The sequence below is a fragment of the Schistocerca gregaria genome, chromosome 4 (genome assembly GCF_023897955.1).
Source record: "Schistocerca gregaria isolate iqSchGreg1 chromosome 4, iqSchGreg1.2, whole genome shotgun sequence".
Classification (NCBI taxonomy): Eukaryota; Metazoa; Arthropoda; class Insecta; order Orthoptera; family Acrididae; genus Schistocerca; species Schistocerca gregaria.
Window position 1 is genome coordinate 218,569,021 of NC_064923.1, and position 202,546 is coordinate 218,771,566.

The following is a 202,546-nucleotide window of genomic DNA, read 5'->3' on the forward strand; positions in this document are numbered from 1 at the left end:
CCCTCCCTGCTTTTAGAACCAAAGCCAAGGTTCATCTGCGTAGGCTTGTGCTACTATCTCATTGAATACATGCTGCTGTTAGTGAACAGAAATTCAGAAGCAAGCCGGCTGTTAAGAGGTACTACTTTTGGGGATTTTATTAACTTGACAAATTATGCTTTATGTGACAGTTGCTTTCAGTGTCCAGGAAGTGCTAGATGCAACATATACTGTTTTATAAACTTCATATTGTTTTAAAGTGGTTTTTGATATGCATTTTTCTGACATTTTCACAGTGCTAATCAGGAACTCGAATCATTACGCCGCAGTCATCAGGCAGAAAGTGCGAAGTTGCATGCCATGTTAAAGAAAGCTGAAATCAAAGCAAGTTCACTCGAAGAAATGCTGGAGCAAAAGATTAAGGAAAACCAAGAACTTACAGCGATATGTGATGAACTGATAGGCAAAGTGGGATCTAGTGAATGAGAGTACCCTGTGTCAGTTTTCTTTCTTCTTTTTTATATTTTTAGGTAGACTTTATCCGGCCATGTCTTTCAGTGAAGTTAAAACTTGTTGTTGCTTGTAATTTTGCCCTGCTAGCTGGGATTTCAGTAAATATCAGCACATTGCTAGAACAACTTGTAATTGTAGAGTTATTATTTGTATTTGTAAATAAATGTTTAATGCTTCATAAAACTATTTATTGGTAAGTGCAATTGTTTGTGATGAATTATATAACCCACTAGTAATGACATACTGCTTCATTGCAGTTTTTTGTGACTTGTGGAGGTTTGACTAAACAGATGTTATGTCATCTTAATATGTGGTTAACACTTTTGTACTTGTAGTAAAACTACATTTGTGTGTGTGTGTGTGTGTGTGTGTGTGTGTGTGTGTGTGTGTGTGTGTGTGTGTGAAAGAGAGAGGGGGAGGGGGGGGGGGGGGTACTTTGTAAATGAACTTGACAGCAGAGACATAACAATTATTTCACATCAAAGTAACCCAAATGTTGTAAAATTTATACATCGAAGAGCTGTGCAATTTATCAGCTTTTGCATGACATGCATATGTATATAATGTACAGCTACTATTATGACAAAAGAAAAATTTTAATTTCTATATTTTTTATAAATTTTTGTTTTATGTTGTCTTGCATTAATTCTAAGAACAGATTTATGTAGGATGTTTAAGAGTAAATAAATATATGATTTCAGTATAATTTGGCTTTTCAGAAGATCTGTTCCTTTCCTGGTATATACTAGTATGTGATGTGCACATGTGGTATACATTAAAAATTGTACTGTCATGGAGTGTTTCTTGTTTTCAGTTTAACACTATTTACTTTGAACATTATAATGCAACAGAAAGAGAAAATTCAATTTTTTATCTAAAACTAGGAACAGAAAATTTACTACTACGCATTGTACATTAGCTGATATCCGTGGTCATACATTATGTTGAGTTACAGTATAACACTCACTCAGTCATAAAATATTATTAATCTATTAAAAGTTAATTATGTTTGAATTCCAATCAAACCACACTGCCTGTTTATTTAAAGTCACACATTGAATTTATTTACTCTCATCCCTATGAGGTACATCACTGCCAATACCTCCCCAAACAATTTTTGAGAGATAGTGGGAAGTGTCATTACATTCCAGTGGAAAAAGAAAATTAAAATTTTTTCTCTACATCTTGTTAACTTGCTGCTGCTTGTCATAATTCCAGAATAGTCACTTGGTTATTATCTGATGTGTATTTATTCTGGAATGTTTCCTCCGTCTTTTGTAAAAAGACTTGACAGCTTTTGTACTAATCATTTTCTGTGCTAGCATGTGGGCGCGCACGCTCACACACACACACACACACACACACACACACACACACTTGTACCACATTGTGTCACAGAATACCCAGTGATACGACAGCAGTTGGGCAGGTAGACTGGGGAGCTAGGTTGAACTTCCATCTACATATTTTAGCAATGCTTGTGCTGGGAGAAAGAATCCAAATGTTTCAGATTGTGAAACTGCAATTGAAATCAAGTATGTTTTGCCCAGAAGTGTTTTCCGGCACTGGGTGATAAAAAGAGTCATATATTGGTCACAGTTTGGCAGTGGCTATTTATTTGGGTGGACAGTTGGTTGACCAGGGTGTATACAAGTAATTTTGACTGGTAAGAACCAATATTCTAACAAAGGATATTACTGTATCCCGCAACTGCAGAATAATACTTCAACAATCCAACATAAACAAGAGAGAAAAACAAAAATAACTTAAATTGCAATTGAAAATGTGTCGAAGGCTTTAGGAAGACTACACAGTGCTTCGTAACAAAACATTGTCTCCAATCTACCGGGAAAAGGGAGGTGCCAATTGGTATTCTTAAGGAAGAAAACTTTATCACGAAGCGCCTAGCATCCAGCGCACGTTTGTCTATTGATTATTCATATGATTTTGAAACACTTCCCTGTTAAGCTTTTGAATATTTTTGAACACATTTTAAGTTGATTTCTGAATGAATCATAAGCTGACTTTTGAATGCATGCATAGTGTACGCGATGTTTTGTCAGGAGAATCCTCGTCACATCTGGAAATAAACTTTATGCAGACAAAAGGGGACGGGGCTATATGAGCTGAGGGAGAAAAGCCGAACGGATGAATGCCAATCACTGTCTGATTATGTGGTTGATTGGGTTTGCGAATGATCAGCGTTGTTATTATTACTAGCAAAGTCCATAGATTCAGACTACCAGAATGGAAATAAATGACTGACAGCAATAACAGGTGAGAAAGGTTACGTATTATCTTCTAGATAATAGATATTCAATAAAATGAAATTTTGACAGAAAATTTTTGGCCATATTGCAACAGTAGTAAGGACCAGAAGTACAATCCCCGGCTAGCAGCCACGTAAGTTCTATTCTGGAAGTAACGCGGAAAATGTGTTGTTTGAACACGTAATAATGCCTAACCTGAAAATAATCGCGGGGTAACTAAACCTGTGATTCTGGCAGGGTTGGTGAAGTTAATTGGTAAATAAATTTTTACAGTGGCAGCAATAGCTACAGAATTGGCGACAAGATTGTTTGTTAGAACGAAAAAGGAGAAGAAACGGGGACATCACACAAATTATGGAAGAATAAAACAATTCCAAATTTATATAAAAATTTTGTAATACTACTTTTCGATCTCATGCTCGAGAACCTGGTGCGTACAAATGAAATGTGAAACTATTTCCTAACATAAAGTTTTTTGCTTGTAGTAGGCCTAATAGGCATTTGATATTGGTACTTATTGGATTATATTCTGCCTTGTTATTATAAAAATGGCCAAAACAGTCTCGTTTATTTGGTGTGTTACAAAATTGCTGCCTTATTAGAAAGGCCTATTTTGTTTTATCTAGCAGACAGTGACAAAATAGATGTAATCAGATCGAGAAACCACACCAGTCTTGGGTATTATTTGTATTAATAGCTTTTTCAGTATTAGATAACGACATTTCAATTTTTCATTTAGCAAAACGTTTGACGAACTTTGATGAGGTAATAGATTCTTTCGCAGTAAGGAAAGCATGCCATGTAAAGCTGTAGCAAGATTAGAGAGAGAAAATGCTAGGTGCTAAGGTTTGAAGAAATGTGTAATTTCTTGTTTATCTCTTGTCAGTATGTATCGTGCCCCATTCACGTGTGGACTGCTATTAACAATACTTGGAATCTTGTCAGTATTGGTTTTATATATCCTATATTTAATTTTATGTCACACAAAACAGCAAGTTCTTGTTCTTTTGATTACAAGTAATCCCATCCGCTATTAATTAATTGAGAGATTTTTTAAAGAGGGGTAGGCTGTCAAACCGGCCGACTGGGAGAAGGAGAGCTACCACAGGACATTTCAGTTTCCACTCTCCTGAATATAGTTTGGCCATGTGGTAGAAAAATGCTTTATGAAGACTCGTGGCACTGCACTCTGGCATACTTAAGACCAAATAATATGTCTTACATTTCCTCGAATATATATGTTTTATGTTTCAGACTTTTCAGAAAGATGTGTGCTACAAGATGAACATATTTTGAAAATTCAATTTTTTTTTTGTATTGACCAGTTCGCAAATGTCATAGATCCGGGGCTGATGCGCAGAGCAGTCTGAGTTATAGTGGGTAGTCTCCGCGTGCCCCTTGTTTACATTTAGTGATTTTGTGTTTCCCCTTTGTTTACTCTCACGTCAAATGAAAACAAAATGGATATCTGTGGCCGGGAGCTCCCAAGTGAATTAAAACACATTCACATAGGAAGGCTGAAATATGTCATTAGTTTCAGATTTTATTTTATTTCCACCCTTCTGACAGTCAAGCATTAATTGCCCTGTGGAACAATGAGTTTATTTTTGTCTGTTTGCTAAAGTTGTGCCTGTCTGCACCTCAACATGTCATCTTTATGGTGAGTAGTTGCTCATTTATGATATTTTCACTATCTGGATCCAAGGCCAAGACCTCTTACCCTCATTTCTCCACAGCTTCAACACATCTCTCATTTGCTTCACCTGGTTGTCCTCAGCCCAATGTGCCCCTTTTGTTCCTACAATATCCACTAACCATCAAGAGTACTTGCATTCTGACAGCTGTTATCACTCACACAAAAAAATTACTCCCATATGTTTAGCTAACAAACAACGGTGCATCTGCAGTGACAAGAATTCCCATGCCCAGTTTGCTATAGGTCGTACAAAGGCCTTCGTAGATAGGTATTATCTACCAAAACTAGTCTGCAGACAGATTTCCCATGTCATATCCTCACCCACTGCTAATCCTCCCACCACGTCTCAAGAACAAATTGCAAAGGAGCAGCTCCCTCCCCACCCAATCACATGGTAAGTACATTAATAGCAATAACAGCAGTACAGATGGTGTCTCAAATTTTCTGTATTGAGTTCAACGTTTTGTAGTTACAACTTTGTCTACAGCACTCAAGTTTCCTAACAAAACTATATAAATGGTTCTCTCATTACGAATTCTTATAATTCGATGCTATGTGACAGCACGACATAATATGAGTGGTCTTGCTTTTGTAATAAACCTTCTCATTATGTTACAAATTATTATCTTGCCTAGTTGTTGAATATAAGTTCTACTGCACCCTCCTAGATAGATAAAAGGAAAAGTTAATAGTAGGATGGAGTAGACCATTTTGGCATTGTAGTTATTGGAACAAGAGCAACAGGTGGTCTTACATGTAGGGAGTTTCATTGGTTTGGTTAATTATGAACGGAGAGCTGTTTTTACCATTAAGAATATATTTGGGCTACACTGAAAGGAGAGAAGAAAAATTTATGTTCTACAGAAAAATAATTGTAAATGGGGTAGCAAAAGAAACTAAAGTCAGGACAGAGATATGGCTAGGTTGCAATGAAAGAGGAAACAAAAGGAAATAACTCCAATTGGGAAATGAAACCAACAGGAGCTCTGTGATGCACAAAATAAGAGAGAATTGAAACCAAGTGAGAAGAAACCAAGAGTAATAGCAGTTTGCAAGTGTATGAGACAATGGCCAGGTGATAACTTGATGAACTGAAAGGAATCAAGTAAAGCATTTTTTATATATTTGCAGTTTAATTACAGGTGATAATCGTTTAAGTGAAGTGAAAGGAATAAGGTTATAGTATAAGTATTTATGACATAAATATTTCAGGCTTAGAAAAATACACTTATCTGTGAATGTGAAAATTATGTGCTGGGAAATCGAGAGAGAGACCTGACTGGAGGTAAAAAATACACAGACAGTGGAAATGACCAGAACAAGCTAAGGGGGGAAAACGAAATATCTAGAAGTACATGACATAGAGGAAATAAATAAGAATAGTAAACTTATCAGATATATTTCCACACACACCAGCTTTTTCAAACACACATAGGAAGCCAAAGAACAGGACAAGATGCAAAAATTGCAGGGAGATCAAAATAGATTCGATAATTACTTGTACATGGTCTAGTCATTCCAAAAATTTAATCCAGTTCTGTTTGAAAGATTTACTTAGAATAAAAAGTGTGTGTTAACAAGAATGTGGTAACAGTCAGATAATTTGTGAACAAGGTAAGGTCCTTTGTGGGTGGTTTAAGAAGTTGACAATAAAAGGCAAGACTGAAGAATATTTGTTTGTAATTATCCTAGAGCACTGCACAGAAGAGAGACTTTATTTGTGCCCAGCAACATATTTAAGGTAAGATGTTACAGCTGGACGAAAGAGTGTTGAAAAGAAGTGAGATATTTAAGGAAGCCCATATCCTTAAGAACACTGGGTCAGCACACCAACTCTAATCAGTCCCAAACCCAGTAGCCATTACTTCTTTCTCATTACAGTAGCCCCTCAGCATTTCAGTCTTCCCACAAACAAACAGTCCGTAAGTGCTGGTAATTTAACCAAGATTCTTATGGCAGTTGGGCACACTGACACTCAGTTACAGAAGTGGACTAAATAAAAGCAAAACAAAATCTTAATGGATTAAATTGTAAATTATTCAGTGTAATGGTGATTAATGCAATGATGATAACCGTTTGGAATTTGTAATGGATCGACTTAAACCAAACTATTTATTTGTCTGGAAAGAAGTACAGTGGGGGTAAGAACTATTAGCTCCCATATGGGTGGGGGCAGGAAAGGGCTGGTAATGCTTGACGACTGTTCCGCCATGCACGATTGGTGTGTTATAGTGGTGGTATCAGAATCTGTTCCAAGCAATATATGCTCTTGTGAATGGGCACAGCTGAGAAGAGAGATGGGAAGGAAGAGGACGTGGACAGTGAGGGGAAGGAGTGGATGGTTTGAGAGAGGGAGGAGGAGGATGTGTGTGCAATTGAGTATTTATGCAAGTGAAGCCGTGGGTAAAATGCTTGTAATCACAATGATTACGTGCTATATAAGGTATTGTATATGTACATGTGAAATTAGCTCTGGAAATACAAACTTTAAGTTTTCCCTTGATCATTGTTTGTTTGATGTATGTCCATATTTCAAATTTTCTGATTGAAAGAAGTGATACGTTATACAACAAATATTCTTTTGCCTACTTTTCATGTCCTCGAAGACAGTGATACGATTAGACACTTTGTATTTATAACTGAATATTCTCTAAGCAGTAGTATTTTTTTATGGATTTGAAGTTGCAGAATTTGTAGTGCAGTGTCTTGTAAACTGTCACATACTGACAACTGTGTGACTACAGTGGCAAGTTCTTGTGCTACAGTGACCCACAAACCATTTGAAATTACATATAAATACCATTTCACTTAATGAACTATATACAGTGAAAGATTAGTATTAGAACAGGAAGAATGTTTTGTTATAGGCATTACAAGAGGTAATGGAGATTTCTTGTGGATGCCCATCTCTGGCTAGCATCTTAAGTCTATATTTGCTTGGCTGTGAGTGCTTGCCAGTAGTGTTAGATGCTGTGTTGTCAAATAAATGTTTTTGGCCAACACATTCAATCAACATATCACTTACTGAAGAGAAGAACTTTCTGTCCCAGACACTGTCCTACAAGGAGTTACTGCATTTTCTGTCAAAGAGCTACTAAACTACATTGCAGCAGATTGGCAATACCTACATCAGTAAGGTACTTGAGAATATTTTTCAGCCAGGACTGCACCAAGTGTAAGATTTTGTTGTTGCTTGTAAAACTATTATCCAGTTATCACTTCAAAATATTTTATAATATGAATAAATTTAAATGATGTTACCTTGGCTCAGTTATTTTTTCTGTACTTCGTTGTTTCATAGTGTAGTATTAAGATTTGGCCATAAATTACAATGCAGCATATATGTTCTATTATTTTTTCTCATCCAATGGATCTTATTGCACCTTTTGTCATCATAAATGGCATGACAAAGCTTATAGGCCATTTATATGTACTTTATAGTTAGATTTCTTTCTCTTCAATTTTTTCCACACGCTGCTTCAAAAATATTTTCCTAGTGAGACCTCCAACATTCATCATTTTTATAAATCATTATTTATGCACTTATTTCATCTGGCAGTATTATAGCTTTTTGAGGCCCTCTCTCCACCTAGTCAGGCACCCCTAGTGAATCAGTTTATATTTAATACTGAACTGGGCATACCACATGAACCACACATTTTAGTAGTAGTAGTAGCAGTAATAATAAAAATAATAATGTTGTTGTTGTTGTTGGTGGTGGTAGTAGTAACATAATTCTTGCAAACACACAAGTCTTGTTTGCACTATGGTAGATACATTTATGTAAAATAACATTTCTGTCTAATAATGATATATTAACATAAATACAGAATGAAAGAAATCTTAACAAGTTGATTGATCTTGAATAGCAAGGAATCCTAGAATAACGTTCACTGTGTGAGGTAACATAATGATAACTCCCTGAGTAGATTTAAGAAAAACAGCTGTCCAGATTTTGGTGTACCTGTACAGCACAAGGTAAATGCTGGAGGCTTCCTTTGAATGAGGGGGCCAGTTTCCTCCTCTATCCTTCAACAGTCCAAACAAATGGTTTGCCTCTGAACACACAGTTTGACAGGACATTAACCCTACTATCCCTCCCTCTAGAGTAAATTTAGTCAGAGATGGAAGGAAGGAAGGAAATGGCATTAATAAATTGGGATGAGTGAAGTTGGAAATGATTGTGCAGTGTGACAAATACTACTTTACTGCTCACAAACGACAGCTGAGATACACCAGTATGAAAGCTACAGCAATGGTAAAAGAGAAATGTTTAACCTCCTCACAGACTGTCTTTCTGAGTAGTCTGTTCCACAGACACATGCCTGAAATGCAGAAGCAAATGGAAAAAGATTTGGAGTTAGGCATATATATGGAATGATTGACACTTGATATGATGGGAGAAGTGTGAGGGAAAATATTTGACAATAATGTGATCTTTAGTGTAACTAAGCATAAAATGATTGACATATCAGATAACCAAGTTTTTACACACATACCTTATATAAGCATTTATATCTAGCTCAAATTGGCTGGAAGAGTCCAGGGCTAATGAACGATTCATTTGTTGTACTTAAATTTGAAATCCTCGTGGTTCTTATTTGTGGATTAAATATTATTCTTGATTTTTTGCAGACACGTAGAATAACTTTTGAGAGAAGTACAGCTTTATGTTTGAAATTATAGGTATTCCAACAATGGTTTTTTATTATTTTTCAGTGAGAGGGGTCTAGCTATTCCATCATACATCTATGTTGTTTTTTGAGCCACCTGACTTTAAGCTACACAACTCAATTTTTTTAAAAAAAATTGTATAATGTTGTTTTATGTGAATGTTCATAGATAGACTGGAACTGTGAATTTCACCACCACATAAATGAATTTCGGAACAATTATGGTATTTTCATTTGTTCAAGGGGTGTAAGCAAGGTTTTTCGGACTGATAATTTGATGTGTAATTCTCCACTTTGCTGTGATGCACACATTTCTCCCATGATATTTGGTGGAGAGATCAAGTGTGTCTCTTGAATGTATTGCCCTGAAATCACTGCCCCCATTTGGATGTCTTCAGTACACTGTTCCCAATAATCTTTACCTTCACAAAACTGTCACTACTTTTACACCATATAGAACCTGTCGTGAAATTTACTCTTTATCCTAGAAGTTTCTTCGAATATAACACAGATATGCTTGTGTAGATAGATCTTAGATGTGTAGAGCAAAATTCTTCACCCTTTACAATTTTGCTGCAGAGCTGACTAATGTAAAAGTATTTGATTAGACATACCACAGCTGTAATCTCTTGTTATATGCTCATGAACGACTGAGGTAGAGACAAGATGAATGTAATAGTTGTCATACACAACTGAGAAATTGTCAGCCCTTGTAATGTCCAGTAACACGATGGTTGCATACAGAACAGCCAAGACATACCATTATACAGCATTTTATTGCAGCTGGACTGTGGCTGTGTTGTGCATGGGAAACTACAAAGCCATGCAGGCATGGGCTTGCCATGTGCCATCACATTTAGTGTGAGTCGGCAGCCATGCGCAACGATGTATTGATGCCAGCTGTCACAGTCATCTATTGCAGAATGTAATGGTGCATAGACAGGCAACAGTGCAGCTAATCAGTCTTCAATTCAGTGCAGGGGAACAATTTATGACCAGTCCTATCACCCGACAGACACTATTGCTCCACACACACACACACTGCTTTACTCACTACGTATCCCAAATGGTGCGAGAACTGTGCTACTGAATGCCTAAACTCAGGGGAAAACGATCACACAGACAGATGTCTCACGGTACCCATTGGAACTTTTTGAGAAAAGGTACAAGCGAAGTGAAAAACACAGATGCTAGTGACTTTTGCTAGTCGATACAGAATATTCAGGGCAGATTATGGAGGTACTATTATTCACATGTAAGGGTGTTTACATGAGCTGAAATGGACTGTTTGATACATTTGTCACTATCTCTCACAAGTGAACTATGCAGAAACCTACTGTCCAGTGATGTGTATGTCCGACTACTGCACCCTTACGCAAGACAACGAACCATCCATGTCACTTACAAATTGTCAAATGTTTGAAGAACTTTCCACAGACAAGTGTGTTCATCAGTCCTGGGCAATTAAGGACATAATCCAACAAGATGTGCACTCCTCTGACTTACATGGTCATATTTGTGGGCTGTGATTAGGGATCAGAAATGCTCTTCAGCACCTGTTTCTTGTACTACTACTACTACTACTACTACTACTACTACACACTGCTGCTGCCATAATTGTGTAAAGGGATGCTACATGCTAGTAGGAAAGTATGTTGGATTCAATTGTTCATGACAATTATTTCAAATAAATATGAAAACTTCTGGAACACTGACTGTAGATCCAGAGGACCAGTATTCAACCCCTGTCAGTCCTAGGATTTTTATTTCACTTACAATTTATGGCAAAGTTTATTTACATGCAACATGCCAAGTTGCACTGTGGTTCTGAATTCTCATTAAATGATAGGTCCCTTCCAACTGGTCAGCTACATCAGTTAAAAAGATCAGAGAGAGAGGAAGGCAAGGCCATAGCAACAACAACGCCATTACGTTTCTGCAGTTGGACTCACGACAGAGTTATACCTATCAGAACACTTATGAATGGACTGGTTTTCTTAGGGTTACAACATTATAAAAACTGTACTTATACCCTTTGCTGAAGTAGGCCATCAAAATGCACAGGAATAGCTCCTGCCTTTACTTTGAATTGCCTCCTTAGATTATTTGGGGAATAGCACAATTGCAATGGCAAAGCTTCAGGGTATACTTACTTGTTATGTGCTTCCTGAAAAACAACATGCCACCAAGCAACTATTCATTAATGCACAATCCTGTAGTCTGGAATTTAACTACTAATAAAAATACATTGAACTGTTTCAAAATTAATATACTCTATGCAAGACATCCATAACAGTCGCTATAATTTTTCATGATGAACGAAACTGCTGGAAGTGTAACTGACAAATCCTTTATTTTGAATAAAAGTGTACACACAACCCGGGATTCAGGATGTAAATCCCATCTTCGGGCATCTGATTGCGTACAATAAAATCATACCACTCACACAAAAATTTATCAAGTAGCATGCAATATCTTGTGTGAGTCAGGCATGAAAATATTGTTCGAGTCAACCAGTTAAACAACAGTAACTGGGGCCATGTAAGTGCCCTGCCCGCAGCTCATCACGATTGCCCAGCGATGGTAAACAGACTGTGGGCAGCAGTCTGTTAACCAGATTTGCTGACCTTTAACAACATGGGATGGGCAGGTTACTTATAAGCCCCTGCTTACCCAGTGTTGTTTTGGTTGATTTGAATCTCTTCACCCCACCTGCACGAGACCTTACATGCTACTTGATAAATTTGTTGGGTGTTTTTTTTTTTATGACTGCTACAATTTTCTCATATGCAATCAAGCACCTGAAGATTGGATTTACATAGAGAAACCTGGGTCTTGGGTACAATTTTATCCAAATAAAATATCTGTCAATTACAGCTCCAGTTTCATTTATCATGAAAAAAATGTTTCAAAATTGGTCTAAATTGCAGAGTGTGACATGGGATTGCACTAAGTAATAAGAAACAAAAAGATATCTCAGTATCTTGTTTCTGCTCAGAACTGATAGCAAATGTGTGACAGTGTAAAAAGGATTTTGTACAAAGTAATAACCTATAGACAGAAAACAAAACGGACTCATCTGTAGCAAAAGTGTTTCAGCAGTATTTGCATGCTCTGACTTCAGGAGCCTTCAATTTGGAGACAGGTTGTTCAAATCAGCCTTTTTACTATTTCTTGCCTTATATTGTAAAGAACTCTGGAAAGAAAAAAAAAGTCACGGGTGTAACTGTCAAAATTTTCAAAGCTAAATTTCAATCTTCATTCTTGTTAAGCCAACATACCAGTGTATGTCCAGCTTCATATTACTACACATCATTATGTCTCTCTCTTAAATGTTCACTTGAATATAGTTTGTAAACACTTCCATCATGTAAAACTTCATTCATAACCTTATCTCATTCTTCGTTTGTCAGCTAGACCTTAAAAAGGCTCTGTTGTATGCAGCCTATTATTAACCGTATTATGAGGGAAATTAAGCACAAACAATGGCAGTTAACTACATTGATTCAATGAAGAGTGAAAAGCAGGTAGAACAAAGGTAGAATGTATAGTCAAACTTAAGAACTGAAAGACCTTTCAGCCCCAAAATCTTATATACATATCTGGAGCACCAGTCTCCAGCTCCTTGAGCTTTTTAGACAAAATTCTTTTGTCTGTGTGATCATAGAGGTGCAAACCTACAGTCAATAAATTGAGATGTCTTATTAACTCTTGATACCTTGTAGCAATAAGTCACAAGTGGGAGACATGTCTAGTACTGCAACGAATCCTGTTAAGTTTGGTTCATGTGGAGTGAGGAAGGTTGAATCCAGCTGTTTTTCACCAATCACCTTGGCTGTTGATAAGGTCATGAAGATGTTCCCAAGACCATCCTGCACTATTGTTTTTGGACAGACTGGAATAGAATCATAATCTAGCAAGAACATTTGCTGTCTGATACATGAAGGCCTAATATTGCTCAGTATAGGTTACCAATAACCAGTGATGTACAGAAAAACACCAGACATTCTCACAGTGTAATGCAGTTGGAGAGCAACCAATCCAGTGTGGGAGCAGTTAAACCATGCAGCACATCAGTGTGTAGCAGGTGAATATTCAAATGCTACAGCAATTCTGATGTAATCCCAGGTAATTGTTACAGCTTAGAAGTCTGGTAGGTTTCTGAAGATGCACAGTAAGGTTAAGAATCATTTTAAGGTTGCACTGAGCTTCTTGGGGTTGGGATTGTACTGTGATATGTAACACTATAACCTAACCATGGACTAATGCATACCTTATGTAAGCAACTATAGTATACTAGTAGTTACATGATGATGAAAGTTTAACATTGTCTTGACACAACATAAAAAGGAGGAGCGGGAAGGGGATGAATTCAAAAAGAAAAAAATAATAATAATAATTTGTTAGCTGGCATGATTGATGTGGAACCAAAATCACAAAGACTGTAAATCTTACAGGATTCAATTAATGAAAGTTCAGAATAGAGTATAGTGGAATTAAATATCATGAAAGGAAGCACATAATGAAAATAAATTCTGTTCTATGAGAACACTCCACTGAGATCTGGTGCCTCCTGTCACCAAAGCTTGGTTTTTGACAACCATCTAAAATTAGAACCTTTCTGCCAAAAGGAACCACTGGCTTCGAAAGCTTGCATATGTAAAACCTTTTTATTTTACATGAGTCTTCTACTGCCACCGCTTGGTGAGTACACCTTTTTTATCCACCCAATTACATTGTTTTGTCAATAACTGATCATTTTCATTAGTATATCTGAAAAGAATTCTCACCTAAAGTGGTACCTGCATCTCTTCCCACATATTCTGTATGAATATGATGACAGCCATCACAGCTGCAAGTTTTATAAAAAACATGTTTGTTAACCAAAAGCAACTGATGATATTTTACCGTTAATGCTTGTCTCTCATGGTCAGTCAAACTTTATTCTACCTTTGTGACAAACATTCTTCCTAATTATTGTTTCACTTGCTACTTAAGTGATGCCCAGTCTTGATTAACATCTCATTGGGCTCTAAATTCAGTGAACAAAGTTAGGATGACCACAAACAGAGCAGACACAGAATTTTTAAAGCAGGGTACAGAATAAAAAAAGCATACAACATGAATACTAACTCATTACAATGTTTGCAGCATTTTATGTTTAAAAAAGAGCTACACAATAGGCAAATTAAAAAATAGTACACTGACCATATAATAATTTATATCCAAGCAGAAGATCTGCAGTCCATTAAAATGAGCAAGGACACAGAAGCATGACCCTTCTGCAAAGAGTCGTCATAAAAAAAATCTCACTTGTACTTTAGTAACTTTCATTTCTAAGTCACAACTTCCCAATTACTATAATAAATATGCAGTCACTCATGAAAACACAAAATTAATATGCTACAGTTGCATCATATCATTACACACACAAAACCTATATACAGCAGGTAATTAATTACATAGCGTATTCCTTGAATGTTTACAATAATTTACACAAAGGAATGGTTATACAGTGAAAAGAAGAAAATTAAGTTATACAAATATTCATAAATTCAAAACAGAGAATCTAGATGAAAAATGAAAATAATGTTCAGTATGGCAAGCAGTGCTCCTTTTAAGTATCCTTTGATACAAGTACTTTTTTTTTCTTTCATGCAAGGTGACGGTAAGTAAATATTGCTGCTATTTCATTGCTGAAAACCTTTACAAATGTTGTCAAAACGAAATCAGAATCCTATCGAATTATGTAATTTTTGCTAATGTTTTCTTGTATTTCACAAAGTATTACACATTTATTTTAATACATAATGCTATGTTACAAAATTCCTTAGTTGCCTGTTCAGTATTTCTGATTAATTACACTGCCTAAGTGCTTATCAATATGGCAATTTTCCTTCATTCTTGTTTTAACTGGTCGAAAGCCATTTTGTTAATAAGTTGCGGGTGGAAAACAAAATCTTTTGGTTTATTGGGGATTAAAAAGAAAAAGTAAAATATAATAGCAAAGAAACCAGACGTGTAAGTTGATTACTAACATTTGCAGAATCAGTAATAAAGGAGAGGAAGAGGGGGGGGGGGGGGGAGATTCTAGTCTAGTTCCTACAATTGCAATTGTTGAGAGAGCTTTGTTTTTAAGTAGTCTTAATTTTGTCTGAAAACTGAATTCATAGATATTCTTAAATTTGAACATATTTAAACAAATATTCTGTAATTAGTTTCAAAGAGTTGCTTGACACTACAAAATGCCAGATGTAAGTTAATCTGTGCAGAATCATTCAACGAACAAAAGAAACGTAGGGCAGAAAGAATTTACATGTCAAATAGTTTCACAGTGCTGACTCTTACATCATACAAGTCTTTGATGTAAATATCAAGTTAAAGTCTCTTGTCAATTTCTTCATGAATCTAAAATCTCTAATTTCACACAGTTAAATTTAAATTTTATTTAAACAGGGTTGGTAATGTCATAGTCATTTGTGCAATTTACAATAAAGGAATCTTTACAACTCATCCTGTTCTTAGGCTCTGAGGTTACAGTATTAACCACTGTAATAGTGATAATTGTAAAGCAGGTCATGTATACCACATCTGAAGCATATAAATGTATATAGGAGCACACTGTTGAGATCTAACAAAGTTACATCAATGTCTTTATTGGAATAAGATAATTTTTTACTGATTTGAAGTGCTAACAATTTGATTTGTAATCAATTTGCTTTATCTTCTTATTTAGTATTCTATTACTATGATACTGAAGTTCTGCTTGCATAACGGTCATGTAAGCGTAAGGGTACAAAGAACATAACAAAAACCAGTAACAGCAATTTCTGTTCACACAGTAGTTACACATACAACAATTTTGTAGTATCTCTGCTGCATCAAACAGTTTACACAAGTCAAATGATGAGGTATATTAAAAATGAATGGCATAAAAGTACTATTAATTCCACTGAGTAATGGAAGATCACAAAACATGTGACACAGTGACAAACATTTATTCTCATTATATCACTAGAATTATGATTACACATTGATATTATGCATTTTCATAATGTGCAGTCTTCTATACTAAATTATCACAACAGGGAAGGACATATAGATGTGGCATACAAAAATGCAATGACTCAACAGTATTCTAAACAGAGCAAAGTATTAATGTTAACTCTTTAAGAGGTACCTAAGCTCTGATAATATGTACTAACTGAAAAATGCAAATATAGAAATCTTTCTCTTTCAGCACTTCGAGGTTCCAATGAATCTATCATTTACAATCAATCACACATCTAAAATAATACACAAAGCACTTACTGCATCCAGAATGTTGCAGAAGGGACCAACACGGGACTCTACTCTGCAAGATAGTCAGATAATAAATTAAACCTGCAACTCAATAAACTGGTTACAATGAAGTTACAGCCTTCATTAACCAAAACAGTAACATATTCCTTATTTTTATTATGTGCATATTTTTGCCATTTGTTTTGGAAAACTGATTTTATTTTGCCACAGAGATAACAATGACTAGAGTCTTATGGAGCTCACTGTTACATCATAACACAACAGCATTTTATGAATCTCAAATAATATGTAAAAATGGTCACATAATTCACTGGACTGCTCACACAATCACAATTATTCGTAACAAACTAAACTAGCTTTCCAAGGCTTCCAAAAACAAAAAAAAAACAATATTATACACACACTTGCACTCTGCCGTTATTCTTCCAGCATATCTTATAATTATATTCTAACAAACACAAACTCTTGAATGACAGATATGTTCTTCAGGTTAAGAGTAGGGTAAATAATGTAAAACTAATATTTAGCAGTTATTTGAAGATTTTGGGAGTGGCCGTACAAGATACAATTTCTCGCCTTGCTTGTTAGTATAAATAGGTGCACGCTGATAATGGTCTACAAGCTGATCCAAGGTATGAAACTTCCGCTGACCAATGCAATAGAGTGCACCTTCCACATGCACTCTGAAATGCTTATTTCGTCCAGGAGCTTTCAAAGATACCGAATAGTCACCCACCTACAAGAAGAGAAAAGACAATTACTACATAAATCTGCAGAACAATATCCTCATAATTCACAATGGAAAATTTTGGTTTACTGAAGCAGAACTCACATTGGTTTCACTATCTCTTATTAGGAAGTCGCCATCATGGCCATGTTGATTTAAAAGATTATCACACTGGGCACGAGTAATTGTTCCATAATACCACGGTTTTCCCACAAGATGAGGTCGGTCGACACTACGAACTCCTGGGGCATTACCGTCTGTTCGATGATCCAGCGAATCATGCCTTTCTCCACCGCCATCTCGATTTCTATAGGGCTGCGTAAGGTATTCACTTAGTTCCTAAACCAAATTAATTATACAAATAAGAAAAAAGATGAAAGAAATCGAGTGACAAGACCATGTTCCCTTACACATATAGTCACCTACCTGAAGATAGTTTCTTGGAACCAAGCCTATTTGGCCTTGTGCATTGCGAGCTTTATACCATTCTGGATCAGAGGGTGGTCTGTCCAATATTTCAAGGCGATCTCCCTTCTCAAATGATAACTCTTGTTCGTTGTTTGATGAAAAAGAATAGAGTGCAACAACAATATCGAGAACATTTTCTGCCATAGCATATGTGTGCAAAGTATCATCTGCATCCCCTTCTTCTTGTGTATAATTGCTTGGAAACCAACCAGCCACTGAACCACTCTGTCCACGCCACCAGCCATCATTACTCTTCTCCAAAATCAAAATCCGTGTTCCCTTCACTAGAGATAACTCATCTGCTTGCTGAGCTTGATAATTGTACTTCACAACAGCTGTTCCAATAGCTTCTGATGGGTCAGCTGGCAAACGTCGTCCCATTGTTGGTGATTCAATAGCTCGTGATGGTGAATTACTGGAAGGAAGAGTTTTTGAACCAGACCCTTTCTTCACTTTTTTCTTGATGCTGAAAAAGTATTGACAGAAATATTAGCACTTCTGCAAATACTAATGAGAATGGAAAGGATGTGAAATGTGTTAAAGGTGAGAGAGTGAGAGTGAGAGTGGGGGGGGGGGGGGGGGGGGGGGCATTATCGAAATGGAACAAATTGATAGATGTGATGTACATGTACGGATAAACAAATGATTACAATTTCAGAAAAATTGTATGATCTTTTCAAGAAACGAGCTTCACAATTTGAGCAAGTCAGTAACACATTGGTTCATGTCTGGTCCTTATACTAGGAGTTATTTAGCTTGGCACTGATTGACAGAGCTGTGGGATGTCCTATCGATGGATATTTTCCAAATTCTGTCCAACTGGGATACCAGAGTGTAAAAATCGCAAGATGGTTGGAAGGTCCTGCCCATAATGCTCCAATGTTCTCAACTGGGGAGAGACCTAGAAACCATGCTGGCCAAGATAGGGTTTGGCAAGCAGGATTCTCTTTCTCTGGAGTAGAACCACTGATGAGCCTGCTTCAAAGTGAACCCCAATGACCAGCAGAGACCTATCTGTAGATACCACGGGCAGTTGTGGGATACCAACCTGATTATCACCAACAACCAGGAATGATGGTCTGGTGTGCCATTTCTTTTCGTAGCACGACTCCTTTGGTTGTCATCTGCGACACCTTTACAGTACAGCGGTACATCGACAATATTCTGTGCCCCTTATGGTAAGCCCTCCTTGGCTTACGTATCAGCAAGATAATGCCCAAACCGATCATGACGAGAATTTTGACTGACCGTCTTCATGCTTGCCAAACCCTACCTTAGCCAGCAAGATCTCCATCTCTCTTCCCCTCTTCTTGCAAATGCTTGGAGCACTATAGATGATGCCAAGTCAAATAACTGCTTGAATAAGAGCCAGAGGTGGACCAACGAGTTACTGACTTGCTCAATTGGTGAAGCTCTTGCCCTTGATTAAATCACAATTTTTTTCTGAAATTGTCATCATTTCTTTGTCCGCAGATGTGCATCACATATACTGATTTCTGTCCTGTGTGAATAATTCCTTCATGGTGTGCCACTTTTTTTTGTCTTAAGAGTGTATTTCTGAAGCTATTGAATTGAAGTGAGTCTAACTATGGAGACTGATGTAGGAAAGCAAAGAAAATATTTATTGAAGGCACAAAAATGCAAATGAGCATTTGGCGTCATTGGCCGGGAGGCCCCTTGCGGGGCAGGTCCGGCCACCTTGGTGCGGGTCTTATTACATTCGGAACACCACATTGGGTGACCTGCACGCCAGATGGCGATGAAATGATGATGAAGACAGCACAACACCCAGTCCCTGGGCGGAGAAAATCCCCGAACCAGCTGGGAATCGAACCCGGGCCTACAGGACAGCAATCTGTCACACTGACCACTCAGCTATCAGGGTGGACAGTGAATGCACACAAAAAATGAGTGTCTAATTGCGTACAAATCTTAAAAATATTACTTGGAGGAAGCACTATTGAAAACTGAACTTTAAGAACAATAGTTAGGGGATAATATTCAAGTGCAAATTGTTTTTCTTTCAAACTTCAAGAGGTATGATAGAATTTGAATTTTGACATGTATCAGCAGTGTGCAAAAAGTTCACAGACAGGCACCTCAAATTGTACTGAAACCCTTTTTTGATTAATAATATACTTTGTCAATGCACTATATTGTCTTAAAATATGTATTATTGACAAAAAGATTTTTTCCCAAACAATGGAAAATTTAAGATGGAATAATGACAATATTATGAAATGGATCGATCACTGCTCACTATATAGTGGACATGTTGAGCTGCAGATAGGCACAACAAAAACACTGTTAGACAAATAAGCTTTCAGCCAAATGGTCTTCTTCTGAATTAGACAACACGTGTGTGTGTGTGTGTGTGTGTGTGTGTGTGTGTGTGTGTGTGTGTGTGTGTGTGTGTGTGTGTGTTCTAATGCGGAAGAAGGCCTTTTGGCCAAAAGCTTACTTGTCTAACAGTCATTTTGTTGTGCCTATTTGCGGCTCAACATTCCCACTATATAGTGAATAGCGATCTATCCTTTTCATAACATTGTCAAAAGATTTTTTTTTTGTATCATATGTCTTGTATTTAGTAGCAGAATTTTCATAAGCAGCATAAATAACTGTACATACACTGAACTGTTGTAGAAAAACCAGCCAGTGGCAGGCAATCACCATAAAAACAGGAGATATACCTTTAATCTTTCAGGAACATTACTGGAAGATTGAGAATGTTGCTGTTGTTCAGAGACTGTGAAAACGTAAGTTTGGGACTAATTCACTAAAAAGATTAATAACAATGTCTGTGAGACAAATTTGAAATACAAGCAACTGTTTTTGATACGCATAAAGACTGATTGTGGCAATCTCGCATGATTACAAGTGATGAATCGTCTAACGTGGTGTTGGAATTCAGCACAAAAACCTTCAAGGCAAGCTTTGTGCAAGAGTGGTGCAAACACTAGTAGCATATGGCAAATTCTGAAAAGAAGGAAAGTACAGAAACTAGGCGAGGCTGACTCAGACCATGCAGTGCAATTCTGTGAATAACAGGTGAAAGTTGTGTGTCAGATGGGACATACGGGTAGCATTTTAGGGGTGTGCAATCTTTCTTGAATCAATATTATGAAAAGAAAAATCGCTAGACAACTGAAACCACACTGCGAGCAGCGGCATCAGCACATGATGGGCATGGTGACTGGGTGGGGCAAGGAGGAGGCTAGGGGTGGGGAGGGGGAGGGATAGTATGGTGCGGGTGTCGGACAGCGAAGTTCTGCAAGGTAGATGGAGGGCCGGGGAGAGGTGGGGCATGAGGGAAGTGAGGGAGTAGCGAGAAAGGATAAAAGTAAAAATACTGGGTGTGATGGTGGAATGAAGGCCGAGTAGTGCTGGAAGCAGTCGCAGTCACAGTCACAGTCACGGCCTGTGGTATATGGATCCTTCCCACCAACACCAGCTTCTCTGAATTGTGCAGGTGGGAACGTTCCCTGCAACACATCCTATGTTCCTGTAACCCTCCTGGTCTCAACCTTTGTTAGTCACTGTCCTCATACATCCAGCCCCTTCCCTGTTCCCATTCCAGCACTGCACAGCCATCATTCCACCATCACACCCAGTCTGTACACTTCTCTCCTTTTCCGCTACGTCCGTGTCGTCATCCCCCCCTCCCCCCCCCCCCCCGCCCCCCTCTCTCCTGTCCTCCGTCTAACCTGCAGCACTTCACTTCACCGTCCACCACTACCACCATACTATCCCTCTCCCTATCCACCCCAGCCTCCTCCTTACCCCACCCAGTTGCCACACCCATCATGCACTGGTGCTGCTGCTCCCAGTGTGGATTCAATTGCCTGAGACTGCAGTTTTGTGTGTGTGTGTGTGTGTGTGTGTGTGTGTGTGTGTGTGTGTGTGTGTGTGTGTGTGTCACAAAGGCCGTAATGGCCAAAAGCTTTATTTGTGACAGTCGTTTTGTTATGCCTGTCAGCGACTCAGAATCTCTGCTATATGGTGAGTAGCGACTTTCCTTTTCATAACATTGTTAAATTCCATCCTGGATTTTCCGTTACTTGAATCAAAATTTATAAGGTAATTGGACAGATAAAAATCTACTACCAAGGGGTAGCAGCAGCACACACTCATTAAGGTACTGAAATTTGGAATATTTTGGAGCCAGTGGTTCCTTTTCTGGCAGAAGAGATGAAGGGGAAGGAAAAGTGGTGAAAGAAAAGGACTGGTGAGATTTAAGACATGGAGAGAGTTCAGAAAAGTCACCCAGAACACCAAGTTAGGGGAGACTTACCAGAATGGAGGGTAAGGGAAGACAATACATATAATGGCAGTGACACAACATGTGGAACCAATGAAGTTTCCTGTGCACTCTCTAGACCTATTTCTTCTAATGGGACACAGTAAAAGAAGTAGTGCACCACTATAAGCTGCATAGCCTAGAGTTATTCTAGAATAAAATTCATTCAGCATGTGCAAAAATGTCATTGCACACTTTGGTGTAAGCTATGGAAAATTTAATTTTTATTCAGAAATGTATTGATGCTGGAGGTCAACAATTTGTACATTTCCTATAACCATAATTTAGAAAATTTAGTGTATTGGGAAAGTACTTTTGTCACTACAAAATTGATTTTCTGTGACAGTCCAAAGCATGTACACATACCGTACTAAAATGGGCAATGGAACATCACTTTAGGAGTGGGAAGGATCTTGGGCTGGATGTCCCTCATTTCAGGGCATGATGAGAGACAATGAAAGCCCTGGCGAAGGATATTGTTTAGTTGTTCTAGTCCAGGGTGATGAGGGGGATGCTTCTTTGAACCTGATTCTTGGGGATGGTGGGAGGAGTGGGTGAAGGGGATGAGGACATGGCACAGGAAATCTGTTTACAGAGTAGGTTTTGGGTGGTGCCCCCATGAGTATGCTCCAGCTCAAAAAAGAATAAACTGAAAGCTAGGAATTACTTGACTCAACACCTCTACTGTTCGGTATGTTCTTATTTTTACTCCTAAATTATTTGCATAATATTCCATGGAAGTATTTTCATTTTTCACAGAGTACATGATTCAGCACACTCTTGGTTTAGTTCCTCTTTAAGAAGCAGGGTGAGCACACACACACACACACACACACACACACACACACACACACACACACACACACACTACTCAAATGGAGAAATCAGATCACCTTTGCTCTCATTCCATGTTAAAGGTTTACTATTTTATTTAAATCAGGGGGCAAAATTAGTTCTTTCTGGAAATGATATAAGAATTGGCAGGAGTTACTACGTATGCAAGCTTTTGGAGCCAGTGGCTCCTGGCAGAATGTTTGAAAGGGCAGGTATAGAGCTGAAGGAAAAGGACTTGTGAGATTTAAGAAAAGGTGGAAAAGGGGTAGAGTTCAGAAAAGTCATCCACAATCCTGGACCAGGAGAGACTTACCAGACAGGACGAGAAGGAAAGACTCATACATCCCGTAAGTCTCCCCTGCCCTAGGGTTCTGGCTGACTTTTCTGAATGTCATCCCTTTTCCTAAACCTCACCGGTCCTTTTCCTTTACCCTAGTTCCTTCACCTTCAACCCTTCTGCCAGAAGAAGGAGCCACTAGCTCCAAAAGCTTGCATATGTAAAGTCTTTTATATGTGTGTTCTCCTGCCGCCGTTTGGAAAGTAGGTTTTTTATCCATACAATTACATTATGTTTTCAAAAACTGATTATTTTTGTTAATACATGATATAACACATTTGTGATCTAGCATTGTGAATAAATTAATTGGGGGGGGGAGATAAAAAATACACAAAAAACACAAGGAGTTCATAGTATAATGATCCTACAATAGAGTAAACTTAATTCTTAATAAATTATGAGACAGAATTGTTGGCGAGTACTTACATTTGGAAGGCAAAATGTATAGAACTGCCATTAGAAACAAGTACAAGTAACACACTGCCTAGCTTTCAGGCCTAATGGTTTCTTCAACAGGGAGGGGTAACGGCAAAGTTAAATTTAATTCTTGCCTGATAAACTGCTACACCCAACAGTAGATTGATCATCGGGAAAATAATGACTTATTGGCATCAGAGTAGAGTAAACATTATATACTAATACTGCAATGGGATAGTAGCAAGGATATAAGAAGAACTTTTGTAGAAACACTGTATATTTCCTTTCTAAAAGATGTTCCCATTTTAAGTTCACAGGTCAGTATCTGTATTTACAAGGGTGCTAAATACAGTATTAGCAAAGGAACCACTAGAAAAACTAATAATGTGCACAATTTTCATCTCAATAATGACAGAAACACAAAAGAGCTCCGATTTATTACAAAATACAGCTCACACAATGTGGAAGGAATTAACCATAAGGTTCTTCAAGAATAAATCTGTTAATAGCATTGTCCAGTTATTAGGATTGATACTCAAAATCATAAGCTGAGATAACATTTTCAGAAATGAGGAACACAAAACTATAAACTAGCTTTTAGAGTTGTTTTTTGTTTAACTCAAAGTTCACACCAAACAAATCAACATTTAACAATGAAAATTAATGACGGTAAAGGCAAGAAGGAATTGAGAGGTTGATAGGCACATAACTGAGACTGAAAATTTAGATAAACTTTTGAACAATGTTCTTCAAACCTAATTAATACAGGTGGCATAGGAAAAGAAAAAAAATTGTGTGCACCTGTTTAGCTTCATTTTACTGACCTACATTGTACTGATGATGTAGCTTAGCTGGCATAAACAAGAGTAGATTAGAAGGGGGCAGGTAAAATAAAAGACAAAGATTGTTGTTAGTGGTTGAAGGCGTAGAATGAGTGAAGTGGGTGAGGGGGCAGTATGATGACAAGAGGTGGAGTGAGGTGAGTGTGGAATAGGAATTAGAGCATACTCTGCCCACCTGGCTTGCAGGGTCCAAGGATGTACTGTAAGGACAATTCCCACCAATCCAGTTCAGTGAAACTGGTACTTGGAGATGGTGTGGGAAAGGATGCATATAATAAAGGTTGCACCAGTTGTGAAGCAGCCATTGAAGTTAAGCAAGACAGAGTGACAAATTCTGCTCTTGCCCACAGTTTGGCAGTGGCTATTTATGCAGGAGAATAACTGGTTGATGGTTATGCCAAAGCTGTGCCTAAGTTACAGCACAGCTGGTAAAAGATTTAATTGCTTCCACAGATGGCCTGGCTCTAGATAGGATAGGACAGGACAGGACAGGACAGGACATGAGGATATAGTTAGGTGTACAAGGAATAAGGTAGTCAATTTGGAGTCAGCAGTACATTGGTAGAAGTAGTGTTCAATAGTGGCATTTATACGGACAAAGTTTACAGTAAATAAAAGTGATACAAGTTAGAGCATTTAGGAAAAACAGACTAGAGAGAGAGAGAGAGAGAGAGAGAGAGAGAGAGAGAGAGAGAGAAGATAAAAATTTGATTATGTTTCACGTAAGTGTTCTCAGAAACACAACTTCTCTAAACAGATTTCAGAGAAATTTTTCTAGCACTGAATGTGAGAACAGTTGAAGTTCTGAATATTAAGGTATGCAATATGTTCTGGCAAGTGACTTCCTCAGTGCTATACAATCTATTTAAAAATGCCAAAGGACATTTAAAGTATGATGGAGAAGAACACTGTAAAAACAATATTATTCAAAGCATACCTGTCAAACAGTGATGGTTTTTCCTTCTTGACATAATTGCTTGGCACATATCCCGCTTGGTTTCGAGCATTCTGAACTCTCCACCAGTGTTTCGAATCATCCAACAGCAGATAGCGTTCATTCTTTCTAAGATCCAGTTCCTGTGCTCCTTGAGCTGCATAGTCATATTTAGCAACGACATAGCACACATCATCTTGGCTTGTTTTGCCTAAAAAAAAGGATAGGTCTTATTAATGTAAGTTTCAAGAGTATTGAAAATAAAGAACAATTAAGTTGTGAAGTGTACCCTTGACTCACAAGCTAATATGAATGTATTCTTCACAGTACAAAAAATTACTAGAGAATAATATGAAATATCTGGAATCCTTCCCAGTAGCCAATGATATTACAATGTGCGCAGTACTGATTATAAAAATATACCATGTTTATAATTTTACGTACAACTTCAGCAAGTTACACATTGCAAAAAGGACACTTATTCTAAAAGGACAAAAGAAAATTTGAGCTATTCAACTCCAACAATTATAGAGCTGATAAATATTTTGGCATGATGAAAACAATGGCAAGAAATATTGGGATGTTTGCCTAACTCTTGACAGGTTAAAATGAATTTCAGAAAAGTATTGTTAGATTCAGATCCCATCTCTCACAGAATTTGTTTGTTGCTATATTCATTTGTTGCAACTTTTTGGAATATGAGACTAACTGAGAAGGATCTCAGCAATCATTAACATATTCTGGGCCTGCAAGTGAATATTGCATTTGATATTTTTATCATTTAAAATGTACCATAGTTATAGCAGAGTTGACCTGAATCTTAAAGGTGGATTCACATCTGTTCAACTTTCTGTACACATAAGATGCACTGGGATGATGTTAGATTTCTATGCAGCAGATATCTTTCACTGGAACTTCAAACTTGGGTAACTGTTCTCGATAGCAAGAATTTGAAACATCAGATCCAACCTTATCATCACTGATTTAATGTGTCTGTATTTCGCATTTTCCTCAACTATCAATGGTCTGACACAGAAGAGGGAGACAAGTAAGGAAATGGAACCCCATATATTTGATAACAATAGTTCCAGGTTTACTCTTGAAAAATATATGATGAAACACATTGTTACAGTTTATCAGGGCTGTCTATGATATCTCAGAGTAACTGGTGACTTGCAACTCTGCAAATGATGTGGCCCTTACCCTACTGTGCTCAAGGAATCAAAGTTTCATGAAAGATGATCGCCTTACTGTGAAGAACATATTCCAGAAAAAAAAAAGATTTACTCAAAGTCTCAAGCAGAAATGCACATCAATAAAGTAAGTTTTTTATTTGCAAATGGAAGTGAAAACAACATTTAATGTCCTGTGCTTCTTTTATCTATAGCAGAAACTTATCCTCTCTCTGATTCAAAAACAAATTTTAGCACCTAACACCTCTGGCTTAGTCAGCAAACTGAATTCATCGGAGCAACAACAAAATACCCAGACATTTGATACTCTTTCCAATGCTTCTGTTTACAAAATCCCCATGTCCAGCAAAACTTTGTATTCGTAATATAAACTGAAGGACTCGGTAAGCATATTGATATCACGATTGTTACTTTTTTCTAAATATAATTTTTTCTCGTATTTATAATTAACCATTACAATAGTACATTTTGCAAGATCAATAAAATATGCATAGTTATATTATCTTGAGGTATTCGTTACATGTTAAGAATATACAAAGGGTTTTGTCCCTCCAGTAAGCCTTGTAAGTAATAGTAGGTGGCCAAAGCCCATATTAATGCTGCATCCTCAATGGGGCTCATTGCCAGCACACCTGACTGTTTCTGGTAAACAAAACAACTGCCCATTGTCCAGCCACACATGCAAATTTAACCTGCAGCTGTAGTTTGATCACTGGAGTAGTGTTTGTGAACTTCTCTCTAGGTGTGAATGGCATCACTTATATGCACATGCTGAGACAGATGCATGCACATACATGTATGCCTCTATTTGCACATGGGGCAAGTACAGGGATATTGGCAACTAGGCACAATGTGCAGTGGTGTTCAATAAAGAATGATTTTTTTTACAACTTACTATTAACTCATCCTCATAATTTTGATGGTCCTCCTTAAAGTAGTCTCCCACAAATGTGATGCACTTGTCTATAATGAAGTTGAGGGATGTACTTCATTGATTTTTGCAAGATGGCAACAACATTGGCAATATGCGGCCGCACATTATCATGGTGCAGCTTCCAGCCTGCTTCACGGAAATTTGGTCTTTTGCGCCTGATATGGCCTTGCAACGTTTTCAGGACATCCCTGTAGTATTGTCCAGTTATTGATGTGTGTGCAGGTACAACATGTTGATAAACCATTCCATCAATATCAAAGAATGAGATGACCATAACTTTCCCAGCAGAAGCAACCACTTTTGCTTTTTGGGGGGCTGGTGATGAAGGAAATTTCCACATTGCACTTTGCTCTTTGCTCTCAGAATCAAAATGATGTAGCCAAGTTTCATCAGTGTGATTACATTTGAAAGAAACTACCAATCTTCCTCTAACATCAATTTTAACCGCATGCAGACCTGCAAGCGAATGTCCTTTTGTTCGGGAATCAGAAATCTTGGAACCCATCTTGCACAAACATGTGTCATGTGTAATTTTTCTGTCACCAGTGTGTAGGTGGCAACCAATGAAATGTTCAGTATTTCAGAAAGTGATCTTAACATAATTCATCAATCCTCGCCAACAAGGACAACAGCAGTGTTCATGTTTCTTCCACAAGAGCAGTAACTGGAGTATTGGGTCCACCTTCCTTTGAAATTGATTGTCTCCAATCTTTAAACATTCTAAACCACCTTTGAGCTGTGCTGTAGGAAAGAACAAACTCTCCATAGGCATTCTGTAACATTGCATAGCCTCAGATGAATATCTGTTGATACTCAAGCAGAATTTCAAAGACGCATATTGTTCCTTGCCTGTTACCTCAATTGCAGCGGTAGGCGATACTGAACATATATGAACATATGAAACTACTACAGTGTGTTTGTTACACACTAAACTAACAGAATATCATAAGATTAAAGTTTATCGCAAGAAATTATGACCATAATAAAATTATGATCATTCTTTGTTGAACAGCCCTCATACCAAAAGTGTAAAGTGATGCAACATATCAATGTTAATGTTGTTTGAGGAAGAAGCACCTTTCACAAAATATATGCAACTCAATATTCACAATATGCACTAATCGTGAGCTGAAAATCCATGCTGACTTCAAGCAGCAGATAAAAACAATGCTCTTGATCTACCTATGTTTGGTGCATGTTTTTCAGGAGAGCATCAACAGTCCCAATTTTACTGATGGGAATCTAAATACATGGTCCTAACATACACTGCTGCTGCAGTTATTGGAAGACATCCTACTGGACATGGGGAAATCAGTGTGGTACCAACACAACAGATTTCCCTCTCATTCCACACATGTAAATGACAGACCTTCTTAACATCTGGAGACCACTGTCACTGCTATTCATGGAATGCTAAATGGTCTGTGCACTCACCAAACTTAACATTTTTATCCTTCTACCTGTGGTGAAAATAATAGGTATGTTAGGAAACATCAACGAATCCACAGGTCATCTGTGCTGCCATTAATTTCAGGTGAAATTCAACTTGCAATGTTTTTTCTCCAGAATAACTTTACAGTGTGCAGTAATGCTCAAGGTTAACATGTTGAACTCTTGAGATCACAGCTGTGATAATAGATAAACAAACCATACCTAAGCTATGTGTTTGCTTACATTTGGTATAATAAGGCAGTTTATGGAACGTCTTCCCCTGACAGAAGAACAGTGGTTTGTGAGGCCGTTATCTTTACACTATTTGACCAAGCCCCATGCATGGTATGTTGTTTAAGATCTCTTAGATGCTTCTTTCAAATGCCACAGAAAAAAATATATAGTGCCATTAATTCAATAAAATATCAGTGTCTTAATCCGGTGACCATATATGACAAAAATTACTTGTGAATGTCAAGACATTCACCATATCGCCTGCTATAACTTGGAAAAAACCACACCGTATTTAATTAGTCATTCTGGGCATATTTCGGGTGGCCTGTCTTAGCTGCCTTACCCCGTATGTGTTTTGCGTTCTTTGCTCATAAGGCAGACTATGTTGCTTACTGCCTTCCATTGGTACTAATGTTTCACTAATTTTACTTTAAACAACAAATAATAAACTAAACTTAGCATTAGGAGTAAAACTATATGGTCAATGATAGCAAAGGCAACCTGCGGCAGCAGTCTACATCTACATCTACATTTACATTTATACTCCGCAAGCCACCCAACGGTGTGTGGTGGAGGGCACTTTACGTGCCACTGTCATTACCTCCCTTTTCTGTTCCAGTCGCGTATGGTTCGCGGGAAGAACAACTGTCTGAAAGCCTCCGTGCGCGCTCGAATCTCTCTAATTTTACGTTCATGATCTCCTTGGGAGGTATAAGTAGGGGGGAAGCAGTAAATTCGATACCTCATCCAGAAACGGACCCTCTCGAAACCTGGCGAGCAAGCTACACCGCGATGCAGAGCGTCTCTCTTGCAGAGTCTGCACCTGAGTTTGCTAAACATTTCCGTAACGCTATCACGGTTACCAAATAACCATGTGACAAAACGCGCCACTCTTCTTTGGATCTTCTCTATCTCCTCTGTCAACCCGATCTGGTACGGATCCCACACTGATTAGCAATACTCAAGTATAGGTCGAACGAGTGTTTTGTAAGCCATCTCCTTTGTTGATGGACTACATTTTCTAAGGACTCTCCCAATGAATCTCAACCTGGTACCCGCCTTACCAACAATTAATTTTATATGATCATTCCATCGCAAATCGTTCCGCACGCATACTCCCAGATATTTTACAGAAGTAACTGCTACCAATGTTTGTTCCGCTATCATATAATCATACAATAAAGGATCCTTCTTTCTATGTATTCGCAATACATTACATTTGTCTATGTTAAGGATCAGTTGCAACTCACTACACCAAGTGCCTATCTGCTGCAGATCTTCCTCCATTTCGCTACAATTTTCTAATGCTGCAACTTCTCTGTATACTACAGCATCATCCGCGAAAAGCCGCAGGGAATTTCCGACACTATCTACTAGGTCATTTATATATGTTGTGAAAAGCAATGGCCCCATAACACTCCCCTGTGGCACGCCAGAGGTTACTTTAACGTCTGTAGACGTCTGTCCATGGATAACAACATGCTGTGTTCTGTTTGCTAGAAACTCTTCAATCCAGCCACACAGCTAGTCTGATATTCCGTAGGCTCTTACTTTGTTTATCAGACAACAGTGCGGAACTGTATTGAACGCCTTCTGGAAGTCTAGGAAAATAGCATCTACCTGAGAGCCTGTATCTAATATTTTCTGGGTCTCATGAACAAATAAAGCGAGTTGGGTCTCACACGATCGCTGTTTCCGGAATCCATGTTGATTCCTACAGAGTAGTTTCTGGGTTTCCAAAAACGACATGATACTCGAGCAAAAAAACTTGTTCTAAAATTCTACAACAGATCAACGTCAGAGATATAGGTCTATAGTTTTGCACATCTGCTCAACGACCCTTCTTGAAGACTGGGACTACCTGTGCTCTTTTCCAATCATTTGGAACCTTCCGTTCCTCTAGAGACTTGCGGTACACGGCTGTTAGAAGGGGGGCAAGTTCTTTCGCATACTCTGTGTAGAATCGAATTGCTATTCAGTCATGTCCAATGCCTCTACTGCACCACCTTTTGTCTCAGCATATTCCTAACCAATAGTCCACCTGTATGAAAATCTACAACCAAACTGCAGCCGAGAGAATAGTTGACCACCGGGCTCACCCAGTGACAGGGCATCCCTCTCCATCCCCACCTCCCCTCCTTGCAACACCAGGTTTTATACATTGCATGGGTGGGACCTCGCCTGCCAACATATTTTTCGGATCTCCAATTTCCTCAGTGACACTCTCTGGGAGTCTCCATTCTACCTGAATATGTACCAGTGTTCCTGTTTTGCCTACTACTCCACTTTTTCTGTAAGCTTCCTACTCCTCATGCCTATCCTTCAGCCCTCTCACTTTAGTCAGATTTATAGGCCGATAAATTAATGAATTTTCCTCCACACTGTCTGCTCAGTGGTCTCTTCCTCTCTCGAAGCCAAATGCCACACCATTCCTGAACTATATCAACAAGCAAACATACCCAATACATCACTATCACTGTTTGCACCTGGGTAAGGACTGTTTCCATATTCCAACCCTTTTTCATTGTTGTGTCTCCCTCCCTTCCCTTCGAATGCAGCATTCCCCTGATCTATTTCTTGTTTATCACTCCTGCACCACACTGTATACTCTTTGCTGGAGTGAGAATCTATGCACAACCATACTGTGCCCTATTACAATATGAGTGAGGACTTGATGGCTGAAAGGAGGTATGCTACTGTCAAATAGCTGTAGTTTATTGTTCACTCTTCTTCTCACAGTATGTAAAATGACAATCCACTGAGCGACAGGATCTCCTGTACATGTTTCTTTGGCTACCATTTATGTTAACTCTCAAGCACACTTTTATTAACTCAAAAGATGAGCATGGTGCCAGTGTAACCACAATACACTTTACAAACATGATAAATCCCTGAGCAGACCACATGAAAATTAAAATCATTCACATCACAAACAATGTGGTAATAGCAAAAGCAGATTCTAGTGAAGGCTGTGTGAAAACAACTGATAAAACCAAAAATTTAGAGGCACTAACATGTAAACCTCCAAAAAAGAGGCACCCACTTATGGTCATACACAATGTATCCACTATCGCATGTGAAGAAACACCTTTTGGACTCAATATATTGGCAAAATATGGAGGAACACACGCAAAGACAGGACTCAGACAGTGAAATGAAGTTAAAATTTAAGACAGTACCCAGGGCAAACATGTTTGTGCATCAGGTGGTAGATTTCAGCCACGACTTAGGGAAGCTCTTACTATCAATGAATAGGTTGTACATTGGCTACAGTCAAGGACTCACTCAGGCATGTGAAAATGTCTAATCTTTTTCAAAGCAGAGAAGCAAGTTTGTGAACACTATGGTGAAGCCAACCACTTAGAGACTGCCTCAACACTACAACAAATGTTATGTATGTTCAAGCCATGGAAATGAATGTGCTATTGCAAAGAGAAATCGCAAAAATCGACTATGCCCAGTAACCCTCTTGCAGATCAGTGCCTGACTCTGGAAACAACACACAATGAAAGAATGGGTAATCATGGGCACAAAAAGAAGAAACCATCTTAAGTGTGGCAGGAAAGCCAACAGGATCATACCAGGATGAGGAATAATGAAGGCATGGATGACCAAGGGGAAAAAATATTATGTTAATGGTCAGCAGAATGTGTTATAGTACACTTTTAAAGTGTGCCCAATTATGATGCCCTTTTATTATTCATCTACATCCATTATGAACAAAATCAAACAATGGAAAGTCCTGGTTGGAATATCAACAATATTCTTTAAAAGGATCCTTTTCATAATATTGTCATTACGAACAAAACATATGCTACCCCAAGGCAGATGATGCTTGTGCGATATACATAACAGGCACTGCCGAAATAGACTAGTCAGGCAGAATTCTAATGATGTGATAGGTGAAGTTGTAAATCATAGGCTTTTCAAGCGATAACTCTACTCTGTGAAAACAAAATAACATGACGAAATCAGTACCAACACAAATTAAAAGGATGGAAGGCATAGAGAAATAGATGGTGCTCTCCCTACAGAGACTCTCATCCTCCCACAAGCCTTATCTATTGTGATAACCACTAATATAGTGCACTCACTGAAAGCTGTTATGCCCACTAATCTGCAATCTGTCACGTAACTGAAATTGCTCTCAAAGGGCATCATACCAGCTTCAGAGATTGCAATACAAGCTAGAAGACATGCATAAAAATCTTGAAAATAATCTGCATCTAAACAGACTAGCGGACCTCAGCACAGTTCCAAGTATATCCCTGCACTATATTACTTTCATGGCACACCCAAAAGGTAGCTTAGTGGTCTTTCCAACACCTGAAGCAATTTGCCAAATTCAGTTGAAAGTGAAAACCCTACCAACAAACACACAAGAACTCTGAGATTTCATGAAGCAAGGGTTCACCAGGAGAAAAGAAGTTCATGACCTAAAACAAAGTTACAAAGGCTTTTTCGAAGCTCCCAGCGGAACCCACTTCAATTTCTTCCGGAAATCACTGAAAAGTGATATCCTTGACAAATGTGAATATAACAAATAAATGAGAAGAAGACTGGAAGATACACACACTATATATTCAACTGCCATATCTGAAGCATGGTGTCTTCCAAAGAGTGAGGTGCCAAATCAAGGTTGGTACCTCGCAATGCAATTGCAAGAGAAGATCCCACCAGCCTAGCCATGTCGACAAATGTTTTTCCGTGTTGCCGCAGTGGGTCTTCTACCTACGACTGAGCATGGGACTGCTCAGCCTCAGGCCGTGATCATTGACTAAAACAACAGCATTGTCTTCTATTAGGCCAGCTTTGTGATCAACGTATTAGGCAGAAGTCAAAATGAAAGTTATTGTTAAAGTCAAAGTTTTCTAGGAAAAGTATGTGCCTTTTAGGGAGTAAACAGTCTAACTAAAATGGTGGCACAAAAGCTAGTATCACAGCTTCACAATTCCGGGGCCCTTGTTCGAAATGTGACTTTCTCCATTTAACTACCCATGCCCATAGAAGATTACTACACAGATGTTGAGATGGCTCTGAGCACTATGGGACTTAACATCTATGGTCATCAGTCCCCTAGAACTTAGAACTACTTAAACCTAACTAACCTAAAGACATCACACAACGCCCAGCCATCACGAGGCAGAGAAAATCCCTGACCCCGCCGGGAATCGAACCCGGGCGTGTGAAGCGAGAACGCTACAGCACGACCACGAGATTCGGGCTACACAGATGTTATAAAATGTATTAATTAAAATAATAATGTCTTTATTTGTCTACTAATCTTATGTCTACTGAATAAACTAAAAAGAAAAGAAAAACAATAAATGAGTGGAAAAATTATTTGAAATTGCTTTGGTGAAATTCCTGTGGTGTATCTTGATTCATAATCAATTGCAAGCACCAGTTTTTGGAAACTCGATCGATTACGCATGTTTTATCTTGAAATTATTGCCTGCATATAAAATCTTCAGCAATGTTAACAATTCTTTTTCTCTTCCAGAGGGAAATGGCTCTGAGCACTATGGAACTTAACATCCGAGGTCATCAGTCCCCTAGAACTTACAACTACTTAAACCCAACAAACCTAAGGACATCACACACACACACACACACACACACACACACACACACACACACACACACACACACATCCATGCCCGAGGTATGATTCGAACCTGCGACCGTAGCAGTCGCGCAGATCACTGAAAAGCCTAGAACCGCTTGGCCACACCGGCTGGCTCTCTCAGAGTGAGATTCATTCAAATAAATGTCGCTGTGGCAAGCCTGCCTTTGTGCAAAGCTCTGGTGTTCACAATTTCGAATGTTTCTAAGATTGCACTGAAGTTAAAGCACTAAATCTTTCTGAAGAATAAACACAAGAATACCTGCCTTTGTGAAAGCTCAGGTGTTATTAATTTAGAAACATTCGAAATTGTGATCACTGAAGTTAAAGCACTAAATCTTTCTGAAGAATAAACACAAGAATAAAAGATAAGGATTAAGAATAGATATAAGAATGAAATATAAAACTATGAAAATTTAAAAGTTTGAAACTACTGAAAATATCAGACACATGACAATATTATGAAAAGGAAAGTTGCTGCTCATTATATAGCAGAGATGCCGAGCTGCAGATAGGTACAACAAAAAGACTTGTCACAAATATAGCTTTTGGCCATTAAGGCCAAACACACACACACACACACACACACACACACACACACACACACACACACACCACTGCAGTCTCAGGCAACTGAAACCACACTGGCACACAAATTATATACTAAATGTATCACACTTATTGTGAAAGCCAGTTGTAGTTTTACAACTAATATAATGCCCTTGTACCTCCTAAATTTATAAGAAATATTCACATAGTAACCTTCTATTAGATAAATGAAAAATAAAATAAAATAAAAAAGCAATAATCTGTTTTCAGACATGGGATGTAAAACTGAAAACCCATGATACTAGCCACTACGTTATCACTTGCATTTAGCTACTTGCGCATTAAAAGCCATTCAAATTACATTCAAAACTTTGATAAACTGTTGAATATTTACAGTTAAGTCAATACATAGGTTCACTTATTTTGAGTCCCCTTCCACTGAACCAAGGTTTCCTCCGAGGACAAACCAAAGAACCCACTGTTGTATCAATGCGTGTATTTTCGTTTGGTACAACGGTAAGATCTCATTTTGCAGTTCATATAAACACAATTGCAGATAATCCAAGCACAAAAGCAGCTATAGTACTCCTCCAGATATTTTATCGAACAACAAAAACATTCCAACTTTGTCACAAATATGCTACATGAGTAACTCTTAAGTCCACACATGGGAAATTAATACTAATGAGCTTTTACACAAAATATTACCATAGCATTAAACATTACACCAATAGGCTGAGAGATGCAGTTTATTATGCTTAGGCTTCGCTACATATAATAGTGATGGACACTAATACAAAATCCGCACTACAGCACTGTGACAGATGAGCACATTACACGAGTGAAGGGAGAAACTGATGTGCTGGACAAGATGGGCTGTCCAGCTACATATGAAAACAATGCGGGCGCCACAATCAACATTAAAATCACCTTGGCAAATCAGTTTACAGCTAACAAAATTAGCTCTTGAGAATATTTCAGCATGTTACTAGAAGTGACCACAATGTGATGATAGATTTGTTTGATCCTGATTTACAGTGAACAAATCTGGGACAGGAACACAATCACCTTTTATATAATTTTTAAAAGGTCAAGTGAGGAAAAATGACATGCAGAAAATGACCTTCAAGTACCAGAACATGCTGACTGCAGCATAGATTACATTATACAGCCACTTATAACTCATACAAAATGTGGCCATTCCAGCACAGAAATGACTAGACATTGTGGGATGCCATAGTGTGTGAAACATGCAATCTGGAACAAGAAGATGAAGATGAAGATGAAGAAGAAGGGGGAAAAAGTGTACAATAACCATGCATATTATATCAAATAGCTATAGGATACGAGGAGATCGCAGCTAGACTATTGTTCTCTAGATCAGTGAAAAGTAAATACTGAGCAAGTTGGGGAAAAACACGCACTGGGACCAATACATTCAAGGGCAACTACTAACATGTGGATTGGTTACCCCCAACAGAATATTAACAGAGAAAGTGGCTTGCCCAGTTAGCCGAGCGGTCTAACACACGACTTTCCAGAGCGGGAAGGGGCATCTGGTCCCCGGCACAAATTCGCCCGGAGGACTTGTGTTTAGGTCTGGTCACCCGGCCAGGCTGTGGATGGTTTTTAGGCGGTTGGCCATCTGCCTCTGTGAATGCGGGCTGGTTCTCCTTATTCCGCCTTAGCTACACTAGGGCGGTGACTGCTGCACAAACAAGTTCTCCACGTGCGTGTGCACCACCATTACTCTACCACGCAAACATAGGGGTTACACTCGTCTGGTGTGAGACATTCCCTGGGGGAGTCCACCGGGGGCCGAACTGCACAATAACCCTGGGTCTGGTATGGGGCAGTGGAGGGGTGAAGTTGACTGTGGTAGTCGTCGTGGGGTTGTGGACCACTACAGCTGCGGCGGGGACAGAGCCTCTCCTTTGTTTCTAGGTCCCCAGTTAACATACAACATACAACAGAGAATGTAAAAATATCAAATGTGCTATCTACATTGTGTAAGCATTGGACTATGGCGAATACCTACTGAAGCCACTTCTTCCAGAAGATAACTGAAAATTACAACAATCCACAAAGAGAGGCACAAGAAAGTATGTGTACCCCACATGAAAGCCCAAGTATCATTTTACCATTTGCAAAGAAGTCACTGTAGCTGACTATCAATCAGCTAAGCATGGAAAAGTTCCCAGACCTGATCACATTAATGATAAACTGCTGAAAACCACAAAGAACATAACTGTTCCATTCTTCACACACTTACTAAAGAGATCTCTAAGACAGGGGAGAATCCTATAGTCTAGAAGTCTGGGCAAGTTGTAATAATGCAAAAGAGCAAGGATAGAGATACAACAGTTCCTTAGAGCTATAGACCTATCTGTCTTCTTAGCACCTCGGACAAAGTACAGTAGTGCTTGCTGTGCAACAGACTGCAGTCCCACAAGGAGCTAAAAAGTCTCAGCCAGAACCAAATCGGCTTCAGAAAAAACAGATCTACAGACAGCACACTTAATTGTGCTCTCAGCATTGCTGACACTTGAGCAGAAAGTATGTCATAGGTATCATGGTTGATATTTCAGGTGAATTTGACAGCTTGTTGTGGCACACAATGTTTTCCCAACTGAGATAACTGCAGGTCAGAAAATGTTTGTACCAGAGTGTCCAAGATTACCATAAATGGCGCAATGTGGCATGGGACACAACATCCAGCAAAGTAGTGAGACAAATCATTAGGTGTTGTCCATGGTGATCTATATGTGGACCAATTTTCTGGCATCATACCCCTGAGCCATTGCTAATGACTCTGGACAAAACTGTGCAAGTATTAGGAGTTACAGACTATGCCGGTAATACTGATTGTGGGGGCAGAGAACTCAACAGTTACTCTGGAATGAAAAGCATATGAAGTGCTTGCTCAGATGCAAAAGTCGTGCTCAAATTATAAATTAGATATTGCACCAAATAAGACTGCCCTCCTGTTAATGAAAGGCAGACATTCCTACTGGTGGAATCCTGTTCTGAGAATTGAGCAGCTACACTATGACACAATGAGGTACACAAGTATTGAGAATACACTTGGGTGAGAAGTGTAATTTTCACTTATGTATGTCTTAGATATGTCAGAAAGCTGCTAAAAGTTATGCACAAATTGGTAAGGTGGGGCGCTATTCACTTTACGAGCCTATTACAATTGTTTAGGCTCTATAATGATGTAATAAACATTGCTACCGTAGGATTTTCAGCCAGTACCAGGGGACACAAACTGCATAAAAACTGATAAAGTTGGTTGGTTGGTTGATTTAAAAGAGGGGGGGAAGGGACAAAACTGCTAGGTCATTGGTCCCTTGTTCCGGATAAAACAATGCCACAAGGGCAAGAATAAAACAAGCGAGACTGACAACACAAATAGGAGAGAAAGGAAAAACCACAAGAATGACGGAAGGGCAAAAAACACTTAAATGGACAAAAGGGGAGAAGAAAACCACAAAAATGCAAAAAACATGTAGAACAGATTAAAACGACTAAACAGATTACCATGGCTGGCTGACCACAAGAATAAAAAGGAGAAGTCAGATATTCTGCAACATATTAAAACCGTCACCCTAAAAGCACTAGGGTGGAAGACACAGAGGGACAAAGGGCATGCATTAAAACTTAGATCAAATGATAAAACCCACCCTCACGAATAAAATGTAAAACTAAATCAGCCGATGAGATAATGTCAGATAAAATTAGTGGCAAGGAGACCGGTAACCGACGATTTCGTCACAGGGCAGTCAAAGTGGGACAGCACACCAAAATGTGGGCAACTGTCAACCGGGCGCCGCATCAACACTGAGACGGGTCTTCACAGCGTGGAGGTAGCCGGGGGTCGCCCAAGCGTGGCCAATGCGGAGTCGGCAGAGAACCACAGAGTCCCTGCGAGAGGCCCACATGGAGGACTGCCACACATTCGTAGTCTCCTTAATGGCATGCAGTTTGTTGTGCATACTGAGACTATGCCATTCCGTCTCCCAAAGCCGAAAAACCTGGCAGCATAAAAATGAATACAGGTCAGATATTGGAATGCCGATCTCCAAAGCAGTTTCTGTATAGTCTGTTTGGCCAGCCTGTCGGCAAGTTCGTTGCCTGGGACTCTGACGTATCCACTGAATTACCGGACCGTAGTAGGGCATAGATTGACTCCTGCATGGTCACTACCAAAGGATGATTAATGTAGCACTGGTCGATAGCTTGTAGGCTGCTGAAGGAGTCAGTACACAGAAGAAACAATTCCCCAGTGCATTAATGGACGTGCTCGAGAGCACGAGATATAGCCACCAGCTCTACAGTGAAAACACTGCAGCCATCAGGCAAACAATGTCGTTCAATATGTCCTCCATCGACTTATGCGAAGCTGGTGTGACTTATCAGCTATTGAGCCATCAGTGTAAATCACTTCATGGTTTCGGTACATGTAAAGAATCAAGAGGAAGTGACAGTGGAGAGCTGAGGGATGAACTGAGTCTTTTGGGCCATGTGTAAGGTCCAGGCAAAGCTGCGGCCTAAGTGTACACCATGGAGGTGTACATGAATGGACCTCGAGTATAGGTGGTAAAGGCAAGGACACCAGTTCAGATAGAAGGGATCGAATGCAAACTGTAATTGTAAGCCCTAACCTGGGTCGCCAATGCAGGAGAGGGATCACCATGGGTGGGAAAAGGAAATGGTAATTCGGATGGGCAGGAGAACTACGAACATGTGCAACGTAACTGATGAGCAGTTGTGCATGCCTGACCTGCAATGTAGGAACTCCAGCCTCCGCCACGACGCTGGTCATTGGACTTGTCCTAAAAGCTCCAGTTGCTAGTCTAATGCCACAGTGGTTCACTGGGCTGAGTAAACACAATGCTGAGGATGCCGCCGAACCATAAGCCAGACCCCCCACAGCCAAGGCGAGATTGAACATGGGCTCTGTAGAGCTGCAGCAGCGTAGAGCCTTCTGCACCCAAGTGGGTATTGCTCTGGCAGCGGAGGGCATTGAGGTGCTGCCAGCACTTCCACTTAACCTGACGAAGGTGAGGAAGCCAAGTCATTCAGGTGTTGAAAACCAGTCCTAAAAATCGATATGCCTCCACTATGGGGAGGGAATCATCAGTAAGGTAAAGTTCTGGTTCCAATTGAATGGTACAATGCCGAGAGAAGTGCAAAACACATGACGTTGTGGCTGAAAACTGGTAGCTTGGGGCTGGAGCCCATGACTGCACCTTGTTGATGGCTCCCTGTAGGCGCCGCTCAGCAACACCAGTACTGATGGAGCAGTACGAAATGCAGAAGTCATCTGCATACAGAGACGGTGAGATGGACAGCCCTACAGTTGCTGCTAGACCGTTTATGGCCACTAAAAATACAGAGCCCTGCATGACCCCCTTCTCATGGATATGGGCAGAGGGGTGCGGGGAGGGGGGGGAAGGCACCAACTTGGATGTGGAAAGTATGAAGCGACCGGAAATTCTCGATAAAAATCAGGAGCAGGCCCCAGAAGAGACCCCACTCGTATAATGTGGCAAGGATATGACATCGCCAGGTGATGCCATACGCTTTTTGTAAATCAGAAAAAGACATGATCAAGGTGATGGTGTCTGAAAAAGGCTGTTCAGATGGCAGACTCAAGGGACTCAAGATGATCATTGGTAAAGCGACCCAGGCGGAAACCATCCTGGCATGCAACCAGTAGGCCACATGACTCCAGGACCCGACCCGACCCAACCCAACCACCAACACACCATACATTCCAGCAGCTTACAAAGAACATTGGTGAGGCTGATGGGCCAATAGCTATCCACATCAGGCAGGTTTTTGATGGGTTTGAGCAGTGGTATGATGGTACTCTCCCGCCAGTGCGATGGAAAGATGCCATCGCACCAGATCTGTTTGAAGATCATGAGGAGATGTTGCTTGTAGTCAGACGAGAGATGTTTAGTCATCTGACTGTGGATCCGATCTGGCCCAGGAGCTGTGTTAGGGCAATGTGCAAGGACATGGAGGAGCTCCCAATCTGCAAATGGGTTGTTATAGGGTTCACTGTGGTGTGTAGTGAATGAGTGGACTTTCCCTTCCATCCGCCATTTGAGAGTGTGAAAGGCTGGGGGGTAATTCTCCAATGCAGAGGGGCGAGCATAGCACTCAGCAAACTACTCGGCAATCGTGTTTGCATCGGGGAAGGTGACGCATGGTACCCAATTTTCAAGACTTATCTCTCCCAACACTCGTTTCCATCGTTTAATAAGCTGGCGAGCACGGGCACAGAGCCATTTAAAGGCTATGAGACGCTCCAGGGAAGGGTGTCACATATACTGCTGTAGAGCTCGCTGACACTCCGTAATTGCCTCAGCAACTTCCGGCGACCACCAAGGGACTATCTTTCGCCGGAGGCTCCCTAAAGAATGGGGGATCGTGTTTTCCGCCGCAGAAATGATCATTGTAGTTACCTGCTCAACAACCACATTAATGTTACCATGTGGAGGAGATTCAACGGTAACAGCAGAGGTGAAGGCTTCCAGTCTGCCTTGTTTAAAGCCCATCTCGGCAGGCATCCGTAGGCCTCACACTGGTGCAGTGACAGGATGATGGGAAGCCACCACCACACAGGTCATCATGTGCCCTCCAGTGGATAGATGGGAGAGGACCAGGACTGCAAACCAAAAGATCAATAGCCGAATGTGTGTCATGTGCCACACTGAAATGTTTGGGGGCACCTGCATTTGAGAGGCAGAGGTCGAGTTGAGACAGTAAAGTTTCGACTTGTCTACTTCGGGTGGTAAGCACAGTGCCACCCCACAAAGGGTTATGGGTGTTAAAATCTCCCAAGAGTAGGAAAGGTTTAGGAAGTTGTTGAATGAGTGCAGCAAATGCGTTCAGGGGTACTGCACGTTGCAGACAGTTATTTCCTGTGTTGTCCTTATCCTAAAAGCCACAGCTACAAGAGGGGTTTGAAGGGGCACAAGTTCACTGCATACTGAGTTCAGGACATAGACACAAACTCCACCTGACACTATTATTATCATTACGGTTCTTGTAATATCCTCTATAGCTGTAGAGGGGCAGGGGTCTGCGTTTCCAGGAACCAGGTTTCCTGGAGGGCAATGCAGAAAGCAGGTGTAGAGCTTAAGAGTTGCTGTAGCTCAGCCAGGTGGTGGAAAAAACCGCCACAATTCCACTGAAGGCTGGGAAGACATGAAGCATGCAAGGAGGCAGGTTATGTCTCAGGGTCACCTGCTGCCACCGAGTGAGAATTTGTAGCCATTTATATGGTGTACGAGGCACCAGTGTGATCCAGGTCCTCAGGGGACTCTAAGATCTCCACCACATCCTCAGATTCAGAACTGATAGAGTGTGGTTGTGTTGTGGCCACCAGAGAGTCCTGTTTCTAAACAGACTTCTTTTTAGTTTGCTTGCTCTCTCGCTTCTCTTTGGGGGCTTGCTGGGAAGATTTCTCCGAAGCAGCTTCAGGCATGGAGGAAGACTGAAGACAATAAGAAATTCAGCCTTCAGTTGCAAGGTAAATTTTTTTTAGTTTACCTAAGTTTCGATACCAATAATGGTATATTCTTCAGAACCTATAAATTAACCCATACGGGCATATATTAAACATTGAAATACATCATCCAATCTAATATTTTCATAATAAGGAAAATCGTGATACAAAAGTTAATTTACTTCGAAGGCCAAACTTTGGCCATGTCACAGAATAAAGCTAATACAGAATAAAGATCCATAATAATAAGATTATGTCTGTCAATACTAAAAACAATAAGAAAACCGTATACGGAGCTATGCCGGGCCAGGAATAAGGGTCACACATAAGCAACAAGGAAACTAGGTGTCGCGAGCAGTTCCACAGCAAGGTAGAGCCAAGCTGTCTCAAAATTATTTAGCGCAACATAAATTGTATACAAAATGTGACAGGTAACAGTCCTGCAAAAGGACAAATGCCTACCTATGGTACAGTACATTAAACAAATTTTCTAAGAACTTGCTACTAAATCAGGACAAGAAAATTTACACTCAAATATTATAATGAGAGGGTGAAACCCCACTACAGAACTAATAAATTAGTATGAGAGGCACAGGCATGTGAAGCATGAAATATGTTGAACATAAAACAGGCAAATTAAGAACACCTTTGCAACTGGCAATGAAATACATATCAGTTCCCTTTATAGGTAACGTATCCTACAAGGCTGTTTATTAAAAAACCTAGGGTGCAAAGTTTCTTACTCTACCACCAACAAGATTAAAAAGAATTTAGTCCATTCTCTTGATAAAGGTACTGATAAATCATCCCTGTCAGGTGTATACAACATCACTTGTGCTGAATGTCCCTGTTATTACATTGACCAGATAGGAAGGGTCCTGTCTGTTAGGTTTAAAGAGCATCTGCCGAGGAGTGATGGACCACAAAGATCTCCTTTTTCTGAACATCTTGTCCAAATGGCCCATGCTCCCAGGCCTCTAAAAGATACAGAACTTTTGCATAATGAAGTCAAAGAATCTAAGTAATTTACTGAATGATCAGCTGCAACTAAAAAATAGAAATTAATTTGAAGGATTACAACCTTTACTCCAGTGGAGTTGACCCACAATCTGCTTCGAATGACCGGTACTGTTTCCTATCTGCTTTGCCCCATTATTCTAGTGTGTCTGTACATTGTGTCTCCATATATTTTGTATTATACTGGTAATGATGTCAGTTGCAAAGGTGTTTCTTAATTTGCCTGTTTTATGTTCAAGATATTTCATGCTACACACGCCTGTGTCTCCCATACTAATTTATTGTGGGTGTAGTGGGGTTTCACCCTCTTATTATAATATTTGAGTGTAAATTTTCTTGCCCTGACTTAGTAGCAAGTTCTTATGAAAATTGTTTAAAGTACTGTCCCACAGGCAGGCATTTGTCCATTTGCAGGCCTGTTTCCTGTCACATTTTGTTTACAATTTACATTGCACTAAATAATTTTGAGACAGCTTGTCTCTAGCACTTGCGTGTGCACTTGCACATGCGCTTGGTCGCTGGCCGAGCCTTGCCGCAGAACTGCTCGCGACACCTAATTTCCTTGTTGCTTATGTGTGACCCTTATTCCTGGCCCGGCGTAGGTCCATACACATTTTTCTTATTGTTTTTAGTATTGACAGACATAATATTATGATTAAGTGTCTTTATTCTGTATTAGTTTTATTCTGTGACATGGCCAAAGTTTGGTCCTCAAAATAATTTAATTTTTGTAAGTATCGCGTTTTTCCTTATTATGAAATCATTCGATTGATGAGGTATTTCAATGTTTAATATATGCCCGTATGGGATAATTTATAGGTTCTGAAGAAGGTAACAAACATTATTGGCATCGAAACCTAGGTAAACTAAAAAAAATTTACCTTGCAACTGAAGGCTGAATTTCTTATTGTCTAAACAATTCATGGTTGCTGAAGTGCTGCATTATGTTAAAGATGTATAGAAGACCATGAAGCTCTTCATCCTGCAGGAGAGTGTCCACTGTGGCATTAGTGGAGAGCTTGGGAGAGAGGGCCCCAAGGGATCACTTCTGCACGATACGAGTCAGTGTAGGCTGTTGCTTCTCCAGCAGGGGGGAGGGGACCGATGACCCCTGGGTTTGAGGGGGCCATGCTCCTGAAGCAGTTGCTTTGGGAGCAACGGAGGAAGATTTGCCACCTACCACCAAGGTGGCGGATGTATTCTGGTGGCCCAGAGGGCCCACTGTTCGTCACACAGAGTGAGATACCACTGGCACTTGGGACAGTGATGGTGACATTGCTGGAGCTTATGTCGACGTCAACCAAATGGGATGTGATCTCTCAAATTTACGTTTAGCCTCTGTGTAAGTCAACCAGTCCAGGATCTTTTACTCGGCGATTTTCCGCTCCTTTTGGAGTACTGTGCAGTCTGATGAGCAGGGGGAATGCTGCTCTTTGTAGCTGAGACAAGTGGGAGGAGGCGCCCAAGGATTATCTGGATGCAGTGGACATCCACAGTCTCGACATGTGGCATTGGAAGTGCAGTGAGAAGGCATGTGCCTGAACTTCCAGCAATTAAAGCACCACATAGGGGGAGGGACGTATGGTTTAACATCACAGTGGTAAAAGATCACCTTGACCTTTTCAGGCAATGAATCGCCCTCAAGGCCCAAGATGGAGGCACTGGTAGTGACCCTGTTGTCTTTGGGTGCCATGTATAGATTGGCACAGAGCTCATTGTCAGACTGCAAGAGGAGACCGTGATGGAAAATGACCCCCTGGACCATGTTGAGGCTTTTATGGGGAGTGGCGGAAACAGGAATATCACCCTGCTTGTCACAGGCGAGTAACACTCGGGATTGGGCTCAGGATGGTGTCTGAATCAAGATTGCCCCGTTTCGCATCTTGGACAGCGCTGTCACTTCTCCAAACTTATCCTTAAGGTGCCCAATGAAAAATTGGGGCTTCATAGGTAGAAAAGAGTCCCCACCAGATTAAAAACCGAGGAAAACGATTTAGGGTCATACCTGTCGGCACTGTATTAGATCTTGCCCTTCTTAAAGACTGCTGGTGCCATACATTCACCAGCAAGAGATGACTTAGTCCGCTTCATTGTGGGTCACCCACCCTGATGCCTCTCACTCCCATTAGGGTCTCTCCCCACAGATGCAAACACACCCACAGCAAAGGCCAACTGGCTACTTGCCATTGCCAGGTGACATTATGCCCCAGGAAGACAGGCATATACTCCTTGGCATATGTGGGGAGTTTACAGCTCAGGCATCAGCAGTGTGATCCCTGTGTTGTTAGGGGGCTACCACCAAATGGGTACATGATGGCCCCAACACAATGGACTGGCTACCATGCTGGATATTGGGCACAGAGAAATCCAATACTGTCATGGGGGCAAAAGAGGACAGGAGACAACGGAAGATGATGACATACCCCGAAAAAGTGTCCTCCCCCAAATAGTTTAATTGCAGGTGGAGATGCAAAGCCATGACAAGAGATTCAGCAGATTGACTCTAAGGGCACTATGGATAACTCATGCACCACGTAAGGTGTCCTTCCCCATATGGTATGCACTTCTGTAGAATTTGGAAAGTGGCAGGTCAAACCATAGAATGGGACCTGAACTCACAGTTCCGAAAAGTGAGAGTCTCCTTTTAGTTGCCTCTTACAACAGGCAGGAATACCTGGGCCTATTCTAATCCCAGGACCCGCAGGGAGGAACTGATTAAGTAAATCCTAAGATGTATTCAAAGGAGTGTGCTGCTGAGGCTCACAGGAGCCTTTGGTACAACAGTGTTGGAAGTACTATTAGTCAGACTAGGCATGTGCTCAACTGATATTACTGTTGGATACAGGAGATCTCTCTACCAGATTTGCAAAGAGATATTCCCAAGGCGAGATAAATTACAGTTCACGACATAACAACCAAACAAGATCTAAAATTATAGAAAATGAGCAAGTGGCACACAGACAATATCACAAAAGGTCACAGCGTCTATGGCATATTCCAGATATCAAGGAGAGATTGCATATGAGCCACTAAATCCATCTATATGTATGATTCACTGCCTGACAGACTATGGACCCACACACTGAATATTTATACAGGATAAAGAATCACACAACAAATGTGAGTATTTGTGGAGACATTGAAACGCAAGACCAAATTGTATTGAGTACCCTACCTACAAAGATTTCTAATTGGTTTAAATGTATGTCTCTGATCATCATTTTTATTCAATTAATTGGTTTAAATGTAGCTTTTTATTTATTTTCCTTAGTCACATTATTTTATTTAGTGTAGGAGCTTTTCATTTGCTTCATTTTTCTTCATATTATTCTTTTTCCAATTATTATAATATTCAATAATTTGAAAAATGTATTTTTGTTACTTGATGTGCAATTTTTCTTTCTTTTTCCTTGGCAATCATCAAACAAACATTTGAAACATAACTTCAATACCTGTTGCACCATGGACAAAATAATGCAGATTACGATTTAAATGAAAGAAGGATTTATAAGTACAAAAAATTCAAACAAAATGAGAAACAGATATAATGAATGCAATAATGTGAATGAAAAAACAGGGTGATATAACAAAATAAACTAAATCAAAATTAATATATAAAATTAATTATGAGCACACGGACAAAGATTTCGAGTGGAAAAGGAATGATTGGAAGAAAAATGAGAGCAAATGAAGTACTTGATATTATGACTAAAATGATATGCCAAAGGAATGAAAATAAAGAATTACATTTAAATCAATTAAATGAACGAAAATGATGATCAAAATCATTTCAATACAGATTTAAAAACAACAAAAATTTACAGCCCTAGTGAAATTCGAACCCACATATTCGTGCATGCTGTAATGGGACACCCTCCTCTAATATTATCTTTTTTTATAGAAATAACCAATACAATTTATAGTATCGATTCTTGTATAGGTTAAAATTATCTCAGAGGGTTCACTAAAATAATTTTATATGATTTTGAATACAATGTATTATATTTTGGGCTAAAATATGTAAAAAGAAATTAATTTGTTTGTGCTCTATACATACAGTTAAAATTACTCTTGTTTTAGACATATTTGAAATTACTAAATTTATGGCACACTTAAAATTCATATTATTAATCGCACTATCCAGCACTAATTATTAAATTTATTTCTGGACTCATTTACAAAATAATGATATATTTTAGCAAAAATTCTCCTTTTGTCAAGAAAGTTTGTAAAATCTTTTATTTGTAAACTCTTTGGAACCCACATCCTCCTGCATGCTGTAACAGGACACCCTCCTTTAATATTACCCTTTCTTTTAGGTATAGAAAGAACCAATTTAGGAAGTAGTGAGAGAGGAGGAGGAGGAGATTAGTGTTTAACGTCGCGTCGACAACGAGGTCATGAGAGACGGAGCGCAAGCTCGGGTGAGGGAAGGATGGGGAAGGAAATCGGCTGTGCCCTTTCAAAGGAACCATCCCGGCATTTGCCTGAAGCGATTTAGGGAAATCACGGAAAACCTAAATCAGGATGGCCGGAGACGGGATTGAACCGTCGTCCTCCCAAATGCGGGTAGTAGTGGGTACGCCTCTGATGGAGACTGACGTATTTATATGATCAACACTAACAATGTAATTTGGAATACTAAGTGGAAATTATAAAAATGGTGTGATACTGAAATATGTGATGAAGAATAAAATTCAAGAGTAGTACAGGCAAATCTTCATCAGTTATTTAGTTATCAAGAAACCACATAATGAAATCAACATTTCAGCTGCAAAAATGTACCCCTAGATGCAAAAAAAACTGGAGCCAACACCAAGAGAAAATGAAGATCAGTAAAAAGTTTTTCTTTCATATTTCTTATGCCTCCCAAAGCTTTCAAAACTTGTGCAGAGACAGAGAATTTTAATAGTGAAGTGTGGGGGGATAAAATTACAATGCGAAGCTCCTATTCCATCCATTACATCACACAGCCATACTATTTCATACACCTTTTTTAAATGCTAGTGAGTGTCACACAAAATCCAGAAATTTTTTTCATCAATTACTCGCAAACGAGAGCCCACCAGGGTAAGTGGCTGCGGGTCTGATACCTGGGATCTTAACCCATGTCACCATACATTCATTTTCAAAAAGTTGATCCACCACTGGGGACCTCTCCTTGTAATTGACATTATTAGAGACAATGACAAATGTGACTTGGTGAATGAAGTAGTGAAAGGCTAGATAGGTATGATACTGAAGTGGATACTGTGAGTAAGTGAATATCACTGAGGATACCAAAACTAATTTTTGCACAGATGCCGAACAGGAGTGAATATGGTATCAATAACGTGGCATCTAGGGCAGGGCTAACGAATGGATGGGAACTTACACGTAACTTATACAAGTTCCTCAGCAAAAGAACTACATTAATTACATAGTATTTATAATTAAGGCTTGTGTAGAATGAAATTAAGTTAACATGAAACCCAAAGTATTCTCGAGCACATTTGCGACTGGACGGTTTTTGGGTTTTCCCCATTCTGATTCCCCGAGACTTTCAAATGGAAGTCGAAAGGAAGTCCTGCAGTGACTACTATCTTCATTTAGAATGCTAGAAAATTACAAGTCACAATGTAATTTTATGACAATTATGGTTCAAATTGATTGCCTTTATAGCTATTCTCCAAAACGTATGTCGCGAGCAGCTCTTATAAAGGTCTGCAGGTATGCATTACCCTCAGAAATAATTTTGTTCAACTGAGCTTGCTTTTTGAGCTTTCTACACAAGTGGAGAAATAGTGTGCTATTTGCCTCTTTTTAAATGCCTGGACCTAGTTCTACTGCTAAATTCAGCTGAGTGGGATAGGAATGTGCTGACTTTGACTCAGGTTTGCACTCTGCTCACAAAGCACGTTAGGATGTCTCAGAAGGGGTACAGGTTGGTTGGTTGGTTTGTGGGCTTAAAGGGACCAGACTACTATGGTCATCGGTCCCTTGTTCCATAAAAACTAAAACCACCCAAAGAGAATAAAAAACGAACAACAGGAAAGACAGCAGACGAAACAGGACAAGAAATACTCTGACAGAGACCAGACAAAACAAATTAAAACACACAGTGTGACGGTGGTTGGCCGACCGTAGAGAAAAAGAGGAAAAGCCAACCACCAAGAACACTTTAAAAACTCAGTTTAAAATCAGAGGCTAAAAGCCAGAATCAACACTAAAAAACCACTCAGATTAAAGGATAAAAACCCCCTGCCCAAATAAAACACAAAACCAAGTGCACCATGGCAGAGTCATCTGATAAAAGAGCAGAGAGCGTGTCAGGCATTGCAAAAGTCTGCCTGAGCATGGTTAAAAGGGCACACTCCGACAGAATATGGACCACAGTCAAGGACGCCCCACAACAACAGAGGGGGATCCTCACGACACAGTAAATAACTGTGCATGAGTCGGGTGTGGCCAATGCGGAGCTGACAAAGGACGACTGACTCCCTGCGGTTGGCTCACATGGATGACCGCCACACAGTCGTCGTGTCCTTGACGGCACGGAGTTTGTTAGGGGTGGTCAGACCGCGCCATTCAGCATCCCAAAACGAGAGAACTTTGCGGCGTAAGACTGCCCACAAATCAGCCGCCAGGAGGCCAATCTCCAGAGATGGCGCACTGGTGGCCTCTTTCGCCAGGCGGTCAACAGTTTCATTGCCAGGTATACCAACATGGCCTGAGGTCCAAACAAAGACCACAGACCTGCCGCTATGGGCGAGAGTATGCAGGGACTCCTGAATAGCCATCACCAGACGAGAACGAGGGAAACACTGGTCGAGAGCTCGTAAACCGCTCAGGGAATCGCTACAGTTAATGAAGGACTCACCTGAGCAGGAGCGGATATATTCTAGGGCACGAAAAATGGCGACCAGCTCAGCAGTGTAAACACTGCAGCCAGCCGGCAACGAACGTTGTTCAGAATGGTCCCCTAGAGTTAGCGCATAACCGACTAGACCAGCAACCATCAAACCGTCGGTGTAGACAACACCAGAGCCCTGATACGTGGCCAGGATGGAATAAAAGCGGCGTCGGAAGGCCTCCGGAGGGACTGAGTCCTTCGGGCCATGTGCCAAGTCGAGCCGAAGGCAAGGGCGAGGCACACACCACGGGCATGTACGCATTGTGGCCTGGAAAGGAGGTGGAACAGGGAAACACCCAAGCCAGGAAAGAAGCTGTTTGACACGTACGGCGATCGGACAGCCCAACCGGGGCCGACGTTCTGGCAGATGAACGACTGACTGCGGGAAGAGGACACGATAATTTGGATGCCCGGGCAAGCTAAAAACATGGGCAGCATAAGCAGCCAGTAACTGTTGGCGTTGTAACTGCAGTGGAGGGACACCTGCCTAGACTAGTATGCTGTCCTCAGGGCTGGTTTGGAAGGCACCAGTGGCAAGGCGTATCCCACTGTGGAGGATTGGGTCCAGCACCCGCAACACAGATGGGGATGCTGAGCCATAAGCCACACTCCCGTAGTCCAGATGGGACTCGATTAACGCCTGGTAAAGCCGTAGGAGAGTAGATCGGTCGGCGCCCCACCTGGTGTGGCTCAGGCATCGCATAGCATTTAGATGCCACCAACACGCCTGTTTAAGCTGCCGAATATGAGGCAGCCAAGTCAACCGGGCATCAAAAACCATCCCCAAAAACCTATGTGACTCCACCACTTTAAGAAGCTCGCCGTCAAGATAAAGCCGTGGCTCCGGGTGAACAGTGCGTCGCCGGCAGAAATGCATAACGCAGGTCTTGGCTGTGGAAAACTGAAAACCATGTGCTACAGCCCAAGACTGCGCCTTGCGGATTGCGCCCTGTAGCTGACGTTCAGCAGATGCTGACGGCGGGCAAAGTCAGTACGGATGGCCGACTCCAGGCTCACCAGATTGTCGGTGGCGGAGCGGCCTTTACGGAACCCACCCTGAGACGGAGCCAGAAGGCCTCGAGACTCCAGTACCCAATTCAAGCGCCGGCTCACCATCCGTTCAAGCAACTTGGAAAGAACGTTGGTGAGGCTAATGGGGCGGTAGCTGTCCACCTCTAAAGGGTTCTTCCCTGGTTTCAGAATGGGGACAACAAGACTTTCCCGCCATTGCGACGGAAACTCACCCTTGACCCAAATGCGGTTGTAAAGATTGAGGAGGCGTCACTGGCAGTCCACTGAAATGTGTTTCAGCATCTGAGAGTGGATGCTATCTGGCCCAGGAGCAGTATCAGGTCAAGTGGCGAGGGCACTTCGAAATTCCCACTCACTGAATGGAACATTGTACAATTCAGGATGGTGAGTGCGAAAAGAAAGACTCCGACGTTCTATCCGCTCCTTAATGGAGCGGAAGCCCAAGGGGTAGTTGGCTGAAGCGGAATTCATAGCAAAGTGCTCTGCCAAGCGGTTTGCAATGACGTTGGAGTCAGTACAAACTGCTCCATTCAGTGAGAGCGCAGGGACACTGACAGGGGTCCGATAGCCATAGAGGCGGCAAATCTTGGCCCAGACCTGCGATGGAGTGACATGGAGGCCAATGGTGGACACATACCGCTCCCAGCACTCCTGCTTGCGTTGGCGGATAATGCAACGGGCTCGCGCACGCAGCCGTTTGAAGGCGATAAGGTGGTCGATTGAGGGATATCGCTTGTGATGCTGGAGCGCCCGCTGGCGAGCTTTAATCGCTTCAGCGATCTCAGGCACAGTCCGCCGCCGAAGGGATCCAGAAGAATGGGCAATGGCAGATTCGGCGGCAGTAACCGGGAAGGTGTACACGATCAAAGGGAGAGCCACATGTGAAAGCACCCACGTGATTTACCAACTGACCTGCCTGCACTGTGACGCTTTCTATGTGGGAATGACCAGCAACAAACTGTCCATTCGCATGAATGGACACAGGCAGACAGTGTTTGTTGGTAATGAGGATCACCCTGTGGCTAAACATGCCTTGATGCACGGCCAGCACATCTTGGCACAGTGTTACACCGTCCGAGTTATCTGGATACTTCCCACCAACACCAACCTATCCGAACTCCGGAGATGGGAACTCGCCCTTCAGTATATCCTCTCTTCTCGATATCCGCCAGGCCTCAACCTCCGCTAATTTCAAGTTGCCGCCACTCATACCTCACCTCTCTTTCAACAACTTCTTTGCCTCTGTACTTCCGCCTCGACTGACATCTCTGCCCTTACTCTTTGCCTTTAAATATGTCTGCTTGTGTCTGTGTATGTGCGGATGGATATGTGTGTGTGTGTGTGTGTGTGTGTGTGTGTGTGTGTGTGTGTGTGTGTGTGTGTGTGTGTGTGTGTGTGTGTGTGCGTGTGCGCGAGTGTACACCTGTCCTTTTTTTCCCCTAAGGGAAGTCTTTCCGCTCCCGGGATTGGAATGACTCCTTACCCTCTCCCATAAAACCCACATCCTTTCATTTTTCCCTCTCCTTCCTTCCTTCCTGACGAAGCAACTGAAAGTTGCGAAAGCTCGTAATTCTGTGTGTGTGTTTTGTTCATGTGCCTGTCTGCCGGGGCTTTCCCGCTTGGTAAGTCTTGGAATCTTTGTGTGTGTGTCTATCTTACCAAGCGGGAAAGCGCCAGCAGACAGGCACATGAACAAAACACACAAACACACACACAGAATTACGAGCTTTCGCAACTGGCAGTTGCTTCGTCAGGAAAGAGGGAAGGAGAGGGAAAAATGAAAGGATGTGGGTTTTAAGGGAGAGGGTAAGGAGTCATTCCAATCCCGGGAGCGGAAAGACTTCCCTTAGGGGAAAAAAAGGACAGGTGTACACTTGCACACACACACACACACACATATCCATCCGCACATACACAGACACAAGCAGACATATTAAAAGGCAAAGAGTTAAGGGCAGAGATGTCAGTCGAGGCGGAAGTACAGAGGCAAAGAAGTTGTTGAAAGACAGGTGAGGTATGATCAGCGGCAACTTGAAATTAGCGGAGGTTGAGGCCTGGCGGATATCGAGAAAAGAGGATATACTGAAGGGCGAGTTCCCATCTCCGGAGTTCGGATAGGTTGGTGTTGGTGGGAAGTATCCAGATAACTCGGACGGTGTAACACTGTGCCAAGATGTGCTGGCCGTGCATCAAGGCATGTTTAGCCACAGGGTGATCCTCATTACCAACAAACACTGTCTGCCTGTGTCCATTCATGCGAATGGACAGTTTGTTGCTGGTCATTCCCACATAGAAAGCATCACAGTGCAGGCAGGTCAGTTGGTAAATCACGTGGGTGCTTTCACATGTGGCTCTCCCTTTGATCGTGTACACCTTCCGGGTTACAGGACTGGAGTAGGTGGTGGTGGGAGGGTGCATAGGACAGGTTTTACACCGAGGGCGGTTGCAAGGGTAGGAGCCAGAGGGTAGGGGAGGTGGTTTGGGGATTTCATAGGGATGAACCAAGAGGTTACGAAGGTTAGGTGGACGGCGGAAAGACACTCTTGGTGGAGTGGGGAGGATTTCATGAAGGATGGATCTCATTTCGGGGCAGGATTTTAGGAAGTCGTATCCCTGCTGGAGAGCCACATTCAAGGTCTGATCCCGTCCCGGGAAGTATTCTGTTACAAGTGGGGCACTTTTGGGGTTCTTCTGTGAGAGGTTCTGGGTTTGAGGGGATGAGGAAGTGGCTCTGGTTATCTGCTTCTGTACCAGTTTGGGAGGGTAGTTGCGGGATGCGAAAGCTGTTTTCAGGTTGTTGGTGTAATGGTCGAGGGATTCAGGACTGGAGCAGATTCGTTTGCCACGAAGGCCTAGGCTGTAGGGAAGGGACCGTTTGATATGGAATGGGTGGCAGCTGTCATAATGGAGGTACTGTTGCTTGTTGGTGGGTTTGATGTGGACGGATGTGTGCAGCTGGCCATTGGACAGATGGAGGTCAACATCTAGGAAAGTGGCATGGGATTTGGAGTAGGACCAGGTGAATCTGATGGAACCAAAGGAGTTGAGATTGGAGAGGAAATTCTGGAGTTGTTCTTCACTGTGAGTCCAGATCATGAAGATGTCATCAATAAATCTGTACCAAACTTTGGGTTGGCAGGCTTGGGTAACCAAGAAGGCTTCCTCTAAGCGACCCATAAATAGGTTGGCATACGAGGGGGCCATCCTGGTACCCATGGCTGTTCCCTTTAATTGTTGGTATGTCTGGCCTTCAAAAGTGAAGAAGTTGTGGGTCAGGATGAAGCTGGCTAAGGTGACGAGGAAAGAGGTTTTAGGTGGGGTGGCATGTGATCGGCGTGAAAGGAAGTGCTCCATTGCAGCGAGGCCCTGGACGTGCGGGATATTTGTGTATAGGGAAGTGGCATCAATGGTTACCAGGATGGTTTCTGGGGGTAACAGACTGGGTACGGATTCCAGGCGTTCGAGAAAGTGGTTGGTGTCTTTGATGAAGGATGGGAGACTGCATGTAATGGGTTGAAGGTGTTGATCTACGTAGGCAGAGATACGTTCTGTGGGGGCTAGGTAACCAGCTACAATGGGGCGGCCAGGATGTTTGGGTTTGTGAATTTTAGGAAGTAGGTAGAAGGTAGGAGTGCGAGGTGACGGTGGGGTGAGGAGTTTGATGGAGTCAGCTGAAAGGTTTTGTAGGGGGCCTAAGGTTCTGAGGATTCCTTGAAGTTCCGCCTGGACATCAGGAATGGGATTACTTCGGCAAACTTTGTATGTAGAGTTGTCTGAAAGCTGACGCAGTCCCTCAGCCACATACTCTCGACGATCAAGTACCACAGTCGTGGAACCCTTGTCAGCCGGAAGAATGATGATGGATCGGTCAGCTTTCAGATCACGGATAGCCTGGGATTCGGCTGTGGTGATGTTGGGAGTAGGATTAAGGTTTTTCAAGAAAGATTGAGAGGCAAGGCTGGAAGTGAGAAATTCCTGGAAGGTTTGGAGAGGGTGATTTTGAGGAAGAGGAGGTGGGTCCCGCTGTGATGGAGGACAGAACTGTTGCAGGCAGGGTTCAATTTGGATAGTGTCTTGGGGAGTTGGATCATTAGGAGTGGGATCAGGTTTGTTTTTCTTCGTGGCAAAGTGATATTTCCAGCAGAGACTACGAGTGTAGGACAGTAAATCCTTGACAAGGGCAGTTTGGTTGAACCTGGGAGTGGGGCTGAAGGTGAGGCCTTTGGATAGGACAGAGGTTTCGGATTGGGAGAGGGGTTTGGAGGAAAGGTTAACTACTGAATTGGGGTGTTGTGGTTCCAGATTGTGTTGACTAGAATTTTGAGGTGTTGGGGGGAGTGGAGCTGGAAGTGGGAGATTGAGTAGATGGGAGAGACTGGGTCTGTGTGCAATGAGAGGAGGTTGAGGTTTGTTGGAAAGGTTGTGGAGGGTGAGTGAGTTGCCTTTCCGGAGGTGGGAAACCAGGAGATTGGATAGTTTTTTGAGGTGGAGGGTGGCATGTTGTTCTAATTTGCGGTTGGCCTGTAGGAGGATGCTATGTACAGCCGGTGTGGATGTGGGAGAGGAAAGATTGAGGACTTTGATTTGGGATAGGAGTTGACGGGTGTGTTCATTGGCCGAGTCGATGTATAGGTGAAGGATTAGGCGGGTGAGGGCTATGGATTGTGCTGTTTGGAACTGGTATAAGGACTGATGGAAAGAAGGATTGCAGCCAGAGATGGGAACTTTAAGTGTGAGGCCTTTGGGAGTAATGTCAAATGTCAGACAAGCCTGAGTAAATAAAATATGGGAGCGTAATCTGGCTAGGGTGAAGGCATGTTTGCGGAGGGAATGTAAATAAAATTTAATGGGGTCGTTGTAGGGATGTTGTGAGGTTGACATGGTACTGGTAGGTGGAAAGGGTAATATGAGGTTAAAGTGAAAGTAAAGAGAGATTTATATAGGGAGAGATAAAGGTGTGAAAAAAGTCGAAAAAGTGTTGGTTTGAGATGAGCTATGTTGATCATGTGCTGAACTTAGGTTGGTGAACAACAATGGGTGCAAAGGTTGGGTAGTTATGTTGTCTCCAGATCACATTAAAGGGTGGGGAAATTCAAGAAAATTTCGAGAAATTCAAGAAAAGTTCGAGAAATTCAAGAAAATTTCGACAAAAAAAATTTTTCGAAAAAAGTTTCGAAAAAATAATTTGCGAAAAAAAAAATTCGAAAAAAATTTTCGAATAAAATCTCGAAGAATATGTGTGTAAATGTATTCAAAGGACTGATTATGTACTGGCAGCTTATGATAATGAGGCTAACAATTGTTTGATGAAGAAATAATAACGTGTAAACCTGTGGGAAGCTGCTAAAAAATGATCGGTTTTGTGGGAAAAACGGGAATGGAAATAAAACGAAAGTTGTTGGAAAAAAAAAACTGAGATGGTTGTGTAATGGGTGAAAGGAACTGAAGCTGTGAAATAGTATTCACGAGTTTACACGAAATGTTTGTAAACTTGGAACAATGGATTTTATAGCAGCGGTTATGTTGAAAGCGTTGAAAATTTTAGGTTATAGTTTGGAAGTAAATTACGTATTATTGAGTATAATTAGGCAGGATAAAATGTATGGTAGATTACGGAAAAATGGAAGATGAATACAAAGTGGAACTTCTTGTACAAACGAAAAGAGAAAGTAAGACGATAGAGAAGATTTCGAAATGCAACAGAGACAATAACAAACGTAATTGTTGGGTTCAAATTAATGACGATGTAAATAAAACAGAAAGAAACTTCCACATGGGAAAAATATATTAAAAACAAAGATTCCAAGACTTACCAAGCGGGAAAGCGCCGGCAGACAGGCACATGATCAAAACACACAAACACACACACAGAATTACGAGCTTTCGCAACTGGCACTTGCTTCGTCAGGAAAGAGGGAAGGAGAGGGAAAAATGAAAGGATGTGGGTTTTAAGGGAGAGGGTAAGGAGTCATTCCAATCCCGGGAGCGGAAAGACTTCCCTTAGGGGAAAAAAAGGACAGGTGTACACTTGCACACACACACACACACACACACACACACACACACATCCATCCGCACATACACAGACACAAGCAGACATATTAAAAGGCAAAGAGTTAAGGGCAGAGATGTCAGTCGAGGCGGAAGTACAGAGGCAAAGAAGTTGTTGAAAGACAGGTGAGGTATGAGCAGCGGCAACTTGAAATTAGCGGAGGTTGAGGCCTGGCGGATATCGAGAAGAGAGGATATACTGAAGGGCGAGTTCCCATCTCCGGAGTTCGGATAGGTGGGTGTTGGTGGGAAGTATCCAGATAACTCGGACGGTGTAACACTGTGCCAAGATGTGCTGGCCGTGCATCAAGGCATGTTTAGCCACAGGGTGATCCTCATTACCAACAAACACTGTCTGCCTGTGTCCATTCATGCGAATGGACAGTTTGTTGCTGGTCATTCCCACATAGAAAGCGTCACAGTGCAGGCAGGTCAGTTGGTAAATCACGTGGGTGCTTTCACATGTGGCTCTCCCTTTGATCGTGTACACCTTCCGGGTTACAGGACTGGAGTAGGTGGTGGTGGGAGGGTGCATAGGACAGGTTTTACACCGGGGGCCGTTGCAAGGGTAGGAGCCAGAGGGTAGGGGAGGTGGTTTGGGGATTTCATAGGGATGAACCAAGAGGTTACGAAGGTTAGGTGGACGGCGGAAAGAAATCCTCCCCACTCCACCAAGAGTGTCTTTCCGCCGTCCACCTAACCTTCGTAACCTCTTGGTTCATCCCTATGAAATCTCCAAACCACCTTCCCTACCCTCTGGCTCCTACCCTTGCAACCGCCCCCGGTGTAAAACCTGTCCTATGCACCCTCCCACCACCACCTACTCCAGTCCTGTAACCCGGAAGGTGTACACGATCAAAGGGAGAGCCACATGTGAAAGCACCCACGTGATTTACCAACTGACCTGCCTGCACTGTGACGCTTTCTATGTGGGAATGACCAGCAACAAACTGTCCATTCGCATGAATGGACACAGGCAGACAGTGTTTGTTGGTAATGAGGATCACCCTGTGGCTAAACATGCCTTGATGCACGGCCAGCACATCTTGGCACAGTGTTACACCGTCCGAGTTATCTGGATACTTCCCACCAACACCAACCTATCCGAACTCCGGAGATGGGAACTCGCCCTTCAGTATATCCTCTCTTCTCGATATCCGCCAGGCCTCAACCTCCGCTAATTTCAAGTTGCCGCCACTCATACCTCACCTGTCTTTCAACAACTTCTTTGCCTCTGTACTTCCGCCTCGACTGACATCTCTGCCCTTACTCTTTGCCTTTAAATATGTCTGCTTGTGTCTGTGTATGTGCGGATGGATGTGTGTGTTTGTGTGTGTGTGCGCGCGAGTGTACACCTGTCCTTTTTTTCCCCCTAAGGGAAGTCTTTCCGCTCCCGGGATTGGAATGACTCCTTACCCTCTCCCTTAAAACCCACATCCTTTCATTTTTCCCTCTCCTTCCCTCTTTCCTGACGAAGCAACTGCCAGTTGCGAAAGCTCGTAATTCTGTGTGTGTGTTTGTGTGTTTTGTTCATGTGCCTGTCTGCCGGTGCTTTCCCGCTTGGTAAGTCTTGGAATCTTTGTTTTTAATATATTTTTCCCATGTGGAAGTTTCTTTCTATTTTATATATATATATATATATATATATATATATATATATATATATATATATATATATATATATATATATATATATATAATGTAGGATGATTGTATCTAGATGACAACTGGTTATCATTCTACAGTTTTTAAGTTTCATGCAACATTTTACAAAAATTCTAAAAATGTTTAGCACACCCTGGACAATTGCCATTGCCTGATAATAGATATGAAAGTACCAATGTTTATGCTTTGAATATGTATGGATCCTCCAAACTGCCTTTTATTTATTGAGCATATTTTGGCCTTGTTTGGAATTGGATTAAAAGTGGTCTCGAGATTAAGATTCCCCCCCCCCCCCTCCCCCACAACCAAAGGCTCATGGTGGACCAACACCTCCCCCCCCCCCCAATCATGCCTATGCATCCTTAGTCTGTCTCTGCAACCAATCCATAATTACAATACAGTTAAGTGCCAACTTTGTTGTACAATTCATGATGGTTTAACAATCAACAATCAGGCTTAGAATTGATACATTAAGACATTATCTTCAATACACAGGCTACCTCAAGGATGTTTCATTAATTTCAAGACAGATTTTATATTGTTACATGTGACAACATATTCAACAGATCAGTGCAGAAAATAAATTACAGTATAACTTCAACAATGAAGAGAGAGAGGTAAGCCATCTCGTCATAAATTTAGAATTATTTACCATGAGTGTAAAAATTCCATAAAGTCTTCTTATTGCTTGTAGACATGAGCTAGATTGTTTGTTCATCAGAAATCCTACTAGGTTGTGGAAAAGTAAAACTCAAAAGTTGACTGAAGCACTTTTGTATGCATAAAGTGCTATGTGACCAATTTAAAATTGTTTTCTTTGTTCAGGTTGGTAAACTTCTTTTCAGAATTATGTGCCACACTCTTACAATTTCATTGCAAGAGTAAATAAGGTCCAATAATCTCAGAGTTCAGTTTTTTTTCTTTGCTTTCATAATGTAGGCCTATATGAAATTGGTTTCACTTCCATTAGCCAACATTCTGTAATATTTTAGAACAAGTCCTTGACCCCATACCTACAACCCCTTTTAATTATTATTGCAGTAAATCTGTAGATAACTAAAGAGTATTACATTGTGAAAAAGATGCCATCTCATCTGAATTCATATGGAATATTTACAGAAGCATTTTTTGTTTAATGAAGTCAAACCTGGATTAAAAAAAGAGCTGAAATGACCTACAATTTCTTCCACTTTACAGAGATTTCTCAATTACCGGCTTCCTAATTTTTATAAGCCTCTTTCATTCATAAAGGTTTCCATTAAACCAGTTCTAGCATCTACACCTCTCAATTAGAGAGACTTAAGAAAATATTGAAAACAGGATAAGGAATGTAGGCAGAATTAAGAAAGACAGTAATGGCACATATGTACAAACTGTTTGAAAGTAGGTCACTTCCTCTAATGCAGTAAAATGTGTGCCATGCAGTACAGTACTATTTGTTGCATGTTGTCAGCAATGTTCACACTCGCAGCTCGAAATCTAAGACTTTGTGTATGCATTGTCAAATATTGTGTGAATGCTAATTAAAAAATTGTGATCATTTTAAAGTCACGGTAAACATTCTGGAACACTGTAGCTGTAGAACCATGACTCTCAATACAGTAGACTTATGTCTCACTTGTGTGATATCAACAAACTATCCTATCAACCTGATGCAATAGAAACTAGTTGCAAATAAAAAATTATCAATATAGCAGCTTTTGATGTTTTGAGCATATCATTCAACAATTATCTGAGAGCTGTAGAGCAATACTGCCTTTGATGAAGATGTTTTAATATATTTGAAAATGGAGCAAAATATCGGGAAACAATAGTGTTCTAAATCACAATGCTAGCACATACTGCCCACCTGAAAAGACCGTAGCCTCTAATTTTTGAAGGACACACATAGCTGAGCAACAGGGATAGGCAGCATAATAAAATAACACACAAACACAAACACAAACACAAACACACACACACACACACACACACACACACACACACACACACACACACACAAAATTTCGAGCTTTCGCAACTGGAGGCTGCTTCGTCAGGAAAGAGGGAAGGAAAAGGAAAGACGAAAGGATGTGGGTTTTAAGGGAGAGGGTAAGGAGTCATTCCAATCCCGGGAGCGGAAAGACTTACCTTAGGGACAAGCAGACATATTTAAAGGCAAAGAGTTACGGCAGAGATATCAGTCCAGGCGGAAGTGTGGAGGCAAAGATGATGTTGAATGACAGGTGAGGTATGAGTGGCGGCAACTTGAAATTAGTGGAGATTGAGGCCTAGTGGATAACGAGAAGAGAGGATATATTGAAGGGCGAGTTCCCATCTCCGGAGTTCAGATAGGTTGGTGTTGGTGGGAAGTATCCAGATAACCCGCACGGTGTAACACTGTGCCAATATGTGCTGGCCGTGCACCAAGGCATGTTTAGCCACAGGGTGATCCTCATTACCAACAAACACTGTCTGCCTGTGTCCATTCATGCGACTGGACAGTTTGTTGCTGGTCATTCCCACACAGAAAGCGTCACAGTGTAGGCAGGTCAGTTGGTAAATCACATGGGTGCTTTCACACGTGGCTCTGCCTTTGATCGTGTACACCTTCCGGGTTATAGGACTGGAGTAGGTCGTGGTGGGAGAGTGCATAGGACAGGTTTTAACTTGGGGGTGGTTCCAAGGGTAGGAGCCAGAGGGTAGGGAAGGTGGTTTGGCGATTTTATAGGGATGAACCAAGAGGTTACAAAGGTTAGGTGGACGGCGGAAAGACACTCTTGGTGGAGTGGGGAGGATTTCATGAAGGATGGATCTCATTTTAGGAAGTCGTATCCCTGCTGGAGAGTCACATTCAGAGTCTGATCCAGTCCCGGGAAGTATCCTGTCACAAGTGGGGCACTTTCAGGGTTCTTCTGTGAGAGGTTCTGGGTGTGAGGGGATGAGGAAGTGGCTCTGGTTATTTGCTTTTGTACCAGGTCGGGAGGGTAGTTGCGGGATGCGAAGGTGTTTTCAGGTTGTTGGGGTAATGGTGCAGGGATTCAGGACTGGAGCAGATTCGTTTGCCACGAAGGCCTAGGCTGTAGGGAAGGGACCGTTTGATATGGAATGGGTGGCAGCTGTCATAATGGAGGTACTGTTGCTTGTTGGTGGGTTTGATGTGGACGGATGTGTGAAGCTGGCCATTGGACAGATGGAGGTCAACGTCAAGGAAAGTGGCATGGGATTTGAAGTAGGACCAGGTGAATCTGATGGAACCAAAGGAGTTGAGGTTGGAGAGGAAATTCGGGAGTAGTTGTTCACTGTGAGTCCAGATCATGAAGATGTCATCAATAAATCTGTACCAAACTTTGGGTTGGCAGGCTTGGGTAACAAAGAAGGCTTCCTCTAAGCGACCCATAAATAAGTTGGCATACGAGGGGGCCATCCTGGTACCCATGGCTGTTCCCTTTAATTGTTGGTATGTCTGGCCTTCAAAAGTGAAGAAGTTGTGGGTCAGGATGAAGCTGGCTAAGGTGATGAGGAAAGAGGTTTTAGGTAGGGTGGCATGTGATCAGCATGAAAGGAAGTGCTCCATTGCAGCGAGGCCCTGGACGTGCGGGATATTTGTGTATAGGGAAGTGGCATCAATGGTTACAAGGATTGTTTCCGGGGGTAACAGACTGGGTAAGGATTCCAGGCGTTCGAGAAAGTGGTTGGTGTCTTTGATGAAGGATGGGAGACTGCATGTAATGGGTTGAAGGTGTTGATCTGCGTAGGCAGAGATACGTTCTGTGAGGGCTTGGTAACCAGCTACAATGGGGCGGCCAGGATGTTTGGGTTTGTGAATTTTAGGAAGTAGGTAGAAGGTAGGAGTGTGAGGTGTCGGTAGGGTCAGGAGTTCGATGGAGTCAGGTGAAAGGTTTTGTAGGGGGCCTAAGGTTCTGAGGATTCCTTGAAGCTCCGCCTGGACATCAGGAATGGGATTACCTTGGCAAACTATGTATGTAGAGTTGTCTGAAAGCTGACGCAGTCCCTCAGCCACATACTCCCGACGATCAAGTACCACGGTCGTGGAACCCTTGTCAGCCGGAAGAATGATGATGGATCGGTCAGCTTTCAGATCACGGATAGCCTGGGCTTCGGCTGTGGTGATGTTGGGAGTAGGATTAAGGTTTTTCAAGAAAGATTGAGAGGCAAGGCTGGAAGTGAGAAATTCCTGGAAGGTTTGGAGAGGGTGATTTTGAGGAAGAGGGGGTGGGTCCCGCTGTGATGGAGGACGGAACTGTTCCAGGCAGGGTTCAATTTGGATAGTGTCTTGGGGAGTTGGATCATTAGGAGTGGGATCAGGATTATTTTTCTTCGTGGCAAAGTGATATTTCCAGCAGAGACTACGAGTGTAGGACAGTAAATCTTTGAAAAGGGCAGTCTCGTTGAATCTGGGAGTGGGGCATCTCTCTCTGACACACACACACACACACACACACACACACACACACACAGTGGTTGTTCAAAACTTGCATAAATGAAAGAAAGACAGAAGCATGAAACTAAACATAATGATGTAGGATCAATAATGATGATGATGATGATGATGGCAGATGAACATATCACTGTGGGAGACATCAGCATATCTTACTTGTACCAATAAGTTTAAGCAAGACCCAAAACACAATAAAACTTTGAACATATTTTTTGCATTCAACTCACCACTTTCTAAAATCAGTGGCAAGTCATTATCTAAACAGATTGCTACCTTGTTTTCAAAATACACCTAGATGTAGTTTCAATACATTGCATAAAAAGTGACACATCATGAGCCCAAAAAACCACAATGGACCTGCTATATGCTCATGTGACAAATTACTTGAACTATAGCATAAAATATTAACATTCACTACTACTACTTCTAATATACAATAACTGCCTAAGTTCAAAGAGCTTTGTTTGTTACAAATAGTCACTAAAATACGCCATGAGTGGGAAAATAATAACAGGATATGCAGGCATTGAGTCAATTGAACCTTCTGTACCAGAAATCTGTTTCATCTCATTACTTAACGATAATGTGGAGAGTGACAGGGTAGAACAGAACACTCAAAATATTTCTTATATGCTTACAATACTCTTTGGCATGTAGGTTGTGGTGAAAGACTGAACTGTAGAATAATCCAAAGGTATAATTTAGACTGAAAGGCAACAATTTGGTCTTGATTTGACAAAGCCAACAAATGTGAACACAAAATCTTAGTTGTGGTGAAATACTGATCTGCAGCATAGCCCAAGCCTACGTAAGATTGTGAGTGGGGGAAGTGATATCCAAGGCTTCAATTAAAGACAGATGTTTGGCAGAGCTTTCTCAAAATTGTATTTTTTCTTTTACTGTACTAGGGTTTCTATGACCTGCTTGTCTTTTGCCATGTTGTTGTTGTTGTTGTTGTTGTTGTCTTCAGCCCTGAGACTGGTTTGATGCAGCTCTCCATGATACCCTATCCTGTGCAAGCTTCTACATCTCCCAGTACTTACTGCAACCCACATCCTTCTGAATCTGCTTAGTGTATTCATCTCTTGGTCTCCCTCTATGATTTTTACCCTCCACGCTACCCTCCAATGCTAAATTTGTGATCCCTTGATGCCTCAGAACATGTCCTCCTAACCGGTCCTCCCTTCTTTTTGTCAAGTTGTGCCACATACTCCTCTTCTCCCCAATTCTATTCAGTACCTCCTTCTGTAGCACCATATTTCAAAAGCTTCTATTCTCTTCTTGTCCAAACTAATTATCGCCCGTGTTTCACTTCCATACATGGCTACACTCCATACAAATACTTTCAGAAATGACTTCCTGACACTTAAATCTATACTCGATATTAAATTTCTCTTCTTCAGAAACGCTTTCCTTGCCATTGCCAGTCTACATTTTATATCCTCTCTACTTTGACCATCATCAGTTATTTTGCTCCCCAAATAGCAAAACTCCTTTACTACTTTAAGTGTCTCATTTTCTAATCTAATTCCCTCAGCATCACCCGATTTAATTTGACTACATTCCATTATCCTCGTTTTGCTTTTGTTGATGTTCATCTTATATCCTCCTTTCAAGACACTGTCCATTCTGTCCAACTGCTCTTCCAAGTCCTTTGCTGTCTCTGCCAGAATTACAATGTCATCGGCGAACCTCAAAGTTTTTATTTCTTCTCCATGGATTTTAATACCTACTCCGAATTTTTCTTTTGTTTCCTTTACTGCCTGCTCAGTATATAGATTGAATAAAATCGGGGAGAGACTACAACCCTGTCTCACTCCCTTCCAAACCACTGTTTCCCTTTCACGTCCCTCGACTCTTATAACTGCCATTTGGTTTCTGTACAAATTGTAAATAGCCTTTACTTCCTGTATTTTACCCCTGCCACCTTTAGAATTTGAAAGAGTGTATTCCAGTCAACATTGACAAAAGCTTTCTCTAAGTCTACAAATGCTAGAAACATAGATTAGCCTTTCCTTAATCTTTCTTCTAAGATAAGTCGTAAGGTCAGTATCGCCGCACGTGTTCTAATATTTCTATGGAATCCAAACTGATCTTCCCCGACGTCGGCTTCTACCAGTTTTTCCATTCGTCTGAATAGAATTCACATTAGTATTTGGCAGCTGTGACTTATTAAACTGATAGTTCGGTAATTTTCACATCTGTCAACACCCGCTTTCTTTGGGATTGGAATTATGTTGCTCTCCAAGTCTGAGGGTATTTCGCCTGTCTCATACATCTTGCTCACCAGATGGTAGAGTTTTGTCAGGACTGGCTCTCCCAAGGCCGTCAGTAGTTCTAATGTAATGTTGTCTACTCCCGTGGCCTTGTTTCGACTCAGGTCTTTTAGTGCTCTGTCAAACTCTTCACGCAGTATCGTATCTCCCATTTCATCTTCACCTACATCCTCTTCCATTTCCATAATATTGTCCTCAAGTACATAGCCCTTGTATAGACCCTCTATATACTCCTTCCACCTTTCTGTTTTCCCTTCTTTGCTGAGAACTGGGTTTCCATCAGAGCTCTTGATATTCATACAAGTTGTTCTCTTTACTTTTCCTGTAGGCAATATCTATCTTACCCCTAGTGAGATAAGCCTCTACATCCTTACATTTGTCCTCTAGCCATCCCTGCTTAGCCATTTTGCACTTCCTGTCGATCTCATTTTTGAGACGTTTGTATTCCTTTTTGTCTGCTTCATTTACTGCACTTTTATATTTTCTCCTTTCATGAATTAAGTTCAATACTTCTTCTGTTACCCAAGGTGTTCTACCAGCCCTCGTCTTTTTACCTACTTGATCCTCTGGTGCCTTCACTACTTCTTCCCTCAGAGCTATCCATTCTTCTTCTACTGTACTTCTTTTCCCCCATTCCTGTCAATTGTTCCCTTACGCTCCCCTTGAAACTCTATACAACCTCTGGTTTAGTCAGTTTATCCAGGTCCCATCTCCTTAAATTCCCACCTTTTTGCAGTTTCCTCAGTTTCAACCTACAGTTCATAACCAATAGTCAGAATCCACATCTGCCCCTGGAAATGTCTTACAATTTAAAACCTGGTTCCTAAATCTCTGTCTTACCATTATATAATCTATCTTAAACCTGTCAGTATCTCCAGGCTTCTTCCATGTATACAACCTTGTTTTATGATTCTTGAATCAAGTGTTAGCTATGATTAAGTTGTGCTCTGTGCAAAATTCTACCAGGCGGCTTCCTCTTTCATTTCTTAGCCCTAATCCATATTCACCTACTATGTTTCCTTCTCTCCCCTTTTCCTACTCTCGAATTCCAGTCACCCATGACTATTAAATTTTCGTCTCCCTTCACTACCTGAATAATTTCTTTTATCTCATCATACATTTCTTCAATTCCTTCATCATCTGCAGAGCTAGTTGGCATATAAACTTTTACTACTGTAGTAGGTGTGGGCTTCGTGTCTATCTTGGTCACAATAATGCGTTCACTATGCTGTTTGTAGTAGCTACCTGCACTCCTATTTTTTTTATTCATTATTAAACCTACTCCTACATTACCCCTATTTGATTTTGTGTTTATAACCCTGTATTCACCGGACCAAAAGTCTTGTTCCTCCTGCCACCGAACCTCACAATTCCCACTATATCTAACGTTAACCTATCCATTTCCCTTTTTAAATTTTCTAATCTACCTGCTCGGTTAAGGGATCTTACATTCCACACTCCGATCGGTAGAACGCCAGTTTTCTTTCTCCTGATAACGACACCCTCTTGAGTAGTCCCCGCCTGGAGATCCGAATGGGGGACTATTTTACCGCGGAATATTTTACCCAAGAGGACGCCATCATCATTTATCCATACAGTAAAGCTGCACGCCCTCGGGAAAAATTACGGCTGTAGTTTCCCCTTGCTTTCAGCCATTCGCAGTACCAGCCCAGCAAGGCCGTTTTGGTTAACGTTGCAAGGACAGATCAGTCAATCATCCAGATTGTTGGCCCTGCAACTACTGAAAAGGCTGCTCCCCCTCTTCAGGAACCACACGTTTGTCTGGCCTCTCAACAGATACCCCTCCGTTGTGGTTGCACCTACGGTATGGCCATCTGTATCCCCGAGGCACGCAAGCCTCCCCACCAACGGCAAGGTCCATGGTTCTGGCATGGTATACTTTTTTTTTTTTTGTTATTGTTTCAGAGCGCAAAACTGCTACGGTCATTAGTGCCTGTTTGTGGCTTAGGGAAGTGGGAAAAAAATAAAATAAACAAACCACCAAATTGGAAATACACAGCAGAAACTAATAAACAGAAGAAAAGCTTAGAAAACCGTTATAGAAGAGGGGTTGTTTTCCCCAAAAGAGCTTCAAATGACCGACTCCTCTCACAGACACTGATAATCTCGAAACCGCGATCAGCTGAGAGCATGTCATCTGCTAAAATGGGGATATATCAGGCAACAGCCGTAAACAAGCGCGCAGCTGAGTAATATAGGGGCACTGAAGTAAAAGGTGTTTCACCATCCACTGTTGAGAGCAGTGAGGATAAAGTGAGGGAGGATCGACGCTTAAAAGATGTCAATAAAATTACCTCCTCCTGACGACAAGTTCGGGAAGAAGAGGTCCAAGCACAGGGAAGAGCTTTCACGTCCCGCAATTTATTACTGGGAAGTGTAGACCAATGTGCGCGCCATAAAAGAGCAACATGCCAACATAAAACACACTGTAGATCGGCGAAGGGAACCATGCCAACAGCAGGCTGAGGAAGAGAGACTGCACCCTTGGCCGCTGTATCAGCCACCTAGTTTCCACAGATACCAACGTGTCCTGGGATCCTGAGGAATGCCACAGGGATGCCTCCCAAGTGGATCAAGTGCAGGCACTCCTGAATCCGGTGGACCAGAAGGTGGACAGGGTAAAGAGCCTGGACACTGAGGAAAGAGCTGAGCGAAAGTGGTGTGTGTGTGTGTGTGTGTGTGTGTGTGTGTGTGTGTGTGTGTGTGTGTGTGTGTGTGTGCAGTGAAGGGACTAAGACGAACAGCGATCAAGGAAAATGGCTAAAAGACACAGACTTGACGCAGTTCAAAATCCCCACATACAGAGGCAAAACAAGAGGAGAAGGAACACACTAAAAATAGGAAAGGAAACACAAGGAAAAGAGAACAGAAACTGAAGGGAAACAAGGAGGTAATCGTGACTGGCAGACCTCTTACCTAAAACCTGGGCGAGCCAGTCACCCAGCAGCACATTAAAACCCTCTCCCTAAAATCCGAGGTAACAAACTGGACAGGACACAAAACCGTAAGACCTTAACCACAGTCGCTGCGTCATCTTGCAAAATAGACAGCAAATCCGGTGGCAAAGAAACCACCGCCCTCTGGTCAGAGAATAAAAGACAGTCAAGTAAAATGTGTCGGACAGTAATCTGGACACCACAAGCACTGCAGATTGGGGGGTCCTCCCACCGGAGTAAAAAAACCATGCGTTAAGGGACTGTGCCTGATGCGGAGGCGAGTGAGGAGAACCTCATCCCGCCTGCATGACTGGTAGGACGTACGCCATGGTCGCGTAGTGGCCTTTACCAGACGCAGCTTATTGTCACCAACTGTCAGCCACTCCTCTTCCCATTGACGCATAACACGAAAACGCAAAAGGGAGGTAACTGCATGGAGGGGGACAGCACATTCAACAATCTTTGGCAGCCACATCCTCCAGTTTGTTTCCCCTAATACCCACGTGCCTCGGCACCCAGCAGAAAGAAACCTCCTTCCCCTGCCGTTGCAGGTTGAGTAGGGCATCATGGATGTTCTGGACGACCGTATCCGCTGGGTACAAGTGTTGCATGGTCTGAAGGGCACTCAGGATGTCAGAACAGATGAGGAACTTAAGACTGGGAACACACCTCCAGCTGAGCGTATCTGAGCATATAATATACTGTACCTGATGACGGCGACGGACTTATTGGATAGCCTGGAGAACAGCATAAAGCTCCGCAGTAAAAACCGAACACTGGTCGACAAGCTGAAATCGATTAGGGGTGTCACCAGCAATAATGGCACTCCCAACACCAGATGATGTTTCTGAGCTGTCAGTATAAATGAAAGTGGCATCCTTCATTTGTGCGCATAGAGCAGCAAAAGCCCAACAATAAATGAGGGAACGGGTACCATCCTTGGGAAGCTGACAAAGATCACGAAGCAGGCAGGTTCGGGGGCGGAGCCAAGGCGTTGCTGTACCCCCAGTTGTCAAGAAAGTTTTAGGAAAGTGGAAGTAGCAGTTGATGGAAGCGAACTCCCCGTGGTGGTAGAGAGGAAGGGCGGCCTGCATACCCTAAATCCAAGAAGGTGTCGAAAAAAAGGTCATGGGCCATATTAGCATGCATGGAACGCCTCAGAAGGACAGCTTGCCGATTGGACAGCGGAGCATTGGCAGTCTCAGCATAAAGGCTTTCTGCAGGGCTGGTGTAAAATGTTCCAGACGCTAAACACAATCCATGGTGGTGGACAGAGTCGAGACACAGAAGAACAGATGGCCGAGCAGAGGAGTGAATTATGCTTCCATTGACCAATTTCAAGCGCACTAAGGCGCAATATAGGCAGAGAAGGACCACTCGGTCCGCTCCCCAAGAGGTACCATTCAGAACACGGAGGGTTTTGAGGGATCACAGACAGTAGGCTGAAAGATAGGAAATGTGGGAGGACCAGCACAATTTTCTCTCAAACATGAGCTCCAAGAATTGAGCGACACCTGCAAATGGGAGGTCGACAGGGCCTAGATGTAGGGAAGGCAGAAGAAACTCTGTATGATGCCAAAAATTTACAGACAGTCTTACTGGGAGAAAATCGGTAGCCGGTTTCGACGTACCTGGAGTGGAGGCGATCGAGACATCCTTGAAGATGTCATTCAAGAAGGCTGGTCCGTTGAGAGCTGTAGTAGATTGCAAAATCGTCCACAAAGAGGGAGCCCGATACATCAGGAAAGAGACAATCCATAATTGGATTTATGGCAATGGCAAACAGTACAACACTTAGCACAGAGCTCTGGGGCACGCCTTTTTGGGAGAAAGTATGGGAAAGAGTAGTGTTCACCCACACTTTAAATATGTCCTATGTCATAAAATAATGAATAAAAAGGGGTAGCGACCTCGAAAGCCCCAAGGGAACAGTGTGCAGAGGATGCCTGTCCTCCAACAGGTATCGTATGCTCTCTCCAGATCAAAAAATATTGCTACTGTTTGGCGTTACCTGAGAAAATTTTCGATGATGTAAGTGGGGAGAGCAACAAGATGGTCAACTGCAGAACGATGCTTTTGGAAACCACATTGGGCAGCAGCAAATGTAGGCACCTTTTCCTTCAGTCTGATTTCCTGAATAAGTCATTCATCTTAAAAAATGGGGCAATCTATAGAGGAAACAGCATGGTCGCCCATACATTTGATGCAAAGAGGGGATGGAGGTGGACAATCACCCTCATGGGCATCCTTGCTACACGTAACACATTTGGCCAGATTGGAATATGAGTGCCTGGTATGGTTAAACAGCTGACACCGATAGCAACGCGTATGGTTGGGTATGTAGTAAGGGCGAACTGACATCATCATAGGGCACTTTAATGTTCGATGGAAGTTGAACACTGTCAAATGTTTAGAAGGTAGTACGGGTTGGTACCAAGTCCTTGTCAACCCTTTTCATGACTATGTACAGCCGTTACACCCTGGTCAGACAGGTAGTTTTGAATTTCCTCACTGGGTAATATGTCGAGTGAGCGTTTATAAACCACGGGCGTTATGAATTTAAAGCACAGTGCGCTTCTACCCAGACAGGGAAGGTGTGTAGCAGTGAAGTTCACAGCAATTTTTGTGTCTGGAGGGCAGTGACTGTTTCTAACAACAGGGTGTCATTTTGTAACCGGGAACAAGACTTTACTGGATCTGCAATTGCATCGACACCTTTCTGAACAATGATAGGGTTGACTGTGGAGAATTCTTGACCTTCGCCCGACTGAGAAACAACAAGAAACTGTGGCACTGGTGGAAGAAATGTCCGTGGCTGGGACTCATCTAACTTTCGCTTGTGAGCAGAAATTGTAGACGTTGAGGAAACCATTTCGGAAGTATTCCCCATGATTACCGGTGTCTCCGATGGTGTGCTCCTTCCTTGTGGGGTCCCCCTCTGAAGGCACTCCCGCCTTAGGTGATTGTACACACCTCAGGTCACATCTCCCGAGAAACGGACGGAGGGACCAATCGGCACATTTGGAAGGTACCAGCTCGGGTAATCGCCCCTCCCTGGGCCTGGCCATTACCAGGGGGTATGTATGTGCCCTACCTGCCTACCTGGGGCGGGGAATTACACATTACCCCGTCACCAGCTACACGTGGGAATGCGTGGGTCGGCCTTCAGACATGCACAGGGAGGAAAGAAAGAGAAAGATAGAAACAAAGAAGTGAAAAGAAGAGAGGTCTTAAACACCTCAGTGGAGAAGAGGGTAAAGAGAAGAGGTAAAGAGAAGAGGCAAGGAAAAGAGAAGGACAAAGGGAGGACAGAGACTTTCCAGTATAGAAAGCAAAGAAGAGAGACTATGTCTTACAGTTATAAGCATTCATCTCCAGATGTAAGCATGAAACTTACCCCTATATGTGGAGAAGGGAAAGGGGAAGGGAAGGGGTGGAGGTGGAGGAGGGGAGGATTGGAAAAGGAAGGTATGCAGCCCGGAAAGGAAAGAGCCGCACTAGTTCAGGGTCCCGTGCTCGCCAGTGCCTATCTTCAGCTTGGACCTTTAAGCTGACTGACAGCACAGCCATTACTAAGCCAGAATTGCATGAAGGCTCTATACAAGTAGAGCAGATGAATTCTGTTTCCCACATCTTGTGACAAATATTAAAATACTGAGATCATTCAGGGGTGCCAATTACTGGAATATGAAACTAGGTACATCTGGAATTTATAAATGCCCCTCAACCACAATTCCGTAATGGTAAAAAAACAGCTCGATCAACTAAAAGGAACACATGCAAGTAACTGTAAAATTACACAGATATAATTTATTGCCATTACGTATCTTTGGGATGTAAAATTATAAGTACTGGTGATAAACACACATTACTGTACGAAAAAAGCTAACCTAGATTTTAAAACTGTTAGTTTGTTGAGAGGGTCCACCTAGTTATCATCTCATCCTCTCAGTGACCTGCCCCTCTTTTGTAATCTTCCTGAATCTAACTTTCTTTCCTCTTTGATGTAGGGAGATGCAGTTCAAATGCCCCAAGTCTCACCACTCAAAAATAAGTACTGGTTAGCCATTACATCCACACATATTATAAAAAGGTATGTACGTACATATGTACACTGATTTCAATCAAACATGGTACCTGTATCACTTACTCCTTGGAAATTATCACTGTGGGTAAGAAACACCTAACTATTAGAGGGGTGTGGGGGAAAAAGCAGTGTAGTCAACAGTGCACGAATAGCCTTACTTCACTCACTCACTATTTAAGAATGAGAACACTAATAGAAGACACCAGGTACTCAGCTAGTCTACTTATAATTTCTCAAGTGAATTTTCCCTTCGATACATATATTGCATATAGCTCTGTCAAAAACTTGTTTCAAACAATGAAAGGTACAAGATAGAAAAACAGTATGGAAAGGATAGATTGCTACTCACCACACAGAGGAGGTGCCGAGTTACAGAGAGGCACAGTAAAAATAGAACACTAAATATATCTGCAGCTTTCAGAGAAAGTTCTTCTTTAGTAGCAGAAAAGACACACACACACACACACACACACACACACACACACGGCCACTGTTACCAGGCACTAAGGCCCAACTGTGATCACATCTTATGTGAGCAGCAATCTACCTAGAACGGGTGTAGCAGTGTTAAGGAGGAGGCATAGGGTTGGGAGAGGGAGGGATGGTATCTTAAGAGTGAGGGAAAATGCTAGTGCGGCCTTTGGAAGCATGCAGGGATGAGATGGAGAATGGATAGCGCTGCTAGGTGAATTAAATTCATTGATGACATCTTCATGATCTGGACCGAGCATGAGGATACCGTCCTCATTTCTCCAGAATCTCTACATTTCCTCCACCATTCGATTCATCTGGTCCTCCGCAGCCCAACAAGCCACCTTCCTTAACATCGACCTCCACCTCAAGGATACCTCCATCCACATCAGTCCTACCAACCATTAACACCACCTCCTCTTCGATAGCAGCCATCCATTCCACACCAAGAAGTTGCTTCCATACAGTGTAGCCATCAGAGGTCATCCAAATATGTCGAAGGTCACAAAGAAACCTTCAAAAACTGAAATTACCCTCCTAACGTTTCTAGAAACATATCTCTCATACCTTGTCTGACCAGTCACCAACCATCCACCATATACGCCCAGTCTGGCCAAACAGGAGTACTCCTCATGATACAGTAGCACTTAGAAATGGAGCAACTGAATCACTTTCTCTACCAGGGTCTGACATCTCTCATCCTGCCCTGAAATCAGAAATATGCTCCCCAATAAGGGGACCATCCCTCTCACATGGTATTTTGTCATTCACACTCTGTACACAACATCCTTGTCTGTTCCTATTCCACACTTGCTTCCAAATCTTTGCCTCGTGAATCATGTATCTGCAATAGACCTTCTTCCCACTACCACCTACTCCAGTCCTGTCACTGGTGGCTCCTACCCCATCAAATACAAAGCTACCTATGAAAGCAGCCACTTGATGTACAAACTTAGCTGCAATCACTGTGTCGTTATCTACATGGGCATGACAGCTAACCAGCTGACTGTCCACACAAATGGCCACAGTCAAACAGTGGCCAAAAGACAGATGGACCACCCAGTCAGTGAACAGGCAGCCGAACATGATGCACTTCTTCACTTTAATGACTGCTTCACAGCACGAGTAATGCACTGAAGTATACACTGATATGGTGTGTAGTGGTTAAGGCTACAAAGTTTGTAACAAATCTCTAAGGACAATGCTACATTCCAGCTAAGCTGTGCTTGCTTAGTTGTACAAAGTTGTGCCTGGGTTGACCATATTTTCGATAGCTGCTTTGAAACTTCTGGGTCATCTGTAATTTTAAGTACATATGTTAACAGTAGTTGTCCACTTAAAAAAGCTGTGTTCACTGTTGAGGTGTGAAGTGCTTCTTTACAAAGATGGAAGTGTGTTTTATTAAAGATTTAAGTACAGACCAATTGCTGTGAACATCACAACAGATACTTGTGTTTGAGGTCGTTGGGATGACATTGAGGAGAAGCGCAAGGTAACATATTAATACTACAATGAGCACATCAGCTCCATCCAAACCAGAGGGACATCTACAGCCCATGGTGAATCCTTTTACTCAACTTATTCCTTCCACCAATCAGAATCCAGCTTTCAAGGAGGATCAGTCGGGATTACAGTACCACCAATACTGAAGTGTACAGCAGCTCCTTCCCCATGTGAGTGATTAATTGAGCATTATCTGTAATATGTGACATTTCACTGGCGACAAAAAAATCTTTTACAAAATTTTATGGTAAAAGTGATTCTACCGCACCTTTTGGAAATATATATTTTCATTTCTTTCCTCAAACATCTGTAGTGGTCATAGTGTTATACTAAGAATGCGCACAACATACCTTGTAGCAGGCAGCAAACTGCTGCATTGAATTAATCTTAGACCCTGCACTACTTCTCACTCACTTCCAGTGTACATTTGAGGAGATATCATTCCACAATTGAAAACCTGAGAAGCTTTCAGATGACCACACTACAAACTTTCCATCAAAGATATCATCTGAATGAAGCATTCTGCAATCTTGAGAATGCTTATGATATTTCTCGAAGATGTAATGGCATCAGATAGCTCCATATGCAGGGCTTATGGGGACACCTCTCTCCCATTATACAGTCCCTGCTATTGCAGTTTTACTTGTATTTTAGTTTGATTCAACATGTTTCTGTTAGAATACTTTACATCTACATTGATACTGTGCATCCATCTTATGGTGCATGTTGGATGGTATCTTATACCGCTACTAGTCATTTCCTGTCCTGTTCCACTCGCAACTAGAGTGAGAAAAAGACGACTGTCCATATACCTCCTTGGCCCTCATTTCTCGAATCTTATCTTCGTGGTCCTCTTGTGCCGTGTATGTTGGTGGCAGTAGAATCATTCAGCAGTCAGCTTCAAATGCCGATTCTTTAAATTTTCTCAGTAGTGTTCTTCAAAAGAACATTGCCTCTTCTCCAGGGATTCTCATTTGAATTCCTGAAGCATCTCCGTAACACTTAAGTGTTGACTGAACCTGCCAGTAACAATCTAGAAACCCACCTCTGAACTACTCTGATGTCCTCCGTCAGTCCGACCTGGTAAAGACCCAAAACTCTCTAGCAATATTCACGAATAGGCCACACAAGTGTCCTATATGCAGTCTCCTTGGCAGATGAACCACATTTTCCCAAAATTCTTCCAATAAACTGAAGTTGCCCATATATTTAGATGACGTAGCGTGTGCCAAACAGTACACTGCTAATGCTGTATATGAACATTACAGGTTTGCTTTTCCTACTCATCTGCATTAACTTACAATGCCCCACATTTAGAGCTAGTTGCCATTCATCACAACAGGCAGAAGTTTTGGCTATGTCATCTTGTATACAGAGAATAACAGTGGTCCTATCACATTTCCCTGGGGCACCCCTGATGATATCCTTGTCTCTAATGAACACTCATAATCAAGCATAACATACTGGATTTTAAACATGTAAATGGCTGGCCACTGTATATAATGTACCTGCGTGTGCAGAGTGCTATGCAAGCAGCAGTTTGAAACTTTTAATCTTGACAATCAAACCCAGCCATTGCCCTCAATACATTGAATTTATTCACTTGTTTCTACAGTAGACTTCTCTGCAACCCTTTTTCTAAGCCTACGGACTTTACAGTTTCCCTCCTGAAACATTTGAAGCCACATGTTTGTCAGCATAGTGTTCAAATTACAGGATTCAAAGTTCATCTATTAAGGCTCATTTTATATTAATGTTCTGAAACTCTTCATCAAAGATCGATCAGACCATATATTAATTATTCCTACCCACATTTATGGCCATAATGATTCTTAAAGGGGTGTTTACAGATTTCTGAATACTGACTAAATATTATTGACAATACCATAGAGTTGCACCCTAGTTCAGCAATGGTATGAAAGATACTTTAACAGCTGCATCTGGGAAGCAACAGATGATTTGGCTACTGAGATCACTTGATTTAATCTGTCTGAATGTCTCCAAGCAATGGGATATAATGCAGCTCAGGCATGTAAATAATCAGATCAAAGAAGGCCTTCACTGCAAACAGTTGCTATCACTATCACTGCATTCAGAACTTGTTAACAGTCATCAAACATAAGTGGCAATCAATGCTCCTAAAGTATGCGAATGAAGTGAAGTTATTAATTGCACATTCAAGCATCTCCTGCATATTTGACAACTTTTTGTAACACATTAAGTGTTCTTCTCTATCTTTTTCATAACCATTTTCAAGTACCACAGGCTGACCTCAGAGTATATGTTGCTGCTCTAAGTATGTTTATGCAAGCATTTTCTACCTATGCCTTAAGCTGAATGATTTACACTGACATGCCAAAGAAACTGGAATAGGCATGCATATTCAAATACAGAGAGATGTAAACAGGCAGAATACGACACTGCAGTTGGCAATGTCTATGTAAAACAACAAGTGTCTGGCTCAGTTGTTCGATCGGTTACTGCTGTTACAATGGCAGTTTATTAAGATCTAAGTGAGTTTGAACTTGGTGTTATAGTCGGCACATGAGCAATGGGACATAGCATCTCCGAGGTAGCGATGAAGTGGGGATTTTCCCATACAACCATTTCACAAGTGTACCGTGAATATAGGGAATCCAGTAAAACATCAAATCTCTAACATCACTGTGGCCAGAAAAAGATTCTGAAAGAACTGGACCAACAATGACACAAGAGAATCGTTCAATATGGCAGATGTGCAACCTTTCTGCAAATTGCTGCAGATTTCAATGATGGGCCCTCAACAAGTGTCAGTATGCGAAACAATCAATGAAACATAATTGATATGGGTTTTCATAGCCAAAGGCCCACTCCTGTACCCCTGATGACTGCACGACACGAAGCTTTATGCCTTGCCTGGGCCCGTCAACATCGACATTGGACTGTTGAAGACTGGAAACATGTTGCCTGGTTGGACGAATCTAATTTCAAATTGTATCAAGCAGACAGATGTATACAAGTATGGAGACAATCTAAAGAATCCATGGATCCTGCATGTCAGCAGGGGATTGTTCAAGCTGGTGGAGGCTCTGTAATGGTGTAGGGTATGTGCAGTAGGAGTAATATAGGACCATTTATACGTCTAGATACGACTTCGATAGGTGCCACATACGCAAGGATTCTACCTTATCAGCTGCATCCATTCATGTCCTCTGGGCATTCCAAAGGACTTGAGTAATTCCAGTAGGATAATACAACGCCCCACATGTCCAGAACTGCTACAGAATGGCTCCAGGAACACTTTTCTGTGTTTTAACTCTTCCGCTGGCCACCAAACTCCCCAAAAATAGACATCATTGAGCATATCTGGGATGTCTATCAATGTGCTGCTCGGAGGAGATCTCCACCCCCTCATACTCTTATGGATTTATAGACAGCCCTGCAGGATTCATAGAGTCAGTTCCCTCCAGTACTACTACAGACATTAGTCGAGTCCATACCACATCGTGTTGTGGCACTCCTGAGTGCTCGTGGGGGATCTCCACTATATTAGGCAGGTGTATCAGTTTCTTTCACTCTTCAGTGTATTTTGCAATAGCTAGTATACACCACTGATCTGCCCTGGGATTGCAAGAAGCTATTTTTGGAAAGATAATAATAAAATTAGTTTGACAGCATTTTTAGCGTAAGACAACTATAAAGCAATGAACTACCTCCATTAATCAAAATTTAAATAACAGTTATAACAGTTGTGGTGAAATCAGATGGCTTTTTTTTCAGAATATTATTGTCAAACAGTAGGATTAAGAAAAATTCAAAATGCCACAAAATAAAATGAGACAGAAGCACATAACAATAAAGTAACAATAAGCAAGAGAGAATCGTCTTTCAGGTATCTGAGGGTTTTCCTAACATTGTGTTCCAAGTACATAAATGTAGTTTACAGGAAGATGCACATGATAGAAGATGGGCAAACGATCTTTTACTGGCTTTGCAACAAATAAAAAAAATCTCACATATCATGAATGGAATTTTTTTTTTTTTAATACCACAATAACGACTTTCCTTTCCTCTCTCAAGCTATAAGCAGTAGTTCATCCGCAGTTTTTAAATATCAATAATTCATATGGAATAATATTAGTATAATTAGCACACTTTGAAATATTAAGTATTCTAAAATTTGTGATTTATAAAACTCAATTAAAATTAAATTTCAATGCTAATTTAAAAACACAGAATTCTCTGAGATTTTATAAAATTCCCAGAGATTTCCCTAATTTTTCCAGATAAAATTTAATTCTCTTAGAATTCCAGGCTTTATAGAAGAATTGCCACCCTGCTTTCCCTTAATCTGTTTCATAACCGTTATTCCTCAGCCTATTCAGTATTCACAAACTAAGTATATGAGATTTGGACGATGACTTCGTAGCTACAGTATACAATGAAGTCTAAATACCATTCAAAAAACTACAAGAAAGACAAAGATTCATTATGTTACTTCCTCTATGCTACCACTTACGAAATTCATTTCTTTGTAACATCTTAGTGTATTTGTTTGAAAAAGGTCACCGACACAGAGGAAAATTAAACATGAAATGTCATATTGAAATAAATATGAATTGTTTAATACTTACCTTTGGGAGATGACACACAGTATAGCAGATTGAAACACACAAAATATCATCAAAGGAAGGCCAAAGTTACATGCTACAGCTTTCCTCTTGAGGGTGAGAGCAAAGGAGGATGTGGACAGAGGTAACAGGAGGAGGTACAGGTCAGTCAGAATCTAGATTACGAAATGTCTACACAATGCACAACAGAGGAAAGGGAGAGGGAACGTTAATGGTGTTTGGAGGCCAAGACTGTGAGTAAGCAAGCACTAAATAATATTTTCTTCATTCCTGACTTCCTTTCTCCCTCTGAAATGTGCCACCTCCTCTTTTTTAAATCTTCCTAATTTACTCCTCTGCATTTTTAAATGATGGAGGTGCTATAGTGGTATTTGTTTCCTTATGCTGCACACAGAGACTGTGCAGATATTTCTAGTCATCATCACTTTAATTATTTGTAAGTCACACATGCTCGTAAAACCTGTTTTGTGCAGGTGACAGATGAGTATGTGTTCAAAAGTCTAGTGTCTTGCATATGTTGCTGGTGATAAAATTAAGGCTCTAGACTTGCATTCAAGGTAAATCAGTTCAAATCTACATATAGATTTAAAACTTTACTTTTTATTTCAAGAATCATGCAAAGCAAATGCAACGATGGCTCCTCTACAGAGGCCATGGCAAGTACCTGGTTGGCTCAGGCTTATGACCCACCACTAACTGTAAATTATATTCGTTTTTCCCTTGTGCTAGAAGTGATTTCAAACAAAAGGCCTTCCTTGACTGTTATTTAGTGTATTTCAGCTATGAATCTGCTGTTTCAAAAACAAACATTAAATATGTTAAAACAGAGAGAGTACAAGAGAGAGATCCAACACAGAAAGTTGTAAGTTTCCATACCATGCCAAATAGCTGCCATGTAGTGAGGTGAGGGTCGAAAACTGTTTTTTGTCTGGCCAGTAGTAGCTTCTCTGGTGCCAACAGATTTCTGTGATCTTGCTTCCAGCATCACTCCTGCATCTGACTGACCTTAGTTCGTGGTACAGCAGCTTAACTTTTAAGCTGCAGTCACCTGATACAGTGCTTCTCAAATCCCATCTTGAGTAGACATGTTATTACTAGTGGATGCAAACCAAAAATTTAAAATGCAAACATAATAAGGCACAATCTTTTTTACAATAAACCACTGACCTACCTTCAAAATGAGGCAAGCACAAATCACAAATTTGTATACAATATAAATACAACACATTACACAAGTGGCCAAGCAACAAAATATGGGTACTTGATTATGTTTAAGCTGAGGTGGTTTGCACTTACACTTCAATAAAGTTAGTTTGTTTGGATTGATTTTGTGACTCAAGAAATGTGAAAAGTGCAGTCACCATTTCTGCAGTATACTACTTCAGCCTTTTAGGACCAGGAAATGAAGCATATGTCAGGGAACACTGTATCAAGTATGCCTTTGGTAGTGTGTATGAGTGGTACAAAATTATGTATTTCCCTTATAACAGATTACAATATAAAATTAGTCAGTTTGTAATGTAAATTTTTTTTCTCCCTTTATTTAGGTTTAACAAGTTATCAAAATAAAGACAATTTTATAATATAAACTTAAGTATAGGTGGGCACATGTAACAATGTTTATATTTCTGGATGTCATGTGTAACAACAGTTAAATGTGAAGACTGCAATTCAACACAGCTGTTCATTCTATATTAACAAGGAACACATTAGTGAGAAAACTTTACAAATAAACAATGAAGTCTTAGAAACAGTCCATGAGCTGTATTTAGGACAGCTCAGTGACCACATAGGAAACAAATACAAAGTGGTAAAAATTGGTCTGGAGGGCTTTTGATAACCTAAATGTGTGTCCATTGTGAAAACTAAACTTTCAATGTGTCTGAATCAGAAGTTAACAGTAAGTGCATGTAATGACTTTTGACATGCCTAGAGAGAGAGAGAGAGAGAGAGAGAGAGAGAGAGAGAGAGAGAGAGAGAGAAAAGAGGGTTACATGGCAAGCAATAGAGAGACACATGTTGAGAACTATAAGAGGAGCAAGTGCAACAGACAAATGGAGTGGGGAAGAGGCTAAAGTGGTAATGAGTTACGACTGTAACAAAAATGAAATTTCTGTGATATTGCCTTCAGCAACGCATATGCATCTAATTGACCTTAGTTTGTAGTCCAGTAACTTACTTTGAAGGTGCAGTCACCTGAACTGGATTTATGGCCGACCGAATCGATGGCTAATGGACCAAGGAGTGTCAGATTTCAATAGACAACAAAAGACTTGGTGGCATAATGGAATGAGGCCAGATGACATTAAAAATGTCAAAGAATCAAGGCAGGGTTTATTAGGCACTGCATTGCATATTATCCATTGACAGGTGCTACAAAATAAATCTGCTTAGAAATTCTGCCAGTTGTATCTTCATTATACGAGTAGATACGGGAATATTCTGTAATAGCAGAGTGCATGCAGTTAAATGTCAACTTTACAGGTTTTTATTCTTCACATAAACAGTGTGCTAAAACAGATATGTAATGCAAACTGATGATGAATGTCAGAAGTGTGGTGTGCAGCAATACACGGCTAAACAAATGTCACATTTAATTACTGGAGCTATCTAATGAAAGGTATCCGATTTTATGGTGGGCCCAGAGGTCTCTAAGGCATGCATTGGTGATAATGATAAGTTGTAGAATAAACGTACCTCATAATCAGTTATACCAATATTCCATTAGTTTACGCACTCCAAATACCGACCACTTAATCAAAATGCAACAACTACTCCAAAAACAATCATCTTATGGCAACTGCATAACAACTACGGAATGTATCTTGAATTAGAATTACACCGTGCTTTCATATTCCGTAATAAACAAACTACGAAACAAGCATCCATGCAATCATTTACTAGAAGCACCAATTTTATGAAAATCTCTTACCAATCTTCAAACTTGACATATTACTATGACAGGCATAGATATTCTATATACGCAGTTCTTTTAACTATTAAGGTTGTCCGCCCCGATCGCTATGAGGAACAGTATTTAGGCTTGCCAGTCACATCTAAATTCCAGTCCTGTGTTCCGCCGCTAGCGTCATATGAAAAAGTCTTTCTCCCTCATACAACTGACCCTGTTGTGTTGTTATTACTTTCTAATTCAGTTTAAGATTCTGTGGTAATAAGACCACCCTTTAACGATATAAATCTCCTGTATCCCATACAAAATAATTTCGCTTCACTAGTATTAAAATTTGGGCTGAGGTACTCGCTACGCGTTATTTCTTTGTCAATCCGTACAGCGCCACTGGTAAAGGACGGGAGTATTGAGAAGCTGCCGAGATCGATGTGAGGATTTGACGTCTGTAGTGAAAACTTGACAGTTCTCGATCGTATTTAAGCAGGCAGAATGACAATTATCACGAAACCATTAAGTGAAAAAAAGGCAGACAAGAAGGAAGCTCCCTTAGTTATAAATGAAGAGATTGGAAACTACGTAAGTATATACCTACGGCTTGCTACGCTAAGGGCTCTGTAATGGAGTAATGAAAATGGCAACACGAAGAAAATTATGCGCAGTTATCTTAAGCTGATAAGCACTGGTGGAATTGCAGAATGTAAGATGAGCGTTCGCTAGTACTAGAAATTTCGTTGATGAACATCTTGTTACAGCCCTCGAAACCTGATTTGGAAGGAGCTGCAGAAACAGAGCCACAATACTTTGTTTTGCGTACTCGAGCGCGTAGAGTTTCAGCTGCTACAACAATATGTTTATTTCTAACTGCTCTGTTAGTAATGAGCATCGGAATCATAGCCGGAGTGTATCTCTACAGACAGTTTGCAAGATCTCAGGTAATCAAACATTGGCCCTGAAACTGCTGCATTAGCCTATGTATTTGAAAATACGTTTCACAATAATTTAATTATACTGTAATTCGCTGTTAGGTGCAACGTTTTCGTGGTTGGTGCACAATCCCATATGAAGGTACACATGCCACAATGTATTTGGATGACAGAAGCAACCAAAACGTAAATTCAGATTCATATGTTGCAGATTCAGACTTGTTTGCTGTAAGTATTAATGGGAAATGTATATTGTCATAATAATAATAATAATAATAATAATAATAAGAGGGAAAAGTTTGAGCATAAAACTTGTTACATTTTCTTCCAGCATTGCACATATCAATACGGTTAGCATTCATGATTGTTGAAAGGAAATTATACATGTACATGGAAAAATACATATTAACTGGTAGCAAATAGGGCCAACCATTCCTGGGAAGGCAAGATCAGGACCTACATTCCCTTCCCTTCCCCAGCACTTGGGGAAAAGAAGAAAATATTGTAGTCAGGTGTTTTTTTTTTTTTGAGAAAATAATTTAAAAGTCTGTATTATGCAGGTGTTTAAAAGGATCAGAACTGTAAAATTTTTATGGCTACTTACAAACCACCATTTATCTTCCAAAACGTTAAGAAGTATTCCGTACTACAGGGTTAGCCCCCCCCCCCCCCCACAAATTATCGTATGGGCACTGTTTGTAGCATATAAAATTATTTTAATGAGACAGAAAGGGCAGCAGAATAGTCCTACTTAATTGTGAAATGAAATTACAATTTTATCTTTTGGTCATATGAAAGCTGTCTAAGGTAATGATTGGTTTGTGTATGGGGGGGGGGGGGGGGGGGAGGGCCGTTCTAACATGCTAATGCCTTTATTAGAGATATTCACTGACAGTGATGAGTTATGTTGCACTCACAATCACCTAAAAGACAGTCCGTGGAGAGGTACAGGAATGCTTCATGGGAATAATTGTTCAATTGTGTATGCAGCTTACAATGTATGCCTGATTCGGTAAAGTCTATGTTAGATAGGATGGCGATATTAGTTGGAAATTGATGTTTAATTTAGTGTAGGTTCTTCCACTAAGTGACTTCCTGGTAATCATATTGCTCACTGCAAAGGATAAGTGATTTAAGTAATCTATTTAGGAATATCTTTAAGGACACCATTGTTGATGATGGGACATTAAACACTAATCCCCTCCTCCACCAGAATTTGGACTGTCTGGTACCTATAGGACGAAGGTGGCTAGAGTAGTTGCCATCGTAGAACATACATATTAAAGATGTTATATATTCGTATCCAGTTTGTATAGTAAAATCTCTTTTGGGGGAGGGGGAGAAGATGAAAGGAGGAGGATTGGCTTGTAGATTATAGTATTTTATCCCTCTTTCACAACTTTAGTTGTGTGTGTATATATATTGAAATAATCAGCAACCATTTGCATAAAAGAAATTGTATTTCTTTATTCGACACTCGCAATAATGTGATAGTTATAACCTTCTGAAGAAGGGCACTAAGTGCCTGAATTTATTATGGAAATAAAATCTTTATAGGCAACTGGTTGCTGGTTATTTTAATATTGTAGATTATAGTTGTTGGAGGTCTGTGTTGTGTTTAATTATTTTTTCTCACCGTCTTCTTTCCATTAACTGGGTGCTCTACTTTAAATGCAGGAGTGTTACGTAATATGTGTGTATATATGTACAGCAAAATTACCCCATGAGAACTCAATATTCTGTTAAATGGAACTAGAAGAGTTAGCATTTATTGAGTATGTTGCCGTTATACATGGAGCCTGATCATGTCGTCTCCTTGTGGGGATTATAAAGTGTATTGTTGGTTGTATACAGAATTATCATTGCCATACTGGGTAGGGGTAGTGAAAGGGGGCCTTTGGTAGTAATGAAAATGTCAAGATTGTCTTTGATAATATTATGAAACGATTGAACAGGTTAGGGGTGGGTGACAGTAAAGCGCTGCCTGGGGGGAGCATACAGGGATGAGGCGGAGAGAGGGTAGGGCAGCTAGGTGCACAATGGGAGGTGTGATGGAGGGGGGGGGGGGGGCATTGCCAAAAGAGAGAGGTAAAAAAAGACAGTGGACAGTATGGCAATGGGCACCTGCAAGCCACCAATCCTACGCCAACAAATTCATGGGTCATCCAATGGAATCCTTTCTAACGGCCCAGAATACCAAACCCCTCATCTAGTTCCGAATTGTTGTAGGCATCTTTGCGGTCAGGATTGAGGGCGGGCACACCCTATCCATATTCCTCCAGAACCACAACAGTTTCTCCCCCATTCGCTTCACCTGGTCCTCCTCAATCCAACAAGTCACATTTCTAGATGCTAACCTCCACCTCAAAGGTGACCACATCAGTACCTTTGTCTATATCAAACATACCAACCACTAGCAATGCGTCCATTTTGACAGCTGTAACCAATTCCATACTAGTCAGGGCAGTCCCTCTCAAAATAACCAAGGCTCTTGTTGAGACCTTCACAGAGCGTAATTACCCTCTCAACTTAGTACAGAAACAGATCTTCCTTGCCTTCTCTCTCTCTCTCTCTCTCTCTCTCTCTCTCTCTCTCTCTCTCTCTCTATCTATCTATTCAACCCCTCCCACCTCCCCTTCCAACCACAGAGGAGCAGTCCCCTCGTGACTCAGCACCATCCAGAACTGGAGCAAGTGAACCACATTCACCACCAGGGTTTTGACTATTTCTCGGCAGCATGCCCTGAAATAAGGAATATCCTGCCCACTATCCTTCCCAATCCACCCACAGTAGTATTCCACCACTCACTGATCCTACACAATATCCTCTCTCATTCCTACACAACCCCTGCTCCCAGCCACTTGCCTCGTGGCTCATATCCCTGTAATAGTCCTAGATGCAAGACCTGTCCCATACATCCTCCCACTACTGCCTACTCCAGTACAGACATAAGCATCACCTGTCCCATCAAAGGCAGGCCTTTGATGGGAAAAAGCAGTGATTCTAAGCTGCAGTCACTGTGCTGCATTGCATGTGGGTGTGACAGCCAACAAGCTGTCTGTCCACATGAATAGCCAACGACAAACTGTGGCCAAGAAACAGCTGGACCTCCCAGTTTTTGAACACAAGTCTTCTTCATTTTAATGACTGCTTCACTACCTGTGCCGTATGGATCCTCCATACTAAAACTAGCTTTTCTGAATTGCACAGGTGGGAACTCGCCCTGCAATATATCATACTTTTCCGTAACTCTACTGGCCTCAACCTTAGTCAGTCATTGTCCTTACTCATCTAGCCCCTTGCCTGTTTACATCCCAGCACTACACAACCCTCCACTCCATCACCACACCCACAGTCTTCTTACTTCCCTCCCTTTCTGCCGCACCCCTCCCTCCATCTAACTTCATCCCGACTGCAGCTAGCTGCCCCACCTTCTCTCTATCTTGTCATTGTATGCTCCCACAAGCTGCACGTCACTGTTCCCCACACCTTCCTCACGCCAGCCTTCTCCTTACCCCCACCACCCAGACTCCCATCATGCTGTTCACAATCTGGCAACCAGAGACTGTGATCATATGTGTGAGTTGCGTTTGTGTGAGAAAAAGAATAATATCCCTCCACCAATATGGTTGCTAACATGTAGACCTTATCAGCGAGATTCGGTGATAATAAGTAGTGTTTAAAGGTTCAGCTTGGTGGTGATCACATTGTGAAATCTGGCAATGTTCAGATTTTAAAAAAATGCCCAGTAATATAGACAGCGGTACACTTAATATTAATTGATATTCAGTCATTAGCTCACTGTGGGTGATGAAATAAAAGGCAAAACTGAAGATTGCTGTACCACCTGCTAGCTTTGACCCATTAGAGCATCAAGATGGTGGACACCTTTATTTCAGGGTTATACAACATGGTGACCATGATGTCACTTGTTACACATGTGAACACACACAAATAATATGAAAAATATTTAATTGCAGAGGTAAAATTAAACAAATGGTGCAACTGTAAGATGCGGGGGAGGGGGGGAGGTGATAATGAACTAAATAATCAAGCAAACAGAATATTCAGCAATCGACAGAACAAAGAAAAGAAAAAAAAAGAAACTAGTCCCCAAAAGACCTATATAGCTCAGTCCACAATAGCACTTATTCACACACAGCTTCCATAACCCAGTAGGCCTACTGAAAATTTCACATGACCTGTACAGTACAAACAAAAACCTCAAAACCACACAACAATTCTGATATCTAATGCTTCACTTGACTATGTGGCAAAACTGAAGTCCACAGTACCACAAAACCATAACTCTCTTATAGCTAATATCGAAAACCTAACCTCACGAATATAAGTAAAACAGACTTCATGATACATTCCAGTCCAGCATCATTACTAACAACACAACAAAAATTCATAAAAGAAACTGCATTAACACCAATTTTAATATAAAAGACATTGACATAAACACACATGCCATACATACAACAATAAAGGGAAACAAAACCATAAAAACATACTTACCGGTCAGAGAGCTGACACACAAATCTAGTCTACAGTCACTTTTCAGATGGTCAACCTGGACTTCTCAAACCAGGAAATTCTCCCTATAGAACGCCATATGTTCTCCAGCTGGCAACTCCACATGTACTGGTCCCTGGTCCAACATGCAGCAACTTTGGTCAGTCTCGTACCGTCTCCGCAAACATAAGATTTCACATATTTGGCACTTGAAATGAATAACTGAAGAAATTTAATCTTGATTGAGATGTCCCACATTGCTGCTTGCACGGGATCTAATCATGAACTTCATATCTGTAACTAAAAAAAAATGAAATTAAAATTAAATCTCCAACCATAAACAACACACTACACTAACATATCAGAATCCAAATATATATCCTAGCTACTACTACTAACACCTAAATAACTCGCTAACAATTTGGTCCAAACTCGGATGTTATTCCCACAAATGGCTCTGATTGAGTCCAATGTATCATTAGCATCAATCACAAACAAGTTAGAAATATAAGCATCTCATACTAAAGAGTCCCACTGCATACTAAGAAACACCCTCTCCATCACTTATCCATTACCCTGTGTTACCATGAAGTCACAGAACACAACACAGTTTGTCACGGGTCAAAGCAGATGAGTGGTATTACAAACTTCAGTTGACCTCAATAGAGACAATAAGCTAAGCCTTCTTTTTGCATGATACCCAGAGATCTAGTATTAGTGGATCTCACACATTGACAATTACTGCAAGAGAAATTGCAGTATCATGTATTTCAGACATTACAGTTGAATGCAGACTCCTTCATCTAACATTATCAGTTATATCTTCCAACATTTATATGTGGCCTTTAAAACTGTTATTTGACTAGCTTATCAAGTGCAATCATTTTGAGTTTTTGTGGAAAACTACTATCATTTCATTTTTACTCGCTGGTCATGCACAGATTTCATGATAAAATTATTCTCTTCAGGTATGGAATGAAGCAATTTTCTTACAGTACTTAACTATGCACACACATCCTGCAGGGCATACTAGGCAGGAGGATTGATAGGTAGACGAGGCACAAGTTGTCCTGCTTGAGCCACTCAGAAAGCACATCTGATCATGCCACAAACAAGAATTGCAACCACGATACTGGGATTTATAGATGAAGTGCTTGAAACTGCTGAAACTAAATTGCATTTGCTGGTTTCAAGGAATGCCCCTCTTAGCAGTTTGTTACTCCTTTCATAGGAAAGTTCCAGAAATTTCTAAAATCGAAAACATCTGTTACCCACAGTCCCCTGATGAGAATCTTGGTTTTGCCGTGGTTTAGTCCCAAGGATTGCTATCTACAGGATACATAAAGTTTGACATACCTGAAGTATACTGTAGATATAGTGAGGATTCCTAAGTGACTGTTGTAAAATACCAAGTCCTTGTTGCAAGAAAGGAAAAAGATCCAGAATGAGATTTTCACTCTGCAGCAGTGTGTGCACTGATAATCTGCCAGGAAGTTTCAAGGACAAAGATGTCTGGGATTTCATCCAAAATCCTTGGACTGATTTCAACCAAATTGGACTCTGAAAAATCAGGCCTCATAAGTATCGGGATTTATAACCTCTTAGCTCTGGTGGGAGTGGAGAGAGAGCAAAAATGATTTTTTTTTTCCCCACCTCTCACTTATAGGCTGCCTTGCATGACAAACATATTGTGTAGGAAAAGTTTAGGCTGCCTGATCAACCTGCTTTGCAGGCAGCTTACATGTCAGGGGCCAGAAAATGTTTTCCAGGCCCTTTCGTGGTGGGGTGTTCAGCATGAAAGGCATGTTGTGTTGTTGTATCAGTCTGGATGGGAAGGTGGATCGGGAGGGAGAGATGCGGGAGGGGATGGCTAGAGTGACGGGGAAAGGAGGGTACGGACAGAGACTTGGGGAAGAGGGGTAGAAGATAGTGTGGCAGAGGAGGAGACAGAATCTGGAGGGGGTGGGGAGGAGATGGACAGAGGGGTAAGGAGGGGAGGGGCAGAAGGAGGCATGAGGAGGGGATAGAGGTGAGTGGATGATGTGCACAGTGACAGAGGAAGAGTTGGAAAAGACGGAGGGGGGAGATACGTTCAGTATTGTGTCTAACGCATACGTGTGCAAAGTCGTGGGGATAAGGCTTGTGTCTGATAAAAGAAATAACTTGATGCCAGAAAAATAATGGAGAAATTGAATGAGTTATGGAACAGCATTTTAGTTGGGAATGTAATAAACTGTTTGTGTAATCTTGGCACAGTCCAAATCCTAAACAGTGCCTCAAATGAGCAAATAATCTGATGCCACATAGATCAGATTTCTTTGATGCACTTCAACTGTAACAGTTTTGAATGAAACTGCATCTGCATAAATTTCACCGTAATGGGTTGTAATATATGACCATTTTTCTCAAAACTGGGCCAGAACTAATATGAAATCGAATTAGGAAAGTCTAACCAAATCAGAATAATTAATCCCTCTTACTAATGAGATGTATCAGTACCAGTGATTGCAAGTAGCTAATGAACATAGAATACATTTTATAGGTTACTTGCATGGTTCACCTAAGTAGGACACCTCTCTTGAAACATGTTGTGCTGCAAGTGAGCAGGCATGGTCAGGTCATGTAGGCAGACAGGAGAGGTCACTCCTGGACGAGTTACCAGATGGGATGAGTGAACAGCTGTACATGTCATTGCCTCTTAGCCAACCAGCTTTCCTTTCAGGAGATGGCATGAGGCATTGGTTGTTGAAGGCACAGTGGCATTTTCCGTGGGGCAACCAGTAGAGCTGCTTTACAATTTGAATTTGGAAGAAGGAGAAAAGTCATTTTTTAGCTAGGTAAGCAGAGGATGCTTTTGTGAGCAAAACAGTGAAAACAAGGCTTTTTTCGAAGTAAACCTGCTACATGAGATAAGATCTAAACATAGTGGGAACCCCTAGTCGAGGCATCTTTGTGAGTGCGAGATGCCGCCAGGGCCCAGACACCAATGTAAGATATGCCAGGACTGGCTAACGTAAATAAATTAGCTGTTAGAGAAATATGACTGTGCTGTCCAAGGGCCCACTTCATTGGTGTCAATTACAGGACCAATTAATTTATGTGGAATACTGTAATACATGCATACTCTAGCACCTGAAAGCCTCTGATATCCATATTTTTTATGACTGGTGGAATCCCACAACTTATTAAATAATAAAATAAAAATTTGTTTAAAAATGATTTGCATTAAGATGTTATTGTGTGTGGAGTTTCACTGTTTTGGTGTAATAACACACTATGTAGTATAAAAGTAGCAAGATAATGATTACAGTCCCACTTGTGTTAGAAAGAAATGAAGATTATAACTAAGAAATACTTGGACCCACTATGATTTTGTTTTTTGATTAAAGGAAGTTTAACACTGCACACTTAGCCCCTATTATGGGATGCACCTTAGGTGTACACATCTGCAGTGGCACTCTAGGCATACATGTTTGGAATTTCAAACTGATTCACATCAACCGATTACAACATACATGCAGGATATTCATGGTGCAAATCCACTCATGTACACTGGACAACAAAAAAAGGCATGAAACTGGAAGGAGAATATCTGATTTCTTGTAAAGTCATTCATTTGAATTAAAAATTTGTAGGAGCTCATGGTTCCTATTTATTAAGTAATTGTTGCTGTCTTATGTACCTGTCACAGAATTATCACGACGACGACGACAAAAATCCAGGCATTGTTGGGTTTGACCCAGCTGGGTAGAAGGAAAGATGGCAGGGGGAGGTATTCCCTGTTAATTATGGAATTGAGGCTGGAGAAGCTGAAGGTATTTCAGAACTTCGTGAGAGTGGGTGTAGCTTGTTTTTACAAATGCTTTCAGTGATACAGGAAGGAATTTGATCAAGTGACATAGTAAGAGGTAATTTCACCCAGTTGGAAGTAAAAATTAAACACTTTGTTTATTCATTTTGTGAACAGACTCGCTCGCTCTTTTTTTCCTTCTTAACATGTTGAAATCAAAACATGTAATCAAATCAAATTTGAACTTTTTCACAGTTAAGAACCAACATCCAAATCACACATGTAAATTTATATGCAAATTTACTCAGAAATTAGAAATTGCTAACATGCTTTATTATGATGCATTGGGTCATGAGCATCGTACAGTCACCTTTACTCGCCGTTTGCATGGATTAGGATGCTTAATGCTTGTTTGATCTCTTCCATTTCCAGAATATGAAGCAACCAGTGGAAATAATGGTTTTCACAGTCAGCTTTTATAAAAGAAAGTTTGCTGGCAAAAAATATTGCTTATGTTTAATTAGTGGATTTATGTAAATTTGCTCTCTAAATCACCAATATGAAAACCTGAAGTTAGTTGCTGGCAACAGATGCCTGCTGTAACAGTACACCATAAACAGTAGCAAGCAGAAAGCACACACTTCTGCACTTGTGTACATTATGTTGGAAAACAAAAATACGATAGCACATGCTGCCTAACCAAAAACATTGAAGAGAACACTTTTACAAAATACATAGGAAAATACATTAACTTTATTATTATTATTGTTATTATTGGAACCATCTTTATAGATGCTGGCTGTTAGTGGTGCCCCATTGAATGGGGAAAGAAAGAGAAAAGTACCTGTATATGTATAGTAATTGCCATGCTAACATCCAGCCGATGTCTTGTTTTTTAGGCTGTTCATGATATAGATAATAAGTAAAAGATTGTGTTATGCAAGACAACAGAAGTTCCTAGTTGTTCTAAGTGGGTGATTCCTCTGGTTTGTTGGCTGTGCCACAAATTGTAAAAATATTACTTTTCTATTACTTAGTAGAAATGTGGTTGTTTAAGAGTATTGTACCAGAGATATTTTTACCTTTTTTGTGATTGGTTAAGATTTATGGTTGGGTTAATATGGAATTTTGTAGGAGGTTAGCTCAGCTTACAATTAGATTAAGTAGTAAATATATCTATTTACGTGTCTTTCTTAAAGGCAATGAAGAAAAGTATGAGGTATGGCTCATAAGCCTTGGTTTTCTGTAGAAGGTGGTTGGCCAACTGAATGGAAGTTACCATTTGTATTGCTGTTCTCTCTCTGGACTGCCCTCCTTGTGGTTAGTTCATGCCAAGAAGTAATAACAATAATCTAAAAAGCAGTTTATGTTCGGAGCATTTGATAGTACTAACTTACTTCAAGAAATTCAGTTCACGTTAAATGTGCGTCTATTTTATAACTGTGATTAGAGAACTTAGAATAAAATGAGTCTAGGTTCATGATGAAAATTCATAATGGAATTATTTATAATAATAATAATAATAATAATAAATAATATAATAAATAATAATATATAATAATTAGTGATTGTTGGAAAAATAGGAAAAGATGAATACTTTATACAACTTGGTTGTATATGAATTACTAAAGGTTTTCAATAACATCAGTATTGCTTATTTTTTATGTTCAATAATTGTGACATAATTTATCTAGAAAGAAGGGGGATATGTGGTGGTGAAGTGAGAGGTTGCACACTCTCTATAGTACCAATGAATGATGGTCACCACCATAAAAATAATAATAATTTTTTTTTTTTTTACTTGGCTGTTGTTTGGGAGTTGTATCTCATTTGTGCATTAAACCTGATGAATGTAGACACAATGTTTCTGCAAGGTGGAACGACTACAGCTGCTTTATCATGCTTTCTGGTAACAGCTGATTTGCACCGTTTATTCTATAGTCTTATCCTGGCTTTTAGATACACCACATGCTGTAGAGCAGCAAGTACCGTGACAATTGGCGTGATGTCACAGAAAGAAAAGAAGCTGAAATATCATTAATGTCGTTTCATACAGAGTAGATCTAATAGCACAAATTTTTACAAAGTGTTTTCTGACTGAGTGAAGAATCAATACATGGAGGTACCTGAGAAAAGTTTTGATCATTTAGTAGTGTTTTAGATTTGTGAATATTCCCAGTTTCCAGCACAGAAGAGGTTACAAAGGAGTTAGTCCACATATGAAGGAAAGGCACACGTTTGCTGCAAGGTCAGACCAAGAAACATCAACACAGTAATAAAAAATAATGGTGATCATTAACTTTAATCTCAAAAGTTACATTTTACCCCCAACAGAACCTATCACTACATGGACCTAAGTGGAATTTCATGCTGCAGCATTTGCTACAACTAAAAAAAAAAATTAAAAATGGTCAAGCAATCAACTTAATTTTTATTGGACCACTGCATTTGGATCGACCCAAAGGCGTTAAATATCAACAGTTCCAAAAACATTGACTGTCATTATTTGTGTGGGACATATTCAGAAAGTGTCCTGATAATTAAACTGTAATAAATTATTGGGAGATATATTTCTGTATAATATTTGGGGCAGCTCTGCTTCAGAATTTTTAACTACGAGCCGTGCCTGTATGAGCTGCTCTCCCAACTCCTCGCCCCATCTTGTCTGAGGTAGGGCCACATTTAAAACAAGTCATGTGATATATATATACTGGCTCAGCTGTAATTTCTGGATAGCATTTTCTGTGGGCATGACTACCAACTAGTTATCCATCCAAATGAATGGCCACCACCAAACTGTAGTCAAAAGCATAATTGGCCCTCTAGCAGTGGAATATGCTACTGAGCACCATGTGCTGTATTTCAGTGGCCACTTCACTACCAGTGCCATCTGGATCCTTCCCCCAACACTAGCTTCTCTGAATTAAATAGATGGGAATTGTTCGTGCAACACTTTGTTCTATCCTGTGGTATTCCTGGCCTCAGTCTCTGCTAACTGCTGCCACATCTCTATTCCTGCCCCATCACTTTAACTTCTAATCTTGTATTCACTCCGTCTTTCCATAGTCTCCTCTCCCTCTGTTCACCCTCTCCCTCCAAATCCCCACACCCACATCATTGTTGTTTGTCTGCTACTTCCCCTGCCTGTGGCCAGAATGACCTTACAGCTGCCTCATTCCTATCCTCTGTACATGCTGTCTCACCCTACCAGCCGCCAGCCACCCCTCCCTCTCACTCCGTAACTTATCTCACCCCTCATGCACTCTACCTGATGCGAGTCTTCACCAAAGACGAGCTACATTGCTGACACAGTAAAATCTTCCAGGAGCAAGGGAGAGTGTGTGTGTGTGTGTGTGTGTGTGTGTGTGTGTGTGTGTGTGTGTGTGTGTGTACATGCACACTTTACTGCTGAGAAATCAGCATAAAATGGGGTAATCATTAAGTACTTACTGCACTCTTTAACTCTAGAGAAAGGCGTCTTATGAGTGGCAACATATTTCATATTCTTTTTTTTTTCTCATACATTATATGAAAATAAATAATATGCCAGTACCAGACACATGAATCCTTTCGTATTTCCTCAGTATACACAAATTAAGTATAATGTGAAAATTCAAAATATTGAAAGAGAGAAAAGGAAGAAATTTAGGGGATGTTATGGTTATCTCACCTTGTTGACTAGGAAAGCAGAACAGCAATGTTTAAGTCCACCCCTTGGATAAAGAGAGTCCTACACCTTCTCTGTAATTATAACATCGGCACAGCTCCATGGGGTTGTGCAAAAATCTTTCACTTGTAGTGGCAGTAGTAATAAGATTAAAAATCAATGTTTTTATATGTATGTCCTTCCTTCAGGTGCCTATCACTACATGCGCTCTCTCTCTCTCTCTCTCTCTCTCTCTCTCTCTCTCTCTCTCTCTCTCTCTCTCTCTCTCTCTCTTCTCTCTCTTTCCCCCACCCCTCCCCGCCCCCCTCCAAGGAAAAAAAAAATTATAATTTTTTTCTTGAAGAAAGTGAAATGCTATCAAATGATGATTATTTTCAGAGTTGGGCGAGGACCAGGGACTCTGATGATGATGAGTTAAATGAAACCAACAAGCTGGAAGGCTATTTTAAAGAAGAATTTGAAATGGATTTAGTAAATGAAGATTTTGAGAAAATTGATGTTCCTGAATTCAAGGGAGGGCGAAGAGGAAGATTTGTTCATGATTTCAATGCTGTAAGCATGAAATATTATAGGTATTTGTATTATGTATCTAAAATGAAAATCTGAATAATTCAAAGAACCTTTTTTACAGAACAAAACTGGCATTGTCGACTTAGATTCTCAACGTTGTTTTGTAATGCCTCTGGATCGCAGTCGCGTACTGCCACCACACAGCATGTTGGATCTTATTAAAAAAATGTGGAACGGTAAGTTTGTTTTTAAATCTTAAACTGCATATGTAAGTAAAATATAAAATTATGGTTGAACTGAACAGCATCAAATAAGTTTATTGGCAAAACAGCTTTTACATTATTTTAAGGCTGACTTGTAGACATATTCATAATCTGTGACAGTCATAGTAGAAAAGAACTTTTTGTTCAATGGGAAGTGCATTAAAATTGCAAATGTATACAAAAAGTCTATTGTAACTGTTTTGCTCTTCCTTCGATGTTTGTTCTGAAATTGTGCGAGTCACCCTCCAATTAAAACTTACAGTGTGATACTGGAAAATGTCATTACATATGACGTGCACAAAAAAAGTTTCATGGAAAAATAATAGAATGATAGATCCAGTAATTTGTGTGGCACCCAATGTGCACAACAATGCAGAGGATCTCAATGTAACTGCCTAGGATATTAAGAACACTAGTGCCAGTTGTCCACAAAGTTCATGTACCCCAATAAATGCAGTCCGGGGATTAGAATACGCCCAAGGTATCGCTGCCTCTCGTAAGAGGCAACTAAAAGAAGTCTCACACTTTTCGTCCCTATAAGTTCAGGTCCCATTTTATGGTTTGACCTGCCACTTTTCAAATTCTATAGAAGTGCAGGCCATATGGGGAAGGATGCCCTACATGGTGCACGAGTTATCCATAGTGCCCTTAGATTCGATCTCCTGAACCTCTTGTCATGGGCTTTGGATCTCCACCTGCAATTCAACTATTTGGGCGAGGCCACTTTTTTGGGGTATGTCATCTTCTTCCGTTGTATCCTGTCTTCTTTTGCCCCCATGTCAGTATTAGATTTCTCTGTGCCCACTATCCAGCACGGTAGCCAGTCCGTTGTGGTGTGGCCATCATGTACCCATTTGGTGGTAGCCCCCTAACAGCACAAGGATCTCACTGCTGATGCCTGAGCTGTACACTTCCATGTATGTCAAGGAGTAGATGCCTGTCTTCTTGGGACATCAGGACTCCTGGCAATGGTCATCATGCCAGTTGGCCTTTGCTGTGGCTGGTTGGCATCTGTGGGTGGCATCAGGGCGGACGACCCACAGTGAAGCGGACTAAGTCATCTCTTGCTGGTGACCTTATGGTGCCTGCAGTCTCTAAGAAGGGCAAGATCAAATACAATGCCGACAGGTATGACCCTAAATCGTTTCCCTTCCTTGCTACACCATGGGAGTAATGTCGGGCTACAGCACAGAGCGCTATATTCGCCTCGGTATTTAGTCTCTAGCAGAATGGATGGGGACTCCTTTCTATCTATGAAGCCTCAATTTTTTGTTAACATCTCGAGGATAAGTTTGGGGAAGTGACAGCACTGTCCAACTTGAGAAGCGGTGCAGTCTTGATTCAGACAGCATCCCCAGCCCAGTCCCGGACGTTACTCACCTGTGACTGGCTGTGTGATATTCCTGTTTCCGTCACTCCCCATAATAGCCTCAATATGGTCCAGGGGATTATTTTCCATCACAACCTCTTGCAGTCTGATGACGAGCTCCATGTCAATCTAGAAGGCAGGGTGTTGATTTCATCCAGCACGTTTACAGGGGACACTAAGACAACAGGGTTGCTACCGGTGCCTTCATCTTGGCCTTTGAGGGTCATTCATTACCTGTAAAGGTCAAGGTGATGGTTTACCGCTGTTATGTTAAACACATACCTACTTCGGGAGCAATCCCCCCAACAAATGTAGGGGTCATTGGTCCTCTCGCCCATCCGGAGAAGCAACAGCCTCCTCCAGCTCCTCTCATGCAGAAGGGGTCCCTTGGGACCCTCTCTCGCAAGGTCTCCACTGCAGACACTCGCTAGTGGCTAAAGGAGCCAAGAGCTGCTGGATGAAGAGCTTCACAGTCTTCGTCCATGCCTGAAGCTACTTCAGAGAAGTCATCCCAGCAAGTCCCTAAAGAGAAGTGAGAGGGCAAGCAAAGAAAGAAGTCTGCTAAGAAAAATAATCCTCTGGTGGCCTCAACACCACCACCCCTACCAATTATGCACTTGCGAATTAGGTGGCGATCTCGGCATCCCCTGAGGACCTCGATCTCACTGGTGTCTCATCCACCATCGAAATGGCTACAAATACACACTCGGTGGCAGCAGGCGACCCTGAGACATAACCTGCCTCCTTGCATGCTTCATGCCTTTCCAGCCTCGCGAAAATGTCATTCTACAGTGGAATTGCTGCGATTTTTTCCACCAGCTGGCTGAGTTATGGCAACTGTTAAGCTTTACACCTGCTTTCTGCATTGCCCTCCAGGAAACCTGGTTCCCATAAATGCGGACCCCTGCCCTCCACGGCTGTGGGGAATATTAGAAGAACCATAATTACTATAATAGAGTGCCAGGTGGAGTTTGTGCCTATGTCCTGATCTCAGTATGCAGTGAACTGTGCCCCTTCAAACCCCTCTTGAAGCTATGGCTGTTAGGATAAGGATGATACAGGAAATAATTGTCTTCCTGCAGATGGTGCAGTACCTCTGAATGCATTGGCTGCACTGATTCAAAACTCCCTAAACCTTTCCTGTTTTTGGGGGATTTTAATGCCCATAACCCTTTGTGGGGTGGCACTGTGCTTACCGGCTAAAGTAGACAGGTCGAAACTGTCGTGTCTCAACTCGACCTATGCCTCTTAAATACTTGGGCCCTTACTCATTTCAGTGTGGCTCAATGGCACTTACTCGGCCATTCATTTATCCCTCTGCAGCCCAGGACTTCTCCCATCTGTCCACTGGAGAGCCTACAGTGACTTGGGTTGTGGTAGTGACTACTTTCCCATCTTCCTGTCACTCCCCCAGCCTCATTTCCCTAGATGTCTACCGAGATGGGCTAAGCAAGGCAGACTGGGAAGCTTGCACCTCTGCTGTCACCACTGAATCTCCCCCCACATCGATGTGGTAGTTGAGCAGGTCACTAGAAAAATTGTTTCTTTGGTGGAAAACACGATTCCTTGTCCTTTAGTGTGCCCCCTGCGAAAGTTAATACTTTGGTGGTCACCGGAAATCGCTGAGGCCATTAAAGAGCGTCAGTGAGCTCTACTGTGGGCGGCACCCTTCCCTAGAGCACCTAATAGCTTTTAAACAGCTCTGTGCCCGCGTTCACCAGCTTATAAAAAGACAGAAATAGCCTTGTTGGGAGAGGCACGCCTTGGTCATTGGGTGCCATACATCACCTTCCCGAGTCTGGACGAAGATCAGATGTGCTAGTGAGTACCAGACCTCGACAGGTACTCCCTGTGTTAACGTCAATGGCGTGTTATCTTCCGACGCAAACGCAATTACCTAACACTTTGCTGATCATTATGGCCGAACTTCTGCATCAGAGAATTATCCCCAGCATTTCGCACCCTCAAATGGCGGGTGGAAACTAAAGCCCTCTCGTTCACTGAACCCTATAGTGCTCCATTTACAGAGTGAGAGCTCCTCAGCGTCCTTGTACATTGCCCCGACACAGCTCCTGGGCCAGATCAGATCCACAGTCAGATGATTAAACATCTCTTGTCTGACTACAAGCGACATCTCTTTGTCATCTTCAACTGGATCTGATCCGATGGCATCTTTCCATTGCAATGGTGGGAGAGCACCATCATTCCAGTGCTCAAACCTTGTTGGGTCCTGGAGTCAGGTAGCCTATTGGCTCCATGCCAGGGCAGTTTCTGCGTTGCTCTACCATTGATAATCTAATTTCCCTTTAGTCTACCATCTGAACAGCCTTTTCCAGATGCCAACACTTGGTTGCCATCTTTTTTGATTTACAAAAAGCTTAAGACATGACCTGGCAATATCACATTCTTGCCACATTATATGAGTGGGGTCCCCGGGGCCTGTTCCTGATTTTTATCCAAAATTTCCTTTCATTCCGTACTTTCTGTGTCCGAGTTGGTGCCTCCCATAGTTCCCCCATATCCAGGAGAATGGGGTCCCGCAGGGCTCTGTAATGAGTGCATCTCTTATTTTTAGTGGCCATTAATGGTCTATCAGTCATGGGTTCTAGTCCACAGCTTCCAGTTTTCAGCCATGAAGTCGTGTACTTCTGTTGGCGTCGTACTATTCATCTGGTACCAGAACTTTACCTTAATGATGAGCCACTCACTGTAGTGGAGACAAATCGATTCTTAGGACTGGTTTTCGATGCCCAATTGATGTGGCTTTCTCATCTTCATTAGCTGAAGTGGAAGTGCTGGCAGCACCTCAATGCCCTCCACTGCCTGAGCAACACTAACTGGGGTGCAGAGCGCTCTACGCCGCTCCAGCTCTACAGAGCCCTTGTTCAGTCCTACCTTGACTATGGGAGTCTGGTTTATGATTTGGCGGTGCCCTCAGCATTACGTTTACTGGACCCAGTGCACCACTGTGGCGTTTGACTGGCAACAGGACCTTTTAGGAAGAGTCCGGTGAGCAGTGTTCTGGTGGAGGCCAGAGTCCCTCCATTGAGGATTAGGTGTGCACAACTGCTTGCCAGTTATAATGCACACATTCATAGTTCTCCTGAGCATCCGAATTACTGTCTCCTTTTCATCCACGGCAGTTCATCTGCCGCATCGGAGGCCCAGGTCAGGATTTAAGATCGCGTTTCGTGTCCGATCTCTTCTGTCTGAAGTGGAGTCCTTGCCTTTACCACCTGTACTTGAGCTGCTGTCACTTCCTCTTGATTCTTGACATGTACCGAGGCCACAAATGGGTTTACACCAATGGCTCAATGGCTGATAGTCATGTTGGCTTCGCATATGTTCATAGAGGACATATGAACAGCACTCCTTGCCAAATGGTTGCAGTGTTTTCTCTGCAGAGCTGGCGGCCACTTCTCGTGATCTTGAGCACATCCGCTCATGCCCTGGTGAGTTGTTTCTTGTGTGTTCTGAGCCCTTGAGCAGCCTACAAGCTGTTGACCAGTGCTTCCCCCGGCCATCCTTTTGTAGCGACCATCGAGGAGTCAATCTATGCCCTGGAATGGTCGGGTCATTCAGTGGTGTTTGTGTGGACCCCAGGACATGTCGGAATCCCAGGCAACAAACTTGCTGGCCGAACAGGCTGGAGATCGGCAGCCCTGTAACTGAGCTATGGTCACTATTACACTGCAAAGTTTTTCAGCTTTGGGATACGGAATGGCATAATCTCAGTAAGCACAATAAACTGCATGTCCTTAAGGAGACTACGAATGTGTGAAAGATCTCCATGCAGGCCTCTCAGACGGACTCTGTTGTTCTCTGCCTGCTCCGCATTGGCCATACATGGCTAACACACGTCTACCTCCTCCATTGTGAGGACCCACCTCGGTGTCACTGTGGCTCTCATACGACTGTTGTCCACATCCTTCTGGACTGCCCGGTTTTAGCCACTCTGCAGTGGACTTTTATCCTTCCCAACACCCTACCTTTGGTGCTGGGCAAAAATGCCTCAACAGCAGATTTAGTTTTACATTTTATTCGTGAGGGAGGTTTTTTATCGTACCATCTAAGGTTGGGCATTTAGCTTTCTCTCTGAGGTCACCATCCTCACTCCATTTTAACTCTGTCGCACTTTCTTTTCATTTGTTTGTCTCGGTGATCGTCTTTCCCCTACATGTGTTCATCTTGCTTTGTCTTTTTGATGGCTTTAATACCTCCTTCTCCTTTTCCTTGTGGTGTATGTTTTCTCCATTTTTTGTGTGTTCCATTTATTTTCTTTTTAGGTGTGGTGTTGGGTAGTTTTGTACCTTGAGTCTTGCTTGCATCAGGAAAAAGGGATTGATGACCCTGTAGTTTGCTCTCTTTAATACCCCAAACCAACCAACCAATCTGAATTTGTGCACCTTATTACTGATGTTTATAAGGTTTCAGCTGGAATTTGTGCAAAGCTCAGTGATCAGATGCTACTGACACATTTGTCTCAAGTGCTAAACTGATCTCTCAAAGGCCACTCTTAACTTGTGTAGTTTATTTTATGTTTAAATGTGGTTTTCCAGACCTTTTGTTTGTCTAATTTGTATCTGGTCTCTTGAGGTTTAGATACTGCTCTATAATTAGGAATGGGTAATCTGCAGAATATTCTTATTAAAGTGAAGCTGACTTTCCACATATTACTCTCTTCTTGCACAATTCAACGTGAGAACTTGTCGATCCTTCATGTATGCTATATTGAACAGAAAGTGCGCAAGACAACTGGGGGGGGGGGGGGTGCAGGGAGGAGGAGGAGGGCAAGGCACAACACCCACTAAAGCCAAGACCACACAACATATGCATATAACTGTAAAATTACAAGGCTTTGCAGCTTCTACTTCGGGAGATGGAAATCAAAGTACTGCTGATGTACAAACTAAGGCAGAAAAAAGTATCCAAGCTTTAATAACTGCTAGTTTGTTTCTCTGTAAAGAAACAGGGATAACCTGGGGAAAATTGGAAAGGAGTGGCGGATCACTTGACCCCAAGATAAGAGGGACCACCTTGCGTCAATCCACAACAGGTGGGACACTCTCAGCATAGGATTTGAGTGTCCTGCTGCTCCCTACTAACATTCCTCAACCTGTCCTCCTTTCCAGCACTAAAGAAAGAAACTAATAATTCAAAAGCTAGGATAAGTTTCCTTGCTTCTGAATGTATCTATTGGCAGTACAGCAACTACTGAATGTAAGTACTAGCTAGCCATTTTGTCTCTCTCTAATTTTATAGTGTTATAATTTTTTTTCTTTGCTAAAAATCAAACATTTGATGACTGCTGGAAACAAATAGTTTACCAGCTTCATTCATTGCAGAATATAGAATGCATCTCTTAATTCCAGTTTAGAGGATTCTATTCTAATTTCTTGTACACAGGCGATTGAGATGTACCTTTATCTTTAAGGTTTATAAAACAGTTCTTGGAAATAAATGCTATAATGTTTGTGTTATGACAGAGAGATTTCATTTGCTCCTTCGGTTAAATTTTTCTCAAACTGCTTTCATTAAATACTGAGTGATATTTCCAGATAGGTTTTTTAAAGTGAGTTATATGGTGTCACGCAGGGAGCTCAGTAGTTTATTCTAATCCCTGACGTATGATTTCACAGAAGCCATGATAAGTGAGACCAAGCAAGAAATGCAGTTATTTCTGTTCACTTACACCACATGACAGAGCCTGGGTTTAGTTTGTCATTAACTGTTGATAATATTTTCTTAACTATGCAATTGCTTGTTCTTCTCTTAACAGCTGTTTAACAATTATTGTGATATGTTCAGGGGTAATTTTCATGTTGTCATTAAGACCTTTCTTAAGGAATGTGCCAACTTTTTACCTCTAGAAGATAAGGCAGTCCATATATTTTCATTTCATTGCTTTCTGTATGCAATAACTTCTTGAAAGAATATACACATTCATATTAACCTAAAAATTCCAATGCATTGACATAACTGTTTTAACATACAGGTGTCTAACTACATATAAAAGTCTGTCATTTTAATATGGGCTGTCTAAGGATGCCTGTGAATAACATTTGGTGGTAATACTTCTATGGCATTTCTATGCATCCCATTGTGAATAATTTGAAGACAGCATTTCCTTGTAAAATCTCACAATAAGCTGACAGAAGAGCCCTCATCACGAAGAGCTGTAATATTGTGGTGTGGTGTGGCGGGGGGGGGGGGGGGGGGGGGGGGGGGGGGCAGCTCAAAAGCTAGTGTGAATATGAATCTGCTGAAGATGAGTGGTTGCATTTCCCTTATTTTACTTATTATAACATAAAATATAAATTGTTCTAGAAATATTTGAGATGAATAGCTCTTAAGAATCTCACTCTATACATTACATTTGTCTGTGTTGTGGGTCAACTGCCAGTCTTAACGACAGTTGCCAATCCTATGCTGGTACTTCTAAATTTTACTAAAATTTTCAGATATTTAGATTTCCCCAGCATGTACCATGAACAGCCTCGTGCACCAGGTCATTTAGAAAAATCATGATCAGCAATAGTCTTTTAATATGTTCTTGGGGCACTCTTGAAACTACTTACTCACTCCTCAACATGAATGGTACAATGGGTTCTGTTAGCCATGAAATCTTAAAAGTAGTTAGAAAGCTGAACTGATTCTTCTACAAACTCATACTTTGTTCATTAGGCAACCAAATTCATTTGGGAAGTCAGAGAACACAGCATTAAGCTGGAATTGCTTTTTACTGCCTTGCGGATATTGTGCACAAATAGAGAAAGTGACTATAAGTGCATAGCCAACCACTCTCCCATGAAATTAGTCTATCTTCTCAGGAAGGCCATTTCAATTTGGCCAAAGTGTTGGTTACCTCAGTATTTAGCATTTAAAGTATTTTACAAGATGACGGATTTCAATGGGAGCAAGTGGAATTTCACACAGTGCTGCTTGCAGAATACATGCCGATACCTACAAAGAAGTTCTGTGGTCACGCCAAAAACACTATCATATGTGAGTATAAAGTATGCATTGTTAAATAACACATTGATGTCAGTGATACAAGCCTACAGTAACTTGCATCTGTTAGATATCGATTACTGAAAAATAGATTGACATATGCCATTTTTCCAATTGCTTAGAACTTATCATTGCTCCCGTGACATATAATAAACTATTGCTTCATGAGAAGCAAATTCTTTGACATAACCTCTATAGAATTCAATAAGTAATCCAATAGAGGAAGTGGCGTTTCCTCTATTGAGCAATTTGTTTATTTTAAATTCTGGACCCAATTATTTATGTTATTTCAGTATCAATGTGATGTTTGAAAGGATGAAATGAAGTTCAAACTTCTGCATTGAAACAAGTTTGTTTTACAGAATTCAGCCTTGTCATTGTCATTGTGCCAGTATGTTCAGTGAGTGAGTGGATAGGTGACACTTATCTCTTGATTGACTTGAAGATCAACATTTCTTAGTATTTTTTAATGGTTCCCTAAGTAATATATTACTTACAATACATGCTACATTACTTGCATTACTCTCCTTACAGCTGACTTCTTTCAGCTATTATCAACAAAAGATTTGACTGTTGAAAATTACGATGCCGTCTTTGATCTGGAGTCATTACCTAACATTGAAATTTCTAAAGGATATTGTTCAATAGTCTTAAACATTTCCTTTGATTTTCTCCAATTTAGCCCTGAATGATGTTGGCTGTCAGTGATCACCAATCCATTGCTTCTTATATTCGATTTGCAGAAATATTTTCCTACCTTTCATAACATTCCTTTTAGTGTTACCTACTCACTGATACTATAATAAATGTATAGTCGCAGATGCTCTCCTCAGATTTAACTCTATGAACGTGTTCCGGTCTGTTAGCAGGAGTTCAAGGACATTACTCTCACAAGTTAGTTTTCTAGTTGCTAAGGATAATTTTCAGGTAAGAATTTTACCAGAATACTTGTTATTGCCACAGGCTATAGTAATTTGTGTTTTCCAGTGCCTAACTGGATGACATCTATTACCAAGGCAAGATGAGGATATTTATGTGTAACTGTATCCAAGCTTTCCCCGCACATCCTGCCACTATACACTACTCTGCCTATGGCAAGTGACAGTGGGACGAGGAATTTAACAGACATGTGACATGACATTTATTGTACCAAATAATTTTGTATCGCTAGATATAATAACTTATTTGCATCAATAAGTATACCGCCACCAATGGAATCCACCCCATCTGCAAATAAATAATCTGAAGAGTAATTGCAACAACTCACTCAATTGTTAGGGCACCATGTCATTGATACACACATAAACAAGACAGAGAATGTTGATGGCTTTCGGACAAATCTTTTCAGAGCTATTAAGTACATTACGTCGAGTTATAATATTGTGAGAAAGAAAGTTGCTGCTCACCCTGCAAAAATATTTCGGTGAGAATTTTATATTTTACTTCTATTAACACGATCACTGGAGCTGACATTTAAGTGTCCACATGACCCATTAACCCAGTGCTCCTACTGCTTATAAGCATTTCTGCAACCGACAAGTCAGTGCAGCAGTTGCTTAAAAGTGTGTCTGTCTGCAGGTATTGTTATAGAATCTAGCTGTGAACAAGTGTTTGTACAAGCAACAAAGTCTCCAGAACAGTTTTTTTGTACCTAAAGTTTGTTTCTGCGTGTGTAGTGGGCTGACATATATTGTTCAAAATAGTAGCCAATTAACCAATGCCGGCAATGGAAAATCTAGGGTATTATGTAACAATATCATGAAAAGGATAGTCACTACTCACCAAGTATTAGAGATTCCGAGTCGCAGATAGACACAACAAAAAGAGTATCGGAAAGTGAGCTTTCGGCCAACAAGACCTCCTTCGAAATGACACCCCCCCCCCCCCCCCCACACACACACACACACACACACACACACACACACACACACACGCGACCATAGCCTCTGACAGCTGAGGCCAGACCGCGAGCGGCAGCACATTACAGACACCAGGTGGTAGGGGTAAGGAGGCAGCAATGCCGGGCGGGGGTCAGGATAGCAGGTGGACAGAAAGTGCTGCTTATTGGAGCATACAGGGGCGAGGTGGAGAGAGGGTAGGGCAGCAAAGTGCAGTTGGGAATTTAGATGGATGGTGGGGGGGGGGGGGTGCAGAAAGGAGAGAAGTAAGGAGACGGAGGATGCATTGAAGGAATGAAGGATTGTGTAGTGCTGGAATGGGAACAGGCAAGGGGCTAGATGGGTAAGGACAATGACTAACAAAGGTTTGAGGCCAGGAGGGTTATGGGAACGTAGGATATGTTGTAGGGCGGATGCCCACCTGTGCAATTCTGTAAAGCGGGTGTTAGTGAGGAGAATCCAGATGGCACAGGTTATTATGCAGTCATTGAAATAAAGAACGTCACATCAGGTGGCATGCTCCGCAATGGGGTGGCCCAGCTGTTTCTTGGCCATAGTTTGTTGGTGGCCATTCATGCGGACAGACAGCTTGTTGGTTGTAATGTCCATGTAGAATGCAGCACAGTGGTTGCAGCATAGCTTGTTGATCACATGACTGGTTCCACATGTTAGCCCTGCCATGATCGGACAGGTGAAGATTGTGACCGGAGTGGACTGGGGGGTGGTGGGAGGATGTATGGAACAGGTCTTGCATCTGGGTCTACTAGAGGTATGTGAGTCATGAGGCAGGGGGTAAGAAGCAGGGGTTGTGTTCAGAAGGATGAGGATATTATGTGGGTTCTATGGGCGGTGGAATACCACTGTGGGAGGGATGGGAAGTACAGTGGGGTAGGGGCGGAAAATGTAATTCAGTTGCTCCAGGCCTGAGTGGTACGAGTCATAATGGGAATGCACCTCTGTGTTAGGACAGTGGGACTTTGGGAGGTGGGGGTGGCTGGAAGGTAAGGCATGGGAGATCTGTTTTTGTTCAAGGTTAGGAGAGTAATTACAGTCTGTGAAGACCTCAGTGAGACCCTTCGTATATTTCGAGAGGGTCTATTTTCATTACACATGGCAAACCCATGTGTGGCTAGGCTGTATGGAATTCCCAGGGGGCAGTTCTGTCATGAGTTTGTGTGTGGCACACATGGGGCTGTGAGATATTTCAGTCCATTCTTCCTTCCCATGCTGCATTTCCTTCACTGTGGCCCTTCCTCCCCATCCTGACTCCTTCCTTGTTGCCCCCACCTTCCCAACCATTATTATCTATATGTATTTCCATTTGAAGCACCACAGGGCTTTGCCCGTCTGACTTGTTAGCCTGGCCAAACAAGTGTTTGAAAATAAGGTTGGTGTTTTATTCCCTAAATTGTCTGGTTATTGTGGATATTGGTCTATTATTTGAAGTGTTGAGTTATTGTGTGCCTAGCTGTTGAATTACTTGGTGGGGCAAAATTGAAGTTTTTCATATAAAGTCACTGACTTTCTTTTAATGTATGTGAGTATGGGTGGTTCGCCTAATAATTCTTTGATATGTGTGTTGGGCGTCTATGTATTGGCATCTGCTACAGTACGAAGGATACAGTTTTGCAGAGTTTGAAGTTTGTGCAGATGGGTGTGTGCCACGATTGACCAAACTTTGATCCATATAATATAATAGGGAGGATAACAGCTCTGTGAAGTTGCAGCTTCGTTTCTAAAATCTGCCCTCCACCCTTGAGAAGCAGGTAAAGGTGAATAAATTCTGTACTGCCTTTGTTCTAGGCCCTATTTATGTGTTTCCCAAATGTCAACTTTCTATCGATCTCAGTCTCTACAACCAAAATCTGCCTGCTTGAGGGAGTTAACTTTCTGGTGAACTTTATTGCTAATGTTGGTGCTGGATGTATATTAATCTTCCATGTGGTGTACCAGCTCACTATTTCATTCAGATGATCTTTTAGTTTCCTCACTATAAAGTTGAGGTTGCTACTTCTTTTCTATACAGCTGTATCATCAGCATAACACACCAGTTCATTGCCTGCCAGTTTGGTATGTCATTTATATACAGGGTGCTCCATTTATCTTGACCACCCTAAATAACTGTTTGTCCAGATGCAAATTACAAAATGTTTCAAGCAAATGTTCTTTAGCCATCAGGGGGACATGTTTTTTACAAGGATTCCTTCAGTTCAGAACACAACGTGCATTCAAGGCATTATGTGCTGGACATCTATTGTGTTGATACCACATAAGCATTCTGGTTCTTAGCAGCACTTCATCCAGAAGAGGAGGAAGAATTCGTCTAAGTAAGTTGGAATATGCTGTGCCGTTTAAACTACCATTGATGAAGTAAGGGCCAATAATTGTAGTACCAAGCATCCCACACCAGACTTTCTCTTCATTGACGCTGATGTTCCACCTGTCTAAGACATCTTGGGTTGGCTGGACCAATAATACATGTTCCTTGTATTTACCTGTCCTTTGTTTGAGAAGGAACATTCATTGGTAAATAGAACATAGGAGTAGTAGTTTGGGTTGCTGAGGATTTGCTGCTGTGTCCACTGACAGAACTGTACACTATTCTGGAAATCATTACCATGTAGGCGTACATGGTAAGGATGGAACCAGTGACGTGTAAGAATACTGGTTTTAGGACTGCCAATCTCATGTTCAAGCTGTTGTGTACTCACATGTGGATTCATAGCAACAGAAGCGAGAGCAGTAACTTTGGCAGCTTCATCTGTGCGAGTGCTATGATGATTGCGTTGTCGTGGGTTGAAACTTCCCATTTCCTGAAGCGTCGGAACAAGACAATAAAAAATCCGTCGGGAAGGTGGGTTCTTGTCAGGATATCGCTCTCTGTAGAGTTCTGCTACCTGCTTAGTATTTCGCCTACCTTCAACAACAATAACAGTAAAAATAACAATAAAAGAAACATTGTGTTGACAGTCTTAAATTCCTGGGATTACAACTTGATAATAAATTCAGTTGGGAGGAGCACACCACAGAACTGCAGAAATGCCTAAACAAATCTGTATTTGCAATTAGTGTGTTAGCAGACCTAGGCGACATGAAAGTGAAAAAGCTTGCATACTTTGCCTACTTTCATTCCATAATGTCATATGGTATAATATTTTGGGGTAACTCTTAAAGTCAAACAAAAGTTTTCAGATTCCAAAAGCGTGTAATACGTATTATTTGTGGAGTAAACTCACGGACGTCTTGTAGAAACCTCTTCAAAGATCTGGGTATACTAACTACTGCCTCTCAGTATATTTACTCCTTAATGAAATTTGTCCTAAATAATATATCTCTTTTTTCCAACAAACAGCTCAGTTCATACATACAATACCAGGAACAAAAATGATGTGCACAAGGACTTAAAAGCACTTACTTTAGTTCAAAAAGGGGTCCACTACTCAGAAACACTCATCTTCAATAATTTGCCAGCAAACGTAAAAAAATTAGTTACAAATAGAGATCAGTTTCAAAGAAGCCTGAAAGACTTACTAGTGGCCAACTCCTCCTACTCCATTGACGAATTTTTTAATAGAAACAAATGATGTGTTGTATATATTTTTACTATTAGTATTGTTATTTCAGCTTAAAAATAATAAAAATAAAAATAAAGTGACATGTACCACATCCACGAGGATCTCCTCAAGACGGATCTATGGAACGAAAACTAATCTAATCTAATCTATGCAGTTTGTAAGGACAGCCTTTACTGTATGCCTACTCCACACAACAGTATTTAAAAGGACTAAACTACTGTACTAAATGTACCCGTACATAAGAAAACAGTATTGCAATTACTGTTCTGCTAACTTACATTCCCCATAGATACATAGCATTTCTACCTTCTCTTCGTTTGTGACACGTGTTTATTCAGCTTATGTTTACATTTGTCCTCTGTCAACGTCAGCACATGGTTGTGTTCCATTAGCCCGTGTATCTGCCCTAAGCGCTGGAAGCGTTGACGTCAAATGTTGCATAATGTAATTAATAAAGTTGTGTTTCAGTGAATGGTACACTGTGATCATCATCATCATAATTTAAGACTGATTATGCCTTTTAGCGTTCAGTCTGGAGCATAGCCCCCTTACAAAATTCCTCCATGATCCCCTATTCATTGCTAACATTGGTGCCTCTTCTGATGTTAAACCTATTACTTCAAAATCATTCTTAACCGAATCCAGGTACCTTCTCCTTTCTCTGCCCCGACTCCTTCTACCCTCTACTGCTGAACCCATGAGTCTCTTGGTTAACCTTGCTTCTCCCATGCGTGTAACATGAGCCCACCATCTAAGCCTGTTCGCCCTGACTGCTACGTCTATAGAGTTCATTCCCAATTTTCCTTTGATTTCCTCACTGTGGACACCCTCCTGCCATTGTTCCCATCTACTAGTACCTGCAATTGTCCTAGCTACTTTCATATCCGTAACCTCAACCTTGTTGATAAGGTAACCTGAATCCACCCAGCTTTCGCTCCCGTACAACAAAGTTGGTCGAAAGACTGAACGGTGCATAGATAACTTAGTCTTGGTGCTGACTTCCTTCTTGCAGAAGAGAGTAGATAGTAGCTGAGTGCTCACTGCATTAGCTTTGCTGCTACACCTCGCTTCCAGTTCTTTCACTATGTTGCCATCCTGTGAGAATATGCATCGTAAGTACTTGAAACCGTCCACCTGTTCTAACTTTGTTCCTCCAATTTGGCACTCAATCCGTTTATATTTCTTTCCCACTGACATTACTTTTGTTTTGGAGATGCTGATCTTCATACCATAGTCCTTACATTTCTGATCTAGCTCCAAAATATTATTTTGCAAACTTTCAATCGAATCTGCCATCACAACTAAGTCATCCGCATATGCGAGACTGCTTATTTTGTGTTCACATATCTTAATCTCACCCCACCAGTCTATTGTTTTCAACATATGATCCATAAATAATATGAACAACAGTGGAGACAGGTTGCAGCCTGGACTTACCCCTGAAACTACTCTGAACCGTCAACTCCAACTGCTGCCTGACTATCCATGTAAAGACCTTTAATTGGTTGCCTCCTATTCCATAATCTCGTAGAACAGACAATAACTTCGTCCTAGGAACCCAGTCATATGCCTTTTCTAGATCTATAAAACATAGATACAATTCCCTGTTCCACTCATAACACTTCTCCATTATTTGCCATAAGCTAAAGATCTGCTCCTGACAACCTCTAAGAGGCCTAAACCCACACTGATTTTCATCCAATTGCTCCTCAACTAATACTCGTACTTTCCTTTCAACAATACCTGAGAAGATTTTACCTACAACACTGATTAAAGAGATACCTCTGTAGTTGTTACAATCTTTTCTGTTTCCATGTTTGAAGATTGGTGTGATTACTGCTTTCGTCCAGTTTGATGTAACCTGTCCCAACTCTCAGGCCATTTCAATTATCCTGTGTAGCCATTTAAGACCTGACATTCCACTGTATTTGATGAGTTCCGACTTAATTTCATCCACCCCAGCTGCTTTATTGCACTGCAGTCTATTGACCATTTTCTCCACTTTCTCAAATGTGATGCTATTTCCATCATCCTTCCTATCCCATTCTACCTCGAAATCTGAAACATTACTGATCGTATTTTCACCTACATTGAGCAACTCTTCAAAATATTCCCTCCATCTGCCCAAGGCATCCACAGGATTCACCAGCAGTTTTCCTACCCTGTCCGAAATACTTGTCATTTCCTTCTTACCTCCCTTTCGAAGACTGCTAATTACACTCCAGAATGGTTTTCCAGCAGCTTGACCCATAGTCTCCAACCTGTTTCCAAGGTCTTCCCAAGATTTCTTCTTGGATGCTGCAATTATCTGTTTGGCTTTGTTTCTTTCTTCAACATAACTTTCTCTGTCTACCTGAGTTTTAGTATGTAGCCATTTTTGATACGCCTTCTTTTTTCCTTTTACAGGCTGCCTTGACTGTGTCATTCCACCAAGCTGTTTGCTTCTTCCTACTTTTACACACTACTGTTCCAAGACATTCTTTAGCCACTTCTAGTACTGTGTCCCTGTACCTTGTCCATTCCTTTTCCAGTGACTGTAATTGACTACATTCAACTAACTGGTACCTTTCTCAGAATCCTGTTATGTACTTGTGCCTGATTTCCTTATCCTGAAGTTTCTCCACTCTTAACCTCCTACATATGGACCTGACCACCTGCACTTTCGGCCTCACAATCCCAATTTCACTGCAGATTAAATAATGATCAGTGTCATCAAAGAATCCTCTGAATACACGTGTGTCCCTCACAGCCTTTCTGAATTCCTTATCTGTTATTATATAGTCAATGACAGATCTGGTTCCCCTGCTTTCCCAAGTATAGCGGTGAATGTTCTTATGTTTAAAAAAGGAGTTTGTGATTACTAAGCCCATACTGGCACAGAAATCCAAGAGTTGTTTCCCGTTCCTGTTGGCCTCCAAATTTACCCATAACTTTTTCGTACCTTTCTGTTCGATTTCCAATCCTGGCGTTAAAATCACCCATAAGCAGAACACTGTCCTTGTCCTTTACTCTAACAACTACATCACTGAGTGCCTCATAAAAACTATCCATCTTATCTTGATCTGTCCTTTCACAATGCGAATATACTGACACAATCCTAATTTTCTTGCTAGATACTGTCAAATCTATCCACATCACCCCCCTGAGAATAGGCCCGCGGTATTCCTGCCTGTTGTAAGAGGCGACTAAAAGGAGTCTCAACCCTTTCGGCCTTATATGATGGTCCCCTCTCGGGTTTGACCTCCATCTTTCTAAATTGTTCCGAAGAGCGAGCCACTTGGGGAAGGGCGCCTTACATGGTGCACTGTATCTGTCGTGCATTGAGACCTTTAGCCGGCTTTCTTGTCGTTGCAATGGTGTCCCGCTCGTTTTCCATCTCTTGGGCGAGGATACGTCCCTGGGTGCGTTTACCACGCTGCACTGTGCAGTGTTGCATTCCACTGCGACAACGACCTTATACATTTTTGCATCTAAGATCCAGCACGGTAGCCAGTCCGTTGTAGTGGGGCCGCCATGTACCCTGTCGGTTGTAGCCACCTGACAACGCAGGGATCGCTCTATTGATGCCTGCGCCATTTACTCCCCATGTATGCCAAGGAGTAGATGCCCATCTCTCTGGGGCATCAGGACTCCCGGCAATGGCCATCCTGCCAGGTGGCTCTTGCTGTGGCTGGGTGGCGCCCATGGGGAGGGTCCTTGGTCGGAGTAGGTGGCATCAGGGCGGATGTCCCGCAATGAAGCATGGTACATCATCTCTTGCTGATGGCCAGCTACCAGCATCTCTAAGCATTCAAGGGCTCATTTTAAAGCTAACATTTATGACCCCAAATCGTTCCCATCCCTGGCCACACCATGGGAGGAAAGAAAGGCAATGAATGATAGGGACATGTATTCACCCAGGTATCTCGTCTGTACCAGAGCTGATGGGGAATCCTTAGCCTCCAGTTCTTTGTAGAGCATTTGGAGGACAAGTGTGGGGAGGTGGAGGGCTTGTCTAAAATGCGCTCTGGGTCAGTTTTGATAAAAACAGCATCCTCCGCCCAGTTACGCTGGTTCTTGTGACAAGTTGGGGGATGTTAACGTTACCATCACACCACATAAGAGTTTTAAATATGGTCCAGGGTGTTATTTTCCATAGGGACCTAATTCTGCAGTCTGATGACGAGCTGCGCACTAACTTAGAGCGTAGAGGTGTTCATTTCGTCCAGCGCGTTAATCGTGGTCCGAGGGACAATCAGGTTGCTACCGGTGCCTTCATCTTGGCCTTCGAGGGTGATATGTTACCGGAGAAGATCAAGGTGATGGTCTACCGTTGTGACGTCAAGCCCTATATCCCTCCCCCGATGCGATGCTTTAAGTGCTGGAAGTTCGGCCATATGTCTTCCCGCTGTACTTCCAGCCTCACATGTCAAGATTGCGGACGCCCATCTCATCCCGATACTCCATGTGCTCCGCCTCCCATCTGTGTCAACTGTGGAGAGCCTCATTCACCTTGCTCGCCAGACTGTAGGATCTTACAGGAAGAATGCAAAATCATGGAATATAAGACCCTGGACCGACTGACTTACACTGAGGCTAAGCAGAAATTTGCTCCAGCTCCTTTAGCTGCACCACAGTCAGTCAGCTCTCAGCGTCAGAGGACCTCACCTGCCCCCTTGATGATGGGGGCCCCTTCTCTTGCTGTTGCTCCCACAGTTGCACCCACACCATCTACCTCGGGAGCAGCACCCACTAAACCACCGGGGACACCAGTCCCCACTTCTAAGCCGGAGAAGCGTAAGTCTTCTTTGGCTTCTCTCGCTCGGAAGGGATCCCTTGGGTCACTCCCTTCCCAGGTTCCTACCAGCGGCACAGCAGACACCAACCAGTGGCTGAAGAAGCCACAGGCTGCTGGTCGTCGAGCTCCGCGATCATCTTCGGTTCCGGAGACTCCAATAACCCCCAGCAATGGCAACCAAAGGAACAACGAGTCAAAACGACACTGAAGCCCCGTAAGACCAAGGCACCTGTGATGGCTCCTACTCCACAACTACCTACAAGCTCTGCGTCTGAGGATGAGGTGGAGATTCTTGCGTCCGCTGAGGACCTCGATCTCGCTGGTCCCTCAGACGCAATGGATAGCATTTGCACGAGTGCTCCATCGGAGGCAGCAGGTGACCCAGCGGTGTAATCTGCCTTCCCAGTCCCGTCACGCCTTTCTCAGCCATGGACAACACCATCCTCCAGTGGAACTGCAGCGGTTTCTTCCACCATCTAGCTGAGCTCCGCCAACTTATCAGTCTTCACCCTTTCCTCTGCATTGCTCTGCAGGAAACTTGGTTTCCGGCAATGCGAACCCCCACCCTCCGTGGCTATCGGGGTTATTATAAGAACTGGGCAGCTTATGAAAGGGTGTCTGGTGCCGTCTGCATCTATGTCCTGAACTCTCTTCACAGTGAGTCTGTACCTCTCCACACACCTTTAGAGGCTGTCGCTGTTCGGGTGTGGAAGCCACAGGCTTTTACTGTCTGCCGTCTTTACCTTCCACCGGATGGTGATGTCGCGCAGCATGTCCTGGCTGCTCTGATAGCCCAATTGCCACCACCTTTCCTGTTACTGGGTGACTTTAATGCCCATAACCATCTGTGGGGTGGGTCAGTGGCAACAGGTGGAGGCGCCATCGTTGGGCATTTATTGGCGCAGCTCGATCTTAAATGATGGTGCCATCACACACTTCATTGTGGCACATGGCACATACTCGGCCATTGACCTTTCTATCTGTAGCCCTAGCCTCTTACCGTCAGTCCAATGGAGAGTGCATGAAGACCTGTGTGGTAGTGACCACTTTCCGATCTTTCTGTCACTGCCACAGCGTCAGTCTTCTGGGCGCCCTAGCAAATGAGCCATGAATCAGGCTGTCTGGGACTTGTTCTCCTCCACTGCCGATGACATTGATGCAGTGGTTCAATCGGTCACCACCGGCATCGTTACTGCCGCCGAATCTGCCATTCCACGTTCTTCTGGGTCCCCTCGGCAGCGGACTGTGCCTTGGTGGTCGCCTGAGATCGCTGAAGCGATTAAAGCTCGCCGGCGGGCACTCCAGCGTCATAAACGACATCCCTCAATCAAACACCTTATCGCCCTCAAACGGCTGTGTGCGCGAGCCCGCCGCATTATCCGCCAACGCAAGCAGGAGTGCTGGGAGCGGTATGTGTCCACCATTGGCCTCCATGTCACTCCATCGCAGGTCTGGGCCAAGATTCGCCGCCTCTATGGCTATCGGACCCCTGTCAGTGTCCCTGCGCTCTCACTGAATGGAGCAGTTTGTACTGACTCCGACGTCATTGCAAACCGCTTGGCAGAGCACTTTGCTCTGAATTCCGCTTCTGCCAACTACCCCTTGGGCTTCCGCTCCATTAAAGAGCAGATAGAATGTCGGAGTCTTTCTTTTCGCACCCACCATCCTGAATTGTATAGTGTTCCATTCAGTGAGTGGGTATTTCGCAGTGGCCTCGCCGCTTGTCCTGATACCGCTCCTGGGCCAGATAGCATCCACTCTCAGATGCTGAAACACCTTTCAGTGGACTGCCAGCGACACCTCCTCAACCTTTACAACCGCATTTGGGTCGAGGGTGAGTTTCCGTCGCAATGGCGGGAAAGTCTTGTTGTCCCCATTCTGAAACCGGGGAAGAACCCTTTAGAGGTGGACAGCTACCGCCCCATTAGCCTCACCAATGTTCTTTCCAAGTTACTTGAACGGATAGTGAGCCGGCGCTTGAGTTGGGTACTGGAGTCTCGGGGCCTTCTGGCTCCGTCTCAGGGTGGGTTCCGTAAAGGCCGCTCCACCGCCGACAATCTGGTGAGCCTGGAGTCGGCCATCAGTACTGCCTTTGCCCGCCGTCAGCATCTGGGCGCTGTCTTTTTCGACATGCAGAAGGCGTATGATACGTCATGGCGTCATCACTTCCTTTCTGCGCTTCATGGATGGGGTCTTCGGGGCCCTCTGTCGTATCGTACCTTCCGCGTGCACGTCGCGGCCTCATATAGTTCCTCCCAAGTCCAGGAGAATGGTGTGCCACAGGGTTCTGTTCTAAGTGTCTGTCTGTTTTTTAATAGCCATTAACGGACTCGCTGCGGCCGTAGGAAATTCTGTCTCCGCTTCCCTGTATGCTGACGACTTCTGCCTTTACTACAGCTCTATTGGCATTGCAGCTGCTGAACATCAGCTACAGGGCACAATCCGCAAGGCGCAGTCTTGGGCTATAGCGCATGGTTTTCAGTTTTCGGCAGCCAAAACCTGCGTTATGCATTTCTGCCAGCGACGCACTGTGCACCTGGAGCTGCGGCTTTATCTTGACGGTGAGCTTCTTGCAGTGGTAGAGTCACATAGGTTTTTGGGGGTGGTTTTTGATGCTCGGTTGACTTGGCTGCCTCATATTCGGCAGCTTAAACAGGTGTGTTGGCGGCATCTAAATGCTATGTGATGCCTGAGCCACACACCAGGTGGGGCGCCGACCGATCTACTCTCCTACAGCTTTACCAGGCATTAATCCAGTACCGTCTGGACTGTGGGAGTGTGGCTTATGGCTCAGCATCCCCATCTGTGTTGTGGGTGCTGGACCCAATACTACACAGTGGGATACAACTTGCCACTGCTGCCTTCCGGACCAGCCCTGTGGACAGCATACTAGTGGAGGCAGGTGTCCCTCCCCTGCGGTTACGACGCCAACGTTTGCTGGCCGCTTATGCTGCCCATGTTTTTAGCTTGCCTGGGTATCCCAAGTATCGTCTCCTGTTCCCGCAATCGGTCGTCCATCTGCCAGAACGTCGGCATCGGTCATGTTGTACGATCGCGGTCCGAGTCAAAGAGCTTCTTTCTGGGCTTAGGGTTCTCACTGTTCCACCTCCTTTCCAGGCCACATTGTGTACACCCCCATGGTGTGTTCCTCGCCCTTGCCTTCGGCTCGACTTGGCACAGGACCTGAAGGACTGTCCCTCCGGAGGCCTTCCGACGCCGCTTTTATTCTATCCTGGCCACGTATCAGGGCTCTGGCGTTGTCTACACCGACGGTTTGATGGTTGCTGGTCGTGTCGGTTATGCACTAACTCTAGGGTACCATTCTGAACAACGTTCGTTGCCAGCTGGCTGCAGTGTTTACACTGCTGAGCTGGTCGCCATCTTTCGTGCCCTAGAATATATCCGCTCCTGCTCAGGTGAGTCCTTCGTTATCTGTAGCGATTCCCTGAGCGGTTTACGAGCTCTCAACCAGTGTTTCCCTCGTTCTCATCTGGTGATGGCTATCCAGGAGTCCCTGCATACTCTTGCGCGTTGCGGCCGCTCTGTGGTCTTCGTGCGGACCCCAGGCCATGTTGGGATACCCGGCAATGAGAATGTTGGCCGCCTGGCGAAAGAGGCCACCAGTCCACCATCTCTGGACATTGGCCTCCTGGAGACAGATTTGCGAGCATTCCTACGCAGCAAAATTCTGGACCTTTGGGACACTGAATGGCGCACCCTGCCTTCACGAAACAAACTTCGGGCCATCAAGGAGGCTATCGGTATGTGGCGCTCCTCCTTGCGGGCCTCTCGCAAGGAGTCTGTTGTCCTCTGCCGGCTGCGCATTGGGCACACATGGCTGACGCACGGCCACCTATTGTGACGTGAGGACCCACCTTTATGTCGCTGCGGCTCCGTTTTCACAGTGGTCCACATTTTATTGGACTGTCCACTTTTAGCTGTGCTCAGGCAGTCGTCCGCACTGCCTGACACGCTCCCTGCACTTTTAACGGATGACTCTGCTATGGCTGACTTAGTTTTACGTTTTATTCGGTCAGGGGTTTTTTATCATTTAATCTGAGTGTTTCTGTTTCATTTTATTGTATTGTGTTGATTCTGGCCTTTGGCCTACGATTTTAAACTGAGTTTTTAATGTGTTCTCGGTGGTTGGCTTTTCCTTTTTTGTCCCTATGGTCGGCCAACCACTGCCACACACTGTGTGGTTTTACTTTGTTTTGTCTGTTCTTTGTCTGAGTATTTCTTGTCCTGTGTCGTCTGCTGTCTTTCCTGTTGTTCGTTTTTCTTCTCTTTAGGAGGTTGTTGGTGGTTTTTTTTGACAAGGGACCGATGATCGTAGTAGTCTGGTCCCTTTAATCCCACAAAACCAACCAACCTATCCACATCAGTTGTTCATTGACATACCTTATTGCGACTACGCTGGGTTCCATTTCCTTCCTGATGTAAAGCCCTACGCCCCATTGTGCTATTCCTGCTTTGACTCCTGACAGGTAAACCTTGTATTCACCCACTTCCTCTTCTTTCTCACCCCTTACCCGAATGTCACTAACTGCTAAAACATCCAGCCCCATCTTACTTGCAGCCTCTGCCAGTTCTACCTTCTTCCCAGAGTAGCCCCCATTGATATTAACAACTCCCCATCTCATTACCATTTGTTTGCCAAGTCATATCTTAGGAGTCCATGGTTTGTTAGTTAGAGGTGGGACTCCGTCACCTCCAAAGGTCCTAGGCATTTTGCTCTGATTGTTGCCAGCATCATATTTATCGTACCAGGGAAGCAGGTTGCTAGCCTTGCTTGCCCTGGGTCCCATTGGGTTTTATCCCTAACGGTTGAGGGACTAACTGGTGGATTTGGTAGTCTTTGCCGTATAAGCACAAAGGTGACCACGCCTCAGAATATGTCCGAGATGCCCAGCCTTATTCCAAAGTAACTGGTATCCCGACTGTCGCGACTGCTTACTTCGCCACTCATACGTTGCCCGTGGTTCATGAACTAGGACATGACTACAGGAACCCACACCATGAACCACGGTACACTGTGATCCATTTTTGAATAGGTCTTTAGGAGAGGAAATGAATTACTGAATAAAAAATACAGGGTGCCATTAAAAAAGTCATACCACTCTTCATATCTTTGTAAAAAAAAACAAAAGCTACAATGAAGGCAATCATGCTGATTAATGTCCCCTTAACAGCTAAAGAAGTGGCTTGAATCATTTTATAATTTGCATCTGGACAAACAGTTACTTACGGTGGTCATGATAAATTGGGCACTCTGTACAACGAGTATAGTGCGGGGCCCAGAACTGACCCCTGTGGAACCCCGGCCGTAGCATCCCTGAGCATCTAACGTCATTGCTGGATGTAACAGAGTATTGCCTCCATCCCAGGAATGAGTCAGTTCTGCATATTGTGTGTTCTAGAATGTCTAACAGTAGTAACTTGTATATTAAGCCATAATGACAAGCTTTATTGAATGCTTTCTTGATGTCGAGAAATAGTGCTTCTATGCTATGTTTTGTATCTCTCATCTTGCATATGTGTTCTACCAGATGTAGGGATTGATGGACAGTGCTGTGTTTAAGATGGAAGCCAAACTGCTTAGGGGTGATTATGTTGTCTCTCTGGAATTGGGTAAGAACTCTCCGGATAGAGCACACCAGTACTTCCCTAGAAAGCACAGGAGTGAAACGGTCTGTAGCTCTCAGGTAGGATTGGTTTTTTATTGGGCTTTGGTAAGGTTAAAACCTGAGCAGGTTTCCATGTGGTTGGGAAGTAGGTTAGGGAAAAATCACTGGTTAAATATGGCGGTGAGGTGGGGAGGAAGGTGTTTTAGGTAAGGGATACAGACCTTGTCAGGGCCGAGGAATTGGTTGTTCCATAGTTGTCCAATATAAGCACATAAAAGGTGGCCAGGAACTGGTGTATGTTCTGTTTCTGTCCTTTCTTGCCGCCACTCATTCGATTATTATTTCTGCTTGTCTATCAGCCACGTCATCGTCGATGACTTCAGTTCAGAATTGTGACTCCAGTGATGTTGTCAATACTTCTGCCATGTCCTTGTTGTCAGAAACTAATCTGTTTTCTCCTCAGAGTGGTCTGTCTACCCTGGGTGTAGTGTTCAGAGCTTTCATGATCTTCCACACTTCTCTTGTGTCCTGTTCTACCTCTGATCCATTCTTCCCATCTGAGGCCTCTGTGCTCCTGTAACATTTGCTTTACTTGGGCTTCTAGTCTTCTAAGCAGGTGACAATCGGCAGGATCGCAAAAAGTTTGCCAATCCCTCATCACACACCACTTCTCAGCTGTGGGGGCTCTTATATCAGGGCAGGTCCCTAGTACCAGGTTTGGTGGTTTGCCTGGAGCTCGTCTGCTGAGCACAGGTCTGGAGTACATTTATAAAATACTCTATCGTCTTATCCACCTCTGCTTCAGTCCTCTTTTGTGGGGTGTCCTTCAGATGTGTTCTACAGGGCATTATATTGTTCCCAGTTAGTAACTTTCTATTCTTACCATCCTCCACATTTAGTATTTGTTCTGAGGTCAGCTTGTACTGAACTGTTGCTGCAGCCCGGCATGGGAGCAATTATTCCCAGTGAGGGATTGCTCTGGTCAGCATTAGATGCATCTTCATGATGCAGGCAACATTTGTGATCTGTGGTGTGCTGGTCAAGAAAGGACTGCAGCTGCAGGGTTTTATCTGTAATGCCACGGTCATTCTAATTAAAAATTCGAAAGGATGTTCTTCTATTAAGGTCCATTGGCAAATACTGTCATAGCGGCTTCTACTATTATCATCAACTTGGAAAATATATCTGGTTCTGCTTGGGTCTTTGCCAGTGTTTCTTTACCTTTTTGCACCAGACTGCTCATGTTCAGTCCCACAAACAGTGCTTTTATTTCTCTGAAATCTTCCAGCAAACTAAAGAGGTCGCCGCTAGTGTTTGGCATCGCCTGAGGTGCCTCTGGTGCGGGTTGTGGACCAGTTCTGATATCTTCTGTGCCAGGAACAGCTGGAGGATCTGGTGGTGGGAACGCAGCTCCTTTGCTACAATCAGTCGACTTGGCTGCTGGTGGATGTGGCAGTGGTGGCGTGCTCACCTCTGGGCCCACTGGTGGGTGGTGGGGACACTTCTGGCACTGCTGAGAGGGAGGTTTACTTCGGCATTGGAAATGGAGGGGGGCAGCCCGTGCGGTCTGTCCTGGCATCAGTACCAGGAATTTCCGTGCTGGTACCTAAATGTATCTTGCTGCCAAGTTCAGTTTTCAGTGGCAGCTGGGGGCAAGTTTGCTTTGGCTGTGGTTTTGAATTAATATTTGATAAAATTCACAATGGGCTAAGGGCACACTGGGTTTTGTGTTCTCCCATGGCTGCAAAGACTCGTCAGGTGCAGGCCTGTGCATTTCACGCACTTTGGCTGTAGTTAGCAGTTTTTGCTCGTGTGTTTGAACCTCTGGCAGCAATCGAACTGATCTGGACCTTCAGGCTGCTTGTATTTTTCTACTGTTATCCTAAACATTAGTATAAAGTGAAGACTAAATACTCGTGTCATTATTTTCTAGCACCACCAAGAAGTTCTGGTCCTTCTTCCAGCCTCCAATTCTTTCCTCTGTTGCACTATGAAACATTCGCCTAGGAGTTACTGCTTGACATCCTCCAGTTCTGCACTTGAAATTTGTGCACATTGTACTACAGAAATGTTTTTTAGCCCTGCATTATTTCTGTTGTTCATTATTTGTCCCAAGGAATCTGTTGATGGTACATTAGCACACAATACTCTGTATATACAGAGGTATTAATAATAAATTGTGGCCTATTTTCAAGAATCGAGAAGAAAATGATGTAACCACACTTCGTAGTGTCTGTAATACTGTAGTATCTTTTATGGTTAATTTATGGGCACCATAGTGTCAATATCATTCCCAGCTGTTTTCAGTTGTATACTGCAGTAACCGTCCATTAATTTTTCAAATTTAAAATAATTTAAACTTGTTTTGTGTTTAGGTTATTATGAAGTTGATACAAATGTGGTAAGAGAAACTATGAGAGTTGTTGTACCGCCTATTAAAGATTACAGCTCCGTTGGCATTTACATAGCAAGAGAATGTAAAAACGTACCAACATATTTGTTGGAGAAAGTTACTTCACCAGGTAAGAGGCATATATCAAAATTATTGTAATGATTGATGACAATTTTTGATAATACTAATCCAACTTTTCTGTATTTCAGTTTTCAAAAGAAGTGTACTTGAAAACAATGCCAAGTTTGCAGAATTTGCAGGGAAGAAGATATTAGAAGTTGATCTCATTAATATGCCTGAGATTTTAGAGTATGAAGCTCAAAATCTGCAAGGTGCTTAATAATGTGTGGAGAACAGTGACATATTTATTGTATTATTTGTTACCAGCATATATAAGACCTGTTTTAGGCAGAGTTTGCTGCTGTTAGTAACTTTTATTGTTTCATAAGTCTGGTGGTTTGGAAGACTGAGCAGTATGCTGAAATATATGTTAAGTTTTAGGTGTTCTGGTAATGAGACTGTGGGTGCAGATGTAAATGAAATGGAAATGTATATTCCTTCATTTGTTAAAATGGAGAAAGCTCAGAATTCTACTTAAGAATAGAATCTCAGTTATTCCTTACATATCAGAGTATACCTTTCAGTCCAAACTGATAATGGAGCCTTTACCCCTCAGAGAAAGTGATGACAGTTTGTTAGAAACAAATTTCAATACTTTTACTTTTTTGTCCTTATGAGGAAAGAGCTTACACTCTACTGTGAGGAAAAAAAAAAATCGTTCCATTCAGTACAGATTTGCGGGCAAGTACATTCTTGTTATAAGCTTTATCAGATATCCCTGTGGAAGTGTGTTATGAGTTTTGGAATTAGACATTCAGTAGAAAACATTTTAGTTCCTTTAGATATGAATTTATATACTAAAGAGTTTAAATGTATTTTATTTTGCAGATAATAGTTTACATGTTGAACTCTTGTTGTTTATATACTTTTAGAATAACATCCATGTTACTTTACAATATAAAACTGTAGTTTCCAATATCAGAAAATAAAAATTATATAACAGTAACTAAATAATAGGTTCACCATTTACAGCTTTTTGGCGGAGGTGGAACAACTTCTTAATCCATTTTTCCATTCGTTGCTGATCTGAAAATAACTAAAAAGTATTCTTTATTTTAATTTGATTTGAAGAGTTTAAAGTACGTTTTAAAACATAGAATCAAAAAGTCCACATCAAACCTCCTCGTTACAATCTGCTGTGCAACTAGATTTTTTTATAATGTAAGTATGGAAACAATAAGTCTTAATTTTGTAGACCAGAAATCATTTTCTGGAATATTTGCATATAAATCACTACAAGTGCGCCAGTTTCAGTGAAGAGAGCTTTCTGATAATTATTAAGTTGGTGTTTATATTGTACATTGAAGGTGGTGGTGGTGGTGGTGGGGGGGGGGGGGGGGGAGGAAGAATGGAAAGGAAAGTGAAGAAACTGATATCAGCTGCATTGGGAGTTAATGCAGTGAAAATGTGTGGCAGACCGGGATCTCCTGGTTACTAGGCACCACTGTACACAGTGTTACTTGCAAATGTGCAGACTATCCCAATGCTCTCCTGGGCTGACCCATATTGTTGTTACATTCCTGGATGTCGAACATAAATGTGCATTCACACTGAAAGGTTTGGATTCATTGCTCTGAGGCATACAATTATATACAAATGTATGGTACCTTTTGTTTTTTAAATGTATGAAAGCAGTCATCTGTAGAATCCACAGCTGTGACGCATATTTTGTAAATAGAAGCTGAAGGAGGAGGGGGTTGGAAGGGAAGGAGAGGAACTGATGATATCAGTTGCATTGCAACTTTATGCAGAGATGTTCACCATACACTGTATTGTATAATAACTTTCAACAGAATAGTAATCTTCCTTATGAGTGTAATGTTCAGTTTTATATTAAAGAGGGACAGTGAAGTGGTGATATACTACACAGCCATTAAATTAACACACACTTAACAAATGGGAGAGCAATGTGCTAACTCTTATGACCCAACACAAGATAAGTGTAATTAGAACTCAACATGAAGCAAAAATCATAAACACTGTGAGAAGAAATACAGGTAAGAAAAAGTAATAGTATGGTATACATCTTAAGCAGAGGCTAATGAAGAGCAAAACATGAAAAAACCCAAAATCCCCATAAATGGGCTCATTTTCTTCATTGTGATAATTGGAGTATTAATTTCAAGCTTCCTGACTTATTAAAACTGTATGCTGAACCAGCACTTGAGCATGAAACTGTGCATTTAAGAGAGTAATGCTGTTGTCAACAGCTATCTAGGACCAATTCACAACATACACACACACACACAAAACATTGTGAAGTATTAATTTTTGGAATCTGTTTCCTAACACTAAGCAGGCACTTCAATAAAACCAAAAGGTTTGATTTTTTTAAAATGGATATTTAGGCAATTGTCAATTTTTGAGCATCAACTGCTCCAACAAATATAATTTGCACTGCAGATTTTACAGATTTAAGGGTTAAAGATATTCTCCAAACATAAGTAACTCTTTAGAGATCCTATTCCAATCTTGTACTTAATTTTCTCTCTGACAACAGAAGCCTATGTGATATGGAATGGTTGAACAGTATGACATGGTAAGCAAAGGAGTTTTGCTGTGTAATACAGGTCTACGGCACTTTGTAACAGTATTGCCTATTTTTGTCCTATTCCATTCGCGGCCATTGTCACTATCAATATAATTTTTCAGAGTATGTAAACACAATATATAAAATTATCAAATGCTTCTGCCACTGTTGCAAATGGCCTTCCTCAAGGTGTTTTATTACCGTTATGCAGTCTTGTTTCTCTGAATTTACCCAACAAGGTTTTGTGAGAACTTATCTTCCCTCCAGATATTCAGTTTTAAGTTTCTTGAGAATTTCTTTTAAACTAATGCAATAGGCTATTCTGACCTGTTATGATCCTAGTAACATGTACCTGTATCCATCTTATGTCTACTGTCATGCTTAATCAATCTAGACTTTGTTGTACTAACATCTTGTTTCTAATTTCCATTTTTTTATATATATATTTATTTAAGAGCACCACACTCATACTGCTTCTCAGTATTACTCCAAAATAATAGTATAGTGTGACATGGTCACAATGTCAACCACTGATCTTGCATTCTGATACTATATACTATGAGGTTCTCTCTCTGTTACCGGCAGTACTTTGAACTTATCCACTTATAGAGGGCTTTGCCTTCAATTACATAAAGTGGATATTTTGTTAAGTCTCTCCCCATTTCCCTGAAGTCATTCAGTGAGAATACTGACTTGTAGACAAAAAAAAACAGTAAACGATCTTACAGTGCTGCTGATACCATCTTAACAGGATGTGTGTACTGATAACACTAGTGGCCTTATATGCTTCTTTGAGGCACACCTCATACCACTTTTGTTTCTGCTGAACATTCCCTGCCCAGTATAACATACTTGCTTCTATTAGTCAAATTATTCATAAAGCCAATCGCATACATGCGAACAAAAATCCATATGATTGTATTTTGGTTAGTAGCAGATCGTGTGTTAAATGCCCTTTGCGAACCTAAGAGGAGAGGATCTTCCTGTTCATAAGCACCCACCGACTGAAAAATGTGTGTACAAATACGGCAAGCTGTGTGTCACACAAGTATTCCTGAATCCATATGCTCCGGGCACTTCTAACTTCTTTGTGGGCAGAGCAGCTAACCCACCTTACCCCTTCTTCCTTCTCCATGATTTTATTTCTGTCTTATTGAATTTTGCTGACAAAGCTTCCCAGGAGTTGCATTTTGTCTCCCCCTCCTGAGGAATGAAGAGACTCATAACCTCACAGTTTGATCCCTTTAACTGCAACAACCAACCAATAATCCATGCTGATGCTGATTCTCAGAGCAGCTCGATTTCCTCCAGGAATCTCAATGTTTGAGCTTAGAATATGCTTCACAATCCTGCAACATGTGTGTGCCACAAATACTGTTCAATCATTCTGTGCATCCCATCTTTTACCTGTTTTGTAAACAAGTGTCCTGTGCTCTCTCCTGTCACACAAGACTATCTGCTGTAGAAATTCTCAATAAATAAAAGCTACAAGGAAAAAAAAATTCATTCTAACTGGCACTGTATCAGGGCCTGGCGCCATCTTTGGTATAACATTTTGATCAACAAAAACCACTGGAAAAACTCCAGGTTCATAAATTACACATTGCTTACTATTTTCCTACAATAAAAAGACGTCAACCATTAGAAGCTGTACGTCAAGTAACTCGATATAAGTCTAGAAACAAAATTCAAATTAATGTTTTACAAGAGCACTTAAGTTTGTTTCTCAATAATAATCTCCTTTTTCCCCATAGTCATATTCACTTTTGTAAATACAGGTTTTCTCCTATATCAGATTATGTCTTTAGATCCAAGTAAAATAGGTGAGATGAATTACATGAGAAACAGTAAATCTGACTTCTTTTCTTGTGAGATCAAGTGCAGTACTGCCAACATTCCCAGTCTCAAACAGTGTTATGCTGTAGAACAGTATTCTGTAGTTATCTTCTTCTGCAATTGAAAGGTTGATCATTGGTCTCTACTTTGCTGTAGGTGATTTTTAAGAGCAATGCAAACTGTAGGAATATTTTTTGAACCAGTTTCACAACAATGACAGATCGTTTTCATAACATTGCAGAATCGTACACCCATTATCGCGTAAAAGTGCCACACAACATATCACAAGCCTGTGGGGGGCCAACATGCAAATTGCAGAAACTCAAGTTTCAGCACTGTTGTTTGCACCGAAACAGATACCATATCACATTTTCTGTTGATCCCAGTTGTTGATATTAGGGACTACAAATGTCTATAAGACCATTTTTACTGCTGTAAATCAGTTTTCATTTCTACGTCATCTTAGATTCCAAATTAAATTATCTGGTCACAATTGGTACATATATTAACGTTAGATTTCTTTATAGTCAGTTTCATTTTGTGAAATTCATCACAAAAGAGCCTATAACCTTGCAAAATTCTTTAGATTACTCTTCGTACAATGCAGCCATCATCAGGTAAATTAATAACAACTTTCCCCAACAATTTCTCCTCAAATAATGGCTTTTGTATATAAAGATTCCAGTTAGAAACTTAAGGATGTCCTCTTTATATAACTGTTTTCTGAACGAGACCTTTCAGTCCTGCTGGTCCATTCTGAATAAATGACTTGCTACAATTAATTTTCAGTCTGGTCTTTCACATGAACTTCCCTAAATAGATTATTTTCATATTGTGATAAGATTTTTTAAAAATAACTTTAACAAACCTCAAGCATAATCTTTTCATCTATTTCGGTCATTCATTGTTCAGTACGCACCAAATATTTTTAAATGCTGATGCATCATGTGTTGGGACATCATGAGTTGTGCTTACCCGAACAGATAAGACACATGAGGGCACCTGATGGTACTTTGTGTACAGCAGCTTGCTTATTCACCGAGACTCGTAACAACAAAACTACTAATATGCAAGTGCAGCCACAGCTAAGAGCTAGTTGCATAATAATAGTAATTTATCTGTACTCTTCCTGGGACAGTGACTTCGTGCACTTCATTTCTTCTTTTCCAGGGGTGAGTTCTTGAATCCAGTTCCACTTAGCATTCTATCTTCCCTCCCATCATTGCACATCATAGACATGCTCAACTTTAACATTTTGCTTGCATGTTTCACCAGCTTTCCAATCACGACTGTAAATCCTTTCTCCTACACAACATTAATAAATTGAATAATTATAATTTTAATTTAAAGCTGTCACAGCTGCCCATGAAGACATTTTCTTTGAGGTAGCAAAATGCACTTCCATGAACTAAAATGTGACTACCGTGCCACTCTGCTAGGTCTACAGTTTATCTTTATCTCATAATACAAAGCATGCTGCTGAAAGTATCATCATGTGGTTCCTGTACAACACTACAAAACGGGAATATGTTGCAGTCTCCTGATTCACATATGCTGAAAATTTGTTACATATAAAATTGCATTAAAAGTGATGATGAAGCCAATTCCAGAAGCCTTGAGGCGAAATATCAACAATGCAGTCAATTTGTAAATAAAAGGAACAATCTACGATTTTTAGCCTTTCTCTGTGTTGATACAATTGCTATCGGTCATCGCAACAAATCCTTCAGTGTCAAATTGTCTTTGTGCTAAAATATGACTACAGCACTACCAGAAAAAATCAAATTAAGTCTCTAAAAACACACTGAACATATAAAATGGACAACTACTTAATGTTTCATTTTTTAATTATTTGACAAAGGTCGTATGTAAAACAAATGCTACAGCATCTACGTTCCGTGGCACGCATTCTTTTTATCAGAGCAATTTGTCTCCTAAACAAGCTCCACAGCTAAAAACGTTTAGGTGCCTAAATACTTTTACAAATAATGTAAAAGAAATAGACCAGAGGTAGGTAAGTAAGAAAGTAATTATGTTCTTATGGTAACACAGTTGAAAGGTTTAACATGTTGGGTGCCAGCGGCCACAGCAGAGCCATACATCTGACACTCTGCCTGGAATGGCCATGAAACATCCATCACTAAGCCTAAGGCATTCAACATGTTAATCCCCAACAAATTTATTTAAAAAGATATTCGCTTCCAGAAAATGAGTACCATGCTGCTGCTGTTACCTGCACAAATAACCTACAAAGAGAAAGAGCTACTAGTTGGGACAGTGTTGAAATATTTCATGGTTCAGAATGTGTATCACACCTATTGCATTTCTGCTTTCGAAACTAATAATAACACGAACAAATAAGACTTTTCTATGTACAACATTCTCGGTTTTCGTGCTGCGTCAATTCGGGATAAAATCTCAAGCTTTCGACGATAGCCTCCATCGTCATTATCAGGAGCAACTGACTGTCTTCACTGCTGCTGTGTTGGCCTTACATAGCCTGTGGATGGCTTGTGATTGGTATGCGATTACGTACTGCTGTCGCACACAGTGTCAATGTGTGTACTGGTAGTGCCACCACTTGCATTGGAACGTAAATCTTGGAAGGAATGTTTCTGCTGTAAAATATGAAATTTTCCTGGTGAATCAATAGTTCAAAAAGATTTCGGAGTTGCAGCTGGTGGTCGTGAACTGCACTGCACGATATTTTGGCACAACTGCCAGCCAACTTTAGGTGAGACGAATGAGGACTGACGAATACGTTTTCCGCTCCAGCTTATATAGTACTGCCGTGCATGCGTTGCAATTGCGGAGACAGAAGGGCCACATTGCCCAACAGCAGCGCACCAACTGGTGGAACTGCAGTACTCAGCTGCCGTCGGTATTGTCACTGACCGCAGCTACTGAAGTCTTCTGGCATCTTCGTTTCGAGCAAATTTCGGAGATGACGGGATTCCATGTTTTATTCAATTGGCAAATATTTCAACTGATTCTTTGATAATGGTGTCCCAAAAAATTGTTGCAGTGGCCAAAATCAAAGTTTTGTCTCCGCAATTGCAACACATGTGCAGCAGTACTATCAGCGCACTATATAAGTGGAGCAGAGAATGTCTTCGTCAGTCCTCTTTCAGCTCACCTGAAGATGGCTGGCAGTTTTCCAGCAGAAATATCACGCAACGAAGTTTACGAAAATTGGCTCCAAGCCTGAAATCTTTTTGAACAATGTCTCTGCTGCTTCTCTGCATCGAGCGCTAGTTCCATGCACTGCCCGGATAGTATCCACTATCACCATTAAAGGTCTCCTTGCTCATTCTTATTTCAACAGCCTCCTTCATAACAGAATCCCAGTATGTGGAGGCACGAGAAAAAATTTTTGTTTCATCAAACAGTATTTTATGATTGTTTGTGAGACTACGCTCTGCAATTGCCGATTTCTCCAGTTCTCTATTTTTAATATGCCAATGGTGTTCTCCAGAGCAATCGGAAATGGCATGAATGGTCTGACCTCTGCAACTGTGTCCACTCTCACAGGGGCTATTATAAATTACAGGGACCCTGAGGCTGAGACTGTCCTTAATAGGGCGCACCATCTCCTTAATTTTCTTAGGACGAAAAATTGGTCTTATACCCCGTCCACCCAGGAATCTTCCTATTTTGTTGCTGTTTTATATGATGACTCCCTCTGATCTTTGCATAGCTGCAAGACGCTCAAATTTCTTTGCTTGTTTAGCCAATATATTGCTAAGATTAGCTCTTTGATGAGCATCCATCGTCATACCGACCCACTCCCAGTCAAATGGTGAGAGAACTGTAGGTAACAAAAAGATGTCAACTATATAAACTTAGTGCATTAAAATCTAATTCGTACCTTGTGTGTTGTAACCTTTCTTTGCACTTTGTCTTCTGTAATATATTCTTCACTCCAACCGACTTGATAAGATGTTTATCCACAGCAACCTCAGGCAAAATCTCCTTATCACGACAGCGTTGTAGAAATGCATAATTACCCCACTACTACGTATATTTGATGTGCAGCTTCTCCAGTTGACGAACCTGGCGTGCGATGTTCCCCCCATAGAGGAAAGATATATGAGAACAAAGTCTTTCACGATGGCACTTACATGTAAAACATTCTCGGTTTTCCTGCCGCGTCAAATCTCAAGCTTTCAATGATAGGCTCCACCGTCATTGTCAGGAACAAGTGACTGTCTTCACTGCTGCTGTGCCGAAGATCCACAACGATAATGTTCCCTTGAGACTTATGTTGTTGTTGTTGTTGTTGTTGTTGTTGTTGTCGTCGTCTTCAGTCCTGAGACTGGTTTGATGCAGCTCTCCATGCTGCTCTACCATGGGCAAGCTTCTTCATCTCCCAATACCTACTGCAACCCACATCCTTTTGAATCTGCTTAGTGTATTCATCTCATGGCTGCCATATGGAGGACTTAGGTTCAGTTCCCAGTACTGCCAAGTATTTTTCCTTGTTGGGAGGACTGATACGGGGTGCACTCAGCTTCATGATGCCAACTTAGGAGCTACCCGACCAAACAGTAGTGACTCCATGGTCTAGAAAGTTTGTAAAAGAACCAGGAGAGCAGTGTACCAATCACATGCCCCACCATACTGCGCATCTGCATGAAGCTGCAAGGCAGAGGATGACATGGCAGCCAATAGACCTCACTTCGCTTTCCACGGCCTGGATGAGAAGCCTACACTACATGTAACTGTTTGCTCTCTGTGTCGTATCATTGACATTGTCTTCTTCAGCCATTCAACAATCTTATTTGTTGACAGATTTAGTACGTTAATATCTATCTGATAGACTTGGTCTATTGCCAGACTTGCAAATGTATGACACATTTTTTTCCATTTGTTATTTATTTCATGAACATACTATATTTTCTTGAATGCTTTTGCAGATTATTATTTTGAAGCCAAGGGTTTATGAAACTGCATCTGAGACCGATCTGTATTGCGCCACTTACAAATTTTTGCCTTCAGCAACATAGTCCTCTTGTGTTTTGGACAGTGAGTCAAAAAATATTTGAAGCAATAGTATATGGTTGTGACAGCCTCATTGTTTGTTTTTTAAAGACATTTAAATTCTGTATTCACTTTAAGTCTCTAACATACTGCAGTATCACCGTGTTGAAGCATTTAGTTCCTCACAAAATATGGAATATACTTATAGCACATGACAAAAGTGAAAATTTATGAATACTTACTCTTGAGTGAAATATACTTTTTGGATCATCATCATTTGTTAACAGTGGCGGAGCAGGTGCTTCTACTTCAACTTCCAGTGCTTTATCCGGTATTCTCCCAGCAGATTTTGTTGATACAAATGATCTCTGCTCAAATCCTGGACTATTCAATTTGTCCAAAACACTTTGTGATGGTCCCAGAGAAGTGATTCCTGTAACTTCAAGTTCTTGATTTACATGTTTAACTGTTAGAAGTTTTTATGGTACCTCTTTTTTTACAGTATACTTACCAGTAATCCCGAGAATCTTTTCTGCACTTTCTGTAATTTGCTCTTTCAAACTTTTTCCATTTTCTTTCTGTCCTTCATTAACTTCACTGTTTTCTTTTTGATCTTGTTTCTCTGTCTTAATTTTAGTATACAGCTGGGAGTCTCTCGAACTCTGTGAGAGGGATCTCTGTACAGAACGTGAACGTGATCTCGATTTGTCTTTCGATAGTGATCTCGAATAAGATCTATATCTGTGTCTGGACTTGGATGGAGATCGGGACCTAGAATGCCTTTTAACCTTCTTTTTAGATCTGGATATTATACGGTCATGTGATCTCTCTCTTGATAGTGACCTCGATCTCTCTCTGGATCGCCTGCTATGGGTCCTATTTTTTGAGTGTGACTGGTCATTGAGCATTCTGGAAAGTAAAGGACAGGTTCTGGAAGACAATTCAGTTTTAAAAGGAAATTTAATATTAACAACTTCTTTAAAATTTTACCTTTTGCCATAATGATCCCTACTATGAGAGTGGTGATGTTTTCCCCTCTTGTGCTTTCGTGAGTGGCGTTTAGAATAACTACTGTCACTGCTGGAGTATGAACAGCTTCTTGACCTGGAACAGTAATCATCATCAAACAGCATTCTCAATTAGAAACAGAATTTTATTAGTAAAAAAAAATGCATTTGTCTTACCTTCCTCCAGTTCTATTCGACTTTTTTTTCTTCCGATAATGATCTTCTCCTCGACTAGAGTTTGAGTCGCTTGAATATCTGCTCATTGTAACTTTATAGTTACTGTAACAGAAAGTCATTGTTGTCAGAGGTCATTACATATTCCCTTGACATGTTCAGTGCAAGTCTGAATATAAATTTTTGGATGGCCTCTTCACATTTAACTGTTCAATTAATCAGCAGCACTTTCTACACAAGCAACAAATATTTCATTGCAGTAACAGTATATTTTATCAATCACACATTATAATAATAAGAACAATAATAATTGCAAAACTCTGGCACTACAGCATTGCCCACAGACCAGATTGCCTTTCCTTGAGTAACCAGAGTGCCTCCTTAAGTAACCAGATTGCCTTTCCTTAAGTGCAGCTAAACAATTAGGTGAAATAAAAAAGAAGGCAATAAAAATAATCACGAAAGTCTTGGGACCTAATGTGAGAATGGCAAATGGGAATGAAGAACCAATAAAGCAACTGTAAAACTAACAGAATAAACATCAGATACGATGAGGAAGAAGAAGATATTTAGTCTATGGACACCTAAAATGGCTAGGCGAAAAGAGGATACAAAAAGAATTTTTAACTTTTTTTGACAGAAACCAAAAAGCATCCATGACAGGGATCAAAGAAGTTAAGGCAGACCTGGGAGAAATGTAAATAACACAGGAAGAAATAGGAGAAAGTGAAAAGTTCGGATCAAAAGTAAAAGGTTTCAAGTGTTTCCAAGATAAAACAAATAAAAAGACAGGTGCAACATGGAAAAAGAAAGACGCTAGCAACATATGGAAATAATGAAAAACACTGGAAACAAAGAATAAAAGACATAAGTCATTTCATGTGCTCCTTCGCAGGTCAAACCAATTAAATAAAAAATGGGAACACATTTGTCCAAAAACAGCTACATAAAAGTACCTATGAAAGATATTCAAAAAGTTGCAGTCATCACCCTGAAAAAAAAAAAAAAAAAAAAAAAAAAAGACACACAGTTACACAATGAATTCCAGAATGAGATCTCATTTTGGAATGAGATCTCATTATGGAAAAATCCCCCAGGCTGTGGCTAAGCCATGTCTCCACAGTATCCTTTCTTTCATGAGTGCTAGTTCTGCAAGGTTCGCAGGAGAGCTTCTGTAAAGTTTGGAAGGTAGGAGACAAGATACTGGCAGAAGTGAAGCTGTGAGGATCGGGCATGAGTCGTGCTTTGGTAGCTCAGATGGTAGAGCACTTGCCCGTGAAAGGCAAAGGTCCAGTTCGAGTCTCGGTCGCGCACACAGTTTTAATCTGCCAGGAAGTTTCACATAATGAATTGTTTGTTTATCTGCAGGTAGCATTTCTACTGTCTTGTTACACACTGAAATCCTCACATCACAGTGTTGCAGCACACTGCTAGAGGAACCAAGTCAAAATGGCACAGCCCATTCATAAAGTGGAGAGTTGTATAGTTATTAATATTTATCAGCAGACAATCATTGTCAGAGTGTATTAGTTATCTGACTATTGAACAAAAATAAGTAGCTCAAGAAAAAGAAAGAAGTGTCTACTATTTTGATAGTTTGAGCAGAATCAAAGTCTAACTGCAACCAAATTAAGCTCAACTACTTGACAATAAACAAAATGTTAAAACTAAACACTTTTTTGCTTAACATAACACAGCATTGTCCTCTAATTATTCTTCTCTTGTCAACAAAATGACCATTTCCTGTTGAAGTGTTGTACTGAAACCTGTATGCCACAAATATTTACATGTTTTACTTTTTACAAGAAATAAGCAATTTCTTGTGCAAAAGTATACATGGTGACTAAATGCTACCATAGCGGCTGTAACTAAATGTGCCCAAAATGATATTTCTGCCAACTGAAGTACAGTATATATTAGTTACAGACATCAGTAAAAACAGACAGAGAATGAATGATGTAAGCTGCAATGAAACAATTATTAAAGGAGTAGATGGTTTCAAACATATAGAAAGTAAGCTAACCAAGAAGGGAAACATCAAGGATGGAATTCTGTTATTGTGTATCTAACATAATTAGGAACTGGAAAATACTTTCAAAGGCAATATCATGATATACAAAAGTCATATTATCCATCAATTTTATCCTTCACTTTAATGACTGCTTCACAGCCTGCATCATCCAGAGTCTATCTATCAACAGCAGCTTTTCACAGGACTTTAGATGCAAACATATGAATACTAAATGTATACAGATCAGTATTCATATGTTTGTTTCTAAAGTACTGCATCATTTATTTACATTCATGGCATGTGCTACTCATTTTAAGTTATGACTAATGCAATATGGTGGCTTAAATCATTTTAACTCTTATATGTGAAGATGGTCCAAGACTGAAACCGATAGATATTTGGGTTTAAAACAAAAGCAGCTGAGGATTCAAATATGCAACTTATACATTGTTTAATGGCTGTTGACAGTCACATTATAAAAATCTGTTCAAAATTATTTTGTGTAACTGTCCGTCTGTAGTCCCCGCAATGAATCCATAGACATCCCAGTCTACACTCGGCAGGTTAAATTTGCCTCCAAGCAGTGCTGGATGACCTGGGTATTTACACGCTACTGACCATATAATTTTTTTGAATAACTGTAGAACTATCACAGCGGAATCAGGTGACCAGTAAAAACATCCAACAATTAACTTAGTTTCACCTACAACTGTTATAAGTGACCAACCAGGTGACTCCACTGTCATACTCATCTTCGACCTCAATTGTCAACTCCAATGAACACTCCCCCTCCTATGGCCTCTAATCTGCCTGTTCATTATACATTACATGACTCTCAGTTTTCCACTTTGGGTTTCAGCCAGCTCTGGGTCCCAAGAAAAATCTGAGTGTGAGAACTTTCCTGGAGGCTGGCAAATACGGGAACTTCATTAGGAATACTTTGATGACAGTTTACTGATAAAATTTCAGGGTTGTTTTCTCTACGCACAATTATTATCAATGGGTTCATTTAAATATTATGAAATCACAAGTAAATAAACAGCAGTTATTTCATGTGAAAGTGAAAACAGCAAATTTTCCATTAATTTTGTTCACTTATATAATTTCAAACCACATATGATTCAAAATATTGGATTTAGTGGAGCCTAAATTGACCTCTTATTTCTCACTATCTGGAGAGCATTCAGAGCCACATAGTAAATAAAATAAACCTCCAGCGTGCCTGATAAGGCACATGTTGGATTCAGCACTTATTAGCAACAGAATTCCACAGACAGAGATATAGCACATATGAAAGATATTGGCTTAGTAGAAAATTGTTCCGAAGTACAGGAATAACTGAACATGAACGGTACTTGATACAAAAACTAACAGCTCAAATTCAACACAAGAAAACACAATAAAATGCACGTCAAAAAAAAAAATAAAAATAAAAAAAGTTATCTGCGTGTTGTTTGATTATATCACAGCCAGTCAGTCACTGGAATTTGCCATCAACCATTACACATCTAGGGGGTACATATTAATAGACTACACATACTGTGGTTTGCAGAATACAGATGTAAGTGACAAGAGTTATTACTGTTGTGGCCTTCAGTCCGAATTTGATTTGATGAAGCCCTCCAGACTAGTCTGTCCTGTGCAAGCCTCTTCATCTCCGCATAACCACCACACCCTACAGAAATCTGAAACTGCTTACTGTTTTCATGCTTTGGCCTCCCTCTCTAATTTTTACACAAACTCCCCTACATTTCCATCCATTACAAACTGATAATCTTTTGCCACTCAGGATGTGTCCTATCAACCAACCCTTCTGTAGTGCCATAACTATTTGTGGGAAAATCTGTGGGAGTACAGTGCCAAGGCATTGCAGCAGATACTGGCAACTGTCAAGCATGTGTTGGACTACCAATTGCCATAACAGGGCTGTTGGTTCATTATGAGGCATGTCAGGCTCAGCTCTGCAACATGTGCCAGAACAGTGTAAGACACTGTTTTTTTGCAGTTCAGGCAAGGACACCAGGATCAGGTCCGAGAAGAGCAACATCGCCACAAGACAAACACTTCTTACAACTTGAAGTTCTCCCAACAATCATACCTCTCTCGCCAAAGCACAAAATCAGTTCCACCAAGTTCAAGAGGTTCAGTTTTTGTGAGAGAACCATCCAAAGAATACTGGGAGAAACCAATCTTCAATCCAGAACACCTGCTATAGACCCAGAACTCACCAGAGACCATCACACAGCTGACTATGTTTCGCAAGGGAATATCGCAGGTTGAGAGTACTACAATGGGAGCAACTGCTGTTCTCCAATGAGCTGCAAACTGGCCTGCAATAACCTGACTGTAGGGAGAGGCTCTGGGGGACAGTCAGGACACCTTTCCAGGGTGGAGATTTGATGCCATGAATCAATATGACTTTAGGAATAGATTTAGTTCTCATGGAGCTTGGGCGCCTTCTAAGAGGAGCCTCCCTTTGACATCGGAGTGTGGAGGAAATCCTTGTAGAACATGTTGTGCCTTTCACTCCATTTACTGGTTGTGGTTTTGAACTACAGTAATGCTTGACAATGCATACCCAAATGTTGTGAGAATCGGGCAGGGGTTCTTGGATGAAATCAAGATTCATGATATGGCTTGGCCTGCTTGAAGCCCTGATTTGGATCCTATTGAGGATGTATGAGGTCAGCTGGAGAGAAGGGCCCATCAGTACTACTCAGAGAACCTACAGAATCTTCGAGGGGGCTCCTGAAATGAGTGGAGTGCTGCATCAATGCATTAATAAGAATATGCCTGAAAGGTTTGATGCCACAATTGGTAGAGGAGGAATTGATGCATGCTTCAGAAGATGCGACGAGAGGTCTGTGAAGTGAATCCAAAATACACCTGCCCTATCTTTATTAGCTTCCTCAAAATATTTTATCATAAGATATTATGTTAGTATCATAAAAGTGACTAAAATTTAAAATAATTTTCTTAAGAACTCAAAGTGTTACATTTTCTGTGCCAGTCAGTGTATTTCTTGTAATATAAAATCAATCCCACATATCCATTTGTACTAGGCATTTTACATACTTTCACTTTCCCTGCATATGATATTTTGAGTCCTTTTGAAATCCAAGACTTTTTTGATGTCTCATTATTCCCACACTTCTCTGTCTGCTTGGGTAAGCTGCTGATAAAGACTGATAGGAATCCATGTAAAAAAAAAATTAAATTAAGAATAGACATCTGTCACATTAGACACATTTACTATTTCAGGCCTTCAAGAACAGATTATAGAACACAACACAATGATGGTGACGATGACACATGCACGCACACCTAACTCACACATGACCACTATCTTTGGCCACTCTGTCCACAATGCACAGGGGTACGAAGAAGGCTGGGCCAGAGGATCATGGATAGCAGAGTACGTGTGAGGGACAGTGAAATGCTGCTAAAAAGCATGCAGGGACGAGGTGAAGAGAGGGTAGGACAGATAGTTGCAGTTGGGAGATTAGAAGGAGAGTGGGATAGAGGTTGGTTAGTGCAAACAGAGAGATGTAAAAAGTATGTTGGTGGAACAGAAAGCTGTGTAGTACTAGAATGAGATCAGGGAAGTGACTGATGGGTGAGGACAATGACTAATGAATGTTGAGGCCAGGAGGGTTATGGGACCATAGGATATATTGCACAGAGAGTTCTCACCTGCGCAGTTCATAAAAGCTAGTGTTGGTGGGAAGAATCCATATGGCACAGGTTGCTGTGAAGCAGTCATTGAAATGAAGAATGTCGTGTTGGGTGGAGTGCTCAACAACAGATCCAGTTGTTTCTTGGCTACAGTTTGTCAGTGGTCATTCATGCAGACAAGACAGTTCATTGGTTGTCATGGCAACAAAGAATGCAGCACAGTGGTTGCAGCTTAGCTTGTAAATCACGACTGTTTGTGACCACACTGGAGTAGGTGGTGGTGGTGGTGGTGGTGGTGGTGGTGGTGGTGGCGGCGGCAGAATGTTTGGAACAGGTCTTGCATCTAGGTCTATTACAGGAATACGAGCCATGAGGTACAGGGTTGGGGAGCAGAGGTTGTGTAGGGATGGATGAGTAAATCGCATAGGTTCACTGGATGGTGGAATACCCCTGGGGAAGGGGGGCTTGGAAGGATAGTGGGCAGGACATTTCCCATTTCAGGACATGAGAGGTAGTCAAAACCCTGGAGGAGGATGTAATTCGTAGGTTCAGTCCTGGGCGGTACTGAGTTACAAGAGGAATGCTCCCCTGTGGCCAGATGGTGTTGAAAAAAAACTCGGAAAAATATGTAAATAACGTAGAATGACGTCTGAAAAAACTGCAAAAATACACCCAAATACGTGGGAAAAATATGAAATGGATGTAAAAGGGGGTGGGGGTGGGGGGAATGATATCTGAGAGACTATAACGATAGTGAAATGCAATACCTCACTAAAATTGTTGTGAAGTCACAATGAGATCACAGAAAAGATATAAATTTTAAAAAAAATTAGTGTGGGTTGCAGGTCTGAGGGCGGACAACTGTGAAGAAGGGGGACAGCATATGTGAATGGATGATGTGAAATTAGTAGATGCAAACTGGAATGAAATGGAGACAGAGTGAGGGGTGGGGTGGGGTTGGTAGGATGAGAGAAAAGATCATGTGGCACTGGAAAGGTGCGAGGATTACACTTGAAAATATGGGAGAGTGATGCAGGGAGAGTGATCAATTTGACGGTACAGGTTTAATTATATCGGTGGGAGTAATGTGAGACATAAGATGCTTCACCAACAATCAGTGTGGTCTTGTAGCCATCTGTTGTGTGCGGCCAAGATGGGTGATACAGTTGGATCCTAAGCAGACCATGCAGTGCAATTTGTAAGGCAGCAAGAGAAGCACAGGAAAGAAGAGATAGAAGGACGGACACTGAGTATAGCAATGCATTAGAAAATACACTGAAACTCCTAAGAAACTAGTACAGGCATGCATATTCAAATACAGATATATGTAAATAGGCAGAATACGGTGTTACAGTCGCCAACGACTATATAAGACAACAAGTGCCTGGTGCAGTTGTTAGATCTGTTACTGCTGCTACACAAGTGTAGCATCTACGAGGTAGTGTAGAATAGGGATTTTCCCGTACAACCATTTCACGAGTGTACTGTGAATATTAGTAATCCAGTAAAACATCAAATCTCCGACATTGCTGTGGCCATAAAAAAATCCTGCAGAATGGGACCGACAATGACAGAACAGAATTGTTCAACACGACGGAAGTGCAACCCTTCTGTAGATTGCAGCAGATTTCAATGCTGGGCCATCAACAAGTGTCAGCATGCAAACCATTCAATGAAACATCATCGATATGGGCTTTCAGAGCCAAAGGACCACTCGTGTACACTTGATGACTGCACAACACAAAGCTTTACACCTTGCCTGGGCCAGTTAACAACGACATTGGTCACTTGATGACAGTAAACATGTTGCCTGGTAGGACGAGTCTCATTTCAAATTGTATCGATCAGATTGACGTGTATGGGTATGGAGACAACCTAATGAATCCATGGACTGTACAAGTCACAGGGGACTGTTCAATCTGCTGGAGGCTCTGTAATGGTGTGGGGCATGTGCAGGTGGAGTTATATGGTACCCCTGATATGTCCAGATACAACTTTGACAGGTGTTATGTACATAAGCATCCTGTCTGATCACCTGCATCCATTCATGTCCATTGTGCATTCCAACGGACTTGGACACTTCCAGCAGGAAAAAGCGACACCCCACATGTCCAGAATTGCTACGAGTGGCTCCAGAAACATTCTTCTGAGTTTAAACACTCACACTGGCCATCAAACTCCCCAGACATGAACAGAATTGGGCATGTCTGGGATGCCTTGCAATGTACTATTCAGAAGAGATATCCACCCCCTCATACTCATGGATTTATGGACAGCCCTGCAGGATTCATGGTGTCAGTTCCCTCCAGGACTACTTCAGATGTTAGCTGAGTCCATGCACAGTTGTGTAGTGGAACTTCTGCCTGCTCATGGGGGACCTACACGATATTAGGCAGGTGTACCAGTATCATTGGCTCTTCAGAGTAATAACAAAGGAAAACAGCACTGGGTTAGGATGGAAGAAAAGCCATCAGGTAAAATCTAACAACGGAAAATCCTGGATGGGATGTAACAATATTATGAGGGATAGTTGCTGCTCACCATATAGCGAAGATGCTGAGTAGCAGATAGGTACAACATAAAGACTGTCACAAACTAAGCTCTTGCCCAACAAGGCCTTTGTCAGAAATAGACGACACACACACACACACACACACACACACACACACACACACACACACACACACAAAACCAAAGTCTGTGGCAGCTGGAGCCACACTACGAACAGCGGCAACAGTGCATGACGGGAGAGGCAACTAGATGCGGGTATGGAGGAGGAAGCTGGAGTGGGGAGGGGGAAGGATAGCAGGGTAGGGGTGGGGGACAGTGAAGTGCTGCTGGGAAGCATGCAGGGACAAGGTGGAGAGAGGTGAGCGCATCTAGATTAGACATAGAGTGAGAGAGAGGTGGGGTAGCAGAAAAGGAGAGAAGTGAAAAGTGCATTGGTGGAATACAGGGCTGCGTAGTGCTGGAATGAGAACAGGGAAGGGGCTGATGGGTGAGGACAATGACTAACAAAGTTTGAGGTCACCCTCCAAAACTTCCTCCCACCACCATACAGAATCCAGAACATAAACAGACACAAAATACTGTCATTAACCTTCCATCTGAAAGCGTTAACCCCGCAGAAATATCAGTCCTTTCCAAAGTCCTCACATTTTGCCCCATTCCCAAATTCATTCATGCAGTACTTGTGAAAGACCTTCTCTCCTTCTTCGGGTCCCTTCAGGGAGACACTTTTTCGCCACCAATCAGACTCTGCCAAAGACCAATGTTGAACCCTGCCTGACTCGGTTCACTCCCCCATCCAACCGTGATCCACCCCCACTGCCCACAAATCACCCGCTGTTAACTTTCCAGAATTTCTTAACCTCAAACCTTGCCTCACCATCATTCTCCAAATCTCATAAAATGCAAACTAACTTCACATCTGCAGCAAGAACCATAGTCCACCATCTAAAAACTGATCCCAACCTTCTAATCCTACCTGCTGACAAAGCCTCCACCACTGTTGTTTTGAACTCCATGGATTATCTCGTAGAAGGACTCCATAAATCCAGCAGGATCTCTAGTCTCTCCTCAAATCCTTATGCCCATCTCAGAATCTCTATGTGGAGTCCATATGTTTCCTTACCCCTACCACTCTCTGCACTCCTACCTTCCACATGCTTTCCAAAGTACATAAACCCAACCACCCAGGACACCTCATTGTGGCCAGTTACTGTGCTCCCACTGAGAGAATTTCTGCTGTCATAGATCAACTCCTTCAGCCTACTGCCTACAACCTACCTTCCTACATTAAAGATACCTACCATTTCTGCCACTGACTCTCCACTGTTCCTGTCCCTTTACCACATGATGACCTGCTCATCACTATTGATGCCACACCCCCAATAGCCTTGGCCTTAATGCTATAGAATACTACCTTTACCCATGCCCAATGGATTCTATACCAGCAACCTCCTTCCTAACCGTCATGACCAACTATGTCCTCTCCGACAGTTACTTCTCCTTTGAAGGCATTATGCACAAACAGATCTGGGGTATTGTTATGGACACCCATGTGGCACCATCCTATTCCAACCTATTCATGGGCCACCTAGAGGAATCCTTCCTAAACACCCACCCCTTACTTAGTTTAGATTCATTGGTGACATTTTTGTGAACTGGATCGAGGTTGAGGGGACACTATCCACATTCCTCCAGAACATCAACAGCTTCTCACCCATTGGCTTCATCTGGTCATACACAACCTAACAAGCCGAGGTTGAGGGGACACTATCCACATTCCTCCAGAACATCAACAGCTTCTCACCCATTGGCTTCATCTGGTCATACACAACCTAACAAGCCGCCTTCCTAGTTGTTGACCTTAACCTCAAAGATGACTACATCACTATATCTGTTCATATCAAACCTACAAACCACCAGCTATACCTCCACTTTGACAGCTCCCACTCATTCCCTACCAAGAAGTCCCTTCCATACAGCCTAGCCACGCCGTCTCATCTGTAGTGATGAGTGGTGCCTCTTGAAATATACTGAGGGTCTCACTGAGGCGTTTATGGACCATGATTATCATCCCAACCTTGTGTGAAAACAAATATTCTGTGCCTTATCTTTCCAGTCTCCAGTCACCACCCACCTCCCAAAGTCTCACCATCTGGCCAAAGGGGAGCATTCCCCTCGTAACTCAGTACCACCCAGGACTGGACCAATGAATTACATTCTCCTCCAGGGTTTTGACTACCTCTCATCTTGTCCTGAAATGGGAAATATCCTGCTCACTATCCTTCTCAATCCTCCCACAGTGGTATTCCACCATCCACTGAACCTACACAGTGTACTCACCCTTCCCTACACAACTCCTGCCCCCAACCCCTTGCCTCATGGCTCATATTCCTGTAATAGTCCTAGATGCAAAACCTGTCCCATACATCCTCCCATCACCACCTACTCCAGTCCAGTCACAAACATCATCTATCCTATCAAAGGCAGGGCTACCTGTGAAACCAGTCACGTAATCTACAAGCTAGGTTGCAACCACTGTGCTGGATTCTATGTGGCAATGACAACCAACAAGCTGTCTGTCTGCATGAATGGACACTGACAAACTGTGGGCAAGAAACAAGTGGACCACCCTGGTGCTGAACATGCTGCCAAACATGCTATCCTTCATTTCAATCAGTGCTTCACAGTCTGTGCCACATGGATCCTTCCCACCGACACCACCTTTTCTGAATTATTCAGGTGGGAAGTCTCCTTCCAATATATCCAACGTTCCGTAACCCTCCTGGCCTTAACTTCATTAGTCATTGTCCTCTCCCACCTGCGCTTCCCTGTTCCCATTCCATCACTACACAACCCTCTATTCTACAATGCACTCTTTACCTCTCTTCTTTTCCGTTACCCCACCTCTCTCCCGCTCTCCGTCTAACCTCCCGACTCCAGATAATTGCCTTGCCGTCTCTCCACCTGGTCTCTGTACACTTCCCAGCAGCACTTCACTGTCCCCCACCCCCACCCTGCTATCCCACCCCCAGACCCGTCCCAGCCTCCTCCTTGCCCCCACCCTGTTGCCTCTCCCATCATGCTCTGCTGCTACTCATAGTGTGGCTTCAGCTGCTACAGACTGTGGTCGTGTGTGTGTGTGTGTGTGTGTGTGTGTGTGTGTGTGTGTGTGTGTGTGTGTTTGACAAAGACATTGTTGACCAAAAGCTTATTCAGTGACAGTCTTTTTGTTGTGCCTATCTGTGACTCAACATTTCTGAAGAAGAGTACTTTGATAAGACTGAATACAGATTTAAGTGTTAGAAAGTCTTTTCTGTAGGTTGTCTGGAGTGTAGCCATGTATGGATATTAAACACGGATGATAAACAGTTTAGATAAAAAGAGAAGGGTAGCTTTTGTAATTTCGTGCTACAGAAGATGAGATGGGTAGATCACATAATTAATGAGGAAGTACTAAATAGAATTGAGCAGACAAGAAATTTGTGGCACAACTTGATCAAACGAACATATCGGTCAATAGGACACATTCTGAGTCATCAAGGGATCACCATTTTAGTACTGGAGGGAACTGTGGGGGTAAAAATCTTAGAGGGAGGCCAAGAGATGACTACAATAAGCCGGTACAGAAAGATGTAGATTTCAGTGGTTGTTCGGAAATGAAGAGGCTTACATAGGATAAAGTAGCATGGAGAGCTGCATCAAACCAGTCTTCAGACTGAGGACCACAACCAACAACATCCCACACACCCCCAAGAACCACGAACAAATGAGCACCTCCTTCATCACCAAGTACCAGACTGGAACAACTGAACCACATTCTTTGTCAGGTCTTTGATTATCTATCATCATGCCTTGAAATGAGGGACATCATGACAAAAATTGTTCCCACCCCTGCTAACGTGCGTTCCATCGTCCAGCCAACCTCTACAACACCCTAGTCCATCCCTACGTCACACACAATCCCAACCTCTTACCACAGTGTTCATATCCCTGACGAAGACCCATGTCCAAACACCTGCCCAATCCACCCACCCAGCACTTCTTATTTCAGTGTTGTCATAGGCTTACCTCATTCCATCAGAGGCCGGGCCACCTGTGGAAGCAGCCATGTAATGTACCATTTCTGCTGCAGTCATTGCACAGACTTTTATACTGGTGCGACTCCTAGCCAGCTGTCAACCAGGATAAATAGCCACCACTAAACTGTAGCCAACAGTGAAGTGGATCACCCTGTAGCAAAACGTTCAGCTGAACATAATAAGCTTAATTTCAGTGGCTGCTTCACAACTCAGGCCAGCTGGATCCTCCCCCCACCCCCACCCCCACCCTAGCACCAGCTTTTCTGAACTGCACAGATGGTAGTTATCTTTACAACGCATCTCTGCTGCAGATGTCATCCCGGACTCAAGCTACCATAGTATACTGTCCCCACACCCTCCACCCAACAGTTTCCACTTTTGCTTTCCTATCACCTCCTCTCACTTCACATGCCTTCCCCCCTCATTGTGCTCCGCTCTCTACCAACGCACTCACTGGTCTTCTCCCCTTCCACACAGTATCCTGACACTACACCTGGCAACTCTGTCTGGCTAAAATCTAGCTTCTGCACACTCCGCCAGGCAGCACTGATTCCTCTCGCACCACCTGTTGTTCCCTGCTACGCCTCCCCCTTCCCCGCCCCATTCTGGATGGCTGCTTGCATTCAATGCGACACCACTGCATGCTGGTCAGAGCACCCGGACACAGTGCCAATATGTGCGTGATGTGTGCTGTCTTGTGCAAATGTCTGTGTGTGTGCTTTCTTTCCTGAGAAGAAGGCTTTGGCCAAATGGTCAGTGTGTTACAGTCTTTTTGTTGTGCCCGTCTGCAAATCAACAAGTCACCTTTATGGTGAGTAGCAATCTAGACTTTTCATTATTGATAAAATTATTTAATTGGACAGATAAATAGCCTACTCACCAAGCAGCGACAGAACACACACATTAAAGACTGCTGTGATTGGCAAGCTTTTGGAGCCTGGGGCTCCTTCTTCAGGCAGGAGGGTTGTAGGGGAAGGAAGGGAAAGGACTGGGAGGGTCCAGGAAAAGGGGGTGGATATTGGAAAAGTCACCCAGAACTGCAGGTCAGGGGAGACTTACCGAACGGGATGAGAAGGAAAGACTGATTGTTGGGGACTGCATTGGACAAGATTTGAAAACCTGAGAGCTTAAAGGTGGAAGACAGGGTAATATGCAAGACAGAATTACTATTAAAACATGGATGAATGGGCATAGGCAGATGGTAATATACTGCAACTCGCAATATCCTGTTGCAGAACACGCTATAAAGCATGACATTCGTGACCTCGACACCAGTTTCACCAAACGCGCCATCTGGATCCTTCCCCCAGACACCAGTTTCTCAGAACTCCGCAGGTTCTCATGCACAATATTTTAGCAGGAATCTCTGTCTTGCAAATTACCCTGTCTTCCACCATTAAGCTCTCAGGTTTTCAAATCTCGTCCCATACAATCCCCAACAATCAGTCTTTCCTTCTCATCCCGTACGATAAGTCTCCCCTGAGCTATGGTTCCAGGTGAGTTTCCCAAAACCTACCCTTTTACCTAGAAATCTCCCATCCTTTTCCTTCACCCTTCTCCCTTCCCCTTCAACCCTTCTGCCTAAAGAAGAAGCCACTGGTTCCTAAAGCTTGCCAGTCACAACAGTCTTTAATGTGTGTGTTCTGCTGCCACTTGGTGAGTAGAGGTTTTATCTATCCAATTAAATAATCTAGTCTTTTTATATTGTTGCTGATACTCCAACCTGGACTTTCCACTGTTCAATTTTCTAGATTTGAGTTAGGAGATTTTTATATAATCTTGTTTATGCTTTCAAAGATTTTCCGAGTGGAAATCAGTGTGTTGAGTGATTGCATTTAGCATTCAAGAATTCTCCTCTTTTTGTAGACAATCTTTTTCTGTTTCAATTAATGCTGTCACTAAACACAGTCTCTGTGACAATGTCTGGTAATCACATTCTGTGAGTAAGTTTTATTCTCCTAAAGAGTCATGTTACACTATTTCAAAGAAATTACCAGGACCCTCTGGTACCAAAAGTAGATACTGACAATCACACATGACAGAATTCTCTTCTGGAGTAAAGAGCATAAAGTAAATGAAGTACAGCAGAAGTTAGCATTAAGAGTATTGTGTCCAGTTATACCTCCACCTCTTTTAGATGCCCTTTCAAAGTAATAAACACATTTTTCCGGTGAACTGTGATTTGCACAATTAAAATAATACGTAAGAAATAGAATATAGTTCCTATTAAACTTTGTCTTCCAGCCTAGGTATCAGAGAGGAGCCACATACTCTGCTGCAGTTATTAAACAAGTTTTTAGTTTCTGTACAGCAAGAAATTGTTAACATTCGTAAATCCAAAGGCCAATGAAGAATATGTATCTTATTTGCCACTTCTATGAATTTTGTGGTTATCTCAGCCCTTTTCGTGGTTTTTAAGTAGATTTGTCTTGTTACATGCACTGATAGGACTATCTCCACTTTCCTCTGTCATGTTCTTTTTCCTTAATCTCCTGGCAACTTTCGTCTATTTCTGAAGTCATCAAGCATCACAACCCATCCTCTTCCCTGAAATCTTAACTTTAACAACTCCTCACAATAATGTCCCAGCTATCTTTATTTCGTATTCTACCAGTCCATTTTATTGTAAGCATATTTTCCACATCCACATTTTGAAACTATAAAAAATTTTTCTTCTTTCTTTTCAGCTGTCCTTGATTCACTGCCACAAAACACTACACTCCAGTTAAAATATTTTCTAAACCTCTTTCTTGGTTCTATCTGAATTCTTTTCACTGTAAACAAAACTTTCACCATTTCATAAGCTTTTTTGTCTATTGCTATCTTACTTCTTATAGTATCCTTAAAATTTCCAAAAACAGTTTGCTTCTTCCGAGAATTTTCTTTCAAATATAGTTTCATAGAAATGTCAAACAGTGGAGACTACAGTCTGTAATAACAACATGGTAAGGACAGACTGCTACTAACAACATAGGGGAGGGGTTATGAGAAAGATCGCTAAAATCCATGTGCACTTCTTCTTCTGAAATAGAAACACACGCATACTTGCAAAAGTGCAACTCACACACACTGTGGGAGTGTGCACGGACATGATGAGGACCGGTTGGGGGTCTTAGTGAGGGGGAAGTGTGGAGAAGCTTGGGGAGCCAGGAGAGGTGGGGATAGGGGGGAGGGGGGGGGGAGGCAGGAGGCAGAAAGTATGTATAGGTGCATTGACAGGATGGGTAGTTTGTGTAAGACTGAGTGGGACAAAGGAAGGGAATGGGCAGATAGAGGACAGCGACTAGTGCAAGATTGAGGCCAGGGGGGTGAGAGGCAGGGGGGGGGGGGGGAGGGGGTTTACAGGAATGAGATCTGTTGTAGTAGTTAAGAGTTCTCACCAGCACAATTCAGAAAAGCTGGCGTTGGTAGTAAAAATCACATGGCACAGGCTGTGAAGCAGTCATTAAAATGGAGTATTCTGTATTGGCCAGCTGTCTCTTGGCCACAGTTTAGCAGTGGCCATTCACATAGACAAGCACCTTGTTAGTTGTCATGCCCATGTGCAAAGTGGCACACTGCTTGCAGCTTAGTTTGGCTACTTTCAAAGCCAGCCCTGACTCTTGATGAGATAGGAGATGTCTGTGACAGTATAGGGGTGGGTGTTAGTAGGACGACATATGGGAGATGTTTCGCATCTGGGTCTATCGCAGGAAAATGAGTCATGAGGCAAGGGGTTGGACGTGGGAGTGGAGTAGGAATAGCCAAGAATACTGCATAGGTTGGTCCACAAAAGAGCACTCATCTTGTGTCTCAGTATCATCCACAACTAGAGAAACTGAATCGGATTCGCTGCCAGGTTTTTGACTCTCTCTCATTGTGTCCTGAAATGAGAAATATCCCCCCCCCCCCCCGAGTGGTATTCTGCTGCCCACTCAACCTACACAACACACAGGGTACTATGAAAGTTTTGCAATACATGATGCAACAATAAGTCCCAGAAGGATGGTTGTTGTTCTGTTCATACTTGCATAGTAGCCACTGTGCCAAGTCTTTGGGCACAATCGTTCACTAGCAGGGTTAGTTTGGAGTGCTTGCTATGGCATCTTCATCATGAAGTGAGGTTCATGCAGTTTGGTGGTACAACGAAGTTTAAACATAAACAGTGCTTTGAAGAAATTACTCTTGCACTCGGTGATATGTGTCCACATCATACTATATTCAGGTAGTACAGAGGATTCCAAAGAGAACATTTCACTCTGAAGAATGTTGAGAGAACAGGAAGGCCACCATCATCAGTTACGGAGGAAAATATCAACGCTCTTGAGGAAAATGCTACACGAACACAGTCAAGTGATACATAGGCATACAGATGATACCTTAGTAATTGGTCATTTGCAAGTAAAGAAACTTTATTGTCTCTGGGGACTGCACAGACTGACGGAAGAGCAGATGACGCAACATAAGACTTGGTACCAGGAGATGTTAAAGAAGATTTCTAAGGAACAATCTCAGTATGGTGAAAAACACTAACAGTTGATGAGACTTGACTGCACTACTATGACGTGCCGACTAACACTTGAAACAAATTTTGAGCCTTTGAAGATGACGACACACCCAGAGCTATCATAAAATCCCAATCAGTAAAGAAGAAAATGACAGCAAAGCATGCATCAAATATTTGCATGGTACAGGACTGAAACTTCTTGAGCACCCTCCTTACAGTCCAGGCTTTGCTCCTTGTGACTTTACACTGTAACTGCACAGTAAAAATGAAGCTGAAAGGAGTGCAGCTTTCAAGTGATGAGGACCTCCTGAAGGCTTGGGACAACAAGTGTGCCTTGCTCCTTACAGAAACTTGGGATAACTGGTTTATGGATTAGTTTCAGGGGATGGAGGGGTGTATTCAATGTGCCAGAAATTACTTAGAAAAAATTAAATAAATAAAGGCTGTACTGCAAATCTTCCCTAGTACTCTTTGTATTCTTGTCCTATCCTACTCCACCCCTGCTCCCAACCTACTGCCTCATGTCTCATATCCCTCCCACTGCCACAGGCATCTCCTTCCCAATCAAAGGCAGGGCTACCCATGAAAGCATCCATGTGATCTACAAACGAGCTGCAACTGCCGTGCCACTTTCTACATGGGCATGACAGTTAACAACCTGCCTGTCTGGAAGAACTGTGGCCAAAAGATAGCTGGACCTACCAGCTGCTGAACATGCTGCCCAAAATTACCCACATGACTATTTTACAGCCTGTGTCATCTGGATCCTTCCTACCAACACCAGTTTTTTCTGAAATGTGCAGGTGATCCTGTAACTCCCCTGGCCTCAACCTTCGCTAGTCCCTGTCCTCCAACTCCTTCCCTACTCCCACACCATTACTACACACGCCTTCTATCCTGTCAACACCCCCCCCCCCCCCCTCGCCTTCTCTTTTGCTCTCCACAACCTTACCCCACCCATTCATCCTCTCTTGTTCAGTCTCTCAATGCTCCACCTAGCAGCCCTATCCTGCCCCCACTACGCCCCTGCATCTTTGGTAGGTTGGTTTTATGCTTAAAGGGGCCAAAATGCTAGGTCATTAGTCCCTTACAGATCTATATGACTGTAGATCAAAGATATCTTATGACGCATTACCCAGGGGAAGAAAACCCCAAGGCCTACCAATGTCAGCGTGGCTGAGATAAGGAATGAAAAGAAGAAAGGGAGACAGAGGGAAAAAGGTAAGAAAGGTGCCAATTCTAGGGAGCAGCCAGAAGCCCCTGAAGGCAGAGTCCAATGAGAGACCATACATCCCACAGCCCCCATTGTTTACCAGAGGTACTCTACTCCAAGACTGCCTTGGAAAGATTAGCAACACAGGCAGGGCTAGAGAAGCACAGACAGGCAAAAGATGAACAAGTCTAACGAACTACACAAGAGGTGGGGGCAGAAAAATAAAAGAGCAGGAAGGGTGAGAACCGTGTTGAACCACCAAATCCAGACAGCTGAAGCTTGATCTGGGCAAAGAGTGTTCTGCCAACCTTTCAACAAGCTGATATGTGAGTGGTAAAAGCCACCTTCAAGAATAAAATGTAAAACTTGGTCAGCCACTGGGCACAGCTAGCAGTAGCGAGTCAGGGAGATTAAGAGTCTGCTGCAGGGTAGTAGATTGAGAGAGGCCAGCAAAATGTGGACTACCATCAAATGGGCACCAAAAATGACATTGGGGTGGGTCCTTGCTATGGAGGAGATGACCACGAATCAGCAAATTATGGCCTCGCAAGAGGCTTGCATGGAAGACCTCCACAGATTTGTAGTCTTCTTTATCATCTGTAGTTCCTTTGGTGAAGTCAGAGAAGCCGTTCTGTATTCCCGGCACCTAAAACTTGATGGCATAATACTGATCAGAGGTTTGTTTCCAAAATACTGATCTCGAGCCGGTTTGACCACACTATCAGCAAGTTCATTCCCCCGGATCCTGAAATGGGCCAGGGTCCAGATGAAGGTCGCTGAGCGTCTACACTGTTCAAGTGTATAAAGGGAAACCTGCATAGCAATAACCAAGCGATGGTGTAGGTAACACTGGTCAAGATTCTGCAAACTGCTCAAAAAGTTGCTGCAGATAAGAACAAACCCACCAGTGCAGGAACGGATATGCTCAAGAGCACGAGAAATGGCTACCAACTCCACAGTGAAAACACTATAGCCATTTGGTAAGGAGAACAGTTCAGTATATCCCGCATTAATATAAGCAACCATTGAGCCATCAGCATAGATGACTTCTGAACCCTGGGATGTGGGAACAATGGAGAAAAACTGGCAGGATGGACTGAGTCTTTTGGACCTTGTCATAGGTCAAGACAACTCTGTGGCAGAGGGATGCACCACAGAGATGTACTGGGTTCAGTCCAGAGGAAGGGTGGAAGAGGAAACAACTCAAGCTCAGAGAGGATAGACCAGATGTGGATTGCGATCATAATCTCTGATTGAGACCACTGTTGTGGGGGATGGGTTATTGTCTTTGGAAAGAGGAGATGGTAGTTTGGCTGCTTAGGTGAGCTGCAAATGTGGGTAGCTTAATAGACAAGCAGCTGTTGGTGCCTGATCCACAATGGAAAGACCCCAGCCTTCACAAGTAAGCTTTCATGGGGCTAGTTTAAATGCTCTTGTCACAAGCCAAACCCCCACACGGGTGTATCATATCCAGTATCCGCAAAGCTGAAAGCGATGCCGAACCGTATGTCAAACTCCCATAATCGAGGTGGGATTGTATCAAGGGTTTGTAGAGCTGCAGAAGGGCAGTGCAATCTGCACCCCGCTAGTGTTACTCAAGCAGCAAAGTTTGCTAAGGTGGAGCCAGTACTTTCGCTTAAGCTGGCAAAGATGGGAAAGCAATGTCAACCGAGAATCGAATACCAGTCCTAAAAGGTGATAAGTCTCCACCATATTAAGTAGTTAGTCATTGAGGTAAACTTGTGGTTGTGGATGAATGGTACGACATCAACAGATGTGCATGATGCAAGTTGAGTGGGAGGGGGGGCAAAAATTGAAAGCCATAAAGCCATGAGTGAAGCTCATGCTCACCTTTCATATGGCACCCTGCAGTCGACGCTCAGTGACACCCACACTAGAGGAGGAAGAGTAGAGGCAAAAGTCGTCAGGATACAAGGAGGGTGTTACTGATGACCTGGGACGGAGACAGATGACACTGAGACTTGAGAAGCCAACACAAGCACCGGCTCACAATGCATTCACACAACTTACGTAGAAAATTGATGAGACTTATTGGGTGATAACTGTCCACTGCTAGAGGGTGCTTACCCAGCTTCATTTCTGTGACGATGATGCTTTCCCACTATTGCGATGGGAACTCGTCCTCACTCCAGATACGGTTAAAGATAGCAAGGATATGACACTGACAGTCCATGGTAAGTGCTTTTTCATTTGGTTGTGGATGTGGGCCGGCCCTGGTGCTGTATCTGAGCAGTGAGCGAGAACACTGACAAATCCCCAATCACTGAATGTAGTGTTATATGGCTCCAGGTGACGTATACTAAAAGATAATTGGTTTTGTTCTCACTGCTGTTTTTAAGACACAAAAGGCAGGTTGATAATTCTCAGAAACACATGCTTGAGAATAGTGTAGAGCAAAAAGTTCAGTGACAGCATCTGAGTCAGTGTAGACAGTACAAGGTAATACCAGGTATACTGCAGGTGTTTGTTCAATTCTAGGGTGCAAAAACAGCTAAGGTCGTACGCACCCATGTCAGAACTGTAGAACACAAAGACAGAGAGAGGAGACAAAAATGACTACACGTCAATCCCAATCAACAGAAGTGGAGATAGCTAAAAACAAGGATGCAGACAAAGGTCTATAAAATACGCCATAAAGAAATGGAGGTCCGGAACTAAAAATTACATGGCCTTTGCCAAATAGCTATGATGGATAAAAAGTAAAATGCAGTCGACAGGCTCTGCAACATTCACTAAAACGGCTGGTAATTCAGATGGCAAATATAAATTGGAACATAAGTAGTTAAAAGAGGGACATTCCATCAGGAAACGGCAAACTTTCAAAGGTTGAGGGCAATGAACACAAAGTGGTGGGGTAACACCACTTAAAAAATGGTGATGGCTAAAAAGATAGTGCCCAATATGCCACCTAGCTAAAATAATCTCCTCACAGCAAGATGCTCGAGAGGAGATCATCCAAGTTGCTGGGAGAGTTTAATTTTCCAGAGCTTGTTCCCATGAAGGGAGGCCAGTGGTGATGCCGAAGTAACACCACCAGCTGACAGATGGTAACAACACAGATATCATCAGTGGGTGTGGAAGAACTGGCAGGCTGAGGTAGCAGACTGCAGCCATGGCGGCAGCATCAGTAACCTCATTTCCCGTCAGATCGATATAACCAGAAACTCGGACAAACATCACTGTGGCTCCATCAAGAGTTAGCAGGTGACAGCTTTCCTGGACCCATTGCATTAAGGGATAGGCGGTGTATAGCACACAGACACTTTGAAGGGCACTGAGAGAGTCGGAGCAGATGACGATCCTGTGTCGCTGGATGTACTGCATGGCCCAATACAGGGTGAAGAGCTCTGCTGGAAATACTGAGCAATGTTCCAAAAGCAGATACCGAAAAACATCAGTGGCAATGACAAAGGCACACACGACACTACTGACAGTCCAAGAGCCATCAGTATACACAAAGGTACTATCACAAGGCAAATGGCATGCATATATCAGAGGAGGATGTCAAGGCAGTATGACAGCGGTAGTTCGGCAACTTCTGCATACAGACTCTCAACCAGGTTAGTATAAATGGTGCCACCAGTGAAACTGATGCCACAATGGTGGATTGTATTGAGATGGCGTAACATGGGAGGATGTGCACATGCATAAACAAAACACCCATAGTCTAGTGTTTAGCGGACAAGCAACTGGTTCAAATGGAGGAGAGGGTGATCTGATCCACTCTCCAGGAAATACCGCTGAAGACAAGTAGCACATTGAGGGACTGTGTACAGCGGGTGGCCAGTTATGACACACGAGAGGAACAAGAAAGTTTCCTAGTGAGAATGAGCCCCTGGAATTTCGTAGTTGCAATGAATGAAAGAGCAACAGGCCCAAGACATAAAGATAATGGAAGAAACCAACTGTGCTGCTAGAAATAAATACAAATGATTTCGTCGGCGGGAAAGCAAAAGCCATTCTTGATGCTCCATGAGTAAAGACCATCGAGACATCGCTCAAGGAGAAAAGTCCATGGAGAACTGCAATATACGGCAAAATCGTCAACAAAAAGTGTGCCAGAGATGCCAACGAGAGACAGGCAGGGTTAATGGTGACAGCAAAGAGGACGATGCTCAGGACGGAACCCTAAGGCACAGTTTTCCTAGATAAAGGTGTCCGACAAGGCAGCACCCGCACGCACCTTGAAAACTCAGCATTTTAAAAATTCCTGAAGGAAATGGGGCACATGGCCACAGAAGATCCACGTGTAGAGAGTACAGAGGATACCAGTCCTCCAGAAGGTGTCGTAGGCTTTCTCCAAATTGAAAAACATGGCCACAGGCTGGTATTCCCATTCACAACATGGGTTGAAAAGGTGACAAGATCTTCAACTGCAGAATGGCATGCTCGAAATCCACACCATGCAGTGGTCAGTAAAATGCAAGACTCAAGCCACCATACTAGCTGGGCATGAATCATACATTCCATCACCTTGCAAAGGGGGTGAAATTGCCATAGCTGTAGCATGTGACAAGCTGCGTGCAACAACTCATATTTCTTCTTGGCCTCTAGGTAACTCAGTTTGTCCACAGTCCTGTATTGTTGAATTTTCTTTTCTGTTTGGTAACCAATGCAACCTGGTAAGCAAGGAGAATAGTGCTTTCCACAGTTGACACAGATGGGAGGAGGTGCACAGGAAACATGCAACGCTCATCTACAATCTCTACAGATGGGGATAGCGCTCTAACATAAAGACATTGTCTTCTAAGAAATAATAAAGGCTTGGTGGCCATGACAGAATCATCATCAGTCCTTGTAAAAATGAAGTATTGCACGGAGTATTGCTCTGCTTGTCACAAAGCCCTACATTCCTCTGACGGCATAGTCAGGGAAGGGAACATCTTAGGCCCCCACCCTATCTCCCTGCATTGAAAGAGGATTGTTCTTTCATAGAGACTGCTGGGCCCATATGGCTACTAGTGGGAAATAACGTCATCCGCTTCATTTGTGGCTGATCCACCACTGTGCCGCCCTCTCCAAACGGGGTCTCTCCCAATGGGAACCACCCAGCCTCAGCAGTGGCAACCTGGCCAGTAATCCATTGCTCAGAGTCCCCGTGCCCCAGTCATGACCAGTCACAACAAGCACTTACTCCTTGGCACACATGGGAAATTTTCAGTTCAAGCACGAACAGTGCCATCCCAGGGTGGTCTGTTGGTGCCATTCCTGCATGGTCAGGGGGCAAACACCATGCAGAAGTTGGCCATCACCCCCACAACGGGATGGCTACCGTGCTGGGTTTCTGATGTATTACTGTACGAAGGGGAAGAGTGCACAAATGGAAAGGCACAAAGGTGGAGAGGCATCACATTTCATGCCCTTCCCTGAAGGATCTGCAGTTCTGGAGGATTTTGAAAATTGGTGGCAGGTCAAATCCAACAAAGAGGGCAATGTGTTTATTTGATGAAAAGTTGTAGAATACGCTAGAACAGGAAACTAAAGGCCCAATCATAAACCAGGTCCAAGAATGGTTGGCACCAAGAAAACCATCCGATGGAAAGGCAGAGGGAGAACGGCATAGTGAAAGTATAATCGTGCAGCACAGAAAGGAAGTAATGCTGCAAAGGATGGGGGGTGGGGGAGGGGGGGGCTGCACCTTCCCCCACTTCTAATGCTATCCTTTCCACTTTCCCCACCCCACGTCTTCCTATCCTCACTACCCACCCTACCTAGATTGCTGCTCACATCAGATGCAGCCACAGTTGGGGCCCCAGTGCCCAGAGTTTATGAGTTGTCGTCATGTGAATGAACATGTGTTTCTACTTCAAAAGAAGAACATTGTCCGACATTTTAAATATTTTAGTATTTTTTTTTTCTGCAGTGTGCCTATCTATAACTCACTGAGTAGCCAAGCTATCCTTTCCATGTTGTTGTTTTTAACAGAAACTTCATCTTCACTGATCTCCATCACTTTAGTTTTCCTGTACTTATCTTCATTCAGTACTTGTTCTCACTTTTACAACATTCGCCATATTAATTTGCAGTTCTGACAATACTGCAGACTTAAACATCTTTATCCATTTAACTACTACTACTACTACTACTACTACTACTACTACATCTCCCCTCAGAAGAAATACCGAAAAGTTTTGGTGATAAAAACCCCTCTTCCAACACTTATCTCATATGTCTTCCCCCAGCAATGCTTACGACGACTTTTTGCCTTGCTTACAGTTCCTTTACCAGTCCTCTCCCCTTGTAATTTATGCTACAGTCTCCCCAATTCATGGTTTAAACAGCCTGATGCAGCATGACAAGTGACAATTGTCATTGTACACAGGTACCCATTCCCACAAGTGGTGTCATCCAAAGAACAAGGCGCCAAGGTAAGTGTGGTGCCTCAAGATGGAACCACAAGCAAGCACAGTCACTGCCAGATGCAATGACAAATGAGAGGTGTCTACATAGACATGCTCTCAAGAGTTCCATACGCCACAGCTGCGGCACGCTTACTTATGTCAGAATGGTGCGCCATTCAGCCCAGTCTGGAATTGTCTTTAAGACAAGAGCATTATCTTGCGAGAGCTGTATTAGACAGAGCTATACAGCAAAATTTACAGTCAATTCTACTTTGAGAGAAGAGAGAATTATCTTTTACAGTGTCAAGTTATGCGTTCACTGACAGTAATGAATACATGACATTGCTGTGGACATGGGCTGCTCCAAAGTATTTCATCTTGTGATCAAGTTATAACAAAGTGTTGGGCTCCTCCAGAAGTAAATGTAAGAACCCACCATAGTGTTGACAAGTATTATTGCATGCAGCACAAAGTACATGTAGATAATAGTAATCCTTTGACAACAGACAAAAAGCCATGCAAATATTAAGAAAACAACAGTAGATGAACAACAACTATTCAGTATAATCAAGACAACAGCAGATTTTTCTTCAAAGTACTGGTTTTCCTGCTTACTTTTTCTTTTTCCCCCTTTCCCAGCCAAACAGACTATAGCACTGATGAATTCTTTTTGGGAAAGTAGCTAAGTATCATTGACTTGTGACTTGACAGAACCTCATTCCGAAGAGAAATAGTGCCTAGCTGCTATCCTAAGAATAATTTTGTCAATGTAATATGCTGAGAACGCCTGCATTCACATATAGGCTATAGCAGTTTTATGATATTTGATTGTTAATAGCAAGGACATCGAGCTTCCTAGGTCGTTGTTGGACAACATAAAAGGAAGAGATATTCTGCTTTCTCTTTGTAAACAAATCGTTAGAGTCTTGAAAGGTTCATGTAAAACGTATAGGCAGGTGACACATTAGGTGGGCCTCGATGCCTGTAATACTTCCACAGTTATTAAAAAGTTGTTAAACGGTAAAACCAATAGTTCATCATTTATACAGATAAAAAGTAGTAAAGATATAGGAAAGGAAGAGTTGCAGCGTCAAAACGAAAAGTGATACATCACTCAGCAACGAAGAAGGGCGTAAACAGCAGGCGTTACGTGGTGAAAACAAATCAACTGCTAAAATAGTAAGTCTGTTATTAAGCATAAAGCCACGTAACACTGCATCATGTAATATGTCTTCAATAAATCCTGCTTCAAAACTGCTGTTGAACGGGGTCTTATTATACATATAAAAAGAAAACCACCATGTTCACAGCAGACAGCAACACCCAGTTGGAATGCCTATCTTCAATTGCAGTTATGAATCCTGCTGAGACATAAACAAATGTGAATATATTCTTGTTTCTTGGTTTAAAGACTTCTCTCGACATATTTCTTTCCACTAATCAATATAAGAAAAATGCCTTATCCTTAATGGAACATATAATCTAAAAAAGGTGTATAATGCCAGCACCACACTTCTTTAAGGATGCATAATAGGGTTTCATAGAGCTATCATTCTCTCTATGTTCTATGACTGAAATACTGCAACTAACACTTCACGTAAAAACAGTAAATAAGATGATAAAAATATTATACTAAGAGACATACAGGTATGTCTAAGTCTAATAGTCGCTGAGTATTACCACACATAGTGCTACTTCATGATACTGCTTATCCACACATGCTACAGACTCCTTTCAAGGGTACCCATACATTAATTTACATAATGTAAAAAAAAAAAGTAAAATTTCAGCAAACTATTAAAACATAATTGCGGTCATTTTGCATACATAACAAGCAGCTATTACGAATATACTGGAATATTGTAATAGGGCCTACTTCGATTAATTAAAAGAGTAAATGTAAATGCCGTGAGGCTAGGGCCTCCCGTCGAGTAGACCTTTCGCCTGGTGCAAGTCTTTCGAGTTGACACCACTTCGGCGAATTGCGTGTCTAATGGGGATGAAACTCTGGATGACGTTCAGTAAGTGACAAGTGCAATGTGACAAAAGGCAACAGCATCAACAATAGGTAACGACACGGCTAATCTTCGGAAAGTTTAATTAAACAAATTCAATTTAGAAACATAAACATACGCTAGTATCAGGCGAAACAGTAACGTAAGGCACCGTAAAGTGAATTACTAGTGTATCTCCAGCCGCAAAAATATTACACTCAATAAATCCACAAAAATATTAAACTCAACAAATCTTACCAGTTGCCCTTATAATTATTCGCCAATGAATAATATCAACAACAGTACTTGCTACTAATGTCCGTAATCATAAGCATTGTTCATATCAAAACGCATTACTTACATTCTACCTACAACCTATCACAACAAACAATGTAAATATAAACACTACTGCTTATCAAATCCCACTGACAAATTAGACATCGCGCTACTATCATCACTGGATACTACCACAGCCAGTGTTACCAAAACCCATTGAAAAGGCGTTCTAAAATAAGTTACTTTGCATCGAAATAACCTAGATGGTACTTATATTTTACTACGTCTATAGGTTTCAAAATGCATGCAGTTATTTATCTACCACATATTTTATTAAAATACAAGATAAGAAAAGTGTTGACTACCGTAATTATATTAATTTGTAGTTTAGTTTAGTATATTTTTTGTCCACAGATCATATTTTACATTTTTACAACGATATTGCACATGTCATGTTTACATTTCTATACAGACTGAAATAAATTGTTTTGGTATTTGCATGAGTATTTGTCATTGATACATATACACAATCTTTTGTAATAATATTTATCGATAATCAATATTAATACGCATTGATGATATATACTAAAAGGCTACATTAACTTACGCAACAATCTTCTCCATACCTAAGGAAAGTCTACAAAGATATATATATCGCCGTGCTGCTGAAAATACTAATACATTTAGTCAAAATGAAAACTAATTTTTTAGATCATGTATGGTGACCGTACTGCAGAAAATATTTACACATATACACATAGTGAAAACTTATATAAAACATAGAAGCACCATTGCACGTAGTCAGCATGTTCTCGTCTGCATTTTCAGCACTACGCTTCGTTTTTCATTTCCTTCTTTCAGAAAATTTGTTTCCACGCGAAAAAGATAGTGTTTTACTTCATTTCTAACTTTACATTACACGGCTTTGCCTGCAAGTATTTTTTCACCTTTTACCGACATCCAGATATAAGATGTTCCTTAATTTTTTTGAAGGTGCTCACTTCCTTTATGCTCCTTATGCTAAGTGTCAGTCTGTTATAAAATAAGTTTCCCGCATATTCAGAGTCCCTATTTGCCATTTTCAATATTTTACAGAAGGTATGCAGTTTTCTCTGACTCTTGTATTGTGGTCACGTAAATCTCTGTTTGAAAATGCTGTATAATTTAGCCTACCATTAAAAGAAGTATTGTATCATATATGTACAAACTAAGCAAAGTCAATATTTTTATTTTTCTTTATTTTATTTTTTGCAGGATTCACATTGTGTAAGTTTAGCTATGCATCTGGTGTCTTTCTTTTGAAGTTTTGAGATTCTCAATGTGTGCATTTGCTGCTCCTCCCCATACAGACATACAGCACAATACGCGTGGGAAGATAAGTCTATAGTCCATTTTTAGAAAGGTTTCTGCGTCCACCATATAGCACAGTCTTTTCAGTAAGAAAATATTTGTATTTATTTTTGATCATATCTTATCAAAGTGGTTATCATATGTCAGAAATTTGTCCACCTCTATAACTTTAAACAATTTATTTCTTTTAAGTCCACATCATCAATGCTCAGAAAAAATTCCTCTGAACTGTTAGCTCTGTTTATTTCAAATTTTGTACACATATTTTTCTTCCTGTTGATCAACAAATTACTTTCTCTTAAATACTGTTCTACCTTTTCGAGATTCTCACTGGCTGTCCTTTCCAAATCCTCCATTGAGTTACTACATGCTAGTAAAGTTGTTTCATCAGCATACATAATCACGTTTTCATTTACAGCAGTGGGAATATCGTTTACACACAAGTTAAAGGGTACCGGTCCTAGTACTGAACCCTTAGTTACTCCATATTTTACCTCTGGAAAATCAGAGTAGACTGTTTTCTGTGTATCTCCAGACACATGTTTTATTTCGATGCACTGTTGCCTGTTTTCAACAAAGGTTTATATAATATCTGCAGCGTTTCATCTTATGGCATAGCGGTCCAGTTTTTCTATAGAACTTTATGTCAGGTACGATCAAAAGATTTCGAAAAGTATGAGTATACGCTAGAAACTTTCCTCTGATGATCCAGTGCCTTAGTGATGAGTGATATGAGGCTTGACACTGCGATCTTAGCGGATTTCTCCTTTCTAAATCCATATTGTGCTTCATTTAAGATGTTTTGTTTCTCTATGAAGTTTATAATTCTGTCTTCCGTCAATTACTTCTACTGTTTTTGACAGAATAGTTATGATTGTTATGGGTCTATAATAACCGGGATCTCCTTTCTTGTCTCTTTTAAATAGTGGGCCTACCTTGCTCCTTCTTAGACATTTAGGTAATATTCTTTCCTTGATTACTACATTTATCAGTAATGTCAGAGGCTTTGCAGGATATCTAGCACAGTATTTGACCATTTTTGCTTACATGCCATGCAGGCTTTCTGTATTTTTATTTTCTAGTTATCCAAATTTTTTGAAACTTCCAATCCATCTGTAGGGAGTAAGTATAACTGTCAGAGAGCCTTTTGATAATTTCCATGTTCTTTGATACTAATGTGGTTTCTTTTATAAGTTTCTCCACTACAGCTATATAGTGCTGATTAAAGAGGTTACACATTTGTTGTGAATCTGTCACTTCTTTCTCCTCTGTTTGCAATATTATATTTGTGTGTTTTAAGACATGTGACGTGTTTCTGTTCTCATTTATGTAATTTCAGACTCTTTTAGAGATAGAAGGTGTTTACATTTCGTGTGTTTGGACGCCTGATAAATACCAGTAGCCATTTTCAGACTATGAGATAGTAAAAAGATGTATGTTGAAAGTGCCATGGCATTTTTTGAAGAGAAAAAGTAATTCGTTTCCCAAATTTAAGATACTCTATTGTCAGCAAGAAGTAATACAAGAAGAACCAAAATATTGGCTGCTGACAGTAAAAGTAGTTTGTTTGAAGTTCTGCAGAACGACCTTGCTACGCCATAGCACTAGATAAATCGTGCAACATTGTTGATGAAGAACAAATGTCGATTTTCATGCGATTTTTTGATATTGGAAATAAAGAATTTAGGGAAGAGCTTCTAACAGAATTGTCGCTTTAAGACAAGATTCGCGGAGATTTATTCAAGACTTCGTGGCAAAAATCAAACAGTAGTTATGATGAAAAGATGTCTCTTTCAACTGACACGGTCCTAGCGATTAAGAAAAACGACTAGTAAAGAGAATCAACGGTAAGAATACTGGGTGCTATCTTATCAGTGCATAATTCACCAGTAGCACTTAGTGTGACTCTGAGAGAAGTAATGGGCAGGTTGATCAACTTGACTGATTTTATGAAGTCTCGTTCTGTTCTTGAGCACAGTGCGTTTTGGCGCATTGTGACATACTGCAGTAAACAATGTTAATTGGCTACGAAAAAGTGAAGTGAATAAACGTATTTGAGAAATAAAAGAAGAAGTAACACCCTTGTCAATAAAATTCTTCTCGGTTTGGGATCGCATTGTCAGCTACAACATTCTGACGTTTCAGCGTTCACTTAGCAATACACCCTAAGGAAGGTGTCTTGCAATAGTCGTCAAAACTTCAGTATTTTATGGCCCTAAACCCAGAAGAATTTTATTGACTGAGACAATGGCCATGGAAACCTATATTTACAAGTAACATCATTCTTAGAACAGTTGGATTCGCAAGAAGCCATTTGGAGTTCTTAGCAAACGAACACTGTACGCTAGTTGTGGTTTTCTCAAAAGAGATTCTTAAAACATTGAAAGGCGCACAGTAGCAAGCTACAAGGAAATGAAAAATTAATATGTGAACTGATACAAAGTGTGTCTTTTCTCCATTGCATGCTGGGTATCTTTGAAAAAGACATTTTGAACTTTCCAACAATATTTTAATACAAATATAATTCTGAAATAGATAGTTCAGTATTCTCAAATTTTATGACATATCTCAAAAGGGAACTTGCAGCAAGATTCCATGACTTTTCAGGTATAGAGAAGCTGTCGCAGTTCTTAAAATTTCATTTTGAAGTATCTCCAGTGACAGGATGGATGGATATAGATGAGAAGTTAATCCACCTTTCAAATCCTTTACTCCAAATGAAAATAACATAGTTGCAGGAACACATGTCATTGCGAACATATAAAACTGCATCAACTGAAGAATTTTGGAGTAAACATGTTCCAGAAAAACATGAAAATTGCAAAAACATTACCACAACCTTGGTACTGTTTTTGGCTTCACATATATTTGTGAAATTTCTTTGTCAAAAATTAATGTTTTGATTAAAAAGTATAGCTCAAGATTAACGACCGCTTACCCTGAAGATACTATTCACATAAGCTGCTCCCCATATGAACCTAAGTTTCAAAAGTTGGCTCAAGACCACAAACGTAACATACATACATAAACTCTTATTCTATAGATCATGAATATGACATTTCGTAATGATGTGGAATGTATCACTTTAATATCAGTTTTCATTACACAAAATAATTAATTAATTAATTTTTTACAGTCACTAATTCATACCTAAGGATTCATCTATTGAGTAGTAAGAGAAATTCTTTTAATTTCCTTTTAAATGTTGATTGGCTATCTGTCAAACCGTTAATACTATTTGGCAAATGACCAAAGAATTTTGTGACATCATAATTCACCCCTTTCTGTGCCAAAGTGAGATTTAATACAATTATTTAATACAAATATGCCTATCTAACATATTAACAAATTAAAATAAAATGTAGTAAAGAATTTTTTCTGGATTTTCAGTACAAATACGCCCATGTATTGTATTTCATATTAGTTTGTGAGTGAAAATTGAAATTAAAACATGAGAAAGGAAAATGAGCTTTTTCTAGATGTTGAATACAAATATGCCAATGGGTTGCTTTCATATTATTTTGGGAGTAAAAGTTAAAATAAAAAATTAGTAAGGAATTAGAGGTTTTTTCACCTGGACCGCGAAAAAAATTTTCAGTGGTATCTGGACCCCATCTAAAATTACTTGCTGACCCCTGCTCTAAGGATTCATTGATGAGAGGATACAGAACAAAGAAGGTCTAATGAATTTATGTCCGCAAATGCATAGTTTCCATGCTAGAGACCAATTATTCAATGTTCAATACCATGCAGACACAGTTACAAAATCCATGGTTTCCTGCTAGAGGGTGGTTCTGTCCCTGATACCAGATGCCCTAGTGCCTTCTCCTACTATATTAATAGGTAATGTTGAGTCCAATTAACTTCTCTTGTTGACTCATCTCATAGTGGATGTGATACAGCGTTGTACGAAATGTTTCTTTATTTGAATCGAGAGATTCGTGACATAATGCTTACTTATGGAAAGGCAAATGGCAATGGGCGGTGGCAGAAAGGCTGTATAGTAGACTTATCCCCACAGGTAGCAACAACACCATTCAATATTTGCAACAGTGTTTCGCCGTTTGTCTGAGACAGGGTCGTTTCAGGAAGCAGGACGTACCCGAAATTTTTGGACACCAGACTTGGAGGAAAATGTGATTAACACTGCAGAAGGCGACCACCATGTCAGTAGCAGGCAGCTGGAGCACCAGTAAAGCGTAAGCCAGATGACCATGTGTAAAATTCTCCACGATAATTGTTTCTAGCCGTATCACATACACCATGTGAGAGTTTATTAACAAAAGACTTTCCACATCAAGAGTAGTTTTGTCACTGGTTCCTTCACCAGGCTGCCACAATTCCAGGATTTGTGTCATCCTTCCTATTCACATATGAGGCCACATTTACACAGATATTTCATAACATTCGTCTGTGGGATAGTATGAGAACCCCCACGATATGGTCACAGAGAATCATTAGTATCGATGCAGCCTGAATGCGTGGGCTGGGATAATTGGCGACCGTATTTTGGGACCAGTCTTCCTTCCACATCACCTAAGAGGCCACAACAATCGCCATTCCTTATGGGTGACTTTGCACCTCCTGCTGGAAGAAGTGCTATTGATGATTCGAAGAGTTATGTGACTGCTACATGATGGTGCTCCAGCTCACTTTGGGAATTAACTTCCAGACAAATCTCAATCGTGTCTTCCATGTTTGATGGACCAGGCAAAGGTGTTGAGTTGCATGGCCTCCTCATTCATTAGATCTCAACCAAAGCGATTTCTGGTCATGGGGCCATCTCAGAAGTATTTATGCAGAGCCGATTCCAGATGGAGAGACATTGGAGCAGCGTATTAGATTAGATTGGAGATTAGATTAGATTAGTTTTTCGTTCCATAGATCCGTGTTGAGGAGATCCTCGTGGACGTGAAACATGTCATTTTCTTTTAAGCTGAAATAACAATACTAATAGTAAAAATATATACAACACATCATTTGTTTCTATTAAAAAATTCGTCAATGGAGTAGAAGGAGTTGGCTACTAGTTAGTCTTTCAGGCTCCTTTTAACCTGATCTTTATTTGAAACTAATTTTTTTATGTTTGCTGGCAAATTATTGAAGACGAGTGTTCCTGAGTAGTGGATCCCTTTTTGAACTGAAGTAAGTGCTTTTAAGTCCTTGTGCAGATCCTTTTTGTTCCTGGTATTGTATGTATGAACTGAGCTGTTTGTTGGAAAAAGAGATATATTATTTAGCACAAATTTCATTAAGGTGTAAATACACTGAGAGGCAGCAGTTAGTATACCCAGTTCTTTGAAGAGGTTTCTACTAGACGTCCGTGAGTTTGCTCCACAAATAATACGTATTACACGCTTTTGGACTCTGAAAACTTTTGTTTGACTTGAAGAGTTACCCAAAAATATTATACCATATGACATTACGGAATGAAAGTAGGCAAAGTATGCAAGCTTTTTCACTTTTATGTCGCCTCTGTCTGCTAACACTCGAATTGCAAATACAGATTTGTTAAGGCGTTTCTGCAGTTCTGTGGTGTGCTCCTCCCAACTGAATTTATTATAAAGTTGTAATCCCAGGAATTTAAGACTGTCAACCTCTTCTATCTGCTCTTCTTAGTTCTTTATGCATATGCTGGGTGGAAACTTCTTACAGGTTCTGAATTGTATATAGTGAGTCTTTTCGAAGTTTAATGTCAATGAGTTGGCTTTAAACCATTTATTAATATCCATGAAAATATCATTAGCAGATCGTTCTAGAACTACACTCGACATACTATTTATTGAAATACTTGTGTCATCTGCAAACAAAACGAACTCTGCTTCTGGCAGTGTAACTGATGAGAGATCATTAATGTATACAAGAAAAAGCAAAGGCCCTAAGATGGATCCTTGTGGGACACCACATGTAATTTCTTCGCATTCTGATGATGACTGATGACTTGATTCACTAGTCCCTTGCACTGACACCCTTTGTTTCCTGTTAGCGAGGTATGACTTGAACCATTTTGCAGCATTGCCCGTGACAGCATAGAATTCTAATTTATTTAAAAGGATGTTGTGGTTTACACATTCGAATGCCTCTGACAAATCACAGAAAATAACTGCTGCTTGTAACTTGTTATTTAATGAATTAAGTACATTTTCACTGTAGTTGTAAATAGCCTTTTCGATATCAAAACACTTCAGAAATCCAAACTGTGTTCTTGATAATATGTTATTTGCGGTCAGATGGTTGAGAAGCTGCCTGTACATTACTTTTTCGAAAATTTTTGAAAATTCTGGCAAAAGTGAAATCGGTCTGTAGTTTTATGGCATCTCTTTAACCCCTTTCTTGAATAGAGGCTTAACATCTGTATACTTCAGCCAGTCAGGAAATGTCCCAGTTATAATTGACTGGTTACACAAGTAACTTAGAATTGTACTAAACTCACAAGAACATGCCTTAATTAACTTTGTTGATATTTCATTGTAACCACTAGAATGCTTTGTTTTTAAAGAAATTATTATGGAAGTTATTTCTTTTGGTGAAGTGAGTGACATATTCATGTACCTGAAGCTATTTGTAAAGGCTAGTTTCAGATATTCAAGGGCATTATTTACTGATCCTGAAAATCCCATTCTATCAGTAACGGAGATAAAGTACTTGTTAAATAGATTTGCCACACTATGCCCATTGGTTACTAATGTGTCATCTACCCTTAGTGCTATTTGCTCCTGTTCCTTTCTGATTCTACCAGTCTCCTCTTGCACTATATCCCATATTGTTTTTATTTTGTTCCCTGACATTGCTATCTTCTTCTCGTAGAGTATTTGTTTAGATGTCTGAAATACTTTTTTTAATATTTTACAGTATTCCTTGTACTTAGCTAAATCATGAGCATTGGAGCTATTCTTGGTCGGCAGATACATTTTCCTTTTTGTCCTACAGGAAATCTTTATTCCTTGTGTGATCTGTAGTTTTATTATAGACTTCTGTTTAATTTGAGCAACTTTTAGAGGAAAACAGTTTTCAAACATGGTACTAACATTGTTCATGAATGTGTTATATTTTTCATTCATGTCATGAGCACTATAAACATCTTTCCAGTTTATATCTTTGAGCAGTATTCTAAAACACTCAATTTTTGGTTGATTGAATACTCTCCTGTACTCAGATTTAACAGTCTTGATAATCTGCTTAGAATTTACATCTAAAACAAGGAGCTGCATGTCATGATCTCATAGTCCATTTATTACAGGTTTTATGATATGATTTTGTTCTGTTGATTTGTCTATAAAAATGTTATCAATGGCTGTCCTTGAGGATTTAGTGATCCTAGTTGGAAAGTTTACAGTGTGACTTAGATTGAAAGACAACATTACTAACTGCAGTAAATGTTTACTGGAAGATTGAATTAGAAAATCTGTACTAAAGTCAGCAGCAATCAAAATTTCTTTGTTTCTTACTGTTAAATATCCCAAAAGAGCTTCTAGAGGATTTATGAATAGATTATAATTTCCTGCAGGTGCTCGGTAAATATTTACTATTATATAGATCTGTTATGGAACTCTACTTCTGTTGCACATGCTTCTAGATGCTGCTCTAAACAGAATTTATTAATGTCAATGTTCTTGAATTTATGGCAGTTTTTAATAAATGTGGCAACTTCTCCTCCATCCATATCTACTCTGCAGAAGTAGAAAGCTAGCTTAAATCCTGAAATGTCTTACATATCTATACCAGTGCTCACTTGATGTTCAGAGAGGGAGATTATGTCAATTTGGTTATCGATACAAATGAGTAGTTCATCATGATACCTTTGACACTGTTTGGATGTATCCTGGCCAATGTGAACGTGTGAGATAGGACATGTTATGGCGTGTACACACATGTATTGAGGCACATGTAAACCATTTTCAACATATACTGTAACTGTGGCAACATGGTACAGCACATGTTAGAATCTCTGTAACAATGTATAATTGAATAAATGGTCCCTAACATGGAAACCATGCATTTATGGACATAAGTTCATCAGACCTTTTTCGTTTCGTATCCTCTCATTGATCAGATCCTACAGTTTGCACACGATGGAAAAATAACCCACTTTTATGTTCAGTTCTGCAATAACATACTACATTTCTGTATCACATTAGATTGAATACCTTGAATTCACTCTCCTTAAAACCCTGCCATGTGATTACGAAAATATTGGACGCCTCAGCAGCTAAAAATACTTCTAATTCTTCTGATTTGTCACGTGCATATTGGGCATTTTGATGTAGAATTTTCAAATTGAATTTTTTTTGATCTGTTGCTCTTTTTGTTATATTGGTTCTTTCCTATCTCTGGGTACCAAAACTGTTGGTCCTTTTGTGTGAGCTTCCTGTTCTTTGTGCTTCTTTCAATGGGTCCAGGTGCTGCACAAGCAGCTTTGGACGATCTGTTACTGATGTTTGCACTGCTCTTGCTGCAGAAAATACTACTATTCCTATGCTTTGTAGCTCCTCTTTTGCAGTTGATGTACCCTCTTCTTTTGCAGATGATGTTTTCTTTGATGGATCGTAAGATCACAACTCCAGGAGATGAGGTAATTTTAGAAGAATCTAGTGTCTCCTCTTGTTGGTCCGTTGGCGAAGCATTTTTCTCTTTCACAGTACCAGCATATGAAGGAGTTTTACTCTGTCTTTGTAATTCCATATTCAAGAAAATTTTAGGAATCTTTTCTCTTATTTACATTTGTGATATTATTTGTCATTTTCTGGCATATAAATGTTTTGCCTTAGTTGTTTAAGTGCCTGTCATGCTTAGAGAAATGTGTTCTTTCACAGGCATGCAATTCAACAAAAGTGGCATCTGAAAACCCTTTAGATATTACCTGTAGTTTCCGATTAATGTTTTCGATTTCTTTGTTAGCACATAAAGTACGAATTAAATCATAGTGCCAGACTATACTGGACAGGATGACATATACATTTGGTAGACTGTTGATGGCTTTCACTGTTGCTCTGATAGTTTGCATTGTTATGACACACATCGCTAGATCCCCCCATTAAGATAACGACGTCGTTTAAATTTAATAATTCGTATAGTTTTTTGAGTCTGTTATTACCTCATGCATAGTTACACCATGTCTTACGAAGGATGTCACATTGAAGTTCATTTCACTTAGTTTCCGCGTAATATCACATCCATGGCTATCGTAGAGAAGCAGTAACTGTCTTTCTTATTACGCATGGCACTGTACTTTCTGCCATCCAGTTTCATTCAGTTATTTTGCACTTCTGGGAATTCGAATTGAAAATTCACTCCATCAGTTGAAACACTTGCTTCCCAGTGCTTCAGTTTCCATACCGTTAATTTGATGTCCGTAAGCGCTTCGAAACTGTTTATAGTATACTTAAAAGACGTGGGTAATTGATAACTCTGGTCCACTCGTAGCTGGAACTCGTCAGTTCTGCGACCTTCCTTTTGTTGTTGGTTTAAAGTTAATATATATCACAAGCTGATCTACACAGTTATTTCTTGACTTAGTGTTGCTCCACAAGGAGCGAAGAAAATTACGAAAACCGGAATGTGAGAGGGCTTTGTTATGAGACAGGATAACGAGAGGACGTGTAGGAAATGTGTTCTATGAAACAGTCATTGTTAGCCGCCATATGGATTCTGTGCTGAACTATTATGTACTAAAAGCTTGTATAGGACTTTGAACACTTGTTGGACGATGTTTGCTGTTAAACCTGCTTCAATAACACTGTCAAAATCCTGGAGAAATTTTTCTCTACTAGAAAGAACTCATTTCACTCGTAGACACCCATCAAATGACCAAATGCGAATGGCAGTGTTCCAATTCGAGAAGATCCTATAGAAGTTTTCTTTCTCTTACGTCTCAAGAATTTTACAGGCATTCGTCAGAGTCTGCAGCTGCTTCTCACCATGAGAGTAACTTGTCTACGTGTACAAGTTTGTGTTCGCTGGGTAGAAGTCGACGCCGTTTGAGTTATTGTCCTTCACAGAGACACAAACAGAGACACTATACACACTAGTTCAATAACAGTGAGTTTAATATTACCAGCTTGAAAATTTTTTTCTTTTGAGCAGCAATATTATGGATTCCAAAGTCTGGACAAACATTTTTGCTGCTGGAAGATACTGATGAAGAACTTACACAGTACTTTCTTCATCAGTTCCAGCACACAACTTCGAGATTGCAGTTGCCTGACGATCACACATTTTTGTGTCACAGTTACAAGCTTCTTTGGGCTTGACAGACACGAAAGTTTAACCCGCACATGCATTACTGCACACAGTCTAATAACTTGAACAACTCTTTCTTTGCAATGTCTGCATGATCTGCGGAATCGCCAAGTTCAAATCAGAGTTTTGTTATCAGAAGAAGTGAAGGTGCGCTTGCAGTTGTGCTCGAGATGTTCTTAGCTCTCGAAGATGGAGTTGGAGTTTTTGGCAGAGTATCAGCTGTGTTTCTCGAAGGCAACCATAGTTCCAAGTTTTCTCAAACTTCCAATGGAAATTTATACTTTTTACAACACTTTCTCGTCTTATTTGTTAAAAAAGGCGGTGCTCTGCATTCTAGCCCATAAGAGACAATAGGGACCGCCGTGTCATCCTCTGTCAACAGCATTATTCGTATGCCCTATGGAGGGGCATCAGATCAGCACACTTCTGTCCCGATCGTTGTCGGCTTTCTTGACTTTGGCACCACTACTTCTCATTCGAGTAGCTTCTCATTTGTCATCATGTAGTTGAGTGGACTCCATTCAGTCCCTCTACGAAGTAAAAATCTCTGGCTCAGTACCGGGAAGCGAACTCGGGTCCTCAGCCATACACTCTGACCACCGAGCTATGGGGGCAGACCCATCCTATAAAGCCCTACTTTTACTGTAATTATTCAGTTTAACACTTGCAATGACATTCTGTGTGTAGTTTGTGTTTTGCAACTTTTCATGGCACTGAAAAATTCTTTCTACCTGTGCATTTGACCATGCCAAAATTAGTAAAGAAGTTGATACATGCACTAAATACTCCAACAGAACAATGCCCAAAGTATCTTTATAGTCACCACCTCATATCAGAATCGCAGGTTCTCTGTTTCTTTCCATTTAACAAACGTTAAATTTTACTACTGAAATTGTGCTTTTACGATCGTTTCACTAGGGACTTGCTGATGTTTCGTTATTGGTATTCTTTAACTAGAGAAAAAATTTGAAACTTACAACACTGACATGTTTCTCAAAAGTTAATACAATCAGGAAGTATTGTGTATAATTCAATATGTAGCTTAAGAAAGAAAGTAACACTTTTTCCTGTATTCTGTTTCTTAAATTGTGTAATGTTTGCTCAATTTCAAATGCTAAATACGCATGATAATGTACATAGCTTTCAAGGTTCTCTGCCAAAAAATCCTTTGTGGAGGTTGGGAGAACGAATATCTTTGCAATACCTTCCATGAAAACTATTAACTCTTCCAGCTGCTTAGAAGAAGCTGCAACCTAGATTTCAAACGACATATTTACCCTTTACACAAAGGCAAATTTAAATTCGTCGAGAAACATTTTGAAGCTGACGAAATCGGGAACTGTAATGAGTGACATTCAGATTGAATCATGATGAGATAGGGGTACTCATTTCGCAACATTAATACTAATCCATGTTATTACACTTGTGTTATACACTCCAATTCCTTTCATGTTCTTGATTCACATAATATTTGCAGTATACATGCACTTACACTTTAGGTGTCACAGTTTTGTAGCTCATAAGTGTTAAAAGAAAAGAAAAAATTCCTTGACGTTTATATTTATGTGCTGCTCCATTAATCTGCTGTCAATATATTTATTCTTGACTTGTATGTAACTTCTGTGTTTTCTTTCAGTAAATGTGGTTATTTTCGTATCCAGGGTGTAATTACAAAGTTGATAAAATGTTTTCTTGCCTTTAAAATAATATTTTTCATCAGGTTATGGGCCCAGTACACGTGTGAAGGCAAACAACATAGTTTAATTAAAACAATATTTGAAATGAGCATATGTCTGTAAAGAAACATGACTGCTAGCGGCGATTATAAGGTCAGCATTGATAACCTTGAAGGACCTGACGACTTGGCCAAATGGAAATGGCATATTTCAATGGTGCTGCGTTCATATGGACTAGAAGATATTATTAACAGTACACGTGAACGTGTAGAGTTGTCGCAAGATGCGACAAGTGCACAAAAAGAAGCGTATATGGAATGACACAAGGACGACGCAAAAGGCAGCAAGTCTTATAGCAAGTGCACTAAGTAAACATGTTGCAGAACTCGTCTAAACGTGCAAGACTGCTAAAGAAATCTGGGACAAATTACGCGCCCGATTTGAACGTAGCAGTACTCAGCGTTTGTATATGTTGATTGAAACATTTTTCTGTGTTAAACGTGATGAAACGGAAGATACTAGTGCACATGTGGCCAAACTGCAAAAGTTATTTGTGGACCTGAATGATGAATTAGCAAAAAATTAAGAAAATACACTATCTGAAAGAATCTTAAATTGTCGAATTTAGTCTACACTGGGAAAAGACTTCGACAATTTTAAGGATCTCTGGGATACAATACCGACAGAAAAGCAAAGCTTGAATTTATTGATTGAAAAACTCTGTACTATGTAAACAAGACATTAATGGAAGTGCAGCTTTTGTCGTTTCTAAAACAAGAAAACGGCAAACAAGTAATCAGAGTAATCAGCAAGTAAAGGTGACGAAGTCACAATTAAAACAGAAGTTTCCGTGTAATAGATGCAAACAATTAGGTCACTGGGCAGCAGACTGTCCACAGAAGACTACTGACAGCAATAAAAGAAAAGAGAAGAAGTGAGAAAGTGAACACGCTGCATTTACTTCATACGGTATGGGTGTGTGTACCAGTAATCACAGTGACCCAAATAAAAGGTATTGCGACAGTGGCGCTACAAATCATATCACTCCCAACGAACAGTATTTTCTTTCGTATAGTGAATTTGATGTTCTTCAAGTCATTTCATTGGGAAAACAAGATGTCAAAATGTGTGCGTACGGGCAAGGAACAGTTTACATCCAAATTCGACGAAACAATTAATGGTACAATGCTAGAATGGACAATGTTTTGTATGTCCCTGATGCAAGTGCTAATCTGCTCTCTGTGAGAGCCATTGCCTGCAGAGGCTACAGTACTACTTTTAGTTATAATAGTGTCTGTGTTCGAAACCCAGTCAGTGGCAATATTGTTATGACAGGTTATGTGAAAAATGGACTTTATGTGTTGAACATGCATGTTGTTAGAAATGCAAAAATGAATCGTGTGACCTTGATGACTTCATCCGAAACATTGCAAGTGTGCCATGGAAGGTTTGGTCATCAAAATAAACAACATGTGAAGAATATTTTAAAAGGAATGAACATTAATGTGGAAGATGCCAAGAGTGAATTTTGTGATGGCTGTGCGGTTGGAAAGATGCATAGGCTGTCATTCAAAACACGAACAATACGCGCTACCAGTACTGGGGAATTAATCCACGTGGATGTCAATGGACCAATGAGCACGAAATCTTTTGAAGGTAAGCATTATTATGTATGTTTCAAAGATGATTTTACTAAATTTCGTCGAATTTTCTTTTTAAGACCCAAAAGTGAAGTGTGTACTGTGCTTAAGCAGTTTTTAAATGAAGCACGAACTAATGGACATGGTGTCAAACAATTTAGATGTGATGGTGGCAAAGAATTTAACAATAAGAATGTCAGTGAACTGCTTGCAGACAGGGGAATTGAGCTACTGATTCCTCCTCCTTACACTCCTGAACAAAATGGTGTGGCTGAATGGGAAAATAGGACCATTGTTGAAGCTGCCCGGTCAATGCTAAATCCGAGTAAATTACCTAAAGGGTTGTGGGTAGAGGCATGTCACACAGCAGTCTACCTAATAAATCGTACTGGAAAATCTTCAGTTGAAAAAAAAACCCTTATGGACTATGGTTTAATCGACCAGTAGGACGACTACATCATCTCAGAATTTTTGGCACAGGCTGCTATGTTCACATTAACAAACAATTCCGTTCCAAGTTTGATGATAAGGCAGTTTTTGGACGACTTGTTGGATATGTTAATGACAAAGATGGGTTTAGAGTTTGGATTCCATCTAAAAGAAAAGTGGTGTTGAGTCGCGATATGAAATTTAAGCCAGAAATTGTTTGTGATTTACACAGTGATCATGTTGAATATAATGATCATGTTGAATTTGAAGTCCCTCAGGAAGAATTTAATGAACCGAATTCTTCTAAAGATAACCAACGTAAATCTCCTAGACTGTACACTTCTGGAGGAAGCCAAACTCAAGAAAAAAATGGCACTCTCGATTATAGAGAAAGTCAAGAGTCGAGTGAATCTGATGAAAATAAAGAATTAACAGAATTTCTAAAAGCAGAAGCTGCTGAATCTTCTAATGAAGAGAAACAGAAGAATAAAAGACAACGAAGAAAACCAATCTGGATGGAAAGTGTTGAATTTTGTATGGCACCAAAAGTTGATGCACTTGAATACAAAGATCCAAACTGTTTTTCAAAAATATTGCAGTCAAACGAGAAGGAAGAATGGACGCAAGCTATTAGTGAAGAACTTCAATCACTAAAGAAAAACAATACCTGGGTGCTGGTTGACCGTCCAAAGAATGCCAAAGCATTGCAAAACCGCTGGGTTCTACGGCGAAAGGTCGCAGTCAATGGATGTACTCGCTTTAAAGCCATATTGGTTGCAAAAGGCTGTATTCAGAAAGCAGGGATTGATTATGACGACGCCTTTAGCCCCGTGGCACGTTATGACACCATATGAACTCTGATGGCTGTAGCTGCTTCAAAGAAAATGCTGCTAGAACAATTCGATGTAAAGACAGCTTTTTTGAATGGAATACTTTAAGATGAAGTATATATGGAACAACCAGAAGTTTTCGAAGATGGTACAGGTGGAGTGTGTTTCTTAAAAAAGAGTCTTTATGGGTTGAAGCAAGCACCACGTTGCTAGAACAAACGTTCTGTTGAGTTCATGAAGAAAGCTGGTTTTTCAAACAGTTGTGCAGATCCATGCCTATTTTATCGTAGACGAAATGGAAATATCCTTTATGTGGCAATCTACGTTGATGATAGCTTGATTGTCGGCAGTAACAAGAAATAAATTGCTGTTTTTATGGATGTTTTACAACGTGAATTCGAAATAACAACTGGCAGTCTTGACAATTTTCTTGGCATAAAAATAAAGCAATATGAAGATGGAGCAATAACGATAAGTCAAGAGAAATACACAGAAGAAATTCTGCAAAGATTTTGAATGGCAGAATGCAATACAATCTCAACTCCTATTGGACTTGAGGACAATAATGGAAACGAAGTAGTTTCGTCATCTGTACCCTACCGTGAAGCAATTGGTTGTCTCATGTACCTTTCAACAGTAACTCGTCCAGACATCACTTTTGCAGTCATAAAGCTGCTCGAGCTATGGAGAAACCAACCACTGAAGACTGGAATAGAGTAAAGCGCATTTTCCGGTATTTGAAAGGGACCTTAAATTTTGGAATTGTATATAATAAAAAAGAAGAGTTACAGATTTACGCTGATGCAGATTTCGCAGGTGATAACCGGACAAGGCGCTCAACAACTGGAATTCCTGCAAAGTACTCAGGTACGCTGTGTCATGGACAAGTCAGTTGCAGAAAGTAGTGGCCACATCCACAACCGAGACGGAAATAATTGCAGCTAGTGAAGGAGCGAAAGAGTTAGTTTGGTTAGGTCGTCTGCTATCAGAATTAGTGGAAATGTCGGCGCAGCCTCCAGTTCTTTACACTGACAATGCTAGTGCATTGAAATTAGCAAAAAATCCAGAATATCAATGACGTTCTAAACATATAGAGGTCCGACATTTCTATGTTCGTGAAAGATATCTGAACGGTGAGATTTTCTTGGAACACATTGATGGACACAATCAGTTGGCAGATATTTTGACGAAACCCCTTGAACGAGTTCGATTTAATTTTCTACATTCAGAAATTGGCATGCAAGAGACAATGCAATAATTTCATGATTTTTTTCTTTTGGAGGAAGTGTTAAAAGAAAAGAAAAAATTCCTTGTTGTCTTTATTTATGTGCTGCTCCATGACTCTGCTGTCAATATCTTTATTCTTGGCTTGTATGTAACTTCTGTGTTTTCTTTCAGTAAATGTGGTTTTTTTCGTATCCAGGGTGTAATTATAAAGTTAATAAAATGTTTTGCCTTTAAAATAATATTTTGCATCAAGAAGGACAAAACAAGTTGAGTCAAACGATGGACATATAAAATCACAAGGGTGAAAATTATACAGGGATATTCAGTAACACGACCATGGTTCAGACCCAGGCCACTTGGAGCGCTGCAAGTTTATTAATCCATTATCTTAGTTCTTTACTGGGTGTTTGCAGTCTACCATATTTGTTTTGGTTTCGTTCAAAACAAGTGCTGGTTTCGTATAACAGTGTTCGTGATTATGACTTCGTGTGTATATTGTACTATCTGAATTGCAATTATGACTATGTGTTTTACTAGGAATGTTAAGAAAGGTAAGAAAACGTTTTTGTTTACCAGCAGTGAAAGGATACAAACTGAAAACTACCTGTGCAGTCAGCATCAAATATTCAGTATTCAGGATGAAGATGTGGAGCACAAATGGAAAAAAATTCAAAAGCATCTTTCAGCATGCCTTAGACAAGTATGGTATAAGCAAGGTCTTAAGGGATGGGAAAAACCCATCGTAGTTTAATACCCATGTTATAGAACTGCTACATAAACAAAGGAAGCTTCATCACAGATTCAAAAGAGGACAATACCTATTAGACAAACAAAATCTTAGGGTAAAGAGAGCAATGACAGAGATTGTTTACCAATCTCAGTACAAGCACCGAGAGATTTTGGTGTTATGTAAAATCAGTAAGTGGTTCGAAATCATCTATTCACTCGGTGGCCATACTGACATCGAATCAGATGATAACAGAGTGAAAGCCGAAATAGTGAATTCGGTTTTCCGAAATTGTTTCACCAAAGAAGATCGCATCATGGTCGCTGATCTCAATCATACAAATGTCTATGTGGCAGATACTGAGACAATCGATGATGGACTATAAAATCATCTACAATTGCTTCGTAATTGGAAAGCATCATGACCAGATGAAATACCTGTGAGTTTCTACCAAAATTACGTGAAAGAATTCACTGCCTTTCTAGCAGTAGTTTGTCGCAGATTGCTGGAGGAACGAAACGAGCCTAGCGACGGAAAAAAAGCGCTGGTCATTCTCTTTATTGAACAGATTCACTTATTTATAGGCCTATGTCGCTGAAGTCAGACTGCCGTAGTATTATGGAACACGTTTTACACTCAAGAATTATGACGATTTTGGAGAATGAAAATTTCCTCCATAAAAATCGACACAAATTCCGCAGAGATCTTCCGAAACTCAGCTCGCTCTGTTCTTCCATGATATCCATGATGGTGCAAAGGTTGATGCCGTATTCCTTGACTTCAGAAAGACTTTTGACACCGCCCAGGACTGCCGTTTAGGCAAAAAAATACACGAGCTTACCAGGTATTGGACCACATCTGAGACTGGAGTCAGGAGTTCCTTGCAAATGTAATTTCTGGAATACGTTATTATGATTTTTCAACTTCTACCAGCGTATTTCTTGCTCGAACAGTCCATGGTTGTACTGCCGATCCATAGTGTCCAACGGGTACAATATTTCGGCGATCAGACATGTCGCCATCGTCAGATGTGCTGACGAACTGAGCTCCTGAGGGCGGGTGACCGTCCTAAATCCTGAGTAGCAGTCGAGAGTTGAGCATCGCTCCTCTCACTCGCTTACTGTCAGCCATAGGCCTCCACTTGCACTGGTGACAAAACAGGAGTTTATTCTGCTCTGCTTTTATTAAAGCATTGGCGGTACCTCGCGTACGGGTCTACAGCAAGCAGCGGCGGGCAGGATTCATTGCTTTGCAACGCCCAACAGCAGAATTTTCGTGTTTCTTTTCGTTCTGTGGGATGTCGAGCTCCAGTGGTGCTTTGGGGTCGAAGCGGTCAAGCGCTATCGACAAAAACCGCGTCTTGTTGTTGCCGCGGGCCGCGTCGTCGGCCGTCTCGAGCACCCCAGCTGCCGCATAGCCAGGCTCTGCTCCCCCCAAGAGTAGGGAAATCGCGGACCTGGAAGCCGTCCGCGGAACCGCATAAAAGGTTTCCGCCGCCGCCGTCCAGACCTCCGAGTCCATGAATACAGTAGGGCCAGCAATGCAGCCAGGAAACCTAATGGTATCAACGAAGGCTGTAACTGGCACCCCCTGGCAGCGCCCCCCGTCTCCACTTCGGACATGGCAAATAACACAGCAAATAATGCCATCCTACACAGAACACCAACAACCTCATACATCGTCAGTACTTCTAATCACACCCTCCCTCCCCTCTCCTAAGTCCGCTCCTGCTTGTTAACCCCACCAACAACCTTTCCTCATACATTGCTTCCCTGAACAAAGGCTAGCAGACGACCCATCAGCCGATCGCAATCCTCGCCAAGCCCACCAACTCGACCCAGCCCTCCACCAGATCCAAATACCTAAAATCCCCTCCACACAAGTCCACCTCATCCAAGCAGCGACGTGCAAGGAAGGACCGCAAGGAGAGGCACATAAAGAGCAAGAAGCACTCCACCACCCCTGCTGCAAACCACTCCCTCACCCTCTGAGGAACCTGCGCCCCGACAGCACCTGTTGTCGCTCTGGGAGGGGACCGAGAATCAACTGACGTGGAAGGGAACTGCGTAACCGGACAGGACTCGGACGGTTTCGTGCTGGCGAAAAAGACCTTTCGCCAGCCGAGGCTACCGGCGGCCCGGAGAGTGGAACCCACCCCAAACAGATTTCAGGCGGTGGCTGATGAAACGGAGACAACACGCGACACAACAGACACACCAAAAAACACGCCACCCACCACTTCCCCCAGATTGTCGCAGAGTTTCCTCAAAACTACGAGGAGCTATTCGAGTTGCTCTAGACAGAAATCGGGGGAGGCAGTTTCCAGGCAAAACCCGCCGGTGGAGACCAAATAAAAGTCACAGTACACGCCCTCGTACACTACAACACAGTCAAAACACTATTCAACACAAAAAACATACGTCACTACACATTCCCCACAACAAAGACACGAAACAGAAACATAGTTATTAGAGACCTTCCGAGGCGACTGTCCCCTCAGGCAATCAAAACAGACTTGACTGCCTGCCCAGGGGTACGTAGTCAAGGTGGTCCAGCAGATGGGCAGCATCGACAGCAAGTGGCCGCTGTACCAGGTAACACTCCCTGACATACCGCAAAACAAGAGGGAGATTAAGATGGCCCAGGCTGTGCCTGTCACCACGGAGCCGCTGCGCCGTAAAAACAAGACGGTGCAGTGCTTCAGGTGTCGGGGCCTGAACCACATCGCTGCACACTGCACCATGCCAGTGAGATGCAGGAAGTTCGCCGAGGCCCACGACACTAGGACATGCACACTAAAAGACACGGACCCACAAATAACGTGCGCGCTGTGTGGCAAAAACCACACAGCGGGTTACGAAGGTTGTGAGGTCCACAAAGACACTCACAGCAGGCAAAGGACGCAAAGGCCGCCCCCCACACACGTAAACAAAACACGACAAACCCAACCAGTCACACAAGAAAACAAAATACAACAACACACACAGACAAGGCCTGGGTAAAACCAAGACTGGACACACCCAGTGCAACATATGCAGAAGTGGTTTCTCCTCCGAGAAACCATGAAAGCGTGGCCCTGTCACCACAACACCAATCACAGCCACAAGAACAACACCAGGAAACACACAAGAACAACGACCAGGTCCCCCCCCTCCCCCACAGACCAGTTGTTAGGGGTCATGGTGCAGACCATCAACCTCGTCATGGAAATGATGAAGGAATTAAGGGAAGCCCAGAAGCAGTACACACAGATCTTCGTTGCCCTTCAGGGAACAGTCCAGCAGTCGCTCCCCTCTGCGACGTCCTCAGTAGTTTCAAAACCCCATCATGGCCAAACATCCAAGGCCTGACAATGTGCGTCTTTAACGCAGACGGCATTGTTAATCAAGAGGTCGAGTTCAGAGAACTCATGAAGGAGTTCTCCACCGACATAGGCATGATGGGGGAAACCCACCTAAAATAAAGACACAGTTCCCAATTACGTTAGCTACCGCAAAGACAGGCCAACCCAAGGTGGAGGAGTGGCCATATACATAAAAAGAGGGATCCCCCACCACCAGGTATTCTTACCAGCTACCAATAAAATCGAAGCAGTGGCGGTGGAAGTAGCCACTGCCACTGGACCCCTAACAATCGTTGCAATCTACCGACCCCCACAAGACCAGATAGATGAGGGAGACATAGCTACTCTAGGGCAAATTGAAGGCAAACTCATAATAGGGGGCGACTTCAATGCCAAACATCCTGATTGGAATTCTAGAGTAACCTCCAGAGCAGGCGCCAAACTGCAACAACTAGCGCGCAACCACCATTTTGAAACATGGGGTCCAGTCGAGCCCACACATTTTCCAAAAAAATGGAGGTAGGCCCGACGTGTTAGACATAGCTCTCACCAGGAGGATTATGGGGTTTGTGACAGCGAGGACAATCAACAGAATGTCCTCCGACCACAACCCAGTGATTCTAGAGGTCGACGTGGGAGAATGGGTAGCACTCCTATGGTACCAGACGTCCTACAAACGTACAAACTGGGACCGATGCCGAGAAACTGTCGCCTCTGATATCGCTCGCTCTCCGCCACCTACTGCCGAAACAGTAGAACAAGCGCTACAAGACCTAACAGGTATCATCCTGCAGGCAGCAGAAGAGGCCACCCCTCCACAAAGGGATGGCCCGCCGCCGCAAATACAGCTCCAGGAACACTTGCTAGCTCAAATTCGACATAAGAACAGAGTGGCAAAAGAGTGGAAGATAACCAGAAACCAGGCCACAAGGGGGCTGCTCAATCGTCTACAGAGAGGATTGAAGGTAGCTCTCAATGAGCACAGAAACCAGCAATGGCAAAACCGCCTCACAGCCCTCAAAGTAGACGATCACACACTTTGGCAAGCAACCAAACAATTCACAAAAAGACACGCTAGGATGCCGCCACTGCACGGCGAGCGGGGTCTGGCCTACAGCTATGCTGAAAACGCCAACGCCCTCGCCGACACTTTCGAGAAGCAGTTCCAAGCGGCAGAACCCCAGGATAATGAGCACGAAAGAGTGGTCCGTCGTCAACTGGCTGTCTTCCTCAATGCTGAGGATGACCCAGAAGACGAACCCAGAATTTTTGCCCCTGAAGACGTGGCAAAAGTAATTAGGTTTCTCCCCTCCAGAAAGGCGCCAGGCCATGAAAGTGTCACCAACCAGTTGGTCAAAAACTTCCCACCCACGGTGATCGAACACCTCGCGAACGTCTTCAACGAGATTACTCGTACCCGTGAGTTCCCAGCTTGCTGGAAACACGCAGAAGTGGTCGCGATACACAAACCAGGGAAAGACCCTCTATTCCCGCAGCACTACAAGCAGATTAGCCTCTTGCCAACTCTCAGCTAGATCTATGAGCGCCTCCTGCTAAGACCCATACAGGAACATATTACCAGAGAGCAACTTCTGCCGGATTTCCAATTCAGATTCCGACAGAACCACTCTGCCCCACAACAGATCATGAGAGTGGTTGAAGCAGCCACAGAGGGCTTCAACAACAGAGGCTACTGCGGGATAGTGCTACTAGACGTAGCCAAAGCCTATGACTCAGTATGGCATAGAGGGCTACTCTACAAGTTGTACATACAAGGGTTCCCCGGGAGCATAGTTAAGCAGATCAAAAGCTATCTCTCGAACAGAACTTTCTCTGTCAAAGTAGAAACAGCCACCTCCACCAAGAAGCGTATTCGTGCTGGGGTGCCAGAGGGATCGGTCCTGGGGCTCGTTTTATACAGTCTGTACACTGCAGACACATCAACGGCCCCCCTGGCTCACACCGCTCAGTACGCTGACGATACAGCCTTCTAAACAAGAAACGCGAAGAAGGACGTGGTCATCCATAGGCTACAAAGGGTTTTAGATGAAACAGAAACTTGGGCCCGTCGCTGGCGAATCACCATCAACTCCGAAAAGACGCAGGCTATGCTGATTACCTGTAGGCTCGGAAGGCGCGAACCTCCTCAACGCCCCCCCCCCCCCTCCTCCTTCACCTAAACGGTACCCAACTGCCCTGACGCAGAACCGCCAAGTATCTTGGCGTAACCTTGGACTCTCGTCTTACATGGAAACCCCACATAGACGAGGTCTGTAGGAAGGTCTGCACCAGAATGTCCATCCTGTACCCAATCCTCAACTTGTCCAGCTCCCTTCCCTGCTCAGCAGGAGTGAACGTATACCAGGCCCTGATCCGGCCAGTCATGGAATACGTGTGTCCTGTCTGGGAATACGCAGCGAAGCAGCACCTGGACAAACTCCAGAGGCTGCAGAACCGCGCCCTCAGGAGGGCACTGCGTTTACGTCTTGGATTCCCCATTGATGATTTGCATGCCGCTGCTGAAATCCCACTCCCGAGAGAGCGTTTTCAAGACCTGGCAGGGGCCTTCTATGAAGGCTCTTCCAGGTCGGGAAACGCCCACATCCACTCCCTAGGTTGGTATGACGTCCCGCGATAAGTCGAAGAGAAAATCCCAATATCCATTCCCAAATCCTGCTCCTATCCAAATTACTACAATTATCTCGTCAAACCTCAGGCAAGTAACAGACACACACAGAACAATCATCACATTTCACAGACACCAACAAGTACAGAAATAATCACACACACAAGTACACAGGGGAGTAAAAGCCGAAAGGCTACAAACTACCCCTCACAATTCCCCAAAGGGGGGAAAGTAATAGATGAGAGCAGCTCAGAATCTCAGTTCGTCAGCGCACCTGAGGATGGCGACATGTCTGTTCACCGAAATATTGTGCTAGTTGGACGCTATGGACCGGCAGTACACCCGTGGACTGTTCGAGCAGGACCGTTACTGTTTACAATGTATATAAACGATCTAGTAGAAAGCATAGGAAGAATTTAAGACTGTCCACAGATGATACAGTTTTAACTGACGTACTATTGTAATCAAAAACAAGAATGACTAAAATTACTGATTTAATCACAGGGTAATTTTTCTGCATAAGCTGTGTGCAGCGCAAGACGGCATTGAATGATTTCACCGTATAGTTAAATATTGAAGCCAATGAAGGTATTACTTACAGTCAGTTGTCTGGTTACCTCTTAGCTCCTTCCTTATCCGAATCCGATAAATTCATTTTAGTTCTGGAAGTGTTACCTGCTTCGTTGATAACGAGCTTATCAACAACAGAATTCACGAAGCCAATCAGGCGGAGCATTTTCTCTTCTTCTTTTATCATGAACCGTTGTATCTCCCGCCAGCGTTCGGCAGTGACACATGAAAAAGCCACATGCGTTAGTTCCAGTACGTCTGACAGCTTGTTACTTCTCGGGCCAAACACCGCCACTTGGCTCCAGATCAGTTCTGTTGCGTTCATATCGTGTTGGTACAGTAGCAAATGTAAAAATGCAGAATTTTTACGATGTGCTCAATGCTGTGAAAATAATTACTTCTCATGTTTCTACGCTGCATATCTACCTCTGTGGTATAAAACCATGGACACAGTCCAAATAAAGAGAATTTGGTTTTACATTTTTGCCTTAAAAATTAATTGTTATATTTTCTTAATTTAAACAACTTTCATGAACACTTTCATAAAACATCGATAGTTAAGAATTTGTATTTGAAATGGAAACAGTAATTTCGCTTCCAATATGCAATTAGAAAGAAGGCGACGTGCATTATTTATAAAAAATGATTATAAGTTTTATAATTACGAGATGTAGGTATTTCAAATGGAATGAGAAAAAAATTCATACTTGAGTGATTTGAACCTACGCACAATTAATCGCATTTGGTCAAATTTCTGCTGCAGATGCAGTATGATGTGCCAGAGTCATACGCCAAACGCGATGGTCGTACCTCTCGATAGTGCTACATGATCGTCCAGAGTCTGGTTTCTAGCGACCATACATTGTCGTGACCACTGCTGCCAGCAATCATGTACAGTGGCTACATTCCTGCCAATGTTTTCTGCACTATTGCAGAGGGCCCAACCAGCTTCTTCTAGCCCTATAAATGACCTCGCTCAAACTTAGTAAGATGTTGATTGGTCGGTTGATTTCGGGGAGGGGACCAACCAGCGAGGCTATCGATTCCATTGTATTAGGGAAGGATGGGAAACGAAATCAGCCGTGCCCTTTTCAAAGGATCCATCTGGGCATTTGCCTGAAGCGAATTAGGGAAATCATTGAAAATCTAAATAAGGATGGCCAGATGTGACTTTGAACCATCATAAAGAAGGTGTTGATAATGGTGTCTTTGTTGCCTTAAAGGCATTCTTGACTAACGTCACCTTACCTCGTCCAATCTCAGAGGTAACTAACACTCACTACTGTAACAGCTTGTGATTTACATTCTCATACTGGTGCTAGTAACTCCACTCTTATGCGACTGGCGTTAAATTTGAATAGACATCATCTTTCAGATGTAGAAACACATCCATCATCTTCATTTTATAGCGCCCAACTCCTTATTGATCTTGTGATTTTTTTTAATTTTACTCAAGCTGACAGTGAAGACAGTTCATTGTATGACCTTTTGTTTGTCTTTAGAATTATTACTTTTGCTTCTTCGTCTAACAGTCTACACTTTACAAAACTCACTTTCAATTGCTCACTTGCCAAATTTTCCAGAGCAGTAACAACAACAATTCTGGTGGCATTGTTAGTAACAGATTTCACACTGTATCAGTTTCATCAATAATAGTACCTGATGCTTCCAAATCACATATTAATTTATCAAAATTTCAAAAAATGATTTTCAAGAATATCGTTATTTGCATTAATCTTCATGGTCAACAGAGCCTTTCTTAATAAAAGTTAATTACCCATACCTTTCTGCTCAAAAGTTTGTGTTAATGAATTCCACAGATCATAGGCAGTTTTCGTGAACTTGATATACTTCAACTAGCTATGAAATTTTTTGGATTATTTATGACTTACACTTCTTACAATTTTTGCTAAGTTCTCCAAGAAGAGCTTCCTTCTCTTTCATGTTGTTCAGTTGTGTCATCATAAGTAGACTCTACCATTTCCATGTAGGAGTTTTGCACAGAACTCAATAATTCCTTGTGTTTCAATCTTAAATTTCCAGTTGCTAAAATTTGTGCCATCAAACAGTGGTATCCTGTATTTCTCTATTTCCTGGACCATGACTATGAATTATGTATTGAATTAATTAATTATTTCAGTTGTGCTGTAAACCTGGCAGCTGGCACCTAGGCCCATAACATGTTGTTAATGCTAGAAATTACCAGATATTTACGTATATAGAGAACAGCGGTATTTTGATCGAATCAGAACTCCATCCATTGAATTTCGAGGCTTCATAGTTCTGATGTCAGGGCCTCTCTATCTATTTTATAAACAGATACCAAATTATCAAAGTGCCAAGCTCGTGTTACGACACGAAAACAGAGAACAACACCAAACATTGGAGGACCTGTTAGTGAACTTTGAATGTGAGAAATACGGTGCGAAAGTCCGTATTTTTATTTAGAAACATGCTATTTGGATGACAATAGTTTTTGCTTATTCGTCATGGACAGGATCCAGAGGTAAGGAGCATGCCTGGAAACTGCATGATGTTGTGGCCTTGCAAAGTAATATGTTCAAGAAATCTTAATCAAAAACCACAGTTCACAGTCATATAAAATTTGGAAATAACATCATAACCACGTTTTGACGGTAAAATCACATATTTGTAAAAACTAACACTACAGTTTCGATTGTGTGGCCATTACAAGTGGAAATAACGGCTCATTAGTACATGTAAGAATTTAAAAATCACATGACATCACATGATGCAGAAGCTAATTTTGCCTCATTGTCTTCCTGATATTACTTGTTAATCGCACAGCACCTTGAATTTCTTTCTAATGTATTCTGATAGATTTCTGTTGGATATGTATTTGTGCCATTTAAAACAAGCTCGTTTAGTCGCACTGCATTCTGTGGACTCAGTTTACTTGTTACTGCTTTTGAATCTGTGTGTGAATTGCTCGATTTAATTGGATGTATTAAGTTTAATTCTTGTATCCTACTTCATTTTTTCACATTCATTTTTCGTGATTTCTCAAATTTAATCTACAACTACATCTACATCTGTGTACCAGCTATTAATGTTTCAATCAAGTATAGAATGTGGGAAGAGAGATTGTTTGGATGCCTCTGCATATGCAGTATTTATTCTACTCTTCGCCCTACATGGGCGATATGTACGGTTTTTTTTTTTTTTTTTGTATATTCCTAGACTCAGCATTTAAAGTCGGTTCCTGAAACTTTGTTAATAGACTTTCTTGCAATAGTTTACATCTATCTTGAAGAGTCTTTGAGTTCAGTTCCTTCAATATCTATCTGATGCTCTCCCACAGATCAAACAAACCTGTGAACATTTGCGTTCCCCTTCCCTGTATACATTCAATATCCCCTGTTAATCCTACTTGATAATCGTCCCACACACTTGAGCAATATTCTAGAATTGGTCGCACAAGTGATTTGTATGCTATCTCCTCTGTAGACTAATTACACATCCACAATATTCAACCACTAAAAAGAAATCTGCCAACTGCTTTACCCACAACTGAGCCTTCCCGATCACTCCATTTCACATCCCGACAAAGCGTTAAACCCAGGTGTTTGTATGAGCTGGCCTATTCCAACACTGAATCATTGATATTATAGTGATATGATATTACGTTTTTTCGTATTCTGAAGTGCACGATTTTACATTTCTGAGCATTTAAAGCAAGTTTTCAGTCTTTGCACCACTTTGAAATCTTATCAAGATCTGATTGGATATTTATGTAGCTCCTTTCAGATAGTACTTGCATCATAGCTAACTGTATCATCTACAAAAAGTCTGAGTTGACTATTAATACTGCCTGCAAGGTCATCAATACACAAAATGAACGGTGATTCTCAGCACACTTCTATATCTGTCAATGACTCTCCATCCAAGATTGCATTGTGCATCGTACCTACCAAAGGAGAACTCCATGTTAGTACATTTTGACAGAATGGTATTCAACTGTATTACATCATGTCACAGTCTGAGTATGTCATTTCCCTTCAAATGATGTTACTTCTTGCTTTGTAGCCTTAGTGGATAGTACAATCTTCTTTGAAAATGTTAAAAATGCTACAATAGTTATACAAATGTGGTCACATGTTGTTAATAGGTACTTCTATAATCTGTTCATCATACTGCAACCCAGTAAGGAGGATTTTCTTCATTTTTTGACATGCCCTGGTGTTCTTGAAGTCGTCTGCCTGTATCTACAATTGAAATGTAAGAGAAGATGTCCAAATAGCCTAAATTCGCACAAGCAGTCCATTTCTAATAATGCAATTGTATATCCTTTAAATTTTTTCCGTGAATATATGTACATATATATTTTATTAATATAAGACAACTGGCAGTGTGAGTGCTACGGCTTCAGGGCACCTGTTGTAAGTAGTGTTTGTTAACTATTGATATAGTAAGAAATTTCTATGACATTGTTATTAGTTATAAAAACTAATTATCTGTATTTTCTGTTTGCATGAATCACAATGGGGAGCATGTATAGCAATAAGGCAAAAACTGCAGAGAAAATTTTGGCAAGGAATAAGAACTGGACACAGATTACTTAAAATTTTCCATAGTAAGCAGTTCTGTTCGGTGCATCAAAGATAGAATGGTGATGTAAGTTGCTTTCAAGGTTACTCTTGGTAGTGCGTCTTTTTATGTAGGTACAAACCATTTCCCCATTATCCCCTTCCATGAATTTTATGATGGAAACTTTACAAGAATTTTTCTGAGTGATACTTATTGTCAGTAAAACATAATGACTGTGACACAATAGTTTGTATGTCATAATAGACATAAAACAGCCTTTGACATCACGTAAATTACAATTATCAAGTGTGAAAATAGGATATGAAATGTTAACATTTCTTGCGAAATTTTATTTTTGCATATTCTTACAACATGGTAGAAAAATATATGTCCATTGTTGATAGCAATAGCGAAAACACAATCAGCCAAGATGGTATAGAATTGCGCGATTGAAGAATTGAAGTCCAGGTGTCATGCAAACCTACAGCAGAAACTTTAAGTAGGTCAGAGATGAGTGTCACAGTTGTGACAAATGATAGCCATGCTCCATAGCAGTATAACCTTGAAGACACAATGTTTACAATTGACAAGACAATGCCATGCATCTCCCAGAGTGATATACCGCTCATGAATGAAACATCAGAGAGCGATACAAATATGAATTTTGACAACACATTACGAACACCACTCGTTCACAACACAAACATTAACTTGGAAAGTACAGTTGACAGCAACCACAGTAGTATAACTGAAGCGCTGCTATGGCAGTTATTATCTAACATAAACATGTAATTTGATAATGTGAACACCAATCTCAGTGATATCAAACAGAGTATGAACACCAATTTCAGTCTCAGATGTTAAGTCCCATAGTGCTCAGAGCCATTTTGAACCAATTTCAGTGATATTAGACAAGATATGAATACCAAAATTGGTAACAAGCTGAACACGGTCACACAAGATCTAAATATAACGAAACAAGAACAAAAGCAAGCATTCAAGGATTTGCAAGAAACTGTCTCACAGAAATTCAATGACATAGCCAAAAATTTTGGCACTAAAATCGACAAAAAAATTCAATGATATGAAAAAAACAAAGCATGAAGCACTTCCTGAAGTTAGCAGTAACATTACGAAATTAAAACAGAAGGTAGATTCTTTTAACGACCATCATGACCTAGTAGAGCAACAGATAAAGAACATCACAGAGGCAAACACAAATATTAAAGCCACACAAAAGAGTTGCATTCTACAGTAAAAAACATAACCACTGTCGTTAACAAACTAAATAAAGATCATGAAGGTGTACCTCTGGCTGTACAGGAGCTTACTTTAAGGGTAACAACATTAGAAGTTGACTCGTCATTTGCTAAGAAGGAGAGAAAGAAGATCAATGAAAATCGAAGTGACATCAATGGTCAAGCTGAAACAGTTACGTTAGATAATGTAATACCATTAGAGAGGAGTTAGTAACAGATTGTAAGTTATACACAGATGTAGTAGAAAAGGCTATTCAGAAAAAAGAAAAAACGAAGGTGAAGTAGTGAGGGTAATCATTAACCCACAAGCCGCAGAAAATGGGATCCAAAATCTTTTAGAAGAAAAGATTACCGGATCTCGAAATATGCACATAAATAATGTACAGGCCACAGTGAACAAACCATAAACTGATGGTATTTATGCAAAATTGTCACGAGTCCCACAGCAGGTACCAGTGACAGTTGTAGAGTGCATAATGTAAACATACCAACAACTCAAATATCTGAGCAATTACCAACTGGAATTACAGGTAACTACAAAACAACAAAAATACGACTGAAAATGCCAGTCGCAGACAAAGGTTTGGTGATACATCGACAATTTCCTACATTCACTACCAAACATAAAAGCATGAATCCAGTAATATTTATGACTGCTTTTCGTCGTGTATTTCCACGCAACTGCATGGAAGCACAGAAAGTCAGATTTGTCGTGGGATATATGCAAGATGACGTTCTATTATGGACAACTGAAGTGGCCAAACGTTGCAGCACTTATATCCAATTTGACCAAGATTTCCTCAACAACTGGTCTGAGGCAGTGCAGTGCAAGAAAGACTCAGATATGATGATTTCAATCCAGCACCATTCAATGGGAAATAATGTAGTCTGCGTGGATACTTTGAAAAATACATGCACAAAACATGTTACTGGACGAACCCAAAATCACAGGTAGATGTGTTAAAAATTTTGAAAAGTCGTTTACCATTGCACATTGGAGAAAAATTAGTCACAACGCCAGAGTACGACACTGAATACTTTCTGTGAGTGCTTGATTCTATCGATTTTATCTATGAAGAAAGATCTGTACCCAATAGATCAATAGAAAATCAGGCACAACAACAACATAGTTATGTAAATGAATCAGTAAAAAGTGATCTCAACACTCACCAAGAATGGTACACGCAACAGTAAAGTTACGTACCCAGAGGTAACGAGCACGAAAAAAGGGAACTGAAAAAAATAAACGATTTAAAAGAAAACTTCAAAACAACAGGAGTAATTTCAACCAACGAGCAAATTGTAATCCACCTTCAGAAGGCCGACTGTCGATCATGAACAGAAACAGTCACCCCAGCAGTGGCCACCACACGCCAACAATGCCACGCATTACGCTGTACTGCAGCCGACATTTGAGCAGCAAAATAACAGCACAGCAGCCAAGGGCACAAATTGGCGAAGTACCCACCTGGTGCAACTAAGTGAAATTACTCCAATTACTCCAGGTAATGAATTAAGTTACACTATGCTGTTGGAAAACACCAACCAGTCATAGTTAAGCCACAGACTATTGTCCTCCTCTGGAGTGGGGATAAAGCAAAACTACAAACATGTTTCATAAGATTTGAAAAGCAAGGTGACATCAAGGATGATCTGCATCAGCATGAGTTAGATACAACAAATAATATCCAGGAAGAACAATCAATAAGATGAAAATATTTAATATTGACACAAAGTTATTTTTAGAAACAGGTTCACCTACCAGCTTAATGACAAATGCATTTTTCTGTGAATCGAAGAAGAGAGGCAAATTCCCAATATTTCCTTTCCAAAATTGCAAGGTGTAAACTGCCACATTCAGTAAGACTAAATTGCTCTAACATCAGGCACTTATTCCATTACAGACAGAACATTTTACAGTGAAGTAACATTTTCTTATAATTGACAAGCTTATAGTTGATTGTCTTACTGGCATGGACACATTTAGAACACACAAAACACAGATTGGTGGAGGTAATGGTAAATGCCATTTTTATGTAAAGTATCAGATTTTTCTATTGATTTAGTCCTAACGCTTGATGAAAGTAACAAAAACAAACAAGAGTCAAATATAATAGTACAATATTCCTTCCCAACTGTATATTTCATGAACAAATTTGATACTGAACAAGAAGCAAACACTGAGGTTAGTTACGAATTAGTAGAGCAGAAACTACATGAATAACAGATACTAAATGATATGCAATGACAAGAACTTTCTGTCTTGTTGTTTAAGTATGAAAATGTTTCCAGTAAGGAGCTAGGAGTAATAAGGATTATGGATATAAATTTGAAGTCTATCCACATGAAACATTTTGTGTAATGTCATATCCTATTCCATAGGCAAAACGAGAGGCACTAAGGGAAGAGATCAATCATGTGATTAAATGGGGAATTGTACAACCTTCATTTTCACCATATGTAGTGATATATTACCAGTAAGTAAACCAGACAGGTTTGTAAGGTTAGTTCTCGATACTAGAGATATCAATAACATTTTAGTACCAGTACGTATAAGACCAGACAACTTGGATGAACAGATTCCAAAGTTTTACATTACAAAATATTTGCGTATACTCGATCTCAAGGTTTCCTACTGGCAAATAAATCTCGACAAAGGAAGTCGAAAATACACATCATTTGTTTGTTGTGGCAGAAGTTATGAATTCCATGTTCTACCTTTTGGACTGAGCATTAATGCAGGTATGTTTATATCTGCACTGGACAAGGTTTTAGGACCAGAATTTCTTAGCAAAGTCACTGTTTATGTAGACGGCATGCTAATAGCCACACCCACTTGGTTAGAACATATCAAGCTAATTGAACAAATACTTCACCGGTTTGCAATTTTAAAAAGTCTAATTTTTGTAGGGAGCAAGTCAAATTTTTAGGACATGTTGTGCTAGAACAAGGTGTATAACCTTATCTGCAAAACTTGATGCCATACGCATTTGTCCAGCTCCAAGGAATAAAAAAACAACTAAAATCATTTTAAGGACTAGCATCATTTTCTCGTAAATCTTACCACAGCAGCTGATGCGCACTGATGCTTTAGTCATTGCAGACATTCCTATCCACCCTGACATGTCCAAGGATTTTTGTCTATGCACAGATGCCTCATCTCAGGGGCTGGGGGCATGCTTGTTCCAGATGCGAGAAGAAGAAAGTAAAGAAGTACCCAAGGTCATCAGTTCTGATCTTACTCTGTGTCAGAATTGGAAAGTTTAGCTGTAATATGGACATTTAAAAAGATTGAATAGTTTTTGTAGGGTAAGAATACAAAAGTTTAGTATAACCATCAGTCACTGTCATTTCTTTTAATATGTAAACTTTCGCAGCGTGTATTAGCTAGGTAGTGTCTATACTTACAAGAATTCAGTTTAGAGATCATTTGTATTAAGGAAAGTCAGAATGTTATTGCAGATGCCCTGTCTAGGTTACCACAAGATTTAGAGGAATTCAGTGAATTAACAGAGCAAGAGGCAGAAATCAAAACTTTATTAATGCAAGGTAGAACACAACAGTCTGATTACCATAAGTTTAGTAAGCAGATGAAAATTATACAACACCAAGATCGCCAATGGAGTAAAGTCATGCAGAATCTTAAGCAAAGTGGAATGGTAAGTAAATTGTATCAGGAGTACAAGGGCACTTTATTTTATAGGAAACATAAAAAATCTGATCAATGGTGTGTGTGTGTGTGTGCATGTATTCCTGAAGATTATATTGACGAATTTATAACACACACACATGACGAAAAAAATTTTTAATGTCTGTGAATTTGTAAGGGCCCAAACTACTGAGGTCATTGGTCCCTAGACTTACACACTACTTAACCTAACTTATGCTAAGAACAACACACACACACACACACACACACACACACACACACACACACAGACAGACACATACACACACACCCATGCCCAAGGGAGGACTTGAACCTCCGGCAGGAGTGGCCGCGCAGTTCGTTACATGGCGCCTCTAAATACGCTGCCACTCCACGCGGCATACTCGCATGAAGTATGGGGATATTATGGAGAAAGCAAGTACTGGAACAATTGCAACACTTTGCTATTTTCCAAATTTGACAAGGCGAGTTGTAGAGGTATTAAGAAAGTGGTCAATATGTAAAAAATAAAAACAGTCCAATGTGTCAGATTATAGTGAACTACAACCAACACTTACAAACAACCGTCTAGCTATAGTATCTCTGGACGTAGGTGGTCCATATCCAAGAAGTAATGTAGGAGTAAGATATGTAGTAGCACTATACAATATTTTCTCCAAACATATCAAAATGCATACTATTAAAAATGCAGCAGCCATAAAACAGTTGAGGGACACTATTTGAAAAGAGTAGGTAAACCAAAGGTGCTATTAACTGATAATGCTTCATATTTCGCTGGGCAAATGTGGAAACAATTTATGACCTCACAGGGCATAAAAAATGTGTCAGTAAGCTTTTTTCATCCAGATGCAAACGCAGAAGGACGAGTCTTTAAAGAATTAACCTTTTTATTAGGACATACACCCCTCACAAACACACCCGACAGGTAGATACGTAACTCCTTTCATGCAAGTTGTCAATGACCTTCCAGATTCTTCAAGAGGTTTCACACCTAACGAATTGATGTTCCGGACAAAACAAACGAATGCGTGGGAGTCGCCCACACCAAAGCAACCAACTACAGAAATGACACTATAAGACAGAATCAAACAACCCATGGTTACACTAGAAAACAGGACCAAGTAGCGAAAGAAAATTTATAATAAGAAACTGAAATGCGTTACTCAATTTTTTGAAGGGCAACAGGTCCTCTTACAGATGCACCCTATATTGACAGAATTTGGCAAAATGAATAAGAAGCGCCAATTACTCAATTCAGCATCATAATACACTCCTGGAAATTGAAATAAGAACACCGTGAATTCATTGTCCCAGGAAGGGGAAACTTTATTGACACATTCCTGGGTTCAGATACAGCACATGATCACACTGACAGAACCACAGGCACATAGACACAGGCAACAGAGCATGCACAATGTCGGCACTAGTACAGTGTATATCCACCTTTCGCAGCAATGCAGGCTGCTATTCTCCCATGGAGACGATCGTAGAGATGCTGGATGTAGTCCTGTGGAACGGCTTGCCATGCCATTTCCACCTGGCGCCTCAGTTGGACCAGCGTTTGTGCTGGACGTGCAGACCACGTAAGACGACGCTTCATCCAGTCCCAAACATGCTCAAAGGGGGACAGATCCGGAGATCTTGCTGGCCAGGGTAGTTGACTTACACCTTCTAGAGCACGTTGGGTGGCACGGGATACATGCGGACGTGCATTGTCCTGTTGGAACAGCAAGTTCCCTTGCCGGTCTAGGAATGGTAGAACGATGGGTTCGATGACGGTTTGGATGTACCGTGCACTATTCAGTGTCCCCTCGACGATCACCAGAGGTGTACGGCTAGTGTAGGAGATCGCTCCCCACACCATGATGCCGGGTGTTGGCCCTGTGTGCCTCTGTCGTATGTAGTCCTGATTGTGGCGCTCACCTGCAAGGCGCCATACACGCATACGACCATCATTGGCACCAAGGCAGAAGCGACTCTCATCGCTGAAGACGACATGTCTCCATTCGTCCCTCCATTCACGCCTGTCGCGACACCACTGGAGGCGGGCTGCACGATGTTGGGGCGTGAGTGGAAGACGGCCTAACGGTGTGCAGGACCGTAGCCCAGCTTCATGGAGACGGTTGCGAATGGTCCTCCCCGTACCCCAGGAGCAACATTGTCCCTAATTTGCTGGGAAGTGGCGGTGTGTTCCCCTACGGCACTGCGTAGCATCCTACGGTCTTGGCATGCATCCGTGCGTCGCTGCGGTCCGGTCCCAGGTCGACGGGCATGTGCACCTTCCGCCGACCACTGGCGACAACATCGATGTACTGTGGAGACCTCATGCCCCACGTGTTGAGCAATTCGGCGGTACGTCCACCCGGCCTCCCGCATGCCCACTATACGCCCTCGCTCAAAGTCCGTCAACTTCACATACAGTTCACGTCCACGCTGTCGCGGCATGCTACCAGTGTTAAAGACTGCGATGGAGCTCCGTATGCCACGGCAAACTGGCTGACACTGACGGCGGCGGTGCACAAATGCTGCGCAGCTAGCGCCATTCGACGGCCAACACCGCGGTTCCTGGTGTGTCCGCTGTGCCGTGCGTGTGATCATTGCTTGTACAGCCCTCTCGCAGTGTCCGGAGCAAGTATGGTGGGTCTGACACACCAGTCAATGTGTTCTTTTTTCCATTTCCAGGGGTGTATAATCTAATGTGAACAGTGGGCGCTATACACCTCCAGAAAGCTATAATGCGCATGTATCACTAAGAATCTCAATTTTTCTTAGGGAAGTAATTTTATCGTCTTAAAGACTGTCACTGCAGTGAGTGGGATATAAAACTTGCAGGGTGCTTGTATCAAATTCTGGACATATATGTTTGCTTTAGAGTAAAGAGAATGTTGCATTTTGCACAGCTAATATTTAAGAAACCACATAGCTTTAATATTTTAGTGTATTTAAGTTTAGAACTGTGTTGTCAGTGTTTATGTTCATTCCAGACAATGGAACAATACTCTGGAACTGATAGCACAGGTGATTTACATATAAGTTTCAAACTCCATCTATCTGCAGCTCCATCATGATTAAACCACACTTTTCTTTTCAACAGTCTTTTGCATCACCACAACACTCTCGTGTCTGCTGTACGCCAATAAGGGGTGCTAACCTCCTCGACATGCACACATCTGGAGAGATTTTGTACTTTTGGGTGGGCGCTATGAGTAAAATTAGTGTGGAACAGTCTTAGATGAGTAGCAGTTATAGACTCAGCTCGCTCTGTTTCTTCGAGCGATGTGGAATGTAGTGGGTATAGTAGTCACTTACTTCCGATCAGTTGCAAATTAAATCAGTGGCAGTGTTGCAGGGAGGGCTGGTTGAAGACAATGCGGGGAGAACTTTCAACCGATGATGCAGAAATTGTGAAGCATGCTGCTGTGTCATTCGTTAGCGCTGAAAGTACGGTAAAACTGGTAAAACAACTAAAATTGATCACGCGATCAACTGTGGTGCATATTACAGCACATTGTCCCATATAAGTGGTATCTCTTCCATCCCGTCTGTCCACTGGCACGCTATTGATTATCGCATAACGACTGACTGACACCGCTTGTTTGAGAAGGAGAGAGTCTTGGTGGCAGCAACACCTACCGAGAATGACGGACAAAAAAACTGTGATCACTTACATGAGCGCAATACAAAGAATCGGTGCTTTTGCTCACTTCAAAATGGAACACGGAACATCGACTACCTGTCACTGTGGAATGTTGCATTAAATGTAGAGGTCATCACCTTCAGACAGCTGTCAGGAGACGTTCCTCAATGCTGTAGACTTTTCCTGTTTCCGAATGCTGTGGTGCCCATCACAATTTTTGTTTTGTTTTTACCAATAAGAAAACAGTACCTCCTTTTTTTAGGTACCCAGCCCTGCATGCATTGTGAGCAACTCCTTCCATGGATGGTCAGCACAGGAACACTGATCATGTACTTGTGTGTAAAATGTTAAGTCATTGCTGTTGGCTTCTTCGAGACAGAACATCGCGATATCTGTCACTGCACAGGAATCATCTATTGTTAGTGATAGCCTACTAGATATGGTCTTCTTTCCTGTACAGGAGACAAAACTTGGTTGATGTCACCATGCTGACAGTATTTAGTTTTCGATATGTCCATAGAGCGACACTGTAAAATGTTATAGGGTGACATTAGGAGGCTCTATTACAAGGAGTGGTATGGCACGTTAAAGTTTCGACGCAGGTAGTTCGTATTTTTTTTACCCACTCTGGATGTTACAAAATAACAAAGAGGAATGCTCTCGAAAATAATAAATGACTGTATCGATGGTGATCTGTATCAGTATTTCATAAGACTGAAATGAATCTAATGCCCTCATGCCGGAAAATTTACAATTTGAACACAAGTAATTCTCTCAAATTATACCGATTTTGTTTATGGAACTAATAGAAATGAACTGTATCTATTCTTGTGGAATCATGACTCTTTAATTATCTTCACGATTGTATGTTTAAAAATATCTGTTACCACAGGTCATGGGTATTTTTCATTCTTCGTGACTGCTAATTAGAAAGTTGCCACCACTTGAATTATGGCTTGTGGTGGAAACTAAAAATGATTTTTTCCGACACGTGAGTAGATTGCGTGAAACAGGCTGTTCTGTGATGACCACATTGCTTACGAAATTACACCACCAGAATCCGATATTGTGAATATCAAAACTTTACCCACATACAGTTCCGCAGTGCGAGTTTTTGGGGGACGAATATGTTCGATTTTGGCATACAGACAGTATTTGTTTTCGATATATCAGAGTAGAGATGCAGCAAAATCTTATAGGGATCTCTGCTACGTGGTGTTAGTTCTAGGTTCCACTACAAGGAATGGTATTGCAGCTCAAAGTTTAGCTGTAAATAGCTCGTAGTATTTCTTACTGACTGGGTGTTACAAATAAACGTGGAGGAATGCTCTAGAATGTACAAGAATGTTTATATACATGCCATTCTATAATGATAATTCAATCTCCTGAAAATAATGTAATGTCTATCTTCACGACAGTTTATAATTTGAACATGGAGAATGCTCCTAAACTATACCGATTCTGCTCATAAAATTATGAGGAATGGACTGCGCCTATTTTCGTGGAATTTATGTTCTGGGGAGTTCTACAGAATTTCGTTGCTGTTCCAAGAGCTGGAAAAAATATTCACAGACCAAACCAATCACCTGCTGCTGGTGGAAGTATTGGTGTACCATCAGCAACAGATTCTGGAACAGGTCAGAAAAACCGCTTACTATTCTCCTAGTTGGCCTGTTAGGGTTTCTTTTCTCAGGGGCAGGTAGACAAGCCAGAGAAAACCTTTGGCGCAACTGCTGCTGAAACTAAGACTGCTAACTTTTGTGTTGTCATTCTAGTAGATCTGTTAGGGCAGTGACATGTAGTCAAGTCATCAAATCTCTGGAGCTTCTGCTGCTGAAACTATGGCTGCTAAATGTAATGTGGCTGCTCTTTCTTTCAAGTCAGGATAGCAATAGAACGGTTGCCTGTCAATTGCTATCCCTTCTGTTGTGTACATAGTTCCGCGTAGTCAGCTCTTACACAACTTTCCCACTAGAGCGCGGCCCGCTAAGCACAACAGCACAGGCGCAGCGCTCGTCCATCTCCGCACTACGAGATGGCGCTGTCTTAGAGACAGACCAAGTTCTGCTTCCACCGATCTGCGTATTAATATGTAACGCAGCCAATGAGATTGCTGCTAACGTAGAACCTTTTCTCCTCGTGGATCACACTCGCGCAGTGATACCTGAACGCGAGAGGTATTATAACGAATGTACAGACCTCCGATTAGTCAGTCTGCATTTGTCTGTACCAGTCTATAGTCAAGTTTCAGTCTGCACCTAATAAGATAATCATATTCGTGTACATAGCCATGAAGAGAAATGTATAGACACTTTGTCAAGTATCAGAGATATGTGAGAATAAGATTAACATACCAAGACCAAAGGAACTTCAAATTGTCAGTTGTAAACAGCATCCAGAATCAAGTTACATAATATCTATGTTTTTTATTATTTTAATAAATGTGTGTGAAAATTAATCAAACTCTATTTAAAGTTGGTCACCGTCAATCTGCTACTCTAAGCGTGCAAGTGGCATTTCTATTGTCTGACCTAACGGCAGAAGATAAACACACCACTATAAGACCACGAGACATATTGCTGACACTCGCCTACTTTGTTAGAGCGACAAGTCAAATAATTTGATGATGTGTATAACGAAGGTCTTACAGTACGCACACCACACCTTCCTTTCATGCCAAGTGCTCTGAACGACGTATGAGTGTGTTGGTATGTGTGAAATTATGAAGATATCCCACCCCCAGCAGGTATTAGTATGTAGATTGGAAGGAGGCAACTCTCTATGTAGTTTTATGATAGTTTTGCTCTTTCATCCTTCCATAAAAAATACTTTGAACGACGTATCAGTGCAAGGGGTGTGGTGCAGTACTGTAAATGAATGAATTGAGAGCGAAAACTTGTGCAGTGAATCTAAGGAGAGCACACACAAAGCGATTCCAACCAGTCTATAGCATTCTAATTACATATTAGAACGTGTAGTAACACTTGCAGTAACAGCTGAGATTTTTTCCTCACTGGGGAGGCTGTAGAACAGTTTCGAGTGGTATTGATGCCCAAGACCCAGTAGAAAGTGATGATAGGGGGGTGGGGGTAGTGTGTGGGGTGGTTGTAGAATGGTTTGAACTCACTCTGGTAGCCGTATTGTGAACTAGGGCAGCCATTCTTCTCCAAGTGAAGATAGACACACACGATCGGAAAAAAGAGGGGACAGGTAGTGGCAAAAGTGGGCACAGGGAGTGGCGGAATATGGGACAGTCTACAAGCACTCTTTGGTGTTTGTAGTGCGAACTCGGACAGTCAATTTTCAAACATTGAGGAGATCGTATATACACAGACTTGACCTGAAAAAGTGGTGGTGGCGGCATAACGTGGAGGCTGGAGATGGTATAAAGTAGAGGCAAGGGATAGTGGAGTGTGGAGGACAGTCAAGCAGTCAGTATCCAGCCAAAAACAATAATGAATAAACTACACTTCCTTTCTGGCAGCTGGGCAGAGACTGACCATTCCTTGCCATTTCCAAATGTTGTGTGGTGGTGGATGATGTCATGGGAAGGGGGGGAGGGGGGAGTGGTGTTTGATTAGTGGATGTAGCCCAACTGACCTATTTTCCCACCAGAGTTTGAATTTCATACCATGACGCCAGTGTGACGTATCCATATCTATGGCCGCCATCTTTGATCCGCCACCTTGAATAAATTTTTCAACAATGCAAAGTGTCCCAAATACTGCCTAGCCCCACTACTCGAGTGAAGTGAAAGAATGTGTGAATCATTAGATTCCATACAAAATTGCAACCTGTCAACAAAAGTACCTGTCTTAATAGGAAAACACAAAAAACAGAAACATACGCTTTACGAGGTTGAAATATGTGTTTACATTCTCTTCCTGTCAGTGAAGTAAGCTTCGATTATACAGATACTTGGAAATTTTTCTCCATAAATAAGTTGTAGCTTAGATACCTAAATCAGCGAGATTCAGCTGTGTCTACATTTTTTCCCGGATCATTCATGCATTTCGATAATTTGCTAATGCTTGGAAGGTAAAAATACAATAAATATTTCATTAATTGAGTGGAAAAGTAATTTGCTTTCTGATCACTTGAAACGATAGTGTGGCTCAAGCAGTCAAAGGTAACAACTAATAGCTTTCATAGCTGAGAGTGTTGTGACTGTATGTATTACACCTAACCTGGCCAAACAATGTTCTGCGAGGGCATGGGCTCCAGCTGCGCTCCTGCATAGTGGTATGAGTGCAGCGGAGAGTGGGACTGAATGGCGGGAAGGAACAAGAAAAGCAAGGCTGTGGGCCATACACTGTGAGCCAGCCAGCTTCTCACAGTTTTTCAACAATACCAATTGTGTTAAATTAGGTTTAAGTTCTGCATTATAAATTCCACCTGCTCAAAAATGGAAAAGTGGAGAAGCCACCTCATCCAGTGCTGAAAGAGAATTGCTTTACTTTTTATATAGTTTGAAGGGCATGTAAAGTGCTTAATATGCCATCACACT

The 202,546-nt window shown here is 41.4% G+C and overlaps 4 protein-coding genes across 12 annotated transcripts in view; 2 read left to right on the plus strand and 2 right to left on the minus strand.

Moving 5' to 3' along the window:
• Positions 1 to 1,198, plus strand: part of LOC126267097 (transforming acidic coiled-coil-containing protein 1) — a 320,226-nt gene extending 319,028 nt beyond the window's left edge. Inside the window, exon 15 of the mRNA XM_049971979.1 lies at positions 276 to 1,198. Coding sequence (XP_049827936.1) covers positions 276 to 465 — 190 coding nt within the window. The 3' untranslated portion in view covers positions 466 to 1,198. The remainder of the gene's footprint in view (positions 1 to 275) is intronic.
• A 13,069-nt stretch (positions 1,199 to 14,267) lies between these two features.
• Positions 14,268 to 83,058, minus strand: LOC126267099 (cytoplasmic protein NCK1). Of its 5 annotated transcripts, none has more exons than XM_049971981.1 (6): positions 82,481 to 83,015; positions 80,660 to 80,877; positions 25,293 to 25,500; positions 17,587 to 18,094; positions 17,266 to 17,499; positions 14,268 to 17,169 (listed from the first exon to the last, which is right to left on the minus strand). In XM_049971981.1, the coding sequence occupies exons 2-6, from the start codon at positions 80,766 to 80,768 to the stop codon at positions 16,957 to 16,959; spliced, it is 1,272 nt and encodes a 423-aa protein (XP_049827938.1). In that variant the 5' UTR covers positions 80,769 to 80,877; positions 82,481 to 83,015; the 3' UTR covers positions 14,268 to 16,956. The 5 variants fall into 5 exon arrangements, with proteins under 5 accessions (XP_049827938.1, XP_049827939.1, XP_049827940.1 ...); XM_049971982.1 differs by having other exon boundaries at positions 82,716 to 82,804; XM_049971983.1 differs by having other exon boundaries at positions 17,266 to 17,475; positions 82,481 to 82,744.
• On the plus strand, positions 82,761 to 124,071 carry LOC126267102 (integral membrane protein 2C). Its single transcript, XM_049971994.1, has 7 exons — positions 82,761 to 83,270; positions 83,447 to 83,626; positions 83,720 to 83,845; positions 95,971 to 96,144; positions 96,224 to 96,338; positions 122,998 to 123,144; positions 123,224 to 124,071. The coding sequence occupies exons 1-7, from the start codon at positions 83,184 to 83,186 to the stop codon at positions 123,352 to 123,354; spliced, it is 960 nt and encodes a 319-aa protein (XP_049827951.1). The 5' UTR covers positions 82,761 to 83,183; the 3' UTR covers positions 123,355 to 124,071.
• On the minus strand, positions 123,937 to 160,689 carry LOC126267103 (serine/arginine-rich splicing factor 4-like). 5 transcript variants are annotated; one of them, XM_049971998.1, is made up of 6 exons: positions 160,634 to 160,689; positions 133,665 to 133,766; positions 133,471 to 133,584; positions 132,992 to 133,389; positions 132,723 to 132,919; positions 123,937 to 124,170 (listed from the first exon to the last, which is right to left on the minus strand). In XM_049971998.1, the coding sequence occupies exons 2-6, from the start codon at positions 133,748 to 133,750 to the stop codon at positions 124,081 to 124,083; spliced, it is 885 nt and encodes a 294-aa protein (XP_049827955.1). In that variant the 5' UTR covers positions 133,751 to 133,766; positions 160,634 to 160,689; the 3' UTR covers positions 123,937 to 124,080. The 5 variants fall into 5 exon arrangements, with proteins under 5 accessions (XP_049827955.1, XP_049827953.1, XP_049827956.1 ...); XM_049971996.1 differs by lacking the exon at positions 160,634 to 160,689 and adding an exon at positions 160,354 to 160,486; XM_049971999.1 differs by lacking the exon at positions 160,634 to 160,689 and adding an exon at positions 160,354 to 160,461 and having other exon boundaries at positions 132,723 to 132,913.
• Between the last annotated feature and the right edge of the window lie 41,857 nt (positions 160,690 to 202,546).

Excerpts from the sequence above, each read along its gene's own strand:
- LOC126267099 (XM_049971981.1), bottom strand. The coding sequence starts at position 80,768 with ATGCTGGAAGCAAGATCACAGAAATCTGTTGGCACCAGAGAAGCTACT. Across the intron at positions 18,095-25,292 it reads AAACCATCACTGTTTGACAG|CATCAAGAAAAAAGTGAAGA; the intron begins GTATGCTTTGAA and ends ATACTTTTTCAG. Across the intron at positions 17,170-17,265 it reads TAAGAGATAGTGAAACCAAT|GTGGGTGACTATTCGGTATC; the intron begins GTGAGTTCTGCT and ends CTCTTCTTGTAG.
- LOC126267102 (XM_049971994.1), top strand. The coding sequence starts at position 83,184 with ATGACAATTATCACGAAACCATTAAGTGAAAAAAAGGCAGACAAGAAG. Across the intron at positions 83,846-95,970 it reads CAGATTCAGACTTGTTTGCT|AGTTGGGCGAGGACCAGGGA; the intron begins GTAAGTATTAAT and ends GATTATTTTCAG. Across the intron at positions 96,145-96,223 it reads TTGTTCATGATTTCAATGCT|AACAAAACTGGCATTGTCGA; the intron begins GTAAGCATGAAA and ends CCTTTTTTACAG.
- LOC126267103 (XM_049971998.1), bottom strand. The coding sequence starts at position 133,750 with ATGAGCAGATATTCAAGCGACTCAAACTCTAGTCGAGGAGAAGATCAT. Across the intron at positions 133,585-133,664 it reads TCGAATAGAACTGGAGGAAG|GTCAAGAAGCTGTTCATACT; the intron begins GTAAGACAAATG and ends TTACTGTTCCAG. Across the intron at positions 133,390-133,470 it reads AGGGATCATTATGGCAAAAG|AATGCTCAATGACCAGTCAC; the intron begins GTAAAATTTTAA and ends TTTACTTTCCAG.